The 288,358-nt window shown below is 40.6% G+C and overlaps 3 protein-coding genes and 1 long non-coding RNA gene across 10 annotated transcripts; 2 read left to right on the plus strand and 2 right to left on the minus strand.

Annotated features, from left to right (window-relative positions):
* The first annotated feature begins 10,242 nt into the window (after nucleotides 1-10,242).
* On the plus strand, nucleotides 10,243-29,998 carry MYEF2 (myelin expression factor 2). 2 transcript variants are annotated; one of them, XM_035553896.2, is made up of 17 exons: nucleotides 10,243-10,552; nucleotides 14,898-15,127; nucleotides 16,350-16,402; nucleotides 17,669-17,676; nucleotides 17,785-17,878; nucleotides 18,732-18,923; nucleotides 19,569-19,722; nucleotides 20,142-20,191; nucleotides 20,278-20,341; nucleotides 20,489-20,590; nucleotides 20,779-20,829; nucleotides 20,909-20,977; nucleotides 21,248-21,346; nucleotides 25,568-25,639; nucleotides 26,841-27,049; nucleotides 27,161-27,212; nucleotides 29,465-29,998. In XM_035553896.2, exons 1-17 carry the CDS (start codon nucleotides 10,332-10,334, stop codon nucleotides 29,626-29,628), a joined length of 1,884 nt encoding a protein of 627 aa, XP_035409789.1. In that variant the 5' UTR covers nucleotides 10,243-10,331; the 3' UTR covers nucleotides 29,629-29,998. The 2 variants fall into 2 exon arrangements, with proteins under 2 accessions (XP_035409789.1, XP_035409791.1); XM_035553898.2 differs by lacking the exon at nucleotides 25,568-25,639.
* A 153-nt stretch (nucleotides 29,999-30,151) lies between these two features.
* SLC24A5 (solute carrier family 24 member 5) lies at nucleotides 30,152-38,862 on the minus strand. Its single transcript, XM_035553899.2, has 9 exons — nucleotides 38,666-38,862; nucleotides 38,226-38,405; nucleotides 36,771-36,854; nucleotides 36,578-36,681; nucleotides 36,152-36,252; nucleotides 35,076-35,359; nucleotides 34,146-34,352; nucleotides 31,203-31,304; nucleotides 30,152-30,661 (listed from the first exon to the last, which is right to left on the minus strand). The coding sequence occupies exons 1-9, from the start codon at nucleotides 38,799-38,801 to the stop codon at nucleotides 30,339-30,341; spliced, it is 1,521 nt and encodes a 506-aa protein (XP_035409792.1). The 5' UTR covers nucleotides 38,802-38,862; the 3' UTR covers nucleotides 30,152-30,338.
* A 1,768-nt stretch (nucleotides 38,863-40,630) lies between these two features.
* Nucleotides 40,631-166,730, plus strand: LOC118251663 (uncharacterized). The gene is made up of 5 exons (XR_004779897.2): nucleotides 40,631-40,786; nucleotides 41,728-41,807; nucleotides 79,142-79,279; nucleotides 126,996-127,113; nucleotides 166,563-166,730. It is a non-coding gene; the product is annotated as an uncharacterized LOC118251663 (long non-coding RNA).
* Nucleotides 166,731-169,224: 2,494 nt separating this feature from the next.
* On the minus strand, nucleotides 169,225-181,786 carry SEMA6D (semaphorin 6D). Of its 6 annotated transcripts, XM_035554026.1 has the most exons (19): nucleotides 181,666-181,786; nucleotides 181,190-181,301; nucleotides 180,528-180,588; nucleotides 180,340-180,402; nucleotides 180,153-180,254; nucleotides 179,842-179,932; nucleotides 179,445-179,564; nucleotides 178,902-178,990; nucleotides 177,922-178,139; nucleotides 177,682-177,813; nucleotides 177,327-177,482; nucleotides 177,066-177,239; nucleotides 176,171-176,311; nucleotides 175,987-176,064; nucleotides 175,825-175,833; nucleotides 175,073-175,164; nucleotides 174,667-174,723; nucleotides 172,655-172,822; nucleotides 169,225-170,528 (listed from the first exon to the last, which is right to left on the minus strand). In XM_035554026.1, exons 1-19 carry the CDS (start codon nucleotides 181,772-181,774, stop codon nucleotides 169,225-169,227), a joined length of 3,276 nt encoding a protein of 1,091 aa, XP_035409919.1. In that variant the 5' UTR covers nucleotides 181,775-181,786. The 6 variants fall into 6 exon arrangements, with proteins under 6 accessions (XP_035409919.1, XP_035409920.1, XP_035409921.1 ...); XM_035554027.1 differs by lacking the exon at nucleotides 175,825-175,833 and having other exon boundaries at nucleotides 175,073-175,134; XM_035554028.1 differs by lacking the exons at nucleotides 174,667-174,723; nucleotides 175,825-175,833 and having other exon boundaries at nucleotides 175,073-175,134.
* Nucleotides 181,787-288,358: the final 106,572 nt, after the last annotated feature.

Raw genomic sequence — 288,358 nt, forward strand, 5'->3', positions numbered from 1 at the left:
TTGAAGGTCACTTTAGAGCTACTGGTAGAATTTGTTCTGTAGGAAATAATTTTAAAACCTCACGTGCTTCTTGGTATGTGCAATAACATCACGATAGGTTAATGCACTTTCTTCCTAATGCAAGCTGGGAAAAGAGTTTTTCTTTACCAGCCTTTTTAACGCCTGTTTCTTCTGCTGTGTCTGCAGTGGGCTTCTAAGTACTGGGTAATCTCAAAACACGCTCCCTCCTGCTGGTAGAACTAATGGTTAAACTAAAGGTTAAAGAGATGCTCGCTAATGGTTATTTGTTTGATCATCTAATGGTGCAGTGTCAGTCATGTGGTAAACAATGTCTGTTGCTGAAATTACAAGCCAAGCTAATTTTTGAAGTGCCTCTCATATTTAAAGACCCATGAAGGCTTTATAAATAGATTGTTAGAAATAGTATGACTATGCTTTCAGAATATGTATATAAAGAGCCTCTTCTGTTCCTAAGGAGCTCTAGATTTTTTTTATTATTATTATTTTTTTAGCCTTGTCCCTGATTTACTTGGAGCCCAATCAAGATCTCTTGCTAAAGAGGAACAGCTATGGTTTGGGATTTTGGGATTAGCAAAGACACAAGGACTCAGAGTTTCATGGTGTCACCCTCCCACGTTGCAGAATTGTTTTTGGAGAGTGGCATACATTCAGGCTTTTCTGATAATCATTGGGCATTGCTATACTTGGAGGACCTTCCTGTAATATTTACAGGATATTTATTTTAGTTGTGGTGTCTTCCTGCCCATAGATAAATTCTTTTTTCCTCTCATTATTCTTGCAGAAGTGAATGTTAAGAGATATTTATTTTTTTTTTAATCGTAAAGTAATTGTTCCTTTTGTACTATTGCATGGCAGAGGTTGCTGAAATCATGTGAGTATTTCTAGGAACCTGATACTCACTGTTCAGTTTTAAAGAGTTTACAGATGTTTCTGTGATGGAGATCCAGTTTTCATGGACATCAAACTGAAGCAGAAACCGGCAGCCCTCAATAAAGAATCAGTCTCCTTCAGCCACCTGTTGTCAGCAGACAACACTTTGTTGTTGTTGTTGTTCTTATGTTTTTCTGTTCAAGTTGTTATATTTTCAAATGGTAAAGTGAGGAATAACTAAATCTATTTCCTGTATTTCATTGCTTTTTCACTTAAGAGTCACTAGTTTTGTTTAGTTAGGTGCAGGATTTTTTTGTAAGGCAGATGGGATAGCAGTGTATGTATGGCCATTCTGGATACAGAGACAAATGGAGCATTCACTGCTTTTCACTTTCCATTTCTTTATCAGGCCTATCTTCTTTGTGTTCAACATAATAAGAGCTGTCATCAGTTACTTAAATCATATTTGCCATTGATCCTTATTTTAGGGAGTGTTAAGCGTGTCTTCAGTGGAGAGCCCTTGAACAGAAATAGAAATATTTCATAATCATGTGGTAATTTGGTACATTGACCTTGCAAAGTGAGCTGGCCTAACTTCAGGTTGGGCAAGAGACTTAAAGCCAAGTGGGTGCAAATGAGTGAAAGGCAATAGGGAACTCTTAGAGCTATTACCTGGTTAAGACTTCCTAATGTTTAAGGATCATTTGAGTGGTGTGTCAAGAAAATGTAACTACTTTGAAGGATAACTAGCTCCATTGTAACATGCTTTTCTGTTTAGCTTAGAGAGCTTATCGAGTGTTCCTATGCAGACAAACAAACCCTACTGTCAGCTGCTGGAAATTTAAAATTGGCTTATGAAGGTAAAGTCAGCGAAGAATATTGTGCACAAAAGTATCTTTAGAAACAGATCAACTCAAAAGTTACCTCCTAAGCAACTTTAGAGAAGTGAAAACAAATTTATGAGAACATGCGTTAGCAGAAGGAAATAATATATGCAGGATATCAAAGCAGTAATAGAGTTGGGGGGGCACATTACAAAGGAAGGATTATATAGAAATTTGTGTATTGATCACAATGGCCGAACTGAAGTGCATCTACACTAATGCACGCAGCATGGATAACAAACAAGAGGAGCTAGAAGCCATTGTGCAGCAGGCAGGCTATGACTTGGTTGCCATCACGGAAACGTGGTTGGACCACTCTCATGACTGGAGTGTTGCAATATAGGCTCTAGGCTCTTCAGAAGGGACAGGCAGCACAGAAGGGGTGGTGGTGTGGCTCTCTATATTAGAGAGTGTTTTGATGTTGTGGAACTTGAGGCTGGGAATGATAAGGTTGAGTCCTTATGGGTTAGGATCAGTGGGAAGGCCAACAAGGCAAGCATCCTGGTGGGGGTCTGTTATAGACCGCCAAACCAGGATGAGGAGATGGAATGAGGAGTTCTACAGGCAGCTGGCAGAAGTTGCGAAATCGTCAGCGCTTGTTCTTGTGGGGGACTTCAACTTCCCAGACATATCCCGGAAGCACAACACAGCCCAGAGAAAGCAGTCTAGGAGGTTTCTGGAGAGCGTGGGAGATAGTTTCCTGACGCAGCTGGTTAGTGAGCCTACCAGGGGAGGTGCCCCGCTAGACCTTCTGTTCACAAACAGAGAAGGACTGGTGGGAGATGTGGTGGTCGGGAGCTGTCTTGGGCAGAGTGACCACTAAATGGTAGAGTTCTCTATTCTTGGCGAAGTCAGGAAGGGGACCGGTAAAACCGCTGTTTTGGACCTCCGGAGGGCTGACTTTGAGCTGTTCAGGACACTGGTTGGCAGAGTCCCTTGGGAGGTGGTTCTGAAGGGTAGAGGAGTCCAGGAAAGCTGGGCACTCTTCAAGAAGGAAATCTTAATGGCTCAGGAGCGGTCTGTCCCCACATGACCAAAGACAAGCCGGCGTGGAAGAAGACCGGCCTGGCTGACCAGAGAGTTGTGGCTTGACCTTAAGAGAAAAAAGAGGGTTTATAATCTTTGGAAAAGAGGGCGGGCCACTCAGGAGGACTATAAGGATGTTGCGAGGCTGTGCAGGGACAACATTAGAAAGGCCAAAGCTCATCTGGAGCTCAGTCTGGCTACTGCCGTTAAAGGTAACAAAAAATGTTTTTATAAATACATCAACACAAAAAGGAGGACTAAGGAGAATCTCCATCCTTTACTGGATGCGGGGGGAAACTTAGTTACAAGAGATGAGGAAAAGGCTGAGGTGCTTAATGCCTTCTTTCCCTCAGTCTTTAGCGGCAAAACCAGTTGTTCCCTGGATACCCAGTACCCTGAGCTGGTGGAAGGGGATGGGGAGCAGAATGTGGCCCTCATAATCCACGAGGAAATGGTTGGCGACCTGCTACAGCACTTAGATGTACGCAAGTCGATGGGGCCAGATGGGATCTACCCAAGGGTACTGAGAGAACTGGCGGAGGAGCTGGCCAAGCCACTTTCCATCATTTATCAGCAGTCCTGGGTATCAGGGGAGGTCCCAGTCGACTGGCGGCTAGCAAATGTGACGCCCATCTACAAGAAGGGCCAGGGGGTAGACCCGGGGAACTATAGGCCTGTAAGTTTGACCTCAGTGCCAGGGAAGCTCATGGAGCAGATTATCTTGAGTGTCATCATGTGGCACTTACAGGGCAACCAGGCGATCAGGCCCAGTCAGCATGGGTTTATGAAAGGCAGGTCCTGCTCGACAAACCTGATCTCCTTCTATGACAAAGTGACACGCTTAGTGGATGAGGGAAAGGCTGTGGATGTGGTCTACCTTGATTTCAGTAAGGCCTTTGACACTGTTTCCCACAACATTCTCTTCAAGAAACTGGCTGCCCATGGCTTGGACTGGCGTACGCTTTGTTGGGTTAAAAACTGGCTGGGTAGCTGGGCCCAAAGAGTTGTGGTGAATGGAGTGAAATCCAGTTGGAGGCCAGTCACTAGTGGCGTCCCCCAGGGCTCAGTACTGGGGCCAGTCCTCTTTAATATCTTTATCAATGATCTGGATGAGGGGATTGAGTGCACCCTCAGTAGGTTTGCAGATGACACCAAGTTAGGTGCGTGTGTCGCTCTGCTCGAGGGTAGGAAGGCTCTGCAGGAGGATCTGGATAGGCTGGACCGATGGGCTGAGGCCAACTGTATGAAGTTCAACAAGGCCAAGTGCCAGGTCCTGCACCTGGGGCACAACCCCAAGCAGCGCTACAGGCTGGGAGATGAGTGGTTGGAAAGCTGCCTGGCAGAGAAGGACCTGGGAGTATTGGTTGATAGTCGGCTGAATATGAGCCAGCAGTGTGCTCAGGTGGCCAAGAAGGCCAACAGCATCCTGGCTTGTATAAGAAGCAGTGTGGCCAGCAGGTCCAGGGAAGTGATTGTCCCCCTGTACTCGGCTCTGGTGAGGCCGCACCTCCAGTACTGTGTTCAGTTTTGGGCCCCTCACTACAAGAAGGACATGGAGGTGCTTGAGCACGTCCAGAGAAGGGCAATGAAGCCGGTGAGGGGTCTGGAGAACAAGTCTTACGAGGAGCGGCTGAGGGAGCTGGGATTGTTCAGCCTGGAGAAGAGGAGGCTCAGGGGCGACCTTATCGCACTCTACAGGTACCTTAAAGGAGGCTGTAGCGAGGTGGGGGTTGGTCTATTCTCCCACGTGCCTGGTGATAGGACGAGGGGGAATGGGCTAAAGTTGCGCCAGGGGAGGTTTAGGTTGGATATTAGGAAGAACTTCTTTACCGAAAGGGTTGTTAGGCATTGGAATGGGCTGCCCAGGGAAGTGGTTGAGTCATCATCCCTGGAGGTCTTTAAAATACGTTTAGATGTTGAGCTTAGTGATATGGTTTAGTGGAGGACTTGTTAGTGTTAGGTCAGAGGTTGGACTCGGTGATCTCGGAGGTCTCTTCCAACCTGGATGATTCTGTGATTCTGTGATCAGAGTTGCAAGTGGAAATTATTTTATATAATTTATTCCAGGGTACTTAATGTTTTAAAATGGATAAACACCTCTGTTCTGTAGTCTTTAAATATCCAGATCTCTCTTTGTGCTTATCATGCCATGCTTTTACCAGGTACTGACTTCATCAGCTGCTTAAATATGTAGTCTACAATCCTGGGGATCCATAGGGTACTCTGGTGACTGCCAAGAACGAGGCAGAGGAGTGGCTTCTACACAGCAATCTCCCTAAGTTAAATATCTGAATAGGCCCACACCTCCCTAAAAGTTTAGGGATTCAGAAGCTGAAGCAAGTTGAAAATCATGGCTTTTTAGTCCAGCACAAGTCAGTGTTGGTGTTGGGGAAGGTGGAAAATTGCACGGATCCAGTAAAAAATGAACAGTGCCACCTGGTGTAAGTGGGCCAGGAGGAGGGCAGCTGTCCCCAGGTGTGTCCCCAGCTCCTCCACCTCAGCTCAGGGAAAGCCCCTGGCCAACAGGGAGAGGAAAAAGGTCTTCTAAGGCCTTAGGTGGGATGGGTTCCCTTTAGACACACAGAAGGTAGGTATTCTCTGCTTCACCGTGGAAAAGGGAGGCAGTGGATGTGTTAGGGGCTCTCAGTCTGTCCTTAGAGGCCACATGTGTTGTGGAAGGAAGGACCAAAATGCAGGTTGCTCAAGTTTTCTTCCTTTGTAACTTCAGCAGCTAAAGTAATGACTTGGAGGGAGAAAGGGTGACGTGAATTGTTTCAATATAGAACCAGTAACAGTGCTGTCAAGAGTCTAGTGTTGTTACACACAGCCTTCTGGGGTAAAAAATAAGTGATTAAGTTTTAGGCACTTAAGTTGTAGTTAAGGGTTGCATAGCACTGAAAAAAAATGATGATGTTTAAGAGAGATTTAACCCTTCACTGGGGGGAAAAGAGGTTAGATCCCTGCAGATCAAGTAGAGCAGGTCTCCTCTGTGACTGATCCCACGTTCTGGGCATAGGATGCTGCACAGTTTTTCTGGTTATAAATATACAGCACACTGAACTGAAGTCTCAACACACAGTTTAATTCCTGTGGCAGGCATCTGTGCAGTCTTTTATCTGGGGGGTCTGAGGTAGTAAAGTGCTGTTGAAGGCTTATTTGGGGGAGGGGACAGGAGGAAGAAAGTCAGAGAAGGCAAACTAGAAAAAAAGTTAAAAGGCCATGGGAGCGAGAGGAAGGAGCAATCAGCACCACAGCTGCAGGTGGGAAGGTCTGTGCAGTAGGTGGGCTCTAGCTGTGAAATGGCTGTGCTCTGCTGCAGTCTGGAAGGTGCCTGCCGTGAGACAGGCTGTTGCATTTGACAGTTTGCCCTTTTGAAGCATAAAATGTTTTGTTTTCCAGAGTTAAAAAACAACTTGCTCTACTTCAGGTCCATTACAGCTATGCAAAAGAGGGTTTCATTTGCAGAGCAGAGTTAATTTTTATTTTATTTTATTTTATTTTATTTTTAGCACAAAGTAAAGCAGTGTAGCTTGGGTGCAGCCTTAGGCAAGGCAGACTGGTTTGGAAATATTTGTGCCTGTGCAGAAAGGAATCTTTAAATGAGTTGCAGAAGTCAAGTGGTTTACAAAGCAAATCTGTTGTTAGAGCATGCCTTCTCCAGTTGCACTCAGGGCTTTCTAGAAAAGGGACAATGTTTAGAAAATGCTAAGCCCATTTAGGTGCCTTAGCAAGCAAACCAAGGAAAAATATGTGCAACACATTCACCATGCGGGCATTAAACAGGTGGGGACAATGTCTGTCTGAAAATGATTATCCATGGAAGACAGTCAATGGATTTAAATATGTGAAGCTCAGAAGTCCAGTTCTCTCACATTACATACAAAACTGACTTTGAGGAAGTTAGAACTTTTTCCACGTGTGCCAAACACATATGAAAGCGTTGCTGGACTGCTTTTGATCATGACTTAAGTGGAAACAAAAATAAAAACAACACTAAGATAAACTGAAGTTTATCTTCGGTTTAAAATGATCAGTTTATCTTCGGTTTAAAATGATCTGTTTATCTTCAGTTTAAAATGATTCAGTTTAAAATTATCTTCAGTTTAAAAAGATCCTTTCTAAAATGATGCTGAATATATATTTGGTCATTGGCAAGTTCAGAGCAATGACTTGTCAGCTAGGACTTGAGACTTGAATTTACTGGAAATTCACTGTATTAAAAACAGTGCTTATACTTAGAATGCACAGTTTAATTATTTTAACTCCACAACTACTACTTCTGCAGGAGACTTCTATGAGTAGTTTCTTTATAGTAGTTTATATTTACATATTATATGTAAGAACACTAATAATATTCCATTATCCCTGACTCCCTGTGTAAATTAGTGCTGTCAGCTCTCTGCTTGCCAAGAATATATAACCATAAGGCCATACACCCTAACTGAGAAATACTATTTACACTAGGGGACTGAAAAGAATTTGCTAGGACAGCATGGGGGAGAACATGTTGAGCAGTTTATTACCAGATGTGGGATCCCCTTGTAACAGGAACATTCCTCAGAGACCATGTCTGTCTCCTGTAGGGATGGGAACAGAGGTGGTAGAGATGTTGGAAGCCTGTTTATCAAAAGATAGTTTTAAAATATTCTCAGGAGGGACTGGTAGTTTGTAGCAGTAGAGATTTCTTAGCACAAATACAAGCATTGAAAGATACTGTTTTGTTTGTTTGTTTGTTTTCACTTACTGTGACAAGTAGATTTTATTATTTTTATTTAAATCATTTTATACATTGAAATCTTCCTAGGGAAAGACTTAGACTTTTTCAACACAGTTTTGTAGGCCAATGAAATGCCACTTTGTAATCCCAGTTCACTCAGTCAGCTCCCAAACAGGTCCTAGTGGCATTGTTCTCTCATTTTTATTATTGTTCTTTGAAGACAGAAATACTGAGTGATTATGTGTGAGACTTCTACAAAAGGATGCAAAAGGCCTATAAAAATCTTGAAAGAGGCAACTGAGATAAACTGAATGCTGTAAATAGGAATTGTGGTATAAGGCAGACAGGACAAAGCTAGTAGCACTCTTCAGGCCTTAAGGTAAGCTATGCCTCTATGCAACGCTAGAGGCGTCTATACAGAATGCTTCTACATTTATAGATGTATATCTGTACATAAAAAATACATCAAGTGACAACTAGTTTTACTGGCACTAAACCAGGTGTATTCTGGGCCAAATAGGCATACAAATTTGAGAAGGTAGCAGTTGAAATGCATAGTAGATTATTCAGTGCAAGTAGGCAAAAGTGTACAAGGAAAATCAATGGTTCTTCCTGTTACCAGCATCCATGGACATAGGAATTCAGTTTCAGCTATATGGTGCCATAATGCCGGGTTAGTGGGTATAGGATCTCAACAATTAAGATGCTCTGTGCAAAGCACAATTGAACAGAGGTCTTGGTAACAGGGCATAGTAACCTGGACATGTGAATTACTTCCTTTCAGCCTGGAGAAGTGAGAGCTGTAAAATGTAATGACAGCAATTTAAAGTAAACATTAACTATTTCAGTGATGATAATTATTGCAAATAACCAAGTTATTTATCTAATTAAGGTTAATGTGTGAACAGAAATCATCACACCTCTCATCTGACCTCTAGACATGCTTTTTAACCTTCATCTGGGATGTAGGCTATTAGGTTACTAGGGGTGGTCAGAGTATCTTAGACCTTTCTACAAAATCTCAGGTGTTAACACCACCTGGTGTGACAGTCATAAGGACAGAGAGACAAAAGAGAGTCCTGGAAGCTAAGAAAATTTATTTCCAAAACCCATGTTTGTCCAGATCAGTGATTCTTAACCATCTCTTGCCAGAAACACATTCCTCCAATAGAGATGTGGAACCTCCACTGGTTGGCTTTTCTTAGCTTTCATTTATGGGCATTCTTGAAAGAAGTGCATGGATTTCTGTGGGTCAAAAACCAGAAGTCACTGATCTAAATTGGCTGTAGTGGACAGAAAGGTTTTCCTTGTATAATAGATGTTGATATACCATCCATTTGGTTACTCACTTAGAAATACTTTGGTACTTATAGCTAGCGGAATTAAACTGAAAAGCTCTTCCCCCCCCACACTACCAAATATTAGAGCAAAATTGGGACTGAAGAAGCCAAGGCAAAGTGAGAGGAAAATGTTACAGATTCTACATGGTAAATAAATGAACAGCTTCAAGGATGAGTGATAGAGAAGCTGGCATGTTTAGCTATATGTGTGCGGCATGGACCTATATAATTTTGTATTTTTATAGACGAATTACAATTATTCATATTTAATTCTTATCTATATTTAAGAATAAAATAAATGCCCATCTAGAAGCTTCCATTGCCCTGACTATAATTGAGCTTGCACCTTAATCTACTCAGTATCTTCATCTGTTTATAAACAATCAGGCAATCAGATACCTATGGTTGGAGGAGATTTTAGGTACAAGGTGATAGCTTTTCTACCAATACTGAAAAGGTGCCACAGCACCCCTGAGCAGATGAGTGCAAGGGTTTGGTCTGTGAGTTTTCTCACCAAGGTTAAGGGGTCCATGGAATTCAGGAACCTTCGTTTTGCCATAGATGTGGAGGTACTGAAATGTTTGAAAAAAACAAAACAAACAAACAAAAAAACTAACATACAATATCTTAAAGGAGAAGGAGTACTTTATTTTTGACTGCACTGATATATGAAGGAAGAAGAAAACTATAAACAGGAAAAATTCAAGGCACATTTTAAGAGATCATCACCTCAATTCATTGAGTATTCCTAGTATAAAATTTGAATAATAAGTTACAGTCTATTTTCTGAAGTAGAGGGAAAGCTGTGACCGCGGTGACTGGCTTTGGAAACGCGGATGGTTCCTGAACAACAGGAGTGATGCACTTCAGTTATATTAAGGGTCAAACAGCCATTTGTTGGGGTGGACTGCATTATTAGAAATGTAAAGGTGAAGAACTGGAACTGTGCAACAGCATATTTATTGTTAGCGCCGTATGGCTTTGCAGATACCCGTAAGCTTACAGAAACGGTGTTGTGCTTCCCGTGCAGGGCTGGTGGGCCCACGGGAGGTTCCTGTGGGAGCGACAGGGCGCACTCCAAGCACCTGTCTTTGGGGTCAGAGAGCGTGAAATGTGGGGGTCAGCGGTGCAAGTGGCCACGAATTAGGAGGATTTGCACATGGTGGGGAATTACGTCTCCCATAGGGGTGAGAACACTCAGGACAAGGACGGGGTGCAGGAAGGAACTGGGACAGCAGACCGTGAGGGAAACCGTCCTGAGGCTGTGGGGGACGACGACCAGCCGGCCCGGCGGGCCGGGGCGGGCCCGGCAGCCCCCGCTGTCGCCATGGCAACCCGCAAGCCTCCCGGCGCGTCCCCTCCTCCCGCCGCCAGCCCCGTTCTCGCGAGACTCGGCCGGGCCGGCGCGGCGAGGCCGAGGCGCTCCGGGCCCTGCTCGAAGGAGCCGCAGCGGGGCCGCGGCCCGGCCGCGAAATGGCGGAGAGCGACAGGGCGGAGGGCGCGGCTGCCGCGCCGCTGCGGGGGGCCGAGGAGGCCGCTGCCGCCAGCCAGCCGCCGCTTCAGCAGCAGCAACAACAGCAGCAGCCGCTACCACCACCACCACCACCACAACAGCCGCAGCAGCCGCCGCGGGCTGAGGAGGCGGCGGCGACAGCAACCGAGAGCGGCGGGGGCAGCGCAAATGGCGTCAAAATGTGTGTGGCGGGGGGCGGCGGGCCCGCCCGGGCCGCGGCGGGAGGGACGCGGGGAGGCAGGGAGGGATGGAGGCAGGCGGCCGGCCCTCTCCTCCCCACGCCCTGGCCCGGCTCCTCCCCCGCCGCGGGCCCGCGCCGCTCCGGTGCCCCGTTACCTGAGGGGGGCCGGAGGGGGTCGGGGGAAGGCGCAAGGCTCGCGGCGGGCTCGCAATGCCGGGGGGCCGGGCGGCTGCGCCCCTGTGAGAGGCCGCCGAACAGCGTTGCCGTTGGGTGAGGGGCAGGAGGCTGCGCTCGGCTCGGGTGGTTTGAGCCGCCGGGTTGCTGTAACGGGCTCTGGTTTGGCGGGGGTCGGGGGATCCGCGTCTGCAAGAGTTGTGGGTCGGTTCTGGTCTTGTTCACGTTTCCATGTCCTACCGTAGTATGTTTTGTTAGCCTTTGAGCTGGTCTTTGTGTATGTGAGAATGGTAAGAGAGCCCTACAGTGGTTTACTTCACAAAACAAGCAAACAAACCCACAAACTTTTCCAGTAAAATTATCGTATATGCAATATGTAAGCTATGCCTTAAATAGTAGGTCTAAAAGGAGCGTAGTGTAAGGCAGCCAGAGGCGGTAGGTCTCCAGAAAAATAAACCAAACGGCCTGTTATGGGTTCTCTTCTTCTTGATGTTAGGCTTCAAGGTTCATACCTCTTTAGATGAGCTACATTTTAGCCTGGTATCATTGAAATTTCAGCACTTCTTAATGTCATTCACATCTTAGAGGGAGAGTACATTTTTTAGAAGGCTTTCTACCGGAATACATCAAGGCTGTTGAGAGGTCTGTGAACTTCTAATGTGTTGTATGCAGCCCAGGTTTGATACTGTTGTGCTTAAAAATAGATGTGGGATCAGGCATAATATCAAAATGGAGAATAAAGGAGTAACTTCATGCCTTTATTTGACTCCCAGGGAAATTCATATAGTTTACAAGTTATAAGCTTCACATTGCTGTAACAGAGTATTTTGTATCTGTTTTCTTTTCTTTCCTCTGAACCTGGCCCTCAGCATCCAAACTACACAAATTATTGAATATTGGCTGAAAGACTGTGACCTTTTTGCATCTTTTGAGGCATATAGTAATTTATTGTCTTTTGGAGTTGCTACTCATAAAATAACAAAGTAGTTTTTCCTGTATTACTCCTGTCAGCAATTTTTCTTCTTTTCCCTCCAAAAGTAATTGCCAGCAAATGAAAAATCCTGTTATTCTGCAAGATAGAAGTTGTTAGCTTCAAGTTTGAAAATAAGGCAGAGTTCTTGGTAACAGAGTTTCAAATCTTACTCTGCATACAGTTTCTGGTCTTTTCTGAAAGAAACGTAAAAAGGAATAATCTATCATTGTGGAGGTGCTACTTAAAAGAGTATTTCAGTAACCAGCTTTGCTTAGCACTCAAATTAAATTTGAAAGGAATCCTGGTTTCAGCTTGTATACCTCCCTAAATTTATTGTATTGATCAGAGGAGCTGATGAGTGCGACAAACCTGAACTGATATATGTGCTTTAGAATCTCACGTTCAATTGTGGACTCTGCATTTCAGTCTCTACTGAGCTTGTTATCCATATGGATGTACAGATGCACATGAGCAGAGGAATAAAAGTTGTCTTTTCTTTCCAAAAGTTTTTGGAATTTTGAAGCTGTGATTTTTCAAAAGGTACTTCATCTTTTTATTCAGTGGAGGAATACTTTATTCTGAGAAACTAATGTAGACATCTCTTTTCAACCCTAGAAATCTGCTAGTGATTTCACAGGCAAATATTAATTAAAGGTATAAAGTGATTAATTCGTACAAAAGGCGAGTAGAAACTACTGTTGTTTTTCCCTTGAGAAAATGAGAATTTATAGTTTCTGAGGCTGTCTTTTCTGTGTTCTGTGCATGACTAAAGTCACATTTCTTTGAATGTATTTTTTGATTGAAGGTACTTTTCCTGAGAGGGCTATGTCTGCAAAAGAATCTTTGCCTCCAGATTGTTCACTGGCCCATTGATTTTGGCAGATGAGTTTTGTGAGAAGGATCAATTTTTATTTTTTTAACTAATTCTCTGTTTTCAGGAGGCTGGCTTTTGTTCCCAGATTAAGTGAAGTGTCTTCTTGTTTCTCGGATTTAAGAGTTTATGCAAGACTTGTGACCTCTCTGCTCTCTACTGGTTTGTACAGCCAGGTGTTGTAGAACCTGTGGGTTCTGTGTTTGGAGGCCTGGCTCTTCCTGTGCGCTACACTGAGCATGTAGGGGCTGTTTCATAATCCTTTAAGCAGGAAAGAGCTTAAAAGGCTAAAGAGAATCCGTTGGTCTAATCCTAAAACCTAAAGAAGAACTCAGATTTTGATAAGAGTATCACTGGGAGAAGTTTTGTGTTTGCAAATGGAACTGGATTGGAAAAAAACAGATCTGACTGGAAAACTGAAACATTACTCTTGCCCTCCTAACGGTCCCTCCCCCTGGCTTCTGCCAGTTCCCTGCCTTGTTCCACCCATTTCACATCATTACACAGCCACACAAGAATTATATTGCCACAGCAGACAGGACGGTATGGGGGAGTAATGATACAGAGGAAACTGGAGAATGCTTGATCTAGATAACGTGTTGTTGACTGAATGTTTTAAATTGTAGGAATATTTAACCTGAGTAATGTCCATGCATTTCTCAGTTGCTAATTCTCTTTTAATCCACTTGTAAACACAAGGACTGTGAAATTCATATCATATGAGTACTTCAAAATTTGGGAAAAAGTCATGGGAGAAAAATGTTTGTGTTTGAAGCTATTCCTCCCTGAAAAGTGCCCAAGCTTGAGTAGATAATACGTTTAACTTCCTGAAAGGCTATTTGCACATGCTCTGAGTGCAAGGCTGTCACTTACTGGTTTGTTAAAAACTATGCAAAGAGAGCTGAAAATAATAATTTCAATAAATCGAAATTTTCAATCTTGCCATATTACTATGGTAAAACTGAAGTGCTTGTTTTGGCAAATTTTACACCAGAAACCACCTGCACTGTCAAAATTAGATTAAAAACTAAACCTTCTGGAAAGTGGGACAAATTGAAAGGACAGTGATGTTACTTAGAGGGGATACACAGTCAATCTCTTTGACAGTCTTCTGTGAGACGCTTCCATATCGTTGTTCTAACTTGAGTGACCAGTGTTGGCTCTTTAATACAAAAAGTACTTTTATGCATGCTTTTAAGGTTCTTGTTAACTGCAGTGAGATTTGAACTAGGTGTTGCTCTGTATCTATATAGCAGCTGTTTAGTGGTTCATATTTGTGTGGCTTTGTTACTGGAGTCTTTCAGTTCAGTGGTTCTACTTTTTAAGTAACAATTCAGGCACTTTGATCCTCTATTGGCATTCTAAGTCTCCTTGTAATATTAACGCTTTGAAGAGTGCTGTAGAGGTTTGGCTTTTGGTTTGGATTTTTTTTTTCTAATTCTGTTCAAAGTGTATAGTTTTTACCAAAGCTGAGAAATGTGCTGCATTAAAGGAGAGGAAGTGAGTTGTGCTGCATTCTTCATCTAAAAATATTTTTAAAAGGAAAGCAGCTGTTGTTGCTAGATTTTTGAAAGACTAAGGACCAGAAGTCTTTATTGTTGTTTTTAATGGATAATTCCTGGTGAATTAATTGGTCTTAGATGCAGAGCATGTCGTAATAGACCTATTTCTTATGCATTTATCATGTTTCAAAGTATACTGGTGTTGAGCAGTGAAAATGAAAAGAGCGTTTGTTCTAAATTTAATTTTAATTTCTGTCTAAAAGCAGTCTGGCACAATTTGTGAATAAAAATGATTTGTACTGAATAAAAGGTCATTTGCCTATTAAGAGTTGATTTTATATATTTATTAATACATTGAATGAAGTATACCAAGCTGTTCCAAAAATTAGACCATTTCGACTCTGACTTCTGTGGTGAATAGCGTGCAACTTTGCCAAGTTTGATTTGAAAATTATTGAAGTACTAAAGTACAGATGCTGTAGGTTATTTTTCAGCTGAGTCGTGTCCTGAGAGTAGTAGTAGTTTCATAGCACCATGTTCCTGAATCTTGACAGACATAATGGAAATGGAATATACCTGAAGTAGCAAGATGTGTTGTCTGTACTTATAATAGTGAATAAATCTCTTGTAATGTTGATTTTTGTTCTAGGTAAAGCAATGTATTTTGAAATTAAACCGGTAAAATTAATTTATTTTTCCTAATTTGAAAAGTGGGATTTGACATCTTCGGAGGTCTGTTAGTGTAGGAGCTATAGACCTACATATGTAGCTGATATAGTAGTCTTATAATCCAAAGTAAGACCCATTTATTTATTTGGAATGTAGGGAGAATGATGAGACAGCAAAAGAAGAGAAAGCACCAGTGAAAGAGAAGTTTGCTGCAAAACCAAAGGCAATCCCTTCTCTTGGAAACAAGAATAGATTCCACCCCTATGCAAAGGAGAAGAATGCGGGCAGTGGAGAGAAGAAGGCTGTTAATCGTAATCGAGTTTTCATTAGCAACATCCCATATGACATGAAATGGCAGGCTATTAAAGATCTTATGAGAGAGAAAGGTAATTTATTCCTTATAATGCACTTCCTATAAAAAGGGGTAAAATATAATGTATATGTCCTTTGAGCCACACAGATTTGATTTGACTTTCTTTATTAATTTTTTTTATTTTTTGGCCTTTACTTGGTACATCTATCTTCCTTCCCCCTCTTTCATCTGAGACAATTGCATTGCAGAGTAGGATTGGTAAACGAAGTGTTCATTATCTTCTGCCATTGTAGTGTGACAGCAGAGAGTATATGCATGACCTCATGACTTCTTCAAGAGATTGTGTTTTCGTCTAGTTGTAGTCTTTGTAGATTTTTTTTAAAGGGCTATTGTATTTAAGCAACACATTTAGTGTGTTAACATACGAATATGAAAGGACGTCTTTCAAAAGTTGTTTTGTATTTCTTTGGTGGAATCTGGCTGTGGAATTAACTTTGTCTGCATTGTCATTACTGCCATGATTGCTTGTCTGGAGACTTATATTAAAAGCTTGTTACTATTGTTGCGGTTCTGATAGAGAAATGTTAATACCCCAAACTTCTTATTTTAAGTTTTGGGGAAAAGAACGCTAATGTATGACTTCTGTAAAAAGCTAGTTCTGTGTTTTTTTTCTTGAAAAAATAGATTCTTCAAAAGTAATGCAAAGCACACTTGGCTTTTAGGCTGTGAAAAATGCCAGTCCCCCAGTTCTGTAACTGCTGGTGTATCTGTTGTAAGGTGACATGATTATTTGATTGGTTTATTTACTGAAACTTCCAACTTTAGAAAGTGAGTGGCTTGCTGTGAAATATTTGATGTGTAAATTTGGTTATTATTGAAGGCAAACTTATGATTGAAGACATTCAGGTAGAAAGTCACCTTAAAACAGGTGTTGTGAGTAGGATGATAAATGTAACACTTTTCAGTGAATGTTGACGTTTCATTTGTTAGGTTAAGGGACTGTGTATATCTGAATTTGTTCACCAACTATATCATACTGGCCAAAATATGATCTGTAGTATGAATTAGGTTAAATATAGTTGTTTGTTTTTAGATTTTGAGAATGTGGCTGTTGCATATTTCTGAAAATTAGCTAAATTATATAGCCATTGACAGGAGGTATGTTGGTCTGGTTTTGATTGTTGGTGAATAATAGGTGCTTCTCTGTAGAGTTGTGCACAGGGGCACAGAAAAGAAAGATACTGGTGTTTAAATGCATTGTCTCTTGGTATTTTCCCTTTGTATGTCTTATGTAGTTGGTGAGGTTACATACGTGGAGCTGTTTAAGGATGCTGAAGGAAAATCAAGGGTAAGTGCCGTGGGCAACAATCTGCTAGAGGTTTAAAAGTTCCTCAGCAGTTTTATTTTTGTATAATACCTGTACCAGTTATTGGAAAGTAAGTTTCATTTCCACACTGATTTTCATTAAGATAGCTTTGAGGTTTCTGTATTAGAAATAGTCTGACACTTTCATGCAGCTCAAGCTAGCTGGCTGTAAAGGACAAAATACTTCGTAAATTTCAACCAGTGGCATTCACTTAATTCTTCTTTTAGCCAACATCTTTGTTTTGGTACGAATCTGTTTTATATAAAGGACGTTCAATAAATCATTGATTTTATTTAAATTTTGTTAGTGTAGTATTCTCTTCTTGGGGACATGAAGTATAAAATGTTAGCTAAGAATATACTGTTTGAAGTGCCTGATTTGACAGCTTTACATGGTTGGTACTCTAAACACTGGATTAATGTATTTGCTTTTTTTAAAACTAAATGGATGGAGATGGTTGGTAGCCAAAACAGTGTCAGCAGTGAGGCATTAAGAGTGAAGATTGTTAAAGCTCCTTTGTCTTCTTAAAAATAGTCAAAAGTTTGGCCAATAGTAGCTCCGAACCTGCAGTGAGAACTTGAGAAATGCAGGTTTGAGTCTTAACTGAAGTTGTAACAGTAGTTGTAAATGATTTTCTTCAGCGCTTGCTAAAACTAAAACATGCTTTCAGCTTTCATTCACTTAGATCAATCCTAAACTCTTTGTTTTATTAGAAGGATTCTGGTGCAGTCAAAAAGGTTATTTTCTTACACAGTAATCTCTCAAATATGCTAGTAATACTGAAGAAGTATGCAGACTCCTTGTTCATTGCACTGGTATATTTGATGTATGTGGATTTGAATTCTCTAGTTGGCAGGCAGCTTTTAATGACATGATGAGTGTCTTGATTGGTTTTTGGTTATGTTTTTGTTTTTTTTTTCCTTCTGCCCCTTCCCTTCCTTCCCCCCAGCTTTCCTTACATGGATCTGTGTGGCATTTTTCTGTAGTCCAATTCTGGTTTGGCTCAAAGAGAACAAAATATAATATAATGCATTTTGAATGGTATGTATGTTAAGAAAGTAGGAGAAATTCAGCTTGGCTACTAGTAAAAAGCATGTATTATGAATTTTGAAGCTGAAAATAACTTGATGAATAGTTATTTAACAGTGAGCTTGGATCTTTAACTGGACTCTTAAATACTCTAGCATATGTGTTGACTGACTTTTTTTTCCTCTCTTTACATATGATTACAAATCATCGTGGATGTAGGGTTGTGGGTAAGTTTCTTTTTCTGTGTGTAGAAACACACTACTATCCAAACGTTCTGTTAAGTTTAATGTTTTAAACTTTATTTTAACACTCCAAATGTTTTTGTTCCCTCTAAGTGTGGTTGAATTCAAAGATGAAGAATTTGTTAAGAAAGCATTAGAAACTATGAACAAGTACGATCTTAATGGAAGACCCCTGAATATTAAAGAGGTATGATTATTGCTGTTTTTAAAATAAATTGTGAAGATAATGTAACTACTGAAATGACGGGTACCATGTTTTAAGTGTCTAGCTGTGTAATTTTTATTTTTTTTAACATTTTCTTAACGGGCTAAAGTGCCTGCTGGCTTCCAGAAGGTCTTGATACTACGCCAAGTGAACTGACGAAAATATGTCCTAAAGCCAAAATAACCTAATACTATTTTTCTTTTACACAACCTTTTAACTTCTTTAACTTCGTATTCTTACCTGTGTCATCTGCTGCTGTTGAAATTCATGTTCCTTACCTGCCTCAAAATATGAGTTTGAGCAGAACAAGCTGAGTATCAGACTACTACATATGTGCAAGGATGGGGTTGGAAGCAGAGAACTTGTACTGATTTGGAAAGTGAAATTAATGTCAATGTTTCTATTGTAGTGTTGTAGCATATAATAGTGTCTGATACAGTTCTTTATGTCCTGTTATAGCTTTAATAATGGTTATTAACATATCAAAAAAAACTATTTAAATTAAATCAGTTCTTGGAAGAAGGTACTAGACTGACAGTCCTTTAGATTGAAATCTTTTCTACTTGTCCATAGGCTAGGTACAGCATGTGAAGTGGCAGTGCACGCTTCTTCAACAAGTGCTTTGCCAATATGCCTCAACCCTCATCTGAAAGGACCCACCTCTAGAGGTGAGGGAATTAGGTCTCCATGCTAATTCGGTTCTTGATCCCTCTGACATGGACAAGGATATTAGTTGATAATTTTGACGGGTTTATGTAGAATTTCAAACAGTACTTATTTATTACCAGTCCTGATATTGATGATTAAGTTGGCTTTATTTTTGCACGTGTTGCAGGATCCTGAAGGTGAACATGCCCGCAGGGCATTGCAGCGTGTAGGAGGACAGTTTCCAGGAGGACAAGGACCTGATATGGCACCTGGATTAATGAATTTACCACCTTCTATTGTCAACAATCCAAACATTCCTCCTGAGGTTATCAGTAACTTGCAGGCAGGCAGGCTTGGGTCCACTATTTTTGTTGCTAATGTAAGTTTTAAAATGTATTTTAAAGCTATAATACTTGATCTTTGTAAAATACCTGCATAATCCAGTTTTAATATTAAGAGGAAATGTGAAATGTTAATTCACAATTAGGATATTCAACTAAAAATGCAAGACATGTATCCAGATTTTGGACGTGAAAAATGTATTGCACTCTTAAAGCTCTCTTGCAGTTTTAATTATTGTACAATCAAATTTGAAAAAGAAGTCTTTTCCATTTTTCACTATATTTACAACTGCATTTCTTCTATTTTTAATTCAATATACTTTTTTCTTGCTAGTTACTTTATACTAACTTAAACTCTTATGTTTGGTTGTACTTCATCAGTTCTTTATTTGCACGAATTTAAGAAACAGGCATGGGAGTACAGCTGGTTTACAAGAACCCATCCATTTCTCAGCATTAGTATGTTAATTAGAAAATTACAATAGATATAAGTGCTATAACTTGTTGCTTTTAGTAACATTTATGTTAGATTTGGTTGCAGCCTGTATATGTTACAAAATTCTGTCTGTTTACATGTATAAAGCATTTTGTGAATTAAAGTTTTACTGCAGTGTAGACAATCTTTGAAAATTAATGGCAGAACAGAAATGTGCAGTGAAATCACTTATATTTATCTGTGCAAGCTTGACTTTAAAGTTGGCTGGAAGAAACTAAAGGAAGTATTCAGCATTGCTGGAACTGTAAAGCGTGCAGACATCAAAGAAGATAAAGATGGCAAGAGTCGAGGAATGGGAACAGTTACTTTTGAACAAGCAATTGAAGCTGTTCAAGCAATATGTATCCTTGGCTTTGGAAAAAAGGAAAAAATGGTCAAATATGGCTTAGTCATTTTTAATGGCTCTTTACAGTATAGTTTTGCAAATGGTGCTTGTTTGCTTTGTAGCTAGATAAGGGACTAGATTGTTTTATTTTTTTTAATAGTGACTGAATTTACTGCTAGGGTGTAAAAAGCTGTTCTTGATGAGGTTGAACAGACTTAAAATACACAGGGAAAGTGACACCCGTGAAGACAACTTTTATATTCCTAACAATTTATATAGTCTCTTTCTGACCTTTGAAACAGCATTCTAAATGTTAATTAAGGAAAGTTAAGACTCCTAAAAGTGGTACAAACATTAGGTAAGTTTTTACAGTGATTCTTTTGAAATAGTTAAATTGTCTTCTGTAGTTAGAGTCCTTGAATCGCATTTCTTCAGCTATGTTCAATGGACAATTCCTGTTCGACAGACCCATGCATGTAAAAATGGTAAGTTGCTTATATTTCTTTCTACCTTATGTATCTCTGCCAAAACATTGAAGGGATCATAGCATAGCATCCTTGTTTTTTATCAGGATGACAAATCAGTCCCTCATGAAGATTTCCGTGTTGCAGACAGCAAAGGTCCACAATTACCTCGTGAGTACACGCACTTCATTTTTAACTCTTTGCACTTAATAAATGTTGATAGTGTCTTGGAACAGTTTTGTAGTACTTTTGCTTACTATGGTCTCTTTATGATGCAGAGAGTCTTATGATAATAGTTATTTTTTCTTTTTTTCCAAGGTGGCCTTGGTGGCATTGGTATGGGACTTGGACCAGGCGGACAGCCCATCAGTGCAACACAGTTGAACATGGGTGGTGGAATGGGGAACATGGGTCCAGGAGGTAAAGTCATATTCTTAATTTTTAACTTACAGAGCTTAAGTTTATAATTTTCATTTCTGTGTTTGGAAGAATGCTCTTGTCAAAGTAAGCCTTGCATTGTGTGTTTTTGAGACACTGTCTTTGCATTTTTGAAATATATTAGGATCTTACCTGTCTTCTAAATGGTGTTTGGTCTTTTTGGTTTAAAGGTATGGGAATAGATGGTCCTGGTTTTGGCGGAATGAATAGAATGGGAGGCGGTACGTGCAGTCAAATTCTTTGTCTTATGTGTTTTTTTAATATTGGATAGGAAAAAAAACATTCTTCTTTATTTTACAGGGCTTCCTGGATTTCGTGGAATGGAAGGAATGGCTAATATGGGGGGATTTGGAGTCAACCGAATGGGAGGTAGGTGAATACTTACTAGTTTGCTAGTACTAGTTTGCTAGTCTGTGAGCCTTATTAAAAGTCCTCTTTACATAAGGGTGGGTAATGTAAATGTGTTCAGAAGAAATATGTGACGTGCATGGAAGCATAGGAGCTGGAAGGAGAGGTGCCTCTGACTTGTGGATTAAACTTACTTCTGTTTAAACAAGCAGCTGTGAAACAAATATTGTATGAACATCAACTTAGTCGAATATGACAGAATATTTCTGTTTTGTGCATTATTCTCTACAGAAATGTTCCGTGGTGGAATGGGAGGAAACATGGATAGAGATTTTGGTCGTAGTGAGATGCAGTTGAACCGTGGTTTTGGAGATTCTTTTGGAAGAATGGGTATGGTAACTGTTAAATTTCCTGGGGCAAAGTGCAACATAGTATTGGAAGAGTTTTACTAGGAGAAAAACCAAGAAGAGGTGTGGTTTCATTTGGCCATCTTCCTCTGTCCCTTCTCCACCAGCTGTTATTGTAAAGATGTTTGTTTATTTAAGGGTGTTCATATGTGTTTGTTATGGCTGTCTCTGAAGATGGAGGTTAAGATGTTTTTTTTTCATCTGTAGAATACAAGCAAAATACAAGTACAGTGGTTTTGAGGAAAGTATTTTCCTTCATACTGTTAACTTATCCAAAGGACGTAATACCTGGCAATTAAAACATATGGTTTTGGCAATCCTGAACAAGATGTCTATGTACTGCCTTTGTAACTTCCTGGAGTCTGCTTTTGCAAAGACATGCTGGAAAGTTGTTCTTACTGCAAATCAGACGGCATTGGATAGGAATGATGAATTTTGGTTCCCTCAGTTTTCTTCCTGCCTTTTCTCATGCTGCTTAGAATAGGATTTACTGTCCTCTTCTGAAATTGAGCAAGGTTTGTTTTGTTTATAAATGGTGTTGTCTTGACTGAGTTCATTTTTGCTAATTTTGCCCTCCCTCAAATGAGATACTCTTCTGTCTGGATAGAAGTTGAGAGCCTGGAAGTGCTTAACAACAGAGCTTTCTGTGGCTTTGTTACTATATTCTTACCTGGATGAATACACTATGGAAGACAGGCTTTCTGCTTTTTTCCTGTTCCCCCCACCCCCACGAATCCCCTACTGTGAAAGCGAAAGGGTGTTAAGAGCATAAGGCTCATTTAGTCTAGGAAAAAATTAATTTTCCCTCTTTGGAAGAAAAAATTCTCCCTCTTTGGTGGGTGTTTAATTTGGGCAAGTCACAACAAAGGGTAACTGTTACGTGCTGCTCTTCAAGCACTGATAATTGTGTAGCAGTAGTAGATATTTAGTAAGGATGCCAGTTAAGTTTGTCATAAGGTCTTGTAATTTGTCTTAAAAATCAGGTGTTACGCTTTCAGTATGTGTACTTCAGCATAGGATAAATGTCTGTTTCTTGAGTGAAAATCCAGAGGTGCTTCAGTTATAAATGTTCATACAAGCAACAGACTTCTGAGTCTTCTGGTAACATGTGCTGGTCTTGAAATAAGTGAGTATAGCCACTGTGAGAAACTGCTGCGGGTATTGGTCATTGAGTAGATCTCAGCAAGCTTCAACTTGCAACCTGTTAGCAATCTTACTGTTAAAATGCTGTTCTGGTTTGAGATAATACTCTCCTGGAGCCATGCACCTTTAAAATTTGGGAACTGCAGAAAACCAAGATGAGTTTTAAGTAGCAGAAGCAAATAGTATTGTTTTATTATAGTTAAATACCATGTTTAGTCAGGGAATTCACTAGTGTACTCTTATTACAATATTTAGGTTAATAATATATTAAAAGGAAATGCTGTGAGTGCATTTGGCTTCCATACCACACCAGTTTCAATGAGGGCAACATAAGACAGTCTTTGATTGGACTATGGCATCAATTAGTGAAAATGAGGATGTTTGATTTGCAGTGATTTAAATAGCTAAAATTTTAAAGTATCCAAAAAATCAAAGGTTGCGTCACAGTCTATCTCCAAACTTACCATTTTTCATTGATGCAAATCCAGTAGGGAAAAATGTACAGGGAGAGGGTGTTTTGAAGGTCAGAAACAGCTGAATACATGCTTACTATGATTATTTCAGTTTTGGTTTTGTTTGTTTTAAAGTGCTTCTTAGGCTGCTAGGGAGACTTTTCCTTTTAAAAGAGAGGGAGTATAACTGGGATACATTCATAATCTCTTAAAGGTTTCTAGTTTGGAGAAAGTAGGATTTTTTTTCCTCACAATTCTTTTTAAGGTTTTGGCTTTTCATCTTTGGCCTAATGAATAAGTATTAAGAGCTTCATCACATGCGATCTATTGGCTGAAGTACTGTGAGTAATCCTGCTGGTGTTGAACAACCATAGGCTCTTGAATGGGCCAGTCCATGTTTTTTGAGGTCTTGGTATGGCTCTGACCGCATGTTGTCTGAGAGGAGAGAAATATTTCTCTCAAGAGACTGGCAGGGAACAACTATTGCTGTTTGTAATGGTACGGAGAAAATAAAGTTGATGGAAGACTGCTTGTCTGGAAAGTATCATCAGTGACCCTTTTTAGATACTGAAACAATAGTGTCTAGCCAAAATGAGCCAGTTGTGTCTAGCCAAAATGAGCCAGTTGTGTCTAGCCAAAATGAGCCAGTTGTGTCTAGCCAAAATGAGCCAGTTGTGTCTAGCCAAAATGAGCCAGTTGTGTCTAGCCAAAATGAGCCAGTTGTGTCTAGCCAAAATGAGCCAGTTGTGTCTAGCCAAAATGAGCCAGTTGTGTCTAGCCAAAATGAGCCAGTTGTGTCTAGCCAAAATGAGCCAGTTGTGTCTAGCCAAAATGAGCCAGTTGTGTCTAGCCAAAATGAGCCAGTTGTGTCTAGCCAAAATGAGCCAGTTGTGTCTAGCCAAAATGAGCCAGTTGTGTCTAGCCAAAATGAGCCAGTTGTGTCTAGCCAAAATGAGCCAGTTGTGTCTAGCCAAAATGAGCCAGTTGTGTCTAGCCAAAATGAGCCAGTTGTGTCTAGCCAAAATGAGCCAGTTGTGTCTAGCCAAAATGAGCCAGTTGTGTCTAGCCAAAATGAGCCAGTTGTGTCTAGCCAAAATGAGCCAGTTGTGTCTAGCCAAAATGAGCCAGTTGTGTCTAGCCAAAATGAGCCAGTTGTGTCTAGCCAAAATGAGCCAGTTGTGTCTAGCCAAAATGAGCCAGTTGTGTCTAGCCAAAATGAGCCAGTTGTGTCTAGCCAAAATGAGCCAGTTGTGTCTAGCCAAAATGAGCCAGTTGTGTCCAGCCAAAATGAGCCAGTTGTGTCCAGCCAAAATGAGCCAGTTGTGTCCAGCCAAAATGAGCCAGTTGTGTCCAGCCAAAATGAGCCAGTTGTGTCCAGCCAAAATGAGCCAGTTGTGTCCAGCCAAAATGAGCCAGTTGTGTCCAGCCAAAATGAGCCAGTTGTGTCCAGCCAAAATGAGCCAGTTGTGTCCAGCCAAAATGAGCCAGTTGTGTCCAGCCAAAATGAGCCAGTTGTGTCCAGCCAAAATGAGCCAGTTGTGTCCAGCCAAAATGAGCCAGTTGTGTCCAGCCAAAATGAGCCAGTTGTGTCCAGCCAAAATGAGCCAGTTGTGTCCAGCCAAAATGAGCCAGTTGTGTCCAGCCAAAATGAGCCAGTTGTGTCCAGCCAAAATGAGCCAGTTGTGTCCAGCCAAAATGAGCCAGTTGTAAGTAAACTTAATAAGTGTTAAACTTTAAATTAAACTTAATAAGCATAAGTAAAAACTGAGATGTTTCTTTTAGGTATGAATATCAAGCAAGAGAAATGTAGTAACTGACATCTCCAGAATTACCTGCAAAATCCTGCTTCCTTGTATACAGGTTAACAACTGAGATATTATGCTGCCTATATCCTGAAATATTGCCCAGTATTGTAGGAAGCTGTCTTTTGTCAGTCCATTGCTTTTATTTTACCTTTTCTGTCTTCAGAGTGCTCTTTTTGTAGATAGTAGGTTTATTGGAATGGATTTGAGCTGGTTCTCTGGAACAATTGGAAGTGCTTGTTACGGAATCCGCAGAGCCCCTTGCTCTGGTCAGCATTGACAAGAATGCAGTTCTTGAGTTCCTGCAATTCTGGAAGCTCCCTTGGGATTACTTTCCTGAAATGTATTGCTTCAGGGAAAACTCTGGTTTTATTTATTTGTTCTATTAAACCCTACTCTCTAGAATCAGTTTCTGACACTATTCTGGAGCTTTCATGGTTCTGTCAGGTACCCTTTAGTATTGCTTCCCTTTCTCTCTCCCCTTTTTTCTGCCAAATTCTATCAGTTCTCTGATATGAGATATGGCTCCTTCAGTTTCAGATGTTTGTGCTGCTGACAGGTTGTCAGGGGAAAACTGTAGCTAGAAATCAGAGTAGCTTATATCTTGTAACAGAGGAGGAGGAGCTAAAGTTACTTGCAGGGTATTTCCTACCTAGTTTGCATAATAAAGGCACGGGTTGAAGTGTTCTGTAGCAAAAGAATTGCCAGGTAACACTGAGATCAGTGCACTTTAACATTGTGTGCTTTGCTGTTGTCACTAACCAGCAGTTTCGGTGTATGTCACTATATTATTTTTTTTCTGTTTAGGTGGTGCAATGATTGGTGTTTTTGCAGGAGGAATGGGAGCGCCTAGAATGGGCCCAGTAGGATCTGGAATGAGTAGGTTAACTTGTTTCAATAGAATGTAAATGTGTAGGCAATGTAATGAAGTGGTGTCCGTACAATTGTTTCAGAGGATTTGCTGTGCAGCGTTTTGTCAGCGTAGGAAGAAGTAGAATTCCGTTGCATGGGACTCCCAGTCTAATAGTTTTTAAGGTTGTTTTGTTGAGCTAAAAATTCAGAGGAAAACTTGCTAATGCAGTCTTCCCTTTGATCATATCGTTTTGAAATGGTTTGAACTTTTGGTTTGGAGGGAGAAGTGATTCAAGTAAACTTGCGTTCCAGAAAAAAGATAAATAGGCAGAGATAGTTACTTATGTGAACTTGAAGCTGAACTTAGATATTTCAGTAATCTCTCTTAATTGAAATAAAAAAATCAGTCTTGAATTTCAGATTATCACTCAGTTGAATTTTGTGCAAAGCTCAAACACTGAATTTGTATTATGGAAAATGTCTCAGTTCCTTAAGCTAGAGCAGATGAGAAAGTAAAATCTTGCTAGGGACAATCTTGCGAGGCATAAGGCTTAGAGGAAGTCTGTCATGGATGATCTTGATAGTCTTGTCTTACATTGTTAATTATGAATCCAGAAAAATTATAATAGAGTATAGGATATCTGAATGCCATTGATCTTGGTTCATTATGTAATGTACGTTAATATATTCCATTGCATGTATTGGGGAAGGTCCATGCTCTGCACAGAACTTGCAGGAACGGATGTTCTTTCCAAAATAGGCTTTCTCTGTAAGACTGTCATTAAATTTGGTATGGCTGCATTTAGTAAAGCCAAATGGTTTTGCTTCCTGCATTCGTGGTTGTGTATATGGTCCAATTACCTGTATCTTAATATTTCCACAGTCATTTATTTAATCTCTTTTTGGTGCAGGGTATCATATTCTTATTAATTAAACTAGATGGTCTTTAAATCTTAACTCTTTTACTTGTGGTGCTGAACATTTTATGTTAGGTGATGTGAATAACAGCTTCATGCAATTTGCTTTTTACTTCTATACAATAACTGATACTTTGTTTCTTCTAATGCTCTGACTTTAAATGTTAGCCATGTTACTAGATGAATCACTGTGCATGTATGAATTATTTTTCCTGACACAAAAGAATTTAGACTTTTTTACAAGATACTTATTCATTTATTAATAAAAACAAACCAACAAACTTGTTATTCTCCTTTTTCTTTCTCTGTAGGTGGTGGAATGGGTGGTATGAACAATATGGCTGGAGGAATGGGAATGGGCATGGATCGGATGAGTTCTGGTTTTGATCGAATGGGACCAGCTATGGGTGGAGGCCCGGACAGGAACATGGATATAGATCGAGGATTTGTGCCCGGCCCAATGGGAAGTGGAATGAGAGAGAGACTAGGCTCTAAAGGCAATCAGATATTTGTGAGAAATGTAAGCATTTGAAACGCAGAAAAGACAAGCCTATTTTGTGTGCATATTTCACTACATGCTCTTTCTTTTTGTAATATTTTGCTATTAATAATTTTTTTTTTTTAATCGTAGCTCCCTTTTGATTTGACCTGGCAGAAACTGAAGGAGAAATTCAGTCAGTGTGGTATGTATGTGAATCTTACCTCTGCTTAGCTCCATTGAGTTTGCATTCTGTGTCTTGTTCTTTAGATAAGGGCAGTTTTATAAATAATTTTAGGTGTGACATAACACATGAGACTACGGTACAGTATGGACTGTGTTGGTTGAGAGTGCTCATCTCCTATAAACTTTAACCCATCTCATTAAAATTACCCTTTGAACTTTTTCTTTTTTGAGGTAGGTATTAGTTATCCTCTGGGATATAATGTAGCATTTATTTTGAGATAAATGCGTGCAGGGGTGTGGGCCTGTCCAGGTTTATACATTATTTCCAGTAATGGTGCCATATCAAATCAGAGTTAATAATTTGCCAATCCTGTACTGATTCACCTTTTGTCAAGAAATAAAGTCCCCCCCATTTTTTTAATGTAAGATACAGGATTTCTGTGAATATCCAGTAAGTACAAATCTCTAATTAAGAAAAGTTTTCTTTTTACAGAAGTGAATGAAAACTGATTCTTGTATGTAGAAACGTGATTTTTTTTAAACTCACAGAATGGAATAGGTGAATATAACAATGTAATATTTCAGAATGAAATAAAAGAATTATGGATGACTTCACTTACTTTGCAGAGACAGGAAGGAGAAATAACTTAAAACATCCTACTTTTATGTAAGACAGTCTTCATACAGCTATTTGCAGAGTGGATATAAATTAGAAGTTGCAGTTCAACTATGAAAATATTTCAGGTGTTCAAATGCATTTAGTGGTTACAGGAACTTAAGGTGTGCTTACATTCCAGGACTCAAAGCTTTTGTTGCTGAATTATAGACAGATCTAGCATACCATGTTTTCAGAGTGAAGTTCTCCCTTCTAGCATTTTCACGGCAATGTTGCTGCTGTTATAATTCTGGGAGCTGCTGGTGAATATCCTAGTTTTATGCTGGGATGCCATGCAGTTAAAGGACTGCATAAACCCTCTCTGCTTTTAAATACAAAACAAAACACCAAAACAAAGCCCTTCCCCATAATTCACATTCAGTATTAAACTTTAATCAAGTTTCCATAACTGCATAACAAGTTAGTCTGTAAAATCACCACCACCTTTGATCTTGCTTCAGATTTTTTTTTAGGGGTTATCCTATGTTTTTTTCCTTGCCGTCCACCTTTTCCCTTAATATGGACAGGTGTGAAATAAAGATTCTTGTGCAAATTCATTAAACACTTTTGTACTAAAATCTTTTAAAGTATTTAAGAGAAGTTTTTGAAGAAGTAAAACATCTTGTGCAGATACAATTGTAGTATCAAGTGATGTATGTTGGGAACATCCGTGCTTTTGTGAAGATATTGATATCCTGTTATCATCAACTTCTTAGTAATATACTTGCACTTACACTTGGGGATTGCATTGTTTTCTACAAACATATAGATAAACAGGATCTCTGTTTTTTAATTCTTAACTGCCTAGGCAACTTTCAGGGAGTTCAGATTTTTTTATACTCTCCAGCGACTATCAGATGTAGGGATTATGTCAAATTGTTTTTAAGAATGATAAGCACAAATATAAATGACAGGTTGAACCTGTGGAGACATGGTCTTTATATTTCCTTATGATACTGACATGAAAACAATTTATTTCAGTGAAAGGCCAGTCTTCTATTACATGCTACTTAACAATAAAAAGCCCTGTGTTTTAGGGGAGAATTTCTTGTTTCTGCTGGCACTTAAAGGCTTGCTACTCTGTGGCATCTACATAGAAATGTTCCCTCATGAGTTGAGTTTCCAACGAATTGGGTATTTGCTATTTGTTTTTTGCTCTGCAACTTTTTTTTTCAAAATTATATGATTGTTGTGATTAGTTGATAATGTGATTATTGTACTGCAGTGAACATGGTGGACTGGATTGAACTATCTTTCAGTTGGAGGATGACAATTAATCATACTTTTGGCAGTGTGGCTCCACCAGTGAAACACAAAACTTTTCTGTAGGCTTATAGGGCACTTTGTTTCAAATTTGATGTCCAGTTCAGGCATGCTTCATCTTATGGTAGTCTGAAGGATCGATTTGCAACAGTGGGACTTAGTGTGGATTCTTTGCTGCTGTTTTGACCTATCACCTTCCCTGAATAAGTGAATATACTATAAGTCTGATAGTTCTAATATTATATGTCCCCCTAGATTATATTTAGAACTGTTTTTTATCACTTCTGATTAGTTCTTTAAGTTTTTAGTGCACTGAAGGTGTAAAATAACTGCTGTTTAACTTGTTTATTCAGGTCATGTAATGTTTGCAGAAATAAAAATGGAGAATGGAAAATCAAAGGGCTGTGGAACAGTCAGATTTGACTCGCCAGAATCTGCTGAAAAGGCCTGTAGGATAATGAACGGCATAAAAATCAGTGGCAGAGAAATTGATGTACGCTTGGATCGCAATGCATAATTTAAAACTGTGTGTTCAGGAACATTCCTATGTCTGTTTAGCTTCTCTATCCTAGTAAGTCATTTTTAGTAACATTGTATGCTTACAAAAGCTGTAAAAAGGAACTTTTAAATCCCACCAGCCTTTAACAGTATAGTGTTTAATATACTGTGATACTTGTTAACTGAATCTTACGATGTTTGGTTTTTAAAGACAATTTGCCTGATTTTTGTTGTTTTTTTTGGAGGCACTGAGCACCTGCAGGTCCCGTTAAACTATGGGAACTTTGGATGCTCAGCGCCTTTGGAAAATTAGGCCAAGTGTCTCTAGTCATTCAGTTTAAATGAATGGTTATACTGTTTTTAATAAAATAAGCCATTTTCTCTGTTAAGATTGCATAGTGGGATTTGTTTAGTGTTTTCTGATTTTTATTTTTCCCCCCAGCGTGTATCAACATTGTAATGTAAAAACTAGGTGTCTTTTTTCCAGAGATTTGATTTTATATGCTTGTTGTTGTCATACTGTAATTCTTGACTCTAAAGGAAAGGGCTCCAATTAGGCTGTGATGTTTCTGTTCTACTTAATATTACTTTAATGCCATGACTTAGTTCTGTAAATAAGATTTAGAGCCCAATGGGAGTTTTGGATTTTTTTTTTTAATTTGACTAAATGAAGAAACTGATCTTTCTCTTCTGCTTTTATTTTTTCATCAGTATAATCACTGATTAAAACTAGTTACCACAGACCCTTGTAGGATTGTTCCCTATGATGCCAAGTTCATATAAAATTGATAATACGGTAAATACTAAGTACAGTACAAGACAAATTGCTCCCAATTTTTTATCTATTTTCCAGCCATTCAGGTGAATTGCCAGAAAAATAAAAACAACTGAACAGATGAGAGAAATGGCTGTGTATGTCAAACCACTGCTGTTCACTTCTATGGGTCCTGATGTATTTATGAAGGCAGTTTTTATAAACCAGGGTATTCCCAAACAGAGCATATCAAATACGTTGGATCCTACAATGTTAGACATAGCCATATCTCCATTTCCTGTAAAACAAGAAATACAAATAAGCCCACATAGTTGTGCAGTATGAAATTGCCAAACTGTTTTGGAGGAACAGAGTATCGGTCCTCAACCTCAAAGGGTAAAACACCCTTTTCAGCCTTTTTGTTCTAAGAACTATAGATATGATTCCACAGACCATAGTTTTGGGTACCGCAAACATAAAAATGTCTCCCTATATCACCAGCATCTGCAAAGTTGCACTTAATATAAGCTAGACAGGTTATTCTAATATCCACAGTTATGTTTAAAATACCAAGACCTATGGTTGTGTTTTGCAGTAAAAATGTTAACGTGCTTAACAGCAAATCAAACCAATCTAGAATACTTCTCAGAGAGGTTTTTAAATGTCTGAACCACAGCTTCTTTGGGTAAGCTATCTTATTTATTAGCAGCAAACTAAAATCTAGAATCTGGAGCAAAAATTTTAAAGTCACTCCTTGAATTTCCAAAAACGTTAATTTTTTTTCCATAGTAGCTTTTAAACATATCTATTGAAATGAGCCTGAATACCAAAAGCTTTACCTTTTCGAGCCACCAGCACACTTGCAACTGTATCTGGTAAGCTTGTTCCTGCTGCAAGTAATGTGAGACCCATTACTGACTCTGGAATTCCCAGTGTTTCACCTGTAGTTGGTAAATAATGGTAGAAAACAGAAGTATAGTTTTAGCTTGTTTCATCCAAAAAATTTCTTTGGACTTTTCTTGCTGGAGAAAAGATTAGTAATCATACAATAATTCCAAGAGGAATCTGCTCACTAGCTTAATGTGACTAAATATAAAGTGACTGAACCATGAAGTATTTAAAAACAAGAACAAAGGAATGTCATCCTGTTCTTGTTCTTCAGTCAAATAAAAAGGAACTGTGATATAGTAACCATCTTATTTTACAACTTTCTCAGAGAATTGAGAGGAGGGTCTCCACTGTTCAAAATGGTATGAATTATGAATTGCTCTTTCAGACACAGCAGAAGTTTGAATACCTAACATTTTTGGTTTTGAGCATCTCATCATTAGCGCTTGAACATGTTTTGGAGCAATAACTCTTACAATAACACATTCACTCTTTAAAGGGGGAGAAAAAAGCACGTGCGTTTCATAGGGAGGAGGGTCATTAAGATCGTTACTGCAATACTGTCTCAACTACATGACTTACACACTTCGTTCCAATTAGAAAGCTCAAGTTTTTTAGTTCTTTTGCTGAATTTGGAAGAAGCATAATGAAGAATTGTTAAATGATTTAAGTATGAGTAATTCTTTAGAAGAACGATTTTTTTTAGGTAAACACTTTAAGAACAGTTTTAAATGGTTATTAGAACAGCAGCCTACCCCTCACCCCTGTTTTTAGTACCGTATGTGCTGAAAGAGTATTAGTTTCTAACTTAAAATACAGTGATTCAGGTCTTCAAAACTGTTTTAGCTGCCTTTAGTTCTACATACCATTCACAACCATCTACATGCTGAAGTTCTTGATACTTCTTTTCAAACCGTTACATAATCACAGTTTTTCTTAAACTTTTGTTCACTAAACACTTAATTTTTTTGTTGAAATCTGAATTCTTGCTTACAATGTTTTGGCACCAATAAGCACAGTTTTCTTAAAATAAGAGGCGGTATGCTGTAAGCTAGGTCAGCAATGATTGCCTAGTACATACCAGCTTAGTTTAGATCAGCCCAGTAAATTTATGTTTGAAACTCCCTTTCTGTTCAAAGGGACTAATGTGATCCTGTTGTAAACTTTGTACTGGTATTTCTTTTTTCATCACTCCTAATGTAAGAGATTTGTAGGATGGAGGGACCAACACGATCAGCTTTTGTAAACTAATCTAAGCAAATGAAGGTGAAATATGAATGAAGCAGCTTTACGCACCAACAGTAGTTTCTAGCCCTCTGAAGGTTATGATAGAATCTAAACTCAGGTGAATCTATTTTTTTTAAGATAGATTAATCTTCTAGTTAAAATGTAGGGTTGTTTTTTTTTTTCTTTTTCTGGCAATTGACCATAAAGAGAGAATGGCCTTATTTTTCTAGCCTTTGTTTCATTTTGTGTATCAGTAGCAATATCTTGCTATAGTAATGAAAATTTCTTTGCTAGTAACAAAAAGGTGTACTAAATTAGGTTTGTTCTTGACCATCAAAATGTAGTCCCCTGCTATGAAACACATTCTCATAGGCCATTTATGCAATGATAGAATATTTTTGAGTCACCTTTCATGAAAGAACCTAGACTTGAATATATATATATATACATGTGTAATTTTTAGAGTTTTAATGTGTAAATAGAACATATTTGACCTAGAAGTAGTGGGACAAAGACCCCAAAGCTGCTTGTGATGACTCCTCAACGTGGACTAACGCTATTTGAAACTCCAGTGTACCTGCTTTCATATGAATTAGTGTTTTGTCTAGAAGAATGGCAATAACTTTCATTTGGATCCTGTTTCAAAGGCTTCTAGCATTCAGACAGTAAACCCTTGCTTTTTAGATACAAGTGGAAAAAATTTTGACAAAGGAGTGAACCTGCTGGGTGTTATATCCAGAAATCTATTAGTAATTTCTCACAGGTCTACCTTTGTGTAGGTCTGTGTCTGCAGTCAACATTTATTGAATTTAATTTGAAGACAATTTAGGATGCTGAACTAGCAGAATACTGAGGTAGGATTGGTGAGCTATAATGTGGAAATGGCAAGCTTTGTGCAATTTCTTTCCTGTTTAGTGGTTTCTTTTCTGCTTGTTCTTAAAATTAAAGACTTTTTTTCTTAAGCTGACTGGAGAAACAGTGAAATGAGGAAACTTTTAATACTTTAAGATATTTTTTAAAAAGTTGTTTTTACACTCTTTCACACCCTTTCCCTCACTTAAAAGCAGTGCTTTTACTGTTTGACTTTATGATGCGGATTTTTAAGAGATACACACATACCTGCACACCCAAGAATATTTAATGAATATACAACACTATATTTAAAATAATACAAAAACGTGGGCATCTTTTTTGGCAGTTCATTTAATGCCAAGTCTCTTATTATAGTGTTCAAGAAAACTATAGGTATAGAAATAATGGATATTTTTACAAACACCTGAACCTTTAATTCCAGTCTTAGTGGCTTCCATGTGTGTCAGACTTTAGCTTGATGAATGTATTGCTGTGTACCTAATTGTTTCACTTCATGAAGCAGTTTAATGAAACTGTCCTGTTAAATATAGGCTGTTTTTTGTAGCTTTGTAAACAAATTCTCTTTCATGTGATAAGCAGTCTGAAGCAGCTAAATTCTAAAGTAGTTTTCATTAGATGGAAGGAGGCAAATGAAGCAGTCAAACAAGGGTTTTTTGTTTGTTTGTTCTAAGCAAAATATGTGTTGCTAAACTGTTAATTGTAAAAAAGAAAACTTCACAGAGAAAAAAGTGGTTTTTTTTTCAGTGGTTCTTCATTGGCTGCTTCTGTAAAGCAGCAGTAGTTAAGGTACCTACCTGCTATCGTTATCATCCATACAAGAACGTAAGTTATTGCAGAAATCCATGCTGCTGACATTAAAAATGTCACCATGAACCAGTTCCTCCAAAACCGTTTTCTGCAATCTGGTGTAGTCAAATAGAGTAGTGTAATAATAGGAAGAGATAACACCCACAAAATTCTCTTCATATCTGCTTCAGGCATGGTGAAGACACTTGGATGATCTGTTGAGGAAGTAACTATTTTAAACTGTAGCATTATGTTTGAATCCTTAGTATACAGTCATACTATTTGCTTCTACTTTTGAGAATACTGGAAAAAGGTTAAAAAAAATAATTCTTTGTGACGTTGTAACTGTTGTCTTATTAGTACCTATAACACACTTGACTAAACTCTGAAATCAAATGTTCTTTATTACCATGTCACCAGGAGAGAACCAAGGTGGATGAAAAAATTATTTTTCCTATAAGGTTTATGTAAAATGTTTGCCAAGATTTAGTACCAGCTGCTGATTTGCTGAAGTGAAGAGGAAAAGTGATCTGTGGCCCCATCAGAGCTATCGCTTTACTTCTGCTATAATGCATATTTTGGATAACAAACTGGCCATTTGTCGTAAGAATACAATATAAGTACAGAAGCAGCATGCGTTTCAGCTGATACTGCGTTTTACAGGCTGAGTTGCTGGGAAGTTTCAAATGTGCACAGCAACAACTGATGTTCTATTACTGACACAAATAAGCGACTCCCCTAGCATTCCTCTAGTAACTACTATAAATATCACAACAATAATTTTACTTAATGTTATATTCCAGGGAAGAATAATGATTTACTTAAGTACTACGCTAGAGTTCTTTTGTGAACAAAATCTGAATAATATCTCAAACCATACTCTTTATTAGAACTGATGCAAACAGGCATGTAGTGTTTAAATTTAATAATACTTCTACCTTCAGAGATTTCATCAAGCCCATGCAAGCTTGTTGAAAGTTGAGAATAGTCCATCTCATCTTGAAAAATACCACTATCTGTTCTTGACTGCTGACGAATTAGAGGTCCACTCTCTTCCCTCCATCCAGCCAATGGCTGCTGCTCAGCATTCTCTTCCATAGCTTTTGTAAAACACGAACAGCAGGGACTGAACCTTTTCATGAGGCATTGGTTGATTTTAATGTCAAAACACAGTACCAGAATATAACACCCATATATTAATAATAAGGAAGCACTTTCATACCTAGAATGAAAAAAAAAAAAAAAAGAAAAAAAAAGATTTTACGTAACTTGTAATATATATATTAATATATAAAAATAAACTCATTAAAATGGCTGGCGTAAGAAGAGAAAAAACTTGCATGAATTGTGAAAGGCAAAAACAAAAGCATCTATTTGCACTTGTATGGGCAGTGTCATGGAAGTTAGTAAGTGTCTCCATGTCTTTCAGTAGTTTGATTCATTCCACTCCCCTGCACAATCTTGTCTGTGCATTGTATAGCTGCATGTTTTCCAGGGGAACTTACTGAACAACTGATATTTGCAAAATTGAGTCTTCATATGATGGTTATGGAGAGGTATAGAACGTGCTATTCTGAGTGAGAAACTTCAGGAATATAGTACTGGACCTGACTGTACTGAGACAACAGGAGTTTCAGTGTTGACTGAAGAGTGTTAGTATCAGAAGCTCGTGATCCGCTTCTGAGACATGTTTTCTTAGTGGTAATGCTATTAAAGGAAAGCTTCTAAAAGAAGCAAGCTCTGAAGACTAATTGCTATGGCAAAACAGGTATGATAGAAATCCTGAAGTCTGTACAGAGAAACCTATGCAGATCACACTTTATAAATATGCAGGGTTGGAATGTTTAGGTAATAATCTTTACAAGCATTGTGACTTTCTACATTTTTAAAGCCAACAGGATGTTTGTTTCTGTTAGTGAATGGCAGTTCAGGCTACTTGAAGTTTTTTGTTTTGTTTTAACACTGTTTCACTAGTCTCCAGTCAACATGAACTCAACACTACTCATGCTCTTACCAGTAAATTCTGCTGTCAGATATCATCGCAAGGACCGCCGCTACACTAATTGTATATGCCAGGCAGTCTCTAAACAGCGGCCAACAGGATAGCCTCGAAACCTGCAGATCACAGATTCATTCACATTTTTTTTTAAAATTTGTCTGTAATACCTTCCCTAAGTGCTGTAAATGCTGCATCAATATGTTGTTTCTATATTATGTACAAATTTAAGATTCTTAGGAATGACTTAAGTATGATATTTAACAAGTTAGTGTTTTTAAAAACTTTCATAGCAACTTATCTTAAAACAGATTACATGCTGGTTTTGCTACTAAATAATAAACTTGACAGTTGTCATAGTAAGTCTCTCTTGACTTTTGTTGGCAAAACAGAAAGGATAACCATTTGGTGCTTAGGTATGGAACTATCAAAGTTGATACATACCACGCTAGAAAGCAGCCCACAAGCTGCACAAATCCCAAGAAGATTATAGATTGCTGATCCGAGGATGGTGCTAATGCCAATATCTCCCTTTGTCACGAAGACTCCTGCAAGCAAAATGACTCGGGTATGTTCCAGTTCGGCAGGCAAGGTAAAGAATTCTGGATTCTGAGGAGTCAAAGCATGTGTCTCTTACCTAGAAAAGCAGTGACAAGCTCTGGAGCTGAGCTTCCAGCAGCCATAAAAGTTGCTCCAGCAACATCCTGAGAGAGGCCAAGGCCTGAGGATAGAGTAAAAGTATTGCTTTAAACATAAAATTAAAAAACTTCAGTAGTCTGTACCTATTACATGCATTAGTATATGATGTTAAAAGCTACTGCAGTTCAATGGAATGAACTTTGCTTGCTTTCATACAGCTAATGCATTAATTTGAAATGACCAAAATGTATTGAAAGGGTAGCCTCATTTATTGGGCTAACTTATTCCCAGCTTTATTACAGAAAATAGTTTAAATACTAGAAGAGGAGCACTGATAGTACAAGACATTTTGGCATGATCTTAAAATGTAAACTAGGCATACTTATGTAGGATCTGAGTGTATCATAAGGATAACAATTGCAGGGAGATTCCTTGGACTACAGTGTGATAAGGCTACATGATTCAAGTCAAGTCTATTTCAAGGGAAATCTGTGCTCCTGTGTCTTAACATACCAGAAATATTAGGTAAATTCAAACCAATGCTTGGATGAGCCTGTCTTGCTTGAATGCAGTAAGATTTTTGTTCTGGTAAGTTGTCTGTTTCAGAAATTTAACTCGCGTTTTTGATCAAGGTGTGCGCGCTAAGAATAGGCAAGTGTGGCTAACTATGGAATGACAATCTAACATTTATTGTCAGTAAACAAACAAACAAACAAACAAACTAGCTCTGTAGCAGTGCTTAAGCTTACATTTCCTGTAAGTGGTCCGATCTGGAGAATGCTTTCCAGTTCAGGGATGAGTTTCCCTAGCTTTTTTGTTTGTTTGTTTTTTAATTCTTTGCAATGAAAAGCTGAACTCTCAGCCAAGACCATCTTTTTAATTCTGTGGTCTGCTGAACCCAGGGAAATTACCACAGGTTAATGAGATTTCACAGAACTGCTGTAATTATATTCCTTTCCTTTTTGTGTCATCCCTTTTATATGTAAGCAGTTGCTCATACTGGTACTTGTTCAGTACTTTGAAAAAAATACCAAAACTTCAGCAAGGACATCAATTCCCATGATTTAATATAGGAGAGGTTTGGGATTTTTTCCTTCCCAACACCCCACCCCCCCCTTTTCCCCCTCTTGCCTTTACTGGTAACATGGATTTACAGCTACTCACCTAAAGTTGTATTATATTGTCAGTTTCCTGAGGAAATTTTAAGATTTTCTTCCAGGTATAAGGAAAGCACATTTTAAATAAATGCTTAAGAGGAGTGTAATCAGAGTTTATTTTTCAGTACAGCGTTGATATATTGCATCGAATTAAATGTGTTATTGATAAAGTCTAACTGTGCAAGGAGACTCAGAACTTTAGTCTGGTCTCCAGAGCACTCCAACTTTGGCACTTTTCAAAGAGAATGATCTACATGAACTTAATTTTAGAGGAGAAAGGAAGGATGTTCACTTACATTCACTAATGATCTCTAGGGAAGGCAGGAAGTAATCATCGCACACAATGGACACGGCCAAAAACATGTAAAGTATAATTATGAAATAGATAACGATTCCTCCATCCTTTCTCTCCTGTGGTGTAAAAAACCCCTCAGGAAACTCCGATGAAGAGGAGAGGACACAGTTCGTCCTGTTTTCTGAAAAGTGAGTACAAGGGTGTTACGCATCCCCACGCCGCGTAGTTCTCAGGCAGCAGAGCGGCGTGTGCTCCACACGCGGGCTTGCCTTCGGTGGGGCTCTTTCTCTCAAAAGGGGTTTATCTGCCTCGTAGGCTCCAGGGCAGCCTCAGGAGAACCGCTGGAGTCGCCGCGGTGCGAGCGGGCTCACACCGGCGGCAACGACCGCGGGCAGAGCCCCTGAGGGGGCACCCCCCAAGGGCTCAGCTCCCGGCTCCTACCTGCGTCCGCGGCCGGGCGCTGGGCCCGCGCTCCCCGCGGCGGCGGCTGCCAGGCCGCCAGCAGCAGCAGCAGCGGCAGCAGCAGCAGTGTCCGCGCCACCCGCCGCCTCCATCGCCCCTCGGCGCCCGCTCGCATTTCGGCGGTGCTGGAGCGGCTCTGAGCGCCGGGAGGAGGGAGGCGGCCGGGGTTGGGGCCCCGGACGGTCATGTGAGGGCCGGGGCCGGTCCTCCCCCCGCGCCTCGTGGGGTCCCGGCCCCGGGCTCCCTCAGGGTGCTGCCGCCCCGCCCGAGCCGCGTCCGGCTCCTCAGGGCAGCCGCGAACCGGTCACCGGCCCCCCCACTCCGAGTGCCTCGCCTGGGGGCTTCACCTTAGGAGCCGATGGGTACCACTGTCAGGCTGTCACCGCCTCTCTCTCCACATCCTCCTCTCCATTTGAGGAGATGGAAGGTTAATTCAGCCTGTTCTGACAGAAGCTGTATTTTTTTTGTGCCAATTTCTCTTTGTTCCCACCGATTCCACCAAAATTCCTGTCAGGCTGTGCGAGTACCGGCCTTGTCCCCCCTTGGGCGGAAGAGATGTTCGTGCTATTTAGGTAAACTATTCAGCAAGGCCGAGACCGACCACACAATCCTTCCCTTCAGAGCTGGTTAACTAAAATTCTTTGTCTGGTGACCTTTTCACAATGAAGTCATGTGTATAATTGAGGATTAAATGGTAAAATACAGTCTTTTAGCAACATGGCTTTGTAGAACTGTTCCCCCCGCTCCCCCTAGCCACTGGTTACTCAGAAAGGAAAAGAGTTAGTTTTCCACTAAATCTCTTACAGACGTGTCTCCACAAACGTTTTCAATCCCATTATGCAAAATGACATTTTGAGGTGCCCGTGTTGCTATTAATCATTTATTAGGTGCAGGGCTAATGCTTACAGTTGTGAAAAACAAGGGCAAACTTGAAAACGGTGTTTTGCTTCATTGCATCTAATCCTTCCAAAATCTTGTTCCCTACATCCCTGTTGCTCGGCTAACACATGATCAGCCTCTCTCTAGTATACAGAAGATGAGATAAGGTGATAAAATGGTTATTTTTCTTCTGCAGTAAAATGGAACGAGTAAACAATCCTGAAGCCACCATTAGAACATGAACACTCGCAATTGCTGTTGCCCGTTTCAGAACCTTCTGTGGCCTAAATTTTATTTATTTATTTTGCTTACCACAGTAAGAATGATTTTAACGGTCAACATTTTTAGAGGTGACAAGTACCTTTCAGAGAATGAGTTATCCATGCTTTCTGAAACATATACCAAAGTAGAGTTATGGCAGCTGCTGCTCCTGCTTTACAGGAGGAAATAAATCGTTTTGGTTTTGAAAGATTTAAGGATAGGATTTTCTTCCAAATCTCACTTTCCACCGTAATAAAACAGTACAAATTTTCTTGTCTAAATTACCAGTGTCCATTTCCCTAGATAGGTCAACAGAAAGGGTTTCGTTATCAAGGTAAGCAGCTTCCTTGGCATTACCTGGCTCCTTCCCTTCGAGCTTATCACTTACTTACTCTTAGAACCTCAGCAAAGTTTTCTAATATCTGCTGTTTCACTTCAATTTAGATAATTTTTCGATGATGCACTCTTTTTTTTACTGCTTTAAATTGCTCATGGACCTGCCATTCTGATTGGAGTGACTTCTCTGGTACAGCATAGTGCTTGCTGTGTAATTAGGAAAGCTTAGTCATGTGATTGCAGGATTTGGAGGTTTTACTATGGTCTGGTTTTGCTATGCATTCAAGCTCTAATTCCTTTCTGCAGGCACCCCCTCTCCTTGCATAGCTGAAGCAAACAAGAGCTTTGATTTTGAAGACTGAAGCCTACTTATTTTGCCAAGAAGTTGTGAGCGAGGTTGCTGTGCTCACACCCTCCTTGCAAAGCACACCCCTGGAGAAAGCAACAAATAGAGGGAAAAAAAAAAAAAAACAACAAAGTCTTTCAGCATGACGAACCATGTGCTACATATCTGCGTGCTTAACCCAGTGCAAAAATACGCACAGCCAGACTGTGTTTTGGCCTCAGCATGGCTGGCTGCCTGGTCTGGGCTATTTCAGTCTGAGAGCCTTCTGCAAAGCTGAGGTGAGTCAACTAACAGTTCAGATTTATGTGTGCTGCTGCATTTTTGGCTGCTGTTAAGATAAAGCCCAAGCCCTTAGTAGTAAAAAATAATATGTAAATAAATTTTTCAGAGCTTCTGAAGGAGAGAGAAGGGCAGAGGTTTGCTATTCAGGTTTCTAACACTAACGACCTGCCACTTAATGGGCTATGCCAGAGTCTCCCATGGCTGCCCAAGCACAAAGCTCTTAGAGGGTGAGGTAGCCCTAAACTACAGCAGCCATAGTTCCTTTCCTGTTGTCCATATTCTGATGTAAACTAACTGTTATAAATCTGAATGCCCCCCGTTCAAAGGAGGACTGTTTTATTTTGCTACGACTTAAAGCAAAAGGAGGTTGGGCTGTCTAGAGATCTGACTCCATCTGTGAGCTATTTAGAGTCTGATGGACAGGCTGATGGGCCAGATGGGAGAAAATGTACATTGGGATCAGCTGGTCTGTCTCTGCAGGTGCTCAGCAGGTGCTCTTCTTCCACAGGTGAGGTAGAACTTTAGCATTTCTGTATACCTGTACAGCAAATTTTGAATTTCTCTGGCTTCCTTTATTATATGTGCACTTGCATTTTTTTTTCTTCTAACTAAAGCTGTGAGCTACTATTTCAGTCCTACGTTGATATCTGTATAAAATTAGCCCGATCTGGGGTTGAATGAGTGCACTCGGGCAGCCCTAGAGCTCATAGGAGTGCAGCTTGCTGGTAGCTGTACCCTAGTGGTATAGTTTCTGTGCCAGTATGTGATCCTTGATAGAGCTGCGTGTTTTTCATGGGATGCTCTGTGTAAGTATACACCAGTAATGCTCCTGATGGTAAGGCCTAATGTGCTGGGGAGCAAATTAAGTGAAGATGTTTTCATCCTCAAGAAAATCCGCAACATTTTTTGGTAAACCGGTATTATCTTTATTTGGCAGAACAGAAGTGGAGGATGAAGAGGTAACTGACTGCCTGGACAACTACTGCGACTGGAGGCTGTGCTAGAGCTGTTCAGAAGGTTGGTTTCCACAGTCCTGTTCTTTTGATCGTGCTGCTCGTATGGCTCTTTGGAAGCTAGAGTAGCTATCTGTGTAAAATGGTGGTCTCTAAAAGAGCTGGTAAAATAAACTCCCCTAACCTGGGATGTTCAGATATCACCCTAAGGTGATGAGATAGATATGTTACTGTTGCAGAGTTAAAATAAGTTTCTTCAGTATAACTCCATTATTTTTCATTTAAAAGATAAATACACTGTCATTGTCAGACCAGATATTCCCCTTTGTCAGCATTTCATGGCTCACTTCCTAGATCTAGATAGATTGATGATAGCCATTTAATATTCTTTTCTCCACAAGCAGTGATTTGAGAGTTGCCAACTCTCATGATGGCTGCTGTTTTTCTTAAAGCATCAGCTTCCTGATGTATGTTAGCTGCACCAGAATCCTATCTTGTTTTCCTTTTCTCTCAAATACATATTTGCAGAGAAAGCTTGAAAACGTGAATCTCAACTTCCAATGCTATAAGACAAATAAACACATGGCAAAGTATTATTTTCAAGCTAATCTCATGACTTGAGGAAGGGTTGGTGGGTTAATTCATGGTTTTAGGCCAGCGAAAAGGGGAAGGATTTTGATTTCTGGCCCTCAGCTCCCTGAAGTACATGAAGAGTGAAATGTTCTGCTGTGAATACTTCTGAAAATCCCTGGAAGATACAACTCAGTTGCAGCCTTTTGTGACAAACAGGAAAAGTGATTGAGCTTTGAAGGAATAGTGTGTGTTAGCCAACACAAGCTGGTGTGAGTCAAATTTCTTCTAGAGCCCTTGGCCTTCGTGTTCTGGCCTTGCGCATGTGGTGAATATTTCTTTATTCACTCTAAGCTGCGAAGTTGTGAACAGTGTATGCTTTTTGGTGGTTCGTAGTTAGACTTCAGTGTTGATATGTTTGTGAGCTGAATGTGGGAAGCTTCCAGCTTTTCTGTTGTGCTGTTTGGCTGCTTCCAGCTATATTGCGGTCTCTGAGTGAGTGACGAGGTTATTTTAGACAGACCGTGAAAAGCATTTGGGCTACAGAGTCAAGGGGAGGTAGGTGTGGGTGGGGAGTCATCTGAAGCTGCTGTCTTCTGTGGGGGTTACAGCTGCGGAATATTTTTTGTGTTAGCTGTGAAATAAAGTCATTCCTGGTGGTCGTGTGGGTCTCATTTGCTTTGGAGCTTTGCTTGTATTCCTAGCCTGGCAAAGGCATAGCTTGACTTAGGCTACCCACAATGTCAAAAAAGATGGAAATTCCTTGGTGATAATTTTGCTTCCTTGTCCTCAGATGAATACCTGATGAAAGGAGAGTGTAATATTGTCAGCTGAAGAAGATTGAATCTGTTCATTTTGGTGCCTGGGGGTTTCTCTTTTCCCATTGGCTCAACCATATAAAATTGTGCCTCCCATCTTTGGGCCCAAAGACTTACTTGTCTCACTTAATCTGCTGTCTCTTTGGCTACAGTGAAATTATAGTCCACTTCTCACGGTCTTAGCTTGCTCACTGGATGATTTGATCATCTGTTCAGGACATCAAAGGAATCTGTCAAACTGAAAATGAAACTTTCCAGATTATTATTATTATTATTAAGATTTAAGTCAGAAAGGTCTTCTCCAGTAGTATTTGAACTCTCCTCTATGCGTTAACTGTTTTCTTTTGGTTAAAAGTTCTCATTAAGACAATTGGAATGTATCATAAATGCCAGTGCTTTTGGTATCACAGAAACGGACGTCTCATGCTGGTTGGCTACCTAGACTGATCACTTCAGCAACCCTTATCTCAAAGGCTAGGATAAGTCTATTTGTACTGCAGTCCACTTTTAGAAGCAAAACAGCTACCAGAGCAGGGCTGTTACTAGCCAGTAATTAGTCTTATCAAATGCTGTAGAGAAGCTTCTTTGTATAAATTCTTGTTTGATATTGATATACCCAGTCTTTAGAACATCTTAAGGCTGTGCAACTCAGAAGGCTGCATATAGCCTAAAAAGGATGGAGAATCGGGGGTGCTCTGCAAATACATCAGGCATGCTGGCGGCATGTGAACAAAGAGCTTGCCTGCAGGGTGGCCAAAAAAAAAAAAAAGAGCAAAATGTTGAGATTTATGAGGGGAGACATATGGATAACTGTAACTTCGCACCATGACCACTTGAGGCTGCTCTGTTCCATCCCTACCATTCCATCAGTTTGTGAATAGACCAAAGATGTGCCCTCCTTTTCTATTCTAGTGCAGGGTTGTATCAGTGGGGCACGTAAATTCATCACAAAACATCTGTGAGAGTTAAATACTGTATTCAAGTATTTCTTTGACACAAGCTTTTTTTTTTTTTTGTCTTTTTTTTTTTTTTCTTCCCTGAAATATAGGGAAGGCAAGGTCTTTTTTCTCTGGACAAAGGAGAACTAAAAACATAAAATGGTTCCTTGCTTGCAATTTCTAAACTCTTCTTCTCCCGCCAGTTTTATACACCATGGAGTTCTGGTCCCTCTCAGGTTGACTTTTGCTTCCCCTTTTGTGTTGTTGTTGCTGCCCTTTCTGCTGACACAGGCACTTTAAAGAAAACCTTGTGCTAGTACTTACTCTGGAGTATATGCTTCCCCTCTCATTTAAGACTGGTTTCTATGGCTTTTTTACTTTGGCTCTACACTCTGGCTGTCTTGAGGCTTGGCTTCATCCACTGCCTGCCATCATTTTGGTGTACTTCTCTTGTACTGTTTTGGAGATTGAGCTGTGTGATGAAGCCTTTGTGTCGCAGCCTCTCCGGTTTTAGTGAGTCTCCTGGGTTTATTCAAGTTTTGTTGTTATTTTTTTCATTGCATTGCTAATGAAACTGTTGCTTCTCTGGCAACTTTCAGCTGACCTTGAGTTAGTAAGCACTTAGGAATTTACGTTCTACATAAATAAAAATGGAAATTATTATTCTTATGATTATAATATTATTCTTATGGTTATTGCCTGCAAGTTCTGTAACCTCAGTGATATCTCAGGAGATGAAACATACTCTCAGTACATAAACATTTGTATACAAACAACATCAAATCATGTTTTCTCTAATGTGATTGCTTCTTTTCATGTATTCCTATAACTAAACAAGCATTAGAAAAATAATTATTATTGACATACCAGAGAAGCGACACATTTAATTCTGTCTTACAGGCTACCAAGTTGTTTCACCAGATAACATCAGCAAGTACTAGCATTATTTACAATGTAATAGGTGTTGATTTGAGGATGTTTTTGTGTTTCAGAAATTGATGTGTAAAAGAGTGTGTTGTAAAAAAAATTAAAAAAACCCTGCTTGTTTATTTTGGGTTATGTTGCTGTGCATCAGTCTAGAGGAGAGTCCTTTGTGTTTTAAAGTACCTTTGGTTTTTGGTGCAATATCTGTGATGCTAACCTTTTGTTACTTTAACTGTGTGTGTTGTGATATGCTCCTTGAAATTCACTTTTCCTCCCATCACCCCTGTGCAGCCTCAGGGGTGAAGCTAGGGGGATGGGGGGAAGCAGTTTGCTTGCTTGCTCCATGGGTGTGCTTTTACCTCAAGTGAAAAAGGGGGGAGCAGAGAACACCCCCCAGGGAGCTGGAGGAGGGGCCTCTGTGGCAGCCTGGCTAGACAGTGAAGCATAAGACTGTTGCCTCTTCTGCAATGAAGAGGGAGGGCAACAAATTGAAGAGCAGATAATTCTGGTAAAATATATCTAAGTGGCAGTATGCCAAAAAGATGATCTGGATAGGTAGCTCTGTGAACCTGGAATTTACAAAAACTGGCTGAAATTCAGCTGGAACTCCTTGACAAATTGGTTCTCCTAGTTTACACTTTGGGTAGAGCTCATGTAAATTATATCCAGACTAATACACAAGTTATGTGTGCAGACGCCTGTCTTTCCTCTGGAAACACTGTAAGCTCTACATGAGATGAAGGAACAAAATCAATTCTGTGCTTCTGTCAAGGAGATGACAGAACTATTACTGTTCAAACTGAGCAGCGCAGACAACTGAAGCATAAAATTCTTGCAAACTCTGAGAATGTCTCTTTAGAGAGCTTTGGTGCAGTCCCCCCACTGCTTTCTCGTGAGAGATCTCATCAACATAAATGCAGTTTTGTATTTTTGTATGAGGACTTAGTTCCTTCCAAGCTCACATAAACTGATGGTGAGTCACTACTGATTATCCCTTCACAATGCTAACTTTAAAAAGCTCCACTGTGAAATGAAGGCTGTTTAAAACTTTACATATTTTCTGGGAATTCTGTCATTGCTATACATGCAGACACACAGCATTTTTAATTTTCTTAGACAAATTATGAGTTTTTATTATACCTTAAATAATAAGTATATTGATAGCTTAATTTCTAACATAAAATATATAGATATACTGTATCTTTCACAAGAAGCATATCGTAGCTAGAGGGACAGATGTGATAGGGCTGAAACTTTTTCCCTCAGCATAGAACAATTGTTATATCTTCATGGTGCTACATCCTGTTCCTTATATTCTCAGATATTCTGAATTCCGTATGATTTAAGAGTTTTCTCATCCGTTTTAAATGCTGCTAGCTTATGTGTTTGTCTCCCCACCACTGGAAGCATCATTTCTTTGTGGTCAGTCATCACTGATAAACATAATCAGCAATCACAAAGACGATGTACATAGTATGTGCAAGTTTACATGACTTCTTCCATGCTCTGCTCTCTTTGTAAGTAGAGGACTGAAATGGCAGTCAGGTCTCCAGCTGCTGTCCCGCTCCTGCTTTACAAGAAGGCTCTTTCAGTGCTGACTGGTTTGCTGATATATATTTTTATGAACAATTTTCAGTTTACCTTTTTTCTGAATCAGTTTTAAAGGTTCTGTCAATTGCAAAAGGTTTCTCAGCTAGAGCAAGTCTTCTGTTTCTCGGTGCTAGCAGAGACAAAGCCTTCTGGTGGGGGAAGAAAAAATGACAAATTCTTCCTCCTGTCCCTTCTCTTCCACTGCTGCTTCTGGTTCTGCTTACCACGACAAGCCAAGAAAGGTGATTTGGAGCAAGCACTGAGCTTGCTTTCTTCCGTGGTCCAAGCGCTTGGTAGAGTCAAAGAGCTGGAGAGCAGTTGGTCTTGTGTAGCAGCTGGTGTTGTTTGGTGAGTCTGTATGCAACAGCCTTGTCTCAGAATCCCACATCCCATTAGATATTTCTGCAGACATATTGTTAACATAAGAACAGACTTAGTGGATCATGTCACTGCTCAGTTTAGTCCGGTCCTGTTTCTGGCAATGGTAGTAGTGCTGTTCTAACAGTGTAAGGGGAGGGCAGGCATGTTTGGATACGTTACCAGTCTGCCCTCTTCATCTTCAGCTGCAGCCCAGAATTCGTGTATTCGTGTTTGGCAGGCTTTCTTGGTAGGCTTTTTTCCTTGTGTCAACTTGTGTATTCACTTTTGAACATGTGAAGCAGTTATTGTCTGTAGCACCCTGAGGCAGTGAGTTCCACAGGCTGACTACAAGCAGCATGAAGCAACACCTTTCCTTGTTAGTTTTCAACCTGCTCTCTCATCATCCAAGCAGTTGTCTTCTCTCTCCTTGCATTAGAGTAGACACTGAACAGTTTTTCCTTGCTATCCTTCTCCACAACATGCAGCTTCTGTTTTATTTCCCCCCTCAGCCATCTGTTTTCCAGAGTGTGTGTAACTGTGCTGTGTGCAGAAGTAATTTTGTTCCTTTAGTTATCCTTATTGGCCTTTGTACCTTTTCTATTGCTCCCTTTGTGAAAGGGAGCTTAGAATTGAACATGATATTCAAGATGTAGGTATTCTGTTGAATTACAGAATAGTATAAAGATATCTTCTGTTCTTTTTCTTATAATTCCTAATATTTGTTTGCTTTTTTTCCCTTCCAATGCTACTGGGCATTCAGTTGATGCTTTCACTGAATTACCTTTGTATCTTCAGTATCTCTTCCTTGAGTGAGAATAGGTGGTTCGGAGTATTTTATATTGTAAATATAAAGCTTCGATTTTCCTTTCTTTAGTGTTTTGTTGCTGAATTTCATCTGCCACACTGAGAAATGTGTAGTTAAATGGATGGATTGTTTTCAACATCATTTCCTGCTGAGGAGGAAGCAGCTGTGAACAGCTTCAGCTTTGTGATCTACCTCCACACTTTCCCCAATTATATCACTTCCATTAGCTGGAAATGCGTTTTTATTTGGTAGTGTTTAAGAGCTTGGGCTGCTGGGCTAGGACAGCATATAGCCTCTCATCATGCTTCTCGGGAGTTTATGCCCACTGAAGCCAATACAAAATCTCTGAGAATCGAGGAGAGTATCTTATGTTTTCCTATGGAAAACTGAGACACCAAATGCAGTCCTCTGTTCAGCCTGAGGGAGGAAACAGTGCCTTCTAGAGAAGAGTTGAATGTGTGCATCTGTGCTCCCTTGGATCTTGCCTGACCCTACTTTTGTTGATGAATCAAACGTAGAAGAATTTTTGGTGATATTCATCTGTCCAAGAACTTGTTTTTCAGGCAGTGGAAAATGCTACCTCTTTCTTCTTTACCTTCTATGCCTGTTCTGATTCTGGGGCATGTGGTGCTCACAAACCAAGTGTTTGGTCTGTTTGTTCATTTCCCTTTTTCTCTTGAATTGACCTTTGAGTGTGCCAACTTTGATTCTTCTCAATTTAACAGTTCCTAGTTTTGAAAACCCTTCTAATTCAAGGCGAGGGAGACTTTTCACAGCATGCACTGCACATTCTTCAGTTCCTTCCTGGGGTCTGTATAAAACTGCCTCCTCCTAAACCACTTCTTTGAACTTTTGTTCTGTTTGTATCTCCTGCCTGTCCAGTGAGTTAATGTTCCTGGTAAGAGAGCTTGCACAAATTTCCAACCTTCAAGACAGGACAAATGATTGGAAATATTTTAAAACAGGGCTTTAAAAGCCCTGCTTGGAAATGCTTTGTTTTGGTCTGTTTTCTGATTTGAATATTTCTTTCAATTTTACAGAAACAATAAAGAAAATTGTGCAGATTTAAACAGACTTTTAAAATGCTCAGTTTGGTTGCCCTTGAGTTATTGAATACTGGATCTGCTTAATGGGATATCCTCTGTGCAAGAGTTTGAATATGTTAGGCTCCAATTCTGTTCTATAACTGTAGGCGTTTGACCTTTGGGTATTTGAGGCTATCCTACTTGCTTTCCATCTGCTGCTCTGGAATGGGTCCTGCTATGTCTGCTAGCCTCATGTGAATGTCCTGGGTACTCTGCGGGCCCAGTACCTATCAAGCTAAGTAATGTTTAGATATCTGAGTTGAGCACTTAACCCCTTGTCAGTATTTATATTTATCTTTTAAAAAATAAAGCAATCTACTTCTACTCATCTTCCTTTTCTGAAGAGCCAAACAGCATTACGCATAGGACTTTATTTGCAGCAAAAAACTGTCCCTGTGAACTGCTATCATCTGTTGGAGCCGTGTGCAAATCAGCTTATTGCTGTGAAGTTGTGCCAGCTCTGACCAAACCGCAAAAGAGTTATTAAATATTAGAAAAAGTTTCAGTGAATTCCTGCATCCCTCTTTACCATGCTCCCAGCATCCCCAGTTCTAAATGTTAAGAGGCAGTCACAGGTCAGATCCAGTAGCTCTAAACTTCTTTGTTAGTTCTTTTGTAAAAGATGTGGAGCAGTGAAACTTAAGGAAGAGAAAGGACTGTTGCAAACTTGCACAAACAAATGTTTTGGGTTTGACTTCCAGCATGACTTGGAACATATTTATTTAGTTTTCCTTCCCCTACCATTGTTAAAGAACTGTATTTGGGAATGTTACAACTTTTTCCTGACTTAAATAGAAAATTGCAGTACACCTGTGCCTGTGCTGGAATCTGGGGCCAAGAAGTCTGTGACTCTTGGCTGATTGAAATATAAATTCTGGTGTCTGGAAAATCAAGATCTAAATACAGCCCTAAAGACCTATCAGTGCAGGACTTGTAGTGCTGGAGTGCTGTGGGGGAGGGAGGAAAATATCATTGTTGCTTGAGAGTGATAAAAATGAATGGAAAAAAAATCAAACTGCTTTTATTAAGGTATTTGCTGAAGCTACAGTGAAACAAGAAAGCTTTGTCTGTCAGCCTTCTTGTGCTGGCAGGACAGTAAAGACAGCAAAGTAAATCCATATGCCAGATATTTGGAATGAGCAAGCAGGGGCAAATTAGATGTGGTGGCCACTCACAAACTTGCTATCCTGTGTGTTTTGATTTTTAATAAGATCATGGTTGCCTCTTAATGCCTTTGTTACATATTGAGAGGATACTTCAGTGTGTTTCTATTTGTATAACCTATTGTTGCAAGACCCCACCCTCTATTCATGTACTTAACTCTCGCTAGTGCTAGTACTATGTACTATAAATGTATCCCATGCATTTCAGTTATATGGTTATGTAGTGCTTTGCTTGGACAGTATATTTAGCAAATTGTGTAGTCAAATGATTATGTTAGAATGAATGGTTGATGTCTAGTACACAAATAATTATGACACCAAACTTACTATGTATGAGCTGGAGCCATAGCTGATTTCAGTGACAGATGGAAAACTCCACTGAACCTTTTATTGGCCATATGCCATTTCTGACTGTTGGCCAACAACAAGATTTGTTGCTAATATATAATGATTTAAACAGTAAAAAGAGCAGCTGCACTTTGATTTTTCAGTGCCTTTAGTACAGGTTTTCCTGGAGCTTTTGAATCTGTACTGCTGCTTTCTAATGCAAAGCCGTCACTTCTAGTCTGTGAGAAGAGACTCTATCTTCGCAGCACTATCTGGGTAGAATTTTATATTTTGATACTTATAACTAAAGCTCTCCTCTGCCTTTTATTGCATTATTAAGTTGACAGCATAAAAATCTCTCTGCAACACGGGGATAGGAATGGTTTGTAAGATGGCTCTGTTGTATAGTACCACAACAGAGTTTTGTGTTTTTTTTTTTCCTTGTGTTTTTGGCTGTCAGTAAGTCTTTTATTTTATGGCCTGCCTGAGGACTGGGAACCAGCATTACTCCATCTGTTCAGAGAAGACAACTTTCAAAACATAGTTCATTGAGAGGATCTGCATGTGTTGTTCATCATATTACCAGGACGGTATTTGGAAATGTGAGTATGTGAATATAAACTGCAATCATTACCTATGCAGAACATGTCACTGTTTCTGTTGCTGCTGGCAGAGCAGAAAACTTGCTGCCACATAATGCTTTGACCTTCGTTCCTACTAAAGAGGGTTCCGCTGCTGTCCTTTGTTGATCTGCTCATTCCAATATCAGTCCACAGAAAAACAAGATTGGCATCTGGAGAGCGGAACTGCTCTGGCCTTGGGCCCAGAAGCAGAGAGCATGGTAAGGGAGGTACCTAAGGAAGCATATTCCAATAGAATTTCATATATATTTTGGGAGGAAAAAGAACACTTCATTTTATAAAAATGAGTATTATGCAAGCTTGCATACTAATAAAACTGGCCAAACCCTTGACTGTCCTGGGCAGCGTCAGTCTTTGCTGCATTAAGAAGCACTCTAAAGATCTCTAGGACATGTTTGACTGATACTGTTGGTCCAATAACAGTCATCATGTTGCTTCTGTGCCAGAGGAGGCATGAAGTGGTCCTTGCATAAAGTGTTTTTCCCTGTAGAAGGCAGGCAGGTAGGGAAGAGGATCTGTATGCTTCTTATATCTCCTTGGAAATGGGTAAGAAATCGTACAAATGTTGCTCTCCCCTTTCCGTGCCAGCTGGTATGGAGAGAGATGCAAGGATTCAGGTTGGTGCCTGGAACCATGGTTCGGTTCCTGACCAGTTTGTGGGACGTTCTGTGGGTTGGCCTAGCTTGTGCAGTCTAGCCTTAGTGCAGACAATGGCAGTATTTCTAAGCCATGTTATCTGGCTCTGGCTGACTCTGCTCTGCTCGATTGGGTTGCCTCTGGGTCTCGCACGTGCCTGCTAATGCACAATTATGATGCTGTCTGTACTGCTAATATGCTCTTGCATTGTATCAAAGACCACTTTTACCATCTGCCTAGGTACGTTGCTGACTGTTGCTAGAGCACTTCTTCCCAGTTGGGTAAGCCAAGTGATTCATCCGTGGAAAACTGAAAACATTCATTTATTTCTTCACCCAAAAGTAAATAGCACACAAACTAACCAAAGGAAGGGTCTCTGTGGGTTTTCTGCATCTTTCACCTTTTGTTGTGGTGCCAGATGACTCTAGATCTTGCAGGTTGGATTGGCCGCTGTCTGTGTGCTCTGAAAGTGTGTGCTAGTTGGCCCAGCTCATTCCTTCCTTTAACAGACCAATGTTTTGGTATGATTGTTTGTTTGTCTCACATCTTTTTTTTTTTCTTTTTTTTTTTAACTTTGGAAGAGGAGCAATGTCACATTTCTGGCTGAAGACAGGTTGCTTCTTCATAGCTAATAGCCTGTTTATTTTAGTTAGAATTTGCTGGGATGCTCCTTATCTAGGTCATAGTTTTTCTTTCCTGTCAGATTCCTCCTACACCACTCTTTGATCTTACCTACAGCAAGCTATCCATCTCAAACAATCGAATGGAACTATGCAAAGTATTCGTAAAGTGATACAACTATTTCCCACTTTGTTCCATCTTGGAGAGCACTAGACCTGTGTGAAATCCACATCAGTCACAGTGATAGCAAACATAGTAACTTGTTATTTGTACTGGAGTTGAGAAATGAAAGATAGATATAATTGAGAGGTTTATGGCTGGCTGTGTCAATCTGAAATGGTACCTGCTAGTACCCAGTGATGATTTTCCCAGCGATGTGGGTGCCCATAAAGTATCATCAGTGAGCTGCATGCACTTTCAAAATGTCCTGTACTTTTTTTTTTTTAATCTTTCATAGCTGGTGTGTGCCATCTTGTGCATGTGTGCAACACAGGCCAAGCACCTTGTTCTGTTTCTGGCTGTTTTTATGCATTCTTGATGCTACCTTTGCCTGGTGTCTTGTGATAAGTCAAGCTGAGTCTAATGCATATGTAGAACAGCTGCTCTGTTCTTTGTTTTATTTTTCCCCTCTCCCAGGATTGAGAGACTCTCATCCAGGTGTTTGTGGTTAGGTGCAAACTGTTGACTGTAGAGCACTTGTGCTTTCCTTATGTCATACAATTCCCTAAAGTCCATTAATGTGGCTGACTGCATCATCTGCCCTCTTTGTAATGTTTGCTGGCATTAATGTATGTTGGTCTGAAAACTAGTTAAACGAGGTAGTATCCCTTTCTAGAAGGAAATACACGCCAGCTTAAATTTTGATTGTTTAAAGGCCACAGCTATTTTCAGATGATTTATGTCCACACAGATTATGCAAAACTAAGGAAAAAGGGGTATTTTAAAAGCTTTTGGTGGCAGTGAAGGTGGTTCCTGACCACCTGGTCATTGTCAGGTGCTCGTCGTTAATGTTTATAGACAGTTGTGTGTGCAGTCATATAGGAAAGAATGAGATAACTGCAAATGATGGAAGTGAAGTTCTACAGCTTCCTTTTATTCCCCTCAATAAATTTGTTCTTGCTTCTTTAAAAAAAATTAAAATGATCTTTGTCTGACAGGTGTACTGTGGATAATGCTTAGCTGTGGTTTGCAATGTTCAATACCAGTGATTTACAAGTTCAAGGTACGAGTCCAATGAGCATCGGCATTGCAGTGTATGATGCAATTAAAAATGTGACAATAGGGACAGAGTGATGACTCCTGAGATGACACGTACAGAAATCAAAGCACTTTGTTAGAAAGCAGGACTTGCTGGTGTCAACTGGTGGTTAGTATTTACTTTCTTAAAGGCCTAAGGTTACACCAATCTTATCTTTTTAAACTCAGCAAGCTCTCATTGTGATGGGCATGACTCATGTCTGGCTGAATGCTGTAGCTGCAATTTCTGTTCAGCTGGTGTTCAGGCAAAACGTGTGTTCAGATCTTCAGGCAGGTCTTTGCAGAGTGGTTTTGCCACACATGTCTTTAAAATCTCTTCTCCCAGCACTGGGTTAAGACAGGTAAAGCAACAGTGGATGGTTAATATTTCGGTAACTAATGCACTTTTCCCTTTCATAAATAGGGAGGAGTTTTTTCATTGAAGATTTGTGATGACTTGGAGGAGGACACAAAAGTCATACTGTTCTTGACTCTTCTACTTCCATTGTGATTTCTAGGGTTTGTACCATCAGCAGCTGCCACTTGTTAGGTTTGCTCCAAACACATGTATTACCTTATTTGTTCTTGAGCAGATCTGCTTTTTCCTTGCCCTATGACAGCTCACCCACTAGTTTTTTGTCTGTTTTGTTATACAACTGTGACACAGATATGTGTTGTGTGAGCCTGCATGCGCACAGGTGGATACTTCACGGCTGTCTGGAGACAGGGACTGTGCAAAGCCTGGAGAGCAGCATGACCAACAAACACACAATAGCTGGATGGGACCTAGGAGCACAATTAGTTGGCTCTGCTAATGCCATGCTGGGAGAATTTAGCTATTCCTTCCCATGTCTGTGGCCTTTAAATGGGGATGCTGTTGGTGTTCTGCGAAGAGGTAAAAAATAAAAAAATAAATTGTAAGGTCCAAAGATAGATGTTTCTCGGGAAGTGATGATCTTGATTATGTTGTACATGGCAGCCAAAACAGGAACAAATGATCGAGTGTTTTCTAATGGCTTTGACAGGAGATGGCATCTGTTGAGGTCCAGGTGGATTTATTAGTAGATTAAGCCTGTCTCCCTAGAGCTTGCAGCTATCACATGCTGCCTCATTCTGTGTTCCCTACTTGAATATATAAAAGTACTGTGTGCAACTGGTATTTAATAATTGTTAACAGTTTTAAGGAAAAAAAATTAGTTCTTACTTCCATGTTGATGATAGATACACTTGTATACATACACTTATACATGTATATTTTTATGTAGATAGAATGCATATAGTGAATAAAAAAAAGATGATCGAGGATTGGATTCAGGTATTTTAAATACCTTACTTTAGTTTACTTCTCCTACAATGAGTTTGATACACTATATAATTAAACTATTTCATGAGAGAAAATTTTAACTACCAAATCCTGGCAATGTTTAGTTCCTAATCTCAAAGCTGCCACTACAGATCCAGATGCTTGGGAGCCGTATCCAGCTACAAATATCAGGTGCAAGCAGAGTGGTTATTAATTAGCAGCTGTGCTTATGAACATTTGTAGATATTCAAATTTTTTTCCATAGTACAGCAACTAGACTGTTTAACTACATAGGATTAATGCAGACAGCAAAGCTCTCTTGGGGGTTGGCATGGTGTGTGTGTAGCTATGTTTAGACAATAATATGACCTACAAGCTGACCAGTGTGGAAATAACGCTATCATCTGTGACATGGAATCTTATACCACTTATGTACGTCAGACGTAAAGGGAGCATCTACCTTTAACCAAAGTGATATCTCCTGTGCGTTTGCAGCAGAAAGAACCATGCTCTTGTCAAGTTCTGGAGGGATGTAATCTACTCTTAATAAAACGCTTCAGTTTCTAGGTTGTTGTGGGTCTAGCAATCTTTATGTGGGTAAATAATGCTTACTGCCATAATACTTGTATGATTTGACAGTAAAATTGTGCATGTAGAACAGCTGATGTTCATCTGAGGTTTCTGTTTGCTTGAGGTAGATCTCTACTACTGGACACCCAAATATGTAGTGAGGACATTTGGAGAAATTAAGAGTTTCCAGAAAGCAGTGTTTCATCACAACTAATGTTCATCTCCTGCTGACAATACTTTAGGATATCAAAATGAATGACAGAAATGAAAGCAAAACAGCTGTTGTTTGACCGATAGTGTTGAGCATAAATGTGAAATAAGTTAGAACTGGTATCTGTGTAAGACTTTATATATGTATTTTTGATTTGCACAGTTTTTTAATCCCTTTCCTCTGTTGACCTTGAAAGCACTGGTTGGTTGTTAGTAAAATATACACTTCTTTTCAGGGTTTAAGATGGAAACGGAAATCTTGCAATAATTTGGCTAAAAACTACTAGAGCATTCAAGCAGCTGTCAAAATTTTAGGAGAAACCATATTAAGCAAAACCAAGCTGTAGCTGTTTAAATGATAGCTATGCTGACTGTATTTAGATACCTGGGTAGGTGGCACTTTGGCTGGCTTAATTCAATGACTACAGATATGAATTATTAACAAAATACAATTTGGTGACAGCTTACACACTGTGGGCCAGAGACTCTTCTCAGTCCACATGTGCAGCTTGTATTATAGCCAAATTAGATCCATTTATAATCCATTCTCTCCCTCTCCCCTTTCTCTCTCTCTCTCACACACACACACACACTCTCACTTGCTATTCTCTATAATCTGTATTTGTGTCTTAGATGGACTAATACCAGGGCTTTATTAATTACATGCTTGGGAGAGCGGTGCCCAATATCACCTTATAGACTCCTTATGAATATAAGTGGCTGATTGAATACTCACGGCAGAAATAGCAGCAGCAGTACTGTTACCTAAAACATAACTGTAGTTTGTTTAAATGGTGGGTTTTACCTTTGGAAGAAACATTCATCTTTTGATCTGGATGGCTAAGTGTTGTGAATTTCCAGTTGGTCAGGGCAATGGATATGTGCCAGAATGTGCCCCATACCCTTCCTGGGTCCTAAAGGTCGTTCATTTTTAAGGCAGAAGCAATCTGTAGTATTGGTAAGTGATTTTTTTTTCATTTATTTTCCCTTGTAAGTTGTAATAGTTGAGTGGCTGTTGCTGTCTTTAAATCTGTCAAAAACTCTGTATGCTCTGAATTTTGCTTTGAAAATGCATGCAGCCTCAGTAAGTTGCATATTACAGAATTGTCTTTCTTGGTTTCTGTTGGCTGCAGAATATGCATCTTATCTAAATATTTACAGCAAGTTCTTTTTGTGAAGTTGAACAGAAGGGTGAAGTGGCACTAGTGCACTTAAATATTAGTTGTGTATATCTGAGGAAACAGTCTCACTCTGTTACTGGCTATTACCCGAGTTTTAAAAACCTTCAACTGCTCTGTGTCAGGCAGAGTACCCAAGCAGAGGGAAGCAACTCTAAAGCTTTTGTGCTGTTTTCCCTCCTTTCCCTCCTTTCCCTCCTTTCCCTCCTTTCCCTCCTTTCCCTCCTTTCCCTCCTTTCCCTCCTTTCCCTCCTTTCCCTCCTTTCCCTCCTTTCCCTCCTTTCCCTCCTTTCCCTCCTTTCCCTCCTTTCCCTCCTTTCCCTCCTTTCCCTCCTTTCCCTCCTTTCCCTTCTTCTTTCATTAATTTTATTTAACTTTTCAACCCATACATGCTTGGTATTAAGCTTAGTAACTAGCAATATAAATGCTGGTTCATTTTCTCTTGCATGTTTGAAATTGTCCCTCTGAAATGCTACATACTGAGTGCTATAAACACATGGTAACTTATCTAGAAATGCATACAGTATTCGGTTGTTTGGAAACACCATCTGGATCTGCAGTGTTTCATAAACATCATCTTTTTTTTTTTTTTCTTTCCAGATAATCTATAATGTTCTGTTAGTAAAATACTTTGTGGTGGAAAGTAATTCTGAATGGGATGGAAAGACTAGATTACCTGACAGGTATTTTTCTATCTAGTGTTTCTTGTAGCAATAAAGCATAAACATCCTTTTTCAGTTGTGCAACAATACTTTTTGATGCTACTGTTGTAATGCCTCTCTTTGAAATCTGGATGGGCTTCAGAGGGCACAAATGAACTGAGAAAATGAAGGTAGGGAAAAAGGAAAAGAAATGGAGATTAGCTATCAGTAGCTAAGCAGTCTAGGGAACTTTTTTTTCTCACTGCTGGTGTCTGTGAAACCAGCTAAGATGGCTTTAACCCCTACAAGCAGTGCAATTGGAGGTGGTTTCAAACTGAATGTGGATTCAGATGTTAACAGTGAAATTACAATCCTAGAACTCGAGGTGATACCTACCATGCTTTCACTTCATTCCGTCATTAATGATACTCATGTCTGAATGAGTAACTGAGCCTTGTCTTTTTTTTTCTTTTTTTTTTCTTTTTTTTTTTTTTATCTTGCTTATAAAAGTACTTGGAATATTCAGACCTAAACTTGGTTTCAGCTTAGTCCTGATTGAATTATGCTCCAGGCTGTTTTGTTTAGAGTCTTTAAAATAGGCCTTAATCCCACAATGTGATGCGGAGAAGTTGGTGGCTCTGCTCATGCAGAGCTCTCCAAGGAACTATGGAGTTGTATGTTGCACAGCCAGGTCCATATTTTTTGTATTTCTTAACCACTCTATGATCCATTTTTCTGATAGAATTTCTTGCATACTTCTGCTTCTGACCTCAGTATTTCAAATTATCCTGCATCCAATAGAGATTTGCCTATATAAGCATATATATATTGTGTGTATACATTTAAAACAAATGGCATTTACTTCATGGTGAATTCTGAATATCAGGATTTACTACATCCTTAAAAGGATATTTAACAACAACAAATCATGTAATCCCATCCCTTTAGCTTAATTTAGAACTGTTTTACTCATTTGTGCTTTTACTGACTTTTTTCATATTGTCTGTGGCTGGAAGTAAAAGAATCCTATGTTTTCATTGCTTCCGGATCTTCCACTGAAGATCAGTGAAAGTGGAATCCATGAGTGATGGGTTGATGTCAAATGTTTCAATTATTGTTCAAGGTGTATAGTATTATTAGTGATTGTGTCTGGCTGTTGTTGGGGTTGAAGTTGAGCCATTTTGCTTAGCTTGGCCTCTGTTGTAATCTTGGCTTGGTGATTTTTAGCTTCATTTATTTCATTTTCTTGTTTTTCCTCCTCTTACTCCAGAGAGGGTCTGAATTTATTGAGCTTTTTGCTCAGCATTTGACAACCTTGACTCAAGTTTTGAGATTGAAGGTCACAGTTTTTACTCAAGTCCTGACACTTGAGAGTCACCGTGGTCAGTTTTCTGGTGATTCTCCTGGATGACACAGGAGTTTTATTGCCCTGTCAGGAAGTCAGCAGGGGCTTCACTGCGCTTTCAGTTTTATTATGGAAGTCTTTCTTGGAGGATGTTTCTGGCATGAGATTTTTATTTTTATTTTTTTAAGAAGACTAAACTTACTTTCTTAGGAAGGTGGTATTTGTGCCACTGAACCGCCTGCTGCCCCCTCAGAGAAGGCAGACAGAAGACCAGTACTGCCTTTCTCATCTGCCACGTTCCTTCTTCCACCCACCTTTGAGTCTTCTTCCTGGCAGAGGATTTTGCTTGGTTTGTAACAAGCTAGTCCTAACAAAGATGTTGCCTGCAATTTTACCAGCAGTAACAGAAGTGTTATAAGTGCTGACTTTAGTTTTACTAATTGTTTTGCTCTAAACAGTTGCTTACTGAGATAACGTCTTGCTGGGTTTGACTGGTGTACTATCAGTTGCTGAGGTGTTATGTAATTAGCAATAACTAAGCTAAGTATATCAGGCTTATGCCAGGCTGGCAACTACTCTGTGAAATGAATTAAAATAAGCAGGGGAAAAGCACTCCAGAAAGGTGTAGAAAATCAAGACAGGAAGTGGTCCAAATGTCCCCCACAGTAAAGGTCTTGCATGTCTAAGAAGGCGACTTTGGAAGATACTTAGCCCTTTTAACAGCAGACTTGCTTAATTCTTCTCTTTCTCAGAGTTGCTGGATTTAGTCTCCTTTCTGCGGGCTGAGGTGCCCACAACCGAGTCAGCAGTCCCACTGCTGTTCACTCTCCCAAGGCTAAGTGCTCTGGCTTTTGCTGCTGAGGTGGTTTGCCACTGCCCTTCTGAAAGAGGTTGCCTTTCTACAGCAGAGCTGGTGTAAGAGAACACAACCTCTCTGCTTCACAGTCCAGCACCTTAGAGGATATCCTCTTTTAGATCAAGCTAATTCATGTCAGAGTGTTTCAGGCAGGGATGTATGTGTTGGTCTGTGGTCTATGCTGTCAGGACAGAGGGTTGGAACAGTCAGATCCACCTTAGAGCACCCACAGCACATCAGATGGTGCCTGGAGGCTGTATGGTTGTAAAGAAACAGGACCACTGCTACAGAAAGGCATCTGGGAGGCACTGGTAGTATGCTGTGCTGCTTCTGGTACTTGCAAGGTCATCTAGTTTTTTGAGTACCCAAAGAAAATGTGACTTTGCATTGCAGTCCAGTTCTAGTCCTTTCTGCAAGTTATTCAAAGGATGCTTCCAGAAACGAGCACTGAAATGTGTGACTGACAAAATCCAGGCTCTATGGCAGCCTGTTGAGTTAGCAGTAATCTCAGTCCCCATCTAGTGTGCACTGTGTGGTCCCTTGGCTTCTCTTACCCAGCAGGATTTGAGATTCATGAGAATCTTGCATTTCTGGACCTTATGAAAGCAGGATTCCTGCTGGTTTCAATACCTTGCTCATTCATAAGAAGTGGATCTGTCAGGGAGATTCGAAAGATGGTGGGAAATGTGTACATGTGTCTGTGATTAAAACAGACTCCGTGTTCTGGAATTCATCCAGCCAGCAGGCTAGGATCTGGTTAGTTTTGTAATTCTCCTCCTACAGCCCTGCCCTCCCCTTCCAACAGCAATCTGCTAACATGGTGCAATAGACTGAATCCTAAACTAGTACAACTCTAAACACAGCAGCTGAACGAAGGTAGGGTTGTGCAGCTTTGTTTCTCCAAGGCTGGCACCTTTGACAATGCTTTCAAGGGAGAGTTTCACAAAGCAAGTTGGTTCTTCAAGGCAAAGGCTGCTTACCCATGGGCTGTGTGTGGTCTACCAGTGTAATTAATCTGGCCAGCTTCCCAGGATAACTTGGAATAGATCTGTAGGCAAAAGGGGTTCTTTAGCTGGGATAGCTTGCTCCTTGCTATTTCCTTTCTGCTGTCCCTCCCCCTTATGATGTTAGCGTATGTGAACTGTATATTTGTGAGTGGGGTGGGAAGGTCAAAGCATGTGGCCCTGCATTTAATTAGTGGTCTGTGATGGCTGGGCAAAACTGGACTGAGTTAGTCAGGAGATTTCTGTTTTTCTTGTGACTGCTTGTGAGCAATGTGTTTTAAACAGGATGTGAATGAAATCTTTACTGCTCTTCCAAAATCACTGGAATAAAATGTAAATGTAACTGGGGTAAAAGCATTTTGTCTGCTGATGAGGAAGTTTATTGGGATGAGTGCTATTTATTGCATAGCTTGTGTTTTTTCTAACAGCTGCACAAATCTGCTCCTTAGATGTGTGCAAACACCTTCCAGGTGTGGGCAGAATCCAAGCCTGACCCAGCAGTGTCTTCCCACGGTATCTCTGTGGCTGCTTGTAGATTCCCTTAGGTGTGGCAGTTCTCAAACCAAAGAAGAGTTTTACTTTATTCCCTTATTTTTTTCTTAGACTCTAGGCAACAAATACCATTACCTTTCTGCCTGGGAAAGGTGCTCGGCGCTCAGGAGCCAGAAAGGTGAGCTGGGACAGCAGCAGTATGGACGAAGCATTCCTGGTACAGTAGTAGGAGTCCTTGGAAATTCTCTTTTCTAGCTAGTTCTTGATATCCTTAAATATTCAGAGCAGTTTCTTCCAGTGTGCAGGTGACAGCACAGGCTATTTCCTTTGATACTGCTGAGACTTCACACTTCCTCACGTATGTGCATGCTGTTTCTGCAAGTTCTGGAAAATAAAGACCTTGAGTGTGACAGAACAAACTCCACCAAAGGAATTGCACCTACTGTATCAATAGAGAGAAAATTGTCCAGCTAAGGAACAGGTCATGCTTAATCAGAGATCTGGGCTTAAATTATTAATTCCTAACTGCTACGAAGTTCTGCAAACTCCCTCTCTCTTTCTAAAATGCCCAAAGCAGAGGGTGCAGCCAATTTGTGTGCCCTGAAGACTGGGTCACAAATCTGTAATTCTGTCTTAATCCACTGGCTTTTTGTTGTTGTATTTTTCTCTTTTGTTATCCCCACACCTGGATGAAATGGTGCCTACTCTCACTTTCAGCCTGTGTCACCAGCTACCGGAGTGTTAGGGGACAGTTAGCAGTCAGCATCCACTCTGTTCTCTCTAGATGCTTACGGCTGTGATCCTAGAGCTCTCAAGCTCCTCTGTCAGGTTCTCCATAGTATAGACACCTTGCATGTGGATCCATACCGTGTCCTAAGAAAGCTGCCTTCCCTGTGTGCAGACAAGCTTCCCTCACTTCCTCTGGATGTCTTTTCACCAGGTTGCCTGTTGCTAGTTGTGAGCTGTTCAGCTCATGCAAATCTAGTTAATCACTTACTCAGAATTAAAGTGACTGTAATGTGAACGAGTTCCCTTCACAAATAAATTAATACCTTACTTTTGAGAGTGTTTGCAGGGAATCTGTTTAATGATTCTATTTCAAAAGCTAATTCAGGTTAATATTCTTTAGCATATGTCATGCCTCCCTTCCTGTCCTGTGTACTTGCTCGGTATTTTAATTCTTGCAGTAGGGGAAAAGCCTGAAATGATGAACCTTAGCCTGGGATAGCAAAAGGAAAAAAGGCTTAAGAGACTACTGAGAAAATGGTTTTGCTAACCCCATATTCACCTCCTGATATTGGATAAATTGCATGTCTCTGGACCCATCTGGCACTGCAGGGGAATAATATCCTTTATGACAAAGACATTTTACTTAAGGTTTTATTCCAGTTTGATCCAGAAGGGGGAAATTGATTTAGCCTATGATGTTAGAAAGCAAAATCAAGGACTGCTGAGACAGAGGGCAAGCTGCACTGTGACACCTTCTGTGCATTCAAGCTAGAAACAGGATCCTTCCCCTATTGCAGTGATCTGCCCTTCACATCTGTTGCTCTCTTCTTACTCAGACACATGCGAAGTCACATGTGCTGTACTGACAGCAATGTAACTGTTCTCCTGTAATCAAAGAACTCCTCATATGAGCTCCTCTGATCCTGCTGTAAATGCCAGCTTACAGGGGACAAAGCACTGGACTTGTTTCATCCCAAGAAGAAGCCTTTAGAAGAAAAAGGTTTTTGGTGGGAGCATTTGGGAGCAGTGTCCTAAGGGGAAGTGTGTTTTCTTCTGTTGATGCCAGTCTGACTTGCTTTTGTAGTTGCCAGGAGCTTATAGAAAGCCAGTATTTCTGACCCAAAAGACAGGGACCTTTGAGAAGGCCAAGTCTGATGGACTCTATGCCTCACATGGTGAAGTGGGAAACAGTACCTAGATTGTGCATGGTCTATGTCTGAAGCATGAAACAGTAATGGCTTCTTCCTAAAGCATCAGAGTCTGTAGTCAATCCCTAAGTAGAAGGTCACAAATTAAAGCCACTAAGTTTGGGGATTGCAATCAGTGGTTATTCCTCTGAGAAGCAACCTAGCACATTAGGCTGTTGATGAGTACAGCATAGCTCCTTGGCCAGCATGCTCTCTATTCCTCTGATCCAGTGGCTGGAAGCTCCCTGCAGGGCAATGTCGTGACTGCACCGAACTTCTGGACAAGGGGTCTTGTTTTATTTTCTATTTGCTTCTTTGGGTTTATGTGGCTCATGTGGCTTCTTCTGTCTAGGAACTAACAGCCATGCTTTTTGTGATAGCAGTGTGTTTCAGCCCTATATTCTGAATAATAGGCCTGACAGAGCTAGTTCAAACCTTTGACAGAAACGTGTTTTCCTGGAGTAAGTTCTCCATGTGAACCTAGATGTCTTGTCAAATTAGGTTGATTAGGGACTTTTTCTTCTTTTTTTTTTGGAAGAAAACTAGAAAGAAGTCTGGTGAAATCTCATTTTACCTTTTGGAGATTATAAATTCTTTTCTTTGTGGTGTGTGTTTTTTTTTAAATTTTTTTCTTAAGCAGCTTTTCATTTAAACTTTTATTTTTGTGTATGTTTCTCCCACAGCATATAATTGAACTGAAAAAAATATGTTTTAGATAATTTTATGGGAAACAGTTTTATAAATATCCATCCAGATTTGGCAGAAAGCTGAAGGTTTCAAAGCTCAGAACTTTTCATGAAAACTAAACCTCTGTTCTTTACACAGCTTTCATGCTCGTCCCCGCAGTGACTTCCACCTAGAACCTAGATCATTGCAGTATATTGCAGCGAGGAATAAATGGGAAGATCAGCAAAGGGCTTCAGCCTAGTGTGAAGTGTTGTCTTCTCCCTGTGACCACCTGTGTTTTCACTTGTGTGATGCTAAAGTTTGGCAGTGCTGATTAGCTGACAACATTGTTGCTTGCTGATGACACTGCCAAAACTATTGACTGTCATGCCTGGGGTGTAACTGGAGTATTTAGTGATTATTTTTGAGGAATTGTATGAAATGAACTTTGAGAAATCCCTGCAATGCAGACTCATTCAAATCATCATCTGTCAGTGCAGTGCTATAAGTGAACCAAAGGAGAACTCATCTAACAGAAGAGAGGAAATTAACTTTCTGTACTACTCAGGTCTGTGAAATTTCATCTCTTAAACTTAGGTTTAGCTTGCAGAAGTTTTATTCACACGGTATACAGGCAGAACCTCTTCCATTACCACTATGGGAGCTGCACTGATGGATAACTGTTAAAACAATACTGGGATTTCCTTTTTGTTATATGAAGAAGAAACCACTTTTTTTTCTTTTTTTTCTTTTTTTTTTTCCCCTCCAAATGTTGTAGCTTCTCTCAGAAATTTGGGAGAGCAAAATGCATGCAAAATCAGATGGGATTCTTTATGCCTGCTGTCACAAATACTCCCATGAAAAATCAGAATGGGAAGGATGAAGATTGGTGCATTCATCATGAGAAGAAGCTCGCTAGCAGCAAAATATAATGTGGAATCTTCTTTCTGAGGATGATAGTTCACATACAATTGCAAATATATGCTCTCTGAGGGATTAAAAAAAGACTCTTGAAAGGCCAAGATACCCGTTATGAAGCTATCAGGCTGTAAAGCTGCCATTGACTAGATTAATATGAGCCTGGTCAATTTTTCAAAACATACATTATAAAAAGAACAATGCTTAGTGCTTTGTTTTCAAGGTGCTTTCAGTCATTCATGAAATCATCCTCATAGATACAAAAGATGTGCTTATGCAGAATTTGGAAAGCATTTAATTCAGGATTTATTTAGTCCTTATAGAAACCAGTAAGACTCTGGGTCTCAAACATTTTTAACCTTCTTCCTTCCTCCTTGCCCCCACTGTCATTGCTAGTTGAGACTTGTAAATGCAGTGGAGGTGCTCAGCTGATCCACTGTTGCAGAGCTGCTGGGAGAACGTGGTAATGCAGTGGGTTCTGGGGTTGATGGGACAGGAGAGAGGGTGCTGGCAGAAGAGGGGTGGTACACATTTGTCCCAAGTGTTGCTTCTCATCCATCTTGGTCTGATCTCCCTGTCTCTGTGTGGCAGTGTCTGGAGTCACCTCCCAGGCTTGTGTGATCCAGAAGTACTCTGCTCTCACTCTTGCTTTAGACTTACCCACTCTTTTCATTTCCAGTTTTATTTTCACCTAGGACTAAGGAGCTGGGAGAGGTGGTGGAGCAGGCAGCCACTCAGTGCATGGAGTGGAAAAAGCTGTAGAGGGGCTTGAGGTGGTGCCTTCCCCTCTAGATCTGCGCTGCACTTTCTGCTGCCCTTTGCCTTCTCAGCTACTTCATCTCCTGACTTGGCTCCGCTGCCTCCTTCCAGATACAGCCTAGCTCTCTGCTTGTCTTTTTTTTTTTTTTTTTTTTCCAGCATAAAGATATTTGTGAGCACTGTTCTGTCCATAGCTGTGCGAGTGTAGGAGGGTCCAGCAGGGAGCAGAGCTGTAGAAAGGGGCTGCCCAAGCAGCATTTTCCAGCAGCCCAGAGGGGAACGAAAAAAACTGAACTATGTCAGATGACATCTGGAACAAAGTACACTTCGCTTTAACAATTGTCCCTATTATAGCATTATCGAGTTATGAGAAAAATAGCCAGGGTATTGGAATAAGGAGTTAAAAACCTAATACTTGGGAAATGATGCTTTAGGTGACACTGAGTAAGGGCATTCAGAGCCTTAGCACAACTTGTAGACTGGCTGGTGAATTGCTTCATTCATTATATTTTTTTAAGTTTATAAAATGGTACGGGGATTACAGATTATCACAATCCTTTCTTGCAGTTTTAGCTGTTTATATTAAACACTGTACAGATGAATCAGGAGTGTTGCTTTGCCTAAGAAAGTTGGCAACATAAGAAGTTTTCATGAAATTTTCCTTACATGTTTAGAACAGCAATAAGCATGCAGTATTTCATCCTGTTTTAATGGCCTGGATGTGGCTGCCTGGAAATAAAACCCCCTGGGAAAATCCCACACTGCTAAATGTGTTTTCTTTCTATATCAGACCCTTCCTCTCTCCAGCCCTCTTCCACCCCAATTCTAAGATTTTTCTTTCATTGAACGGAAAGTAATTTTTGAGACATTCAGTATTGTCATTTTACTAATGTAAAATTGTGAATATAATCTTACGGTCTTGCTACAACTGAGAATCAAATCACTGGAACAAAATAGCATAAACATTTCTTGCTTCAATACTTGTCAAGGGAGTTTAGTCATTAAATATTTTGCAGGAATAATTCAGTCTTTTGATAAAACAGCATTTCCCACAGAGAATGTGGTTCTGGCTCATTTTGGCTTTCCAAGATGAGTGCTAGCCAGCAGCAATTCTGTTGACTTTTCCTAAGATCTGGGACAGAGTTTACAGCAAAAACTTCAGTGTGTTTGCATGTTTGTGTATTTCTAAGAATGATGGTTTATATAACTTCAGGGACCTTATCAGCAAAAAGGAACAGGGAACTGAAACAAATTTGTGCTGCTGAGTGGAGTGATATATAGAACGATGACAACAACAAAATTACACATTGGTAGCATTGACAAGTATGCTTTTTAAAATTGTAGTAGTACTCAAAATTCGTGTTTTTATGCATCATGGTGGTTGAAACCAGTTATTAATTTGGCACTCTGAGTGATAAGAAGAAAGAAAGTTGATCTGTAATAGCAAAAATGAGTGGTCTTGGATCTTAGCTGGTGGTAGTAGTTTTATCCCTGGTGTAGGTTACAGATTCCGGTCCATTGATTCTGTACGCTTATTTTTATTGCTAGCATAACTTTATGCCTTCTTTTTATTTTAATTTAAAGACTTAGAGCGATATTTTTACTATCTATAAATGAGTGTTTCTTTCAAATGTGCCCTGATGTAAAATGCTGAGAGGGTTAGCTTTGGCTTTTTTCTTTACCTACTGTATACTTTTTCTGACATGTTAGATTAACTTTCAGCCTCAGGCCAATCTGTCAGAGAAACAGGGAATGTCTCCTGCTATGACAGATTTGCCAGAGGCTGAGGTTTGAAACAAGCTGGGTATTGCTTCTTACACAAAAGTAATTTCTCCCTGCTGAAGAGAGCTATCACTGAATCAGCTGAACAGAAGCCACTGACTTGCATTACTAGGTTCTGATCAGAAAATCTGCAACAGGCATTTTTTTAATAAACTTATATGCCACAAAGGAGCTTTGGCAGTATTACTCGGGGAGAACTTTCAGCAATATAAGGTCAAAATAATTTCCTCAAGGATATCAGGAATCCAATATATATTTAAAAAACTTTCCCTGGTTGACTTCAGTATTGTTATCATGTTGGATGAATATACTGCTACAAAGATATACCCATAGGTCAGACTTTAACATACAGGCAGGACCTACGCTATCATCCTGGAATCTGTTCCAAAAATAGCCACCCCTGCTCCCAAAACCTGACTCAATTTACGGTATGAGCTGAACGAAATTGTGCCCTCTGCACCCCAATTTTTCTGCCTTCGCTGTAGTGCTGAGCACTGAGATCCTGTGTATCCTGAACTTTCCTTTGCAGTGTGGCTTCTTCCAATGGGATATCAACAGCCGGCTCTCAAAGCAAATCCAGCTGTGTAGCAAAGCCTGGGATTTTTGCACAAATGGCTAAACAAGAAAATCCATCACAGGCATACCCTAAGACACATTCTAGACAATTGCACAATAGTTACAGTGCTGCTGGGCACCTCGTGGGGTGAAATGAAGTCGCGGTTCGTTCAGTCAGGGCTCCTTCTGTGGAGGGCATTTTCCCTCTTCAGGACTGGCTGGCAGAACGTGTGCAATATTACAGGAAATCTTCTGAGAGAAATGAGAGGATTACACTGGGAGCCTTGCTCCCTCTTTTGCCTTCCGTGATACGAGTGTTTAACTCTGTAGCAGTGCTTCATGCAAACTGGGAAAGTACATCAACAGTTTGTTCTACCAGATTTTTGTACCCCATACATGTGAGCCAGACTCTAGGATATTTTAAGAAGTACATTTTATTGGCCTTGATGGATGAATTAATAGGTATCCTCCTCAGGCGTGTGACATAAAAAAGAACTTAGACACACATAATGGGCTCCTTCTGGCATTGGAATAGCTAAAGCTATGCCCATTTCAACAGGCTAATTTGAGTCGATGCAGTTGTATTAGTTTATGCCAACCGAGGATCTAGCCCAATTAAACTGGAATGATACACCATGCTAATTTTAACTCTTTCTCCAGAAATGCATCTTTGCTGTTTTACCTGCTGATCACAAAGTTCATAAGCTTCTGCTTGTAACTGAGCTTCCACTTTGTGAAGCGTAATCCCTATTTGTATTTTCTTAAAAAAAAAAAAAAAAGAAAAGAAAAAACACTTTGTAAATGTTGTGAAGAGTAAATAGATTGTAAGTATTAATTTATATTTTCAGAGTTCCCAGCTGTTCCATTTCCCTTACAGCTGCACAAAATCACAACAGTGGTTCGGAGGGCTGTAGTAAGGTAGGAAGCGTATCTCGATGCTGTTTCTTTACAGCTGTCCTTGTTACCAGGTAGTGTCTCTGCATGTATTTTCAGAAGAAAGCACTGTCCATCTGTTGGACACGTGGTGGGTTTCTGAGGAACAAGAAAGTATGAAAGTATGCGTGTTTAAAAGTTCAAGGAACACCAATAACAAGTCCCAGGTCTACCTGAAACTGAAGAAAATGGAAGTGTCGTGTGGTCTAGGGATGTTTGGCTCCCTGTTTGGGCCCTGGTAGTGTGCCTTAGTGTCATAGAAGAGGTACAGGAAAAGAAGGTCTCTTGGCTTTTCTTTTCGAGAAGACCAAATATAACCAAAGGAAATATGCAAAATATAACCAAATAGCAAAATAATAGAAATAGAAATAAGAGAAATAAGCAAAAATATGACCAAAGGAAATAAGCAAGAATATGTATTCACTCTGAAAGCTGGGTTTTGCTTTGTGGTAGTGCTAGTGATCTAAAAATACAGTGAGTTGCAGGGGGGAAAAAACAACAGCAACAAAACCAAAAACAACAACAACAACAACAAACTAAAACCCAAAAAACAGAAAAGGAGAGATGTTTTCAACCTACAGGAAACAACTGCTGGAAGATCATAGCAAGAGACTTTTCTTTGACAGAATCCTGTAGGGCTGCTTTGTTTTGGAAGTGTGCAGGGTGGTGATGGTGACAACTGTATTGGAAAATGTTTGCAAAAACAGATAGAAAATGTGTGGCAGCTTGTTTTAAGTGTATGTCAACAGACTGGGGGGAGGGACTTCACACTGGAATGGTTTTGAAGGCAGGTGACTTTGAGCACAGAAGGCCCCCCAAAAAGCATAAAGTTAGGGAATTTGTCCTCTGCATTTTTCAACTATTTTACAATTTCTGAGAAAAAAAGATTGAATTTTAAAGCATAATCAGGACTACTTTATTTTAGTCTCAAACAAGAAGAAAAATCTATAGGCACATAAACCATGGGGATCTGCTCCAGAGTCTCTCAGGAAGGATTCTGGGTTTGACAGAACTAGATTTTTCTCCGAAGTATCACTAATATTTTACACTTGGCATTTGTCCAATTCTGTTTTGGTATAAGTTATTTAAGAGCAGGCAAAAAGTGATCAATCTTCACGGATAATGAGGTTATTATTGCTAATGAGAAAAGCTTTTCAAGCTATAAATGGTGAACTCTGATCCAGCAAAAAGTTTCTTTAGGGTAGGACCCAAAGGAGAAAATAAATCCTTTCTGGGTTGCCATTTTACTTTGGAGTTCTGGTGCCTTATCAGTCAGTTGCACCCTAGCCATACGATCTGTTTGGAAAAGAGGGAGTTTTAGGCTTAGTTCATTGATTGGATTGATGGAGGGATAAACAAACCTCCCTCCCCCCCACATTTCATTCTTGAGGCAACGCCTAATGCTGTTTTGTGGACCTCAGTCTAGGTCCTACAAGTTCTGGATTTATTTGCTTTGCGGACATAGGGGGGCTAGCTACAGATGCTGTTTTTTTTTTGTTGGAGGTCACGTAAATCAGTGTTAAAATGAATCTTAATCCTATGTGCTCCAGATGCAGTGGAGTATCTATGGAGGAGGAAAAGAGAGATGTAAAGGAAACACATATCATTTGAATTTGTTTTCTAAAAATAGGTTGTAAATCATATTTAACATCTCATGCAGTAGACTAGTAGAGGATTGCAGCATGATTCAAGTAGGATCAGGAGATCTGAGGCTCACAAGTTTTTCTGGCAGCTCCCTTGAGCTTAAAAAGTTAAGCCAAACAGGCAGAAGTTGACTGAGAAAAAGGAGAGAGTTGGCTGTTCTAATAGGGACTGCAAAGAGCAGGCAAGGCTGTGAGTTGCATGGGTGCTGCAAAGACTCTTAAGATGGGAGAAATCTTTTTTTACAGACTGAACATCAAAGGAGGGGACTATATTGGGGAAAAATGCATTTTGAAAATAAAGTAAGGCAAAAAAAACAACAACAAAACTTTTCCCTCTCTTTCAAAAAATAAAAAAAAAAAAAGGAAGAGAAAAAAATATGAACATAGAAGAATGGAGAAAAATTTAGCTTTGGTTATTTTTGCTCCCTTTCCATCAACTGGAATGCAGAAGAGAGAGCTCCTTGCCTGCCTAGGAGGGACTCAGAAAGTACAAACCAGCCAGAGTCATGGTCTGGACCCCTGAACAGAGAAGTACAAAGGAAAGGTGTGCACTGTGCAATTCTTCAAGCTTCATGTTGAAAGTGGAGAAAAGCGGAAACGTTTGTGTGGCCCTTTCACAAAGATGCATGCAGAATAGTAATTTGCTGTGGAACAAATTGGCTGAAAATGGCAGGGCAGGGGGAAGGCTGAGCCCTGGCTGCTAACGCGGAAGCGGAGGGAAGTGCATCTGCAGAGCCAGGTCTCAACTTGAAGTTCACAGGTCCTCAACACAAAGCAGATCTTGCTGCCTGCTGGGCTGTCTGCACCAGCCTGGTCTCCAGGGCCCAGGTGTGTAGAACAGATAACTAAAAGGGCTGTTGTAGCTTTTAGGTTTACCAAAAGAGAGGAAAACCCATTTCTGTCTATATATGAGAGCTGGTGAAAGACTTCCTGTTTGTATATGCTGGTATGCTGGTGCCTTAATGCAGCTAAAATTTGAGTCTGCTGCCCATCTGTATGTGCCTGCGGTTGGAGCTGAGCAGCACAAGCTACTTTACTAAAAACCAGGAAACTGCACCATATGTCATAGGCTCTTACTATTAAAAAAATCCAGCAGAGAGCTGGGAGGAGTAATAAGAACAAAGCTACCTGAATTAAACGTACAGATTAAATATTTCATGCAAAATGTGTACTGCGAAAATGCCTCCAGCCTTGCAAACTTGAGAGCTCTCATAACTACCTCCTTGTTTGTATTGCCCCAGTTCTGTACTGTTTTAACTACCGCATGCAGTAGATCTTTGGTAGTTACTTTTATGGTTATACCACAGTCGGAACAGGAGACAGCTAGCTATTGATGCTGTGAACACACCCTGTTCATCGTGTTGCAGATAATTTGCAAAATGGCCTCAATCTTTTTGTAGGTTCGGTCGTGACAAGAATTAATCAACAAGTAGGTTTTGCTGACATGCTTTATACCAAATTCTTTGTGTTGACTTCTGCATTACAAATAACAAACTGCTGGTGGCAGATACTGACCTGTTTGTTGAATGGGGCACCTGACATCTGCTTGTGAATTGGAAGGCTCCTTATACATTCACGGACATTCGGTATGGCTGCACCACCTATGTGCAGATTCCAGCACACAGCAGCAGTGCCATCATGATTTTCTTCTGAATCTCCTTGGAACTGCAGCCCTGGTTCTTCAGACTAAGTGGGAATGGATGTGAAAGCCAATAAATAGATGTTGATGGTAGGGGCTTTTGCACTTGTTCTGCCCACCTCTACCACTCCATAGTTACCAACAATAGAAGACTTAAATTACTTTTGAAAAACAAATGAACAGAGTAAATGATATGCTGTCATATCCTTGACTGGGCTTTTTAATAGTGTTTGTTTGCTTATCTTGCTGATTTGCAAGGTCTGGTAATTTGCGATTGGCCTCCCAGTCATTAGTGTGGATTGGCATGGCTGTATTCTATCAGAGGGACAAGCTAGTCAGTGAGAAAAAGAGAAGCATCCCATGTTAGGGAAGCTATAGGAAAATGGCTTGAATGTTGTTTGGTTTTTTTTTGCACTGCTTAGTGTTGTAATTATCTCGAAACTTTATTTCATATTGGTTTAGTTCTTAGTTAATTTCCTTGCATGTAGATAACTGTCCAAAAAAGAAGAGCCTCTCCTAGTCTTCAGTGAAGGTGATCTCTTGTTACTTTTTGTTTGAATACCCCCACTGTGGGCCTTTTATCACTTTTATGATAGGTGACATATTTCTTATATAATGTAGCATCTGCACAGTGTTTGCTGAAAATTAAGCTGGTTTAGAGCACTATATTTCAAACCTGTCATAGCAGTTTCAGTGGCCATGTTCTTCCATTTTAACCAAATTATTAAGATTTATTTATTTTGAGAAAGGACATGCTATTTCATGCCAAAGTCCTTAAAACGTCCCGATTAAACTCAGTAATTTTATTCTCTTACCAAACTTGTCTGGGTTTTTAAAATAAGAATGGGTATCACTTCCTGTGGCCCATCATCAAGCCGTTCCTACCTGACACTTGGCATGAAAGGATGATCTTTTGGTCACAGCATAGTGCTGCAAGCTCTCAGGGAAACTTGTTTTCCAGCCCTTCCTCATTTTCCTTGGAGATCTTAGAAAGGTCATTTATCTTACCTTACCCTGTTGTCAGAACCTTAAAAGGAAAGTGTTAATGATTGCTTAATGTCTTGCTTTTTCTCTGTGAAAATTAAATTGTTTATTTTAGAAAGATCTGTAGAACTTCAATCCATGAAGGCACACTGAATTAGCTGTTTTCTTACATGCTTAGTATGTCCAGTCCTCTGCTGCTAGGAGTCAAGAGAATACTTGTTCTTTTTTTTCTCTTTTAAGAACAAGAGTTATTTATTGGGTAAAATTGGATGGATTCTCTTTATTTTGTGAGAAAAGGGAAAGAAATGGAATAATGCATCCAAGGAACAGAATCAATAAAACTAGGTGTAGTCCTTGTTTTGAAGGTATTGATGCCAATAAGACTATATTTGTTAGTGCATTTTTTTTGCTATTCAGAACCCTCTAATTTTTCTCCCTCTGTGAATGAGGTGGGTAGTTTCACTGCTGCCATATGTGTTAGCCTCTTCTTTTCTTAGCTTTATTATAAAGCTTGCAGTATTGCAGAGTCTAAATGATGCATGCTTACTAATGGACTGTTTTTACCATCATGAAGACAGAAAACAGGACCACTTGACTGGTTAAAGGCCTTATTTATTTAGTTCACTTACTATCTGTGTGTAGTTTAGGTATGCCAATTAATGCTGACTTGAAATTCAGAAAAGCAGGTTGTGATTGAAACAGCCAGCCCTGGACTGTCTGTGGGTACAAACTAGGGAGCCAAGGACTGGAGGTTCTAGGTGGAAGGTTGCTTTAACAGCTCAAAAGAACCCCTTTCTCTGGAGACACTTGAGTGAGAGGCCTCCAGTGCATGGTCTGAGCTGTTCCTTGACCTTGGCCACATGATCTGTTGGTTGAGCAGAGGCTTAAACCTGAGAACGTGGTTGTTCTGATGTTCACAGACATCTCGTCTGGTAAGAACCCTTCATCTCTACCTTCATGTTGTAATATTGGATGGGAGAGTGGAGTGGCCTGGTTATGTTGTCCTAGCAAGGTGCAGGGTGTTTCCTACTGTAGTAACATGCATGTATCATGTTTTGGTTTTGTGCATCATTATGGAAACTTTGTTCTGAGGTCTTTCTCTGGGTGTCCCTGTGACTGCAGATTGATCTATTAGGGTGGCGAAGAATAATCAGTTTTATTATGAAAAATTTCCGTGTGGCCCATGCTAGTCAGAGGAGACTTTTCACAGGAGCCTGACAGAAAAGACCAGCCTTTCCCTACGATTAAGGGGAAATTGGAGTGGATTACAGTGGATGTTAGAGAGTTTTTGATTCCTCACTGCAAAAGGCAATCAAGGCAGCCCAGGGCTCTGGGGAGCGGACATAGTCAGTCAGTACAGGTTTCTGAATTCAACCGTTTTATATGTGCCTTCAGGAAGAGGATGGGTGAAAATTCACCTTCCAAATGGTAGTTTGATGTGTAGAATGAGACATGCTGAATTGCTAGACTGCTCGTTATTTTTGCAGCCTGTCTTTGGGGAATCATATATTTTTTTTCTGCCCTTTTTGGGGGGGTGAAGGTGGGGAAGGGGAAGGGAACCATTGTCAGATTCAATCAGCCCTTAATGGAACTGAACTAGGCAAGTAAGTGGGTGAGCACATGTGTGTGTATATAGGGGTGTGTGTGCATATGTATAAAATTATTATTCTACTCTTGTTTGTAAGCATTATACTGATTCCTGCTGTGCCACTTCAATTACCATGGTGTTTACCCGAGCACGTTTTCTCTTTTATTCTTCTTGTGCGACTTCTATAAACGTTTCTAGTCTGCATGTCTGTTTTTCTGTTGTCCAACTTGGCAATTTTTTGCTCTTTAAAAAAAAAAAAAAAAAAAAGGAAACCATTTTGCTAAAATGTGATCTTCTCCAGTCTGTAAATGTCCTGTCTGTTCTTCTACCACCCTGGTATCTTTCAAGTCAGAGACCTGCCTGATGTGCTTTGTAAGCAGCCTGTTTATAAAGTGCTGCTGTTCAGTGGGCTCTGAGCATAGCGCTGCTTCGACAGAACCACAGCTGGGCTTGGAGTCATTTTCTCTATTCAGACCAAAAATACTAACATCTGAAATGCTATTGTTCTGTATGACTGACATAAAAAGATCAGAGGAAAAATCATTATTGGTGGAACTGTGAAACTCCTGCTTGACGTATATGCTAACTTTTGGTTTCTTCTTAGTTTAATTCTGCTTTGCCAACAGTTGCAGGTATGTTGTTTGGCTAAAGCCTGAGTTTGGTGGTGTGGAGTGAGTAAGGAAATATATGCTTCTTTGTTCTGCGTCTTGAGAAGAAATCTTCAATTCTGCAGAGTTCTTCAGGGAACATCTGTGCAAGTACAGCTACTTTTTATTTATATATTTGTAACGACTTAATTTAATTTGAAAGTGAACTGCAGTAGTGGCCTTGGTAGGGAAATAGTCTCTCATTTTTCAAATACATGCATATATATATATATTTTAAACTGTACACTCTATGTCACCTGTAGTCACTGAATATAGTGTGCTTCTCAAATCTGTCTGATAGTGGTCTCACTCCCAAAGGTGTTGCAAGTCCTAGTTAACATTTGCAGAGTAATTCCAGGTTCTGAATTCTGAGGTGGAAATGTAAATGCCTCCTGTCCAGGATATCTGGGATCCCTAAACCACTGGACTGTACTAGAAAGATGTGAGAAGACTTTGTTCAGAGCTTGTAAATCCAAGTAGGTACTAAACTCTGAAGGCTGAGGAAGCTGCTATGAAAGAACCAAGCTAAAACTTTGTTTCCCTTCCAAGGACAGTTTAACAGTGATGTTAGCATGTTTTAGACAATGGATAGCTTGATGTCTGAGGTCATAAATTTTTTAAAGTAGCCATAGTGTGCTGCATTTTTTTCTTGATCTGCACTTAAATTTTCATTTACTTTTATATGTTGCTGGCTGAGGGCTGCTAGTTTTCTATCATGAGATATGGCTGCTGAAATAGATTTTTTTTTTTTTTTTTTCCCAGCTCTGAATAAATGTGCATTTTCAAAGCAGGTGTTTGGCTCAGAGTAAGAGAGGAGATGGTTCTGTAGGGAATACTCTTAGCAAAGCAATGTCGTAAATAGGTCTTGTGTCAGTGTTTGGTGTAATGTCTTGATATGTGTCATCATGAATTATATATTATTTCGGATTTATCACTTCTTCCACTGATAAGGGACATTGCTTTTTTGAGTGAGTTTTCTTCTTGGCTTGAAAGATTTACTGATACATTGAAATTCCCTGTATTGGAGATTCAGATGAACTTTGGAAACTTGAGATAAGAACTATAAATCTGTTATAAACTAGGAAGCCATTTCTCAAAGTGTGTATTTATTGACAGAGTTTGTACTAGCTTATTCTTCTGCTTCTCATTTGTGTGCATCAGAAGAGCTTCTCTTTTCAACAGCATGAACAAACATTGAAAAACTTAATGTGGGATATACAATATATAGGTAATTTATCCTCATTAAAGCATCGCCAGGTATTGCCTCAGAGGGTTGAGTGGGGAATGGGTATCTTCCTGTAAATGTCTCAAGTACTGCTCTCAGGTTTTGTTATTTTAAAATACTTTACATTTGGTGGTGTTTTTAAAAAACACCTCTAGACTTAAATCCTTATTTTGGAGCTCTAAAGTAGTGTTATTAACAATTGAAGTTATTTATGCAAAGTTGGCTTCAGTTAGGTGTCTTGAAAATAAGATCGCTTAGTGGATGGTATAAGAGGGAGGCAGGGAAGCCACTGTTGAAGCTTCATCAAGAAAAAACCCCACAACTCTGCCTCTTCAATGAAGGGAGACATAGCATATCATTGATCTAACCTGCCAAGACAATGGCATGAGAGAATAGCTGGCACAGTTAGGCCGTGCAACTTGCCACTGCAACCCCAATGGGAAAATTGTGCCTGAGCAGATACACATATAAACAAGATTCTGAACGACAGACCTTAGGCAGACATGTGCAAAGGCTGTTACATAAGTTATGTACAATGGTTTTTCTTTCCTAACATTAGTAGATTTATTTTAATCAATGTAAATCTACAGGTAATAAAATATTTGAATTTGATTTTTGAAATCTTAAACTTTTCAAAAATCTTTAATGAAGATCAGGGAATAGAAATTAATGAGTGAAGGAGATCACATTTCTATCATTTGTTTTTCTCTGTTGAACCCAATTAAGATGCATTTTTCCCCTCTGTTTTTCAACTCCATGTATTTTGTAAAATATTGACACAAATTCAGGTTGAAATTGTGTAACAGTTTCAGAGCAAGCAGCTTAGATACAGAATTCATTTTCTGTTCAGGTCTGCTTTCATCCCATTTTATGGTTCAACTGAGTTAAAGATAAGGCTCAGATGACTTCCCCTGGGGATCTATTAGATCCAGCCGGAGACTTCGCAGAATCACTCTCCTGCCTTTTACCCAAAGGCAGATTAGTAGCTGGTTTACCCCCTTTTTGCTGATATAACCATGAAGTGAATAATACAGTTTCACTTCTAGCACTGCAGAAATGCTTTGTATTGTGGTGGCTTCATCTGTGGTGCTAGTTCTGGCTACTGAAATATGTGGCAGTGGTAGCATTTTAACTTTGTTCATGTTGCCACAGTGAAAGATCTTTTAGATGACATAAGCCTCAAGACACAATCCCAATATTAAAGCAGTAAGTCTCCCTCTTCGTGCCACTTCCTCTACTCCAAACACTCAATTATTTATCAGCTGGCATGGGCATTATGGACAAATCTATTGGAACTTAAAGTCACATTGTAAAATGCACATGGAGATTCCCCCATTGCAACTGTGAGATGATTCAGAAAAATCATCTTTGATCAAATTGTGCAGTGGAGAGGGATGAGTAGAAACATGTTTGTCTGGCAAGGACCACTCAAATTTAATGGCTGCTAATATGAAGAAAGAGAAATTAGGAATACTTCTTATTTTATTATTTTTTAACCTACTCTGGGCCACATCCAGAGATTTAACTCCAGAGCTTGCTTCAGTTTCTGGATATTTATCTATGACACTTTTAAGGACAATCATTAACTGACTAAATATTGAAACGGTCTAAGTAAAGATAGCACCGCTTCCTGTGCTTTCTATTTACTAAAGACCTGGCTCTTCAGCAGCTGCAGATTTCTTGGCATCTGTGCAGACTGTGCAAGGAAAGCACCCAGTAGCTAAGCTGCTGCTGTTTTGGTTGGGTCTGCTTGAATCATAATAATTTTCAGAGCACATCTAATTCCCGCCTAGCCAAATCAGCATGAAGGCAGGGGAGCTTGGTTGAACTTTATTTGGGGGAGGCTTTGTTTTAAGCATGTTTTAATCCCTTGCACTTCAGAAGATGCCAAACTGTAAAGGGGAAACAGAATCTTTGCCAGTCATGATCAAGCATCCAGCTTGCTACTCAGCTGGATATGAATATTGAGCTTGTAGTGATGGGACATCACTGCATGGAAAAATGCCAAAGCCATTTTTCAGTATAAGAATAATACTTAGATGGTCCCATAGTATTAAATGGTACTAAATGATAGATAGAATAAAGAAGTCTTGATATTTTAGTGTCTCTTACTCAACTTACGAGGGAAGAATAGTTAAGTACTTCGGAGCTTTATATCACATGCTGACTGGCTGCTGGGATCAAGAGGAATTGATTTTTGGCTACAGTAGGTGTCATAAGAAGCAAACAAGCATGCTTTCTTTCTGCAATTGGATATAAATGATGAAAGCACCCAGTGGTGTACAGCAATGAATCAGGTCAGCGATGAATTCTTATGTCTGTCAGAACATTTGGTGTGTGGAGAAATGGAAGCAAGACGAAACCTCTTTCTCTGGGGAAGTGGGGAGGAGCTGTTTTGTTGTTGTTGTTGATTTGTTGTTTGTTTTTTTTCCTTTTGCGAGGGGGTGTTGGGGGCGGTGGGGTATTGTTTTGCTGCAGATCTAAACCTAGGTGAATTTACAGGGATGTCTTTGGAGATGGTCTTCTTTCAGGAATCCCAACTCAGACTGAGAACAAATTGAAGCAGTTTTTATTCTTTTTTCTTAGATTTTTGTCCATGATTCTGCCAGGATACTCATGCAGACACAGTGGTCAGTCTGCATAAAGCTGCTTGCAATATGGGGAACTGTATGTTTTCATTTTGTCTTCCATAATTGGAAATAAATCCTCTAGATTGAAAATAGAATGTATTGCTTGTTGCATTTGGGGGGAAAATGTGACCAATGTAATAGTGTTGTATTTTTACATTGTCTGAGATGAATTGATTCTCTTTCTTGCATTTCATTTGCAGAACTGCTTTCCAGCTCTGCTCAGCTAGACAAGATGAGGAGAATGGGAACAAAGTAGGAATTTTCTCACCCAGATCTGTAAGCTGTTTTCAGCATTGCTGATATGCAAGCTGCTCTAGTTTTGTTCCAACACAGTACAGGTGAGTTTAAATTAAGAAACTTATAATTGAATTTTTAAAGGTAGAATTTAATATGATGAAGTTTAGTATAACAATTTCTATTCATAAAGCCTGATTCTTCTTTGACTTTGTGCCAGCATAACTGACAGGCTCACTCAACCTAGGGTTCATCCTTCAGTAATAAGTGTGAAGAAAACCAACAAAGCCTCTGATTTTCTCCTACTACAAGGCATATATTCAGTTTGCTATTGTATTGATAGTACTGATGAATTTGTCTGGATCTTGATTAATGCAGTGAGATACAGAATATGTATAAGTACTTAAAACAACAACAAAAACACAAGCAAAAAAGAAGACCCAAAACTGCTATACATCTCATGCCTTTGCCCAGCAAGGCGTAATTTGCACGAGTAGCCCCCGGCCTGAGTGAATCTTAGGTAGTCTTCTGTGTCTGATACAGATGGTGTGAATTGCTACAGCCGCTAGAAACAAGTCTTAGTGCTTTATTCAAGCTGATGCATGACATGATTTTAGTGATGTCATCCCTAGTGTGTTGCGTGTGGGTGGCAGTTTTCTCTTGGTGTCAGATATTTTTTACAAGCTTTGAAAAGGCTGACGTGTAAACTTAACAGAGGAGTAGATGTGAGGAACACAGATGTGAGAACAGAGAAGTGTGGGACAAGAAATGTATTTTATTCAATGTTACTTCAACTTTCGCAGTACTGAACTGAAACAGGGTGAGTATATTGAAAACTGTTGCCCAACTAGCATTTGTGTAAGCTGTCCCAGGAATGCACTCATGGGGAGCATCTACAGGATGCTCTAAGCATTTGCAGGATTCAGAATACAGCTGGCTGCTGCTTGCCCTGCTCAGCATGCAGGCAGACAAGCTGTTCCACATGTCCATCTACCTGCAGGAGTGCTGTTAATGCTGTTGGTCTCTGGAGTGCTGGTGAATTTCAGGTAGATATCATTCTAGATTAGTAGCCTCTTTGCCCCCATAAAAATTAGGGTTAGGGCTGTGTTTGTTTACTTAGAAGGGGATCTTGGAACATTAGTTGTGGATGTTGTAGCAGACCAAGATCCAGTGGCTGTTCTAGCTCAATCACAATTTACACAGATGGAGTAATTAGGCTGCATTAGTTTGAAACGGGTAATGTGGGAAGGAGGTGCCCTCTGCATTTGTAGATTTCTTGTTTTATTTTCTTCCACTGTGATGGTGGTCACTAGAGCTATGTAAAATACCAATTAACCAAAAGGGAACCCACAGGAGTCAGGGAAGTTCAAAGCACAGCTACTTTCAAGAGACCTCCCAATGCCTTAAGGGAGTAAAGTTTGGCAGTCATTCAGACAGTGTAGGTGTGCTACTAGTGTCCCCAGTCAAAAGTTGTGCTGGTTGGCATGCTGATGGAAATATTGAAAAAACGTAATGCGGTATTTGCACTCTGATTTTTATTATTATTATTATTTTTTTCCTTAAGCAATCAAACAGTGCTCAGGAGAAAAGCTTCTAATAATGAGCTGTTTTTTCCCCTAAAACTTTCTTTAAAAAATATTCTTATTTTTATTTTCTGCTGGTATTGCTGGCCATAGGAATATAAATTTATGAACTATCTGGATGCAGGAGGTGAGACCTTCCCTCTTTCACTGATAGCTCTGTAAAACAGAGTCCTTCCAAATGTGTTCCCTGAGTACTGCGTGCCAAATCCCTGATGTCATGTGAACAATAATGGACTACTTTTCTCTTCTGCTGTGTCCAGCTTTTTTGTACCATTTCAAGCCTCTTCTAAAAACTTCTCTCAGCTTAGCCTTTCTTGAGCTCTTGTTGCAAAAAATATATTTATAAACCTGCCATGGAACTATGAATAAGCATTGTAAAGCTAAAAATTCAGACTTCCACAAATTGCAAGCCAAATTTTTTTGAGTTCTCTGGATGTTGACCTGATGGTCTTGGATTGGGCTCATTGATTTATTTGCAAGGATAACTTCTGCTCCCATAATACAAAGATTAAATGTCATGTTGTGAGGAGTGAAAGAGGTCTTGTATTTCTTGGAGTGGATCCTTGGACCAAAATCTAAAAAAGTAAACTTTTTTTTTTTTTAACCTGTTCAGAAGGTGCTGGTTTTTGTGTGTGTATTACTCTCTGAAAAACAGGAATAATGAAAGAGCGTTAATAAATAGGATGAAATTTCGCTGTCAGGAATGCCATGTAACTGGGTTTCTGGCTTCTCTTACTGTGTTATTTTTCACATCCAGTGGGGACCGGCAGCTGTGATTTAGTGCCTTCCTGGCATTTACACCTGTAGGTGGCAGCAGCTTCCTGTTCTATGGGCAGTGGGGGCTGGTTTCCAGTGTGATTAGGAAACTGAACATTAGAAACAAGACCTTCCCACCCCTTTTCTAAGGTTAACATTCTCCTTTGCTACTGTGTAAATAGGCGGCAGTGCTTGTTCGACACATCTGTCGAGCTAGCTTGCTCCTCCTCCACTCGCTTTAAACATGGCTTCTCCCTTTGGTTCTGGGTCTGTTTTTCTCCTATTTTAATTAGTTCCATTCTGTTTTCGGACTTCCAAGGTCTAAGATCTGCTTGAAGGTAGAATCAAAGACTTGGAGAAGGGCTCTGCAATGCTGTACCGGAAATGTTGTAAAAAAGAGCAGTCAATGGGAACTGGGAAACTATTAATCTTTTCTACTTCTGTTGAAATACGTGTATCGTTGTTGAACCCTGAAAAGGTCCAAAGTAGCTGTAAACAAATCAAGTAATGTTTTGACTTAATGTTGTTTTGATTTCTTTGGGTTCTTCATTCTCTGAATTAAGGCTGTCAGAAAAAGAGACATTGTTATCAGCTTGAAATATAAATTTGTGTTGCAGTAACATATGAATATTAATAAGTAAGAGAAATTAAATAAAGTCTTAAATTTATTCTAGCAAGATAAGCCAACAGAGCAATAGCGAAACAGTGGGAGAAGTCAGAATAATATGAGGAATGATTCTAGAAAATACTGAGAGAAGGGTACTTTTTAAAAACTATATTAGCTGCTATTAAACTTTTTTTTTTATTATTATAATATTGAATTGGATCTCTAGTTTGTGTTGAGAGAGTCCATAGAACTTGTACCATCTGAATATTCTCTTATAAGGATTCTCTTCCGACAGAGACACAGGGTAACAGCTGCTGTGCCTCATTGCTGGGTGTTCAAACCGGAGTCTGCAAGAGGACCAAGTGTAGGCAGTGGCCAGAGGCAGAGGGGGTGGAGGGAAACTCACATGACCGCTCACAATAAGCCCAATCAGCCGAGAAAGAGATGGAAGCAGGTGCCCAATGTGTCTCGTATTGGTTTTCTCTACCTAGGGATTCCCTTTTCATGGAGGATTCACAGCTACACAATTAGAGCAGCTTTCCAGTGCATGAAGCAGCTAGAGAGGTATTCAATCCACTGTTTCTCTCTACTGGTGGTATTAAAGTCAGTGTTCCAGAAGGACACTACCAATATTGCTTTGGATAATACTGTAGCTTTATCTGCCTGGCTTCTGTCCAGTAACCGCTGCTTATCTCAGCAATGATACCAGGCTGCGTCTTTAGAAATGAGGCCCGTGTGTGTTTTCTATACCTGTATCAGGGATTGTATCATACATACTAAATCTTCTCTCAAAAGGAATATGAACAGTACCTTTTTCTTGTGCAAAGCACCCGTAATGCTACTCTATAGTTTATAATCTGTTAGATGAAACTGAGAAATGCCTCAGTTTTGGATGTCTAACTCATCTTCCTTCATAATGTTGTAGAAGATCAAAATTCAAAATACATTGTTGATGCTATCAGAAAAAGGCACTATGTTTATGACAGTGAAATAGGTTCAGCCTGAAAAATTCAAATACTATACTTTCCTAAGGTAGAAGTATTCCAAACGCAGGCTTCTTAGTGCTATTTTAGAATTACATTTGCTTTATGAAGCTCATAGTCATTTTCTGTCTCCAAGGAGCAGAAACTGGATGTGGTGAAGGCACAGACAATTACTGTTGGTCACCAGTCATCACTTTCTAACTGCTGGCTGGCTAGTCAAATATAAATTTAGGACATATCTATTACTTTCCTCTGGGTGTAGGGTTTTAGGAATCTTAAATATTTTACAGCAACTTTGCTTCACTTCAACACTGTGGACAGCCATTACAGTGGTGCTTAAGAATCAGCTCTTGGGATGCGTTGTTTTGCTGCTATGGTATGAGCATTTGGGAATTTTCAGTGTTGTGTGTTCTGGAAGTCCTTTTGTATTTCGGTGGGATTTGGGGGTTAGGGCCCTCTGGAACCTAACTTCAGGGTTTTAGCTGCCAGTCTTCTCTTTATCTGAACACCAGAATATTTCCCATAGAGCCATCAGGATACATGATAGAAAAATTTGTATGGTGGATTTTACACTGTATAAGTTGTCTGCGGGTATAATGCTTAAAAAATCTGTATTAGCTCTGGGATCAGGGAAATGAGGAAGGTGCTGAGGCGGTATGTGCTTTTATACACGTGCATGCATGCACATTCTCTATACCTGATTCATTTGATGGATACTGCTTCTAGGTTGCTTGATAGTAATGACAGGATCATGCTTGAGAACTGGTGTGGCCAGAATTGGCTGTAGAATTTCAGGATACCTAAGGCTGTTTACAGTTCTGTGCAGACCTTCATAAAGTGCTGAGCTGCTTCCTTACAAAAGAAGCCTTGGCCGTTACTGTTTGGAAGAATTTGCTCTCGTCAGTTACTAACAAGTCTGGTGATAGATTGCCTGCTGAGGTGTTTGTAGAAAGTGGTGATACTCCACATCTGCATAGTAACTGATGGCTTTTCATGATTGTTTTCTTTTTTTTTTCAAAATTGTTTTTCATTGCCACTTCAATGGCAATGCGTGTTTTTTTTTGTTTTGTTTTTTGTAACAGCTCTAGAATTTCGTCAGCCAAAGGTAATGTATAAAGTCTAGGATGTTAAGGTACTTACAGAATTTTGAATGCTTTTCTGAAACAAATCGTGACTCTAGACCCAACCGAAGACACTTTTTCTTTCTTTTCAGAGATCACATAGAAAGATGAAGTTAACCACATACTTTGTCTTCCTTTTTCATGTATTTGGTGTATAGTTTGTAGTGCAGTTGTTTTCATACATCACTGAAACTGATTATGCTATTGTGCTTGTACAGTGATGCAGTCCTGATGTTTTTCAAAGAAATTATTTCTCTTGTGAATTCAAAGAAGTGCCTTGTCTAGGTACCTGGCCATCAGGGTGGCATGCAGCAGCAAGGTGGCTTGGCTGAAGAATGGGAGTGCATCTACTTGTATTAGAGTGGGTAGAACCATCTGATATCTCATTGGACTAACTTCTAAAGTGGACCAAGTAAATACTGCTAGGAACCTTACTGGTACACAAAAAAATACTGATTTTGGACAGAAGGTGTTTTTGTCCAATGCAACTCAATTTGTCCAATGCATCTCAATCTGGTTTGTAACCGATTTGAAATTTGGCTTCAGGCATGGACTGTAGAATTCCTGGGAGTGTGGTGGAGGTAGGAGCTCCCTCACTATCCATGTAGTTAAAGCCTCTTATTCTAATGTCTTCAAACAATGCCCATTCCTGTACCTCTCGTACATGTAACTTTGATCAGAATTACCAGAATTATCCTGCATGTGTAGATATCCTTGTTAAAAACAAGTGGGTCACTGCTGCTGTCTCCTCTGCTAATGGCACTGACTCTCATCTATATCAACTACCCTCTGTAGAAATTGAAATAATACCCCTGGCCAGTTTTAGTGTTGTGCCTACAAAGTAGGCTACATGCAGGGATGTGTTCTGCCACAAATAATTGACATCAAAGTTAACACAATACCATATGCAGTTTTTGAGGGCTTTGCTCTGTTTGCAGGTCTCTCTACCCCCCCACCCCCACCCCCACTTTTTTTTTTTTTGTTCTTTCTGGTACATAGATTGATTGTTGGTATCCTTTCCGGAAGAGGAAAGAAACTGAGAGGCACTCATTTTCCTGTTTGGTGGTGAGGAGAGTGTAAAGGTGCCTGTCGGGATGAGACTTGGTCATGTTAGTACAGTTGTCAAAAGCTAACCTCTTTAGGCACCTTAATGACTCCCTAACAAAAATGGAGCTGGAGAGCCTTTTCTCCACCTTAGTCTTACAGTAATATTGCAATGATGCATCCGTTCATTGTGTACGTAAATGATGGCCTGATTCATGCAGGATCAAACAAAGCTATGGATTAATTCTTAGTTTATCTTCAACAGAGAAAATCCTTTGTTATTTTTCTGCTAGAACTGAAGAATCTGCAAGGCTTATCTTTACCGTCACTATCTTGATTATTCAGAGTTCCCAGCACCCTCCTGGAACAGCAGTCTGTGTGCATGCGGATGATAAGTCTTGAAGAATGAATATAGTTATTAGCTGTGGTTATTTGAACATCACAGTTCATGTCTAGTTCCTTTGTGTCATGCATGCTGAGTACAGAGCAGAAGATGCAACTGTTTGTTTCATCAGAACATCAGAACTGTTTCTGTTCTGATGAAAAGAATAAAGGTTTGGGGACAAGAATACTGAAAAGTTTCATGTACTCCTCCCCTTCCTGCCCTTTTCAGTCCCCTTCTGTAGCTTGTTCTAGCACCAGTACTATCAGCATCAGTGCTTTGTTGCAGGGATGTGAAGTAGGAATGACTAGACCAGGCTACTTGATGGAATCAGTCCTTTGCTGCTCTAAGGCATTGTATTGTGGAATTCTGTCAGTGAAGTCACCAAGTGACCCATCTTCTCACCTTTGACTTTTCTGCTTCTCGTTTGACACCTAGAATTCACCTAGGCTTCCTTTGATAATTAGGTGTAGCAAAATTTGCGTGCACACAAACAGAAGACACAGTTGTGTTTTCCACAGGTTTTGTGTGGGAATGTCTAATTTGGTAAGGCCTGTCATCCACAAATTCAAGTTAAAGGGGAAAAAAGTGGCTCTTGCTGTGATTACAGAGATGTGAGGGTGTACCAGGCCCTCTGATGAATCTGAGGCTACCCTTTTTTTGCTGTGCTTTGGTCTTGAAGTTCATACTACAAAAGTGGTGAAAATATTTGGAATAGAGGCATCTCGTGGAAAATCTCATATTACTTGCTTCCTTCCTAATTATGCTTAATTTCTTTGAACATGGTGTGATGCAATACTTTATTCAGTAATTTATTTATTGATCAACTGTCATGAGAATTAATTCTGGATTATGATTTCTTGTTAAAATCCACATGAACATGCAGTTCCTTTTGACTTACATACAGCACATGACACTATTTTCTCTGTCCAGCTACAGAACAAGTGAAAGTCCCTTTTGGTGCCTCTCTGCTTTGCTGCAGAGGACAGAATTGTGATGTCAAGGCCCGTTTCTTGTAAGCTGCTTTCTTCCAGAAGATAAAATCTCAAAATGGTCTTGACTGAAGAGTTTTCCACCAGAAAATCCCAAATCCTCAATGAAAATCATGGAATCATGATGGTTCCATCAGTATTTGACAGGAAATCATGCTTTTTCAATAGGGAGATGTTTGGAATCTTTCACAATGTAGAGTGTAATTAACATAAAACCAACGTTAACTTATTTTGGGATAATTCCCAGGTCGTGACTCTTAGGCACTGGAAGTAGAATTGTGGCTTGATCTTCTTAGATGACTGCTGAATGTGAAGTAGGGCCAAGCATGCCCTTAATTAGTTCTGCAGAGCCTGTTTTACTTTAGAAATGATTTTTTGGGTTGTATACAGTTAGGTTTAAACGACTCCATGTTCACTTGGAAGTGAGGTCAAGATTGTATTGAACACTTGTTGTTTTATTTTCTGGCTTCTAAAGTTAATGAAGTTACTACAGCATCTCTTGGATTTAGGTCTTTAAGATTTCTGATAGAGATACACAAATATTTTTCATACAGTGTTTTCTCCAGGGTTCTTTGGCACCTATGGCGTTAGTCATGAAGGCTGGGATTTTTTCAGTGAACTCAAAAAGCTACAAAATAATCCACCAAAATGGTGTGTGTGTGTGAGAGAGAGAAATCACAAAAACAAATGACACCAAAAAAAAAACCATGCAACAAAAACAAACCAAACAACCAAGCCCCCCAATTTTTCCAACACCACTGAGCTTTCACAGAGACCAGAAACTAGGAAGTGTTTCCATAGCTTAAATAATGGATTATATTACAGCCTGTGATACAGACACAATGAACACTGTTATTTTTCTTTAGGAAATTGTTTTGATTTCAAGGAGTTGATGCCCTATCTAAATGATAGGATCGCACATTCAAAGCCGCATGAGAAAATAGTGAACAATGATGTGCGTCTTTGTTTTTGCATTCAGCTGACTTTTCTCTTGTGATTGAAATTTCAATAAAGTGAAATATTGTTGCTAAATTGCAGCTCAAAACAGTGTGTCACTTTGATTATTCAGTGGCCTGCTTTTTTAACAATGTGCTATGATGATAAAAGAATTTGTGGGATGTAAATATTTAAACAGCATTTAGCCAAACAAAAGCTGGGAAAGTTACAGTAATAGTTTCCACATCTTTCATTGCTATTCTTTCTGCATTGAAGGAACAGGTCACTTAATGGTATAACACAGTATCAGACACCCTCTTTCCTCAGTAATAAAATGGGGATAATACTGTAAAGGACTGTGTTGTGGTGATTCATCTTTATAAAGTTCTACAGAAATGGTAGGTGTTATTAGCATCCCATGTGATTACAGTGACAGGATGATATGGTTGTTTGTCTGAATTGGTATTTATTAGTATTGAAAGTCTCTCAAAAAAAACCTGTTCCTTCTGGATTTCCAGACACCAGAGATTTAGAACAGCTTGGATAAACATCTGGACTGAACTGAATTCTATTGCTTTTAAAGGTTACCTTAAAAGACAGACGAAGGAATCCTGTATTGTGATAACCTTCTATCTGAAGGATCTCAAAGTACTACAGGAATCAATATGCAAACTATATATAGATTACAGCAGCTCTGTTAAGTTACAGTACTGTTGGGCAGAATGCAGTGAAACAAAACAACGTGATAGAAATGAAAATGGAAAAACACAATGCTAAAATACTGGGAGAATGTAGTGAGAAAAGATGTGATCCTTGGGAGCTGGCAGGGAAATGGGAGGTGTAGCTTCTTTTCCCACACAATGTACCATGCGAATTGGGGTCTGGACTTAAAGGTTCAGAAATGTTTTTATGGCGTATGTGAAAAATTGCAACTCCTGGGACAAGCAATTTGCTGGGATGCAGGTTAAATAATGTTTTCTATAGAAGTTTCACAACTGCCTGCTTGTCAGCGTAACATCACAAAACCTATGCATTTTAAACTGTTACATCATTGTAAGAGAGGTGCTGCTTACCATACTGTGCAGAGCACTTGCAGCAGCAGCAACTTTGAAAGGTGCTCCCTTTTCTAGCCCTGCTCAGCTTGACTGAGTTGAGATTGCAATATAAAGCTGATATTGCTTGCATTTAAAATGTAAAAATAGATGCGTATATGTTTTACAACTATATTTCATCTTAAGAAAAAATAAAATCAAGCATGGAGAAATGTTGACAAGTTCTTCAGAAGTTGCCTCTTTACTTTTGATCTTGTACAACTGCCTGGTTTTGAATCTTTCTGCTCTCTGTAACAGGGAATTGATGCAGCTGATTTGAACCAGCAAAAGCTGCTTCTCATCCTGCATTGTTGCTTTGATAAAGACACTGGTAAGAGCAATCTTAACCAGGCTACTGCTTTTAGTTTTCTCATCTTCCAGAAAAACAATGAATCTTGATAAATTATGCTTTCAGCTCTTCAACTACAGAAACCTATTAATGCTCAACAATATGTCAGAGGATTTGCTGTGAATCTAAACTATCCAAAATAAATGTCCAGGGTTTAGCATTTTAGAAACAGTAAAACTGCTCATAGAGATGGAAATGATAGTTCTGTGTTCGTCTGCATGACTTTTCTCTAATTATCATAGCCAGGCTGTCACCAGGCTGTTTGTATCTTAACCCTCTATCTGGTACACTAGGCACATGACTGGCTAGTGATTTACACTGTGCCATGCTAAAATTCCTGCAAGTGACAATTTAGAAATTGCAATTTAGAAGCTGATCAGTGAAAGCTGGTTGTGCTGAATCGATCAAAATATTACACTGGTTCCCATTAATGGATCTGCTGAAATTAATTATTTAAATATCCAATGATTCTCTTTCTGTCTTCGGAATGATCTGTTTTCAAGTGGTCCTAAATGAACATAAACGTGTTTTGCTCCCTCCCGCTTTTAAATATTTCAACAAGTTTTCCTGTCACTATGATAATAAAAGAAATTGATAATATATCTTTAGAGGAAGGGCATGGGCCCTTTGGGGCAGTATCTGTTCCTTTCAATCACTTCTAAATATTTGCCAATAAATAAAGAAATGCTTTTTGAAGTCAGGAAGAGGATTAATCTACAACTACTCATCATTGTGGGAATGCCTATCATCTGGCATAGGATCTTGGCCCTTCTTAAGGCCATGGCCTGCTTTCTAAAATTTGAAGTCCTGTGGATTTATCTGGAACTTGGTTCCTAAATGACTACATGGATTCAAGGTTTTGTTAGTGTGCTAGAAAGGTGTCATCAGAGAAATGATTAATGAATTTATGATTAAAGAATGCTCAGTAGTCCAAGTATGTAAATGACAAGTGAATGCAAATGCAGAAAAGCCCACAGAATTCTAAAGACAGCTCTTAAGTCCTGTAGTGCACAAGGAGGTAAACATGAGATGATATTCCTATAGCTAATAACCCAAATTTGCATTTCTGACCCTCATTTTTATCTATGCCTCCTCCAGAGCAGAGGTAAGTGATGCTTTCTGATAGCATTCAACTCTGGTGAGACTGTGTGGGACTTGTCTGATGGCTTGAGAAAAAACTTCAGGTGTGAACTGAAGGGTTTCTTACTTCATCGGTGTCTGGGTCAAGCATGAGCCTCAAAGGAGGCCGACTACTTTGCTTTCTCAGGCAATAACAAGTAAAAATAGATTGATTTCATAAGACTTAATAAGAGAACTTTAAGCCTGCCAATGATATGGCTGCTTCTCTGAAAGTTTGAAGACCACTGGGAACCTTTGATATGAGAACCATAATTGGTTATGAATCATTTCACACTAGATAAACAAAAACAATTTGCAGACTCGCAAGTCAGTGTGTCCTGTTGTTGCAACATAAACTTAAAACTCTGTTCTGTATGCCAATTTTTTTTTCTAGGGGTGCTATAAAAACAGCAAAGTTCAGAGAACAGTGGCTGAAGGGTACATCACTGAACTAAAGTATTTGTATTCAACCAATACAAAAAGGAGATGAGCATGGCCTCATAATCCTGTCTTCATAGTAGTAAAGCAGTAAATGCACTCTTAAAAATATCCAACAGTATGGAACATGTTTTGTAAAAACAAACAAAAATACCCACTTATATTAATACAGGCTGTTGTGATTGTATTTTTTTTTACCCCATATACTGCTTGAACTGAACATGTGTAATATTCATTTTTTTTCCAAAAAATCAGTGCTGTGAGGTGTTTTTTTCCATTCCTTACTTGCAGAAAATAAATCCTTTAAGATGTAGAGACTATCTGACAAATTTGTTGCACTTCTTTGAAAAACATCAGTGGAGTTTTGAAATTTTGACTTTAAAAAATATGCTCAGTGTGTTTACTAGCTGGGACATGCTACAGACTAGACCTGCTCTGATCAGTTTTTGCATGAGTTACAGTATTAATGGGTGTGCTGCTTTTTTTTTTTCATGCCCAGATAAAAGTTTGCTGCCCTGCTGTGTCCCTTCCTTGTTTGTTGTGTTTGGGTCTTCCCCATGTGCCCTGTCTAACTTCATTTAAATGTTCACAGGCCTCCTTCCAGATTCTGTTTGGATCAGGGTCCTATGGTGTATCATATAATTTGACCAAATGAAACCAGGACTCCTTAAAATCAGATGAGGGGAAGTGAATTTATTTCTAAGCCTATTCATACGAAAAATCCCAGTTGTTGGCCCATAGAAGTTTTAATTAATTAAATCAATTGAAACTGTCAGTATGTTTAGTTGATCTTTAGAATTTACATACCAAAGAGATTTTGAAGGAATACAGGCAATAAAATATATATATTTTTTGTGAATGCAAATATCTCTTTCAAGCAACCATGAATACCTCTCGCTATGACCATCTTTATCTGTAGATTTTCTTAAGAAGTAGAGGACCATTACTGAGCTGGAATGTGCCGGCCCATCACTTCAGTGTTTAGTTTGCAAGGTCCAGATGGTGGCAAGTTGCAAATGGATATTTCTACAGCTGAAATATCTGTCCCCTTGGCAGACTCGAGAGACACTGGTTCTGGCAGATTTAGAGTTGTTTCTGGCTATTTAGCACAGTTGTACAGCTAATGGGCTGTTGGACAGTTTTGTCAAACTTGCTATTTTCTGGTAACTCATTTATAATTCTGTGAAAGGAGCACACGGTTAGCCATTTGTGAATAATTGGAAATCCTCTTGAGATCTCAAGAAAAACACTTTTATTGTTAAATAGGGTTGATTTGCCTGTTTGTTTAGATATCCCAGATAAAATCTCAATACTGACCTTTGAATGCTCCATATATTTCTCCAAACTGGATTTTGTGTGTGTGTGTGTCTGATGTGTTCTAAGAGGCCAAGGTCTTAATTACTGTTATTATGCCTAGTTTACTATACGATTATAGTTGATGTTAATTAAAATGGGGACTTTGCAAATGCAAAAGGCAGAGCTGGAGATTTCATGTGCTGGCATGTACGATTTCACATGCATTCACAGGTATACAAACACGAAACCTTTGTCACAAGCTGCATTTTTGTCCTACTTTTCGTCAGTTCACTGATAATCTGCTCACTGATCTCCTGGACACCAGAATTCTTGACCAACCTCAAACCAAAGTAAAACTTAAATTATCTTCCAATTAGAAGTATATAAATCCTATGTGAGAAATGTTTTCCTGGTATCTATCAGGCTTGTAGATGAGAGCTATGTGCCATTGAAAAGAAGCATTATCTAGCTAACCAGCAGGGCAGTCCTAACTTTGTTTTGCACTGCAATACCCTGGTACAATCACGGCCATTCTGTATTGACTTTTTGACGTTATTTTTGGACAGTTCTGCCATGAACTAGAAAGTTAAAACCTTCATCTTCCTCTAAGACTTGCATTATGATTGCCTAGCTTTACAAATAGAAATGCATACAAATAGAACTGAAAAGTTTTAAGATACGTGACCAATGCTGAATGCAAAATGATATAGTGTTAAAGATATTTATTATCTCTGGATGAGAATGGTATAAATGACTTGCTTGTGTCTTCCTAAGTCTGTATAAATGGGTTCTGACATACAGATAACATCGTATAATGAGATAGAAGTGATACATACCTATGCAGAAGAATATGTGCTTGAGACAGATTTTCCCATTGGTTGGGAAAACACAATTTATATTTTCAAACTGAATTGTTTTACAATTCTAGATGATCCTGGGATTGGTATTCTGTGTAGCAAAATGCCAGTGTGTTGTATTTTCCTCTCTCAATATCACTTAATCTGTATTAAAGCTCTGTGCTGTCACAACTTTCATAAATTATTACACAGACAGCCAATAGAAATTACATAAATACTGCAAATATAATCGTCTGTTCTTAGCAGAAACTCTTAAAGGACTTTTAAACTAGTTACAACAGAAAGTGGTAATCCTTCCATTAAAACTTTCTTACCATGTTATAAGTTTGCCGTTATGCAACATTTTTCACTTTGTCAGCTGAAAACTGTTTTTCTAAAAGTAATCTAGAGCTTGCTTTGCTGAGATGGAAATAAAGGGAAGTTTGTCTTGACTAAGTGCTCTGTTTTCCTGTGACTCTGAGCAAGTAGTAGTTAGAATGAAACATTGGAAACAACAGTAATTTACTAATCAGGAGAAAAATGGTTGTTACTGAAACATACCCCATGTTTACTGCAAAATTTATTTAAAGCACATTTTAAAATAACAGCTCAAGAAAAATAGGCTCACAGTGAGCTCCAAATTCTAAATAAAACATTTGCATATATATGATTAAGTGCCACCGAATGGACTTTGCTCATTGAGGTCTCTTAATGGTAGCGAAGAGAGCAAGCAATGTGTTGCCGAATTAAGCTGCTGGGGGAAGTCTGAGGAGCACTGAGCTCCTGATCAGGCTTTTCATGGTGCTTGTGGAAGACACTGAAAATAAACCTAGATTCTATGATACCTTCACTGAAGCCCTAGACCATCTTTTTACTGGATTTTTAATGACCACAGTACTAAAAAGTAATTAGCTTAAATTACCATTTGCATCCTCACAAAATAAAGACAAGAAGGAAAGAATTATCCCAGTGTTCGTGCTTTTCTTGGAACAAAGAGGATTAAAGACAGCCTTTAATCTAGAGGTACGCTGACATACATGGTCTGCTATCCAGGAGCAAGCATCGCTGAAGAAATAAGATCAAGCAAAAGGAAGTAGTTTAGTATGCATTTCCTCTGCAGAGTTTGTGAAGAAGGGAGTAGAGGCAGCTTGGAACAGCAGTGGGCAGAGCGGAGCCAGGCAAGGTGCCCTGCTGTGCATGCAGCTGTGCTGCAGCAGGGGCTTTGTGGGGGAGACAAGGACAGAGCTTGATTAATCCATGAAGTGAATTATCCACCCCTAGGTCAACAACAGTTGACAAAACTTGAGCACAAGAGTAACGGAAAGGGGAGATATCTTTAGTTTATATTGTCACATCTGAAATAAGTTATATACACCCCTGTACATGGGAGTGAATTTCTCTCTGACAGAGCTGGTGTTGGAGAAAAAAGAAATGAAAGTTGTTGCCAGGAGCGTTTCCAAAGAAAATGAATTTCAAAAGCTTGTGGAGCAAACAGCAGAAGTTATCTTCAGTGGTCTTCTCCCATTTTGCGTTTGTGTACTTCCTGCTTTTATACTTGTATGCACTTCATGTGGCAATAAATAGACTGCAGCCAAGTTGATGCTAGTTATTGCAGATGGAAAGATCATTGCCTCTCAAGGTACTGTAACAAAAAACTTGGCAGTTCATAAGTAGTGTTCCTGCTGGGAGCAGGTGTCTTCAGTTTGACAAGATTGCACTTTATCCATGGGTGCTTGAAATGCACCATGGCTGGTAGCAGGTCAAACAGGTCTGAATTTTTAAAGAGAATGTTGTAAGACTTCAGTAATGAGCTTGAGGTGGTGTACAATGACATGCAAAACTAATTACCTGTTTACTAACGTCACAATAATTCAGCCGTTTGTCTTGACTGGAGCCATGCTGAGCCTCGGCTCCTTCTGCCAAGCCTAGTTTCCAGCCATCAAGTGATTGTATGTGAACTGTTTTGCTAGAAAGTGCCAAAAAAGAAAGGAGAGAAAAAAGAGTGAAAAAGGAATTCATTTAACTGCTATAACCTAGATTTTAATTTAGTGACCACATAAGAGGTTTAGGAATTAGACGTGCTTCTATACGAGGCACGTCTCTGTGGGTGCAGTGTGTTTTCACTGAACAGCATAACCTGGACACCCAGCAGAAGAGTTAATTATCTGAGCGCTAATGTTCTCAGACAAATACGTAATGCATCATAAGTATTAGCAATGAAGTGCTGGCTGGCACTGTAAAATCTAATTATCTCTAGAAGTTTTATTGTTGAAATGTGATTACTACACTTTGCAAAGATCCAGGTTACAGACAGACACCCAAAAGGAGGGGGCCTGGGGTGCTGTGATGAATTTCTTGCCGGGAATCACACACAAACTGCTTTCAGTTGCTGAAACAATGTATTTGTGACTGTGGGCTATAGCAGTTAGGGTTAGATCAGCAACTTCATGTGGTTCTCTGACCTGGTGAACTCAGTAGTTATCCCAGTATAAAACAACAAAAAGTCATTTTAAAAAGTCAAAAGAACATAAAAGGCTGGCATTTTTGTCTTTTCTCAGAAAAGTCTTTGGCCACACTAGCTTGTATTTCACAAATCAGAACTTCTGTGTGATTTGCTTGATCTGGATATGCTGCCTTTCTTTGATTGTGTGAAGAGTATAATCTTCTATAATTCGGTGTAAAATTAACCCCCAAAGTAAACTTCATGTATTTTAAATTGCTAGGATTTAGTCAGCAAATGGCTGCACAACTCTTTTCTATCTCCTTAGTTCCCTACTCTGCTGAAATTGGCTTCTGGCCAATTCTGGCCCTGTCTTCTGGCTTCAGTGGACAACAGATCAGTCCTTAATTTGACTATGACTGGGAATGCAGTGTTATGAGCACAAGAAGTAAAATGACGGTTTGCAGTTAGGGCTAGCAATTGTACAAAAATTGGCAATTACAGGCAAGGAAAACGTTTCGTAAATAGAAGAAAAAAAAAAGGAGTTTGTATGCTTAATGGTATACTGAGGTATATGTGTCCTGTGTGTCCAAGAGGTGCATTCTAGAAATCCCTTTCTTACTTACCAAAAAAAAAAAAAAAGGTACTTGAGGCTCAACAATGGAAGAATTAGGGGACTCTGGAGTGTTTTCCATGAATTCTGTTTTTAGTCTTTCTTATTTGTAAAGACTTTGCCTTTTACCAGTCAGTCTCCTGAATTATTTAGCATGTATTTTATGCAAACAGCCTAAGAATATTGAATAAGGAAGCATTCCCCTCACCTTACCCAAACAAAAAAGATAATGTGTGTGACTTGGAAATAGATTTTATAAAAGGTGTGGGTGCCTAAAGTTGGTTTTAAGTTAAAAATGAAATAAAACTAAAAGCAAAAAACCACCCTTCTGATCCAGCTTGGTTGTGACCTGGCTCTAGAGCTGCCTCAATTCTGTTGATATTATGTTTTTAGTACTGACATTTCTGGTCTGCTTGAAATTCACTGTAAACATCTAGAAAACCCAAAATCAGAGCAATCCACTATCCAGGATTTATCTGAACGTGATCAGGAGCAGATGGTGGAATTCCTCCATCTGTCTCCCCAAGCAGCCTACTTTGGCTGATGTTTGTAGCACGTGCAGTGCGCGGTGAGAGCGCTGGGCTCTCTGCTGAGCAGAGGGTCCGTGCACTAAGGAAGTCAGTAAAGTCTTCAATCAGGTTGAGAGAGATTTTTGTAGGTATCATCCGCAACATTAGCTGAACCAAGATGGTGATGTCAGTGAGGTCAGTTTTGGCAGCTGTGAGCAGTAACCTCAACCCTGACCTGACTGGATCCAGAAAAGGATGCCTATCTGTATGGTCTAATTTGTTAGGCAAAGTAACAGAGCATAATGGGGTGGATACTATCTTGGTATCAGGATTAGGGAAACTTGAGTTGCGATTCCTACCTGGGGATTTTACGTAATGAGCGTTTGAATGTTCATGTTGGTTTTGTTTGTTTGTTTTAGGTGTGTCATGTTGAGATGCAATATCACCTGCTGCTATTGCCAGAGCATTCTGGACTGTGGATCATGAGCAGACAGAGCTATTTAAATTCAGTTTCACTCCTGCTTTCCTGGATTTCAGGTGCCCTCCTGTCCTCTCCATTTCCTTTTGGTTAGTATACAGAAGTGCTCTCTGTATACTGTGGTGGTCCTTCTGAGGTCCTTGTTTCCCCTCATACAAAGTCTCAGGAGACGTGCCTTCTGCCGAGTGCAGGAGCTAATTAGGTTAATGGTGTTGTCTAAAGGAACCACAGACTTGGATCAAAGCAAAATAATGAGTTTCTGCTAGACCCACAAACACTTGGGTCTGATGTCCAAAGAAAGTTGGAAAAGAAGAACAGTAAAGGCTTTTCTTCCTCTAATTTTTAAAATTTTCATGTAAAGTCTCTGCAGCCCTTTGCAGAATTCAAAACGAATTTATTGTTTTAGATTAAGTTTTCATTATTTCTATGCTGCTTAGACTGGCAATGACATTTTCACATCAAACTAGAGTCTGAAAAGTGAGACTATTAAGAACAACTTTCAGGAAGTGATCACTGTTGCTATTGGAGGTATCACAGGTATTGTCTCCCAACTTTGGAGAAATGTGCTTATGTGTCTTGAGTCTGCAGAATTTTCCTGGAAATGAACCAACAACAGAATTTCTCATGAGATTTCTCTTATATCCTGGCAAGCTTCTTTCCTGGAGTGTGTTTGCAGGCCCCACAGGAAGAAGCCGATGAGAACAGTAACAAAATCTCAGGAAAAATAGACATGTAAACTCTGAGATTAATTCTGCGGGAAGACGTGGGTTGAGTTTAGTTTATTAACCCAATTCAGTCATTCATACACTTACAATTCTATCTAGAAAAGGGCCAAGCATGAGTCAGTTACCTGAAACTGCAGAGGGTAGTCTGTCTCTGTTCAATGGATTTCAGTTTTGTTTCAGTCTACAGAATTGCTGCTTAGTTGATAAGATTTTTTGCAAAATCTAAATGGTTTTCCTGCACCAGCTGTACTCCTCATCTTGGGATTTGCAAAAATATTTGAAATTTTCTGTGCTGCAAATCTGGTCAAAAATAGTTACTGATGTTTCTGACTTGAGTGGGAGACAGGAACTGAATGGTACACTAAAACACGGTACGTAATTTTCATCAATGAAAAGTAGAACTGTAAGCAGTAAGTCCTTCAGTTCTAGTGGATAGTTAATAAGAGGCCTGAGGAAGTAAGATGTATGGATTGCTAGAATAAATGACTAAATAAATATTCATGGCAGTCTAATGTGAAACACATGCATTCTTATTTATTCTGTGCTTACAGACATGCAAAGCACAAATTTCCTTCTATTCTGAACGAAAATATTTCAAAGTAAACAAAACAGTATAGGAAGTGGAGTGTAACATTTAGGAAAGACAAAACAGACAGGGAAATGAGATGGATAAAGGTGCTCTTAAGGAAGTTTAGTAGCCATTTTGAAAAAAATAGAATTGAGGAGACAGAAATAAAACACCAGTGATGACATTTGTGCTGTTGTGCCCGTGGTAGATACCCCAAGCACAACAATACAGAGTTGAGATTCAGATGAGCCAAAAGGTAAATAGCTTTCAGCCCATTGGTAAGGAGGCGAGCACTGACTATGGGATCAGCCCAGTGGAGGCAATGGTATACTGGTGACTTGGCAGAGAGAAAGAACCAGGGTTGAAACCACCGGCAGCTCACATAGAAGAGAATGGCGTAAATCAGTGCCTGCCACGTGGGATAGTGGAGCGGTCACAGTAACAGTGCTCCATCCTGTTAATTGGAATTTATGGGGTGCTCAGCCACATGAGGAAAACACTGATAGACTTCAGAGTGAATGCAAGGGTACTGGGAATCCTGTGACCATGTACAGGGCAGGAGCAAAGGAAAGCTGGCATGGAGACCAAATGATGGATGTGGGTTAGGAGCTTTTGGGTGCTGCAGAATGTCATGCTGAGAGGCAGCGATGTGACAGTAATCTTACCTGTGAAACCGACTACTGCAGAGCCACCAGCAAAGAAATAAGGGCTTACCTGAAATGATTGAATATTGGTAGGTGGATTCTTATAAGCAGAATGTAGAGTTAGGAGGGTGAAATACTCATAAAGGGGACCATATGGAGTGTGTTGTCATGAATCAGAAAAATTTGCAGTGCTTCTGCAACACAGTTCAGAGGTGAGATGTGTAGTGGATTGTACCGCAGGCATGGCTGTTCTAACAGTGAAACAAAAAACCTACCTAAAAAAATGTTCCACTCTAAGGTATGCGCTGCAGTTAAGATCCATGTTTTCTCAGTGGTATGACAGGCAGTAATACTGTGTCTACTTCACAGTTGATGAATTCCAGGCTCACAGTTTGTGTGGAGAATTATCTCCTGAAACTTTCTCTTAGGTCATCTGCACCAAGGCTCAGGTATGACACAGAAGAAAAATACTAGTTCTTGACGCTGATCTGGAGCCAGTTCAAGTCACAATTGCATGTCTTTCCATTGCTATACCTCTGGGTTTGGATCAGACCCAATCATAGGAAAGTTGAGGGCATGAAACAAAACCAGCATGGTGGTATGGATCCCGTTTTGCAGATAACTACAAGCTAAAGAAAGTTCAGTTCAAGAATAGATCTAGCGTGTGTACAAACAAGTCTGAATTCCTACTCAAGAGAATTACTTTGGCAAATGTGTTTTGTTTGAGAGGAAAAGGCACTGGTTTAGCTGCATTTTAAGTGGGTCCAGATGAACCAATACTCAAGGCGTCTTTGATAGCTGAAGATGTTTGTAACTTGACCCTCAGTGATAATTATGAAAATTGTACTCATTTTTGTTCCAGTGCTTGAAGACTAAAACCAACCCCTTAACTTTTGGATGTTCAAAACGTAAAATAGGCTCAAATTAAGTGTAGCTTCATCAACATTTTGGGACTGGAATGAAGAGTTTCTGACTGATTTGCATAGTCCAGTGTTAAATAATGCATTAATATGCCTAATGTTTACAGGGTGGCTGCTTGCTGGGCTACAGTCACAAGGTTGATCTAGATTTTGTGGGAGCTTGACCACTATCTCCCTTGTGTATTGAAGGAAGTGCTTTAAGGCAATAGACAAATCACTTTTAGCTGCTCCAGTTTCTTTTTTCTGGACTTTATTCCTAATGTATATTAAAATTATATCAGATCTGAGAAATGGAAACAGTAGTGAGAGCACAATTTGAATGTTAATAGGATTTTAGTTTTCTCTGCACTTTTCTTGTGCAAGTGTTCTTTGCAAGGATTGCGAATGAGGGAAGTACAACCACGCCATTTGTTGTGAGTGTATCTAACGTAACAAAACAAAAGAAGGTAGTGTTACTTTAGGTGTGAACATGAATTATATTTACTAAATATTCTGAAGAGACAAGTTCAAACAGGAGGAAAAGGCGTAAGGACACCAGAGATATTCTGATCAAGAAGATAGGCTTAAGCAGAGATCTCTCCTTGTACTCAGAGAACAGTGAGAAAGCAGTCTTGATTTTTCTTACCATCACAATGTGTCAAGGGCAGTGAGCACACTTTGTCTCTTGATTTTTACAGGCAGCGCTGACATGAGCAGAATATTATTAGGGAGGACTGGAATACTATTAGCATATATATATATATATATATTTTTTTTTTTCCCCTCCAAATCTTGTGTGTGATTTCTGTTTGGGAATCCAGTGCAGAACACTACATGTTTATTAGTGCATCAGCTTATTGTGAGCCACAAGGTAACGGACAGATCCTGCTTCTCAGAGGCTTTGTCCACTAGAGGCATAGACAATCCTTCACGAAAGAGGAAAGATGATGCAAAGCTGTCAGCTGTACATAAAAATTACCCCCAAATTGCAGAGAGCAGATGGCTGTTAATGGCAAGTGTTTTTAACATAGCTTTATTGTCCCATATTGGGACATTAACTTGTCTCTTTGGTTTTTTAAAAAAGTTGCTTTGTAAAAATGACACCTTGGCATGACTTGTATTTTTCCTGTTTGGTTTCCATGCCATGTTTTGCTCAGATATGCTTGCCCAATTTTCTACAGTTGATGTGCTCAGCAAGCCATTAGTGCATATTCTTTCAGTTTCATACATTCTCAGTGATTAGTAACAAAAAACCAACAGTTTTGAAGGACTGCAACGAGTAATTGCTGTGCTTTGTTGGACTGATTCTGACTGCAAAGTAAGAGTACATGCTGCATGTTTCCACGTGCTGAGCTGATATTTACAGGACTAAATACACAGCACCAAACTCGCTCAGACAAGCAAATGTGATAACAGAAGAAATGGAGAGAAAAATGCATATGGAACACCCTTAGCTTTTCTGTTTTGTTAACTGCAGGTTGAAAGCTAGCTTTTGGGTGATTAAACTTTTCATTTGGTTATTAAGTGATAGACATCTTGCTGAACTCAAGCATGCTGCTACAAGCACAGGAAGAGTGCTTATTTAAAGCAGACACAAAGGATTGCACAAAGAGACCCTTAAACAAAGCACAAGTGTCAGCAAAACTAAACAAAGTAATCACACAGAATTTAAGACAGATAGAGGCAGGCAGTAAATTGATGACAGATCCTGAATAATCCTTTAGAAAAGTCACCCTGGTGAGTTGGGAAATCTGTTTATTTGTTACAGTTTCTTATCTTTTCTCGACAGGGAATCTAGGAAACCTCCATATTGCAGCCACTGTGTTTGCTAGGATGGACTTGAAAGTTGTTAGATGAAGTATGGGCAGCAGTGTCCTTGCAGCAGTTGTAGTGCTTTAGGTGTGTGCTCCCTGGAGATTTCAGACGAAAGAGATACAGCCCAGCAGAGGTGCTGGATTCAGTGCAGTGTTGGGTTTGGCTAGTTCAGTCTGCTTTGCTGTTTGATCTGTGCTGTCTGAACTACCTCATGCATTCCAGTGCTGTGTTACATGCTGCCCATTAGGAAGTGTTGCCAGGCCCACCACAAAGTGGGGTGATGGCTGAGACAGCACATGTTGGAGCTTTGTGCTACCATGCTTATGCTACAGAGGGTTTGCTCTGAGCTGTCATGAGCAGAAGAGCCTTGCAGGCACCTTGTGGGGTCACTGTGACACTGGGAGCCAGAGGATCTTAGCCAGGGCTCTGCCCTTCCCTTACTGTGTAAGAAAATCATCGAACTTTTCTGTGACTCAATTTTCCTCCTAAGTGAAGGGGTGATGGTATTTGCTATGAGGCCTGTGGATAAGAAACACTATACAAATATCCAGTTCTATTTCTTTTGTTTGGGATTTTGGACCTGGGAAAAGTCACATAGCTGGTGATTACTTTGTAACCAGTTCTTCCCTGTGATGAATAAAATAGTAGTCAGCTTCTTGAAAATCATCCAGCTTCCCTCTTCCTGCCAGTCTCAGCTTCTATTCTTCTCTCCAGAGCTCTTGGCTCAGCCCTTAACCACGCCAGGGTTTCGCCAGTTGCAACATGCAGCTCTTCTTGTGTTGGAATGGGAGGAAGGCTCCAAGAAGGTGGCAGGGAGGGAGGGAGAGAGTAATCACTGCAGAGGACAGAGAACTAATAACAAATACCGTCCCACAATCTGAGTCTTTCTCCCTCCCCCTGACAAATTAAGAAAATGAAGAAAATGGAGGAGAATGGTTGGAGGCAGTAGGTGAAGGAGTGTGGGACTGAGAGATGGTTTGGCAGTTGCTCCAGGAATTGGTGTGGAGTAGGAAAGAGGCATTTCTTTGTCAACAGTCTCTGAGGTACATTACCAGTAAAAGCTGGAAAACAGTAAATTGATTGGAACTGTAAGACCACTGAGAAATTTACTGAACTGACGTCACAGTAGCCTCCTTTCCAGGAAAGCAGCTCATCTTGAGCTCATTCTGCCTGGATGGAAAAAACAAGTCTTTGAGATAATTAACAAGTTTCTACTTTTTTTTTTTTTTTGGTCTTAACTTAAGGCCCATCTACTTTTGTGTTTCCATTGCCAAATTTCAGTTCCAGCGAGTAGCTGACATGGTAGGATAGCGTCTATGTTGTATCATATTGAGACTGAATAAAGCAAGATGAAGGCAATAATCAGTGCATTTCCTTGTTCTGCACTAGAAATAATTGTACAGCTGTCAAATTCTCACTCAGGAAAACAGATTCAGGACACTGCAGCAGTGAATATGTATTTGCCAGAGTAACAGCTGTCAAATTCTCAGAAAACAAACCCATACAGTGCAGGAATAGATCTCCGTTGCCTAGGATAACTCAATTTGTATGTGCACCTTTGTATTTTCTTCTACTTTGAAAACATCTGCTCCTATTTCATTGATCAGTAGAAGTTGAATTTTTTTTTTTTTTTTTTGGCGTATGGGCATGAAGTTGCTTTATGCAGCCTGTATAACAACAGGAGAGAATCTATAGTGGCACCAATGACCCAAATAACATAACTTTAATGGAGTGTTCCTGGACTATTTTAATATTGGCATTTTTAATTAAATGTCTCCTTTTTTTACAAGTCAGTGACTGAATTGCAATAGTGAAGTAGTTACTGTTGAAACAAGTGCTGAAAACTGATCAAAATAAAAGGTTGGAAACAGTTGCACATACAAATGCTTTGGTTCCAGAGCTTTAAATCAAATCAAATGGGGAATCAAATTTTCCAGTCACTAAATTCAGTGGAAAGATCTGTGTGACCTATGCTGCTATATAGATTTTAGAATCATTAGGAAACCTAATTCTTCTAACAAAGTATAATCTTTTCCTTTCATTATGCTGTACCGTAGCTAGCAGGGTTTTTTACTGGCTCTACCTAAAATGATTAGTTTTATTTATTTATTTATTTTCCAGTAGCATTATAGCTGCATGTTTTGTTTTAGTCTTTGGAATACTTGGTCAGTTTAAAAATTTGAAAAGTATGCTTTTGAATCAGTGGGCTGTTTATTTATACTATGACTCCAATCCTTATGTACTTTATAAATACTGTTTCAATACAGCCCAGGATATGGCTTTTTTTTTTCTTTTTCCTTTTTTTTTCCTATAGTTAAAGATTTGAAGGATCCCCCTATTTGTATCCATAGAAGTATTCTTTTCACACCAAATTGGATTCTGTAGTTTTTAATGAGTAATCAACTTGGCATTTCATTGAGCTGTTGCTTCCTAAGAAGATTTTGCAGTTTACAAAAATTTTACAAATTTTACCAGTATAAAATTAAAATAGCAGTAAACCGTAATCCCTTTCTGTGAAAGGATTTCTATAAAGAAGCTTGTGCATCCATCTTTTATTATGCATTTAATTTTTCTGTAGTCTAGCAGAAACAAAGAGTTCTTGGCCATAATCCCCAGAGCCAGGTGGTGTACAAGTTCAGATGGGGATGCGACGAGAGGCAGCCATGAGGTACAGATGAGGGGTGGAGCGGGTGGAAGGACTCAAGAAAATTTTGTCAGGCTGTAAAATATGCAATTATGGTAGCTCATCTGTGGTTAAAATCATGAATCTTTCAATTTTATGGCAATAAGAACAGGAGGTAGTTGGTGCTTAAAAATATACATAATGCAACATCATTCTGCATAATGTATGTATACCGCTTACCTTTTAAATATATTTAAATTGGGGTTTGAAAAATAAAGTAGAGACAAATTCATTGCCACGTCAGAAAAGAAAAAAAAAACGTAAAGATGGTACCATTCTGCAGATGCTGATTGCCAATCATATGATGAAATCTGAAACAGTTTTTGCTGCCTGTGGTAAAGCATGCTGTGCGTGCAGTTTAAAGGTTCTGGTTAGTATGGTGTCAGTTCTTTACAGGAACTAATATAGAGCTGATTCCAAACTGTAAAACAAGGAACAGCGCTGGTAGGTGTATGCCAATCTAGAAGTTTCTGTCAGATGGCAGCAAGAATGTGGCTGTTCAGGTCCTGCTGGAGACTTCAGCTGGTCAGCCACAGAGTATCCGAAACTGTTGGGATCCCGTTCTGCCAGAGCCTATCAGGTACCTTAAAGGAGGCTGTAGCGAGGTGGGGGTTGGTCTATTCTCCCACGTGCCTGGTGACAGGACGAGGGGGAATGGGCTAAAGTTGCGCCAGGGGAGGTTTAGGTTGGATATTAGGAAGAACTTCTTTACTGAAAAGGTTGTTGGGCATTGGAATGGGCTGCCCAGGGAAGTGGTTGAGTCACCATCCCTGGAGGTCTTTAAAAGACATTTAGATGTTGAGCTTAGTGATATGGTTTAGTGAAGGTTTAGTGTTAGTGTTAGGTCAGAGGTTGGACTAGATGATCTTTGAGGTCTCTTCCAACCTAGATGATTCTGTGAAAAAGATTTCATTAAGGTAACCATCAGGCAACTGTATCCAACTGCTAACGTGTAATTTAAAAAGAATAGGAAGTTATGATTATGCATTAATATCTTCATTAGGTCATTTACTGAGCCCAGACCTGAAACCATGGCTGTCAAAGGAATTCTTTCTTCATCTGGTTTCAGTGGATTTTAGCTCAGACTCTGCGGTATGTTTCAAGCCCTCTGCTTTTATTACGTCAGTCTGCCTGCCTACGAAGTAGCTGTCTGAAGGAGGTGTCTGAGGCTGTAAAATACTAATTTCATTTTTTTTTGAGTTATGAAGATATTAGCATAAAAATGATGCAATTTTAGTTTAATTCAGAAGGAAGGTGAAAACAGAAATCAAATTTCAGGTAACGTGTGTGGGTAGGTTGCATTCCAAAAAAAAAAAATTAAAAAAAATCAGTAATTATGTACGTGGATTTGAGTTCATGGCAAACATTTGTTGTGTGAAATAGGGAAAGTAATATGGTTCTAAAAGTGGGACAAGTTATTCTAAAATTCTAAAAGTTGAATAATCATAAAATTGCAAAGCCATTGTTCTTCTATAACCTAAAAATTCTAAAAATACGGGCCAAATTAATTATTGCTGCAGTAGGTATTGCATGTTGGATCACCTGAGACAAAAGTGATACTAGTTAGTGCAATTCCCCTTCTCTCAAAGGAATAATTGCCAAACTCCTTTGTTGAGTTGTAACACCTGAGTATGCTTGATCCAGCTTAAGCATCTCCTTAGACAAATTAAAAGCTTTGCAGCTAGTTTGTATAGCTTGGACTTGCTAGGGATGCTTTGCAATAATACTCTGTGATGTTACAAAAAGAATTAGATGTTTTTTGTCTGGAAAAATCAGGGCTTAGACAATATTACTTAGACCTTTTATGAGGTTTTCATTGGAACAAAAGGATAATGTCCTATCCCTCTCCTACTTAAACATTTTAGGGGGATGTTTTTCTACCTGCTGTTGTTTGAACACCTGGGCTGTTTACAGAAGCAAAGCAAAATATAGCCAATGACGGTGCAGTGGTGATGGCAGGGAGGGCATCCATCTAGTGTTTAAAAAGCAATGCCTTTAAAAAGCCACGTAAAACACTTTTAAATATATAGGCAGTGTTATTTTCTTGCAACTACTTGTTACTTAAGGACAAAGTCAGTGTGGAAATACATTGCTGAGGTCACTGCTCTGAACCAGAAAATGCCAGAGTTGCTACTGGTAGGAACTTGTTGCTTACATGGCTGCACAAGCTGCTTGTCAGGAGCAAAGCAGGAAAGGGCCTCTGCGTCAAAGAACTTGTAGTCAGGACAGACAAGAAAAACGTTGGACCACTGCAGTGCTGCATACAGCATGCAAATGTGATCATGGAGAATTAAATGCAGCACCAGCCCAGCACCTCATTTACTGGGCAGTTGTGTCTGCAGAAGTGGAGAACAGAAGTCTGATTTTATTTTTATTTTTTTGGCGTAACATTTGAAATTCTCGTTAAATATTTTTAATAAGAATTTTGGCAGAAGTGTAGAAGCTCTGCTGGTGATTAACCTGCCTGGGGGAGCTACAGACTGGAGCTAGCTGGGAGCTTTCTGACAAAATATTTTTCCATCAGAAAAGGCAGATTCATTGATACTAAATTATTTTGCAAAAACGTCAGTTTTAGTGACTTTCATGCGATGCGTTCTGACAGGCTTCATGACTGATTTCATGGCTCCCGGTGAGCTGTGAGGTCTGTGGCTCTAGGATAGCCTTGACATGCTGGATGCCTCCAGAGATCCCTGAAAACCTGGCATATGCCATGGGTGCTTTGAGGGCTTCTGGGCAGTGTGCCACGCAAGTGGAAGTACAGGATCTGAGATTCCCAAGTTCTGTGGATTCTTGCTGTCTTATGGCTCCCAGGCCTTCAGGCTCCTTGTCGGTTCACTGGGGCTGACGTGGCGGGGGATGCCCAGCAGCACTTGCAGCCAGTGCTGAGCAAGGAGTCTTGGAGCCACAGAGATGGTGCTTTCAGGCTCAACTGTGTTCTGAAATTACGTAAATGAAGCACTGATTATTTAGAAGAGATCGCTTAAAAAGATCCCTTCTGCGGGGAATGTCGCTAGCTGTATTGCACAGGGGAGCACACTGCCTGTCCCCTGCTTGGGGAATTGCCTGAAGACAGGGAGGCAACTGCACTGTGGCTGCCAGACCTGGGGCTGCATCAGGGCTGTGCTGCAGGTGCCTGGGGCTGTGCCCACTGCTCATGGCACAGGCATGGGCACAGGTGATGCCTCAGACTAGATTCAATATGTTTGATATTGTAGCGAAGCAACTGGCTCTGCTGACATTGAAACAGTAGTTTTATTCATAACGTTTTGGTTCCAAAGGGAAGTCTTTATGTGGGAGTACTGTGCATAAATTACCTGTGTGTGTACAAACAAGTAAAACTTAAAGACATACATTTATCTACCTAAATGTCACTGTCAGTGCGATACAGGATCCACAGATCCTTCAGGCAGATGTCAGCATCAGCAGAGTTGTGGTGGTTTCTTTCTTATGTATTGCACTCACATTGTCAGGAGGACCGGCTATGATGTGGATTCTGAAGTGGTCTTTTTAAAACCTCAGTATTGCATTCTAAGTCGTTTCTATTTTGAGAAACATAGATAGTGGTGTTGTCTTAGATGCTGTGGAGCCCTGTAATACTGGAGCACACTGAAGGCTGAGGGTTAATTTCAGCAGTTGAAAGCCCTCAGGACTCTTGGAGGACAAAAATAGTCATTTGATAGATGTTGTGAGTCCGTGTGACCTGTGCAAGTGTTTATATGGCCGTATGCTTTAGAATGGCACTTGGTTTTACAATGCAAAAGTTCAGACACATGTAACTGGCCACAGGGAGAGATTTTTAAAGATAAAAATACCAGTGAAGTTATCCTGTGCTTGCTGACTTCTAGATGAAGTATCATCAGTGAAAGTTAAATTCCTGGCTGCAATTTGGTGCCTTTGGCAGTCTCCCTATAGACTTTTAGCAGTTCACATTTTGATGTTTGCTGAGAGTGCTCAAGGGTTTGCCTGTTTCTCCTGATGTGAAATCGCTGCAGTCAGAGATGCAGAGGTAAAATAGGAAAAGAGTCAAACGAATGTTGATTGCTTCTGTGAAATAATTCCACACTGACTTGCTGAAGGTTCAGTGCATATTAGCTGCAGTGCAGTGGCATGACGGACTGGTAAATATCACTTACTGAGCCCATCATTCATTGTGGAAGAGGACCTGGACCATGCAAATTGGATGATGCTGTGTTTGAAAACTAGGCAGCCCATAATTTTAATCTGTTAAAAAGGGATTACAAATGACATCAATGAAATACAGTGTCAATTCTTTGCAAGATGTCTTTTCTCTACAACAGAAGCTGGAAGCACAGCCCACCAGCAGGCACTGAACGCCTACGTTGAGGCTCTCACAAACTTTGATCTCTTTTCAGAACTGAGCCTAAGACAATGTCCCACTGGAAACCAAAGAGGCAGAACTACTTTGCCAGGCAGAGACTTAAACCTTCCCACACGTGTTTATTAATGTGAACAGGCTAATACAGCTGTATTAACATCATAATGTTCAGGAGCCAACAAACTTGTTTGAAGACGGTCCAGGGCTTGCTGGACACACTTGACTCACTGTTTCTTTCTGTAGCAAAGTCACTATTATGACATTAGAACAAGATATTCAGTATTTTCTACTTCAATTGATAGATATTTTTAAATAATTAAAATATGTTTTCTTAGAAACCAATAGGGAGAAAATCCAGTCCAAAGCCACCACTTTTTCCTTACCAAATTCCACTGTGCATTGTCCACTGCTCAGGACTATGAAAAGGATCACTCACTTTTCCTAATAATCAGGCTTGATAAGATGCATTGAAGACTGCCTGCAAGCTGTGTAGTGTTAAATTTACTTCGTTTTGGAAAGAGCTGAATCTAAGCTGTGTGTGTGTGACTGGATTAATCAAAATCTGTTTTGTAGAATTGAAGGAAGCACCTGCAGTGTAAGTTTTAAGTGCATCTAGCAGTAAAGCCTCTTTCCCAGTTTCTTCTTAAAAATATCATATACTTGTGTTTGAAGTCAGACCTTTAAAAAAACAAAGCAACAACAACAAAAAAAACAAAAACAACAACAACAACAACAAAAAAACAACAGAAAGTGCCTGAATAAGAAGCAAAGAGTCCCAGTTCCCTAGATTTCCCTTAATTAATCTTATATTCCCTAAACTGTATTCTGGGCTTGTAGGCAGACCATCTGAAAGTGGAGCATTTCTAATGCCAGCAGTACCCAAGTCAGTGTCACAGAAATTGATGTGAGCTCTATCACTGTGATACTCTCCTGTCCCTTGCAGGGATTTGGGGATAGACAGTTATTAAGTGTGACTGGGAAATGAAATTTAAGGAGCGATCAGTTCAATGGCTACTTTTTGCTAGAGGCATGGTATGTAGTTGGTTGACCTAGGCAAAGGAAAAGTGAAAATCACCCTGACAGCATGCAATATATCAAAGTACAGAATTTCTACTGTGACTAAATCCTATCCAAAAGCTCCTTGATAATTAAAAGGATATGCTTCCATTGCCAGTCTGCTCTATTAATAATAGTCTAATCCTATTCATAAATTTACCTTTCCAAATTAATTTAATTAGGTATGAAAATACTGACTGCTCCATCACCACATTTAAGATCCTTTCTTGCGAACCTTAACTCATATAAATGTCAATCAAATCCATGTGAGTACTGAGCATGAGTAAGCCTTATCTGCATGAGAAAAAAAATTCTGGGTAAGACCTGTAACTGTTTTGACTGGGAGGTATTGCCAAGATTTCTAAGCATGGAGTAGTAGTAGGACACCAAATACGTACAGATAAATTGTTCCCCAAAATAGCTGTTGTGGGTGTTTTATTTGAAGTGGGAACACAAGTAAATATGACCTGGGGGAACTTGTATCTATTTTTATGTGGGCTACTCTAGCAGAAATCAAGTGCTTGTTATATAGCACATAGACACCTACTCAGCTATCAGCTTCTCTGGTGCATAATTGTCCATTCATGTGCAGATCTGAAGGTTTTTACACTTTTTACAATTGCATCATTCTCAACCTTTTAGTAACTTTGGGGTTATGTAACTTTAACTGTACTCAGGCTGAGAAACCTTCATTCAGCCTCTTCTGCTCCTAGTGCTGTTGGAGTCCTGACTGCCTGTTACAGTTTGGCTTGTCCAGCTGGCAGTGGACCTGAGTCTGGGACCTGGCGTGCCTGAACAGTCCAGTGGTCCCTGTCTGAAGGTACTTCAGACTTAAACCAGCAAGGCAGAATAAGGGGACAAGAAGATATATCTGTATGACTGGTTCTTGTGGAACAGTGAACAGCTATGTTGCAAAATACTCAGGAAGACTGATTAGCCATGCGCAGACAGGACATGCTAACATGACTCTGTTGCTTTTAGGATCTGAACTAGCTGTGAAGGAGGTGGGCAGAGATTGAGTCATGTTTCTCTGCTTGGATCCACCCTGTACGGTGAGACACACCTGGTATTGCAGGGAAGAGCTGCCTACCCCACGTCACGCAGCGCAGCTCTGTCTGCAAGAGCACCTGACTCTCCTGTTCTGTTGGGTGCCGTACCTGCTCGACCTCTTGTCTCCATCAGTGACTCACATTGCACTTTATCATCAGCTTGGCTTGTGGCGAGCACTCCACTGAACTTCTTGCCTTCTCTCAGAGCCCCAAATGGTTTAAATGTTGTGCTAATATTCTTTGTGGTGGAGACAAGTTCTTAAAATAGCTTGAGATTATCCAGTTTGGGTCTCTGTTCTTCTAGTTCACCTTACCGTGCTGTTTGGGGTGGCTCAGTTTGTAATATTATTGCATAACTTCCAAGATTAATGAAAAAAACCACCAACAACGATAATATATCTTCAAACACAAGTTACATTATTCCTGTATTTGGCAAATCCCCTCTGTCCACACAGGATTCCCACGGTCAGTGATAAGACTAACTGAACCTACAGATTTTAAGAGCAGAGAACAAAATAGGCATTGTGGTAAATATCTCAGTGAGAGACATAAAAGTTCAAGTATTATCAGCATAGGCTTATCTGCAGTACACCATGTAAGCACCCAATTGCTAGGTTATTTCTGACTGTGTCACGTATTGCATCATTTTAATTGCTAACACTTCGGCATTTTCATTTGCTTTCCAAGAGGAAAGCAGCAGAGCCAGCTCTGGGCTTGGGAAGAACAAGCTACTGCCTACTTCATCAGCCTGCAGCTGCCTGCTGGGTCTGCCTGGGGCTGAGGAGATGGAGATCGGCTTTTTTGGCTTGTGCAGCACTTCTCCATCCTGACTGCACAGGGAAGGGATGGAAGGAGTGGCAAGGTGGGGAGCAGTTTTACTGCACCAAGAGCAGCGCCTCTCTGAAGCAGTTGCTATCACCTTCCCCATCAGCATACTGGCCAGGGAGAGAAAACCCTTCCCTTTACAGCTGTTCTGCTGCCCTTCCTTTCCTCTTCTGTCCTGTACAAGCAGGACATTGCCTCATTGCCTCCTCTCATGCCCATTGACCCAAGAAGGTGGCAGGAGAGAGGGGACTCACAGGTGGATTGCAGGAGGGAAAAGGCTTTGGAAGGTGACGGGAGATAGACCCTCCTTCCCATAACCATACTCCTGCCTGCAGGACTTGGAGGCCTCTCGCAGCTTCCCTCACACCTTATTGCATCCTGGTGGTCTCTCTCCCTCTCTTTCAGGGCTTTTCCAAAGTATTCTTCCTGTACATATCCTCTTGGTTGGCCTAACAAATCACTGCCCCTTTCATGTTCACTGGGGCCATCCCCCATAACCTGCAATGCTCAGCCACAGCTTTCCCAGAGCCCTGCTGGCTGTCCCAGCATCCCATACCTTCCAGGCTGGCCAGAAACTGGTCAGCCTCTCTCTGCCTCTTGAGGACCCACCCTGCTGTGGCTAGCCCAAAGTTAGGGAAGTCCTTCATCTGAGAACTCTTATCCAGACAGCCTGTTTTCTGAATAAAGATATGTTTTTCACAATTGTGTTAATCCTTTTGAAGGTGTTTTCTACCTCACAGTTAAATTTGACTTGTAATTGTAAAGTGAATGAGCTTTGTCCAGGTGGTGGATGTTCAGAGAATAAAATTGCTTGCTGGGGCAGTCTTCCTTCATAAAACCAGGGGTTTTAAAACCTGGGATTATATCTGAAACAACTAGAGATACTGGTGAAAAAATACAGTATTAGCAATCGGAAATGCTCTTATTCACGACTGTGATAAGTGTTTAGGAAAACAGAGATCTTAAGGGAAGAAAGTAAGATGGAAAAGCTTGTGGGCCAAGATAAAGGCAGGGACATCACTTACCAACAACCATCATTGCCAGAACAGCCTCAGTTTGTAAAAATAAAAATTGTCAATTAAGGTAGAGTTGGATGGCGAGAAACAAAGACTAAAACATCTCCCCACACCCTTTTTCCCAGGTTCAACTTCGTTCCTTCATCCTGCCCCACCTCTAAGTGGTTCAGGGGTGGGCAGTGAGGGTTTGCAATCAGTCTATAGCAGTTCTCTCCTCTGCTCTGTCCTCTTCACACTTCACTCCTGCTCCAGCGTGGGTGCTCTCCATGGGCTGCAGTCCCTCAGGATAAACTTGCTCCAGTGTGAGCTCTGCAGAGGAACCTCTGGTCCAGCCCTTGGAGCACCTCCTCCTGCCTGAGTGGGCTGCTGCCCACACTTTCTCCTCGCCCCTCATGGCTGTGCTGCCTTTCCTCAGGCAGGTTTCCACAGAGGCCCCTGGTGGGCCCAGCTGTGCCCTGTTGGGCCGCTATGGAGCCTGCCCAAACCGGCCAGAAGCGGCTGTGCCCAGCATGGGGCAGCCCTGGCCTCTTCTCAAGGAGGCCACCCCCCTGCTGCCAAAACCTGGGCAAGGACACCCAATGCACTTGGATGCTGGAGAAACATGTCTACAATTGCTGAATGTGCAGATTGGCAAACTCAAGAGGTATTTGGCTGCTAGCAGTTTGGTTTGGGAACTGCCTGCTTGCTTCTGAGAAAAGCTGGACTTGATAACTATTGCCAAGAATACCTACTTGTAACCAGCTAAATACTGCCCTGGGGAGCTGTGGGAAAGAAACACTGACCGAAGGGTGCCAGGTCACCTCCAGGGACACCCAGTCCCGGAGGGAAGGTCCTTTGTGCAGAGAGGCCTTCACCACACAGGCTTTTTGTGCCTCTTCCTCGTCACCAGTCAGGAGCTGAGCGGGTGGGAGTGAGCAGCAGGCGGTGCATGTCCGCTGTGTGTGGTTAGTCCCACAATTAGATGTCACTGCTGAAGCGGGTGAAACAGGCAGCAAGTCCAGCTTGACTTTGTTGAATTGGTGAGGGCTCTAACTGCTGGCAAGGTCAGCAGTGAATGTGTCACCAGGCATAGAGCTTGTTCTGGGTGGATCGACGGTCACTCCCTCACCGATGAGCCATGGTGACCTGTGCCTGTTGCCCAGCATTGCTGGGAGAAGATGGCTACAAAACAGCATATTTGTGGAGATAGTGTTGCTGCAAGGTGGTTATCAACATCCTGAATGTGATGACAGCAAAAAAGCCGCTATATTGCTTTCTGTTCTGGTTACGTTTCTGAAACATGGGTGGAGCAGCAAGAGGGGTACTGGCTGTGTAATGCCACTGCTTTTCCTCCAGTTGTTGTGCCCAATTCTTTAATTTTTGCCGCATCAGATTTACCAAAAGCCATTTTTCATTAAGTGCAGCAAAGAAGTGCAGTCCTTCATGTACACAGCAGATTTCAGTAGGAAAGCGCGTGTACCATAGATCAGGGAGCACGCTTTATAGCACCAGAACATACCAAACGCAACTGGAGCATATAGGGAGTATTTGAACACTGAGGTAGCCAGGGGAAGATTGCTTACTCAAATGGATATTGACTATTTCTCTTGCCTCCCTATCTTACCAGAACTATGTTTTACTTGCTCAGTCTTACTTTTATTGTGTCGTTTTCTCACCACCTCCTACCTCTCTCTTTCCCACCTCTGAATATATCGCATATTTTGTTTTCTATAAACTACAACATTGCTCTTTCCTGAATTTGCATGCCCTCACTTGATATTTTTGGACCTGGATGGTAAAAACTATGTTCTGTAGCTTTACGTATATCCTGCAGAGAAAATATGCTGGGCTGTTACAACCTGTTATTGCTGCTCCCTAGCTTGTATGAGCGGTGAGATGAGTTTAAAGGTGGTCCTTTCACTATTGTGGATGCATGGTCTGTTCTCAGTTCTGGCACAGACATCGATGGGAATAAGTCATTCACGGTCACGCTCTTAAAAGAGCTCTCTGCTTTTCTTTAGCCACTTAAATGTGGTAGCTGGCTGTATCCAGCAACCACAATAGGAGCTTTGAATCCTTTTGAAAATTTTCATTTTAGTACTTCCCCTTTTTTAAGGAGGCATTCTGAGGCATTTGGAAGTGGCAGCTACAATAATGGTGAACTAATAAAAATGGTGGCATCTTCAAAGTCCTGAAATGAATTTAGAGAGTTCAGCAAGGTTCCCTCTCATAGCCGTTTGTTGTGAGAGGATTAAAACTTAAATGACTTAAGAGGCTGTTAGGAAGGCAGAGCAAAATGCAGCATTTTTCAAAACAGGAAGTAGAGCAGAACAATTACTGTTTAATGATACTGGAATTGGAAAATGTATGATGAAGCAGGAGTGTCAAGTTTACTGTGCAGATTGCTACTAGGGCAGGATGCTTTTTGACAGAGTTTACCCAATTTCTGTTTTTCTGCTTATACATCTATCCTGGCGATACAAAAAGATTCCAGTAAAAGCTAATCCAATTCTTGGAATCCCCCATTTCTCCCTCCCTTTGCCAATCTAAGGCTTGTTCACAGCGTTGCTTCAGTTTTTCCGCTTCAAGGCTGGCAAGATGGTGCTCTTGACATAACAGAATGCTGCAACCCCTTACAGGCTAGTTGCTGCCATGGGATAGTCCTCATTAGGTGAAATAACCCAGAGGTTGTCACTGCATTGCAGCTTATCCTTTGACAATGCTGCCTTTACTTAAGCAGCATTGGTTAAGACAGATTTTTTCTTGCTTTGAAGATCATTATATCAAATATCAGTCAAACTAATATCAAAATTTCTTAGCACAATTAGTGGCTGAAAAGACAGCACAGGACCCCAACTTCCACAAGATTAAAATATCATTATTTGTTTTCCAATAACCTCATCCAAATTGACATCAAGATTAGCTTCATCTGAACCACACATAATCTCCTGTTCTACTTTTTATTTTCTCTTGTATTTTCTTTCCATGTAACCTAAAAACCTGATTTTAAATTTTGCCCTCAGTAAGGTATGTTTTCCAGGCATTTTATTTAAAAAATTGATCATTTTCCATGGTAGTTTTGAAAAACAAGTCTATTTTGAAATTCTTCTATGTGTACTAGCTTAAATGATCTGCATCTGTCTGTGTTTACTGTTCATTCACTTGGTGTATTTATGTGGAAGGAAATTTTCTATCCTTAAAAACATATCTATGCCATCTTCAAGTCTTCTACATAAAGTTATAATCCTTTGCATGTGACATTGCAGTTTGGTGCGCAGATGATGATGACATCTTCAGCAGAAGCCTGGCTTCAACTGGGGAATCAATGCCTTGAGCAGACGAGGTCTCAGAAGACAGGTGTTCAGCTTGAGTGGGAATTTTTGTAATAAAGATTGACAGATGAGAAAATACAGAGATTTAGGGTATGTGGTGTGTGAGCCAAAAAATCGTATGTGCAGGCAAAGTGTGCCATGATTATTCATCCCTTCTTGAAACCTTCTGTAGGTTAAAAAATGCTCTTAATTCAAAGTGAAATGGATTTTGAATATTTGAAGTATGCTAAATTGTTCAGGCAGGCACTTAACAGTGATGTTCCTATTCACTTCTGCACTGACACTGCCCTACCCAATTAACAATGCAGGCAGGATGACCACAGGGTTTTTTTTCCCTCTAGGATGGCTGGTGCTTTTGGCCATTTTTGCCTTTTGTTGCAGCTTTTCTATACTGTGTCTTTTTCCATTTTCATCTGACTTCTTGTTGTAGCTCTGTGGTTTTCCTGAACAGTATTTTGTAGTCCCGATTTTTACAAAGTGATTCTAGAGGTTCATTGTGCTCTTTCAAAATCATAGCCAGCTTAGATCTGGCGGAAGCCTTGAAAAAAAAAGAAAAAAAAAAGTGGTGTCTTTTTGTCAGGTTTATTTTCAAGAGAGCAAAGACTTGCAGTGAATATTATTGTGGAATTGAAATGTAAATGTCCGTTTCCTTTCTATAATCCCTTGGAAGAAATTGAACTGTACTTTACGTTAGCTTTTGCACAGGCATATCGTGCTTGGGAATTTACCAGCTCTCTGGAGAGAATTGCCTTTAGTTTAAATCAGAACACCACACTGTTACTGTGTCTCCCATAATTCTGACAGTGAAATACACCCACGTCCGCAAAGAAGCAGATTTTTCTTCATTGTCACCAAGCTCGGTTAGTGTCTCTTGTTTACTGAAGAGAGAAGCCAGACTTGCTAAAAAAGTTGTGATGTTTAGCAGCATTAGTTATAGTCACTACATCACCCTGTTGCCTTGCTTTCTGCCTTTGCTCGCTGACAAATGACAGAGTCGTACAAGCAATGTGTAATTTTGCTCTGTTTTGATAAGGGCAGGATCTAAGTGAAAAAACATTTTTCAAGTCAATGCAAGCAAGTCATTGACTAAGAAAAGGAGTCAGTGCATTCAGGTAACACAATACAAGCTCACCCTCTTATTTCTAAACTAAGGTTTAAACATACTTGAACGGTTTCATATTTTGAACTAGGTGATGCAGCTTTGATTTAAAGATAAAGAGATGGGGAACTGCCACTTCTGCAGTGACACCTGCTATCCTGTGTGTCTTTTCTGTGTGTTGTGCACAAAGATAGCTTTGGTCTAGCAGCCATTTCACAGAACCCAGTGTAGTGCTGGATCCTGCAAACACACAAAGTTGAAAGAGATCTGATGCTGATACAAGGCAATGCCCTCTTCTTTTTTACTTTACAGGCTGATCCCCAAGGTATTCCTTATACACCGATAACTTTTTGTTTCTCTGCATGTGTTTGCTACAGCAAAGGTTGGGTTTAAGATGGGACTCAGGGTGAGAGAGTAAAAAGGTTTAAAGAGTACTTCTGAATTGAAACTTTGGGGATTTTTTTAGGGACTAGTTATTGAAGGGGTCAGGAATCCAGCTTATTACTTACAGAGTTAGAAGAGGCTGCTGTGAACCGAAGTCTATACCTATGTTCTGTTTTCTCTAGTGGTAGGTTGTCTTAGGGCTATTGTAGGGTTAGATTTAGGATTAAAGTTTGGGACTGTGGTGCTGAAAGTGTCTTAGGAAAATGAAGCCCCTTATGTTTTACTCCAAGGATTGATTTTTCTGGCCTAAATTAATGTTTGCTTTGGTTTTGGATTTTGGAAAATTGACACAGTTTTAGAAAATCAGGGTTTAAGATTCCAGTTTATTGTTGGGTTCTGGAGAGTACACAAAGGTAGGAGGTGGCTGGTGCAGTAAGTGCTAATGTCAGCATTTCCTGAGTTTGGGGAACAGTTCTGTGGGTATATCTGAGGATATAGCTAAGTGCTAGGAGATGACTTGGATTTATTTATTTATTTATTTATTTTTTAAAGCCATGCTAGCTGACTAGGTAAAAATATTGGCTTCTCTGCATCCAGTCTAAGGATTGTACCATGCTTATTCCTATCTCATCGGATGATCTTTAGCCCGAGGAAAAACGAGGAACCAAATGACAGCTGTGGCTTTTCAAAGCCATAAAAGAGGAAAATATGTGTGCGTGTACTTATTTATTTATTTCTCTCTCCCTGTTCTGTATTTTATGCTGAGGCTATGAAGCTTATTGAACTTTTTTTTGAGCCCTTAAGGTATATCCAATGTCACTCAGACATCAAAGCTCCAGAGCTAAAATGGAAAGAGAACAACCAAATTGCATTTAAAGGTTAATAAAATAATGCTTGTGTTTTCTGTTGTCACAGAATACTAAAAAGCAAAACATTACCTTCATGTTTACAAAGGCAAACAGAAAATAGAGAAATGTGAAGTCAGATGTGATTAGCTTAGCCTTTGTTCTAAAAATGATACATCCTTATGTTATATCAGGGACAGGATGGGTTCTTGAAGCTGTACATTTTTGTTTTGCCAGATATTAAATGATCTCAGTGGCCACTGATAACTCTATTGTAATTTATGAGAGTTTATTACTTCTAATTTAAAACTAAATGTTTAATGCAAGAATTTCCTATCTTTTTTTTCTTTGGGAATCTGGCTGGCTTTTGTGTGAGTAAAGCTGCTTGAGTATCATCCTTATACTTCACATGTGGGCTATGCTTATAGTAGGCTCAAAGAGTAAATTAAGGTTATAGCCACACAACAGAATTGCATGAGTACAATCAGCCACCTTGACTCGTATGGCTGAGTTTAACTTTGGTCTTGCTCTGTCCTCAAAGCACAGATGCAGTTCTGCGGGAGTAGCTGAGGAGCGAACAGAGCTTGCAACTTGGAAGCTATACAGTGTGTGAAAACAAGTTAAACCCCTTGAAGACTTACTGGTCCTTTTAAAGTTTTATACTCCTCTGATACATTTTGAGTCTGGTACAGCAGCTAAACGTTTCTTTCCCATGGCTTGTTACTGTGCAGGCCAAAAACCCCACATCACTCAGTGTGATCAGGCTCCTCTGGGACTTTCAGTAGTGTCACTCACATTATTCATGAAACAGGGGTCACTGAAGTCTAGGAGAGCAGAAAGTATTAGTAGAGTGATCACAGCTTGGGAAGTCTGCTGAATTAGTTGAAATTCCTCCTGTGGTGAGGTCCTAGTACCAGTCTGGCTGACTCAGTAGCCCTTGAGTCTTGCTTAAAGAAAAGAAAGAAGAAAACACATCATGGTAGCTTGGAGGCCCAGCTGAGTCCAGTAAGGAGAATACTGGCAAAATATGCAATGCATTTAATACTGATTCTTTTTTCCCAGGAGTATTTTAAAGTGATCTGTTATGTGCATCTGCTTGTTCTATTTCTGTTTCTTAGCCTGAGATTCCTCACACAGGAGGCAATAACCCTGCATCATGTTAGATCATATCATGTCACATTGAATGTTGGCCTTGGCTGACATAATGTTACATGCTACAGTTGAAGTAATGTAATGCGAGCCAATGTATCATGTGTTTAATGTTAATCTGAAGTTATTATCTGTGAACATAGCAAAAGGTTTGGATAGCATGTTGTATGGATCTGCACCCTTTTCCTCAGGCAGTCTGAACTGCATTTGTTTGAGCTAACAACCAAAAACAACAGAGAGGAAGAAGCAGGGCAAATGCTAGACAAGCGTTTCCATGACAGTTAGTAATAAAGATAGTAATGAGTTTAGTATGGGTCTGCTGCTAATCTTCTAAAAGAGACTCTATCCCCCTTGACACCTCCATAACCAGGATAGAAGTGTGAGCACTCAGTGGGAGCACCGGACATCAATTCATTGCATTCTTTGGAGTTTTTGATAGAGAAAGCTGTCTGAGTAGATTTTTTGCTGTAGGAATTGCTGAATATATTTATTGGTGTTACTCTAGGTAAAAGTTAATATAAATGCTGGGCCCTATGAAATTAATCATTTTTATAAGATTTCGTATGTTCATGTTCCTGCTTGATCTCTTAACCTAATGCCAAATTGTGCCCAATGCTATGTAGGTGGATCTGTTTTTTTTTTTTTTTTTTTCCTAGAGAGATTTAGAGAAAATACTATGTATTGCCTTGGAAGGTATTTTGTAAATTATATGTCAGATTAAAGCATGCCTGTAAAGTAATTGTTTGACTTTAAATCTTTTAAAAATAATGTTCAGTGCTAGAATTGTCTATTGTTGTTTCTTCAATGGGTTAGCAGTGCTCAGAGCCTGTTTCTGTTTCTCCCATCATGTGTCCCTGTAACAGGATGATGTTCTTTAATGCGATCATTGGCTGGCTGACTTCTTTTTGCTGCCTTCATTCTTACTCAACTAGTTCTGACTGACAGGGAATATTGTTCTTGACTTGTTGTTAGGCCAATATTTTCAGTCCTTTGTGCTTATAAATTAGCCTTCTAAAGATGTAATTGTGCATCTGCTTTGGTGAAAGTACTAAGCAACCCAAGCCGGAAACATTTTGGAAATGAGCTGAGTTTATCTAGTGGCCTAATTTGATGAATGTTGGCATACTAATGTGCTACAGATGATAATCAAACATTGGTTTTTTATCAAATAGGGGAAAAAGGGACTCAAAAAAGGCACCTGAGCACACAGGATTTTTGAGTGCCGTAAATCTTGAATTCCATAAATCAGACTTTGGAGTACTTTAGTGCTCCTAATAAGAAAAATGGATGGAAGCTTTATCTTCTTCCTTTGGAGGAAATGACTTTCCTTACTCTGAACTGCCCTTTGATCACAAGTCAGTGCTGCATTCTTGGCTATACTGAGCCCCATCGTGCTCACACTGAAAATAACTAAAACTTCCCATTACCTCTAGGAGCACAGGTCTAGGCCATAGCTAATAGAGTAGCAGTGTTAGTGGGTGAAACTTTCTCCTATATAATCTGAAAATCCTCAAGACTTTCCTAATTAAAATTATTTAATGAAAACTACTCTATGTCTTATGTCCTCTTAGTTTTCTCTATTTCAGTTAATCTTTAAAACCGCAGGCTGGTGATAGAAATATTTGCAAAAGTTCATAGTAGAAAGAGCAGCACAGTCATTGCCTAATAAGATGAAGTAAAGGATGATAATTTGTCATCGTCACTGCCAATGTCCTAAACAAGTAATTAAAAAGAAATAAAATTATATGTTTTCTCTCAGTCTAACTAGACTCAGATATGTTGCAGACTTCCCCCAGCCAGGTTTAACTAGCAAGCAGCCGGAAGAAGGTAACGGTGCGGTCTGAGCGCAGTGCTGTAAGGTATTGTGGGGCCTCGATCAAAACACAAGAGGTGAAGCAGCGTAGCAACAAATTTGCAAAGAAAGTAAAGGCTTTTTTAGTCACATAGATTTCCTGCCTTCTATTTAAAACAACATCAGGAGATGGACAAATTCATTTATTTTGGCAGAATTAAGGAGACTTTGAGATTGTCAGTTGCCAGGCTCAAGTGGGTCATCAAAGCACTGAACTCAAAATCCTAATGAAAAAGCTTTGAGGCATTTAATCTAACATGAAATTGGGAAACAATGGAGAAAGCAGGTAATTTTTGAACACTAATTTCCAGACAGGAGCATCATCCCAGATGTGAATGCAGCCAGAAATAGAGACATTTCCTTCAAATGTCAAGCTGAGGCATACGCTGACAGTATTGCAAGGGCAGAACTATTGTGGATGAATCTTCAGCTCTTTAGTACATAAATCAGCAGTTACACTAATTAAATATATAGTGAGAAGAGGGCTCTAGCCTTTTCTAGGCAGCATTTCTCAGCAAAAGGGATATCAGTTGAATAAAATACTGGAGGAAAGGCCATAAAATGGCACGCGGCAGATTGTTGATGACACCTGGAGTTGCCAAAGAAGGATAGAGCGGGTGCGAGGAAGAAATTGCATTTCTATGTACAGTAACCTCTGACCAGCCAGATAAATCATGGCTAGTCAGAAGTTATTCTGGGGCTGCAAACTCCAGGGCAGTGTGTGAGGCAGAGCCACTGGAGCTGTTGTGATATGTTTTCTACTTGGTGAAACTGTACAAAAAGATGAAAAGAAGCTTCCTGAGAGAAATAGGATACTGGAATTAAGGGAGCTTAAATAAAAATTCAAGGGGGTCGGGGAAATGAAATTTGTGCCTTTTCTCTCACTAGTTTATTCTCTCTGTGAAATTAGTAATACCATGAACAGACTGCAAGAGCAGCAGTAGCAAGTATTGAGAAAGTTCAAGAGCAGTCCCTTTACAAGGGGAGTGCTAAAGGTCTGAGGAAATTAATATCTCTACAGTTGCAAATCCTTTGTGGAACAGAATACCTTGCATGACTGGTTTAGAAAATATTATATATAGTGACAGGAGAGCAAGTAATTCACTAGAGCCTCCATCCCAGAGCAAAGTCTAATATCACAAGTCTCCCCACCCTTGCTATGTCTCAGTGAAGTCAGCATGACTTTTTTGCAGACGTCCGTCATGGGAGTGGGTCTAGAACAGGAATAAAACCAAATGTCTCCGGAAGAATGTTCCAGAAATAACGGGACTGCATTTGGAAGAGCCCATGATGAGTTTCACTGCACATCTCTAGTCTATTGCATGTGTCCTCGGCCCTCCCCAAACAACAAAAATACCAAAAGACCCAGAAAAATCCTTCTCCCCAAATACTTTACTGATGCTATTCTCTTACTCCCCTTCCTTTGTTTGCCATTTTAATTTTTCATACTTGTAGGTGGTAATTCAACTGCCCATGGGTATGTGCTACTGCAGCCTGCAGATTGCTGAGGCACGTTGTACGCAAGGGTCTGGGCTTGGTCCTGCCAGGGCATTGCTGCGGTGCTTCCCCAGCCTGCAAAGGTATTGAGCGATGCCTGTTTCTTTCTTTCAGTCACTAACATTAAAAAAGTACTTTCTAGCAGAGAGACGCTGAAAACGAACCTCTTCCCCCTGCCTTGACTTAGCTTTGTGCTCTGGTAGGAGGCAGTAGGGTGTAGCGAGGACCACCTGCAAGAAGCTGCGCCTCAGAAGTGGACAGTGCCCTGTCCTGCAGGTAACAGACCTGTCCTATCAGTTTCGTGTTCGTGTGTGCATTTTGGCAGTGATAAATATTGCCCATTTGCAGAGCATCTTCTGTCCTGAAGGATCCTGAAGTCTTCATAGCACAGTTCATGTGTAGGACTGCAAAAATTCAGTTAAGCTCTCCTTAAGATGGTCTGAAGTTGCTCACCTAAAGCCCTCATAAAAACACGTTCTCAGTTTTTCAAGTCTGACTTGAACGTGAAGGTGGAATTAAAAATATACAGGCACTGCATTGCATTGCAAAGATAGGAAAAAGCAGATGGATTTGCTTTTTGTGTGTGCTCAGAAACAATGAAAACTTGTCGATATTTTTCATTTGAATTTTCATGAAGAGCTAAGAAACTCTGCTGATGCTGGAGGGGGCAGGAAAATGCTGTGTCTTTACTGGCAGAGAAATATTTGAATGGTTATTGACAAAGAGCACAGTGCATGGAATGTGCTTGGGCTAAGCAGAGTGAAGATGTTTGACGTATTGGCAATACAGCACAGGGTCAGGGGCTGACAGATTAATGTTGTGTTTCACAGTCCAAGCGAATACTCATTGCATGCCTTCGTATGCTCTTTGTTATTGCACACATTTGGAAGGACAAACTGGCTCTGGGTTGGTTAAACCTGTGCACCGATTTTAGCATGAAAATGGCTTATTTTGGTTTAATCAATTAGGCACAAGTATAAAGTAAATCTAAATAAGCTATTCTTAGACTGAATTGAGAGCGTCATGCAGGAGTTTGCACTATTTTAATTAAAATCAATTAAATTTCTTAACCGAATTCAGGGCAATGGTGAGTGCAGGAAGGAGGGAGTCATTCCCAGTGCAGGGATTTGCAGCAGCCTTCGAGCATGACCACTGCAGCTTAACCAGGAGCACATGTCACGGCCAGGCCCAGTGGCTCTGGGTATGCTTGGAAAATCTTAAGGCAGGAGGGAAAGACTATAAGGAGGAAAAAAAAAAAAGAACAACACCAACTCACAGACCCCTTAAAACCCCACCTCTTGGCTTGATGCTCACCCTGGCTGCCTGCTCCCTGGAACAAGTAAGAGAAAAACTCTGCTTCCAGCAGCAGAGACCAAGAAGCCAGTGGATACTTTTCAACCCTACACATACTGTTAAAGAATGGGAGGTAAAGGAATGAAATGGAAAACAGATGATAGGCAGAGGCTGGCGAGAACAGAAGGAATGCAGAGCAGGCAGCCTGTTTGTCTCAGAGTAGCCGACACACATGCTCATGGAAGTAGCCAAGCCTGTCGGCAGCAGTGTCTTAAAATAATGGAATAGTAAAATGGAATAGTGATGCCTCTCTTCTGGAAAGTGCTGAGCGCTTTGGCTTTGTTGTATTGCTGCAGTGTCGGACTGAGCCCCTGGTAATACGCATTTCACATAGCTGTGCAGCCAAGGACAAGTGCGGTCCAGGGCAGAAGTTTGCATGGGAGGAACCTGCAGAATGCAGTTGCACACCAGTGCCTGCAGTGCTTGGACAGGCACATGTTTGAAACAGCCCTGGGGGTTCACAGAAGCAGAACACAATCAGAAAGCTCCAGCTGCTGAACTCGGATTTCCAAACCCCTCTAATACCTGGTCTAAGGGTAGTTCTATGGATTTTTTCTGTGTTGAACCGCGTGCAGAGACTTGCACATGTTTGTAAGTTTTGTAACCAGAGCTGTTGTTTTCAAGGCAAAGAGCTCTTCCCTGTGTTGTACATCCTTCATAGATGAGGAGCAGACAGTAGCAGATTTATGATGAGAAATTTTCTTTTGCTGGTCCCAGATCATATTCCTTAACAAGCACTCACAAATACCCAATCTAAAGCTAGCAAAGCGAGAGCCCACAGTGGGAATGGCCATGGGATTCAGGTGCCAGCACACTCACTGGCAAGTTGGAACTGATGTGATGCCTTTTACAAAAATAACGTCGGTGGGTACAGACCCCCCTCTTTGAGGTCCAGGCAAGTACAGATGCGAGGAAAACACAGGGAGGAGTTAATCCATGCTCCCTTCAAAACACAAAGCAAAATGAGCAGTGTTTGATTACAACCATCTGACTGCGAGACATGGCTGGCTGGCTGAGCTAGGAAGGCTTTGCTTGGAAAAGACACCACCTGGCTCTTGAGTGAAAATAGCTGGAGCATGCTGCAGTAGCTATGTAGCTGTAAGTGCCCTAAGGGGCTTGTACTACCTTAATACCACTGTGTGTCTTCCTGGTGATCCCACTGTTAAACAGCTCAGGTGAACAGAATGAGCTGCGATGGCATTTAAGGCCATTTTTATATCAACATAGCACTGTTTCTCTTGGGAAACATCCTTGTGTTGCTGCTCCAGACAGCCTACCTAACCCAAATAGCTATGTTGGTAGAGGAGCTGTCTGCAGACCTGGCAAACACCCAACCTGAGCAGTGGGGCTGCACTGCAGCAGTGCTGAGCACCACCTGCCGCGGCAGGTACTGTTCCAGGGGCTTCAGCCCTTTGCACTCAGACCTTGTGACTGCAGCCTGGCTGCCACTGAAGTCACAGAGTGTTTGCCATAAACATCAGTAAAGGTCACCCCTAAATCATTTAGATGGCCTCACCTGCTCGTTTCTATCCATCCCCATTCCCTAAAGCCCTTCAGAGAAGGCTGAATAGTGGTTCACAGTTGCCATCCCTTCCTGTGCTTGCTCTTCTCCATGGTGTCTGAGCAAGTCACCGGTCCATTCTCACATATAAGTATTTTGAATAGAAACTATTCAAAAATTGTTAAAAAACATATTTTTTATTCAAAGAAAAGCAACTGATTTAGGCAAGAAAATTTTCAGTTTACTCTCAAGCCTTTGAGAACTTATTGACAGAATACGCAATTAAAAAAAAAAAAAAGAAAAAAAGAAAGAAAATGAGTTTCTTCCCAGGATCTTTCATAAAGAGGCCTTGTCCAGATCAGAATTTAGGAAATGCAGCCTATTTTCTGAATCTTGCAGTTGAGGTCAGCCTGTCTGTGATTGCGAGTATCACTAGACTTTGGCACCGTGCTGCTTTAAGCCCTAGGGCATGCGTTTAAACTGTCACATACAGTGTGTCTCGTCCTGACATCTTCTGTAGAAGTGAAGGATAATACGGCACTTGTGCTGCAGAATAAGACAGTTCTCTCTCCTCAAGCATGAAAATTGTCTGCAAATTTCAGACTTGTTTTCCTTGATTGTGGCTGCTAATCAAGGCAAAAAAACAAAGTTCATTTTACCAGGAGAAGAACAATGCTTGGCAGTGTAGTGAATGTTAATGCAGTTAATTATTCCTAATGCTGTGCCTGTCGTCTGAAGAGTTCAATATCTCTAGACAAGGCTTTAATGATCCTGAGCCACCCTATGATTTCATGCAGGGAATATTGTCTCTTTGGGCCAGTTTGTAAAAAAAACTGTCCCTCTGCTCGCTCTCTACCCCTGCTTTGTGGCATGTTACATCTGGCGTGGTAAGGTGGGGTGGGGGTTCTTAAATGCCCTTCATTTTGTTTCAGAACTGATGGTTCTATTGTGCTTTCTGTTGTCCTTGGTTTCTTCACAATCTCTCTCAATAATAAAGCTTTTGACTGTGTTGAGTGGGGAACGTAAAAATAGACAAAATCCCCAAACATTTACCTACATGGGGAAATTGATAATAGTGTTCCAGGTCCTCATGGTGCTTAGTATCGGTGAGATACTATGAGATAGCAAAGCAAGCCTTGGCTAACTCATATACTGAGAGGAATGAATTATCTTTGATATCACCTCTTTGCTGATACACTTCCATTGTAACTTAGTGGTATCTTTCTCCATGTTATGTGTTTTACTACATCAGCTTAGTCTGGAACTTCATGCTGTTGGTTAAGGTGTTTGGAAATCTTCATTAAAATTGTATCTCTTCATATAAGCAACTTCTCTTATACCTAGAGCAAAACATTGAATGAAAATGTTATTTTTCAAAAGTTGTCACAGATATTAGCTACAGAACTATTTTTCATAATTGAAAACAGTGATTTTGTTGTTGTTGTTGAAGTTTTTCTGTTTTGGGACAGGTCTTGTAAATTGGTAAGACTTATGTATTTTACCCTGAATACACTCTCTTTGGCAAAAGATTATTGACAGAACATACTTCTTTTGCTGAGGCTTTACAGGAGCCTGTACTCATCCTTTGTGTCACTGTTCTACAGCTGTGATTTGTTGTTGTTGTTTTTGTCTTGAAACAGACAGTGATTTGGGTTGCCTTAACTTTGAAAGCTGCCTCTGTGGTGAATGTGTGGTCTGGTGACAGCTGAGTGCAGTGCTACGGTGACCAGGAGCTCTGAGCGAGGCACCACAGGGCAGGTAAGCAGAGCCACAGCACTGAGAATAAGCTGCTCTGCAGCACAACAGACATGTGGAGCTTGGGTGACTGGTTCTACATCTGCAAAATCAGCTGTTCAGTTTTCCATTCAACTCCCTCAATACCAATCGCAAACCGGTGTCATTGTTCGACTGTCCTGAACTTAACCAGATGCTTGTTCCTAAGCTCCTGCTGATGTAACTGGGAATCCTGGTGTAGTGATGACATGAGAAGTGAACCCCCTGGGGTCAGCTCTTCCATTGGAACACTCTGACATTGTATTTTAAAGAATTTTTGGAAATACTCTTTTAAAAACTATGCATATTTTAAAGAAAAATACCTAAAAGGATCTTATGCATTCTAAAGGAGATGTTATTAAAAGTTCCCATGCAAAACTTTAAAGTAAAAAATGTGTTTTCTTCAGCAAGAAACCATAGTTAAAACTTAGCTTCAAGGAATAGAGAATGATTAATAAAGCACCTCTTATTTAGTGCACTAAGCCTTCTTGAGATTTAAATGTCTGCTATGGAAAATGTCCACAATTTGGCGTGAATTATTTATGAAAGAAATTAAGCAACATACATCGCTTGTGGTTTCTGTTCAGAGCAGAAGATAAAAAGCTTCTAGATTTTAAAATTATTATTATTTTATTTCTATTTTTCTTACTGGATTCTTGACATATGTACTGTTAATTAGGCAGTAATGATTTCCTTTCATTTGCACTGCAAATTACACCAATAATTATGCTTTTATTCACAGAATACATTTTGTTAACTGACCTTGGATTTAGTGTGGAATACAAAATGAGAAAGAATTGTTCCAGAAGAAAGAAAAGTTCCAGCTCATGCTTTGAAATTCCTAGGGAAATCTATTTTTGTTAAGTTTTGAATTTTAATTTTACACACACCAACAAAGATATACAACAGAAAGGTTTTAAGTAAGAATATTACTTTGACAGAAGTCACTGGGTTCTACAATTAATTCTCACCAGTAGATCAATGCATTTCATAAGCTGCAAGTCATTCTGACAAGATGAAACAAATATAATCGTTAGTGAAATCCTCAAAATTCAGAACAACAGGCTGTAAAACTAGGTCAGTTTACATCTTCTTTGAAATAGTTTTCTCTCCATAGTATTTCATACTTGACTAATCTTGATAATGCACTTGACATCTTTGGTGACTGATCATATGCTAATTTAAACCCACATTGTATGCGTAAATTCAGAACAACCTGGGGAAATGTTTCAGTATGATGGTGAAAAATAATTAACAGTTGAATTCAAGACCATAAAGTATTTCTGATAAAATACAATTATTTTTTTCAAGCCCAAAGAATGTAAAGGAAATATGATTGTTATTTAGAAGTAGGTACTTTAATGACTTAGAGCTTTTTTCCTGTCCCAGTGAAACACTATATTTGATTTTTCAGGGCTGGTTGCTTGGAAGAGTAAGGTCTTATTTTTTTAGAGCTTCTTATCCCATCCACTATGGGCAATTGCTGGGAATGTTTCTCTCAGGAGTGTCAATAGTAATTTATTGGCCCCAGTCCTACTCCTACTGATATCAGTGGTAAAATTGTTGTTGACTTCAGGAAGCAAATCACAAGTCTGATTATCTTCATATGTTACTATTTAGATTTTACAGAATTTCTTGGAGTGTATATGCAACTTCAGTTATATTTTACTCAGTTTTGTAAAACCCTTGTATAAGGAGAGCTTATAACACTGCCATGCCCTTCTTCATATACTGCTTATCTTCTTCTATCCTTATCGTTTCTTCACTGTAGATGGCTCACAGATTTTCAGAGGTGAAGAAAGTGTTTATAAAAGCTTATTGTGGAGGAAGGTTGCTGACAATTGCTAGCATGCTGTGAACAGTTTTGGAAACTAAGGGCTCCTTTCCCCCCCCGGTGAAAGAATTGATTCAAGATCAGATAGCTGTTTTTGTAATTCACTGATATGTTCTGTCTGCCTCTCTCCTCTCTTTTTATTTTTTTTTTTATTTTAAGGTGTGAATTTGGTGACCATTTGTTATTCTGGCTGCTTGTGAATAATAATAATGAGAGAAAATGGCTGGGATGTATTGCATATTTAATAAGAGACAAATAATATATAAATATAATATTTGGGGGGTTTTGTACTTCAGTTCCTCTTATATGTTTACCTCTGTTTTGCATTAATGATGAAAGTACTCTTAATTGCTTTGATGGATAGAAAAAAGTTTATGTTTAAGATCAGTACTGCCTTTTGAAGAAGAGCTTTATTCACACTTTTTAATTTTTGTAATAAAAAATTAAACCTGTAGGACTTGAACTAGATACTTAAGTTAGCCTTTAAGAGATGCTGAGCACTAACATCTCTCTTTGCCCCACATCTGAATCTGCAGAACACCTGGCTGCTTATTTAAAACAAACAAAAAAGGAAAACCAAAACCCAAGAGACCTGCATAGGGAGTAAAGTCAAACTAAGAACCATGGCTAGGTATTGGACTCTTGTCTTCATTCTGCATCCTTTTTCTTGATGAGTGTTTTTCCATGTGGCATAAAAAGGCACCTAAGAGACATAACGAGGATACATCTAGTGCAATATAACAATATTTATTGTCCTTTGTAACACAACAGAAGGGGTTGGCGGTTGCTCAGAGACAGGTTTCCAGGTCACACTATTTCTGGTAGGCTTACAGTCCAGAGAGACCAGAAGCAATCCAGCTCAGTAGGTTATCGCCTTTCCAGAATAATTTCCCTATAAAGAGATTGAATGGTGCAGTATTAGCAGTCACGAATACCCTTGACAGTACTTTATTAGTGTCAGGGTACTGTTAATGTATAATCGGAATTGGAAATAGTAAATAACATACTAACTAGTAATTTTCTAGTGGTATGACAATATAGTTGCACCCTGTTCATGTTATTTTTTTTTGTAGATTTGCCACTTTCACAATTCTTTTGACTTTTCTGGGGCTTTGGATAGGTAGGAACCCTCTCACTTGTCGTTTGGATGGAAATCTGATTCTCTAACCAATTACAAGTTCAAAATAGCAACCATCTCTGACTGAGTGTCTGCTTGGGATACTGGCATGCAAATAACAGTGGATTATAACTGAACTTCCAAGAAATCAAGAGAAAATAACTTGCTTCCATTGCTGGAGTCTGTTTTGTGTGTGTGTGTTTTGTTTTGTTAAGAAAAAAAAAATTCTAAACAGGTATTTTAGAGCTTACAAATTCTATGGAAATGTTAATACCTCTGCTCACTACTCCAAAGCACTTCAACATTTTCCACTGTAGCATGTTGTCCCACATAGTCAATGAACATTTTAATTTCAGCCAAAGATGTGTGTGCACTGAGTGGCATGCAGGCATGTTGTGTGCTATTGTTTTGTGTAAAGAGAAAGGCCCAGGTGCTGTACTGTATTTGCAGATAGAGGCCGAGCAACACAAGCTAAGGAGAAAATGGAAATCTTTGAAATGTGAGTGGGTTTCTTTGGGTATCATTGTCCTTTCTGCAACTAAACTTCAGTGAGGCACAGATGTGTGGGGCGGGGGGCTGCACTGTGATGACTTCTCATGAGGGTTTCTTTTGGCAGGCTTGGAAAAATTACAATGTGAATAAAGGGAACTTGTTTAGTTCAGATGAAGAGTCCATTAATGAGCCCCATTATTCCTATTTTTGGAGAGTGTTAGATTTTTTTTTTTTAAATATATACAATGGTGTATTATTTTTGATTACAGCAGCATTCATTGGTCACTTTTGTCTTTGTGTGTGTGAATTTCTAATTATACATGTTAGATGGGTGATCTTTACTGTAAATAGTAACATGATTTTCTTTCACTTGATCTGTCTGTACTGGATTCTGTTTCATTGTTCACTTTCTTCATCACAGTATCTTGCTTATTTTATCTTTCAACAGATATTTCTTCAAATCCTCTCGCCTGCTCCTCCCCTCCCCTTTGTAACTTTTTGAAAATGGCTTTATCTGAGCAGGCAGTTTCATTTGTCATTTGATCTATTTTTTGATGTATATGCATTCGCTTTTGGTAGTAAGCCTGGTACTGAAATCCTTATTCAAGGCCAAAGTATGGGGGCTTGACTGTGACTTCTGGGTGAGGCTCCTACCTAAGATTTCCTAGAGATACTGGGGAACTTGGGGGACCAGAAGGGTTGGTTACCTACTTGTGAGGCTTTCAAAAGTTTTGCAGAAAGGATATTGACAGTTTCCAAGCTTTCAGGTAATTTATGTTGAGAGCTGAGCAATGGAAGCATTGGTAACTGCCAGCTGCTTCTGAAAACCCGGAATTTTTGACCTTTTTCAGAGCACTGGAATGAGGAAGAGCTTGTCTTGCTATGGCACACACCTTGTGGCACCAGCTCGCTCTCTGCCCTTGCAGCAGCATGGTTAGTCTGCACATGAGAGCCAATGGCACTTGATATCTTCTGATAGTGCTGCTGGACCTCTTTCTTCAATGTCCTTATTGAGGTCTTCTTACAGAGCAGAGAACATGAACAGAGAAAGCATAGGCTGGCCCAGAAACATGAATTGAAAGTTATACTGACACCATCTTTGGGAAGAGGGAAAGAAACTCTGAAAGCAAAAAGAATAAACACTTACCTACCTGGAGAAGATAAATAGGGGAAAACAACAGCCCCTCCCTGCATCTCTAAACTAAAATAAAAACAATTTTTAGAGATGACCACAGTGAATGGAAATTCACGTCTTTGTTTTGCTCAGACTATTTTTCTGTAGGTCTTCAGATGCAAAATCAAAGTCGCATCCAGTTCTCCTGTACAAATATGAGTGACTTAAGCCCAGCATCTGTACGTTAAACAACTAGTTTAATATAATATTAGCATTTGGATAGTCACAATGAGGCTTTGAGGTTAACATCCCATTAAGATGAATGGGAGATGTTCATACCTCAGGCTGTAGATTCAGCAAGACAGCAGAGCATTGATCTACATAGCGAAGGCTATATCTTGGCAAACCAGAAGGGTTGCAGACATCATTTTTCTAAAGGGAAGCTTCAATTCCAGTGAACACATTACAGTCTGCAAAAGGCCCCAGATCAGCAGAGCCGCTGGAGCTGGATAGCTGCTGGCTGTAACTTTGAACTGAAAGACATCAAATGGGCTTTTTGCTATAAAAGTTGAGATCCCAGACAGGTGCTGATGTGCTCCCCACTCCTGTCTCAAAACTCTTTTTGCTTCCCCTAACCCACTTTCTTCCCAAACTGATTTTCTGGTAGGAAATATAGGCCAAGGGCTTGGTGACCTTTACTGACCTTAATGTTATGCACATTTTTGTTGCCTTTTTTAACCACTATGTCTCTCTATTTGAGCTTAATCTTCAGATTCCCTGTCTTCCATCTGTTTTTTATGCCCTCTTCTGTTGATGTATTATTACATGAATTCCCTTCCTTCCTTAGCTTCACATTTTTCCCCACAGGACCTCTTCCACTTGTCTGTTTTCTTGCTTGCTGTCCCTGCTGTCTGGCATGCTATTATTTCTTTTTTCTTACTCACTGTCCTCGTAAGGAGTTGTCTTTGGACAGACATAGGTATGGAAATGGATTTTCTTTAGATCTCTCCCACAAAAGCTGCCCCAAGCAGAACAGGGTCCTCCTGAAAATCCCAAGACGCTTCTGCCTTGGGCACACAGGGGGACAGACAGCCTGGATTTTGCAGTAAGGTCAAATTGTAGGCGTTGTGCCGGTATGTTTTGCAGCTGTAATCCCTGGTATTCTTTCTAGCACACGCTGGCTTGATTTGGGCACCAGTCTGCAGTGTAAATGATTGTGGCTGCATTTTAGTTCCAGTTGGTTACATTGAAAAACCAATGCATTACTGTTTGGCCTGGCTGGGAATTCAACAGACTGGGAGTGGAATAGCAGGGGCATTAATGCTGAGGTGTATTTGTCAGGGATGAGACTTCCCCAGTAGCAACTGCTTGTACTACGCTGCAGATATTACTTATGTCTTTTGTTATGGAAGTCACTCAACTCTTCTGAGTAATTAGAATTATCACCTTGTAGCAAGAGAGCCTAAATTGAGGTTTCTTTTTCTTTTTCTTTTTCTTTTTTTTTTTTTTTTTTTTTTTCCGAAGGACTTATAACTGCTTATGAAATTGGCTTTGCAGTAATGTGTTCATTTTTTACTAGCCCATCTTGTGTGATTAATTAATCAGTCGTGGATGAGACACAGAACTTGAAGCTTTTTTTTTTTTTTTTTTTTTTACAAATATTGCTGCATACCTTGATTTCTTAATTTTTTGTTTCTTTGTACTACCTCAGTAGAGCTGGTCTGAGGGTCACTCACTTTATTAATGACTCCCTGTTGCATTACTTTCAACAGCTCAACCATCACTGTCCGTCACAGAGCCATGCATTTGAAACTCGACATAGTTACTGTCTAATAAGCTTCATTTTCTGTACCACTAGCTTGTGCTCTATAGTGTTAGTTTCCCAAACATGATACTAAGCAATTTTGGGAAATGCTGATACAACTGTAGCAATTTTCCTCAATTTGTTCCTGACAAAGAACTCGCTTCAAAATTGAGTTGGCTTCCTTTTTGTTCGAAACACTGGTAAACACAATTAGCCTCATTAACCCTGGTTTCTGTTTCATAACAGAAAATTAGCCTGCAATCACTGGTTTGCTGGAAAGCACTGTTGTAATTAGTCTTCAACAGTCTGATATGAAAATCCATCACAGTTTTAATTTCTCTGACGTGTCAGTGTGTACAGAAAACGTCTGATTTCTCACTTATCTTGGAGATTGAGATAAAGTCGAGGATCAAGAACCCTGGCTGGCTTAGAGCACTGTTGAACAGATTGGACAAACATCTGTCAAGAATGTCATAGATGCATTGGTCCTGCAAGGGAGGGCAGTAGGTAATTTCTGGAGGTCCTCTCTGCCTCTGCAATTCTATGGGGTCTTGACCCTTCAAAAAGCATAAGACCCAAGCAAGGACCATTGAAATTCTGGCCCCGCTGAATGAGTACGTTTCCTTACCACTCCTTCCAAAATGCTGAGTTTTTCCAACCTTGTTTCAGAGAAGATCTCTGCCTTGCTCCAGCTCTAAGCTGCTGGTGGCACTGAAGCCAGAACCTTTTTACCAGCATAGAAACAGACTGACTCAAAGGTGAGTCAGGCTAGTAATTCTTAAACCTCTGTAGATAATAAGAAATTAGTTGGTCAGGATAGATTTATCATCACCTTCAGGACCTGCATCACTCCAGAGAATACGTCAAGGACTGTGATTGTGTTCTCCTGAAACAGCCGGGTTTTCTTCTAGACCGTTATTTCAGTCAGAGGGGAAGGCTGTAGTTCACGTGGGTTGCTGAGCCGTTAGCTAGCACACAGTACATCACGCTCTCACAGGTTCACAGAATGAGTGCTGCTCCAGGGCACCATGTACTAAATCAAACTACTGTGGACTGGTTTCCAAACTGTACCTGGCTGTCGCCCAGCCACCGCAGAGCAGAAATAGAGGAGCGTGTACTGTGCGTACCTGTGTGTGTGTGGAAGTGTACCCAAGAACTCCTCTGGGAACTTGGGTGCATCATTACTCCAAATTACATTCCCCTGTGAAATCACTGAGATTTAAACAAATGCAGTCCTCTTTGTCTGTGTTAGGAAAGAGAAGACCTTAATTATTTTGAATTCAGCATAACAATACCAGGGCTAACTTCTAATTTAACTCTGTCCCTTCCGTACCTCTTGTCATCTGTGAAAGAGAGATGACGATTGTCTACCTCTGGAAGTGTTATGAGCGTCTTCGGTGCAGCATGTTGTATAAATGCACACTAGTATTTTAGTGAAGGACAAGAGGAATTATAAGTATCATTGCAACACCTTGGTTCTTGCATGTGGGACAGAGGGCAAGTTTAGAAATGCTTCTAGTCCTGCTTTCACAATAGGGAGCAGAAGACTGAACAGTGCCATTTGTGCGGCCTGTCTGCGCAGGAAAGGGACTATGCCACAGGTCTCTCTAGTGCCTAGCAAAATCTATGCCTAAGGGACATTTTCCTCCTGTATTAAATGTTCCCCTTATTTCTCAATTGTTCTCTTTAAATGCATATAGCACCCTGGGGGTATCTCCATTTGAATGATCTCAATTGCCTCAGTGTCCATTTGGGCACCAGGTTTAGGGGGCTGTGAAGTGAAGCTGAGCTATTCTATTTTGATATCTAAACTGCAAATGAGGAACTCTGTAATTCAAAGGGAAAGTTGTTCAGGTCACTATATATGTTTGTTCTTAACCTTTTAAATGATAAACAGTAACTAAATAAATAATAATTTAATTTATTAGGTGCCCAGAGCATTTATAGTCGAAATATGAGTGAAATTAATATTAACTTCCTTATTCCAGAAAGAAACATAAAAGCACTGACAAAAAGCAAAGCCTTCAAACATCATCTCCATTCATGCATGAGGCACCCTGTGTTCAAAATGATAGTGTTAGGGATGTCAGCCAATCAAGCAGTCTAATTGGCTGAACTACTTAGGTGCCTCGTCATGTAGAAGCAGGTTTTAACTTTTTCTTTGCCACAGTTTAGCTCATCCAAAGTGTGCCTGAGGCTCACTGTACTTCCAGCCTGTTGATGAGTTTTCTTAGGCCTCTGCTTGAAGATCTGCATGACGTGTTGGGATGTGACCTAACTTCATCCAGCTGAGAGCCCTGGAAGTAGTTCGTAGATGGCGTGTGGTAACGACTCTAATAGTTTCTCCTTTTCCAGCATGAAGGCAGGTTGGATCCAGCTGGGTTTCAGGGTACCTCCAATCTGTTTTCTTCCTGGAAGAATGGAATTAGATCCTCATTTGCCCTGACACCAGCACAGCTGAGTTGCCAGTTGTGTGAAATACCCCCATCCCAGGTGCAATGCTCAGACGCTCAGGTTGGCTCCATGTGCCACGAGTGACTGGCAGCAGGGTGAACAGGCATTGCTTTAGTCCCTGCTCGCAAAGGTGCATCAGTGAACATGTGCTCTGAGCTGGGCTCAGGCAGAGCTCCGTTCCCAACCTGCTCCTGCTGGAGGGACTGCATCCTCCCCACACCACATGGTCTGCGGGGGAATTCCCAGCGCACAGCATTAGCAGTCTGCAGGGGTGAAAACCGCAGAGTGAAGATGATAATTAGAGCCTGATGAGTAGGGATTTGTTGTACTCCTGGCTTTTTCACTGATTTTCTGTGATGAACAGAGATTAATCATCCAGGCCACATGAACCAATTTACTCTTCTGTAAAATGATTATACTGGTAGTTTCTGATTGCCACACTGCTGTGTGTGACTCTGTGAGGAACGCCTTGAGATTCTTGCATGAACATGACTATGTAACGGAAAAGCACTATCATTAACCAGCTGTTTCTGAAGAGTCAAACTCTGTTGGGGAACAGTTTCCTATAGATGCATACACAGAAACACTGACTCCATCTCTTAGACTGTATTTGTCAACATGTGGTTGTCCTTCCTCCTCTCCCTTGTTGTTTTTATTTGGTTATTTCACACCACATTCACCTTAACCTGAAAAGGAAGAGATTAGGTTAGATTATTTCAAACATCTGCAAATGCAGCAGAATGCACAAGGGGCATTTTTGGCATTAATGTTCTGTGTATTTTGTTCCGGTAATTAAGCATGGAAAGGTCACCTTGTGTTCTAATAGCAAGCACGGAGAGATGGCAGAGAGAAAAACTAAGCTGAGCAAAAACAATTTAAGGAGAAAGCATCACCATTTGACAATATTTATTATTTCTTCTGTGTTTCCCTAGCCGATACACTACTTTAATTCCAACCTGATACCCATACATTTTGTTTTCAAAAGCTAAATAAAGTATTAGACTGAACACAAGGTGAGGGCTAGGCAACTCAAAGAGTGCACACTGTGGCTCACTGAGTGCCAGCCATTTGGCAATGATTGTCCTTTGGGACAAGCATCCAGATGTGGTTTATTCAAATGTAGTTTATTCAAATGTGGTTTATTCAAACCACATCAGCCATACCATTTCATAACTCCCCCACTGAGAGGATACATGAGGAGGTCCTTTTCTGGTCATGTGCTTATGTGCCTTGTGAAAGTCCTGTCCTTCAATTAAAAATAAATAATGTTTTTTCCTTTCCCATCTCAGTGAGGTTACTCCCTTTCTTACTTTGCTCCTCATAGTTTTGCATTTGTAGCTTTACTCTGCTTATTATTTCTCTGGTGAAGCTTCCAGTGCAAGTCGCTGACTGCTCATAGTGAGCTTGGTCCATCTTGTAACAACCAGAAATCCCTTCCTGAATTATGAACGCAAGAAGAGATCCTGCTGTTGGTTGTTATTCCCATAGCAGCCCCAAGGTATGAAGCAGTGCCAGTGCCCAGTGCTGGGAGCTGTAGTGTGTGCACACACAATCTGGCTTTCCCTTTAAGACCCTTGCAGCATCAGACAGATTAAAATAGTGAAAGGATGATTTCTTGAGGATGATCCCTGCTCTCACAGCACTTAAGGTTGGGAGGTTATATAGGTTTCTGCCTCATGTAGAACAAATGAGTGCAATGGATAAATGTAGTAGAAACCAATTTTTCTTCTGCTCCTGGTTCTCACAGAGTAAGTTTAAAATTCGCTCTTAGGAGACCTCCACACCTCATCTATGACTCTGTGTGGGGGACTGGCTGTACTATGCAGAGCTGTAATTTATTTATTCTTTCTACTTGTGACCTGGAGTTCTTTGAGTATTTTTCTCCTCTTGTGGAAAAAGTAATTCTCTCTCCTACCTCAATCCTACATCCATTCTTATGAGCACTTGGTAAAGATTTCATTTCAGTTTTCTGCAGTCTTTTTCTTCTGTTTTGAAATAACCCTGGCACTCTCTTAGATGCCCTGCTGACATTTTGCTTCTCATACGCTAAAAAAATTATTTGTTTTTATTCCTTAAAAATCTTTTCCCACTCTTCCTTTCAGCCTTTCCTAGCCAAGTTTTATTCTTTTAGCTTTATTCCTGTACTTCCTTATCCAGCTCTTGTCTCAAATACTTTTTTCGTATCTTTGGGTTATGTAGTCACTCATTTCTCTTTTTGTGTTCTTTCTCCCAGTGATTTACCTCACTGGGATGCCTTTATTCTTCTAAATCTGCTGAATCACACAACGCTGTATTTCATTTGGGGCTTTTTCAAGGCCAAGTAACAAATGTAGCAGAAAGGAAATAGTGAAGGTTTGTTGTATGTCTGAAGGGAGCACCTACAGAAGGACGGGCAGCATTTCAGCAAGCAGTAGACCCTCGGTGGTGCTTGTCCTCACTGAAGCTGCTCTCATGTTTAAAGCTTGGTAAGACAAAGCTCCCATTTGGAATCATTTCTCCAGTCCGTTTCAGTATAAGCCTTATCTCTGTGATTTCTAGGTCAGCTTCTGCTTGGTGTGCAGTGTCTTGCCTGAAGTGCTGAGCACCCCATTCCTGTGCTGGTGGGTACTTAGCTTCTGCCTGGATCAGATACATCTACACTCTATCTGGATGTATATGTGCTTGCAGAGGCATCATTTTCCTGCGCCACCTTGCCCAACAGAAAAGCTCAAAATTCCTGTGTTAAAACGCCCCTAAGGCTTCTGTTTGTGATTTTATTGTTTTGACAGTTGTCGCACTGGGCCACAAACACACTTGCCAGCCATGCAGCTAATTAAGGATGTTTTGAGAACTTCAAAAGTGTTCCTGCTTATCAAGTAAGACTAAAAGAGGCTGATAGGTCTTCCACAAGCCTTATGAAAGCCATTACCAAGAGATTGCCACCTCTCCTGGTTTTCAGTTTAACTTTTGGTGGCCGTGACAATACTCCTGGAAAAGGACAAGTGCCATAAAGGTTGAAACAATGGCCTGAGGTTACAGGGAAGCAGAAGAAGCCTCCAGTAAGACACACGACTGACTGAAAAATCATTTACATCTAAGTCTTTCACACGGCAGGTTCAGAGTGTGAGAGGAGAGAGAAGACAGGAAGCCATTGGTACAGGCTGTCAGAATTTACTTTTACAGGAAGGGAAAAATCCCATTGTCTGCAACTGCATAATCTTCTTGCACGGTGTGTAATGTTTATAAGGAACAGGGGTCACATATGGCTGGCTGTCAGCAAGAAACAGCAAGCTTGAATTAGCATTAAAAAAGCTGAGTACTTAAAAAATAATATAACTACATGTAACAAAAGTAAATGTTTCAGCTGTGATAAGAGAACAGGCTTTCCTTCCTTCAGACTTGGCCTTATATCTCCTTCCTTAATTTCTTCTGTCTTGTTAAATTATTTATAAAACACATCCTGGTATTGAAAGAGCAGGACCTAAGGCAGCCAGCTTCTTTACTAGCATTGTGCTCAATGTTTAACAAATTAACTTAGATCTGCAAATGAAAAAATTATACAGCTCTTTTTAAGTATCACCACATCTGAGGAGGTGTTCAGGTGAGGAGCACAGAGAGCTGTTTTTGCAAACAATTCATTTTGGAACAACTTTAGAGGCCCTGTTAGTCTCTTACTAGCCTACGCAGCCCCCATACTGCGGGTGTGTGCTATTAGGAACGGGAACAAGAGCTGGCTATAGATAACTAGGGCTGGCTTTAACTGTGTGGGATACTTGTATGTAGGAAAGAAAGAGTTAGTTCTCAAGGAAAGAAAATGAGGCCAGTAAGAACTGCAGGCTTCCCTCTTCATCTTCTGCTGCTTCCTGGGGGTTAAGGGTGTCAATGTACAATGCAGTATTTTAACACTGACTGCTGATTATTCAAGTGACTATCAAAAAAATTACACTACTGCAAAGAATATACTGAAGATATAGTGCCCAGAAAATGCCATGCACTTCAATGGGGAGCCTTTGCCAGAGAACAAAAGGCCTGGGGCTGCAAGAAAAGACAGAAGGAAGTGTGGAGTCTCTGCTTCCCTGGGGAAAAAAAAATCCATTAATTTATATTGATTATATCCCTAAAGTGTTTTAAAAGATTTTTTTTTCCCTCTTGTTCAAATCTTGCTGCTTCTGAGTCATAAAGAAAAGCGGGGAAGGCGACAAAGAGCAAGGCGATGGTAGCTTTACAAGGAACAGAAAAGAGAAAATACAGCTTGCCACCCCTTCTGTTCTCTATCCTGCCTCACACTTATCTTGTCGCTACTCATGGCAGTCCGATACCAGAGGCTTGTGTGAGCTGAGGATGACAAAGGGAGCTGGAGAGTGGAGGACAGAACATGTGGGACAGCTGGGAGGTTGCTTTCTCATGGCTGGGCTCATGAGCAGTCTGCCAATGACGACCCAAATTCCCTCTTGCCTCCTGAGTCCTCTGTGTGCCTCAGGCACCACCAAAGGGCAATTACAGTGCCCGTGTGGGCTAACGAAGTCTTCCCCTTCTCCATGGTCTGGATAGGGATGGCAAGAGCAGTGCAACGTGGGGTTCCATCGCCCAAATTCCTACACTTCCTGCATGCAGGCCACAGCCTCAGGGTGTGCATGGGTCTGCTTGCTTTGTGGCAACCCCCTCACCAAGGTTTACCTTGTGCCCTCCAGAAAGGAGAACACCTTGCCTTTTCTGAGTTGTCTCTCTGCCCCTTGTTTGCTGTATCAGCTGGGATATGCTGGAACTGGACAGCCATGAAGAAGAGAGTTATCGGCTCTGTCCCAGCAGTGTTTTCCTCTCAGGAAATGTTATCCCAGTGGAAGATGGGCTTGGCTTCCTGGGGCTAGGGCCTAGTTGCAGGGACTGAATAAAGAGGACTGACAACCTGTTTGCTAGTCTCACAGCTCCTCTTCCAAACCTTATTTCACCAAAGTCTATGGAAGAGTAGAAAAGGGCTTTCTCTTCTCTTCTCCGCTGTATTTTCGTGATCATTCATTTTTAGGTTTATTGGCTAGAATAAACAGCCATTATAGTGAAAGTCATGAAAATAATGTTCTGTTGAGACGGCAGCTAGAGAAATAAATGTGAAAAAAAAAGGAGCTTGCAAGAGCCCCTAGAGCTAGAAAGTCAGTCTGTCAACTGGAGTGAGGAGGTAGTTCCCACAGTTATGTGAGCCAGTAAAAAAAGCTGTTCCACACTACTCCCACCTTTTTCATGGTTACTCATCCCCCCACCCTGTGTCTGTGCCCTTCTCCCTGCTGCTCTTTCCCAGAGTCTCTGAGGCTGGAACAGGAGGCCAGCTTGGATTTTTGTTGGATCAGGGTGAACTACGGGAGTCCTGAGAGAGAGGCCTCTGGCAGCTTGCACTCTTTCTGCTGATTTACCTCATGGCCTTTTCTTCCTAACAGGGCAGAAAGGTGAAGAACAGGGACAGAGAAAGGGAGGCTCCTGCAGACTGCCTGGGGCGGTGAGATTGCAGCTGTCCCTTGCTGTATCAGAATGGGCAAGTAGGTGATAGGCCTGATAGTGCTGCTTGGCAGAGGGGAATTATGTTATCTTGAACCAGGAAATAACCCTTTGTTTAATTTTAACATTTCAAAAGTGGACTTTATCTATGTTACACATTTGCAGGGAGCTAGTGTCTGCTCATGCAGAGCTCTGCCTGCTCCAAATGGGATGATTGGGACACATTTTTTGAGTGCAGTATGATGGTAGATGTAGCAGTAGCTATATATTTTCTGATAGAAAATAAGGAATTATTTTTTTTTGGGGGGGGGGAAAGGTCATTTGAAACAGAATTCATTGCAATGTGAAATAGGCAACAGTTTAGTCCCCTTTCGTGTTAACTCTGTGGCAACTTTAGATACATGCTTCATTGGAGAAGTAAAAGTTTTCCATCTAGTCTGTGTACTGACTAACCAATTTGCCTGGTCCTGGCTCTTCCCCACAGACACAATCTGTAACGGTTCTGTTATGTGTCTCATCCGCCCTCCTCCTCCCCACTTATGTCTCTGGTTTCCGGCAGAGCTGTGGAAGTGCCTGCCAAGCCAGCAGTTAGCCTGCCCCGCAGCTCCCCAGCTGCTCTGCCCTGCCACCTCCTCGCTGGGATCACCCTGTTGAGACTGGGGCCTTGGCATGTGCTTTGCCGTGGGGTGTGTATTTTTCTCCCCAGCACTATTTATTGCATATTCTTTCTTTTCTAGTTCATTATTTATTCAAGCATTCGGTTCACGTCCTCCCACAGTGAGGATTAGCAAAGGGTCCAGCTTGGTAAAGGGGGGGACTTTTTTACACATTTACTTTTTAGCTGCGGTGGTTCTTTCATTGGTGAAGTCACTATTTCTGGCACTGCTGTGACTTCCATGCTGTGGTCTCATTCAAACAAGCTCCTTGACATTCTTGTGCCTCTTCTCGAAATGGTAGGCATTGTCTGTAGTTTGATGTCTATAGTTCTTCAGTCAACTCCAGCTAGGAATTTCTTGCACCTTTCTGCTTCCAGTCTCTTTTTTTCATGTTTGTTTATACTCTCTCTCCTGCCTGCAACAGAAGATGATTGTCCTTTCCCCATCAGTTCTAGCCTGGACTGACTGACTTCCTCTGCTTGGCAGGTTCAAATGGCTTTCTCAGAAGCCTCTCTCGCAACTGAGACTGGTGCCTTGCTATGAGATGGTCCCAAATCTCTGTTTCCAGAAGCCTCTTTCACAGACTCTGCTTCAAAAACTGTCTCTAAGATGTTTTAATCTTTTGTGTTTGTGCTCCTGTCTCTGTATTACTTCTCTCCACTCAGCCTTCTTTGTCCAGATTAACTGAGAACTGTGAAAAATGTCAACTTCTTCAGGACTGGCCCTGGCCTGCAAAGAGTTCCCTGCTCTGACAGTTGCTCTCCTTTTGGCAGTCATGTTACTGTCTGCAGTACTCTTAAACCTTCTTCAGTTATGTCACACATTCCCAGAGAAATTCCAGCTCTGGTGGCACTTCTAATTGCTTTGCTTTTCCACTTTATGTCTTATCTGGTTTTATTCCCAGTACTTTGTGTTGTCCTGAAATCACCCTGAGCCAAAGAGGGCAGCAGGGATTTGCCTCATTCAGTGTCAAAGCTCCAGCAGCCTGGCATGGTGTAACATGAGAACTGGCACAAATGGAAAATCAGTTTCAAATGGCTCATGCCAGTGCACATAGGAATGTGCTGACTGCGGGCAGTGTGTTGTGTGGATTGCACAGATAAGCATATTCTTTGCTGTACCATCATTCAGTGCATAACCTGCCCTTAATGTGTGTATCTGCTCCTTTACAGATGGACTGGTTCTTAATGCAGATCTGTTTCCTGTAATGATCTATAATGTGTTCACTGTCTTTTGATGTCTTTTCCTAGCTAAATCTGTCTCAAATATGCCATGCACCACAGGTATATATGTAAGTCAGGTGGCCCTGTAAGGGCTCCTCACCAATTAAAAAATATCCCCTGTGAATGAATACAGTCAAGAGCCGTAGTGTGACCTACCAATAGATTCTTTTCCTACAGCACACGCACTTATTAAAGCTGCTAATGTTAAGAGAGGAATGCCTTTCTGTTGAAATTAAAGTACTGTTGAAGAGTCCTTTCACAGGGGACATTCACCACTCACCACAAACAGGTGATTGGGGAGGGCTGGAATTCACGTGTAGAAATGAAGAGCAGCTTCTCTAGAGGTATTGTTTCAGTTTACAGACTAAAATAGTGGCCTCTGTCCCCTGCCCTACATGGAAGGATAATGTGGGATTTGCATAAATGTGGAGCCAGCGTGGACCTGTTTACCACCACACTTAGTGTTTTCTCACTCGGTTATGTCTGCAAGGCATAATGCCGGACTACTTTAGGAATCCCCAGGCTGGCTCTGAGAAGGCTTGTTGCTAAATCGCGTGCAGATCTGGAGACAGTTCAGTGTTCACTGAACTTGGAGTCTCTGCAGCACTTGCAGGGGAGATGCAAGCCTGCTATGTCCATGCACACTATGCATCCCCTGGCTGCTCTTAAGATGTAAGCAAATGTCATTGCATAGCAGCAAGACAGTAGACATGGGTGAACAACTTAAATTTCATGTAACCATCAACAATTTGCATTATCTTCCACCTGGCCCAGAGTGATTCACAATTGCAGCTACTCTCCATTGACAGCCCTGAAAAGAGGACTAACTCCTACTTGCTGATTGCCAGTGTTTTCTGACAGCGAAGTGAATCACTTTGTAAAGACAATGACTTGTTTGCTTTTCCTTGAAACTCGAATTGAAGATATTTCATAATAGAATTTGAACAAATTTACCAGATGTTTCATCCCACTGTGCTTTTCTGGCAGGTCTACAAGACAGAATGCTGACTAAGACTAATAAATCAAACTGTGTATGAAAGGTTTGGGGAAGGAATACAATATATATGCCTGAAACTGTAGGAATATCTTACCCCATCGATCCTTGGGAATTCCTGATGTTTCCTGTGCTTTTCTTAGAGACTGATCTCAAATACAGGAAGGGAAGGGGATCTTGTTCTCTTCTTGTAGCCTATGGTGAGACATAGCTTTGTCTGAAAGCACTCCTTGTGCTGGCATTGGAGATCATAGGCATGAAAGCGATGAATATAATTCTATAGTCAGGCAATTATCCATCCAGCTGGGAGAAAATGAGAAATAAGGGTTTAAGGTGCATTCAGAGGCTGTCTGTGACCCAAAAAAGTACTGTGCTGCTCTACAATAATATTCCCTTTCTCATCCATCTCCTTCTCTTCCACTCCCCCTCCCTGCCCCACTTTGCTTTGCTCAGTCTTTCCTAATCTCTTTGCTTCCATGCTGCCCTGTCCAGCAGACCTCTGCCAGTTCCTTAGGAATCAGGAAATAATGCCACCTATAGAAGACACTTTTTCTTTAGGACCTTGTATTGCACATTTTAACCACACAAAACTGTTTGAAAACACATTTCCACTTCCCTTTCAGTGATTCTCACAGTAACTGATTAAGTTTGCTGACCAATGTTTTTGCCAGGTTGTGCCATTTTGTCTTCTGTTGGCTGGACAACTGCTTTTTTTCCTTTATTCTTGCTTATCAGCTCTTTCCTTGTCCCTCTCCTCCCCACACATCAGGATAGGGCATCTGAAGTTTCCACACCATCTTCCAAGCACAGGAAGTGATATAGGAAATACTATTCCAGTTTGTCTGACTGCAGCAGGAAAACATGTATTAAACTCTTCACTGAAGCCAACATGGGATCAGCAGTGCTTGTGCTAACAATACTCCATCCACTAGAGCACAAGAGGCTTTGAGTGACAGCACAGCACCATGTCTCCCTCCTCTTGCTTGGAGAGACTTTATCAACATGTGTCCCTGAAATCTCTCTGCTGCTAAAGCTTGTGCCTGGCACAGGGCTTGTGGTGCAGGGCTCCTTCCTGTGTCTGTGGCACAGGGCTCCTTCTGCAGGGCCATTTTTGAGGATTCTTGCTCACACCAGGGCAACCGTGGTAACAGCAGCCCCTCTTTCAGTCCAGGAGCTCTGAAATCAGGACACTCAACCTTGGGAAGGTATTTTTTAAATAAAAACACAGACAGACACGGACACACACAGACACACAAAGACCAGGTTGCCTTTGAATACAGTTTGTGCATCTGAATAGCAGTGTCAGGTGAAAAGAAGGTACATTTTTAATCACAATCATATTATTTAAGCAAGTTGTATTATTTTGTGTGTTGCCTTTATCTGAAGATTGCAGGCATTTGTGATTATCTGTCATTTTACCTTTATACAGCTGTTTTCATCCTGATAGGTCACAGAAATTTGCCACTTGGCAGTAACAGCAACTGTCTCATCCAGCACATTACAAAGGAACAGAGAGAAGGGGTGTTTCTAGCCCAGGATGGCTATAGTAAATTGCTACACTTAGAAAAATGCTGCAAAGCCATTCCACTCCATTTTTAATGCTCTGTCTGAACAGTGTATGCTCAACGAATTGCATGGTGTTCAAGTTATCTGTCTGTACAATATGAAGAGCTGAGCTGGCTGTGCGAGGATTAAACCTGTGAGTCTTGTGGCAGTAAGTGTTCCCTGGCCCACACTTGGGACCATGAAACAATCCCTAAACCAGCACTCTGAAAATGAAACAGAGTCTTGAGAGTTAAAGAGCTGGAAAAGGAAACGTTGACTACCCTCCAACTCCTCAGGTCTTAAAACCATCAATACTCAAAGCTATTGTGATGTTCAGCCTGTGTCTGCTGAGTGAGTTTGAACAGTTGGCACCACTCCAGCAGCAGCTGCTCTATAAAGTTGAAAAAAAGTACTTAGAAAGTATTATTATCATTAGTAGTAGTAGTAGTATTTTCTCAGCTTTGAGAATAGTTACTTCCCATTCTCTCTCCCTCCCCCCCCCCCCCCCCCCCCCGCCTTTTAATAGCGGTTTTAGTTTAGCTTGTGTCCCACCACTCATACTCTTGCTGCAACCTTAAAGGAGCACAAACCAAACCTCAGCAATTTTCAGCAAGGCCACAGCATGGCTGGAAAGGTTCCCACTGCCTTCTTCAGTAAGCACTAAAAGGGAGGCTCCAGCACTTCCAGTGCTGCTGTAAATAATGTCTGGAAGGGGACGGATAAAGAATAGGGGGTATACACGGCTTTGCTTCTAGCTTGTTTTTCATTTCCTTTGTCTCTTTCAAGAGAAACAAGGGGCCTAATTTCATATAACTTGGCACATTGATTGCTGGGCCCTTAAAGGATCTGTTTGGTGCTGCCTCTCCCACCAACGGGACTTCAGGCTCCAGGTCCTCCTACTTGGAGGAGCCAGAGAGGCCTCTCGGGTGCCTGGAGGGGAGCGCTCAAAGTGTTAAATGCAGGAAGAGCATTAGAAACAAGGGCAATTTTCTGGCTTTGATCTTTCACTTGGCTGATTCCTGGAGAGAGGCTTGTCTGGGGCTATCACTGTAGAAGAGTTTGGAAGCAGCTGAGCAAGGCACTGCTCAGCCTGGGGGATCAAAGTGCACCGTGAGCAAAGCAGCACGATGTGCTCTGTTTGAAGCAGGAGCTGCAAAATACAATACAGTGCTGCTCTCAGCTGGGAAGCCAACAGTGAGGATGTTTCCCTTCTTTCTGTCTTTCTGTGGATTTTTCAACAGGATTTGGTTGTTAAGGATTGTAAGTACTGATAGACACAAATGCAGCATCTGCAGATAGAAGAAAGGTGCTATTAGTAGGGTGGGGTTAGTAGCCTGGTAAAGTGACAAATACTAAGTTATGGAAACCTTACTGTATCATTACCTTAATTCAACAGGAGGTGCCAAGGAGGAGAATTAAATATAGAAGCAAGACAGGACAGAACTCAAAGAATGTCTGTGCTCTTGTTCAACACGGTGGTACTGAATGCACAATTTCATGCAAATCAGACTTCATTTATTTTCTGGTTTGCTTCTTCAGTTAAATATGAGACGAATGAGAACAAGAGCTTTTTCCAGCATCCCATACCTAGTAAATTCATTCTGGGAATGGGAGAAGTAAAGTGAATATGATTCTGGACGATGACATCACCAGCGATCCAAAAATATTTGCACTGGGTGACCTGAATAGTCTCTTGAATATAAATGATCCACAGGGGAAATTTTCTAATAAGAGCAAATGCAATAGCTAAAAGGGTGATACTGCTGAATTGGAAATATGCACAAGGATTAAATCTTCCTGAACTGTACACAGGATTAAGTGAATTGACACATGTGGAGAAAATCACTTCAATAATAATGTTTTTTATCTTTTATTTTTGGGGAGTCTTTTTTGGAAATATAGTCATTATTTGCAGAAGGTTATGACTGAGTTGTCATACTATACATAATAAGGTACCACTGTAATCTAGAATGATGGAATGAATTCATGTGTCAAGATGGTGATCCATAATATTAGTGTTGTGGTAGACAGCAAAAAAACATTTGAAACAAAATTAAACTTTGTATGTTAAAGTGGGTATGTTACTGTATGCTTCCATCTGTGGGACACCTGAAAAATGACTGCTTTCTTACTGGGTTATCCCACAGAGCTTCCTCCTTCTTGCTGGTCCTTGTTTGCTAATGGAGAACAAAAAACACACAAGAGCAGAGGACTTTGCTAAGGCTATGCAGAAGGGACCTCAATTTCTTGTTCACCTTTTCTTTACTACCCCTCTGTGCTGTTCTTCTGTGTGGTGACCCTGTTGAAATAGAACCAAGCAAAAGTTTTAGTTGATGATCCTGTTGGGAAATGGGTTTGGGGGATATTACTGCACTGCTTGTTAAAGTCTGTCTTGAGCACTCTTCTTAAAGTCAGCCAGCCTGCGCCTTCCGAAGGCTTACAAGTGCAGGTGTTAAAAGCTAGTAAGCTGGACCAGGTGGACCAGCAAGGGCTCATCTGTCCGCTCACAAAGTTTAAGGCTTGTTTTGTCAGTGCTTTATATTTCTCACCAGGTTAAGAGTATCTGGCTATGATTGCTGTGTATTGAAGGTTTCGGCAGATATATCATTGCTACATCTGGTTTTCAACTTTCCAAGGCACGCTTTGCTACTGGATTTTTCCATGCATGGTCTCCACCAAATGCCAGTCACTTTTTCAGCAGTCCCTTCAAGTTCTCCAGTGAAGCCAGAAGATCAAATGTTTACTCTGTAACTCACTGGGGAAAGGAGTACATCTTCCTATCTCCCTTTGTGTTGTATCACAGTGTTTGCTTTCAGTAAATAATAACAGTAACAACTTGTTCATTAATGGACTGTTAATTGTGTCTTTTAAGATATAGGTTGTCTTACTGCTATTTAGCACATATGCTTAATATCCATCTTTTCATGTGGCACTTGAAATTTGGCAACCAGCCTGCGTTCTCAGGTTTTGCAGCACCTGTGAGTGTGATAGTTCCTAGCTGAACATTTTGAACAAGAAGAGTCCTGGTATCAGCTAATTCAGGTAAAGCATTACTTCCCGCTAGCATTAAAGTACAAAAGGTTCCCCTGCAACATGTGACCTGCCTGTTTTCCATGGCTTTGGGGATTAACAAGGTCTTTATTTAAACTGACAGATTTAACAATGTTTCTTGACAATACAACTGTTATTCACATGATTAGCAAAACCACTAATTGGGGAGCGGTGAACAGCAGCCAAACAAAAACTCTTTGAATCCAGTTAGTGCCAAAATATTGACAGACAATCTATAACTTTTTTCATTTCGTACTCGACTGTAGTTCAATGATGAAAGGCCCTGAGCAGCATTGCCCAATATCTTCTGTGAGGCCTTTGCAGTGGTGCAAAATAGCGAGAGCAAAGCTGACTCTGGCTCGCTGGTTGGGCTGCCTGGCAGCTGGGGCTGCCCCTTGGGGCTCTCCTTTTGGTGTCCTTGGTTGTAAAGAGCTTCTTCCTCTTGTTGGAAGAAAGTGTGTGTACCTGGAAATGTTCCTGATGGTGAGTGAGGACTTGATTTTGGCTTGATTTCATGGCCAGTTTGCTTTAGTAAGACCTGAGGAATTGATCCTAAAAAACGCTAAAGGACAGAGGTAGAGCATCATGCTAGTAATGTTGCAGGATATGGCAGCATTGCCCTGCTCTATCGCTTTCTCATCCATACTCCGTTTACCTCCAAGTAGTGCCTGAAAGTGTTACTTGTCACCAACAGCTAATGAATTGTATATTACCTCCCCACACAGTGGTCACTTGAGCTAAGGAGGATTGTGTAGGGTTTTCACAGTGGGGAATTGTTTTGTTGTTGTTGCTGTTGTCATCTCTGCTGGGATTTGTTTTCAATGTTGGAAATATGTGTGGAAGGGATGGTAGGGACTGGTTCTGGGGAGGTCTTTGCAGTCTTGGCCTGTATATTATCCCCCAAACATGAGTTTTAGCATTGTAGCAGAAGGAAAGTATGACTCTGCTGAAGGTCTCAAAAAAAGTATGACCCTGATTGCAGGTCTCAAATTGCAAAGAAGATGTTCTTGAGCAATTCTGTTGCTATGTTGAACAGCATCAGGACTGGTCAACAAACGGCCTTGATGTATACATCCAATACCTGCTGTATGTCAGCCTTGAATAATGGTAACTGAAAATCAAATTACTTGAATTTGAGTTATAAATGACCATAGTCCTGAGACCAGAGTAAGGACAACTCATCTTTACCTGAAAGGTGAGTCAAATGCTGGTTGGTTGCACAGCTAGAGCAGATGGGTGCTTAGAAGTTCTAGTATAAAAATATTAGAAGTTCAACTATATGATGATGGCTGTGCCATTTGGGGTGCTGAAGCCCTGCTGGAGATGCCTGCAGCCTTTGCTCTGGATTTATGTTCCAACAGGGGATGAAGTCTCAAACGGGCTTCTTTGCTGATGTTCACTATGGTAGTTGGTGTGGGGCTTTGGATCTCCTTCTGATATTCTCATTTCTTTTACAAATTTTAAACACTGTGGCTAGACGAGCTTCATGGGATGACACAGATGTAATTTATGAATTATTTATGACATTTCAAAAATTCTGATTTTGCTGTCTGGGGAGCTGGGCTAACTACAGATTGTTCCATTTAAAAGCAGAAAGTTGTTTTTATTGTAAAACCCCAAACTGCATTTGAATACTCCTGTGCTCTGCTACCTCCTGTCTCTTTCTCCCCATCAGTAAGCAAGATCATTCAGTGGTTTGCTCACTAAGAAAGTGATTCTACATTATTTCCTGCAGAGGTTTCTGTTGAAGTGGGCTGGCTGTAAAGAAGCAGCTACTCCTTTCCATTCTGTAACCATACCATTTTCTCTATCAGCATGGAGCATTTGACTCATGTGCCCTAGAAAATAACTCCTCACTCCCACTATGTGCTCATATATTGAGCTGAGATCTAAACCTGACCTGCACTTCTGGGATGCAAACTCATGATCAAAATCACTGGATGCAGGAGGTCAGTGTTTCAGTGTCCTAAGTCTCTGGGGTGAGAGTCCACTATTTAAGGAGTAGTGTTGTGAATTCAAAACAGGTTAATGCTTTCTAAGGTCTAGTGAAGTTACAAAAATACAGTATAAAAGAGTAGATCTGCCTTAAATAAAAGCTGATTACAGAGCTCAGTCCTGTTTCTATTAAAGTCAATAAGGGCATTGTGCTTCTAAATTTCACCCAGTCTGTTATAGGGTCTTTTATAAGGGGTAAAAATTTTCTGTATGAAAAATTGAGATGCTTTGTTTCTAGTGCAAGCACAGACTGTTGCAGTAATGCAATGCAGGTATGCTCTTCAGAGCACTTATTTCACAAATAATACAAACCCAGTGTTTCTGTCTAGAGTCTTTTCTTTCACATAGCACCTTGAACTTTGAGTAACATTGAGTACTGGGCCTTATGAAACAGAAGGCTAAGCCTGAACTGGATTTCACACTTCCTGTAGTCCAGGGGATGACTTTTCATTATGGCTAATAGGAGACAAGATAGCTAATATCTTAAGCCAGTTCTGGTGAATGTTTAGCAGAGTATTGAGTGATTTTATTTTTTTAATTTGATGTGCACAATCCAGAGATGCTTGATGTTAAAGCTTGGAAATAGTCTCACCTCCTGCTGTAGTTATCAGAAAGACTTCTGATCTGTCTGCATGCATGAACTGGATATTTGTACTGTACACATGCATCCACCAAGCACAAGCCTCTTGAGAATTTTGGCTCTCCTTATTACTAACTTTGTGTTTCATGATCCTTGTTCTGAGTTTATTTGTTATTCCCTATTACCCATACTGGTAGCAGTGTTGCAGAACTGGCCTAATGAACAAGACGAGTCCGCTAATAGTTGCTCTTTGGTGGAAGATTGCCATGAGCAGGCTGGGATTTCAGAGAATGCTGCAGAAACCTGCTTCTGCAACTCATTTCTGACAGTGCCACGCTCTCATGTAGCAGCACCCTTGGCTGCGGTGAACTCCCCTCATCCAGACTGCCCTGGTTTGTGAATAGCTGTCTCATTCTCCTGTAATGAGTCTGCCCACGGATTTGCTAAGTGCTGAGAAGCATATATTGAAAGTACTCTAGAGAGTTGTTAGCCATGTGGCTGCACCATTAATTTTCATGGTGGCCCTGGGTTAGACCTCTGTATGGTGATGTGGAAAAAAAAGTGCCCTCTGAGTTTTAATTCAGGGATCATAAAGACCTAAAGTCACTTTTCCATAAAGAAGAGAGGGACAAATGATTCCTTTGTTTATTTTGCCTTTGTTTTGCAGTGTGCAAAGGCTAGGAAGTTTATGAGTTTATTTGTTATGTAAAGCCACTTGCTTATTTCTGCAAAACATTGCTTATAGATATTCCACAACCTCTCTGGGCATTCTCAGAAACAGAAATGAATCTGATGATGTGACCAAATAAAGGAAGTGCTCATTCTGAAGTTCCTTGCCATAGGAATTAAAGAAGTATTTTTAGGACTTAATTCTGAAGGTGCTAATTTACTGATCATTGTTACTATTACTAGAGATTGACTGAGAGATGTCAAGTAGAGTAACCCTGAGTCAATGAGGAGAGCTAGAAATCAGCTGAAGATAAACTGGTCCGTCAGCACCATTTTTTTTCTGCTCTGTTCCCCTTGCTTGTGGAAGGGCTCTCCTCAGGCATCAACATATTGCTTGTCTGGTTAGTAGTGCTAATAAATCCAGAGGAACTGTGTACCCATGGCTCAAGGTCCCGCTGTGCACACATGCACAGTAATAGTTCTGCCCTAGGTGATGATTAAAATATCAAGTGTTACCTTCAGAAGATTGTTTCCCTCCCACATAGAGTCCCAGCTTTACCAAGGTTGGATCTCCTTCAAAGAGAGCAGCCTTCATATTCCTAACAGACTTTCATCCATATGGTTTCTCTTCCCCCCTCTCCTGCTTTAGCATTCTCTTGTTCTCCTGTCTGCTCTGCAGCTTGCTTGGCTGCATTGGTGACTTGGGAGCTCAAGACCAAAGATGCTTTTAAGCCTTCTGTCCTAGCATGTAGCTGAATATGTTCAAAGAATCCTAAATGTGACACTCTGGCTAAGAATGTGTCACATGGGATGGGCTGAGGGCTGTACCTAAGCCACTTTCAACTCTTTCAGTGCTTCCCATCCCCACCAGCCAAGGAAGCCATACATCCTTTTCCTGGTAGGTAATGGAAGAGTTCAGAGCCTCGCCTTTGTGGTTTCCTTCCTACCATTAAACAGATCCGTCTCTATAGATCAAATACAATTTTCTTCTGCAGCTAGTCAACTCTCTCGATTTGCTCTTTGCTGATCTGGTGGTTATTTTCATTGCTTCAGCGGAGGTCTGCTCTCAGTACACCCTGAGCCAATGCTCCTGACAGGCAGCACAATCCTGGAGTGCCTTGGCAGGCTGCCTGAGTCTGTCCTGCGGGCCCCGGGGGGACTTTCACACGTTCTGCCGCTTACTTTACTCTTTCCTAGAGATCTAACGCAATTTTGCAAGTAGTCACTTGGAGCCATGTTTCCCTTTGCCCTGGAATATTTTTAAATTTATTTTTAGTAAACGTTTGTCAGTGTTTCTTACATTGCGCCTCCAGCTACGTGGCCTGGACTCAAGCCATGCAGCAGTCTGACAACCTGTTAGGCGAGTCTCCTATCAATTAGGCTGCAGCTGTCATTGGATCTATTCTCAGCCTCCTTGGTACGTGTTTGCAAATAACAGGGGCTGCTGTTTTGCAGCTCACGATTTTTTTCTCCATAGCCAGTCAAGAACATTTTGTCTGTAGAATTTCTCCTGTCTCCTTTGTTTTTGCTTTCTAATCATCTCCATTATATTCGCCTAAGCATATATGCTTATCGAGGATATTCTTTTGCTTTTCTCATAAGTGTTTGCCCTCTCTCTCTCTTATTTATTTATTTATTTATTTATGTGTTTTTAATACACAAACCCAGGAAAACCGCTCCCCAAGGAAACAAAAAAAAAGGGAAACTCTCACTTAAGTCTATGCTTTGGTCCTTTAAATGTTTTCAGGCTTTCTCCAAAGCATCCAGACTGCTTCTTATCTGTAGGGATCTACCATTTTTAAAGCCCGTCATGCATGGAAGCTCTCCATGGGGACTGCCTTGTTTCTGCTGGTGTTTGAGCTCTGAGGTGATGGTGTGTTTTATTATCAGGTTTGCTACAGCTGGAAAGAGAGTCCCTGACAATGTACAATCTGTTAGAATTCCCTCTTCTACCTTCTACCATTTGCAGTTTTCTCTTCTCCTATAAAAATCATGAAAATTGCTCTATGACTTTTTCCCAGATGTTACATGCTGCATGGTGGTACTTGATGCTAATATTTCATTCCTTAATCTATAGAGCACAGCCTAGCTTGTATTAGCCAGACTCAGCAACCACTCTTAAGTATATCATTTCCTTGTTCTGCATCTATAAAAAATGAGAAATCAGAGTTGGGAAGTTCAAGTAAAACAGAAGCACACAGGGCATTTCTTCCTTGGGCTGATTGAAAGATACGTTTTGATACTGTGCTGTCGTTTCTTTCACAGGCTGGGCTCAGCCTTTGCACAAAACCAGTGGAAACTATTCCAGTTTCCTCTCAATCTGTAGGTCCTAACAGTGGGTCTCCAGCCAGTTTGCAGCTTCAGAGGCAGAACCAGCCCAGCCCAGCCCAGATTGAAACAGTTAACTTTAGATCAGCTCGTGTTGAATTGGCAGAAGTCCCTACATTTGCCTGGTGGGAGAGTAAGGACAGGGCTTTTTCTATCCTCACTAAATAGCACACAATACTGCAAGGCACTTCCCCTGCAACACTACTTAATATTTGCTCTGCAACAATAGCCGTAAGGAGCACACCTAACACCATAGCTATGCTGGCATACGGAGACAACCTGAAGTTTTGCATACAAAATTTCCCCAGACTTAGCTGTACGGCCCCATGGAGCAAATAGGCATTCTTATTTTTTATACAGCACTGTCTGTCTATGCTGTACTTTCTGGAGTACAACAAACCCATGCCAGGAAGGTGCCACCAGGACCCCAGCACTGGGAAGTTTGGTGTTGCAACACCAGAGTATGGGGCACCATATCACTGAAGGCAGAAGTCTGCAGGATTGTGAGCACTCGCTCAGCATGTGAGTGGCAGGTGCTTCTGTGGACAAAATTAGGGAAGCTGGAACAACTGGAAGTCCTAAGCAGGACATTACTGGATTGCCTAGTAGTGCATTAGCACCTCAGGAAGAGCTGGGTGCTTTTCTGATCTTCTTACTAGATGCGTCTCACCATCCAAGGAAAAGGTGGCTCTAAATCCCATAGGAAGTTGCTATTTCAAATAGCATGTTGGTTCCCATGATGTTTCAGGTGTTTTGGAAGTACATCTTGTTGACCTGTGCTGCAAATCCTTGGGCAATGTAAGGCTGAGACATTTAAGATTTTCTCAAGTACTTACTTAATGAAAAACATTTCACATGTATATAGCATTCCAAACTGTTCCTGCTCAACCACTGAGCTTTCAAGTCTTCAAAAGTATAAACATAGTTAGAACAAACTGCCATCCTGTAGACAAAGCTTAGCTGGCAGGAAGATGTACTTCATGCAGTATTTATGTTCTCCCAGTAAACAAAGACAAGTAAAATGCTTTACTTGTTAACATCAATTCAAAGGAAAAGCGAATGATAGCATTTTCTGTAATCATGTTCAATGTTCTGAAGGTGTCTGCATGTTTCACCTTTGTTCTAAGCTCTTGCTTATCATTTGCTTCTTATATTTAATAGTGTATGACTGTTTCTGTGAACGTGGGATATGACTTTGTTTCAAGACTGTATTTAGACGGAAAATTTCTCTCTGGATTTTATAGTGATAACATGAAGTGCAGCAGGAGGACTGGTTAAATAGGCAGGAGGGCCGTGAGCTGGCTGGTTTGGTGTTCATTTCTTTGTCAGCTGCCTTGGAATAGCGTTCAGATTAATGTGATTACTCTTTGCGATGGCTGCAAGTTCATAGACCAACTGTGCACTTGTATCAAAGCTATCAGAAAGATTTTAGTCCAGGGTTCCTACAAGAATTATTTATATAAAATGCATTTGAAATTCTATATTGGTCATTTACACATGAGGATTTCTATTTCAGGAAGCTTTAGAAACAGCCAGGATCTTCAACTGCACCCTCTCCAAAAGATACAAGATCCTTTTAACATTTAATGATGACTGTGAAGGTGCTTAAAAATAACTTAGAAGCACAAATCACATTAGTGTGTTCCCTACTAGTAAAAGGACTGGACTAACAGTTAAATTTTGGATTCTATTTGCATTTTTGGTCCTTTCTTGATTCATGACCTGAGATAAATTGCCTAGTTCCCCCTGACAAATGAGCTTAATACTTATCTATTGTCCATATTTACATTATTACATTTAGGAGGTGATAGAATCTGAGTTCATCTCTGAGGAAAAACTGCAAAACTCCATGGTGGTCAGGTAGTATAAAATATATTCTTCTACATCATTGCACATAGTATTATCCACTGTATAATCTCCTGGGTATCAAGTCCATTTCACATGCAAAGGGTCCCTAGTTAATGATGGTACAAGTTCTTTCGGAAGGGATTATGCTTACATATATATTTGTACAATATTCAACATAATAGCAACAAGCTAATCTTGATTGTATCATTTGTGCTTTGCTGCAATTTATACAATATAGGTAATCAATTAGTCTGATTCTTCTGCACACTGCTAAATGGAACATGGACAGCTCCTAATGGGCAGCGTAAATAGAGATTTGTATGTACACAGGTACACTGCACAGTGAAAGAAGCATGCAGGAGGCAAGGCACTGAACAGAACAGCCCTGCATAAAACCTGGCATTCATTTAAAGGAAGAAAAATGTCACTGAAAGCTGCACGATTATTAGCATTGCTATGCATGAGGAGTAGTCAAGGAAGATGATACAAGAGGAAGAGAGACATTATTCAAGTGTCTAAGAAGACAGACCATCATCAGCAGTGGAGAGAGAAAAGGCTTCCGAAGGAATAGCATAGCATTTCAAACATTAAATTATAAGGGCACTGAAGCTTTACAATGTATGTTGGAGTTTCTGCATTATTTATTATTTGAGATTGCCTTTCCCCCAAATACTTAAGTTTTGTTCCATTCATACAGAACAGAAAAGTCCTTCCCACACTTCTCAACTTCCCAAGGCTTTCTGGGACACTGAGCCACCTCTAAGTTTTGAGATATGATTTACTTTAAGCAGACATTGATTACCTGCAATGCTGCAGTGGGTTGGAGCAGCTTGTTAGAAAGGTTGGGGAAGTGAGAAGAATTTGTCTGTCATTCCTCTGGGGCTTGGAAAAGTTGGGCTCAGAATTCATTATTATTTTGTATTTGTATTGCATCTATACCTACGAACTCCAGACACTAACAGGATTTCACAGTGCTAGGTGCTGTCCTTTCTCCAACACAATTTAAGGCCTTGTGGACACTTTTTTTCCAACCTAGTTATTCAGGCATAGCTGCACTGACAGTGCAGTCACTCTGCAGAAGCTTATACTAGGAAAAAGGCTGCAAAAATATAACTTGTATCAGTTGCCTCAGCAAAAGAAGCTGTATTGGCAAAAAGAAACTTTTGTTTTTCCCTTTTGCTCATATTACAGCTGTGTCTACATTAGAGCTTTTGCTGGCATAGCTGAAAAAATATCACACTCCTAGCTGACAGGGATATGCCGTCAATTTTTTTAAATAGATGAGTCTGAAGTATTTCCACATGATGGATCAGTGTGTGTTTGTTTGTGTGGGAAGGGGGGAGGAGAGAATCTGTTTTAAAATAGAAGTTTCTAAAATTGGTTTGCACAGATACTCTTAAAATGGCAATACTGCCCTTGCCAACAGGTTCCTCTTTCCTGGCTCTCCTGCCCTTCTCTTCCAGGCTCCCAGAGCGCAGCTCTGTATGCCTCTTGCCTCCCTCCTTGTCTGCCCCACACCCTGGCATGCCCAGTAGGGGATTCTCACTGCTGTCCTCCCTTCTCCTGCCTGGTTTCTGCCTGGCAGCATCCCCCCTCCATGCGTGCCTCTGCCTCCTCTCCAAACACCTTCGCTGTAGCTCCAGACCATTCCCTCTGCCACCAAGGGCTGGGTCCACTTCCTGAAGTGGCTGTTTCTTACCTTCCCCTTCTACCGCTGCTCCCAAGACAGCTCCTTGCTGGGAGTGAGGACTCGAGGTCTGCATACAAACAGAATTCCTCCATAATCTCTGTGCTACAGCAAATTATTTTATTTCCTGCAACCAAACTGCATGTCAAATAGAGGGATTTCCGTTTCAAACAGGGAGGCAGAGCCTTTCCAGAACATCTGGAAAATATTTGGAGGAAGAGACAGAGCCATGATAGGATAAAAGACCAGACATGACGGGTCAGTTCTGCTGCTTCTCGTTCCCACCAGACAATTACTGACGTTTACCTTGTTTCATCAGCTCAGGTTGGTTACAGAGTCCAAACAGCATAGAAAGGTATCTCATATGTACTAGCTTCCGGGGAAGGCATCGATCCCAGAGCTACTGTGAACTTTCTGAGTCACCTTTGGGCAAGTCAAGTTACTGTTTTGGTGCCTCAGATGCTTGATCTATAAAATGAAACTTCCCCGTTATGAGGCATGATCTTAAATTTGATCAAACTGGAAAGGGGGTGAGGTCCTGTGGTGGCTGAGTCTACTTAAGTGCAAGGAGTAGGGATTAGCTGGACTTGCACTCCTCTAGAAGCACAGTTCACAGAAAGGAGTTGCTAAATAACCGTCATACAGTGAGGGACTGAGGTATCAGAGGTAAAGAGGCTCCTGAGCAGACAGGCAAATATCTCCTTGAATCACCCACAGGTCTCTGTGTATAGCCAGCACCCCAGAGTCCTTACTGACAGTTATTGCAAGTAATCCATAGGTTATACAACTGGTAATGAGGCATATGTAGTAATTTTAGAAAAGAACAGAGGACTTTATTTTTTTTCGAATACGACAGGTTAAGCATTTAAATAGCATTTAACCAAGTAACCCACAACACATTGGTATCAATTATTTGTTCAGAGTTTAAACTGCCATTTAGTAAATACGTTAATTGATACTGCACTAACTTACTATAGGTATCTTCCTAAGTGCCAATTATCTGCCTCAACATTCCCCACAATTTAAGTTTGTTAGTAAGAAGCTAATTACACTAGTTTATTGCTGATGGAATTACATGAAGAGTAGATTTCGCTCTTACATACTTATTAGACCTCAATAAGTGATCCTTAGCAGTCTGTTGCTATTCAATTAACAAGTAATAACTTCCTTAATGAATGTAATTGAAATGCTTATTTCAGTCAGGCACCTAATATAAAGCGCTTTACTTTGAGCACTTTTCTGAGTGCTAGTCTTGTTTGCTTAACAAGAACAAAATGGGGCCACTGAGGAAAGCTCTGGGACTGCGATGAGAACCCAACCACTGTTGGCAATCGCCACCTAACATGACCAGATGTAATTTACCAGGTGATTTCTGTTCTACAGAAATATCATGAGAATAAACCAAGAGTTTTCTCTCTGAGGATTTAAATCCATGGAGGGAATTCTGCAGCATGAAATTCTTCTTGCACATTAACTCTGCCTCTTGTGATGGATGGGGAAACGCTTGCTCTGCTGGGAGCTACGCAGCTAAGCTCCAGTGCACTGCTGTGGGTGCTCTGTCATTAAGTTCTTGTTTGCAGGTTTGATTTAAGAGATTGATGGAAATATGATGATGGCTATCTGTAATGATCTCAAGCTATCAGTATAATTACAGAAAAAAAAAAAAAGAAAAAAGGATGCAACTGGAGGGTTTTATACTGTTCCATGTAATTCTGTGAGACTAAGTCACCTTGAATTTAGTGTTTGCTCACAAGCACGACCCACACTGAACTGTCCTGAGTGACCACTCCTCGAGCTAGCAAGTGCCCATTGCTCTGTGGAGACATCTTCCTAATAAAAGTGGCCAAGAGGTGTGGGCTGTGTGTCTGGGGCTGTGCACGCTGTAGCTGATGAGCTGATAGACTGGAAGTCTCCTTAATGAGGAAGGAACATATTCTTAACTGGGATTTTATAGCCTAGGAAATGATAACCTGCTTTGCCCATTTATGGGATGGGAAGACCCAGCAATGTTTGGTTTCTGAAACTATTTTTGGCCTCGGGATTAAAACTCTGGTTTCTTCTGTAAGGAGGATTTAACAGACAAGACTTGTGTTTATGGATAAATGCCAGGAAATCTTCTCAAGTAATGCTAACAAATTATTCCATTTGGCAACATTACTGTATGGGCAGTAACCTTTTCTAAAGAATTTTTAGCAGATAGATTTAGCGTCAAAAAACCCATAATAGGATGTAATATCTTCTCCAGTCTATCTTGTTTGTTACCAACTTTTTAATGTATGCCTTCTACTCACTGAATTGAAAGACCTTATTGATCTCTTTGCAGCTGAACTGATTATTGGGCTAAGATAGAGACTTCCTGAAAGAAGCCAAGAGAAATTATTCATTTAACATATTCTGATTTTAGTAAACTTCCATTTAACCTCCAGGGTTAATTAAAAAAATATATATTGCTGGTTGACTTGCATAAATTTATTAAATCAGACAGAAACTGAGTTCGGGCTTGTGCAGTTAATGTCAACTTGTGTAATATTCTTGGGGAAAAAAATCCACATAGATTTATTAACATTCCAGAATTGCTTTATTTTAAAACAACAGCCAGAACAGCAAAGCAATCCAAGTAGGAAAATAACTCCCCAAATGAAAACACATTCTGCAAATTTGGATAGTTCAGAAATACTTAAATGAGTTACCATGGACTTCATAGGTCTGTGGTTATTGGTTGAAACCCTGTCTTCATCATGAGGTTTAGCTAGTCGGTGTCTGTAGCTTCTTCAGGTTGGAATTATGGGATATGGTATGCTTTCCAGAGGTGCCATGGTTCTTCCCTGTGCCTGCACATCATAGCTGGCGTCTTTGTTAACAGAGAGCGAGGATTAAATGCGCCTAACAGCTGAAGGGATTTTCAAAGGCACGAGTGGTATTCAGACACATAGCTCATCCTGGTTTCTACCGGTTTTCCAGAGTTGCTTTTATATTCCTGGTTCAGTGTGAGTCTCTCTCCCCACTGCTCTGCCTGATGCTATTATACATGAGCTACTTATGGGTGTTTGACGGGTATCTGGGGAAAATTTTCAGAGTTACAAATGTGAACACCCAAGTTACATAGATGAGATGGAGGAGCCCATGCTAGATAGGAAAGAGCTAATAGACTTCTCTGGAGATGGCTCCATCTTGTTATTCATGCTGTGGTGAGCCTGGAGGCTCACAGCAAACGGGAGAGCAAAGGTGCAGTCTGGCTTCTGGAGCTGGGTTCCCCTGCCACAGCTTGACCTCGGGTCTGAAACAGAGAGGAGTGGGGCTAAAACATGCTACTAGGCAGCAGCCAGGGAGATGAGAAGGCTTCATTGGCATTTTATGAAAAAACAAATAAGGAGTAAAATACCAAAATGTGGTCTCAAGACATGTTAGTTATGATCCCAGATGGGACAAGTGAAACTATATTTTAGAGAACACAAGAATTATAAAGAATGCAGAACTGGGTTTACATAGAAACTGCTGACACTGTTAATACTGTGTCGCATTTGTGCAAGATTTTGTTAGGAGCCAACATCATAAAGCTGTCCATTCTGTCAACTAGTTTCAGGGCAGATATTTTCTTCCCCCTACCAAACTGAGATGACAGGTTTTTAAGTGGTTTTTTTAGTCTGGAATGTGACAAAAAGTCTATTTTTGCCTCCTGATCTTGCTTTGTGTCCTATGTGATATTTTGTCCATCCTGGTCTGGAATATCTTATGCAGTCAGAGCCTTTCATGGCACATCCCCTGCCTTAGAGTACGGGGAGAAATTCTAGCTGGAGTGCTGTTCCTGTGGAGGCCAGCCTTTTACCAAGTACTGCAGTTGAACTGAAGCAGCAGGACCTAGCAAGGAATGCTTATAATATGGAACATTTAACGTATAGTAAAATGTCATTTTCAAGTGCTTTCTGAACTACCCATCCCAGTAATGAAGCAGCTCTGAAATACCATGTGTCTTTCTCACAGTGTGTTGCACTCCGTATAACCTTGCCTTTGATCATGATGTCACTTCAGATGAAAGACTCACATGTAGAGTGGTACGTTGTGCATTAGGATCAGCTGATATCCTCCAGGATCTGAACAGTGAAGGACTATTTGAGATGTGCACTCTATGTATGTCAAAGAGAAATACATGCTGCAATAAAAATAGTAGTTGGCTAAGCAAACGCACCTTAGTCTGGGGAGAAGGAAGACTTTACCTTTATGTAAGACGACCTGCTTGATCTGAAGGCTCTCCTAGAAGGGATTTTAAGGATGAGTAATCATTTTTACTGTTTCAGTTCAGGTTCTCAATTCAGTTCAGTGATTTCCTGAATACCTGAGTAGATTTTTGATATTTTGATCGTCTGTACCTGGGATGTTACCAGTGGAAGTGAAATGCCCTCAGAACAGCCTCTTTGGCTTCCATTATCATGAGCAACTCCACACAGACGAACCTCAGTGTGCTTGGGGCACCTTTATACAGTTGCCTGCTGTGCCTGGGAGCTTGGTGCCTGGAGCCAAATGTCACAGTTCAGTCCGTCACATGACGGACTTCCCCAGAAAACTTCAAGCCAGGCAAACTTACAACCATACACTGTGGTCTGAGGATGGTGAGAGGATTCTGCATACAAAAATTCAGCTGGCCTAAGCAGGCCTGTTCAGCTCCCATTAGAGCACTTGCTGGAAACCCCTCCAAAAGCAGGAAAAGCAGACTGTTCCCACACAGGCATTTTTCTTACTCTGAAGCCCTGATCTCCTTATCGAACATACATGGCCAGAGATGATGTCGGGGCTGTGTCCTGTTACAGAAAATGCCTTCCTGCAGACGTGCATCCCATTTTGCTATGGCCTTGCTCACACCTTCTTAGTATTTACTTCCTGGGAATGTCTAAGTGATGGAGGGTGAAGGCCTGGCCCCATGCAGCTCTGCCATCACATTTGATGGAATCAGTATTTCACCCGTGCTACCAGTGACAGAGACTGAATGTCAGAGCTGCATGCACCAGCTTTCACAGAAATCAATTCTCACATAGAGCATTAATATTGGAAGTGCTTCTCGCTCACCTAATCATTGGCCAGGCACAATAACCTGTGACTAATAGTCATTCATGGTTATACAGCACGGCCTGATTATCAAAATTTGCCACTAGTCCGTAACAAAAAAAAATCTCAAGCTGTTAATTGACCAATACGTATTCCTGAGGAAATCAGAGTAATCACATGGATATTCATGGCACAGAAAGGGAAGGTACAGCTAGCATTGCATTGCTTCTGTGAGTCATCTGCTCTGGTCTACTTTTGATTATTTTTTTTCCTCATGTGGGACCAGTAGTGTAAATCAAAGATTTGAGAAGTAAGGCTATGCTTAAAGTGTCCCAAATTAAAATCCAGTTGCCACCTTTCTTCTCTTAGGCAGCCATCCAGTTTTGTGCAGGAATAGACATGCTAATGGCTGTGATACAGCTACAGAAGCGAACCAGTTAGCTCATGGTCTGCCTTTGCCAATGGCAAGGTCAGCTACTGGAAAAAGTTACAAAACAGCTTTAACAGCTAGGTATGATCCCACAGAAGAGCCTTGACTGAGAACTGTTAGTCTTTGCTAATTTTCATTCAAGTCAGTCTCAAAACAAGGACAACAGCATGTGTGCGGGTTGGGTTGTTGTTGGATGGGCCTATTCATGACAATGGTCAGGATAGCTTGTCCATGTGGTAGATTTTTTACTCTACTTTCACTTCCCTGAAGCACTAGAGCAGCTCAGGTCACACAAGAGATATAACTGTCTGGCTGGCATGAAGGAGTCACCTGTCTGGCAGAGAGGTCTCAGCATCTCTCAGAGCCCAAGGAATTCTCAAACAGTACCTAAAACTATGGGCACCCTCTGGCATCTTTGCTCTGGTCACCAGCCTTCACTGTAAGACACACACTTGGATTTATTTATGATTTAGCAATGATACGAGCAGAGCTCGGAAAAGTTGTTGGTGACTGTAGGAAAAAAAAACAGAAAGCAGACCATAAATCAGGTCATCAGATGAATTCAGAATGCACTAACAAAACCAGAGCTTCCAATAAATTTCATTTCAAGCAGAATAGAAATGTTTTCTTGGTTGAGAGTTCAGGATAGATGATACTTTCAGATGTGTGTCAAGCCAATGCGACGTCTACAAAAATGTTTGCAGGCAAACAGCAATGGCTGATCCAGAGACAGGCTCTCACACCAGCTGCACATTTTAGTATGACTGAATACAAATATGAGACTCTCTAGTTCCCTGAGCAAAGCTGAATCTAATTAAATATTTAATAGCTTTTTTTTTTTTCCCCCCTACAAATCCTTTGGTTTCTTGCTCTTTCATACTGTGCTATGATGACATTTGAACAACAAATGCAGTCTTGGTAGGTGGGTCTCCTGGTACTACTTTTTATATGAAAAGCTTGCACTTCCCTGCTGAAGTCCAGATGCTGCCTTTATGAGGATTTTTGTCCTGATCAATTTTTAAAAAAACATTTTTCCATCCCATGGCATTAATAGCTACCTGGGGAAATACCAGCTCCTCCCCACTCCTGCAAATACTAACCATTCCCAGACGGGAAGGGATTTCTCCTTCCTTTTATTTACCTGCAAGATGTCTTTGCTAGTGCTCAGAATTACAAAGGGAGCAGGCAAAATAAGAGGAAAACCTTTTTAAGTAGAAAGTGTTACAAACAGAGCAACTGTGCACACTCTGACTGAGCACACTGCCTTCGGAGGCTGCATTATACTGACTAAACCCTGCATAATCTTCCCAGGGTCACACAGTGAGTCATTAGCGAGACGGCACTAAGACAGAGGCATCCTGATTTTTGTAATCACTCTGATTACTTTAAGACCCCCAATTTAAAAGGCTATAGGTTTGTGCTGGCAGCACAGTCACACAGCCAGCTACTTACAGCTTTACAAATTTGTTGTCTTGCAATCATTTTGCTCCTATGTGCCTGTAGTGCTATTTGTTTTGTTTTGTCTTTTTTGCACTTGTTTGTGTGCTGTTCAAAATTATTCATGTTTTGGCTACAAAAAGCAAAGGAAGGCAGAGACGGGCAGCAGCCTCACCACTGCCTTCATGCGCCCACCCCAGGGCTGCTCCTGGCCTGCTGGCCCCGGGTGGCCTCCGCACGCTTGGCAGCGCTGTAGCCAGGGTCTGGTCCTCAGCAGAGACTTTAGGCTGCTTAAAGCCAAGCAGTCATCCAGGAGATGAAATGGCTTTCATTTCTGTTCTTGCCAAGCCATTCCTGGTTGTTGCAGTGCCCTTTCATACAGGCAGTCTGCTGATGGCTGCTCTGGCATTATCATTAACAACAAAGAAGCACTGCAAAAGTGCTGGCGTGGCTGGTCAGCCTTTGGCTCCACGTTCCCTCTCTCTCTCAGTGGTGAGTTTCTTGTGCTTTTCCAGTACTGGTGAGTATTGTTTTTGGTCTGTGTTGGTGGTGTTTGCACCCACCATGTAGCCCAGAAGTGTGTTGGGCTGGCTAGGCCCATCCAGCCACCACATCAGGGGGTTACGTGAAGGCTGGTTCAAGCTATACCAAAAGAAATGACTGGGGGAAATGCTCACTTGACACTCTATAGATAAATACAAATATTTTCTGGAAAAAAATAACTATATCCATAGTCTGTGTCCTAGAAGGACTCTTTATGTGTCACTAAAATAGCTATTTGTAATCTGTTATACCCTCCCCTCCCCTTTGAGGCCTAACTGACAGTTATTCAAGTAGGTGTGCTTCAGAAGGCCATGACCCTCCACAGAGAGAACAGGGTTTGCCATCCTGTCTGATCCTTTCATGACAAAGGCATACTTTAAGTGGAAAAGCAGCACAGGCGTGCAGCAAATGACAGCTATATGCATTCGACTTTGCATTGTATATATGAAGGCATTTGACGAAAACCACATCAATAAAAAGAAATTACATTTGCTTCTGCACTCGAAAAATACACATTGAAGCATTATATGTTTGGGATTTTTAGCAGTGTTTAGCAGTGTTATACTGTGCAAAGTAATTTCAAATGATTAATACCTTGACACTAATCTTGTAACAAATCATTTTTATCATCTAAAAATCAGCTTTTAATTAAAAGAATACTTCATATTTATTTTGTGATACTAAACTACCCTGATTATTTTAAAATTACGTGTGATGTTGGCACATACTAAATATACAGCATATATATTTCTGTTGCGCTTTATTGTCTGTCTGAAAAGTGAATTTCAATTATTAAGCATTATTAAGTGTTTAGGAATGTCCTGCTATGTGTAGGTCTGAAATTAATTTTGCCAGGAATGATCTCTATCTTTTTGAAACCTACATTTTAGAAGGAAAATACTATCTTCTTTCAAAACTACTGCGTTTGCCCAAAGTTAGTGTTCTCCTAACCCTAACAAGAGGTTGATAGGTAACAAAGCTCAACTGTACCCTGTATCAAGCTCCAGTAAGACCTCCATATTATGTATTTTCAAACTGAAAGCATCTGGTTGGTGTGTCATGTGGGCTCTGACTCTACTCACTCCCTAATACATACTGGTTACTTTGATGATTTGTATTTAACTCAGGAGGCTGACAGTCACCTACAGACACGCTCCCTCAAGAACATGCATGTCAACATGCAGCTGCAATCGAAATGGAAGTACACCTGTGCGCGTCACCACTGGCTGCTGCAAGCTGTTTGAGCCCCTGTAACGCTGATGAGGGGATGTCTCTGTGCCTTCATCACCGAGCTATTAAAGGCAAGCATTTTTTTTTTCTATTGTAATCCCAACAAAACACCTAAAGGTAGCCTCAATAACAATGAAGTTAGACATTCAGTACGTTGGAATATTTTATTTTCACTTTACATGCGGTGTTAAAAACCCAAAGAACGTATTATTTACACATCCACAATACAAGTTTACAAGATATCTATACATGTTAAAGTACTCTATAGTATAGAGCAGCTTCATTTAAGGGTTACTTTTTTATGCCGTACCATTAAAAAAGATACAATCTGCGTTTACCTTTGCACAAATGGATAAAGCATCTTTTATTATTAAATTAACAGAATAAAGACTAGGTTGAATGTTAGAAATTTCAACATAAATACTGAGAGAACTCACATTACCATCTACAAGGCAGCACAATGTTACAGGAGGTTATCAGGGTTCACATACATTTATCTTTCGATTTCACACAAGTCTGTATTAATTAATATTTGTAAAGTGAATTCAGATCAGTTTTTGTCTTTTGACAACCAAGTACTTTTTATGCTATTAATCTGTAGTGTTTTAGTTGCAAGACAGAAGTGTTTAGGAAGAGAGATCATTGATTTTTGGATCCAGAGGTCTCAGGAAATAAATGCCCCTTACAGCCTTACAAGAAAAAATGACTACTTCTGTCCTTTATTCTTTGTTCTGTAACAGAGATCCAATTTTCAGTGACTAACCTTTTCTCCCCTTCAAACACATAACATAAATCTCCACCGTCTCTGAAACCCATTGCAGTTATTTGTCCCGCTAATTCATGAATATTCCTCTGCCATGGTTATTTCTATAGTTATGTTCAATAAACAATGCGGTAGTGTGTAGTTTGCAAGCTAAAATAGCCATCTGTGTTGAACATCAGCTGCAAGTGGATACTGTAAAACCTACTAAATAGCTTACACAACTTTAGCAGGTGTTCCATTACCCTAGAAACCTCATTTGATTTCACATTATAACTGTTTGATCCTTCGGAGAGCTGGAGTGGAATGTTTATCATGGCAAGGTGATTTAATGCTGCTGTCTTCTTGGATTGTAGGCTGCCTTTAGTTACTATTAATTATCCTTGCTTTTTATTTTTTTTGGGGGGGGGGCGGGGGGGTTGCTATTGAGAGGTTTTACAACTGGCACTCAGGAGATATGTGCTATAGTGAGAACACCTGACAGGTTTGTTGTTGTTGTTTTTTTTTTTTTTTTAGTACTTTTATCATTTGCATGAATAAGGCACAAAATGCACAGATTCAGGTAAACTCACACATAATATTTACAGAATATTGTCATTACCTGCATGACTTTGGAAAAAAAAACCCTTACATTACACAACAAAAACAAATTGATTGCACTACTGTTGATTTTTCACAGACTGCTTTTGCCAGGCCAATTAATGTTTCTTCTTTTCTACAGACAATAGTCTATCAGACTGTAGGGCATTATTAAATGCAACAAAAATGTAACCTTCTCTAGTTACACAGGTCTTTGCCAAATGAATTGTTGATTATTAGCTGCCCTCAATGAGATGTACGGGGCTCAAGTTCACAGTGGCCAGGTATTGGATGGAGGCACCGTGGAAACACAGTAAAACTCCCCCATTCCAGCCCAAAAGACTAGATTTGAAATGTACAGCTCTGAATCAATAGCAGCATAACAGAGTTATGAAGAATTAAAGGTATCTGCTCTCTTTCACTGGGCGACTAGTTCATCAAGGCGTGTTATCCAGAAGGCTGGCAGCAATGCGCAGTACTTCCTTAGCTGTCGCCAAAATGAACCTAGCTGTCGGCTGCAGAAGGCAGAGTCATGTTTGTTCAGTCATGCTCAATGTAAACAATTCCATAGCATAAAAGATGCAATGGGAACCTAAGTACATCCTAGTGTGTACAGTACACACACACACACATCCACGCACACGCACAGCTTTATCTGTGGCATGAACAAAATGCCACGCACAAGGAGAAAAAAAAAATAATGCTACAGTTGGGCCAGAGACTGAATTCCAGCAAATTGATTATTAACCCAGATATTCATTGAGACATTACCATTTTCTGACATTTGTGCAAGAGGCAAGGTGAATGCATACATATTAAAATGTTCACATTTAATGGGAAGGACCACGCTTAATGGCAGTCTAAAATGGAACCCATTTTTCAAGTATTTGCTTACAGATTTCTTTTCCCAAGAACATTTTTAGCTATTTAGAACAGTAAAGTAGCCCCCACCCCATTGTGCTACATGTCTCCTTAGCTCCAAACAAAAGAAATGTAATGACCAGCACTTTCCTTTGTTTTTGTTTGTTTGCGCTTAGCAAGTACACAAAGTCTTGCTATAGCTACATGTGGCAAGACACAGATGTTGCTGAAATAAAGACAGTTTCTTTGGCCACTTTGTTCTCTGTAATTACAAGCAAGTCTCTGTCTTATGTGTCTACCACAAAATCATCTCACAACCTGTACAGGTCAATGCCACACTCATTTTTAGGACAGATGTCCTAGTAACTGTATTTGTTCAGTGGTCTGACTGACGTTGTCTGAGGAACGAATGAGGGTTTTGGTGGCACGTCAGGTTTTAAGGAGGGTGTCCTCTTTATGCCTGTACGAGGAAGGGTGCCGTTGCTCGTGTAACTGCTTTGCCGGGACAAGGAAGGCTGGAGGTGAACGCTGACAGGCGTCCCTTGAATGTAGTCCATCTTTGAGCCTGCTGTGGGAGTCACATACCCCCCCCGATTAATACTGGGCTGTCTGGATAACAAAACACCATTTGGTGAGTTTAAGTTTTTAGGAAGGGCAGATATTGAATGCCTTTGTGAAGAATTTTTGTGATAACCTCTCTGCCTTTCCAAAGAGGTCATTGGTACTGCAGGCGTGGTGGGAACATCCACCCGTTTTGTGGGGCTGTTTCTTGGAAGAGTCGATGGAGGAGAGTACAAAGATGCCTCCCGGTTGGGAACTTTAGGTGGTATCTCAGACATATTTCCCATTGGATCCAGCATTAAAGTCTGGTGGGCCACTTGGATATCTCCCATAATTGCTTTGGGATTACTAGTAGTTTCATTTAAGTGTTTCAGGAAATCATTCAGGGTGTTCCTGGAATCAACAGATCTCCTGTGGTCTCTTTTGCTGGATGGTTTTGTGAGTGGATGATCAATATGTTGCATCTTTTTGTCTGCCTTGTGCGCGTTAGAATTTGAGAAAGATGTATTGTAATCATGAGTAGCGTTGGGAAGAACGATAGCACTAGGGATATGTCCATGACTTAGAGGAGAGTGGGGTGGAGGACTGGAAGGAAAAAACTGAGGGCTTTTTAGTGGGGTTTCCTTTCGTGAAGCATTGAGATTACTATGTGCTTTCTCCGACTGACTTTTCATGGCCTGCAGAGTCTTTTGTTGAAGAACTGGTGTAGATTCAGGAGTTGGAAGTGCAGCTAATTCTGGAGGCTGGCCCCTGTGGTCCATCATCATGGACTTCGTATCACCATTTGGTGGCAATTCCTTTCTGCTAGTCAACAGGTTTGTGTAGAGTTTGGGTGAATCAATGTTTTGTTGATATTCCTTGACGGGACTATCGAACAGCCCATTCAGTTTAGCAAAGCTCCCACTGGAGTCAGTACAGGACTGCGCAGATTCTGCATCTTTGTGTATTTTTCTGGATTTCCGTACAAACACATCCCGATAACAGTAAACGGCCACTCCCGCAATAAAGGCTCCCAGGACAAAAGCAGCAAAGACACAAGTGATTAGGACATTCATGTGTACCATTTGGTTGGACTCTCCTGATTGCACTTCCCACCTTACACCTGCAAAAGACATGCAGCAGTATCATAAATTTACATGTACTTCATACTGATCTGTTTCAGAAGATGTTAGCCTGCCTCAGGGAAGGACAGCAGTGTCTATTAAGTGTTTTCAAGTGCTCTGTACCTACTGTTAGTGTAAATCTGCAATCCACAGCACTGGTGAATGCAAATAATTTTATAAATAAAACGGACGGAGTTAGCATTGATCAGCCTAAACAAAGACTGTCCATTTTCTTTGATAATGAGGAATACTTGTCAGAGCTTCACTCCTCATATTACATTTGGGTGTACACTGTATGCTATCGGTTTAGCGTGCCCCCAGATTTCCTTTAAGGCTCACAAATAGGGGCCTGTATGTTATTAACATTAACGATTTCTGCTGGAAAATTGAGGTTAGAAGGTGCTACTGGGCCAGACAGCAATTAATAACTCAAGGATGAATTTCTCTCTCAATTTTCTGCCCAACTCATAAGTCAGTATCAAAAGAGAGACACAATTATGCAAATGTTATGTAGAACTGTATAATGTACATACTGCATTGTTTAAACCACGTCATTATAATCTGATGCAAAACTTGTAAACTAATATATCTACAGCTTGCTAGCCTTGGAATGGCATACTTTGCATTATGTAAGCATACAATTTTCAAAGTTCAAGATTATGGCATTGTATTAAAGCACTAATTTTTCTTTTCTGCTTGTAGTCAATAATGAACTTACATAATACTTGCATAACGTAAAAAAACACTCCTTGCAAGGTTAAGTTATTACACAATGTTAAAATTTAGAAAACTTTTTGTTTAGACAAAGTTGAATACTGGATTAGTTTGTGATTCGTATATTAACCATCTCCCTTTGTTTCTTGAGACCTTTAAAGCAACCACAGACATCTTGCAGCTAAGACAATGTTAGTTTTTAATGAAAGTAATTCTGTTAACTATCCCAAGGGATGTTAAAATGAAAGAGCAAGAGTGAAGGAACAGATTCATTTTTGTTAGAGGCAAGGCCTTTGAACATTGTTAATGTTCAGGGTTATAGGTTTTAATGGCACTGTGCAGAAGAAGAAAGAACATGAATAAAGTTCACTAATAGCTATGACACAAAATATGATTCAGAACCAAGAGCAAATGATAACAAAAAACTTAAAGCAAAATGGAAAATAACTGCAACAAATTAAAATGACAAATGCACTGCCATAATGGCTGATAGGAAACCTGATATATTTTGGTGAATGGTAATAAAATAGAAATGTTTTTTTGACTGGTGAGATTTTTCAGTAAATACAGAATTGTGCAAACATGTCTGTCAGCCAGCTATTCTGTGTACTGATGAAGACTTAAGTTTTGTTTATGGGGCTGGAAGCTTCTTGAGCCTTTGGTTGACTGCAATAGTCCTGCTGAATTGAAATCTTTGTTGCTGTAAGAGCCTAATCAAAGGTTCACTTAGCTGAAAGAATGGCTACAGAAAAGATGAATTACATGCAGTACATGTTTCTTTCTGTGTTCAGATTAAAATCTATGTCTGTGTCTCCATGTACTGAGACCTTTTTTAAACTGATCCTCATATCCAGAAAATAAAAATTCAGCACATCCTTACTCAGATCTGACCACATTCTTCACAAACGTGCCGCAGGCAGCAGTTTGGGATATGCCCCACTTAAAGCTCCGTGTCATGGAGCTGTGTTTCGCTTTGTTCCTGCCCCTGCCCGCTGCAAAACCAAAATAACAAAAAAAAAACACCATTAAGCTCTTGTAAACAACCATTCATGAGGACTAATAGTCTTATCCAAACTCGACTCGTTTGAAAACAACCACCAGAGGTGCAGATAAGTCCTGAATTTAATTTTTTTAATGCATCCAGAACTCCCACTGATTTTAATGGGAGCTTTGGAGCACCCCAGGAATAAAAGGCTGAGCTTATTATCTGTGTTTCCCATTATAAGCTCTAAGCAGCACTTTGAACGCTGGTTAAATAGGTACGAGAATCATGATTGCACTGTCTGCATATTCACAGGAAATGGGTGTAAAATATAGCCCAACAATCACGGCTGTTACATTTAAACCTTAGAAAATGCTGAGACTATCAGGTTTCCATTCAGCTGCAATGTATTCCCTGGTAAGGCCTTACCCTTTGGGACACCTGATAATGGATCAGAATAATCAGAAGTGTTTGGGTCATCTTGAACTACAAATTTCCGAGAGCCAGTCACTTTAGGTTTCCAGGAACCAATCACTTTAGGTGATATAACTGGGATACTTGCCATTGTGGTAATGGAAGCTGAGGAGAACTCCATGTCTGTGGTGGCAAACAGATTTTTATTAATGTGTATTACAGTCGTCAGGTTTTCCTCGCTGTTTCATGGCATATCTAAGCTACTGCTGGAGACAGTATTTAATGGGAGTTACTGGACAGCAAAATGTGACCCACTACACTTTGTAGAACTACAGAGGACTGATTGAAATCAATTGGTTCAAAACTTTTAAGTATGACAAAAAAAAACAACACATTAAAGCATCAACAGCTGCTAGCCAAAAAGCCAGAGAAGTCAAACATGAAAGCAGTGCAAAAGTTGACATAAGCAACTGGTGGAGATGAAAAGCACAACTTGCGCTACTTAATTGCCATATTGTTCACTGAAGACAACACATTCCATTACCTTCTAAACATCTTCCAAAAAATATAATTTTACTTAGAAAGATACATGCTTACTATAGGTTACTCCTGAGAAACCAGATCAGCTCCATTAGTGCTATTACGGGATACCAGGAACTGTTGAATGAGCCATTTCTTGAGGGGACGATGAAAGGAATGTTCTTAACCTCTATTTTGTAATGGTTCCTAAGGAACAATATCATATAGATTCTGGCTCCTCTGTCATACATTTACTGAACAGAATCACTAAAGCCAATGTGGAAATGCATGAGTAGGAAACATATCAAATTGAGTTTACAATCCAAAATCTACTTTGCACACTCAAGTATTTTGTGTTCACTGTCCCATTAGGTTTAGGAGTGAATGTCTGTGACGTGAGATTTGACTGAGAAATGTACTCCAAAAGCATGCTCATTCAGGACTTGAAAATCAGGTTCAATTGTATCTGTTCTAAAATATCACTTTGAAAATTCAATTGATAACCACTAAATGAGGCAAGGTAGCATTTCCATATAACACAGTTTTGCTTTGCTTTCCTAAGCAAGTATCTAACTTACATTATGGTTAATATATCTGGAAAATATTTGTCTCAGACATTACTTCTTGTCAAGTTACAGAAGTATAAATATAATCAGAAACCAAAACAAAAAATAAAATGTTGTTGCACTTTTACAAATTAAACATGTAAAGATTCTTCTCAAGATTTGTCGGTCAAACATGCCCTCAGTTTGAAACCAGAGATCAAGTTCCAGGAGGAACACTGGAAAATATGGCTCAGTCTTGCTCCTGTTGAAGTCAACACAGGTTCTCCTTTTGAGTTCAACAGAGGAGCATTGCGTCCTGCCTCCTGGAACACCAAGGGCTGACAATGAAAACATCGTTAGAAAAAAATCACTGAAGGTGAAAAGGATGCAAAAGTCTCTCTGACAGCAATACATAAAGCTTCCTAAGCTACCTTTGTCTGCACAAGTCCTCATTCGGCTACACAGTTTGTGATGTTAAATTTTTTCCATTAGCACAAACGACTTATAACATTTTAAAAATACAGAAATACACATTTTCTGAAACGTGTATTTGTACAAAAAGCTTGCTGGGAAAGAAGGAAAGACGAAGGGAAAGGTAAGGAGGAAGATGATGAAATTCTGCCATTCATCTACTAGAGATGACCAATAGGGGCATTCACAAATGCATGGCTGGGGATACAGAGTAAAGCTTAGTGGACTTTCGTGCAAGTGAAGATGTCATCTACGTTAATCAGGCTCTTTAATAAAAGATGTCTCAATAAATAATGAGCTGTTAACATGCGACTACACAGGGTGAAGTGCTGAGTGAGAAGAGTCTGACTATCTTTACCATCAGTGGGAACATGAGTAAAAGCACAAAAATGAAGGACTGCCAATTGTGCAAAAGGAAGGAAAAAAGGGCTGAAAATGCTGAACTGAAGGAAAGTAAAGGTCATTAATTCAAAAAAATTAAAAAAAACTAACCAGATGTTGGGTCGCCAAATATTTTGTAATCTGGTGTAGCTGTAGTAGGCAAAATTTCTAAAAGAATTAAAGGAACAAGTAATCAGTAAAAAGTAACAAAAAGAAAGCAAAAGATCTCAAACCTGAGTGACGGAAAATAAAAACTAAAATATTACTGGTTATAAAAAATAAATTCTTCAATACTTTGCTGTAGACCCCAAGTAGTTGCAAACCGGTGAAGGAGAAGAAAGACAAAACTCTGCCACCCACGACCAGAAAGTTCAGCTTTGTGAACATTCACAGTAACAGCAGGTGATGTGTTCATCTTGTTACTGAAAAGCTCATGATAAATTTAACATCTATAGTGAAGCGTGGCCACAGACTACTGCTGAGATATTATAAATGAAAAGCAATGACTATGCCTTACCATGGCAGTCCCCAAGCTGCGCTGTGTTGCCATATTCTACATCTTGTACATATCCTCCAGTGCTGTGGTTGTATGAAACAAATAAAGAGAACCTGCAATTAACAGTATTAATAGGGGAAAAAATGGTGATTTTTTTTTTCCTGAAAGCAATAAATGGAAACATTCAGTCACCATAGAGAGGCAAAATCTAGTGTATGGCCAAAAAAAATTGTTTTATAAAACACACAATTTGTTTATATCCAGGCTTTAACATTGTATATACAATGCCAGGCAGTAGAAAAGATCATGTTCTTCATAGTGACCCTGTCACATCTTCTACACCAGGTGTGCTCTTGGCTTTGGATAGATAATTGTGCAATTATACTAAGCTGAAGTTTGAGCTAGCCTGCTACAAAGGCCTCTTTTTAAGATACAGCTGCTAATGCACTATATATTACAGACTAGGTCTGCGCAAAAAGCCTTTGATATGTATATATATCACCCTAGTTTCAGTGTAGAGGCAAAATCTTTCTTTTTTCCCCACTCTGAAACCTGTGCTTTTGTATTTGCAATTGACTGTGCCCTGGCTGTGAGCAGGCCTGGGAGGGGACAGCGTGTACTGTCCTGTCTGAGCTGCTCAGGTTTACAGGCAGCAATTTGTTGCTTTCCTGCTTCCAACAGCTCGTCCTGCAGCTCTGTTTGTCCTCACACACACATGTAAAACTCCCACTGAAAGGAAGTCTTCACTTAGAGTTTGCAGAATTAGTTCAGACTTCAGCATTCTGTTCTCTCATATATATAGTACATTGAAAAAACAGTTCTAAAAAATGGACATTTATTAATTGAGTGCAAGGGAACAGGCACAGGATACAAGCTTGTATAGTCTACAAAATACATGGTAGAGATGCTGGGCTAATTTGAGAAGGAGTACTTACAGCATGCCCGGTGTCACTCTTCCACATGCCTCATGGTCTAACCAGCCACAGTATGGGTCCCGTGAAGCAATACATGCCCTTGCAAGAGAAAAACCCCAAAAAATCATGCATTTTTTTTTTTATTTCCTTCCCCAGAGATGTTGGCACCCTTCCTTTAAGGGAGAGCTCAGGAACGGGGCCGTACTTTTTACATGACCCGTGACGCTCACACCGACTCAGAGGAATTCTAATGACGCAGCTGGAGAATGCCACAAACAAAGCATGGTGGTCTCTATCTAGCTGAAGGGAGATGACTCTTCTGTCTTCCTCACTCTCAGCATTACACCTGTTAAGAAAAATAATGGGAAGCCATTATTTTACAACTGTAGTACTTTGGGCAGAGCTTACGCTGAAAACATTTTATTTATTTATTGTTTGTATAGATACTGAAAAAATAATTCCTTATATAACGTACTAGTCTTTTCTGAGTGGTTTGTAAACAAACATGATTTGATAAGCTGGGTTATCAATACTGACTTCTGACTCTTATTTACAGCTAGGTGACTATTTTGCTGAATTATGCAGGAGAAAAATACAAATTCATTTTCTTTGTTCTCCCAGTTGACATAAATATCTCAACAGAGCAGAACAGGAGTCCTGTACTGGGCACCTGTAGAGTCTAATTGGACGGCTTCCATTTCCAAATTCTTTTTTCCAGAATAAACAAATTTAAAATGATTAGATGTAGTTTATTTATTATTGGTCACTGTTGAGAAACCCTCAAGATAAGCTCTCAGCGTTGCTTTTTAACAGCAGATTGTTCTGATGTTTGATATTCAGTAAGAAGTGTATCTATTTGTGGAAGAATTAGACTGTATCACTGATGTCACTAGAGTGGAATTAGGTTGTTCACTCAACCCAAGCAAAATGGCAAGTAACCAAATATTTTCAGGTTATGAGAAACATGAGAAACACCGTGAAATGACAAATGATGATGTTGGTAACAATGAATTAGTTTTGGTTCACCATCATTTTTATTTAGCTAGGTACCAAGGACTAGATGAAAAGCTACGTATTTTAGGTGTTCTGGTAATACTTACTTTGCATGATTATATGCTTCAATCTCTTCCAGTAATACACTGTCATTCAAAGAGAAAGGCCTGGTCTTTGCCAAGATTTTAAGTACTACTCCTGCTTCAGAGCCAACGAATATGACTGTGTAGTTGTGGTATGGTCCAGCAGCGTGGTCTACAGCAATTGATGTCAATCTGTATCTATCAAGACCAAAAGGCATGTCATTAACTAACAGTGTGTTTTCTTGTTTTCCTTCTCACATGCTTTAACTCTGAATTATGTCATACCTGACACGTGTTTTGGTAAACCAAGGCTCCTCAACAATTGAAGGAACAGCTGAATCCATCAAAGGATGAGATTTAATGAAGGACAACGTTTCGTCTGGGAAATCAATGGAGGTTTTGTAAGCTTCTGCTAGGCCATGTTTTGCACAGCAGCCAGGTCTGAAAGGAAAACAACATTGTTTTTTCCCTCTTGGTATTTTAGTTAATGAGAGAAGGCAGCCTGCTAATGAGCATCCTTATGGTTAAAGTGTAAAGCTCTGCTTTGATTTTTACAGAACAAGTCACTCAAGAGTGCAGCTGATTTAACATAGGTCTTTACAAGGACAGTATTACGGTATCATAAGTAAAAACTTTTTACCTTGGCTTTGGTACTTTGTCTTCAGGTACAGCTGTCCAAACAGAGTCAGGAGTCTTTTGTTCTTTAAATCTCCCTTTGAAGACCTTCTCAATGTCATCCATACTGAAAGCACAGACTGCTGAACCAGGGATGCTGTAAAATAAGAAAAATAGTTGCAAGAACTCAGACTACAATGGCACCAATCTCAGTGTAAGAGAGAAGCAGAGAACTACCTTTGATGGAAGGTTGCTCGGTTCTCACCTGTTAAGCTGTGTAGTGAATACACCAACAACCGTGGGGACTCCATTGATTTCTATTATGTCTGTGATAGATTGTAGAACATCAAAGTAGAAGAATGAATCTCCAGGAACTGAGCAGTTGAGCCGAGCTTTCAGAAAGGATGTCCAATGTTTTTCCAGGACTCTCTGAGAACCGCCCATGTCATTTTTGCATATGCGTGCCACACGGGAATACACAGCCTGTGAAGGACAAAAAAAAAAAAGGAAAAAGGAGGAAGGCTTGAGAGATGCAAGGGCGAGAGTTCTCATTTCTGAGATAATAATAAAAAACACTGAAGATCAGGAAGGCAGGTGTCATTCATCCATGCAGAAAGGAAGAAAGCAAACAATGTTTAGCTGCTAGTGCACAGGCATTTTAATGTATCACCAAGCAAATGCAACTCTGCCAGCTTGTCCCTACCCTTCTTGCCTTCAAAATCATATTGTTAGTGAGATTTAAAGACTTTAATTAACCATGTGTAAAGGAGTTAATAATTTATTATAGAATATCCTTCCATGGTGAAGCATGAGTATTATACTCTGTACTGGTATGACTAAATTATTCAATATCCAGGGACATTAGAGAAACTTCTTTGAAACTCTTCTTTTGTGTTGTTTTCTTTTGTTCCTTTAATAAGCATGAAAAAAAAACAAAACAAAAACACTCAGATTTTCCATTACTTGCCACAACAGTTAAGGCAACAGTGACACAGAAAGATACCTGTAGAGAGCTCTCCTAATTGCAAGCCATAAGGAATACAAACAACTTTTTGGTTGAAGAATGCCCTGTTCTATTTTTCCTTTTTTTTCCTCCCTGTAAATTATAAAGTTGGGACAACTACATAAACTTTGTACTAGTCCCTTCTTCTTACAGTAAACTGTGCTTGTTAGTGTTGCTGTTTTAGGATGATCTAACTCTGAGAAGACTTGTAGCTAGCGATAGCTTGCTGTAAGGATACCCACCTTGCCTAAATTATTGTGCTCTACAGCAATTTCTCGAAAGAAGAAATAAACGTAGTTCCCATATTCTATGGCATGGAGGAAGTGTGGCTCTGTAATAAAGAGCAAGGAGAAAGTTACTTCAAAAAATTGTTCAATTGGCATACAACACTGACTACACTGTGTGATTTGGCAGCTTTTCTCCCACAGGAGAAGCCTCTCCATACCAGCTAACAAGAAGTCCAGTCTTCCAGACACTTGAGGATGTCTAAATATGGGTGCACTGGAGCTTAAATGGACTTTAAGGCTTTAATGTTGGCTAATGGACTATAAAAAAAGCCTCAAAGGAACTGCATTTCAGCATAGTTATTTTGTGACTGCAGATTCATTCACTGATATATCTAACAAAAAATTTGCTTTATTGATACTGCTTTCTTATTGTGATCATACTACGTTGAAAGCCGCATGTATGGTGACAGTAAAACATGCTGGCTGTGAATTACCTGACTCTCTGTGCCACTGAAATTACATTCACCGTGTATATGGGAAAACACTCCCCCAAATTACCTTTTATCCATTTGGAATCATACTTTATTGTTCTTAAGGCAGATCCATCCCCCATGCTGCGATAAATAACAGCATCACTTGCCAGGAAATCTGCTACGGTTGCTGAGTACAATTTTCCATCTAAAACGGAAGTTGAAAATGTGGTATTAAGAGGCCTTTAATAATCTACAGAATTCTGACTAGCCTGTATTTGTCCCCATTTTTTTACTGCCATTCTTCCCCAAATTGCTGTAACCTATTTATTAACAGGTCAGCTTCTAATCCTTTGGAGGCCCTTTAAAAAATTTAAGAGTAGAGGCACCTTGACACCTTTAGTTTTCCTGTGCTTGCTTTAAAAGCTCTCTGGCTCCTCTGGTGTCATTAATCATTTAGACTCATTACAAGCAAAAGTTCTTACCAGCAAAGAGGGCGACATTGGTTTGTCTGGCATCAAATGGGCATCTTGCCAAACCACTAATTTCCTCCCCATCATACTCTAACGTATTCAGCTAGAGAAGAAAAATAAATGGGTGGTAGTGTCATTTCTATTTTGTATACTGGCACAAAAGCATAACATTGTCTTTCCACAAAACTTAATTTAGCAAACTGGCTTATGTCTGGTTTTATTTCACCTTGAAACACTCTCCAGTCACACTGGCTGTATATGCTACAGCATAATTAGTGCAAGCAAAACCAGTTACAGATTAATGACATATTCAATATCCTTACCCGATAGTATCTGCACATAGGATTAAATGCATTTGTTCCACAGACAAATACCATCTCATCGTTTCTTGGAACAAAGACTTTAATGAAGTTATGGCATTCATCCTGAAAAGAGAGTTAAGATGTATCAATCACATATTTCACGTATACAATTCACATTAGTAGGTGACAGTGCATGTGATAAACTTACTTTATGCTTGCCTTTCATTGCACAGTTCTCTCTGTCCTGCTGCCTTGACCTCCATGTTAATTTCTATTCAAATCAAACCAGAAAAAAGTTCATTTTCTTTCCACAAAAAAAAAAAAAAAAAAACAACCAACCAACCAAACAAACAAAATACCTCCAAGCCTCCCTTGCCAATTCCTCTATCTACTCACCCTGCTTGGAGTAACTTCCGATTTTGGAACTTCATTCAAGTTTACAGTGTAAACTTGATCCCTGTTTGCAAAGAGTAAAAAGACACAAGTCACTTCATTAATTAACTGGACTTAGTTTTGTTGAGCTAAATCTATTTTTAGAGTGTTTTGTTAGACAAAAAGTTTGTATGAAATGCTTATGAATTTTCTGCATTCAATACAAATGGGAGAAGTTTGCGCATGGGCAAATAGGGTAATGTTGACTTTATTGGTGTGGACCTTAAATTGCACTTATAGTATCCAGTTATTCATTGCCCTGTCTTTCCATTATGTTGAAGACTAATCCAGACTGTAAATATTCAAGTGTTTCACACTCACTTCCTATGTCCCTGATGTGTCAGTCCAAGTTTAAAATAATCAGGAGAGGATTTTATCAGAGCAGTAATATAAAGGAGGGAAAAGAGTATTTGATCATTGGTTTTAGCATAACTACAGTAACTGCAGCCTTCAAATCCAATTTTCATGCACTGGCCATAGATATGGTATGTTTCTCTGGGAAGTCCTCCCCCAGTTTTAATTTTTATCATATTCTGCAGATTTTTTTTTAAATGAATTTTACACATCAATGCAAAACCAGAAGAGAAAAGAATTTTAAACTAATAAACTGACTGAAGGAAAATTACCTGCCAGCGATATAAAGTGTGTCTCGAATTTTCAACATCAGTTGGAAGTCCAGTCTGTGCTGAGATTCATTGCCTGAAGGGCGTCCTCTAAATACTGGGTATTGCCTTGAATCTGCAAGTAAAAATGGGCTACACCATCACTCAGGATTATAGAGCTAAAGAATCAATATATGGCATTGATTAGCTGTATATACTAGGTGTAGAAGGGTTTAAACTAAATTCCTTGAGTAATGTCTTGAATATAAATGAGAAAAAGATGGCTAATGTCAGCAAATGTTCTTTTTCCTGAAGTTATTGCTGTATTTCTGATTGCTTTTTTAAGAAAATGATTAAGTGTTCCATTAAAGATACAAAGCCAGTAAACAGATTTCAATTTGAAAGGAAACAGATTATTTTTTTTTGTAACTTCCCAAGGAAAAAAAAAAAAGCATTACAACTTTTTCCCTAGTGGCTAGCACCATTTGTGGATTACTTACAGTGGTAGTCAACAATGTTAATAGGGTCCTCATCTTCAGGGAAGCTGACAGCTCGGCACTGGGACAGACTTATTAGCATCACAGAGGCACAAAGCAGAGGAAGCCTCATGGCTGGTGAAAGCTGAGCGCTACCTTTGTGGCAACACTGTTTAACTACCTGGAAAACAGGAACATACCAGTGAGATTTCAGCAGCACAGGGCAATAATGTAACTTCCGACTGCAGAAGGTGCGTTTCCTTTGTGTTTCAGCACTGGCACCAGTGGACTAAATTGGTGCTTCTGAAAGGCTCCTAAACGTAGAGTGATGGAAAACTGCTGCGTGACATATCCCTGCTCAAAGCTGCTCTGAAACATATGGATGTTTGCTAATTTTTAGCTGGATTTACCGGCATTTCTGAAAAAGCTGATGATTGTCAGCCCATTTAATTCATGGGAATAACAAACAGAACATGCAGGCTGCTGACCTGGCAAGAAAAATTGTCAAACTTCGGATTAGAATTTTAATTAAACTGCAATCTCTTTCCATCCCCTCTATCACCGAATGTCATCCAATAAAACCCTTTCCCCATAAAATACTTAAATCTTATCCACAAAAAGTCATGACACACGCAATCTGTCTGAACATCCATTCCATGTTTTAGAATTATTGCTTGTTTCTAGGCTGTGCCATCATACCACTAAGCCTAACAGGCTCATTGCCAAAGATATTATGTCTAGGACCAGGCACTTGATGCTCTGCCTTGAGCGCTGGCTTACACACATGCGGAGTGAATGTAAAAATGCTGCCTCTGTGGTGCACAAGGGTTTGTTGCATGGTTTGCAAGTGTGGCAAAGTAATACAGATCATGGTGCTGAATTGGGCTCTTAAGAACCAGCTTTCCCCCTAATTCTATTTGTTGTGACAGAAAGCCAGCAACTTAGCAGCAGCTTTCATGGGGTTTTTGGTTGTTTTTTATTTTGTTGTGTGCTCTATAGATTATATAGCGCATATTATGATAGCAACACAGCCTTATACAATGAAGCTCTTTAGAGGGGAAAGGAAACATCATGTCTCCAATTAAACTGCAGGGATATTTTAGCAAGCAGAATTCAACTACTCAAGTTGCAATTTGGGTAGGATGCAAGAAAACATCTCAAAGTGAAATGCGATCTTTAATGACCACAAGTGGTCTGAGCAGGGGTTAGATTTCTCATTACAAACTTGGCACATGTAGTACTATTCCCTCCTCCAACCTTTTGGAGACATTCATTCAGCCCTGATTCACAGGTCAGAGCTTTGAGTCACCCGTCCAATGCTTTGCAGTTGCTGAAATCGGTTATTAAACCTTTGTCTAAACAGAATAAAATAAGCCTTCAAATTTTAATGTTTCAAGAATTGCTGTGAGATGTACATGTTGCCAGCACAAAGTGCCAGGCCCGATCCAGCAAAGCACATTAGTATTAATCATTTAATAATTTGAAAAGCAATTAAAAAAAACCACTTCATAACAACACTTAACCTTTTAGTAATGTTTACTTGGGTTGAGAAAACCGTATTTGTTAATTGATACTACAGCTGGCTAGGGGCAGGGCTTCTTCCATCCACAAAGCTGCTGAGCTCTGTGAGTTCAGATTGTGAGGAGACCAACTGAAATGCAGATAATATTTGGTGATGGGAGTGGAGCTGTGGGTGTTGTCTGAATGCCTGTCCATTATGGACTGACCTGAAAAGAAGCATTTTCCACCATTAATGATATTTCTGTATCTCCGTCCACCCGTCCAGAATGGATGGGCTGTGCTTTTAGTCAAGATTGATGAGTGCAGTGGTTAATAAACACTAATGATTCCTGGCACTTTCCTTCTGCTCTTCCTTGTCCTGACATGGCCTCTTCAGCTGAAGCATCTTGCATTAAATTACTAATGAGCAAACTTAAAACAAACTGGAATTAATAAAGTTAGTCAAATTAGTTCTCTCTTGTGAAAGCACTATTAGAGCAAAGTCCTGCAGCACAGTAGCTCCTAGGCACAATAACAAATCATTAATGGTTACACAGTCCTTTTTAAAATTATTATTGATAATATATATATATATATTTTTTTTTTTTAAGAAAATCAGTCTCCAAATATCCAATCCACTGCTGTCCCAGTGAAGGAAGAGAAAGGGAAGGCATATAAACAGTACGTTGCGTTAGTGGACAGTAACATCTACAAGGTGCTTAGTAAAAGCCCTCCCTGAAACCTCATTTTCTTAGAGAATGAATGAATGCAAACTGCAAAGGAGCAAGATGTCCTCCCAGCCATGTAGGCTTTAGTTAGCGTAGAAGATGAGGCCATGCATGGCCCACACATCATGACACAAAAAGACCCTATCCTGGCTGCAAAATGCACACAGCCTGAAGTTGTAAAAGTTCTGCCAGTATGGGCATATCTTAGGAAGAGTTTCTTTTTTCTCTTTCCTCCCGGTATCTCATCTAGGAAGAATTCAGTGGGGCAATGAATTTGAAACTTAAATGTAACTTCCCTTACAAAAGCAAATACTGTCTTCTGGACTCAGAAGGCTGCAGAGAACAAAAGGGCAATTTGTCTGTGTATGGGCCACAACAACAGTGACCTAAAAAAACAACTTGTCACAAAACCAAAAGGGAAACTACCAAAATGCCAGGTAAAGGAAGAGGGTATCAATTCTCTCAAATTCAACTTTCCTTATGATATACATCCAAACTCTACTCCCTAGAAAACAAGGCAAAGTTCTGTAAACATAAAGCCACAGGAGGTGTCTTCCTAGAGACTGCATCCAGAGCAGGAACACACATTTATGTCTTCCTCAAGAACCCCCCAAACTCTGAATATATGCCAGAGAACATATGCTCTGAATATATGCTCTGAGAACACAGAAGAGGTGGGAATACTTATGTTCAGCAATTTCTGTTAGCTAAACCTTTCACAAGTCTTTCAAAAACAAAACACCTACATCTGCATGAAGCACAGATGTTTGTCATGACAAGAGAGTGAGAAATGCACAGGGACATGGACTGCAACAGGAAACCATACCCAGCCAGGTAAAAAGTACAGCTTTCCTTATTATTTTGCTTGTAAAAATATTACAAGCAAATGAACAGTAGCCCTGATTTCTAACTACATACAAAAAAGAAAAGGCACCTGCTTTAAGAGGGCATTCAAATGCAGTTTTTAGCTGTGGGGCACAAACTTGAGATCAGAACCACTGAAAAGAGAATAAACCTAGGCACAAACTTGAGATCAGAACCACTGAAAAGAGAATAAACCTAAAGAACAGCAAGTTGTTCTTCAAGAATGATAAACCTGTTCCCTGGATAATCAGAAAAATGGGCTCCATCTAGCCCTTGGAAAAAGGGGTTTATGATAGCCAGGTGTATGCTTCTGGTACACGCAGATATGCTGGTGTGAAAGACAATTTTTGCTTCATTCAAGCCTATTATAGAAGCCACTACTGTGGACTACAAATAACAATGCTGAAGTATCTGTTTGGACCAGAATAGCTGATTATGAAATGTTGGCAATGTCTACCCTCAAGAAAAATGTAGAAAACAATCATACTCTGGGTCTGATAATTTTTCCCCAGCCAGGACTCAGACCAGTCTTTAATTAATTTCTCCTATAAATTGCATTCCTAGCATTTCTGTTAGGAATCAATTCATGGCAAGTGCAATCTTTTGGAAATTACCATATCGCTATCCCTGTTTTGCAGCTGGGTAATAGAGGCACAGACCAAGGCTGAATTTGTGACCAAGGCCAACAACCAAGGAAACCTTTAAAGCACCTGAGCTGCTCTGGGTTGTGTTACTCTCCTGGCAGCACAGGCAAGCTGGCCAGTGCCACCGAGGCAGAAAAGCAAGGAACAGATCAGCGGTGTGGGCGTTTGCTCCACACCATAACTAGCTGTGTCTGCAAATACAGAGAAATAGAGGTATAAATGTTAGCTGTTGGCACAAATCCACACCGGTAAAGTGGCACTCTGAGTGAAACAGGCCTCAGGGTGAGCACAGCTGGTCAGGAGGAAGGCAGGCAGTTGTCGCAGATATAAACGGGCTCTTGGTGGCTGGCACCTTTCAATCGAAAGATACGAAAAATCAAAAAGATACGAAGCCCATCCTTCAACTCCTGATTGGGGGAATCCAGAGGAGGATATCATTTCTGCTAAAATATGAGCCCTCCTTCAAACAATCACACATGAAGGGGAATAGGCCACTGTTTCTTGCCCATTAATCTACTCCAGCCTTTGACAACGCACTGGTGACGCTCCATCAATCATCTTTGCGTGCGCTGCCACGGAAAAGAAGAGGGGGAAGGAAAAGGGCATTCAGCCAGCTGGAGAGAAGCAACACGTAAAATAGCTTCAACCCAGACTGATGCAATATCTTCTGTTAGCTCAAAAGAAATTATAAGTCTCCTTAACACAATAAATGTTTCTCAAAACGCTAAACACAGACGGGAGTGTGGAGTGGCAAATCCAGGCAGAAGTGTGAGATAGGTCAGAATGAAAAATACATCCCAAAAGTTAGTTCACTTTTGGAGAATTTGTTGAGGCAAAGGAGAGTAGGTTGCAATAAAAAAGCTGAAAACCAGGTACTTAACTCAAAAAGGCTTAACTGACTGCACCATCTTCCTTTCGCAGCAGACCCAGGCCTAAACCAGGCTCTGAGGTGAGATCGGGCATCTCCTGGGTATGTAGAACTATGTTCTAACCATGGTGAGGGACAAGCAGAACTGATTGGTAATATGCTGAGTTTAGTCAATTTACATGATGTGGTTTCCCACAATCCCAAGTGGCTTTGACTAAGCAGGAAATCCCCCTCGCCCTGTGGTCCCTACCATGTGCAAATGGCTCCCTCAGGGCACTGATTAGTGCAGATGCCCTAACTACTGCATTTGAGATGGCACCTTCTGAAATTTTGAGCACGAAACCCTTCTAACAATAAGCCAGAGAGAAATGAAAGAAAAGTCCTTAGTGCTGCTTTTTCACAGATGCTCGGAAAGTTTCTCATTGCAGTGCTGTAAAGCTTTTTAACCAGAAGACTGCTCAAACAACAAAGGTCTGTTGGGGACTGGCTAGAGCAAGTCACAGACAACCTCACTTGCAACCAAACAACCAAATAAAGTTATGTTGGTCTCAGAATGGGAACTTACTTGTGCTTATCACCTCCCTCCCAACTTCTTTTTTTTTTTTTTTTTATGTAAAGGACTAGTTAGGTTAAAAAAGGTTAAAACATTATTTAGCCTCAGTGATTATCTTTTCAAGCAGAGATCACTTTTGGTCCACTAACTGCAGGCTGAAAAACACTAGCTGAGAAGGGTGAGCTTCAAATTCTGGGCCTCATGAAGTTCACAGGAGCACTGGCACGGCCTCAGCCCTGGGGGACTCAGGCTTTGTGCATGTGTTCACTTGCTGATGGCAACTGCTACGAGGTGGGAGAAGTTCAACTCCAGCTGCAGAGAGGAGAGCTTACTAGTAAGGTGCTGGTGCAGAAGCTGCCCTTCACCAGTGGGTAGCAAAGAAAGGCAGGTTGCTGCTGCATTTGACTAGCAAGTCAATCTTTTCAGAAGCTGAAATATTTAGTACAAAATACATGAATGTGGTATAGGCCTTCTCTGGTGCCCTAGACCCCTTGTAGAAATGTGTGCATTGGCAACCTTGGATGCACCATGGTATTCAGTTAGAACAGCACCTCCACCCCTGCATGGACTAAAATAATTACAGCAGTGCCACTCAAGGGTAAACCCAACACCAAAGCGTGCGTCAGTAATCCAGACCTGAAAATGCAGCATTTTTGTATGATCCAAGCCAAAATACATGACCAACATTGCCCAGGGTCTGGTGGTCTGAACTGAACAGGGAGCAAACAATTCTTTGTCCTACCTCTATTTTTGGTCTGTGTCTCACTGTGTGAAGTGGGTACGAGGAATTATTTGCTTACATGCGAAACAGTGTTCTGCATAAAATGCAACATTCGACTAAAAAGCTGTATCAGTATCAACTACATGAGAAGCAGGGGGATCAGATTCCTATATTGGATCATACCTATGCATAGGTTTTCTAATGATGCAATTGTGACTTATTTTGTTTTTCAGATGTATTCTCTTGTAAATGTGTTCCTTTTAATGAACAATGACTTCAGTAAAGGTCCTGAAGGCAGTGCTTGGCACAGAGATTTAATGTACATTTAAATCACAGATTGTCTATGATGTGGTAAATCCATGTTGTGGAGTTTGGTGACAGACTGCTTCAGCTAATTATCAAATAACACAAGAAAATATTTGTGGTTATAATAGAAGAAGCATACTTAATGTATTACTGTGGTCCCTTTAAAAACTTGTGGCATTGTTATCTATAAATAAATATATAAGAAAAAATGTTTCTGTCCTATAAAAGTACACTCAACTTTTAACTTGCAGTATGTAGCCATCCATATTTTTATAACAACAATTTTAAAATCTACAGCTCTGAAGAAAAAATTTAGGATGTTGGGAGCTATGATATTAATTCAACGCAAAAGTGCAAATAAGTGTTATTTTAAGATAATACTTGACTTTTTTTTAAGGATTCTGCATTAACACCTCTTGATCTATGTCTAAGTGGAAAAAAAAGATGGTTTAGTATTAAGTGATGAAACCCTACCACTGAGTATCACAGCTTTCATCTTAATTGGCTTATGGTATTGCTAGTTACACTTCAGTTGTTTGCAGGCTTTTAATGTTACAGGAAGCGCACCCCTCTTCTCTGGAACAAGCTGATAGAACACTTGCAAAATGGATAGGGTGACTTTTAATGATGCAAATGCTTAGTGGTTGATTAGATGCACTTTGAGGGCTAAATTCTCTTGTGATCAAAAATTTACTTGAACACGAGGTAGTTTCAGCAGGAAAGGAAATAAAACGCTGAGCAAACCGTAAGTGATTGCTTCAATTATGTTTATTTTAAGTTAATTTTTGAGAGTGAACGTTAACTACCTTCCTTTACCAGGGCAATATAAAAGCCCTCCAGCCAAAAACAACTGAGTTCAGCTCACATCTATGAAAAAATCTGCTCTCTGTTGTACAAAACTCCTGAAATATACGCTCCCCTTGAAAGTCTGCCAGGGTTAAGCTGTAGGTGATAAAGTGCAAGGTACTTCAACTTATGCAGTGCTCTGGATTCACCATTTTAGCAGGTCTGTGTTTCATTAATTCAAATTGCTTGCACCCAAGTGAGACTGCCCTAGCAAATGCTAAATTTATTCACAGAAGTGTCCAAGGACTGGTGCAGAGGAAGTCTGTACAGGGATGTTTGGAGCTTGTGCTGTTCTCTCAGCACTGATCCTCCCTCTGTTAATTCCTGGCCGCGGGTGGCACTGGTAGCATGCGCCCCTGTCCCTGCCCCAATCCCCAGGCAGCTCGAGCAATGCCACCCTGCTGGAGCAGGCGGCTGCAGCTCATCGGGGTGAGCTGCTGGGTGTCTCCAGCTCACAGCTGTGTCAGAGGTGTCTGGCAATTTTCAGTAGTATTTAGTCTGAAATCTTTTTATCCTGAAAACTAGAGAGAAGTCTTAAACTGGGGTGGCAAAGATCTAATTACTCACAGTAGTACATACAGTCTTGGACGTAGGTTTAGAAACAACCCAGCTGCCCCCCCCTCAGCCCCAGGCAAAACCCTGAAGCTAGACCACAGTATTACCTATTCCTCCCTATAAGAGCTGGCTACAAATGTGGGTGAGAGCCCTGAATGAAGTAAGAACTTTGTCTACCTGCAAGCCTACAGTACACGATTTACATAGCAAGACTGTCACTCATTTCAGCATGATTAGGCATCATCTGATAAGGAGCTCTAGGACAGGTATGAACCAGTATTTGCAGGTGAGGGCCTAACAAAGGTCTTGGGCACAACTTGGACAAGTCCAGCTGATGCCAGAAACACTGTGAACGGCTGGTGGCACCGCAGGTCTCCATGTTGTGAGCCCTGCGGTCCTGCAGAAGTGCACAAAGCAGCCTTCACCTCGAGCAGCGCTCCAGCCCTGGTCCCCAAAACACGCATTGCCAATTTAGGCCTGGTTGGAGACCAGGAGGTCAGGATAATGGGGATGAGATGTTCTGAAATGGGACATTTTGGGGAAAGAATATGCTGCAACAAGCAGTATAGCTGAAGAAGAAAGGGTTTTGCACTGTGGAAACGTCACATCTGCAGTCCAACAGGCCGTGCCCCAGACAACGTTGCCATCAACCTCACTCCAGAAAGCATCTCCTCTTCCCCATGCAGAACATCCCTGCAGCAGGGCTGTGCCTTGCTGGGCCACGGGGGTCGCTGGCTTGAGCTGCGGCTGGGCAAAAGGGCTGCTGAGTGGCACTGCTCTCACTTCAAAGAGAAAGTAAATGGCTGCCGGAAAATGTGAGGGGAGAGGGAGGCTATCAGCTGGCAAGAAACACATCAGAGCATCTTAAGCACTGCGCTGGTATTATCAGCATGCCATTCTCAGAACTGGAACAGTCAGCCAGCCTCACCCACAGGAATACTGCCTCTAGAGACTGGTGAACAACGTGTTTTTAACTGACCTTGTTTTTTCTGCATGGACAAATCTGGTAGCTGGCCACCCAGTTACCTATTTGTATATGCAAAGCATGTGCTTTGCCACTTTCCTGGCCACAATCAATTACATGTACAAATGCAGGCATGAAAAACTGGAGGAAGCCCGAGCTCAAAGTTAACGATTACTATTATCTTGTTAAGCATTAAAGATTAACTACAACAGTCAAAGGATGTGTTATGAAATGTCTTTCCCAAGATAGAAAGTAAATAATGGGAGAACTTCTTTTTTCCCCTTTCAAAGACTACTCGGAATTTAGAATAATTGCTTAAACTGTTGCTTTTATTTACCATAATATCAAAATGTAGTCCCTTGCCACGTGACTGTTCATATTTTCATTTGAGATGTCATGCAGAAACACATGGAAATCTGGTGAAGGCAAACCAATTTTAGAACATGTTCCGAGCAATTGTTTTGCAGCACTGCCCTACAGTATGAAGTCTCTTACATTTCTTAAATTGCCTAATCAAATGCAGACTCTGTTCCAGTCACGCTAAATTTTCACATAATGGCAGAAAAACACTTCTTTCTAGCCTAGCACTGAACAGTTGGATCACATTATTATATTTACTGCTTTTGTAGCCTGTGAGTATTTGTAAGTGTATGTATGGATATATTCACAGTCATGGGGGAGAGGGGCAACAGTGGTGCTGCTGCTGTGAGCCCCTGGGGGACAGCTGGGGCAGCAGAGGTGGCTCTTCAAGAGAGGTGCCCGTGCTGAGGGTCTCCTGAGAGCATCTGGGTTATCGCAACAGGGGTTGCGGTGAGATTTTTTTTTTTTTTTTTTTTATGTTTTAAAATCAGATGCATTAGTGCAGGGTTTGAGCCAGCTTGACTCCTTGCCTTACATTCAGCAGAAGTTATTAAACAGATATAAAAGCAGCTAGGTAAATTATCCTGCTGCTGCTGCTCCCTGGCACTTCACGAGCCAGCTGGGGGTTGGAGGCAGGACTGGTGCAACATGCAGCCATGGCTATCCTGCTTTGGGTCCCAAGCTGGGATACATCCCTGTGCTGCATCACACCACTTCAGGGAATTCCCAAAGAACCACCTGCTTCCCATGGGCCAAATGCAACCTGTGGAGCCCACGCTCGGCAGTCGCGGAGACAGCAGTCACTTGGAACAGGACACAGCCGTGCTGGGCACCAGCCCTCCTGTCCCTCTGCCTTTTACTTGCCTGTATCACCTCATGGTCACATGCACCCCCCTATGGCAGGGAAGCACTTACGTAACACTACCACCAATGTTTTGGCTTGCAAGCCACAGAGAAGCCACGGATCAGAGCTTTAGAAGTTAAATTAAATCAGTAACATATGGTCCACAGTGCCTGAATGAAGGTCATAAGGAAATCTGTGGCAGAACAGGGAATGAGACTTGGGATTTCAGAGCTCTGCAGTGCAACCTGCCCCCTTCTCCCTTCCACATTGCCCCCCGGACACCCAATACAACTGCAATGTTTCCCTAAATCCTTGTGTTATCACTAGTAATACAGGACCAGTGTAAGAATGACTAAGTTTACTTGAACCACACACAATACAGTCAGCAGGTCTATTTTTCTCTACAGCTGCACCAAATACATTTAGGTTTGCGCTGGCATAGTTTGCCATGTAAGACCACTGTTCAATCACGAGCAGTGCTTGTTATGCCTTTGGCAAGGATGAAAATCTGATGCTTTAGGGGGAGGAAAAGCCATAATCCACTCTCACAGTAAAACCTGCATAGTAGTACAAAGGACAGAAAAAAAATTCTATACATACCCTTGCAGGGAGTCAGATTAATCCCCAAAACATGGGATTTGATTATCTTTGTTTGAGGTTATCATTAAGAAAAAGAACCTATACATTGCTAAAAATATCCACATAGCATTTACTTTATGAAGAAAGTATGATTTATTGAGCAAAAACAAATTACTGGCTTCTCAGTGTTAATCTTTGATAAACATGTGCTGGGTTTAAGAAACTGTCAAGGAGAGCAGAACTTTGCAAATTGAAAGAAACCATTCAACTCCGCAAGATGATTTTTTTCCCCTTATTACTCCTTTCATGAGACACCTGGGGACATTGTTCGCACACTGTTGACAGCTTTCACACCACTGCTTTTCCTCTGTTATCCTTAGCCCTCTCTTCACCACTTGTCTCCAGGTGGCAATACACAAAATAGTTGTATTTGCAGGGGGTGTCAGTGCTGGATCCTAGCCAACTGTTTGAAAGCAAAAGGGCCCTCTCCTGCCTTACTGCTTGGTTGCTTCGAGTTGCTGCTGCAGAACCCAGCCTCCTTGACCCACCAGGTACTAAGTACTCTGATACTTAACACCTGGGTGCTTCTTGGCTCAGGGCACTCACAGAGCATTTATGGCTGTTTGTTGTAAAACCACCATCCCACTAATAGGCAGAGCTACAGCCTTCTCACTAACGCTGGACAACATTCAAACACCATCTAAAATTTTAATACTGCAACCATAAGTATACACTCAGGCTTCTGTAAGTTAAATATGCATATGATTTTTCTCTGTAACCTCCCAAAACAGGGAGGTTACGCAGCCTGATAGGACACTTAAGTGTTCACACACCACAGGGCAGGAGTGCCTGAGCAGAGGGATACGTAAACAGGGTCTTGAAATACCAGCATGAGAATTTTCTTTTGACCGCAAAGCACATCTGCCACGACAGATGTACACAGAAATAGCTGCAACACTTTCTGCCGGACCTGTGAGTAGCTGCTGCAGTCCCTGTCCACCACCAATGCCTGTAAACATGCCCGGGAAGCGCAGCAGTGGCAGTTACGGGAAGTACCTTTGGTTTCATGCCACAGTAAAACTGGGAGGAAGGTCCTACCTAAGGGAGGCGTGAGCTGGTTCCTCACTGCTGCTCAGGAAAGCAGAGGCCCAGCTGTTGTGACCATTTGGCATAAGAGAGATGAACTATGTGGCTCATGTTAAGAAAAGCCTATTATTCCAGTAATAGCTGAGCACAGTGACCAGCTGATCACCTCTCATCTCCTCGGAGGTTTTGTTCCCACCACCGATGGCAGCCGGCCTGTGATGCTGGTCCCTGCTGCTCGTTACCTTTCCAGACCAGCACCTCTGCTTGCTTCCCCCTGACACTTGAAGAGGTCCCCAGCACGCGCATGCCAATTAACTCCTCATTTGCAGCCCAAACCCTCTTCAAAGCTCCCTTTGCCTCTAATGCCTACAAGCATGTCTGCCCCTCTCCCCAACACACGCGGCTCGGCTAAGTTTAGGAGGCTTGTGCGTGAACACGGCTGCTGATTATGCAGGCCAACAGGGCTCTCCTGCTTCTCACGGCCCCTGCCTGTCTGTACCCATCTGCCGTCTCATCTCTTAAACCATCCATTGTGGGGAACAGGATCCATCCTGTAAATAAAAATTCTGTGTGTGCCGTGTTCCAGTGCCTATCAAATTAGAAACACAGGCTGCAATTTGGCTCTTGGATGCAACTGTTAACAAAAATAACAGCAACAACAAACCCTTCTGCAAGAAGAGTATCTGTGTGCAAATACGACCTCTGTAATGTTACCAAGGTCAGGCAGACCAAGGCCAATCTGCTGTGTGAGAATATAAATCAAAGCTGTCCAGGGACTGATTTCATTTACAAGGTTTGTAACCATTCTGGACAGAACAAATGTCACTTGCTTGCTTGAGCTCTTTGCTTCTCCTCCTCCTCCACCACCACGTCTTTGCTCCTCCACTTCCACCCCAGCCTCTCCCTGCCTGGCAACACCTCCTGACCTCCTTTGCTCTTGAAGCAAGGCTCCTCTTCTAGCAAGAAGGCTGTGGCTCATACACAACAGCCAGTCATGCCAGGCCAGTTTACTTAAATTATGCAAAAATTTCCACAGGTGCAATTAGCACATAGCCACAAGGACACTCACCTGCAGGTTACATGCCATTCAGAACACAGGTCACAATTAAAACAAATTGCACACCAACTTCTTTACTATTGCATTCACAGATCTGCAAAACAAACCGAGGAATGCATCTGTACTGAGTATTAGAGTCTGGGCACAGACCCTGTGAAATCACATGGTTTCCGTTGTGGAACTAAAAAGGCTTCTCCAAGAATGTGTGAAACAGCCCAAATTCTCCATTTCTTTCTGTGCTCTCTGGCTGTTTGCGTGGCTCAGTTAAGGCAGCAAGTTCTGTTTCTTTAGCTGGCAGCTTTCAAAGCACACCCCGATCTGCAAACCGAAGGAGCAAGCGCAGGATTCAGCGGGCAAGCTCCCTCTCAAGCAAGCACTGAGTTAACGTAATCCCACTCCACACAACAGGTTGCTGCCTCCAAACTGGAGCCCTGCAAGGAAAGAGTCCAGCGGTTGCCTCGCTCCCAGCAGCCATCTTGCAGCCTGTCCGCAGGTGTGCCTGCTGAGCTGCAGAGGGGCCTGGGCGCCGGTACGGCACAAACTTCACATTCTGGATGTTAACTTTAGTTACCATAGCCAGACAATGCTGCCAGTGGTGTGGAAGAAAAAATTGCTGCAGCCAGCTGTGCTGTTCACAGTCGGATGGTTTCTGTGTAGCTCCAAATGGTTATGGCTGTTGTGGCCAAGGACAGGATGATGGATGGCCTACACACACTGTCCAAGCACGGAGAATGGCAGAAGTTCACTTTGGGGTTGTTAAAATGCTAATCTGGGTTAGTTAACAAAAGCCGAATGGAATAGAAAAGTTAGGGAAATAAACACAACTCATATGTTATATATGTGCACTACAGATTTGATCTCTGTGGTTACACAAACATTTGACTTTGGAAGTGGGACAATTCAACAGCCATCCTGTTTGAATAAACTGAATCAACTTCTGATATTAGCTGTACTGTAATTACTGTCAAACCACGACAAGGGAAAGTGGGCTATGGCAGACAACACACAGAGCTGCAAACAGCATCAGAAGAGCAATAATATGATTTTTCACTGCACACCTCTTCCATGTGACATGGGAACAAATCAGAACCTACTTTCTTTTGAACTCGAGGCTGGCAGCTATTCACAGAACAAGTAACAACTTAATAAAATGGCTTAGGTGGATTTTAACGGTAACTGCAGTAGCTTATCTGATGCATAAGAAGAGATCATCTGTTCTAACAGCAGTTTTGACGAAAGCAACATTTGAACTGTTTTAATTACACACAGAGCTGCTAAGACTGAAAATAACTTATACTACCCAATGCAAATAATATGCCTTCCCTCTTTTCTTAATTACTCATGGAGCAAATTATTACCTTACCCAATGGAAAGACATCTGATTTTTCTTAACTGGAATTATAGGTATGCTTAACACACAAATACGTAATCAACCACCATATCCTTTATTCAGTAAGCACTGCAAACACAAAGTGCATTCTCTGAAAAATACCAGAGACTGCCACACAAGTAAGCTCAACATAAGCTTATATGAGCACAGAAGCTGTTCCTGTAACTGGTTGCTTTGTCTTGCAAAGAAAGATCATAACTGAAATGGTCTCTGTCGTATCGCTCATTTGACACTTGATGAAAACTGGCCATATTCTCCAAGGATTTCCACTTGACTTCAGATTTCAAATTTCTCTTTTTCAGAAGGAAGTATAACCTAAGCATTTCAATATTTTGTACAGGTTCTGTCAAGTTAACTGGGCTTCACGACTTCAAGGGATATTGAATGCTGTGTTAAGTGCAATAGCATTTTAAAAAAGAATAACAGAAACAAACAGACATAATAATCAAGAGCTGCAGCCTGTGTGTGACTGACTGTAGTAAGACCAGAAGATGTTAGTACAAATGCTTAATATACGCTTTGAAGCGAGCCTCTATGGTGTACTTTCTTTACCTTCACATATCTCATGACAGGACAGATCAGATCGAAGACTGATTTAGTCAGAATTAATTGCATATGTTATTAAGCACTCTATCTAAACGTGTGCACTTCATAAGTCTACATCAAAGTTACCGCGGCTCCAAGGGCCGAAGTATCTGCTCTAACAGTCAGCTCAGCTCTGCCACACAAAAGAGATAGGAACATTCAGATGGTCCAGCTAACAGGGCCCAGGAGACTTGGGGAGGGGTGGGGGGAAATGCAGCCATACAGCTTGTTTGTAGAGCTTTGACAGGGCCATCACTGTATTCCCGGCACACACTCCTGCATCACACAAAGCATGGTTAGAAGATGATGTTATCTTTGTTGCATCTTGACCATAAATGAGAACAGGTAGCAACAGACTGTAGGATAGGAGGGAGGACAGTAGCTGTTTACTGTAACTAAAGATGCAGATGAAAGAGAGAAGCCGGTTAAATAAACCAATTTAGAGCCTTTGGGTTATACCGTTTTGACTATTCTTTTGAAAACTGAGCTACATAATTCAGATCAGTAATAAATTTTGACTACAAACTTTCTCTTCCTGTTTTCAAAACAACTGAGCTTTATATTGGTTAATATAAAAACTGTTAAAGTTCATGGTTATATAGAAAAAGAAATCAGAGCACTCAACTGGCAATTTGTATTTATCTAAGCCAGAGTAAATGTTTATACAATATCTGCCAAAATAACAGAATATGCCTGCCACTTACTACATTAAACATGATTACGTACAGCTTAATCTACTGAATAGTAACTTAAGTAGACTTTAGAGGTACATAGAATTTTATACTGTGAATAAAGCAGAAAAAAAGTCTATTCTCTTTTCCAACAAAAGTGATTGCAAGGATTTACAATGAGCTTCCTGTTAGACTTGGAAAAAGGAAAAGAACCTCAGAAAATTCTCTGTGAAAGTATTTGTATGTGAGAGCAACACAGCAGCAGTAAAAGCCTTTAGCACAGTGGGAAGCTGTTCCCTCAAATAATATTTAAGTGAATACATAAACATTAGTAGAGAAAGACTAACAACTTAGAACACAAAGGTATACCCATAAAGATGCATGTTTTCCCCAAAGGAAATAACCAGGGAAAGAATGCCACCCATTTACAGAGCCCTGAATAGTATTTTATAGGAAGTTTGCTGTAATTCCAGCACGTTGTGTGTGAAATGTGCGTGTGTATACATGGATAAGCTACAATACCATCTGTACAGCAAGTACCACATATGTGAGCATTATGAACCATCAGGGCTGCTGCTATGCTCAACAGTAAATGTATTCTAAGCCACACACACATATAAATACAAATGACTTTACACGCTGAAGGCCAAATTTCGCTCAAATAACTCACAGGCTAATGCCTGTAACACAGACATAATCTTGACCAGAAGTGAGGAACAACTCCAAGATTAGAGGAAACCCACCAATTTAAGACTAACACAGAGCTATATATCCATGCTAACAACTGGGATACCCGCCGGAACTGCAAGATCTTCAACATATCAACCTAAAGCATACTTAATCACATTTTCCAGCTTACAATTCAGAACACAATGAAAACCATCCAAAACCAAAAGACAAAAATAAAAACCCTTTAAAATACGGGCACATCATCCACCTGGAAACATCCGCGTGACCTTTAATCGCCACCCAGCGCTTACAACTAGCCCAGGAGACTCCGAGCCCCTTCTATCCGCAGCCTGATCGCTGCCCTCTCGCTTTCTGCAGCTCCCCCCGCTCCAAAAGTTTCGACGCTCCGCACCTGAACGCGGCGGGCGGCAGAAGGCGAGCAGCACCCTGCGCAGGGACGCTCCCGACCCGGCTCCCGGTGAGTTTCCATCCAGACCTGCCAGGAGCAGCCGCGCAGCTCCCTCTGCCTTCCAGCGCCCGCCCGCCGCCTCCGAGCCCCCATACCACGCTCGCCGTCCCCTCCTGCGCCCCACCGCCCCGGGGCGCTTTCGCCGGGGACCAACCCGGCGGCTCGGCTCCGCTCCGGCTTCCCCGCTCCCCCAGGGCTCCGGCTCGGCTCGGCAGCGCCGCCGCGTACCTGTCGCTGCCCGCGGCCGCCGCCCGCCGGCGGGGCTGCCTGCTGCGGGGCTGCTCCTCCGCCTGCTGCCCCCGCCGGGCGCCCCCATCCCGGCGCTCCGCTCGCTGCCGAACCAACGCGGGGGAGGCGCGCCCCGCAGAGCCCACCCCTTCCCGCCCAGCCCGCCGCCGCCGCCTTTCTTTTTTTTAATTTTTCCTTTTTTTTTTTTTTCCCCTTCCCTCCCCTTCCCTGTGTTTATTTTCATCCGCCCCTCGCCGCGCCCAGCCTCGCTCCGCCTCCTGCCCCCACCAACTTTCCGCTGCCTCCCGTCCCACCTCCGCCCTCACCGCCCTGCTGGAGCTCCGCGTACGGCCGTGATGTGGTGGGCAGGGGGCAGCTCTGCCCCGGCCCCCGGCCCCCGGCCCCTGGCCCAGTTCCGGCCCCGGCCCCGGCCCCGCCCTGGGCAGCACCGGGCGCGGCCCCGCTCCCGGCCGCCGCCTCCGCGCCGAGTCCCGGCCCCTTAACGCCCCGCCGCCGCTTCGCGAGGGAGCAGCGGGTGCGAGCTGGGCGGGGGTGCGGGCTGCCGGGGCTCGGGGTGCGGAGGAGAACTTGGCGGGTGGTGGGGAGCAGCCAAGGGGGAAGCGTCCTTGAAATGACACCTTCAAGTGCCTGCCCCGAATCCCCGGAGAGGTTCCAGAAACAAAGGGTTTCATTCCAGAAATGAAGTCCGGGAAATAGCTGTTGCTCATTCGTTGTTATTATTATTGTTGTTGTTATTATTATTATTATTATTTACATTAAATTATTTAGGGCTTAAAGTGCCACAAAATATTTTGGAAGGAAAAAAAAAAAAGAGGAATACTCACTAAACTCCATCATCTACACTTGTTTGATGGGAAAACAGTGTAAAAGTAATGAGTAAAAGTAATGAGTAAAAGTAATTTGGAGGTTGTCTCCGAGGAAACATCTCAGCCATTCACACGCTGTCCCCAGGTTCCTGCCTCTGCATCCACCTGGGTGCGTCCTGGGGCCCGGCCATCACCTGCGTCCCCTCGCTCCCTGCGTTACTCCTGTCCTGCGAGACAAGGGCCTGATGCTCCCAGGCAGTTCTGGGGCCGATCCTGCCAGATTTTGCACGTACGCCGCTCGCAGTGGGAGCGTTGCCTCTTGAGAACCGATTCATCTAAGCAAGGGCGCCAGGATTTGGCCCATAGTAAATTCTCTTTAGAGATGGTGCCAACAAAATCTCTCAGCCATGGGAATAGGACGTTTTTGGCAACTCAGGCCCTTGGCTGTCTTTCTCTGATGTTTCCTAGTGGTGACAGGCTAAAGGCGAGATCATTATGGGCTTCCTCGCAGCAAACACAGCGCAGCTATGTTGCGCCCCAGGAGCTGCTGCCCGGTTAGAGGTGTAAGGATGGTATTTTCTCCTTCTCAGGAGCAGCCCTAATCTGAAGAGCATCACAATTTGCGCAGCACATGGAAATGCTGTGATAGAGACCGTTCTATTGGTCAGGAATCAAATTGCAACCTGAGGACGCAAAAAGCTTAGAGCACAAATGTGCCTACCCCAACAAGGCTCCAGGTCGGAGCGCAGCTCTGGGGCCTCCCCATCCGCAGCCGAGCTCTCGGAGCAGACTTTCTGCTGCGTGCATTTATCAGAGGTGTGTATGCCAAGGTGCGAGCTGCCCGCACCAGGGCATTACAAATTTGGTATGTGCTTCTCTGATTTTTAAATCCCCGATGGTGGTGCCAGCCAGAAAAACTGCACTCCTAGAGAGCCACCTGTATTTTCACTCAATCTAAACTGTGAGTGGCACGTAGCTGCTCAGCTGCCCCTGTCGTGGGGCATGGGAAGTGGCACAGCCTGGGGCACCTGCTTGGGCTGTGGCTGCACGCTCCCTGCCGCTCTTTCGGCTTGCGCGAAGGGGCCTTTCCTCCCCGCTGCACATCCCAGCTATAGGCTGACTGAAGGCTTCCTTGTACCGGGGTGAGAGCTTAACGTGGTTTAAATCTCTTTCTGCTGCAATTAGGCAGATGACATAATGTTGAGCATCGGATTGCCTTGCTGTGCAGCAAAGGGTTTCAGTTTGAAGTAGAGCATTTTGGAGGATTTTGGGGTAGTCAAGTGCAGATCTATCTACATTGAAGTATTAAATATGGTATTTTATTATAGTTTCAAAATTTGCTGCATGGCTAGAAACCACTTTATGTAAGGATTTAAAGTACGTGCATTTACAATATGTGTGCAGTCAGGGAATTATACAGCCACAGGTTTTTAAACACCAATATATGCAGGCTCCTATTGATATGATAAACCATCAGTTACATGTGCTGCAAAGCTTCTTAAATCCTCATTGACACAATAGACCACTATTGTGTCAATAGTGTGCAGATTAATGGGGTATTGTCAGGCTATTTTAGGCCTTAACTTTCATTTGTGCTAAAACTTGTTCTTCATTGTAACTCTTAACCTTTGGATTCTGCCAACACATTTCTTGTCACAAATATATTAATGGAATTAAAAGAAACCTGGCTTTTAAATGTTAATTACCCTTACAATGATTGATTTGTAAAAGAAACACATCAGCAGAATCTAAAAGTACAGAGGCACAATCAAATGGACTGAGTGTCAGACCAAGAGCCAGGAATGCCCGAGGAGCAGCTCCGGCTCCGATGAGGCTGTCCCTGTGTACGAAATGGTAATGAGAGCACTTACTCACCCTATCTCATAGGTATATCTTATGGATTATTCCTATTGTCTAAAAGATTTTTCACCCTCTAAGTGTTTTACAGACTTAAGCAACACTCATGCTCACGAATTTGAAAATGTAAGCAGAATATTCAAAATTTACATACAGATAAAAGAACAACCATCTGTTAGAAGAACAAATTGAGATTTTGCTTCATTAAAATATGGATAATATGAAACTAATGTGTGTTTAAACCAGACATTTCAGTCCACCTGAATTTCTCCATTAGGTTTATAACCAAGGCTGAATTGGGTTTAGGAAGCACAACCGTTCACTAAAATCACTACTTCGGCCACATGATGATTTGGTAAGAAAATGCAAGCCCACATAGTGCGGGGCAGCTTGCACGTTTGGGAAACCACCTTTGGCGCACTGCTGCCTGGGAAAGTTTTGCTGGAATGGCGAATCCCCCAAGTGCTGAGGAAAATGGCATTGATGGTTTCCCTCTGCCTGAGCCAGAGCTGAATCAGTGACTCAGCACGCTAGCGCACGAACGCAATGACTTCTGAATGAAATCTGAAACTTATATTTTGAGGACATGTTCATTTAAACTATGTCATTTCCAATAAAAACAGCAAATGTCAGTTACAGAAGAATGGTCAAATCACAGCAGTGCCAGGATGTGATGATGTTATATCATGACTCATTATACTTTAGCTAAATATTTTCCTCCTTCCTCCTGTTTCTTTCCTCCAAAAGGCACCACATTTCAACAGTGTGTACAGACATCTGCCTACTGCATGACAGTGTACAGAGTAATTGATAGGTAATTTACTATGGATTAGGTATTTAATTTCTGGTGAAGCAGAAATGTGCAGTTTTTATATTCACTGTCCTTAAATCGAAGTTGCAAAGTGCGGATGTTACAACTTAACCTTGACTGTAATTAATTTTGATAATAAAAGAGAATAGAATTTATTTCTTATGAGTGCATAAAGTTAGCTGGACAATTTAAGGCTCTGTTCAATGAGTAATGTTCTCATAGCAGGGGTAAATATTGGTCTACCTGATAATATTAGTTTCTATTAACAAGCTAGAAATGTTATTTTCATACAGCTCTGGTTTTATGTGCCTTAGTGCCTTCTCAATGTCTGGGGAGCCATTGCACAGGGCAGGACAAACAGGTATAGTATGTGAATAAATGTAGAAAAAATTCCAAAAAAGTAGGCTTTTCATCTCTACAGATTGGTGGAGAATCCTTTTGATTTTTTAAGAACATAAATATAGAAAATAAGAAGCTCAAGCTATAATATTTCACAGCTTATCACCAGAACAAGGTTAAACCACGCCAGCTGAAGCTGATAGCTTGTTAAGGTATTCCACTATTAACTTGCTGAATGTGTAATTACATGAGAACAACGCTCACCTGTTAGATGGCTACACACTGTTTCTGGCTTTAGCCTTTGGTCTCCATGAACCCTTACTGTAGGTATTGTCCTGTTTGTGGCCACTTACTCACCCCCATCCCCTACAAGAAGACGGGTCTTTAATCTGCCTGGAGACCATTTAGATCCTACTCCCACTCAGTCACCCTACACCTTGTTGCCTCGGGAAATATAGGTGGAAATCCCACTGTTTGGCTGGCAAAGCAGTAAAATGGAGCCAGCCATTTTCCTTCTCCGAGTCCTGAGCTTGCAGCAGTATCAACGCAAGTCAGAAGTGAGACATTTCAGAACATTGTTGCTCATGATTTACACCAGTTGTTTAAAAATAGCAAATTGCTAATATAACAAGCCTGTGCGGTGTTGATACAGGTAAATAATTGGTTATAAGTCAAGTACTGTATAAAGAGTGGTAAGTGTAAGAAAAGACATTGTACTTTTATCTCTGTAAATAGTATCCAATTCAGGTTGCACATTAGTAGAATTCTTTGTAATGTTTAAAGGAAAGAAAATAATTTTCTCCTGTTTTCCAAATGATGTGAAACCCCCTTTTTCACCCTTGTCAGCTCTCAGAAAATTTTAGGAGGTGCTTTTAAGTGATTAGCATTTTGTAAAATATAGGTAGACAGAAAAATTTTAACACTTTCTTTTAGTATCTTTTTGAGTACTGTGTTGAGAGTTATTTTTAAAGTATTTCTGACTGTCAAAACCTCAATTTTAATATCATTGTTCTCTCTGTTTTATATCTTTCTAGCCTGCCTCCTCATTTAGAGAGATGTGTAGAAACCTCAGGTTGTACGCCTGTCATCTTGAAGGCGTAGCGATGATTTTCTGCTAACGCTGATGGGCTGTGCACCCTCAACTTGGCAACTTTATCCCAGTTCTGCATTGTGTCAACATCTGTATATGCTTCCACGCCTGTCATTTATCTTTCTGGCTGGTGTAAGAAATGGGTGCACACTGCTATTCCATGCCCACCCATGATCATCAGACATCAGTTTGCCTTGAGAAGCACAGCAAACACCATCTCTGTCTTGAATATTTAAGTGATAAATCTAATAGCTGCTCTCGGTTCTTACTTAGGCCAAAGTCTGACTGAAATTCAATCTGCTGGCTCTCCAATTCCACCATCTCCTCTAGAGAAGCAGAGGAGAAGTGCCAGTAATTAATAAAATAATTGGAAAACATATTTTTTTTTATGCTTTGGCAGCACTGCATGGGTCACCCAGCAGGGCTCGCGTGGGATCCTGCACAGATGAAGCCGAGGCAGTAAAGGCCAGAAATTCCTCCCTGCTGAGGCCGTGGGGCTGGCAGCGAGAATCCCGCCTCAGCAAAGAAAAGACATAGCCGCAATGTTTGTAATGTCTTGTCCTGTGTATTTTACTACTTGAAATGTGCTTATAGTGAAATCTGGATGACTGTATGTCAAAGCTAATAAAAGGGATTCAAGCAGTGAGCATAACTGGGCACAGTCTTGCTGTAAAACTGGTCTTTCCTGCCTGCAAGCTCTCTATCCGCCTTAACTTTGAAAAGCAAGCTCTTTCAAGCCAACAATTCTGGCCATGGCACTTTCCTGCAATCGTAAAATGTGATTAATTCCTGGCCCTTGCAAAAGAATAACTTTTAGGAAAAAATAAAAATCCCTGACAGGGTGGGGCATTACAAGGCAGAGGGCTGGGAGTGGAAAAGCCCAGGTGGGGGCATTGCCACGGTGCCGTTTGGGGCCAGGTGCAGAGTGGTGGGTGCTGCAAACATCCCCAAATGTCTACAGCAACCACTGAAAGCAAGAAAACTCCTTTTTCTGTACAGTGATTAGCTTTTCAGTTAGGTATATTACATCACCTATCATTTGATGGGGAATTTATTTCAAACATCTAAGGTAACATCAACAAAATACTGTAATTAGATTTAATGGCATGCTTCCAAGATTAATAGGTGATCTTCCTCACAGCCTACAATTTTAATTTCCAAAATTTCATTTGTCATACAGCTACTCAGTCAGTATAGATTCACCTTCTGCAGTGTTTACCTACGCTTTTCCTCACTAGTAGTAAAATGTACTGCCTTTTTCAGGCATAGATGAAAAGACATATTAGTAACAAATCTATGCTCACAGTATATAATCACAAGATGACAAGACGCTTCATGTTATCTATTTAATTATATATAGCAATGTCTGTTACACAAAATCACTTTTCAATCCCATTTTAGGGGATTACCTAATCCTGTAATTGATTCTGTGTGATGAATCCCCCTTGTCCTACGGAGCCCCAGTGACCTTCAGAACAGAAACAGGCCTGAAAACCTGCTATTATTTCACTGTTATTTATGTGTAAATTACCAGATAATGTAGGATGAGAACAGATTATAATTTTATCTTTTTATTTACCTCACAGGGCTCAGACTTGAAGTGTTTTATGTCCTGGCTCAGAAGATACATTACTCCCTATCAGTAAGAATGACCAGAGGCAAGACTGATGTTTTCTTTAAGGTAAATCAAATATTCCCCTAGAAATTTAGCCAAACATACAGGTTCCCAAACAGCTCAGAGCTACAGTAAAACTACTATCTACTGTAACTGTCATATCCCCAAACTTGCAGTTAGTGGGTGAGGCAATTGCTTATTGGTTATAAATACCAGCAGATTAGTTTATCTATCTATAGATTAGTATCACATTACTCATGCCAGAGTCCATAAAATCCAACATGAATCAGCTTGACTCCGTATACCAACAATCACATCCTACACAAAGGTGAGTTCACAGGTATCAGCTGATGACAGATGTGAAAGTTTTAATGTTACAGAAAACAAGCAATTAGCCATGTGTACATGTACAAACTCACAGACACATCCACAGATGCACGTAAACCTTGCTCCTTCACTGTCCCGCCAAATATAACTCCATGGATTAAGGCCTTAAATATGACCCTAAGAATGTAATTTAGTACAGTCTGAACCCCCCTTGCGCAAGCCTGAGGTAGCTGCTTGGGCTGTCACAGCTAAGCAGCTGTCCAGCCTAACACTGACTCAGGAGCCAAAAACCTGCTTCATTTAGGTGACAGTAAAACAGTTGTAAAGGATCAGACAGACATTTTTCATGTTTGATGTAGGGAGGGTGCTTAGAAAATAGCTAATGCCAGTAATCACTAAAGATAGAAAGGTAAACAAATGGCTTGTAAATTTATATCTGCTTGAACTCTGAAATAAAACCTTGCCATATTTCTCTGATGCATTCCTATCCAGAAAGAGCACAGACTCTCATCCTAGGTTTGAAGAAAGATGATCAAACTATTTACTTTTACTTCTGCCACACATACAGAAAGTCCATAGCTCACACACAACCAGTAATGACAGAAGTGGTTGCCTTTGGCATGCTAACCTGAGTTTCTGTTTAGTGTATGCCCCTTGACATCTCAGTAGCTGACTTTATCCTAGAATATTTTGTTCTTGGACACAGGTGAATATTGTTAATTATTTTTTTCAACACCTATGGCCTTATCTAATATTACGGTTTGTTTAAAAATTGACTTCTAGCTCTATTGAACCATGGTGTTCCCTCCTGTGTGCTAGCTGTGGGCTGCAAACTCCTTTCTGCTGAGTAGCCGTAAAAGAGCCATCCACGAAAGGTTTGCTCTGGTCTATTCTGTGCCTTACAGGTTAGTGCAGAAGAAAAATTTCCACAGACAGTGAGTGAGTACAAACAAGATAAAGCACTTGTTATTCTCCATATATGAAAGCTAAGAGGCAAAAGTGAGTGGAAGTGGCTTTGATCCTTTGGAGCTACTGCTACTCCTTCTCTCCCATTGACATCTAAAATGGTGCACCATGTCCTAGAGCCGCTCATATTACTGATCCTCAGACACATCTTGCTACTTTTCTTTGGTAGCTGCAAGATGACGGACTTTTCACCTTTGAGGCGACAGTAGGTGACAAGGAGATAGATGGCCCATTTCATCTCCACATCGTTTCAGTGATCACAGTTTGCCAGCTGCTTGTATGACTGTGCATGTCGGCCCACTAATCTTGAGTGATGCAAAGCTCCGTGGAGTCTGGGGAAATACCATTGTCTGTGACAAGTCATGCAGCAAACAGGCATGCAAAGGAGCTGTCAGGCAGGAGGCCTGTGTTTGCAGGGGGTCAAAAGTGTAGAAAGCACTTTAGATCCAAGGCAGGGTAATATAGCAATGGCACCTATCCTATCCTAAAAAATCTTATTTGCAGCACATATTTGAAGAATTAACATAGCAAAACTATATAACAAAGAAGCAACCAGTAACCATCAAGTTATTACTAAATCCTCCGGACAGTCCTTGACTTGAAAAAGCAGGCACAGGTAGGAATGCCAACACTATTATCTAATGTGGATCAAAAAAAAAAAAAAAAAAAAAAAGTAAGCCATGGCATCTCCATTCTTGGCAAAGCACAGAGACTGCTCTGTTACCTCTGCTGCTTGGAGTGAGGCAGTTGTAGATGCTGCGGCTGTTAGCTACAGACCTCCTCTCTTCTGTGTCTTTGTGGATAAGAGGAAGGCATGAAAAGTGATTCTCCATCTGGGAAGCAATGCAAGAAATAGTATTTGTGGCTCTAGCCAGAGTTTTCCAGCTCCTTTTATAGCTTTGACTCTTCTTAATTAGTTGCATAATGAGGTGCCAGGATTTTAGCAGCCATGTTATAGAAAATAAATCATTTTGTAATAAAGTCTCTACTGTCCAGTAGCCAAAGATAACTACACGTTACTCTCAGCTTTCCTATCAAAAGCTGATTTAGAGATGGATATTTTATCTGAGTACTTCAGATGCTGCCTCAATAGTTTCCTGTGTCCAGAAGAATCTCAATGACTCATTGTTTATTTTGCTCGTGCGTACTTTGTATGCTGGTGGAGAATACCTAGTTGGTCCTTTCCCTGTCATCATTAGTCACATACATCCATCAGGCCAAGAGCTCAACACTAAACCAGAGAAGGAGAGAAGGATGGAAAGGTCTTCACCTCCTCCTGTAGCCAGACCATCACAAACCACTCTCCATAAGTTGTATGGGGGACCCAGCTGCAAGGAGCGCGACCTTAAGTGGCATCCTGCCACCTGGCATGTCCCCCTGCATGTCCTGGGGACCGAGCACACTGCCAGGTAGGATGGCACTTTGTCCTGGCACAGCGATGAAGAAGGGAGTGGAGTTGTGGGAAGACAGTAGAGGCGCTGGGGAGAGGAGGCAGACTGCCCAGTGCTCAGCCAGGTGACAGGGATGGGTATTTGTAAGTGGCCTGGTCAGTAGTGTCCCTTGAGTGTGGGTCAGATCCATAGTCAAGCTCAGACTCCCATCACATCACACTGCCGGGACTTGAGCTCAGATGATCTTTGGACTTGTTGAAATAGGCATGTTAAGCCATATTAGTCCTTACTACGGACCCAAGCAAGTAGCTATCTGCAAGGTGGATTGTATATCACTTCTGCCCATCAGTAATGTCATGGGGGTGATGTCAGGCTGGCAATTTAGATTGAAAATCCTTCCTAGAAGGATCAGGGTATCATGTGTGCATGTGTTCCTGGGTTTGCTGGCCATCTGGGCTGCTCTTAAAGCCATGTGGTTTTACACCCTGCCCACGTTTCAGGCATTCTGTATCCATAAAGCCACAAGGGAGAAGTGCTTGCGTTACCTTGCTCTCTGATCTACACCCCTTCAGGGAGTTTTGACAGCCAAAGTCTGTGTTTTCCCTAGGATCTTCAAAACCCTTTCAAAAAGACCTGATGATGAAGAGTCTGCTGATTTTTGTTGGGACTGCCTGAAGATCCCTCTTTTCTCTCAGTTGCCAAAGGAAAAAAATGTGAACTATATTCTTCAAATGTCACCCCAGGGAGCCAACACTCAAACTCTTCCTCACATATAAAACGTCCTGGCAGGATTACCATATAATATCAATTGCAGCAGTGGAAAATATCAAAGGATCATGGTTTAAAATTAAACAAAAAAGCACCCTTTCTTGTCTCAAAAGCAGTATACCATTCCTCTTCTTCCTTTTCCTTTCCCACCTTCAAACTACCATGCACTTTGGTATTGTAGGATTAAGTAGCCACAATAAACATGCCTGTGTGAGGCCAGCAAGTCCAAATGGAAGCAATCACTTTACTTTTTAGCCCAAACCTTCTGTTACTGTAGCAAATGAGATTTTTTTTTTTTTTTTTAGCTGACTAATGGAAACTGATTTAGGCCCTTTGCACTTGCTGCCAGCAAGTGTTCCCACTCCAAAAATAGCCTATTGAAGAAAGAAGTGTCAGTTGCTGTCTTCAACAGGCTGCTTTTCTAAACCCATTGTTAGAAGGCACCTACTTCAAATGAAACCTGGCATGTCACCACGTCAGTGGGCAAAGTGCCATTCCAACAGATGGGCAATGGCTAGGCAGTGCCAGTGATTCAGTCTGTATATCAACCTTGAGTAACAAGGTTGTATTCCCATCTGAGAACATCAAAACCTGTAGCTGCACTCTACCATAACCTGTGTCCTCACATGGTTTGCTGTCCAGCCACGCTTACAGAGTATTTTAGACATTTCTATTTGTTTTTGAGACCATACTGCTCTGCTTGACTGGGCACTGGCTTTACATTTGGATGGGTGAGCCTGGCCTACCATGCTCTGCAGTGAAGGTGTGGGCAGGCCTGTTTGGGTCGTGCTCGCCTTTCAGTGCTTTTCTCCTCCTTGTGGCATCCTGGCAAATATGTGGCAAAGCACTTCAGCATGTAATCCTGGCAAAAACTTCAGAAAAACCTCAACAGCTGTGGGTGCAGTGAGAAAACACAATGAGGTTATCTCTAGCTTGGGCTGTAGGAGTACAGCGCAGAGTTAATCCTAGTGCTCAGGTTGAGCTATGTTTAGTGCAAGCATATGCCCAAGTATCAGGTGGTGAGAGCAGCCATGCTCTCATTTCCTACAATTCTCACAAACCCCGACACGTGCAGGTGTATCACAAGAGCACCAGGCCTTGATGAACTGGGATTCATATGCCATAGCCTCCTGAGACTAACCTGACAATGAAATCTCCACCTTCCAGTGTGTCTGATACCTCATCTTTTCAGGGAAATGCCAGCTTGTGGGTAGACTGTCCAGGTTCTTTTGTAGTACCTATTTGTATTACATGTGTTACAAAGAGTTTCAAATTAATGCATGTAAACTATATCTGCATCTTTTCAAAATCCCCTCTTATATGTCCCATGAAGCTATTAGTTCAGCCATCACTAGGTATTAAAATTTAAAAGGGTCACTAAATGCATACTGCTAGAAGGAAACAACATTAGTTACACATTACCAGAACAAAACTAAATTAAGAAACAGCTCATTTCCTCTGTACCATCAATATTTTACTCAGCCATAGCCTGGATGCTTGTACTCACAAAGAGGAATTAATCATTCATGTGCTAATGTACATCCATTATTTTTAAATCATCACTTAAGTAATCATTTCTGTGTGTGCTCAGATGTGTGATGTCTGCTTATGAAAGTGCAGGAAAAATCAATACAAATTAAATAAAATTTAAAAGGTGGATGTCCGTGAAACAGATGCAAAAGAATCTTCAATGCAGTAAAATTATAATCAAATTTCTGTAAAACTCTTAGTGAGTTAGAATTTGAAAAAAATACTGGTCTAGTGCTAAACATATTTATATGCCATGCTTCCCTCTTTATTTTGGTGCAAGCATGCACAATGCAGTTCATCACAGATTCTGCCTTAAAACCTGCATTAAATTGAAACAACAAAAGCTTTATTGCCATTTAATTTGGTACTGCCATTTTCCAACAGTTTATTTACTGAGAAGTATGGCGCTCATGTCATAACATCGTTTGTGTCTGCATATCTGTGAGGTTCCCAAAGCCTTCACGCAGCGAGGTGCAGAACACCTCGTGGAAATGCTCCTGCCTGCAGCATGCGCAGGGCTCCCTGCTCGTGCTGCGTGGGGCACACCCAAGTGGGAACCGAGGCACCGTGGCTCAGCAAAACGAAATCTTTCCTCTCCTGCAAAATGTCACACTGCCTTCAGCATCCACCCCGTACAGTTCACAATAATCTCATTTCCCCTCCTCCCTCAGATGGGCTAACTGGATCTCCTGGGCTGGATTTGCTGTTGGCTTGCACTTGTCATTTACACCTGTGGAAAGCGCTTCCAAACCAAGAGCCCTGTTTTACATAGATATAAATTACAGCTAGTTTAGTCAGACATAAATGTCTATCTAAGGTGCAAAGTAGTGAAAAACAGCACTTAGTGCTGGCTGCATATAGGAAGAGTTAAGATGGTCCTACTAGATTGGAGCCCACAGTCCCATGGAAATTAAATAATCTTTTACTGAAAGTGTGATTGCTTCTTTTGGACTACACATATCAATGAAAGAATATGGCAATGCTACTAGAACCCTGCAAGTACAGTGAATTTCACAGAAGAGCAGCATAATACTTGAAGCAAAATTTGGTGCAGCAGTGCTCTAGGTTTTTTCTTTTATTGGTTCAGTAATTTTATGGTCATGTATTTTGATGACAATTTAAAGGACCTCTGCGTTTATGAGGCAATAACAAAATCTGCAAAATAAATTCCAAGGCCAACTTGTCTATTAATATATGGTATAGCTTCTTGTGAATTAAGAGATGAGCCGGAACAATGCTCAGGAGAAAGCAAGAAAGAGTATGTACCTTGATTCAAGATCGGAAGCCTTAGGTTCCTTTTTCAGCTGAGACCCAACACTCTCGGCCTGTGAAATGGAGAAAACGATCCAGCAAGCAGTACCTCTGTTTTGCAGCAACTTCTGAGGCTTAGTATCTGGTTCCCACTCAACTCTGCACCAAAATCAATGCTTTTGGATATTTCACTTAAATGTTTTTCCCCCTTCAACCCATTTGTCCTAGAGCCAAATCTTTAACAGTGCATCTCTGTGAACTGTTTCTGCCTCACCAACACAACACGTTTCCAGGCAGCTCACCTGCAAACATCACTGAGTACATGGCAGAAAAGCACAAAAGGATAACCAGGTTTCTGATAATGGATAACGGGAACACCATCAGCAGACTGGATTCAGAGGTGTATCATGACTGAATTTATTCTAGACAGCATGGAACGGAGAACTTAACTTCTCTCTTGGAGAAGCACATGGTGAAACTAGCCTTGGCCACAGCTTAGGGACTCCTGGAGTAGCGTGCGGTTCAGGGTTGTATATGCTGTGTAGGTACCAAACCAAGCACACAGTTTACATCCTCTGGCAATGCAAAGTGACCAGTTAGTACAGTCCAGCACACAGATATGAGTCTATAACCTTGGAGAATTGGATTGGATCTGTTTAATTTCAGCCTAATTAAATGATAATGCACAGTCATGAGCAGTATGTGAGGGAAAAAACAGTTGCCAGATGAGACTACCGTATACAAACGCCACTGTGAATTAACTATGCAGGACAAACACTCTTTTGTTAACAAAGCAGTTAAGTAAATATGAATTTTAAAGTTCTTCCCACTTTTAACAAATTCAACAGTTGTCAGGGCCTACAGCAAGAGCGAGGGAGGTGACTGAGGGGGCATTGAATTTCTCCACCTCAGCCAGTGCCACCTGGGGGGTGGAGGAAGGGGGCTCCCTTCAGAGCATGGCACACTCGGGTTGCTGGATGCTGACACAGGGTCTTCGCATGAGCTGTCTGTGTGAGCTACCTGACTACTTAAGTCTAAAGCAGGTGTAAGAGTGTGAAGTACGACCTATGATAATTCCTTTTTCTGGGTGTCTAAAGAACTAAGCAGGTCTTTTCCCAGTTGGATGGCTGGGGTTTACTGAGAGGAGATTCAGCCTTCTCTGTGCCCATGGGCCCCCACAGCTCCCCACGTGCAAGAGAATCCTTGCAGAGAAACCAGCGGGAGCTCACACAGATGTAGAGAATATACAACTGCTCTCTACATACAACTGTAATTCATACAACTAATTCATACACACATACAACTATGTGTGCAGCCACTGTCTCAAAACACACGCATGCCTTTTTTGCCTTTGCTCAAGTTCAGCATAGTCTAAGTGTCCCACATCACTCCTGAAACGCACTTACTATGATGCAGAGGATAAAAATGTCTGTCTTGCTTGTGCTAGTTCAGTGCTGATGGGCAGAGGTGACTCATCAATGGACGAAATGGGATTTTCAAGTTCTTTTAAAATGATGAGGTACTTTTCAGAGCTCACCGAGTTTGTAATTAGATACAAGATTTATGAATGTATTTGTCAAATAATGCAGTTGGCAAGTTTTAAAAACATTTCTGGCTAATTGTTCTTTTTACTCATCAGTCTTGAAAGGGAAATAGCAAGGTGAGATTGTATTTTACATTTTTTTTTCCTAGTCTCTCTCTTGTCATAGCTCAGTGAAAGGAATGGCAATGTAAATACTGGATCCATGTCTTCCCATGACTTGTCCTTGGTTTCCTGTTGATTTTCTAGCTAGTTCAAGCTAGACTCAACCTTGCAAGTGAAACTAGACATGGGATTGGCCAATTTCAAGCTTCAATTTAGATTCATGATTGACTGGTGCAATTATGTTTGGTTTCAGTACTATGTGACTTTTTTTTTTTTTTTTACAGCACTCTGATTTCTTGTTTTGATTTCACTCTAAACCATGCCTGTGTTTCCATCTATTTCTTACTGGGTCCTATTCAGAAATATCATTTTCAGGATTACATTTTCCTATTAAAGGCTTGATTGAAAGATGGATTCAGGGCTCAGACACATGCTCATTTAGCAAAGCAGATGCGGCAGTTTCCTCAAGCTGTTTTTTACCACCTGCTTGTCAGACACTGCGTCCCACCACGGAGTGGATGGAGCAGATCATGTGAGCGTTTGGTAGCTGCTTCTGTGCAAAGTCCTGCGGCTTAGCTAAATTCCCTGGACACGTTCCCTTCCATTTGCACATCACTAAGCCTCAAACACATTTAAGGCCCACTGATGTAGACTGGAGGTATTACTGGTCGGAGCAGTTTTCCTGATTGAGACCAGAGCTTCCAGTCCTGTGATGAGGTATGCCACAGGACTTCCAAACCTGTCCCAGGCAGCCACTGAGGTTCTGCTTGGGCAGAGCCTGCCAGCACCAGTGCTAGTGCAGGACCAGGTGCTCACCCTGAGCATACGCATCCCCTCCTGTGTGCTCTTGCTCATTACCAGGCCCAGCTGCTTTTTACTGCCCCTCTGCCAACCGTTCCTGCCCTGTAACTCTACCGGCAGAATGGATCATGTCTCTTCCCTGTGCCCTGCAGGCAAAATCAGGCAGCCACCTGCTTAAACTATTTAAACCTACTGTTGGATCCATGAGAGCCTAGAGGAAAATCGGGGTGGAGACTTGGAGACCACTCTGCTGAGGAAATGTGGGGAAATTTCTGACACTGGACTGGTAACTGGGGAAGTAGAGCAGATACATCTTAAACCACAGAACAATATTGTGGGTTCACAGCCACTTCTCTAGGGCTACTAGCAGAGGAAGAGATGGAGAGAGGGAGAGGTTATGCTTAGATGCAAATCTCTGCAAGATCAGCATGTACACACCCTTCACAAACCTGGTCATGCAGCCTTCATACAAGCCTACAAAGAGCTGTTCATTCAGTTTTTTCTTAATAACACAGATGTATTTTTTGGACCTTAAGCTTTGGAACTTAATGCAGTCTGCTCAACTATCCTTCATTAAAAATAAAGCAGATCAACACAGAAAGCATAGCACCAGCCAGTGCTGTAAAGGCAGACCATTATATTGAGAGCACGAGCCTGTGCATGTACATTGAATAAACTTAGTTTCTGAAAATGTGCCTTATTCAGACCCAACCCTGCAAACATGCTCTGCCAGGCTTATTGGCATGGGACAAACTTACTGCCTGATCCAGTGCTTACAAATAAGAGCAGCCCATCTTTAAGAGGTGTCTTAGTGCTCTTTCTTAGCATCAAAAATCCATTGCTAAGACACAAAATTCAACAGTCAGCTTTATTTGCTTTGTGGCATGGGGTGTTCTTTTCCTTTTGTATACATTTTAAAGTTATCTTGGTCTTCAGCAGAGGGTGATAAGCTGTGGTATTGTTACCCAAACAGCTCAGAAATGTCAGCAACAGAAAGCAGGGTGAGCAGAGGCCCTTCAGAAACTAATGAGAATGGAGAGATCTGCATATTCATAGCAGGAGGGAGACAGAGCAGCATATGCAAACTGAACAATTGCCACCAATGGGTGAGCTGATTACTGTTTATTTGGAGGTGGAGAGAAATGAATTCTAACTGGCTAAGACATTTTTCTTATCGTGAAATACATATTTGGCTAGAGCAAATGGCTCCAAATCAGAAAAGTGACATTTTTGTGCTGGCTGTTTATAAACAGGATGTAGTTAGCGTAAGGCACCCACAGCTGTAGTAGCTGCAGATTTCCAAGGCCAGACTCTAATGCATCATACTTTATCATTAGTTTTCATGTTTGCTCTCCCCAAGGCCATGCAGCATTTTGCAGGGAACCCAAAAAAACAACTTGGCTGACTGGCTGGCACTCAATATTGTATGATAGTTCATTGTTTCAAGAGACTCTGTGTCTTCACCTGAAACTTTAATCATAGTATCACAGGCCCAGTCCTGCTTTTGATTAAGTCAATGTTATCAGCTTTAGTAAGTGCACAACTGGATCTGAAGTCAACAAAACTGAAAACAGGGAAACCTCTTCAATGTTAAGAGTGTAGCTGAGACGGGTGTCAGAAATTCAGGGCCTGTTGTTGACTGCCTCACCCCAATGGGATGGCAGGTGCAGGTGGGTAGTGAGAGGGGTAACGGTGAGATGATGGAGCTGCCTCAGAAATACAGCTTTCTAGAAAGACAGATAGAGCTTTAATCCACAGCTCACCCATCATTTGTGGTAAATTTGGTGGAAGTTGTATGAAGAAATCACAGGAAAAAGCTGACCTCTTGGGTAACTGTGCTACACTAAGTCTTGTTTCTTACAAGAAAAACACTCTGGAGATAAGAGCAGCTTACTCAGAAAAAAAAAAAAAAAGAAAAAAAAAAGAAAAAAAAGAAAAAAAAAGGTAAGATCTAAGATCTGTGGGCCTATATGTGAGGCCTATACCTATTTACAGAGGTATTTTACTGCTGAGACCACATCAGAAGTGCTGTGTCCAGTGACGGGCTCCCCAGTATAAGGAAGACATAGGCATACTAGATGGAGTCCATTGAAGGGGTGTATAAATTACCTGATGGGTGTAAGTAATAACTAATAACTACTAACAGTACTAACTAACGCAACTTGTCTCCTTCTCCTGTCAGCCAACCACATTCCTTTGATGGCAACAGAATATTGCACTGAACTGGCCATCATCTTCACCATTCTTCAGATTCCCCTCTACAGGCAATATTGGAAAGGCCATCTTTCCTTGTTTCACTTATTTATTTTTTTACCCTCCCATCTGGCGATAGTACAACTAAATTGTGAAATAAAAGAACAATTTGTTACTTCAGAATTAGCACCATGACTGGTCTTCATATGGAAATAAGGTTATTCTGCTCTAATGAAATTGCTGAGCTGAATGCACAGTTTGAAGTTCATGACCCATTGAAATGATGACTTACGGACCTTTTCTTGCATATTACTCGTGTTAATATGATACATAATATATTTCCATCACTAGACCTTTGAAAGTTTTCTTTTGCAAGATTCTTCTCCTGTCCGTTGTGAATATTTCTGTTCCCTCAATACTGTCCCAAAGGAGACTTTAAATTTTACAGCGCACCAGAAACCTCTTAACTTTCTGGTTTCAGATAAATGCTTCTCAGTGTCTAGGCTCAGTCCACTTGGGTGGACATTGCAGTAGAAAGCCGTTCTTTAAACTATCTTCAGTTTACAGGTTGTCAAGATCTGCAGCCTGATGTGACAGAGAAAGAGGTACAGGGAAAAACTGCAAGGCTTATCAATACAGCCAAGGAAGCTGCAATGTGATGATCATCTGCTCCCAACATCTCCCCTTGTCTTCTTGTCTGTCCTCAATGTTAAACTTACTATATGAGAGGACAACAAAAACATGGGATCAAAGAATTAGGGAGCGATCATGATGGAGCAAGAAGCATTTTGCTTATGTAGGGTTATAACACGAAAGGCAAAAATAAAGGTGCAGAACAAAAAGTGCTGAGGAATAGGAACAGTGTGATGCGGATTTCCCTCTGCTGCATTTCCACTGTATTCCATTCAGTGAAAATGCTCAATATATGGCAAATATTTGGGAAAACAGTGCCAAAGCAGTATTTTGTATATTCTGTGGATGGAAGTGTATTGGGAATCTGGTCAGCAGTGTAATTGTTTATATTCATTATAAACAATCTGTGTTATTTGGCAAAAAAACCCCTGCCTTTCTGAGTTGACTCTTGTAGCTGCTGCTGAGATCGTTCTATCAGCTGGTTGTAATTTTACTTTGGGGGCATACAAAAGTACACTGTATTTCTTCCAAATTATCTGTGGGGGAAATCTGAAGAATACACTAAAGGTTCCTTGCTCTTATGGGACTTCTTTTGGCCCTCTTTCAATAGTCTCTAAGGGCCATAAGAGGATGCAGACTAAGTTTAGATTGTGTAAGCCCTGCAGCACTGCTATATACCTCTGCATCTTCTTTCCATGTTTTAATCTCCAACTACTTTCTGCTTAAACAGTGATAGCAGATAAAATAATGAAAATAATTGCTACAGGAGGTAAAATGAGGCAGGGAATGGGGGGGAAAGATCTTGCAGTGAAAGGATTAAACCCCTTTTTGGCTTTAAATATGAAACAAATAGTATGAAAGCCATTTTCTGAGCCTTCCGCACAGGGCTGAGTGTATCCCAGATGTAGGAGTATGGCTTTTGCAAGACGGGACCTCACACTTGACCTAACCAACCTGCACATGAAGCACTTGTGCTTAGCATAAATATGTATTTGTGCTCCTGTCTAGAACAAGCGGAGGGTAAAAGATTTTCTATCTATTGGATGCTTGGGAGCTTCCAAATGTTCCTCTACTGAACTACATCTATTTTTTTTTCCTATAAAAGGGGAGAAAAGGACTGTCAGTGCATTAGCTAATAAGCTCCGTGGTTAGGATCTTTTGCCTTGTGACTACCCAAGTCTGTCCAGAATAGGTTAAAGCAAGGATTCAAAACCTGAACTTTCACATTCCACCTGTGTGTTGTGACTGCTATGAAATGGTCAGTCAAAAGGAGGATTTCTCTTGTCATTCTTGAGCTGTTCCAATTTGTAGGAATAACTAAATATTCACTAAACTTAATGAGAGATGGGTTCTACAGTCCAGCAGTTTGAACATTCACCTCTGGTGTCATGCTGCAGGTTTGAGTCTCTGCTCCAATGACTCCTCAGAGGAAGCGGGCATGGCTGAGTTGCTGGATTGGGATTGCTTTTGCTTGACTGATATTTTCAAGAAAATAAGAAACCCCAAGACAACTGTTTGTTGAAAGAGCAGCTCTGCATGAGCCCTACCACATCCCTGCTACTTCTCTGACCACAGACCTGATCATATTCAAGCAAAAATACTCTAAGAACAGGTCCCAGCCAGCAGCATTTTAGAAGAGCATTTCATCAGCATGGGCAGTTCTACTTCCTCTCCCATGCTGACAGCCTCCACTGCGGGGGAATGTGTTTGCACTCACACCTGTGCCTAGAGATCACAATCGCACAAGAACATGAAAGATCTTTTTCACACATGTTAAGGACTTCTAAAAATTTCCAATAGGTTTCTGTTTTGTTGGCTTTCTCCCCTTGTCTGTTTTTGCCAAGCCTAGGCTTCAAAGCGAGAAAGACTCTTATTCTGAAGGCAGCTGTTTCTGGGACGGGAAAAGTGCATTCGACTTGGCTCTGATCTTCCTCCGGGAAGGTGAGGCTCTGCTCTCGGCTCCCCCCAGGCTGTCCCAGCCCCACCAGGTCTGACCCAGGGGCAGAATTTAGCTCCGTGTAATCTCCGTTGCTAGAGGCTGAGCCTGCTTTGCTTTAGCAAGTTTGGCTCTTTCCCCATCCCTCCTGCTCTTGGGAAGTGCACCGTGAGCAGGATCTTGTCGAAATTTTGATCAGGTCATTTTCATTTGTTCAGTACTTGAAAAGCAGGAGTTATTTACTGAGGATTGAAATTTCTCTAAAGTAAAGAGAAACCAAATAGCACTGCTCTTTAAGCATGCCTCCACATTTAGAAAGCATTGGGTTACACTTTCCATTTGAAGCTTTTCTTCTTAAAAAATAATTCAGATGTCCCTCCTGAGAATTTCCTGGCACTCCGCCTTCCTTGTAACCCAATCCACCTCTGTCTAAGAGCACAGCTTGCTGCTTGCCAGGTGTGCAGGCATGTTTGTCACATAAAAGAGGTAAGGCATAACCTTTGGCAACACAAGAACTCTGCTCTGACGAGGCATTCAAAAAGAGCTTTATATATTTTTACATATAAGGTGCGTGCTGTTTTACTAATGTCAGGTCAGCTGTGAATGAGAAATTAATTGTACTGACTTCTTGGATGGCTTTTGATTAGAGATGGATCTCTTTCCACAGGCATCCTCAGACATCCTTCCTCTACCTGAGTGCTATCAGAACTAGTAGGAGGCAACCACCCTTTCTATTTGAATGAACCCTCTTGTTATTATAGTGTCAGGCACTCAGCACTGTCTGACCCTGCAATCTAGAGGCCCAGAATTTCTGCTCTCCTGGGAAATACTTCTGAAAAATAGTGATAACTAAGATAATAATAATTCTAAGCACGCCTGTAAAGCTTTTAATCCACTGATCTCAAACCAGATACTGGCACTTAGTACTTGAAGAAAGTTAAATATGTGGCATGAGGGATCCTATCATTTGAAGGAGGAAGCCTGCAGAACTCTGTGTGCTGGGCCATTCCAGAGGACAATGGTCAATTGTATTGGGTAAAATACCGATCTCACTGCTGTTAATGGCAAAATTACTTCAGTGGAGCCATAAACACACAAAACATTTTGTGAAAAATACCATCATGGTGCCTGTATTCAAACTATGCCTTTTGTAGCAAAGCACTGCAAACTGTAATGCAGATGTTTGCTATCTGTTGCGTCAGAATTATTGCCAATGGCTATTTGGTTTCTTTGTCTACCTAATTTCTTTTTAATCTGAATATTCATCAATACAACCTGGCAAAGAAACTGGAATACTGCAAAAATATTCTTCAAATGTTGTCAGCATTCCAAATGGATTTACTTGTATATCAGATTTTTTGTTTGCATTTCATAGAAATTCAAGTAACCTAATTTTCGTGGCACCAGCATTCCTGGTCAATGTCCTTCAAAGTGTCATTGGAGAGATTTTGGAGAAGAACAAATTTACATTTGCATGTTTATATGCTGATGTTTGCCCTGGAAAAGCAGGCAAACACATCCAACTAGGACGGAGAAAGATAATCATGTACCTATATGACAAACTATAGCTAATCAACGCTACACGACTAACAAGTATTTGATAGCCTCAAAGACAAATTACAATCAATCCAAACTGCTAAAAATTGAAAAAAAATGCTATTTATAAAGTAGGTTTGAATAGCAAACACTTCTGAGGCAGCCATAATAATATGGATTTTCTACAAGCAGAGGAAAAAATAAAATTTCCCTGATAAATGACTTACTGTTAATTATTTACTGAGTCCCATTCTCCACCTACTTTAATGAACTCTAACATAGTGAATCTTAATACCCAATATAACGAGAGTAAATTTTCACCCTCCGTGCAGTGTGAATGGCACCTTAGCTTTATTCTTTTATTCACAAAGTGTCAGTCATTCATTCAACTCTGGATCATTCAGTAGAACTAAGATGTGCAGTGAATGTGATTCCAGTCATGTCATCCTGTTAGTGCAAAGTGATTCTCAACAGCACTTGACAGTGCACTGCTGGATTGGCTCAGTGCATTAAAACAAACCAAATTATTCTGTTTTTATGTACATATTGGTACTTGTTGACACACTAGTAAATTGTTTTAATAGCCTGTACTTATGAAGGTGTATATCTTTGTAGTTAAATTCCAATACATTGTAAAGTACACTTTACATAGAAAATATTACTCTCTCAGGAAAACTGTAATCACAAAGTTTAGACTCAAAAATACAGTAATGCTAACTACTTTATCTGATCTTTGAATAGCCATCATAAGCTAGATGCTGGTGGCTGAATCAGAAGTGAGTAGCCCAAGACACAGATTTGGAGCTAGGGTAATATAATGTGCTGTCAGTTACAAACCAATTAAACGGTATTCTACTTAGCTGTTTGTGGCCATAACTGCAGCCTTCACAAAAACAAAACCAACATGTTGTTTTACTTAATCCTCAAAAATAGTTTCCTTTAAGCAGAGTTTAGACCAGATTCATATCTTATGTCAAACAAAGGAGATGATGAATGCTTCCTCCAGTTAATACCACTTTCATGCGAAGGGTGCACGTTGGCCTAGCAAAGCAGTAAATAAATCCACAAAGATGAATATTGGCACTTTCTGCTCCTTACTCCTCTGCTTTCAGCTCCATGCTGCCATGCCAACTCAGTTATGTAGAAAATATTTTTAGTTTATGAAGGTTGACCAATTTCCTCCAACTTGTGGTGGTCCTTAAAGCCCAGGAGGAAATTATACACCTCACTAACCTTTAAGCACTTTAGTGCCCAGATGACTTGCTGATGTTTTTAATTGGTTCGGCTGTGTAAGTTTGATGTGGGTTGCTACACTTGCTGCTTTTGTTATGAAACATCAAAACACCCAGGAAATCTTATTTTAATGCACCTCCAACCTCTCATCTACCCACACAGCTATTACCAAACTGTGGTTTTCAAAACCTGATCAGAGGGGGGTCTTCCAATTACCAGATGAATCAAGATTCATTCCTTGAGTCCAGATGCTGAGGGGGACAACACACAGATTGTTGATGCCAGACAGAAACTTTGCTCAGCACTAGCGTATCTCACTGACATACCTATTCTTTGTCTGATTGCATTCACATCCATCTCTCTGTAGGACTTGGTGCCATCTCTGAAAATAGCTGAACTTTTGCCGCTTAAACATGTGATCTGCCTCCTTTCAGAACAGAGATAATGCCTAAGAGCCCTGGAAAATTGGTGTCTTCAATTTGAATACATTCAGCATGAGAAATATATGAGCTACATCTGCTCAGGGAGGGAGAGAAGGGGACAGGGTGATGGGGCATTCCAAGAGTGGGAGTGGGTCACTTAGGGATCCCTTTATTTTAATAATGCATAGTTTCTAGAAGGAGAACCACAGTGATGCTGCAAACCTGCCTCCAGGGGAGCTAGATTTGAAAATGTACATGAAAGATATAGGGGGTGAAGAAATTCTCAAAATTACTCATTTTAGCCAGCAGTCCATTGGTATGTTTTGTTTTACAGGACTGGTCTGGAACCTCTGTATGTGAGTGAAGAGCTATAGAGTTCCAAATGGTTTGTATTTTACAAGCACTGATCAAACATGATATTAAATAGGCCGTGCAGATTTCTTAATGGCATGGCTCTCCACTTTGCCTTAGTCACTTGAATAACAGTCTCATTAGCAAAAATCTAGACAAGAGAGAATTCTTAGTAAATGCATGCTTTTGGTTGACTCCATCTGAACACTGATCTTTTTTGCTACAGGAGATGATATACTGAGAATAACAAATCTTAGAACAGTATGAGGAGATAGAGTGCTCTGGGACTGCGAGGACACTGGAATATGGAGATTTGAGGTAGTTTTCAAAACACTCACAAATTAAGCCTGGAATATTGGTTATAGTCCCTCATGTGACAGGGTTTCTCCTCCAGACCTCACAGACACTTTATGACATACACTCAAACTGCTAATGACACATCCCCAAAGTGCAATGGTTCACTTTCTGTACAGAGTCTGCTCATAGGCTTCTAAGGGGCTAAAACTCTGCAAAGACACACTATAACCATCAACAGCACAAGGGGAAAAGGTGATCAATCACTGATTAAACAACAGTATGTACTACAACAATCTTGACTGGACTGGTAGAGGATGCAGAGTTCTATAAAATGAAATGTAGAAATAGAAAGCCCTTTTGCTTGTATCTTTCATGATGGAAACATGATATACAAGTAATTATGCTAGTGGCACCAGTACAGTGGATAGACTCTCTTCTGCAATAATGAAGCCAAACCATACATGGTTTCTGTTGTACTAGGAAAGGACAGGTTATCAGACAGATGCAGTTCTTACGCGTCTGAGATAAAGCAGATATGTGAGACAATGGAAATATTGTATTTGCATTGGTCTGTTCCACTTGTTATAGAATATAAGACAGATTATTATTACTGTTATTCACAGTAAGTGTTATGTTTCACAATACTCATTCTTTGAAGAATACCTTAAAGTTTTGTGTTTGTCCATATTTTTCTTTCTCAAAGGTCAGAATTTGTTCCCATTAAAGTAAGTACATCTTGGTTTTGACTTGCGTGGGATCAGGGTGTGGACACAGCACAGCCTACCTGCAGCATTCTGTATTTATCCAGTTTGGGCAATCCCATACATACTAATGATCTCTTCAGCATAAAGACTGTAGCCAGCAAAGGGTGCTCATCTCCATTAGAGCTGAGCATGTTTTACTAGCTATACTATTTAAAGCTGTAGTATATAAACTGTGCCAAAAGGATATCTAGCAATACCAGAGATTTTAAACATTTGTCTGAGTTCCTCCATTTCACTAAAAGCACACAGGTACTGGAGAGTAGCAATCCCAACTTCAACTGCTGCATATCAAGCAGCTGCCACTCAAATAAAGTGATGGCAGGGAGGAGACCAAGAAAAACAGGACTACCTGTGCCTGGCAGAGGGAGCATCACATATCCCCTCAGCCTGTCTCTGGTTTGTTCACTTAGACATGGACACGCTCCCACTTCCGGTGCAAGAGGTAACAACTTACTCTGATCAGCCGGATGAGCTTCTTCAGTGCTTACCTTCCACCACTAGCCCTTCAAGTCTGCACATTTTGCAGAGCGAGGATTTGCTTTGGCTGAAATGAAGGAAGGAGGCAGTGCCAGTGCAGTTCAACTGGCAGCCTGGAGGGAATGGTAACTTCTTGCAGCCAGGCTGTAACAGACCACTGGAGGCAGCAAAAAATGCGTGCCCAGAATTAAGATTTTTTTAAGGTCAGGATTACAAAAAAACCAAACTGAATGAAAAAGAAAATTCCTTCTTCATATTTTTTGTACAAAAAACCTACTCCAAGGTTCATTAAAGTCAATAGTTTCATAATCATCCAATCAGCCAGTCTTTATATCTAGGACTAAATTACAATCCAGTATTAAAAATTTCTGGAGTGGAACCAACTCCAAACCTCTGGCCTGCTGCTAATAACACAGCATCAGCTTGCCTGAAAATATTATTCCATCCTACTGCCATGTACAAATCGTAAAACAAAGAAGCTGTTCTTGTGAAAATAAAGCCTAGGAGCAACCTGCTTGTTGCACCCATTTCTTTTGTTTCTTTTTAGTGTTGGCTTCTTTGTTTTAATGTTCACAAAAGCTGTTGCAAATTATTTGGGTCTTAAACTTCACTTGGCTGCGTACAAGCAACTCCCAGCGATGTTAGCAGAAATTAGTCACTCTTCACATGAATGATGAAGACAAATGGTGTGATTCATCTCACCTCACTTCAGCCGTAGGCATTTGGCCAGATACGTTCAACTGAAGGAATGATACAGACATTATAGGCGGTCCCAGTCCTTCTGGCTGATGAGAGGAGTACCCTCAGCCCATACCACTGGTCCTTGCTTTCCTGCTCCTGGTGGCTGCTGCTCCCTCAGGGCAGCCAGCCCAGCTACACGTGGGAGCACCCCCAAACTGATACCAATCAAAATAAACTAGATTAGCTTGAAAAGTTGCATATTAGAAGGTATCAATTTCCTTCTGCTGCAGATAGAAGGCTACAGAAAAGAATAAACTATAGGAAACCTATTATAAATCATATTCACATACAGCATTGCTCTTGTTAAATCACATACAAAACCTCACTGATGATTTTAATTTCCTTCACATCACTGTGAAAGCTGTCTTATCTCTGTGGTCAGAAAAAACACTGGTTTTCTTTTTTTTTTTCTTCTCATTTTTATAATTACTGTATTTTTACAATCCACTAATTCTAACTTGTGAATGGCATACTGCAACTCCACAAAAACAGCTTTAGTTGCTTTCTATTACATTCACTGAAGCAGAGCTGTTTAGAATAGTAGATGAAGAATTTAATGAAGAGAAAAAGGATGTGAAAAAAATGTGGGTTCTCAGTTCAGCTCAAGCCCTTCCCAGGCAGAAAATGGAGAACTGGGCACTTTCTGTGGATGGCTTTACTTGCATGACAAGATGACTGTAATCAATCACCACTAAATGCATTGTTCATAAGAAAATTTGCAACAACCATTTATTGATTACAGCTAAAATGCAGGGATTACTTAAAAAATAATTATCATTTATCATGAATTTTTAGATACTGGCTTCATAAAGCAAAATGAAGTGCATTTCTGTACAGAGCTGTTGGTTCTGCTGTTTTTAATAGACAATAACTTTACAGGGAAACACTGCATAGGGACACACACAACCGACAGACTCCAAGCACACAAATGACAGAGTGCCTCCCAATTCAGCTGCAATGCCTCCCAGTTCAGCTGCGGCCGGAAGAATGGAATGTTTCTCAGAGATCTCCATCCATGGCCAGATGTTTTCACACCCATTATTGTGAAGCTAGCAGCTTTCAGATGGCCTCTGCAAATCCCAAGAGTGTTTTTAGACTACTGGAGGATGACTTTAATTTGCATGTTAAAAGAGAGGCAGACTTGCTTTATGGGCTGCTTTTCTGCAGTCCCTCACAGTTTGCCTGGTAGGTAAGATCTTCCCTGCAGATGGCAGATAGAAGGAATGGGAATTTCTTCTCTGCAACAGCCTCTGTTTGCTCACCATACAAATTTTCCAAGTGTCCAATACTTCTCTTGGCAATTGTTAATATACTTAATAAGCACACATACATACATAGACATGTATACCTGCATACATTTACAGGGATTTTTTTTTCTTTCATGGAAGACATCTGTTACTGATCAGGCCTCCATGGGAGCCTGACCTCAGAACCTTTTCTTCTCAACCTGCAGGAGTGTCTCAGGGTGATACACAGGCAGGCTATGACTGTATAAAATCAGCTCAAGGGCCTGCACATTGCAGCCACGAACAGCACAAGCACCTGAATGTATTTTCTGTTGGCAGCAAGAAAGCACAAAGAACAACTGAAGAGGCAGGTGGGCAAGAGAGTAGGCAAACCAACATCTAAGCTAAACTAGCTCCGGCAGTGGCTGAGTCAATCACAGTTGAACCCAACATATTCATCTAACTGGATTCACCTATCAGTAGGACATGTACACTAATTTAACAATTTTAGAGGTGTTTTTTAAAATATGGTTAATAAAAAAGGGCAAAAATAGAACCTCCTTTGTATGCCTTGTACCTATCTAAATCAGCAACTAATGAAAACAGATTGTATTTAAGGGATTTTAATATGAATTAAGTTAATGATGACATATTCCAAATAGTACTCTTAGAATCAGTCTGTAATAACAAGCTAACAGATGTTGGCATTTTTATTATTAATTATACATTTCATTATCATATGATTATTGTCAAACATCATTTGACAGCAAAAAATGTATAAACGATTCACACGTTTTATATTGTAAAGATGATACTGTGTTTGATTTTTAATAAGCTGACTTTAATATGCTAAATACAAAATACTCTTTGTTTTAGCAGCCTGAAATAGAGAAAGCTTCTGGATAACACGAAAGACTGACTAATCTAATATGGGTTGAAGCTCTTAAAATGAAATAAAATGGAACAGCTGTCACATTTGAAGGTGAGGCATATATTTTAAGATTACCTCAAGTAGCTACAGAAGGTAAAAAATATCAATGTATATATCTAACAAGCATCATTTGCTTCTGCCATTCATATGGTTATGAAACAAATGTGCTAGGGAATATTGACGCTAACAAGTTGCCATCCAATTAAGATAAAATTGGGGAACAATTTATGCAATATTTGCAGCATGAGTGCATTTTACTTAGAGTTTGTTTAAAATTCATAAAGTTTCATCTTTAGAATGAAACACTGGAGTTATCTTATTGATTTAAAATCATATTACATGTATCCTTGGGATTGCAGTTTCAGCAAAGCCTGCTGTAGGTACAGTAAGTATCTCTAAAATAACATTTAGGCAGAAAGTGTAAATCTCTCTAATGCATATCAGAGCAGACAAGTCAGAGCTCTCCAAATCAAATACTGGTACACTTATCTTTATAATCACCCAGGATTTTATTTTTTTTCTTTGCTTACTGTTTGTTAGATCAGTGTAATCTTTGTTCACTGAATAAATGTTAAGTACTACAAATGACAATTCTCTGTGGGCTATGCTAGTCTCAAGACATCATTTAAGCTAATACAATCAAACAGCAGTCATGTCTGAGAGAAAGGTGAGTCCATTTCAGAGTCAGCTTGATATTTTTTTTAATGGAAAGTCTCATTTAGTAATTGTTAAACAAGTCATAAACATCCTTGCCAAACTCCATCACTTCAAAAGGCATGATTGGTAAATGAAAATGGATCCAAATTACCCTCTTTGCTTCTGCAGGGCATGAAGTGCTTGGACATAGTAATAATTCTGTCTTCCTGTGTCCCTCACGCACACTTACCATTTCAGAATTAAGTCTTTCCAATTATCTCTTTCTCCCCTTTGTTCAAGTTTCAGTTAGACCATCCTCCCCATTCTGTATTAGCACAGTTCACAAGAAAGCTATTTCAACTTAGTTTTCTAACACTTATCTGCTTAAAGTGCACATAATGTATGTCTGAAATACAGCCATTATCCAGAGCTCTGGTTGTAGCAGATTGCTCTTAGCTGACTCACGGAAAATTGTTTAACCCTAAAAAACTGGGTTTTAGACACAGAAGTGTTTTTGAAACTTGAATGTATCTTATTGTTAGAATAAACTTAATTTCTTTTAATTAACCAAGGGGCACTGTCTCACTAAAACTAATGTTTTTTTAAGGACATGGCAACAACACCAGGGTAGGTCTTCACAGGTGGCCACTGAAAAAAATAGAGCTACAGAGGTTGCATCAGTTGGTCATCTGTGTCAACATCCTCTGCAATTATTACTGTGCAAGGAGGTTTAATATCAAGTTTCTGTTTCTCCTTGCTATGAGTATGCTCTCTTCATTTCTCTTGTTTAGACAATGTCAAATGAACAGTCTTTTCCACATGGTATTTCTCATGCAATAGCATGATACCAAACCGCCAGGCTTCCAAGTGCCCTAGAAGCGATTTGATTTGTGGCACCCCTTTTCCTGACAGCTGTAGTAAAAAAAAAAATCACTCTGTAGCAGGAGATTTGCTTAGGGCTGAGAATAAGGAGAAAAGGATGATATTTACGCTGACATTTTCCAAGTTATGCCACTGCCTGAATGTTCTGCTTTTGTAGGATTACTCCTAGAGGATCTATTTAGGGTTGGTTCTGGTCTGGTCTTTTTATGTTTTATTTACCCTGTACATGTTTATTGTTTGCAAAATACACCCAGTGTGGAATCTCCAAGGGTCATTTTCCATTGCTGCCCCCTGCTGTATTATCAGCAATCTGTTCTCCTGTATTTGCAGAAACTGGGCCTGATTCAAGGACATAAAGAGAAGTTTCTCAACAGTTTGCATGCACATTTTTCTTGAGTCATGTGGACCTATAATAGTATTCTAGGGAACTGTTGTTCAGACATCCCAGTCCATTTCTCATTATTAGGCTCTTGCTTATGTGGCTTCTGTGTGGGTAACACTGTTCTTTCCTGGACATCAGTGTTTGACATATGATACCACCACTTCAGTCTGGCTTACAGGCAGTATTGGTGGCACAAGTCCAGTGACTTGATGTTTTGACCCAATTGCCCACAAGTAGTATTGAAATTCAGTGCTGAGTATATCGAGATCTACTTTCATTTCATTTGACTTTCTATCATGAGAAGTACTGAGAACCTCTTATCATAAGCGGTAACAAGGTTTCTTCTTGAATTACAGAGCCTCAGCCCCACCAAGACCTGGCAGATTTCCAGTGCAACCTATAAACTGGCTGGAGCTGAGTAAACAAATTATAGTGAATTTATAGTGCACAAATTTAGCCTCTCATTCTGTTTGTGATCTGTCAGTGAACAGTTTACAACTTATTTTGCTTCATTCATAATTCAAAATCTTTTGGCAAAGCTTTTCAGCAAATAATCCTGTTTGTATGTGGTGAGTTTTTAGCAGATCACAGAATCATAGTATCATAGAAGGGCTTGGGTTGGAAGGGGCCTTAAAAATCATCTAGTTCCACACCCCCTGCCATGGGCAGGGATGCCACCACCAGACCAGGTTGTCCAGGGCCTCGTCCAACCTCGTCTAGAACACCTCCAGGGATAGGGCATGCACAACTTCTCCGGGCTATCTTTGGGATATTCAAGTCTTGTGATGTTAACAAATGTTGATGGAGGCACAGGCTTCCATCCCTTTCTGTTGACTAGTGACAATTGCTATTAGCATTAAACTTGTTCATATTCAGCATTCCACAGAAGTTTCTGCCTGCCTTTTTGCAGAGTAATGAGAAATTTTCCTTAAGACATTATGAATGCACAAGCATATATTACAAAAGCAGCCACCAAAGGAAAATATGCCCAACAAAGAGAATGACCATTGCGCAAAGACGTAACTGCAAAATTGTGTGACAATCAAGAAGACAGACTTTTAGCCTAAAGGTTGTTCCTAGAGCCAGCTTTCAGCCTTTTGTGAATCCTATTGGACTAAATCTTAGGAAAAAAAGAGCTTGGCTGTTCAGTTTAATACTTGGTATAGTAGAAAATAACATTTTCCCTCCCCAGTCTAAAATCACATTCCTTACTACATAAACCTAAATCCTACTGACAAAAAAACAGGACTGAAAATCCTACTGAAAAAAGGTAGGACTGGCTAGGCAAGCATATCTCAGTGCAAATATTGTGTTTTCTAATGACAAATGTGGCTACCCTGGAAAAGTCAGGGTGATGCCAGACACCAATCCCCAGCAAGCTTGGCAAATCCAGGACCAGGCTCCATCACCTCTCCTTTTCACTGCAGCTGTTGGATGAGCAGCTCTAAAGCAAGGACAAGTTCAGCTCTTGCCAGGCTGCTGCCTCACCTTCTCACTTCTTTTACACAAGCTACAAAAGCAGCCATAGTAGGGTACCAACTAAAAACACACAACTTGCTGTCTGATCTTAGCTGTACAACGCAGTAATTGTCTTCTCACTAGACATATTTTATTGCAGGAATAATATTGATACCCAAAACGCACCCTTCCCAAATAGGTACAGGCCCCTTAAATACTCCTGTTTTGCTACTGTATCCTTTATGTAAAGAGACTGTCATTGGTCGAAACGATTACCTCAAGTTTCTCAAATTTACCCACTGAATCAGGGAATAATCTACTCTTTGCTCTTCCCTACCTGAATTTCATTTAGACTATAAACTGGATGAAGTACAGCTGGGAGTAGAAGGCCATCTCAAAGCCTCTACACCTCTTAAAAGCTGCATTTAGATGTTATTTCAGCTTTGTTTCAAAGATAAACATGGTAAATGTTGTACAGACTTTGTGAGCCATCTATACAAGAGAAAAGCCTCTATACAAGACAAATTCTACCTATCTTGAGCAAGCTAATTTATGTAGATATTTGTGGAAGGAAATAAAACACTTGAACATTGTCGAAGCAAAATCCTTTTTTAAAAAAAAGCTGATGGAAGCTAATGCAATTATTAAAAATGATTCACCAAATGTTTCAATATTTGCTCAGCTGTAAAGTTAGCAGAAAGATTGGTATAAACCTCAAGAAAAGCTTTAGAAATGTTTTAATGACATATAAACCAAGAAATTTTCAAATGATCACAATCCAGATGGTGCAATATGCTTTGGAACATGGTGGTAGTAGTTCATCACAAGACACTACCATCCATCCCGGCTCTGCACCATCTGCATTCATGAAACCCAACCAGACCTCTTATCCTGACTCACTAACCTGCTGCCAGGCATCCATGCTGACTGCAAATCATATAAAAACATCAAATCCATTTACAAAGCCTTTTCTGCTTCCTCAAAAAATTCTGTGAATATCATAATGTCTACAACGAATTAACAGCAAAAGTCACACTGTACTTGTATAAGACGGTTTGGAGTTCTAGTTTACTGGTAAGCCTGATTAAACCTTGCATTAAGTCCGTAGCAACCCCAGGTCCAGTTCTTGCTCCAGATACATTTATTAAACAGTTTCATACATTTCCCTCTCTCTCACACATACACATGCAACTGGAAGCATCAGTTGATTGCTCTTTAGAGATCTGGGGACTGTACATTTGCCCGTGCTGATATACATTTGAGAGCTGGAGGACAGAGACTATATGAACCGATTAGGTTTTTAGATGTGCCTTGGAAATGGACTCTGACCTGATTTCACTCCTCTCTGCTAGAGATTATTTTACTTACCCTGTTAATCAACCATGAACAACCAGTAAACAACCAGTACGCCTATAACAAAATGCCATTATTCACTCTAGAGGTAGATTTACAGAAAAAAAAATAAATCCAACCACAACACAGTTTCAAAGAGAAAAGGAATGCTTCACCAATGATGACAAAAATACTATTTAAATGAGAATTGTAAGAAGTTTATATTATCTGCAAGCAAGACTTTCTTAAAATTGGAAACTATTCATGGACTGAGTATTTCTTTAAAATTAATAGAGTTGATTTGCAGTGTTAACATTTTTTCCTTCTGTGCTGTTGCAACCACGCTTCCTCTCCTTTATCTGACTGATATGGTAATAACAGGTCCTAGGGCCATATGTTCAAATACATTAGAATTCATGATGACTTTGTTCTAGTTTCTTAGTTCTTATTAAGGCTGACAATCTTCAGGGAAAATGAGCTTTTCCTAGCACAACTTCCTTAACGTTGTAAAAGATTAACATATACAAATGGGGTGTTTGACTGCACAAGTGTTTGTGTATCGATTGTAGGCCCAATCCTGTCTGCACGTGCTCCTGGGCATATTGAAAACAGGTGCCTAGCCTTCAAAGTGAATCTCCCGGCAATGAAATTTACTGGTATGAGCAAGAATTTCCAGGATAAGGTCCTAGATATGTGTAGATATGAGCGAAAACAAAACTTTGGCTCGAGATAACAGGTTTAGAGTCACAGAGCAAGCTGGCACATGCATTATGAAAGCACGAGCTCCTAACCTGGGCCTGACCCTGCACGGCTGCAGACAAACAAGCGTGCTGGTTGCCCTCAGCAGCGGGCAGCCTGGGCGAGCCCGTCCCATGCTTCACTTTAGGGCATGCTGCTGAAGCACGACTTAAAGGAGTGCCTTTGTGGAGTGAGGGTGAAGTTATTGCAAATCTTAGCCGTACCTGCATGATGACTGGAGGAGTTTGAAAATGTTTTCAGGGTACATAAAATGTGCAGACATGCAGTTTCAGGGGGAATTAAACTATTCAGAAAGTCAGATCGTGTTAGAAAATAGTTTGGCCAAAAAAAGTAAAACCAGAGAAGTATAAATGTTATTCATTGACATCTTCTAGGTGAAATATTTTGACTTTTTGTTCCAAAATATTTTTGACTTTTTGTTCCAGTTGCATTTTGGAACTGACAGATCTATTTGGGGAGCATGGGGGTGTTAAAAAGCAGGTAAATAGCCCTCTTATAAAATAGATTTCTTTGTCTCAGGTCAAAAATGTTTTGTGTTAGCTGAGACTGGCATTTAAATATATTTTTTCCAAGCTAGAAACAGGCAGAAAATTCCAGCTCTAGTCTTGACACATCCTGGTAGGAGTATAAAACCAAACAATTGTTTCCAAATATGAACACTATTGGGAAAAGCAGCATTGTTGCTTCAGCTTTCAAGCAAGGATTTAGTTTTTGAATTGGGTTATTTGAAAAGCACCCACCATTCAGTTTTATTAAAAGGTCTTTCCAATTAACAAAACAACTGTGTTTAGGATTACAAAAAACAACCAGTCTTCCTCAGAGCTTGTGTCTAGCCATAAATCTACCATTAGACATGCAAAGATTTTCACTTCTCCTTACATAAGACGTTCCTGGCCAGCCTTCAGGACACAGGGTCCCATTTTATGAAGTTCAACTACTTTAGTCTGTGACCTTTAAGATTAACTGTTTGGGGATTTTCTTCTCACACATTTTTTATCCTTTATCCTACTCGTGGAATTGTTTTAGAGCAACTAGGCTTGTGAAATGCGCTTTGTAGAGCTTGAAAAAAGATGTAAGTGCTAAGGAAGGCTTCTTATTTATACAGCGAGGCTGTGTATTACATTTGCATAATATGATATCAGAAGAAATAAATGGCACCAGAAATAAGTGTACGGAGGGAAGTGCTAATGAGCTGTGCAGAACAGGGAAAGAGAGTATTTTTTCACAGAGGCTATGGATTTACAATTTGAGAGAAAGGAAAGTCAAGAATTTTTCTTTAATGAAAACCTGAACAAAGGAATATTGGAACAGGATTTTTTTCCCAAATTTATTAAGATGTTTACAGATCTAATTCTGAATATTAAGAAAACATGCATACTAAGTTGCACAGCCAGAAAATGTGTCATTCAGATGCACAGTGGAGCATGGTATTGCAGAGGCAGTTTAATGTGCTAGCTAGCTGTGCTCCACTCCTATTACGTAAAACGGTGAATGTACCCAAAAAAGTGTAAGATGCAGGTACATATGTAAATGATCAATCATGAGAAAAAGATATCACTGAGCAGGATTAGACCATGTAAAACAAAGGGAACCTAAAACAGATGAAAAAAAAGGCAGCTTGAGAGGACCTGCTCTGGCAATCTCTAGGAGACAGTGGTTAAAGTACAACATTAGCTCAGGTTCAGCTCCTTCATATGTGGTTTTTAGACCCAGTCTATCACTGTGCTGTGTACAGACATTTGAGAAAATGACCAAGTTTATGTATCTGTTTTTTCTGTTTGGAAAAGGATTTTCCACAGTGCCAAACATGCCTCAATTTCTGCTCCCACTAAACTCATTGGGAGTTTTTTCATGGACTTTCATGGGAGAAGAACTAGCTCCTGTGCATTAGCAGCTGCCATCCTTCTCCTCCAGAAAGAATAATCAGTGTTCCCTAAAGACTTGAAGACCCACTGACTGATGCTGCGGCAATACAGCAAAGGGTTGAGCAGGGAAAGAAAAGACTACACGGTTTATAGTTGACAGTAAACACACCTCTAAGGTGTCCTTTGTATTAGAAGTGTTCTATATGCAAATGTAGAAGACCAAAAAAACTTGAGTGGATGTTAAAACACAAACTCATTAAGTCTGGCTGCTAGTTTTGCTGCTCAGAAAAAAGCTAGAAAACATTTCTTAAAAAACAACTACAGCCAGAACACTGATTCACTGCATGTTTTTTCTTGGACAAACACATTCACTGAAGAAACAAAACAAAACCAAGCCAAAGCCCAAACCAACAAGCTGTCCTCCCAGTTTATGGCCCTTTTACAATACCTTGTATTATTGATGGGACATGGCTTCGCAATTCTTTTTTTCTATATTTTACTCTTTTTAACGTTACACAGAGAGGAATGCGTATAGTGCACAGGCAGTCACTGCACCTAGTGGATAATTTTATATCCCTCTCACATGCTTGAGTATATATGGTCCCACAGTGAGTACATCCAATAGACTTTTTTTCTTCAATGGGGCTATAAATACAACTAAAAGCAAAGTACTGCACATAAGGACCTATCTATTGCTTTACTGAGGAATGAAAGATGCCATGGATTTTGGGTGTGTGGATTCATTCTCTCTTACAGCATACTGAATAAATTGATATCTTTGTCTGTTCTTGGAGAGGGGAATTTCTCCATGGCCAGTGTGCTGCAAAAAGAAATCCTCAAAGGCATCAATTAGAACTGCCTACCTATACTACATTTTGCCCTGCTATGGCTATGGTCTGGGATGCTATTAAGATGAATTTTAGTAAAATTTGGTTTCTTCTGGTGACATTTTAGAAAGAAGTTTTCTAATATGTGTTAAGCCTGATGGTGAACTCTTTTGGAACTTTCCAGCTTCATGCTTACAGTTGTCACTGTCATTGCTAACACAGGCATAACGGCCATTTCATGTATTTTGGAGTGTTGCTAAGGTCAAGAAAGATCTAGACAAAACTCTGAGAAAGGCAATAAATTACTGTTTTGTTCAAAACAGTCTGTCAAATTATACTCTTAGAATTGAAGAAAAATTCTGAAAATAGACCCCTCCCCCCCCCCCCCGCTTGAAACTGGTATTTTTTTCCTAAAAAGCCCTGAAGGTTGGCCAACACTGAAGCCTTTAGCCTACTATAGCAATACTGTGGAGTCTTCTGAAAGAAGCAAGGAACAAATGCTCTGGCCCACTTACATCTCCATGACTTGTTTTTACAAAAAGTCAGGCAGCCTAGTTACATCATATTTTAGCAGTTTAGCTTGGGTTTGGAAAAGTGCCTGACATATAAAGAATCTGGAAGTCTTCTTTTATCTAAAAACTAGTCTGTGAACACTTCACACCCACAGGAGAGTACTTTATATATCAAGTGGTCCCAGTGAACTCACCAGGGAGAGCTGTGAAGAAGTGCTACCTAGTTGCATGAAATTTCACTATCTTGTCCTAAACTGGGAGTGCCCACAACCATGGAGGAAAATTGTACATCTATGCTGGCACAGCACTGCAGTGGAACCATAGAAGACCTTTACTGTAAATGACACCTGTGTGCCAACCCAGTGCTACAGGTCTGGCAGGCCTGGGGCTCCCTGTGCCACCCTCGCTGGACACTGCAGACATGGCCTTAGGCAGACACTGACTGCCTCTTGCTCTGTACCACTTCACCCATGGGAGAACCAAGCGTATCCCTGATCCATACATCAAGAAGCAGGCCTGCCCCTTTCTACGTCCTTTTCATTTATGTCAGGGTTGTTTTGCATTTTTGCTGTTTGCTGTGTAAGTCGCAGTTACAAGTTTCAGTCCTGAGCAAGAAGGGAAAGCAGGTTTTGCTTTTGGTTTCTTAAGCCATAATTCACAATATTTGTTATCTATTTTTTCAAGCACTGGTGTTTTGGCAATTGAAAAGTCTCAAAAACCCAACAAAACTCTTACAGCAATCTGGGTTTAGCCAGAAAGCTTTGTCAACTCTGGCTCAGCAGAGTTAGTTATCCTGGTTAATTGGATCGATGGCGACAACTGTAATTACTAGAGATGAGATTGCCTGTACTGTAATTACATTTCAATCTTCAATGTGAGCTGGACTGTAGAATACATACTGCAGATTCTCCCAATTACAAACAGGTTACGGAGAGCATAGTACTTCTGTGCTAATCATGTTCGTTATTATATAGAATAAAAAAACATGCCACCAGCTAAAAGAATTGTTAATCCAAAGCAGTTTTGCTGATTCAAAGGAATTAATCCACAAAGCTTTACCACTACATGGTTTTTCAAGATAACCACACTATAAAAACACTAAGGTTTTTTTTAACCTAAATAGTTACTATATATTCAGCACATTACAACTGTCAGCTCTTGCTCTGATATTCATTTGCAGAATGTTAATAAAATACCAACATTTATAAGAAAAAACTATCCTTTCAAAACCATAGGAATAACTATTTTTATTTTTTTTTAAGTCCAATGTAAAATGGATGCATACACTATGCCTGTAAGAGCTTGTTCAAAGAATAAGGACAAAGAATGAGGAAACTACATGGATTTGTCCTTTAATTTAAGCTTACAACACATCAACGATGAATACAACTTAAAGGAAAAGGAGTGTGTTTCAAGGCAAAAGGATGCTGAAACCTTTTAAAAACTACCAAAACTAGTAAAGACAGTATTTTTTTCTGCTTCACTGAATACTCAGCCTTCTGTGGTCATGGACACTTGTGCTGGCTTTTCCTGACGTCTCCAAAGAGGAAGGTTATGTATTTCTCTAATTAGGTTTAAAAATGTTGTTCCTGATTTGAATGCACACCAATATAAATACATTAATTTCTTCTGTTTCCCAGTAAGGTCACTACCTTGGTTTTATGCTGCTCTTACTCTAATTTTGATTATTTTCCAGTGTTTATTTATAAATATCAATGATTCATATTTGCGGAAGAGGGGAAAGAACCAATATATCTTTTTCTCTTCTTTTCTTTCTTCTTCTTTTTTCTTTTTTTTTAAATTCCGAGGCTCAACTATGTCAGATATATTAGAGACCACATAGGTTTAATGAAATCCATTTATGATTTTATGAGTAAAATCTGTCCCTGAGCACCACTTAAGCTCACATATGCCATCACAACAGAACTGAAGTGGTATGTTAGCGGGGAAGAGGTCTTGCTCCTGCTCTTTTCAGAGGGGTGAATTTGAGTTTCTAGTGTTTAAATCCACAGTTTTGCATTCAAGCAGCCATCACATTCTCCTCTGCAAGTGCCAAGTGATGGCACCGCAGAGAAAGCAAGCACCATCTGTCTCCGCTGCATGTGCTATCCATGCCGTGCTTTGCAGTGGGAAGAAAGACGGGCCCTACAGGAGGCTGCTGCTCTTGCCACTGCCTCTGCAACTCCTCTCTGAGCCCACATGGTAAGGAGCAGCGGCTGGGGCAGAGCAGGCGAGGCGTTGACTCAGCAAGCTGCAGTGCGGAGGCAGACCCGTACCAACAGAAGGGCAGGCACATGCTAACTTCCCATTACAGCAACTGAGCATCGTGAACTGATTTCCTGCACCACCGTGTATCCTCAGGATCAGTGTACTGCCTCCTGGGGCTAGTGGCAAACCTACAAACTGTTCCCAAACCTGGGGGAAGTAATATATTTTTTTGTTTCACAAGTAAGAATTTTCCCAGAAACTGCATTCCAAAGAGTGTAGCAAATGGGAAAGGGAGAAACAAGAGAAAGGTTTTCTCATTCAGTTCAAACCTAGTCTGAACCTCCTTGAAACATCACTCAAACATTCGTATAGTACCAATCCTAAACACAGCTTCACTTTTTCAAATAGATATTAAAAGTAAATGTTTGATTATCAAATTCTGGATAAAAATGTTTTCTAATTATAACCATTTTCTTTCACTCTTTTTTTTCTGTGTATATCTTGCAATTACTTTTATTTAACAGTTTGAATCTAAATATAAAACACTGTGGAAGATTCTTGAATTAAAATGGCATTATCTTATCAGGCAGTATTACTGAGCTTTGTATAATACACGCTATTGGGAATATACAATTTATTTCAGCTACTGTTTAAGCTATGATTTCCCCAATGTTACAAATAAGTTAGCTCCTTATTGTCTATTTTGAAAAGTTCAGTTTTGTATTTCAAAATGAGTCTATGAAATTCTGATTAAAAGAAAATGCTTAAGCATACATTCAACCTTAAGCATGTGATTACCTTGAAATAAATGGCTCCACTTACATACTCAAAGGTAAGCTTGTGCTTAGTGCGCTGTTGAGTTGGGGCCTCAGACACTTCCAGAGATTTTAATATCACATTTGCAAACCAGATGGTACTGCCTTAGTTTAGTAACAATGGAGCAAAGTGTCCTTCCTTTATACTTTAATCTTAGAAAACGAGATCAAGACATTTTCAGCAACTAGTTGCTTGATACTATGTGAAAGCTGAACAACCTTGTTAATTAGGCAGTCCTGCTGGAGTGTCTGAAGTGCACTGCAACCTATAATTAAAATATAACATTACAGTGATCTGCAGAGGCAACCTGTTCTATCCCCCCTCCAGCAGCTGCCATGTGATACAGCTACAGAGGTTAGCAGCTTTCAGTTTCATAAAAGGATTAATCAGACTGGAAAACCAAAGACAAAAACTGGCCTTCTCCAGCTAAAGATCTGAGTATTCAGCAACTACGTTCTGTTTTATTTGTTTGGATTCCCAGCTCCCAAACACGAACGACAAAGGCAACTTGTGGACCCCAGAAGGCTCACTCCCGAAGAAGAGCCTTTCTGGCACAGCAAGGCAGGGACCGCCGAGGAAAGTTTCCCGGCTACACTGGCTCAAGGCAATGAATATTCAAGAGTGCTTACCTTAACGAGGGGACAAAATCAGCGGGGAAATTGAATGCCTGGCAGCAGAGGGAAGAGGGTCAAGTTCAAGTAATGACACACGGTAGAGGTTGGTTTTGTTGAGACTGTCCTGGAATTGCTTCGTTAGGGCTGCAGTGAGAACCGCAAGGGGAAATTTAGCACACAACTTCTTTAGATAAGTTTTCCTCAGCTACTTAGTAACTTGCTTGGTTTGCAGATCACATTCCATATTTTCAACTCACTCAGCAAGCTTAGAACAAAGCTCACAGATGGATGTGCTATTTTGATGCAATTAACTGTATATTTAGATATATTCTTATTACACTTTTTGACTCTGTATAGAAATGTTTAGTTTAAAATAACACTGAGACAATTGATGTTTCTGTAGTTTTAATTACTCTCAAAATTCGTACCCACTTTCTGAGCTCTGGAGGCTGGGTATTTGGCTTGGATATTTGTTTTGTCTTTATTTAAAGACACTGTGCAATTGAAAATATCCTTTCTGGAGATGGCAAAATGTGATGCAAAAAACAACAACAACAAAAACATTTAAAGTCAAAACTCTGAATACTAGGTAAACTGGAATGTGTTAAGATAGCTGAGACTTCATATAATAAAAAATGGGTTGATAAATCTAGTCCAGAGTATCTTTCTCAATAAACAATACCAGCATCCCTGTAGGTAATATTGTTTCTAATTCATTGCATATCAACGTTCACAACACAGTTTATTTCAAAAACTGAAAAAGAAAAACAATACAAGCCTGTTAAAACCTTATTATTTATTTAAAAACAGTAAGGGATGTGTCTTAAGTTATAAGAAATTACCTTATTTTTATTGGTTCTGAGCTCTGGGAGGAAATGTGTATGCAATTATAGTATGTCTTCTGCATCCGTCTGCTGAGTTTATAGTAAGAATAAATCGTGGTTAATCATGTACAGTCTTGTATTTGCTCATAACCACAACAGTGATGTGTGTATGCACGGAGCATCCTGCTGTTTGTTATTGGATTTTTCCTAATTCATATAGTATTTCATGTTTTGCTACTGAAGACATAAAGCTCTCAGTCTTGTGTGTTAAATACAATCACATCATTAAAGTGACCAAAGTTCCCAAACCTTGCTGATTATCATAATGTACATATGGATCAATGTATTTATTTGCACATTTTTTTTTTTTTTTAGGGGTGGGATGGGTTTACATAAACGGTAATGAACGTTAGCTGTGTCTCCTGATAGAATAGCAGTGTGTGCCTGAAATAGAAGAGAATATTCTTATTTACAGCTTGACTTTTGTGATATTTCCTCTGAATTTTCAGTTGTAGATTTTAGAGTAACCTTATGTTCAATGAGGAAAATTCTCTTAGGCACTGTCTGTTTTAAGGCTGACTCACCTTTGTGGTTAATTTTTTTATCCCCATGTCCTTGCTTTTCCAATATCTTTGAGAGTTTTAGTCTGAATGGTTGAAAAGTCTCTCATTTTAAAAATCAAAACTAAAATGCAGAATTAAAATTCTCTGCTCATAATATTATTAGATTAAACTTTGCCTTTGCAGTTCTAAAACAAAGCAGATGTGGTATTCTTTGAATCCAGACCACACAAAAGCCAGGCCATCCACCAGGTAAGAACTCCTCTTGCTCTTGGGTAAGCAGTGGGAAGGACATGCCAACCTTTCTGTGGTCTGTAAGATGATGAGTCCTAGTTTTAATTATTCATTACTTGGATATGTCCTGGGAGATTAGTACTCACAACTATAACTTGTCACAAAGCTGTCTAGATAAAATGTATCGCTACCCCAATGCTGTTTTACTAAATCAAAAAAGACTTGTGCTATGCCATATGATTATGGTCAATAATAATGGAATCTAAGATGTGACATGATGCACATTTTGATTTTCTTGCTTGGAGCGCACATACAGAATAACACTATTTGGGGCTCTGGGCCTAAACCCATGGGAGCAGGGGGAGGCATCACATCTCATGTTCCCTTTCAGAGGTGCTTTCCTTTGCCTATACAAACCACTTCACAGCACGGAAATACCAGATGCAGAAAAAAGGCAGAAAATACTGACTTTGCACTTGTACAATTTTTTAGGATATATTTAGATTAAGAATTAATATTCCAATTGGTTGATTTGCAGGGAGTTCTGCATGGTATTTAGATGCTAATTACTACACAATTAGAGGGCTAAGGTCAGACAGATCTTCCAGTAATGGAGCACAGAAATATACAGTGTTAAAATATCAAAATTATCCACAAATACAGATCTGAGAAGGTTTTTAAAAAGTCTACCACACATGGGTCTCTGCAGTTCAGAGGCCAAACTTTGCTCTTGTTAATTGTACTTAAGTCAAAGGGAACAAGATGTGATGGTTCCGACTGCAGAGCGGGGCAGTGCAGGTTCCCGGCCTCCTCATGCTGCCAGCCAGCATGCACACGTTTGGGTTTTTGGCACTTACACTCTTTCACTCACTCTTCTCTGGCCAAACACCACACGTGCCCATTCAACATTTTTTCTCTAACTGCCACACAATGGATCTGCATGTTTCTTACTCAAACATCCAAGGAGAGATTACTGTGCAAAACAGAGTTAATACTGTATCTACCATTTCTTACATCTTCCCCCGTAATCTGCGTGGAGCAGAAAGATTTCGAGGTTAAAGAATGCTGACATCAGAAGGCAGAACAATCATAGAGCATTTGAGAGCTGGGTGCACGGAGAGGGCACAATCTGTTTTATTACCACCATATCTTATTATCAGAACCTTTCCAAATGCCGACTATTGCAAATGCACAGATTTCTATTTTTCACCATAAGCTGCAAAGAGGTAACTTGAGTTCTTTTCTGGTTGAAACATCTAAAATCTGTCCTTCGTTAGGAACAGGTTTTGTTTCCTTCCCAGGAACAGGCTACCCCAAAGATGCTACTCTTGCATTTGAAGCTACTGAAACTATATCTAAATGGGAATACAGATGAAATGATATAGAAAGAAATAGCTGCTGCTGTCATTATCCAGGGAAACTGTGCCTGTGTGGAAAATACCTGCTGAGGCCTGAAGGAGGGAAGAGAGTCCCATGCCCAGCACTGAGGGTGTGAGCAGCAGCCCCTGACAGGGGTCCCATGCTGCTGCTGCCCCTGCTTTGTGGGCACCTCTGGGATAGGAATCAAGGTCTGGGAAATCTTCCTTGAGCCTGAGTGATGAAGGGTCCGTGTCCTAAATAACAGGATTGGCTTCACTTCTCAAATGAATAGTGTCCTACTCTATTCAGCTGTGACCAGAGCAACTGCAGAACACCTTCTTTGTCCTTCTAAGGAAGGAAACAATCAGGCTAAATGGAACTTTTCCCTAGTAACTAAGGCCACATACAACTTGGGAAACTGAGGGAAAGTTACACCAAGCTTTGTTTCCCAATATTCCGCTCTGCAGGGCTGGGACTGGCTGTGCTCAGGCCAGCTCTGGTCTGGAGGCTTCATACCACTGCTAGCGCAATGTTGAGGCACTGTTGCCAGCCGGAGAATAAAGCTCATTTCTCTGGGCTCAGGCTCTGCTTAGACCTTTCAGAATGGAGCTGTGGTGCAACTGGCCAGCGTGGGGGTGTCCACGGCACGTCCCCAGCCTCACAGTTTCTTGTGGAGGAGCCCAAGGAGTTTCATGCAATAGCCCAGAACTGCCTGGTCTTGTCCCACCAGTTGTGCCTGTTTCTGCTTCCCCAGAACCCACTGATGTCTAACTTCTGGGGAGAGGCAGAACTGAAAATCCACCTAAGTTTCAATGCTTGCCAAGAACAAATGTTTTGCTAAAATCATAGAAATCGTAGAATGGTTTGGGTTGGAAGGGGCCTTTAAAGATCATCTAAGTCCAACGCCTCTGCCATGGGCAGAGACATCTGTCACTAGATCAGGTTGCCCAAGGCCCCATCCAACGTGACCTTTAACACTTCAAAGGATGAGGCATCCTCAACTTCTCTGCAGTGCTTACACTAGCTACACTTTGTATTTCTAACTGAAATATTTTTCCCCCTTAATCTTCCATAGCATGGCTGCTCTGTGGCAGTCAGGAGTATGATGAGCTCAGGGCATAAGAGTCCCTTTAAAATCGACACTTATCCACCGAAACTGGGGCTGCTAGGATTTATATTGGGCACAGGAGCCATTTTAATGGATAGCCCTTGACAAATCTGATTTACAGATTAAAATAACAACGTTATGGCATTTATAGAATGTATAAATTTAAAGCTGAACTGCAATAGCCATAAAATCTCGGGTGCTTTTGTTACAGCTGTGACTAGCAGCAAAACAATATAGCAGCTAAGCATTGCAATTAATAATCTCCAACTCTAACACATTCAAAAAATCAGGGTCCCTTTCAGAGTGCATTACCAGGTGTCATGTCACATCAGGCTTTCTTCAGGCAATAGCTCAGACCCGACATAAACAGATGCAAAAGACAAAGCTCAGAACACTTAGTAATACGGATTCAAAGAGACACCATGTGGTCTTATTATTCAGGTTTAACTATTGTTCTGTACTGTTTGTTTATCACAGGGCTTTCACTTTCCTTTAGTCACATCTACAGAAAACATGGTCACTAAGCAATCTAGTCCGTAAGTGTGGGTATACTACATATGTCTATTCTATTTTAAATCAGGACTCACGCTGTGCTCATATACTTTGGTAGTTAGCCATCAAGAAGCCAGCTGCAAGTCCTTAACTTCTAGGACAAGCTGCTCAGCCCTCAGCCTGCAAGCAGATGCACCAGGCAGCTGCCGGGGCTGGTGCAGCTCGGTACCAAGGGGCCCTGCACCAGGAGGGCTGCTGGGGAGCGCTTCTCCATGCCTCCCTGTGCAAAGGCAGTCTCTGTAGCTCCTGATGGAGGAAACGTGGGTGCCACAGTGCTATAAGAAATGTGACAGTCAACACTACAAATATGTAGTTCATGAGATAGATTTTTAAACATCTTCCTTTTTTTGTGAAAGGCTTTCTCCAGGCAGGCAAACCAGAACATTTTGCAGTACCAGTTCTCTCTGTAGTGCATCCAAAGCTTCTCAATTCATTACCAATACAGGGTATTGCTGGGTCAGTAATTCCCATTCTGGTTTGAACCAATTCACACTGGAAAACCCAACACTTGAAAAATGCAAGGGGTCAGCTGAGGGACCAGACCTGCAATGTGGGATCCCAGCCAGGGAGAGGCTTTAGTTCCCATTGCCTGCTCTGCTATTAGAGACCAGCAATCATTTTGCATGCGCTCTGGTCTATGCCAGGTTTCTGGAATTAATGATAAAGTTAGGTGCTGCTGAAAATAAAAATCCCCAGAAGAAATTCTCAGAAAAGCATGCAAATTGAATGCAGTTAATTGTGGCTGTTACAATGATTGTATTTAATTTGCAGCATCTTTTGATTGTACACGGCAAGAGATAGCATTGGCACCACACTAATAGGAAATAGCTAGTCAGAGAATACAACAGCCTGCCATTTCACGTTGCATAATTAAGTATCCTGCTCACCTTGCTCACTCGAGGAGTAACCACCTGCACTTATGCAAAAGTCACCCACCTTTCCTAACCCCTCCTCAGCGGGATGCATAGATCACCATCCCCATTTTGCAATTAAGGAACCTGAAGCCCAGGTTTAAACATTGCTGAAGTAGCAGAGATGACAATAATTACTGTCATGGTCTTACACCATTTCCATCCAAGCCCAAATAGTGAGAGTTCTATAGTGAAGCTTCTGCCCCACAAAAATCAACAGCTAAACTCCCTCCTTACCCCTGTTCTTATTCATTGAACCATAATAATGACAAGGGAGCTATTTGCATGTTTAAAGAAGCAGAACTGAATGCTATAGACTCCTTATAATTAGTTTCACGGCAGCTGACTGTAAAAACACGTAATTTAGGTTCAAATAATATGTACTCTTTAAAACCTCTAAAATACCCTTCCTTCTGTTTTCTCACTCTGAAACCATAAAAACCTAGCACGGTGAAGCTGAAAAGTGTTCAGCGCAGAAAGGTAGAATGCTGGGCTCTGGATGAACATATTGTGAGTCTGAAAGCTGTATAATCAATTAGCATCCTACTGGAAACCTGACAGCCTGTCGTGACCCATTAGGAGGTATTCTGTGCTCTCAATATCTGTGGGTATTGGGGACCATTTACACAGATACCAGGTAAGCTCTTACAAAGCAGAATATGATAAGGTCAGCTCTTTGTTTTATTTCTAAGTGCTTTTCCAAGATGTTTTTCTCTCTGGTGGAATGAACATGGCAGTGCAGCTAAAAATGGCAACACTGTATTTCAGGTAAGTGGGTTGAAAAGTCATTCTCCCTGGGAAATGAACTCATGACCTTTTCAATGAAAGGTAAAGCTCAAACAGTAAAAGTTTGCATCTAAGATGCACTAAATAGATCATTGACTAATAACTCAAGAGGGCAATAACAACAGAGCCTGCCTAACAGCTCATGCTAATGCAAACATAATGTGCCATGTAAAAAGAGATTAATCAAGTTTTCCTACTGGAAAACTGACAGCCTGTCGTGACCCATTAGGAGGTATTCTGTGCTCTCAATATCCATGGCTACAGGGACCATTTATGAGCTGACAAATTTGGGTGACTGGTAATACTACACCAGGACAAAAATAAAGTCTGAGATGGGTGTCAGATTTCTGGTCCTTTCCAGCATTCTGCTTACAGACCTTCCCTTTCATTCATACTCATTAATGTACGTACACCATGGGTACACGCATACATGTACCTTGTGTTAATTGCAACATGGTGCATTTACTGTGCAGTTCAAGTAGAAGCCTTCACTAGTTCCTAGAGCTTTTCCTTTTATGATCAGAGGTTCATAAGCTCAGTTTTCAGCAAAGAATTGCCTTTAAAACTGATAAGTACGTTCAAACCATATCTGATTCCCTTCACAAAAACAGAGAAAACAACCCAGTTCAGATTATAATTTAATGTCAGTGATGAATAAATAAGATTTAATGACAATATCAGCACTCTTTGATGAGGGCAACCTCAAGTCGCTGGCTCATCTCTTCCATAAATTGGAATCCGCTCTGATTAGACTGCATTTGGCATTCTGCTGTGCATTACTCAGTTAATGCAGCGCTTATACTAGCTACCCTTAATGAGGCAGCAGCCGTGCCTTCGTTTTTAAGCAAAAGCTTATCTACGTGTCTCTGGCTGATTTTGTGAGACAGCAGATCCTCAGACCCTGTTTGCTTTCATCTGAATACCTGAAAATACTGTATCCTGCAGAAGTGAAACGTACAACATTGCTTCCTAAAAACCAGACTGCCACATGCAAAGTGCTGTGCGCAAAAAAAAAAAAAAAAAAAAAAAAAAAAAAAAAAGGCTTTCATAGAGTGATACTTTTAGATGTTTCAGCTCTTCTCTGGTGTGATTATGAAAGCAGTGTTTTACCTCCTTCCTGTGCGTATCACATTGTGATTACTTTCTTGGGGAGTTGCTGGATGAAGTAGTTAAGCAAACACTAAAAAAAATAAGCAATAGTTTCACATAGCTATGTTCTAAAGTAAAGTATGTTTCAGTGATTTAGAGGCTTTTGAGCTAACTGATTTAATGGCCTTATATAGCTCCAGTCCATCAAAAAATACTGGGAGACTAATTCATCACCCCCCTGCCCCTGGCTACTACTGCAGCTATTTATCCTAGTGCAATGCCAGCATCAAAGGCTACCAGACCAGAATTAGAGCCTTACACATTTATTTAAGTGAAATTACAAGGTATAGCGTTACAATGAGCTCGGATCTGTAAGCTGATGGAGACTGGACCATCCAGTCTTAATTATAACAACCCTTTTTTATACCAGAGACTCCACAAATCATATATATTTTGATTAAAACCAACATCGCTCACTTGATAAAAAATATTGGTAAAGTAGATGCACTATCATAGTATATTTATCTTTAATTTTCCTGACACAAACTGGTCTTAATGTAACAAACCACGTAAGAAATCACTTAGGGTACAGCCATGTCCAACAGTAGTGTTATGGCAGCTTAGGGCATGTATTCAGCAGTGGAACAGATCCATGCCTGGGTTTAGAGCCCCTTTTGGGTTTACTTTCTATCTGTATAGCTTTATACCAGCTTGGGCAAATGCATCATGCATTATAGGCACACTTTTCACTCCTGCTCAGGAATATTCCATTTTATGAATGACAATTTCAAAATATTTTGAAGTTATACTTCATTTTTGGACATGATGTTTGAAAGCAGATGACATCCTCCACTGTCAGTTAAAACTGATTTCTGGAAAATCCCCCTTTATGACATGCATTCTTCTTTAATTCTCAGTTTCTAGCATGATAGTTGGTATGGTTTATTCTAAGTGATAAGATGTTAAGCTTGCTATGATTATATTATTAACATGGGTATAGCACAAAAATAGTGATGAAAAGTCACTAAATGTTGCTATAAAAAGTTTGATAAGTTGCAGTATTCCAAAGTATTTTTGCCATAAAATATTTTTATAAGCTGAGATTCAAATCTATTAGTTGAGAATTTGTTATCAGCAGCAAGATCTCAGATAAAACCAAATATTTACCTCCCTATATACATAAAAGAAAGCTGCACAAGTACAGTCCGAAGCATGGTACAACTGTAAAGAGTTTCATCTACAGCAGCGCTATCAATAAAGTCAGCCATGTCTGATGGATTTGAAGTACCCTCCCATACCTTCTATATTTACTACACCTAATCATCATTACAACAGAGTGAGTTGTACCAGTGTGCCATAAGCTGTCACCGAGTATCATGTACTTCTAAATTTAAATCTTGGACATGAGACAATAAAGAATTAGAATTCTTAATTCATGAGATTTCTTAACCGTTTCCAGTTACCTAAAACTGTATCACAACAGTCAGACCCCTTGAGTATTGTAGAATAAAGTCTAACATCTCTTTACCAAGCCAAAACTAAGGTCTCAGCTGCAGGTAGTAAACAGGAACTACCTACGCTCAGATGCCAAGCCTGCTCCCTTCACGTCGTCCTGGACACGCAGAAGGTTATCCTCTCATCAGTCTCACCCTGCCTTCCACCTTTGCCTTCACTAAGCCCAAGGGAAACCATTCTCCAACATGCCCTTAGTTGGGTGAAGAAAATCCTGTTCACCTCTACTGACACCATGGACTCAACCCTGCAGCATATTCCTTCAAGGCACGTATACCTCACTCTTCATATTCTGCTCACACAGCTGCCAGCTAGCTGTGCAAAGCCCTGGAGCATGTGCAGATAATGCAGGCATTCAAGACAACGTATGCAGCGGTGGTTGTTCATACCGGTTCCTTCTGTACTTTTTTGACACTTCATTTACTGACCCATTTGTGCGGACTCCTGCTACTTTAGGGAATGTCAGAGGGCATACAGCTGAGGGCAGTCTGTACCCCAGCTGAACTGAATCACAGAAAAATTGGGGCTAGGAAGGACCTCTGCAGATCATCTAGTCCTTGCTTGTTCAAAGCAAGTCTAACTTCAAAGTTGGATCATGTTTCTCCAGGATTTGTCCTGCAATATCGTAAAAACCTCCAAGCATGGAGGTCCTAGGGCCTTCTCTGGGCAGCCTGTTCCCTGCTCTCACGGTGAAAAATTATTTCCTTACCTCCAGCTAATATTTCTCTTACTGCAACTTGTGTTGATAGCTTCTTGTCCTTTCACTGTGAGCTCCTACAAATCTGTCTCCATCTTTTTTGTAACCCCCTTCTTTAGATAGTGAAAGACTGATTATATCTCCCTGAGCCTTCTCTTCTCCAGGTTAAACAAACCTACCTCCCCCATACTACTCCAGCCCAACCACCTCAGCAGCCTTCCACTGGACTCCTGTATTTAGGCATCCCCAAACTAACTGCGATATTCCAGGCAGTCTCAGAAATGCCAAGGAGAAGGGAAAGCTCAGTTCCCTCGCCCTGATGTCCCTCCAGCCAGCTGTCCTGGTCTCAGCAAGGCGAGGGCATCACAGGGCAAACCTAAGCCTGCGTTAACAACATTGTTGGACAGTTGACATTGATAAAGTGCTGTTTATGAGGAAACCAAGATTTTTTTTGTAATCATAATATGTTTCACCCATTATTCTCTTACCTTACCATTTTCCCTGTAAATTCAGATTACTGTGACATCTTGGCAGGCCTGGTTTGTGGGCAGTTCTTTCCCAATCCAGCTAAAGCAATGTGATGAGAAGCAGAAGAGATTGCAATATGCTAACATTTTAAATGTGCTTTTGAAGAGGCCTTTGGGCACAGATGTTCCATAAAACTGTATTTATTATTATAATAATCTGCTGAAGAGTGCAGCTGTTTATTCAGGGGTCTGAATATTGAAGACTCCCTAAATCTAATGATTCCTAGTCTGCCCCACTCACTACTCACTGCAGTTCCAACACTAATAAGAAATACAAGTGAGAAAAATCTGTATATACCAACATACTTCAGAGCACCACGGAATAAATATTGACTTACAGTATAAATGCTGAAAAAAAAAATCTTTCAGAGGGAATCCCTTCAAAATACAAGTGGTATCAAAACAGCTTCTGAGGAAAAGTCTCAAACCCACAACACAGAGGCATTATTTGAGTTTTATGCCCAAACTGTAGAAGTACATTAATAGAAGATGCGTGCAAATACTCTGCCTTGTAACAGCACTGATACACATGTGCAAAAGGCTGGTTTACAGCTTCCCTCAAGATGCTGTGGAGATGCAGTTTTAAGTCCACAGGACTTTTACAATAGTGCCTGTCTGGTAGGTCAGTAGTTTTGGACAACATTACTAGCCATGATTTCTTCATATTAATTCAGGGAGGGGAACAATAATTTGAAAGTCAGAAATGTGCAAAAATCTATGATAAAAATACAAATGGCACATTTTTTTCCCTAGATGATGTGGCAAGTCCTTGCTCAAGCAACTTCAGAACTGGATTACTAATCTCATCTGGCATGCCATGACTGAACGATTTTCTGTCAGTCAATGATGAGATAAGAGATTGCAGAACAGTTAGAAAAAAAAAAGAGTTTAAAGCTGTAAACTATTCTCATCTGTAACCACATCTGTTTTGCCTGACTCTAATTCTCTCTTCTGATTTTGTCCCCTGGAAAGCTGAGTGGGATCCGGAGCCCTCCCGTCTCTGCTACGCAGGTGCTACAGCAAGAGCTTCCTTGGAAAGCTTCTCCTTAGCTTTCTGCTGCCCTTCCCCAGCAAGGAGCTCTGGGAGCCCTCGGAGCACCTGGCTCTTTAGCCAGATGTTTGGCACGTGAGGCCGAGGGTTGCCTGCTGCAGATAAGACTGTGAACAACCCAAATCACAATAATTATTTACCTTTATCAGCCTCGACAGGGTTCAAACCGGCATCTATTTAATATCATATTTACAGCTATTGTCAGGAATGATACCTGAGGTAGTCTCCAGAGGAAACTGTCTGCAGGTCTACAAACCTCCTTCTGAGCCTGTTCTTTTATATTCTTTCATGCTCTCAGCCCTTTCTGAAAGATCCAGATTTTTCATATCCACCCAGTAATGAAAACATGTTATTTTTGGAGATATTAAATTCATATGCTATTGCAATTCCAGAAACATTGTATTCCACTGTGGAAAAGCACTATTTGTTCATCTGTTTGTGAACTCTACAGTCTGTAGGTTCACTGGGGGACTGAAATACTGCTGAAACCCTCTGCCTGTTCCTCCTCATTTCTGCAGAGAAATCTAGCAGAAAACTGTTAATTCCTCATTTCACCATTTTCATAATAAATGATGCAATTTCCTAAACAATACAAAAAGAAACATTCGAATTATTTGTTTGCTGGAGATTGCTACAGAGAAAGCTGATTTGCAAGCAGAAAGGGCTCGTGTTGTCTTGCACTGGGACCCAACAACTCCCACACCTCGCGCTCTCACTGTACTGAATCTACAGCAATAAGATTCTCTGTACGAGTGCCTGTGCTCCTTTCTTCATCTTTGGCCTTTCCAGCCAGGCCCATGTAAGGTTACAGACACAAACCAGCTGGCAGCAGGTTTCACAGAGGCTGTGCTCTCTGCACATCCCCAGAGTCCCCGAGGCCACCGGGCTGAGAGCCTCGTGCTGCCTCTGGAGGCTGGTGCATGTCACAGAGCTGAGGAAACCCTCCCCAGCACCCGTGCGGCTACCAGCCCATGGCTCAGCCGCTACCTGAACCAGCCCGTGTGACTGATGGCCCAGTGCTACTCACACGTACAGCCTTCTTTGCTGCCGTGTGTGCACATTCCCCAGGATATTCATATACTTAAAGGAGGAAGAGGCCAGAAAAATAAATGAAGTTAGTCCAGGCAGAGGTGTTTCTGGCTGCAGTATGTATTTTATGATAATAAAAGATGCAGAAACCAGCAGTCTTCCCAGCAGAGCACCAGCTGGCTCCACATGCTGCAATAATAAGATCTGCTCTAAAAGCCTGGGCCTCAATATCTCATATACCAAGTACAAAAGCACTAACTGGACTACAAAGTGCTTACAACCATATCGGTGGTTCTGAGCTACCTCACAGTTTACCGATGTAGAATGAAAGTCATTGGCATGAAGCTGGTGTCTTTGTTTTGTGCGCACTTTCAAGTTCAGTCTGTTAGGACTGTAGTGGCTTAAATCACAAGAGGCTTTCACGCTACAATATTTTATACCTGTTAACAAGAGCAACATACTAAGCATAGTTACGTAGTGCAAAATCACACAGTGTAAGGTCTGATGCCACAGTAGGCTAAGAGTGGAAGGGAGACCTGAAGTAGCAGTAAAAGTGGGTGCAGTGACACACAACTTGCTTCCTCTGGTACATAACTTTGCTGTACTTTCCCATAGCCATTGACTCGTTGCTCCCTACCTGTGGAGCCCATTTGCTGTTGGAACATCAGCAGAGAAAGATGGCTGCTGCTAAAGGACTACCAAGAGTGAGTGGACAATGGTTTCTAAGTGCTCAGCAAAGCAAAATACATTTTTACCAGAACAGTTAAAGGCACCTCTTTCCCCAAGCACCTGTCTTCCTGCCAAATTTCAGCTTCCTATCCTTACCACTGTGTCTTTTCAATTATTCAATAACAGTCACATGCAATTTTTCTAATGGGAAAAGTGACCTTTTTGCTTCACCTTATTCTCAAAAACAATGAACCATTTTTTGCTCGAGCTTTATTAAAATTAATTTTTAAACACGATAAAGAGTCACCAAGGACAGGAAATTTTTGCTTGAAAAGTGAAAGATTCAAAAGATACAAGCAGCTGTTCAAATAACCCCTGAGTGGAAATGGCTATGGTCTCAGGAGGTTGGTATTTAAGCTGGCATGTGATTTTAAGCACTTGAGCAATCCCTAAGAAACAAAAAATCAAAAATCACACACTGCAAATGACATGTAAGTAATGAAACCTTGATAACCTGGAACCGTAAACATAAGCCCAAACCAAGTAACTTTGATATTAATGCTCAAGTTACACACTCATTCAAGAGCTTAGTGTAGACACAACCTAATGCTGTTTTCAAATTGCTACGATATTTCACACAGTGCTATGGTAATATGTTCTGCTGTATACAGTGTGATGTTAATTTTTATGCTTTACAGTAGAATGTGCATTGATGTTGAATTACGATTGCTGTGGGAATCGTAACACTGGAAAACATGTCTAAATCTAAGCTTTAAGGTCATGCTAGCATATCTTTTACATTTAATTTCCTTTAGGGAAAAAAAGGGGGAGGGGAGGGACAACTGGCCATTATCGACTTTGCCAGGAAAAAGAACTGAGATATCCCAGTATGGGTTATGTGGGGATCTTCATCACACTCCCACTTCCTCTCTTACCAGTTTCTTCTTCGCAAGTACTACTTTTGCAGAGACACCCCAATGAGGGCTGCTCTGTGATACAAGGATGGGAGAAAGCTTTTAATCTTCACATGTAACCTCGAGGATGTTCTGGATTCACAGTCCAGAAAAGAAATGATGTGAGGCAAAGTTATATCAGCTAGTGACTCATGGAAAACTCAAGTCCCCGCTACGGAAGAATCACAGCACAGACGCACTTAAAACAAGGTGAAAAAAAAAAGAATAGAGACAAGCAAAACTGACATTCCCACTGAAAAGAGCCTTTATCACTCCTCGAGTGATACAGGAGAGCAAGGTGCAATAGACTTTTTACAGCCAAAATGCCATTTTGTTGACTAGTGACCTCCTGTCTTCTTTGCACTTTGAAAGTGATTTTAACTGACTTTTGGATGTTCTCTTTTAGTTGCCTTTTTTTTTTTTTTCTTAGAGTTAGCAAATGGCCTTTTTAAACATGCCCTTTTCTTGGATTCCTAGGTATTTTGGAGGAATATTACCAGGATTAGAATCCCTCTGTTTTTTTTTTTTTTTTTTTTTTTTTTACAGATTACATATAGAAATTATAGCTTGCTTCTTTTCCTCATAGGGGATGGAAATCCATACAAACAGCAGAACACTAAGGCCAAGGTGGGAAAATCAGTAGGTTAGAAAAAGGAAGGTAACATTGTGTTCTTTTTAGGTTTAAAAACAGCTTTCCCAATCCATACCGGTGCCGTGAAAGAGAACTGAGAAGAGTCAGAAACAGAGGGAATGAGTGGGACAGCTCTGTATAAATTTCATCACTTTTTCATCATTTGGACTCCATGTCTCTGAACTCTTTAATGATGTTTTATTAGAGCAATACAAGTTGGAAAGAGAGGAGCACGTTCAAATCTGTATGCCTGAAACACCAGGAGGATTATCAGATTCCTGTTTTTTCACCTGATGTCTCCTCCTGGGAACCTGTCCGGTGCAGTCGAGCAGTTTTGTCTGTGTGTACACGGATACATACGCACAGATACCGCATACGTCTGCTTTCCAAAACATATCTGTGAAGATCTTACGGCTTCTAAAAATATATACATGTTTGGAGAGCTACATATTTTTTTATAGTGTTTGCCGTCTCTCAGTTAAAAGTTTCTTCCCCTTCCAAAAACTGTATCTTGTTTTGAGGAAAAGGCACGTGTATCAGGGGTGGTCTGCCTCATAAAGAGCCACAGGGCTCAGTGCCAGCCAGCACTTTTCAATTATCAGGTCCAGGTGGGAAGTGTCAGGTGGTTCCTATAAAGGCTGAGGAACCGCGTGTCTGGTGGGAAGGTTTCTGTGAAGTCTGTTTTGGCTGAGGGAAAAAAGGGCTGAAATTTGATTTTCCTGAATTCAAAAAGCTCCCAACTGTTCAGCCTGGCTCCTGAAGGTGTGGTGCTAGATGTGGTTGGGCTAGGGGCTGGCCTCATACCCTGTGCTGTGCTGACCTAGGTGTACTACGAAGTCCATGAGACTTGTCTGTGTCATTTCAGAGGCCTGGCTGCAGCAAACAAACAAACACCTGTCCCTCTACCCCCCAAAATGAAACAAAACAAATGCACAAAGAAAGCAACCTAATCCCAAAGAATCCACCATGCACACATTAAAAATTCTTGCTAATATACACACAGCAGAAAAAAATAAGTAATAAGCAATCATCTGAAATGACTTCTACATTATAGATTGTTCCCGAATGAGGCCTAATGGTGGAAGCATCATTGCAAACTCTTTTCCATTTGCAGCGTGCATTTATGGTAACTATTCTGCCCAATTTCCTGTACTTTTGCTGGCAGAAAGGGACAGATTCCCTCTCCTTTACTCTACGGCTCCTTCATGCTGCCTGGGCAGTACTGCACTTGTGCTTGGTCCCTTCCTGGGAAGCTGAGGATAGAACTGGAATGATTATTGTTATGCAATAACTATTTCTCCTTTATCTTTTCTGAGAGGGGAAAAATGTACAAAACTACTGGCCACATCCGCAGTGCACCAATTAGAGATAGAGAGGACAGGTATTCAGCCTCCATGGATGGTTCAAGGTTAGAGAAAATCACCCACTTTTAGCAGATAACAGAATCCTAACAATCTGCCTTAAACTGGGATCGACTGTCCACTATCTAAGCTGATAGTAGGTACAATATTTCATCCAAAGACAGGTGTATCTGCCTTCTAGTTTTACCACTATGTAATATTATTTTGCTGACCTTGAGTCACATTGGCAAAGGAATTGATGTAACATGAAAGGATGTGACACAAGGCAATCAACAACATAACATGATATGAAAAGCCTTGAGAAGAACTTATGTCCTCAAGAACAGGACACCTACTACCCAGTCACATATAGAGTTTTGAATTGGGAACAGCTACCGGAAGATACAATATAAATCAATATATGTCCACTTTATTCACAAAATGATGGATAATGTAGCAGGCCAGCTTGATTTACCTTAATTTGCAAATCGATTCACTACACTTTTTTGAAAAAACACTAATCAATTCCAGATCAAAATAGACTGAAGTGCAGCAGGAACTGCTGGCCCCAGCTGGGCAGCAGTGACCCTACAGCTATGCCCCCGGGAAGGCTCATGGGGCCAGGCAGCCAGCAGCACCCAGTGCTGGGCCACATGGGGCTGCACTGCACAGCAAGCCCACCTTTGGGGAGCCCTGGGTGCTCCCTGACACTGGGGTGATATTCCTGTGGAGGAGTTTGGCTGTGCAGAGGAGTTGGAACCGCAACGTGTGAGTTTGTCTCTCTTACTGCTCAAAGACACCACTGCAACACAGGCAGATCCTAACAAAGAGCAACCCGCTGGCTACCCTCACAAACCCATCCCCTCACCTCTGGATTCTTGCAGCACTTTGTTGTGATTTCATGTGGAAAATATCGCACCTGGCCGGTGCCAGGCACTGCACAGGACGGCGGGGCTGTCCGGGCTCTCAGGAAGGGCAGGGACGCAGCGTGCCCGAGGCTCTGCCTGCCCCATGCCCCCAGGGCTCTCTGAAATGGCACAGCCTGAGCTGCTGCCAGCAGCATAGGGGCTGTTGGTGGTACTACAGCCCTGCCTTTATGATGTGACTCAGGGGCAGGGGAGAACATGCCGCCGATAGCCATCTCCCATGTGGTAGAGGCCAGCTGATCTACGTCGAACTTTTTGTCAAAGCTATTCTGAGACACAGAATTACAAGACCTGATACATGGAGCTCTGTGGGATTTTATGCCTGGAAAACAATCTTCAAAATGTCCTCAAATATGAACAGTACTTTCTGTGGAGAATCTGTATGAGAGCTACACATGGTCTCATCTATCACAGTACTGTAGCAACAGAAGTAATTACTGCACAGTCTTTGAACCAACAAATCCCTTATAAAGGGCTTGTGAGTGAGGGTGCAGAAGGAAACAAATTTCAAAGGACATGAAAAGTATTTCCCGTGCAAGGATTTTAAAGGGAAAGCAGCTGTAAGAATGGAGATATTCAGGAAGAAGATCAGTTGTGTTAAAATACTCAGATGCTGTTCTGTGTCTACGCCCAGAGCAGCACTTTACAAAATACTTGCAAACCAAGCTTGAGTTCTTTCGTCTCATTTCACTCTTGGCTGTTCTTTCAGAGGACTGGGAGAATACAGCTGTAGAGTAACAGTTTAAAGACTGAGCTCTTGAAACGTATGAGGAAAATATGTCTCCATTTTAAAAATACAGATGGATTATTTCCACAGATGATTTGCAGATGTAACATTTAGCTATTTAAAGACTAGAGCTCTTTTTTTCTCAACACTTTTGGAAGAGCAGTAGAAAATGGTGTTTGTGGCAGGACTTAAGCTGAAATTGTAGAGCTGTTCCATTAGTACCCATAGCACCCATCACATTTTTGTTCTTTGTTTCAGTTAAGGGTTTCCCTTTTTTGTCTTTGCCTTTTCTCTATCTCACACTTGGCTCTTTTCTGCCCGTGTCCATAGCAGCATCCACTGGTAGATTGCAATGATGCTGAGACGGACTTCTGCCAGGGGAGGAACGGAATTGGCGAGCAACAGGCAATGCAATTCATGGTCATTCTGGGCTTTTTCCCTCCAGCACCATACCTTTGTAAGAGACAGTACCTGACTATTTCAATCCTGATAATCTTGGTAAAGTGGGACTCATTCTGGTTTCAGTTTTAGCTAATGTGTCAGTGGGAGGCCAATAAAAAGCAGCTAAGCAATGAAAGTTTATTGTGACATGTGCTAACAGGTACAACATTTAATGCGGGACATTTGACTGGCCTTCAAATGCTCCTAGGAGCATTTAAAAAAGAATATTATTGCTATATACAGCAAAGAAGGTGCTCTAAAAGTATCTATATTTCTTATTATTTTTGGTATCTAAGGGAAGATACAACGTGCCAGGCAATTGTTACCTATTAAAAGATTTAATCGTGCCTTAAGACTCACATACAAGAGATCTCTGTACAAATACGTAGAGAAAAATATGAAGAAAATATGATGCATTTGTAACTATTTATAGACTTCATACATTTCTACTTGTAAAAATGGTTAAATGTGGTTAAATCAACAGCTTTAAAGCAAATCTGGGATCATTAGAATAAGACTGCCCACGTGGCTGTGTGGAAGAGTTTATATAACCATGCTCTGATCATTTTGTCTAAAAGCACAAGAATATTTGGAAGAGAGGTAGATGGAGTAGATAAGAGGTGGATGGATGTTGAGGTCATTATTGGAAGATGGCAGTCATAGATGAAAGGACACAGAATAAAAGGCAAGAGTAAATTAATACAGAAGGGTTTTGTGGGATGTGCCAGAAGCAGTATGTATATAGAGCTGTATTACTTAGATGTAAGTACTAATGCATTCAGGGGGCAGGGGGGCTGAAAAACATAAGGACTCAAGGGATTGAGTGTCCTGTCACCCTTAGGAGTGGAAGGGAGCCAAAGAAAGAATCATTTGAGGTGAAATAGCAAGCAAAGCTTACTGACTGTGCCATTTATTTGCTTCACATATTTACTTCTAGCTGCAGCCATCTATTCAGTATTGGCATGTGTCCAAAGAAAATTTTGTGAATCTCATAGATTATTAAACCCTTCCTTATCCCTATTACCAATAATATCTCACCAAAACAAAAACAAACAAAAAACCACAGAACCAACACCACCTTCACCTCCTCCTCAAAAAAAAAAAAAAAAGAAAGAAAAAAAAAAGCAAGCCCAGAAAGAGAAATCTTAACTATGACACATTTCATAGGGGTCACATAACTGGAATTCTTTCAGATGACAAAAAATGAATATCCCAAGACAAAAGTAGTTTATCAAAAACACTTCAGACGTGGTTTTTAGTTACCACAAAGTCTTCTCCCTTCAATCATGTTTGACAATGAATCCTGGGTATTAACAATGATCACAGCTGCCATGGTACACGACAGAGAGAAATCATAGATAATTGGATCTTGGATTGAGACATGGAGGACCTAGAGAGGGACCCAGAGAGGAGGTGGATGTGAGGACCACCTGAAGTGGGTGCTGTACCTATATACAGAAGTTTTTTTTTTTTTTCCTGGACTATTTAGTTTAAAAGACAAAACAGCAGGGAGAAAAAAGCAATTATCTATACAAAGTGTTATCCATTTCTTTAAATATTTATATTTAAATTGAAATTGAAATCTACAGACATTAAAGGCTAAACCTGATAATCACCCAGTTCAGAGGCTTTTTCAAGGTTATCAAATAAAGTTAACCACAAGCTAGTTATAAGCCAACGACTCAGCTCATTCCCTGCTCAGTCCCAGTCCATTCTTTTAGCCACCACCTGTGTGATGCCTTAAGAATGGCAGCAAGCTTGCTTTTAACTGCTAGGAACTTTGACACTTCTGCAGAGAGACAGAAATGTGTAGCCCTTTAAAAAAAAAAGAATGGTATGAATAAATTTGCAACTAAGCTATGCCATCACAGAAACCAAACTTTTAAAATGATGTGACCAAAGGCTGCGAATAATGATAGAGAGGAAAATTGTGAAGTTGCTATGGTAACTATTAACAATTCAGACAGTCTGTTGATATGAGATCTTTTTAAATATGTCAAACCAAACATTTTATTTATAATTTAAAACCCTAACATTGACACTTTCCAGTTAACAGAAATTAAAAACAAATTCAAGATGTATCTTAATAAAGACTTGAGAGTTAAAGCTGAGACAACACTTCCATTCTACCTTGTCACTTTGCACATTCTAAAACACCTTTGAAAACCATCTATGCTAAAATTTTTCATGCCTGCCCATAGCCTGGAGAAAGGCATAAGTAAAAACATTCAGCTTCTTTTGAATTATCTTCTTTGGAAGAGGGAGAGATGGGAACATCTTGATTTTTAGCCCCTGACCTAATCACTTTGGTGTTTAAAGATCACACTGTGATTGTGCACTGCACACTGCTGTCCTTACTTGGAATAAGCTATAGTTGCTCCATTGTTCTCGCATCAGTGGATCTAGTTAACTTTACAGATGAAACGGGAAACCATTTCCCAGAGAAACAAATGTTTCAAGGCCCCAGTTTTGCAAAACACTTAAAACATCACTGAGCTTACTTATGTGCTTGAAATTAAGCATGAGATTAATTTATGGTGTGGCCTAATTTATTCTGAGTTGCAATTGCAAGGAGAGCAGCAGCACATTCACGTTGTGTTAAAGAAGCCAAGGTCCTTTCCTTCTTGTGGTCATGTTGGAGTGGGAAGAACTGTAGATCCCTGGCCTCAACAGAGAACCTGCTGAAGGATCACAGATCCCATGCACAGCTCTGCTGACAGATAGCCTCAGATGCTATGGACACCCTATAGACCCTTAGCCACCAGTGTTGCTTCCCTGACCCATCTTTTGGCATCTTTATCAACAGAAAATAACATCTGTACCTTGGCTGTGAGAGTGTACATGGGGCTAAGGGGCTGTGGCTAACCTCATGTACCAGCTGGCATCAGGGTCCCTCTTGTGGCACCTCACCTGCCAGCATGGAGCATGCAGGGTCAATGCTAAGCTGCGCAGTGGTGGATCATTCACCAAGTCCCATCACCCAATACTAACTTTATGGATAATTGATGTTTTAAGATACAAATGTGACAGAAGCAGATTAATAATTTACCAAGATAAAAGTAAAAATATACTTGTTAGGATCTGAAATAGTGAGATATGACCTAACTTTCAAGACCTTATCCTGTTCAGTTTCACAAACTAAGAATCTACAAGCTGGCAGGGCCTGGCTGAAGGAACATTTGCAGATATGTTAGTCACGGTTGCAATTACTTAACATACATTATTAGTTTGCCTCGGTTTTTATGGATCTTCTATAATTGGTGGAGATATGGGATGGAATTCAAGTGTCACTATTTCATGCTAGAAATTGAGGGAACAACGAGATACAAATTTTTAACCCGCATCTGTATTTATCACATCATCTCTGCTAAGCAGAAATTAGGTCTGTTCAGAATCCATGTGGGAGAGACTGAGTGGCAAATGGAAATGAGAGAATATACACCTTCTGCATTACAGTAAAGTGTCACTCTGTCTTGGCACAGCAGTTCTGGGTGCATGCACTACATTCCCTCAACCTGACTATCCCCATGCCCCAGTACTGTAACCCCAGTTACAGCAGAAGCCCACCTCTGACATACCTGGTACAGACCAGCAGAGAGCGAGCTGTCCTTTCAACAACGGCGACAGCCATGGCCTCTGGCCTGGAACTACCTCTGGAAGCCATACGGCTCTTGAGAAAGAAGCCAGCGAATATAAATGGGGCTCACCTGACACAAGGGAACTGAATATTTCAGTTCTTTTCCACAGTAAATGCCCTAACCTCATGTTTGAGCCTACAGGATATGAATGCTTCCCGCTAAGCACTAAGAAGTACTACTGAAGCAAAAGCATTAGAGTCAGCTACTGGCAGAGTGGTACCGTAGCAGTATCACTGCAGCTCTGCAGGAAGAGCCACCAAAGGGTTACAAGAAGTGCCGGCCTGCTCCCATGGAAGTCAGAGCATGAACAAAGACCTTACAGCAGGCTCGGCTGCTGCATGGCTGTACAGCCAGGGGCCTGCTGTCAGGCACATTCCCAGGAAGATGACCATGCCAGCACTGGAGCACTTGCCACTTGTTCCACAAATTTCTACACTTATCAAGCGATAACATTCAAGTGGCACTGATCTGTTTATAAAATTACCTTTTCCTGTAGTGAAATCCTGTAACATGGTTATACTGCATGGACCCACGGCTAACTCGTTGGATGATACATAAATGCCATGAGACATTGGATGTTTTTACCTCACATTCCCAATAAATTATCTGTAATTTTATTGTTTTTATGTCTGCAAATTGCGTTTTTTTTTTTTTGAGCAAGATGTATTAGCACAGTTTGGATTTCTGTTTAGTGAAACATGCATTTTTCAAATGTCAAACTGTACTTTGCTGTAAGCCTTGCAGTGGCCTCACGTGTCAGCGTTTCCATGGACAAGGCGAGCTCCAGAGGCTCCCACCTCCCCTCGCCTGAGCCATGCATTGTGCCCTTGGTGCTGCTGTTTCCAGCCCTTTGGAAATTCTACAGATACATCTGATGTGGTGTCACCCAGAAACTCAAGCTTTAAACAAAATGAGATTTGAACTGGGGGAAACTTTCACGTGGAAGCCTATCCTAACTACCTGGACTTTTCAGCTTTCCTTATGGAACATGGTATGGATAAAATGGGCTCCCAAACCACTTTCCTTGATGACACAGCCATTAAACCCTCATCCAGCTGATATTCAGTGACTGCATATTGACTGCAAAGTTTCTGGATACTGTTTATTGTATGCATATTGCAGGCTAACACGTCTCAATTCATATAAATTATTTGCAGGTGCTGTTAAATCTCTAGTAATCAAATAGCTTACATTTAATATTTCTAATTAGCTTATATAGTAGTCGTGATGGAAACATAGGCATACATTTACTGGTGTCCCCTCAGATATCCTTAAAATTGAGGAATGTCACTGGGGGCTTGTCCTAACGTGGGTGTTTTTTCAGCCCAGTCAGTATGCATATTAATGTGACTGTGATCATAACGCCATTGTGCCTGCCAATCCCAATTAGCAGAATCACCCATCCTAAGGCTGAACTTCCTGCTGCATGTGCAGCTTACTGGGACATGAAGGAGTACTCTTGTAGTCTACAGGCCTCTGAAAAGCAGCCATGCCTCCGGGAACTGCGCTCAACTTTTCTCGGCTGTGAAATCTCTCTGTTGCAAGACATGTTCCTGTCACATATTTTTCCTTACGGCAGGGTGAATATTTCCCTTTTTTGATGACTAAATATCATCAGTGAAACATCAAGATAAACAGAAATATATTCAGGAGATAGCCTTGCTGTTAATCTTAAAGTTACCATTCAGCTTTGAAAACTAGGGCAGGATTGCTTATCACTAAAAACATTTGGTTTACACCTGCACAATGAGTTATTACATCTGAAAATGAAATGGCATCAGGCTTTTTTTTTTTTTCCTAAAATTCAGTGTAGACCATGCTACTTAGTTTAGCACACAGTTAGTGTTGTGTCACCTTAGTGTATCATATACATACAACACAATTCATACGTGAGGCACCTACACGGTGCAGCACCAGCTTTCTTTTGCCAATGTCAAGTGATACTACTTTTGGTGATTAGGGATGTTGTAAGTCACTTGTATCGTACAAGAGCCTTTTGGCAAAAAGGTAGTGCCAAGACTTAAAGCAGCAACAACCCAAAGGCAGTGCATAGTGCAAAGATATGCAGTATCTTTTAATATCTCCAGGGACTTTCCCTAGATTTTGTGGCAGAGAGAGTGCTAAGAGATTGCTCGTAGCTCATTTGCTCCTTTGTCTCTTCTCAACAACTTTCATTTAGAATCAAACACTTTTACTAGAGGCAAAAGGTATCTTTTCTGGCTTCATGGCCCAGAATTTGTGTGAATTGTTCTTGCATATGTCTGCAGCTGACATACAAAATACACAAACTTTTCTCTTGATTTATACTTTATGCTCTACGTAGAGCCAGTATAAATGTAAATAAATAAATAAGTAAAAATAAACATTTTTCTTGAGGTTCAGAAAGTAATATACATGGACTAAAATGACTCCCTAGCATCTTACTGCTGCCTCCAACAGTTCATTTCCAGCGTGTATCTTGAAAAAAAATCACCAAACCCAACCAGCTCTTTTTCAATATTTCTAGTTCGCTAGTTTTAAGTTTTGGAACAAGAGAGGATTTCCTGTTCCCATCACTGCATTTGGTGAATAGAGAAAACTTAGGAAATTTGCTAAAGGCCACTTTTCCAAATGGACTTTCAACCAAACTTTTAACTACAAAACCCTGGGCCAAATTATCAAACAAGCTCACCTCCCATTTGGCAAAAGATTAAGGACAGATTTTTCAAAGCATTTAGCCACTTGAAGTTCTCAGTATGACACCACTGGCCAGATTTCCAAAATTTCCACTCACTCAAGAGCCTAGAAGCAAGCTGAACTCCTTTGAAACCAGTTATTGGTTTTGGACACTTTAAAACTATTTTGTATTGAATGTAGTCCAGACACCACACTACTTTTAGTATTTATAATAATTACTTGATAAAAATACAAATGTTTCCTTCAATTTGTCCATGAATAGTTTTTTCTGCATTCCTCTGAAAACTTCTGAATTTATAAACTGAGTTTCCTTTCTGTACTCTCATTCAAAAGGCTCAGATAAGGCAGCCCTTGCCAGTGTACTGACAACTAGAGTATCTTCCCCCTTTCTCTTCCAGATTCAGAAAGAAAACTAAGATTAGCTCTCTTCATGAACAGTGAGCTCCTTTATTTCCTTATAAAGGCTTTGATACGATGCTTTGGCTAGGAACCACTTCTATCACTAAAATTACACTCATTAGAACTTAAAGATACTGAATGAAATAGAGCAATCTCAGATCAAAGGAGCCTGCTCTTAACTACATGAAAACAAATTCAAGCAACTAATAAGAAACGGGCTAAACACATCAAGGACCTAAATGATTAGCTTACATTTAGCAATTATTTTGACAACGCTAAAGCGAGGCTGCACGTTACTGACCAGTTTTTTCTAAATTAAAACTTATTACATTTATAGAAGAAAGAAATGATGGTTTAGTTATTTAGCAAGATCTTCCTAACCAGTAAAGAAAAGGGAGCATTCTTATCAGAAATAACTTGGCTGCTACAAAACATGACTCTGTAAACTACATCTCTCAAAGCCTTCTGCATATTAGCACAGTGATCCTATTGATTCTATAGTAATAAACTGCAGTAGAAGTAATTACATTTTACTGTGATCGCAAAACCAAATATTTAGGATTTGACTATGTGCAGTATTAATCCATTTATAATTAGCTAGACTACACTATGCTTTCTATTTCTTCATGATTTATCTGTATAATCAGGCAGCATTTTGAAGGTAAGCTTATTATTACTTTTTTATCTGTAGAAGTTTCATTAATTTTTTTTGCCCCTCCTTATAAGGTTTCAGTCATTAAAAAGGCAACATAAGAAGAAAGAGAAGTTTCAAAGTACAGCAATACAAGACCAGAGCGAATTTGAAACAACAAGAAATGAGGACTGAGTCACCTGCAGTAAGAGAGTTATGTTCAATCTTCATCTTTGGCAGCAGAGATTAGGTTTAGCATGTTAATGCTGTGTATAATAAAGTGTTTTAAAGCCTCCAGACAATTCTATATAACCAAAGACTGAGCTGCAAGTCCTTTAACAAAACCAAGCATAACATCTAAACGTTAGTGAGTTCCGCACTAACTACAGTCTGTATTTTTAACAATAGAGTTTGATAGATATGACAGTGCTGGACAAACAATTTATATTTATCACTTGCTGCAGTATGAAGATTATTTGTATTCAGACTTGATTCTGTCTGAGATTTAACACACTCACAGACCAAATAAAGATATCTTGTTTGCTACCTCATAACGTGCAGTAAGAGTGATGGCAGTATGTGTCTGGTGTTGAATGGGTAAGTCCACAGTGAGTCTAGGATGGCTTTGTGTCCTGTGCAGTCTGTATCAATCCATAATACAAATATATGATTGTTAACGACAATGTTCTGTAGGTATCCACAGAAAGGTGCAGAGATGCAGACTGCTGCACCACAGAGCAGCGGCCCCACTCACACTTTTCTTCCTCAACATCCTTCTCAAACCAGCCCCAGTACAATCATGAAAGTGCTCAGTGTCTTCCCACACATTTATACAGGCTTAGTGTTTCAGAGACTTACTTTTCATCTGTAGAATTTAAAGGTTAAGGCTTACAAAAAAACCTTCTAGAATACAGTTACATGGTAAATTGAAAAAAAAAAAGAAAAAAGAAAAAAACAATGCCCTAGCAATTATGTGGCAATTACCAGAGCAAATTATCATAATCATTATAGAAATGGTTGTGAATACATTACTGTTACTTTTCTTCTAGGTGTATAGAATTACTCTATGCCTAATAATTCTATGATACCAATGAGACCTTTCAAAGAGAAACTAGAGCAGTCTCATAAAACACCTGGGGAAAATCGAGACATGTAAAATCAGACAGTGGAGTGCATCCTGAACTTCACAGTGAAGTCCAGCATTGAAAAATCCAAGGATATCTCACAAGGCTGGGAGGTTTGAATGTTCATTTTGGTATACCTCCAGCATGTGGGTATGTCCTAGTAGATACCCATTTTACATATAACTTCCTGCATGAACTGTATTATCTAGGGCAGAAGAAAAGGAAGAAAGTGGTAGCAGAGAAGGCACTTCAAATGCACTCTGGAGGTTAATCCTGCTGATGTTTTGGAAAAATGCAAGCAGGTGTGAATAGATGTGCCAGGCCTGGCCAGGGCTGGGATGGACACCTCTGCAAAGCAGCTGTGAGCTGGCTGCACTGGGGGCCCCACTTGGTGTCAGGACCCTGCTCGAGAGGCTCCTCCCTGCAGGGAGAACCTTGCTCACACTGTCGTATGAATTGCTGTACAGGTGAGGATGTCACTGCAGCGCTGACATGGAGGTCACACACCTCCTGTAGCCAGCATTCGAGGGGATGCCACAACAGCATGTGCTACCTACTTCAAGAGAATGGATTTCTAGATACATCATTTCATATTTCCTCTGGTTTGTGCTGTTTGGCCCCTGGGCCAGAATGTATTTTGAAGAAACCTCAGGCCAAATTCTGTTCTCAGCTACAATGCAGCTGTTCTGAAGGAATTACCCTGGATTAGCAGTGTAGTAACAAATAGTAGAATTTGAATCATTGCATTCTTTCCCTGATACCCAAAGAAAAAGCAGGTTAACAGGTTCGTATCACAGTGGATCAGATGAGGAATTCTGAAGAACCGCAGAAAATGAGTCCTGACAGTTAGAAAAAAACACACCACAAACAAATGACAAAATCCAGGTAGCTCAATTCAAATGCCAAAGTCTCTTTTTGTGTTTGTTTGGTTTCATTTGGCAATACTGTTTAACTATATGTATATTCTTAAACTGTCTAAAAATAACAATTTCGAAGAATCTACAATGTTTTTACACAGTCCAGGGGAACCTTAATCACATTCTACTAAAGTGCTCACTCAATTCTCAGATCTATTTGAACCCTTGTTTTTGTTCTGTAAGATTCATGTGAAAAGCCACCATAGCCTGGGGTTTTGAAGTTGAAAGATCATAATTTGGCCTTCTGGCATGTATCTTTGTCAGTTTTTTAATCTCTATATGAAGCCTTTCAGCTTTAGAGAGAGACCAATTGATGTTCCCTGAAGCATGTATATTCTTTCAAGACTGTAAAAGAAGTCAACCATTGTCATTTCCAATCTAAAAGTTTTACTCTCTTTATTCTCAAATTAATTTGGATTACTATTTCAATTGCCTGTGTCAGGTTCAAAAAACAAGAATTAATGTCATCTGATTTCTATGGCTATCTATAGGCTGTTGGTCATACAGTCTGATACCTGAATTTGATACAAATACTCAGAAGAACCAGACACCTCAAATGGCTTAAGAGATAAAACCCTTTAAATAAGCTTGAGACAGCTCTGAATTTATTTAAATGTCTGATTCTAAATGTACTTATGCCTAGTAGTAATGTTTACCATCTGCCTGATTCTGTCTGATGAGGTAATTGTAAATCTATAAATAGTTTAACATATGCTGCACATATTCTGGCCTTAAATATAACAGCCTTTGTGTAAAACAACTGGAAATAATAAGGAGTGATATTAGTTTGGGCATTATTCAGGGTAAGTTGAGAAAGAAGGATAAAAGCTTTTTCCTTTGTATTATTTGTATCTATTCCTCCAAAAGCCTGGCTGAAACCAAAGCATTGTTTATAGGCTCAATTTTAACAAGTTGTCAGTACTTTCTGTGATTCAGACCTACTGAAATAGGCATTTGAAATGTAGTAAAGCAGTTACAGTCAGAGTAATGTATACTGTAAACCAATATGAGAACTACATTCATTTAAGATGAACAAATAGATTTTACTCTGTGAATGACTAACACCACAGTCCAGTGGATGTTGCCTTTTCTTTTACAAGGTAGTAGACTGTAAAATGAAGTACAGACATAACAATCATGAAAGCTTAACTTGAAAGAATCATTTTAGAGCCAGATTAGAGGATTTTTGCAACTACTGTACCTACAGCCATTGTATGAGCAAAGTGCTGTTTCATAATTACAACTAAGAATGCCATTAATACCAATTACCTGTGGAAAGAACTGTAATTGCTCGTGTACATTCGCCTAGGATAAAACCTTAGGGAAAGGAACAAAGCACTCTAAAACCATGCTGCTTTTGAAGCCACACTTACTGACTCACAGCTTTTTGCCCACATGGTAGGGAGACCCTGAGACATAACCAAAGACTGACCTGTGGCTGGGTAATTGGGTGATTTCTTTTCCGGGTCGTGGTTCTTAGATGGAAAAGTCATTCAGTTAAGAGAAAGACCATATTTTCTCTTACATGATTCATGCTTCGGAACCAAGACTACACAGCAGATTTTATTGCTTAGGTCTGGAAATCTGACACCAGCCCATTCACTCAGGCAAGCATTTCAGCTGCCTGCAATGGCACTCTCATGCAGGTGGGGGAAAACCGATACATTACCGAATTAGAAATAAAACAGTGAGTCACTCTCCAAACCTCTTCCCAGTGCCATGGTCAGTCTCTGTCTTGACTGCAGCATTGATACAAAGCTTAAAAAAGGACCTGAAGATGTGTATAGGTTCAGCTGCACACTCCAAACAAACACATTTTTTAATGTGCCAAAAATAAGAGCAGGGACTATTCTAAAGCTTCTTACTGAACTTCTTACCAGATTCATTGAAGATGATCTTGGCTATGATGCTGTGAGCTGTGGTTGTACTCTGGGTCACATGTGCAAAGAGGCAGTTACTGTGTTTCTTGCACCATTAATTAGTGCCTGATGTTTATGTGGAATTTTAATCCCATCCATCCAAAAACATTGATTCCTTTTATATTTAATTAGTGTTCCTCAAGGGAATCTTTTTCTTAACCTTCCAAGCCCTCACCTAGTCTAGGACTCTTCCCAGGTTATTCACTATCAGCATGAAACTTCTAGAAAGTAGGCTGAGAAAAGACAAACAATTTCCAGCCGTGTGCAACTATGCCCAGCCAGACATCTTCGTACCATATGGTGGCAAGACTTCAATCAGGCTGGACAGAGAAACTGAGCGGAAGAAGGAATTGTCTGAGAAAACTCATCTTTCCTAGAACTATTATTTTGAGAGTGCCTGTGTGTGTGTGATGTAAATCTTTCCTCTACTTTCAAATGCCCTGTGAGGCTGGACACCCAGCTAAACATGGATCACAAGGTGCCCAGTTCTGCCATAAAGTTCATCCTGGCCATCCTGACAAGCTCACTGTAAACAGGCACTGCCAAAATGCAGCAGCTCTGACTACTGGGAGCGAAACACAGGCAGTCTTTGGAAAAGAGCAGTAGCTCTTCACTTCATTATTTGTTGTGGTTATGAGAGAAGGACAAATGTATTAAAGAATAACAAATGCTTGCAAAAGGGTTTCAGAAATACACTGAGGGTATTCCTGACACGTTCTGCATCTCCTCCTTAGGTGGAAGTGTGAGCTAGGCATTGTCTGACTTGAGAAGTAGGTGGAGGGTGGTGAGAGCTAAGATAAAGGAGGCAGGGTCAGACACTCCTTTGACAGTAAATTTCAAAAATAATTTAGTTTACATATTACAGAATTTATGCCATCTGAGCTCACATTCTCACCCTATTTCCACTAAAATGGATTTGATGGGATTTTTTTTTTTACTCCTAAAATAAATATTTTAGATAGCCTAAGTATGTGAATCTCCCTATCATTTCCTTTATTTTCTTTTATTGCTTTATAATAGGGCCAAAGCTACCTTCTTTTATACGAATAGTCATTTCAATTATTTTACCTAACTTGCAATTGTGAATATATCATGGCCTTCATTTCTTTTGTATCTGCTAGTGATGTAGCAATATCTGAAATAAAGACAAAAGGGAGCTCATATCGAAGCAGACTGTGCTTCCTGCCCCTCTAAAGTAATAATGTATGCTAGAAAGAAAGTGATGAGGTCCAAGACAATAAACAGCCAGAACATGTGGAAAGCAAAATGCCAAACTGTCCTATTTCTGTTGTGCATCTTTACTGTCTTCTCTGTGATTTTCCTATATCTTCATGAAAACAAAAAGACTAATTTCTTACATAGCTGGAGTTTAAGGAGATTCCCATTTCTTACTAAGAAGCTTTACAACGACATAATTTAAATCTTTTACGACCTCCACACTATGTTCAGATTTGGCTAGTCCTCTCCTAAGGCACAGTCCCAAGGAAGTCATGTTAAAATGGAAATGGTACCTTTCCTGTCCCACTTACTTTCATACCTTCAGTAAAATCAAAACTTACTGGGTCCCACACAGAGCAACCCAGTGCCAGGAAAAAAAAAAATCATAACTTACTAGTACCATTACTTAAATGCCTACACAGCAAACTTTTCATGTGCCATTAGCTTATTTGTCCCTGAGTATTACTTAAGATGTTACTTAACTGTAACATAGCTGTTAATATGATCGACATAGCTGTTACTGCACTGATCTAAGGTACTGGGCAAACTTTTTGTAACACTTTGAATTGTTTCATTTATGGCAGGGCAGAAGTCAAAATGACTTCTATCTTTGTTCTCCAATATCATTGTAATGATATGTGCTGGAACAGCCGTGGATGGGAATATTAGTTATCCGCCTTTACAGAACAATGACTTAGTGTCAAACCCCCAAAGTGGGGGTTGTTCTGCCTTTCATTTTTTTGTAACGATATAATGAAATGAAAGCTATTTAAAAACATGCACATAAATCATGAAAATATTTGCCACCCTCTTCATATTTCACTTACATTCCTACTGCATATTTCCTTATGCATTGCTCCTTTGATTATGTTTGAAGCCTCCTCTAACACTTCTCTGATACAGAGGAATTTTGCTCCATGTGTAAGGCCAACGTGATCTTGTACACAAGCAACGGGGCTTGTAACACAGAACCAACCCTCTGGGCAATCTCCTGAACTTCCCTATACTAGTAGGGGGTTTCAAGAATACAGGAATCCATCCTTGAGGGAGGCACAAGAAGGAGCAGAAAGTGTTATGTGCAGTGATGCAAGGAAGCAGAAAAGTGTTACGTTTTTGAATCAGTAGCTAAATCACACTGTACCATGGATCTGCTATTGCCAGTCAAAGCACTCCATTTCAGGAACAGAGATAAGGATTTCAAGTAACTATTACCAAAAAGCAGATTTCTCGTAATAACTGGTACACAAAAGATGAAATAAAATCAGGAATTTTGCAACCGAGTTCAGGGCAAATAACATGTGCGCTACCCAATCTCTACAATACTTTGGGTAGAATTTAATAGAAAATTGTAGTTTTCCCTAATGATTTCTCTCTTCTCATTTACCTGAATGTACTCTGAGACTTGCTTAGGATCAAATGAAGCATTTGCCTATAATAAATATTGATTAAGAAGATCATTACATTTAATTAACTTTTTAAGTATTTTAGTCAAGCCTTTGACTGAACAATGGTTTCCTTTTGAAGAAATCCCTCAGGTGTGAAGTTTCATTGTATGACTAACTTAAGGACCCTACAATTCAAACATATTTCACATGAACAACTCCATGCTCCTCTGTTTGTCATGCCACACAGAAATTAGCAAAAGTTCAGGTACATACTGTACACCTGTGGGAACTGGAAATAGCATCTTATGGGTCATGGAGGAACTCAGATGCAAAACACCATGGCAGACACTCTACTTGAGGATGGTAGGAACCTGCATTGCAAATTTCAACAGCTACAAAGGCTATACAATCAAAAATGTCCTTCCTTAGAGCAGCACGTGCACCAGATGTTGGCATGCTTTATAAATACCCAGCCAGAGCAAAAGTTTTTCTGCATGTGGATTGCCATAAGAATGGTACGTGGCATTTGCTAGTTGTATAAACCAATCATTGCTGGAAGAACAGATTCAAGTTATGCCATTTCATGTTTGGTACATTCTTTATAAAGAGCAGGTGTAATCCAAGTTTTAATCCTGCTAGCAGGTGACCTTTTCAAAATTCTGTATTTTTACTGCCTATCAGTTTTGCCTATTACTTTCTTCCAAGCTCCTGAGATTGTAATCAAAGATGAATAGGAATAGCCAAAGAATTACTGAATACTGAAAAAGCCAAAGTGTTAAAGATGACTTTCACCCAATATATGCCCTATTACAGCCCCGATATCTGATTCTTAATAGTTAGGTGCAAATATGCACATTAGCAATCTAAACAATATAGTAATATCCACAGAGAATAGGTTTCATCGATTAAATCATAAATATAGTATCTTATTATGCTTTTGGGGAAACTGAAATATGAAAAGCAATGCATGCATTTTTGAATTATAAGAGGAGAGAATATTGGCAAATCTTTCAACAGCTGTTTATCATGAAAAAGAAGTTACAGTTACCATTCCCCAGCCATGCAGAGGGAAAAAACTCAAAATTGTACATTAATAAATTATAACAATGATGCATGAAGCTAATATAAAACTTTTGAAGGCAGTTTCTTAGTCCAGAGGGAGTTGTCAAATTTGCTATTTGTGACTTTAATGTTACTTGGAATTTCTTCTAGGGCATTTAAAACTCCTTTTGTGACTCTTCATCAGCAGTTTTCCACACAGCAAAGGCCTTGGCAATATACATTTTCACTTTCTGCATGGCTGACAGACCTCGTATGCTATATCCAATTTAAGGGTAGAGCAGTAGATTACATTGCTAGAATATAGAGCCATTGCCATTGAGACTAAATAATGGCTGTTTATAGTAATTCTTACTATTTGGTTTTTGACAGCTATTTGTGACTGGAATAAAAGATGATGCTCAGATTATTGTCAAGCTACTGTAATATCTAGTAGTGCATGAAGTTTGCAGCAGATGGACTTGAACTTACGAGCTCTCAGATTCTCAATAGCCTTTCAAATGAGCAGTGTCCTCCTCAGCCATGTGTAATGAGGCTGGCTTTGACAAACCCATATTCCAGAAGATGAAATATTATTTCAGCCAACGTTCTTTGTTCTATTTGCAATGTTTTATAAGACTTAATTTGAGAGAGAGCTTAGAATTGAGAGAGAACAAACTGATTTGCAGTTGCACGAGGTACACTACATTACAGGTACATCCAAGCTGAACAACAACAAAGCAACTTGACATAGACTGCTTCCAAAATTGCCCCCCAGCCATTTCAGTTACAATATGCAATCGCCATACATCTTTCTTTGGCTAAACTCTTAATTTTCCTCATGAATTCCACTACTTCAAACAGACCTTTAATACGCTAAATGCAAAGCAATACTAAAAATTTGTTTGGCATATGGTACCCCAGAAGGATTCTCTTGTAATACAGACAGCTACTATTGACTCGGATGCTGTTTTAGTTGCTGTCAAGAGCATGGATGGACAGCAACTAGCTTGCACGACTGCGTGACTGTCTTATGCGGCATTTGTCTCACTCAAGACCCCTTACAGAAGCACATTTTCTCTCAGGCCCCCAGTTTACTGATTGCTTAGTGCAGTGCTAACAGACTATTGTTCATGTACAGTCAGCTGCTGATGCCCAAAGTGGATGACAGAAACCTGCCACAGTGAGCTGAGCTCCAGCAGTTCTCTGGACCTGGCCATTGTATACCAACACCCCAGTGCCTCCTGGGCAGGAAAAAAGCCACATTGCAAATGTTCCAAGGGCTGATTTAAGGCTTTGTCAGATTTTTAATTTTTTTTTTGGTGTCTGTATCTAGACTCATTGGTTTAGGATCCATTACTTCTGAAAACCTTTTGTTTTTTTTGCATATAATGTTTCTTTATATTCTATCATTACAGTTTGACCTTTTACTGCAGTGTTGCTGTTCAAGACTCTATAGTTAAAGTTGTGTCAGCACTTTCACTACAAAACCCATTTATGAGGGGTTTATAACAGCTATAAAGATGTACTCCAGAATGAAAGGTGTTGTACAAAGTCTCAGCATAGGGCATTGTCTTTTTTTTTAATATCATTTTTATAAACAAATTAGACTTGCTATTTTAAGCCTTTATGAGTGTAAAACAATTCCAATTTATACGTTACTGCTTACAAAATGCGACAATCAACTGTTATTAAAAAAAAGTAAAACGGATAAACTTATAAATACTATGATTATGGAAGAAATGGAATTTTATGGCAGTAAAGGCAGGCCAAGTACATGTTCCCTTATGTGGGTGAGCTGTGCACTGAGAACAGGGAGAAACATGAGAAGCCCACCTTCCCCAAGTGGATGTGGGAGTCCAGCTTGGGATGCAGAGCAGGAGCCCGGTGAATAAATTCCCCTGGAATCTCTTGTGCGGTTGTTTGTGGTGTTTGTGTTGCAAGGTCACTGGTTCCCCAATGGCAGGAACACAGCATCCTGCATTCTCCTCTGCTCAGAGGCCATTGGAGCTGGCTTCCTGAAAAAAGGTGACCATGAGTGATTTTGAAGGGCAATAGCTCATGCACCTCATGGATGTCGGGTATTTCAATAAAAATATACTGGTGAGGTTCACTGAAAGCTCACAATCCTATTTTGGATTGTGGTTTATCCTCCTTACTAGACCTTCTATCCATAACTTAGCCACGAGTGTATTACCTTTTTTTGCTTCTGCTTAGCCACATACAGTGATGTATTTTTATGCATTCTGTAATACCTTTCCATTGCTCAGAAGATGCTACCTGGTTGAGCAGCTTCACTTGGTAAACTGCTTCAGGACACTTGGCTTTGATGAATAAATTCACAGCTACTCTCCAGTGACTCATCCCTCAAGACAAGGGCCCAGCAGGCTTGATCAGGACCCACAGACCAGCTATAACATGAGAGTGCCATTAGTGACTCCACGGGGACTGCCAGAGAAATGTGACTTGTAGTCCCTGAACTAGCTTGGATTATTTCCATTGAACCCCTGTTGCTTTCTGGAGACATGTCCCTAGATGCACATGGTTCTCAGAGAGCTGTTGGTAGATTAGGAGCACAGGAGCGATTCACTACATTTGTGAGTTCAGCTGCAGCCGTGAATTTGGCTGCGGTGAGATGAGACCAGGAGATCAGTTTTAAAGTATGCCTACCACCAAAGGGTGTTCAGCAGAAAAACCTATAGCAAATAAAAGGAATTCACATTGTGTCTACGCTGGGACCAGAAAACAGGAAACTGCACTTGCAAGCATGCTGGATGAGACTCACATGCTGACTCAGATACCAGGAGAGAAGCTGCATCAGCACAAACTTCAGCCCAGGCTGCTTACGCCTTCCCAAGGCTTTGGGTGCTCCTCAGCTGCAGTATGTGCTGCCACAGCCCTGGCTATTAGCACTGTGTTACAAGTGAGGTAACACATGTGCTACTGCCTGCAGCGCAGAGAGCCCTGAAGTTCAGGTTCCATTGGCTTTTACTGAATCATGGATCAGAAGTCATTTAAAAATGTTAATATCTTGCACTTGCTGAAAATGGGGCTGCCTTGGATTCTGATCATGCAAGCACTACACAGATAACTTTACACAGGGGACTCCAGAGTGCTGCCTAAATTATAGTGTGTTATTACAATCTGCAGTAAAGACTGGCACAGAAATCATGAATTATTTTAAAAACAGGCCACAAATTCCAAAGGAATAACTACAGACAATGAAGAAAAAAATTAAAAATCAAGTTTTAAATGGAGCTAGCCACTTATTAACAAAAGATCTATTGTTGTCTTTCTCATAACTACTGTGCCTTAAAAAAAAAAAATTACTATAAATATGCTTTTGGAGAGATGAGCATAGAATTGTCTGCCACATAAAGTACCTGTGATATATTTAAATAACCTTCTAACAGGCATACTTTTAAAGCTATTTTTTGATATACCTGGGAAGAAATCACTAAATACTATTTTTTCCTAAACATTTAAACCATCAATGCACTGCCTAGGCTAACAATGGGTTTCTGGCGATATAAACAGTTCTGTAATAATTTAAAACAACCCTAAATACGAAACCTAGAACTGCACAATCACCTCCCAGTGACCCCTGTTTTTTCCTCCATTTAGCAAGGAAGGTTGCTGGCAGCAAGGTTGTTACACAAACTGACAAAAGCAAGTGGAGACAGCAAGCCGTGCTTATTTAAGTCTTTATTCTTCCATGCCACTCAGCTTCAATCCTGTGCCTGGCAAAACAACATCAGTATTCTCTGCCTCTTAACTAAGGAAGCAAATCAAGAACCAGACAGGCTAATGGGAACCGAACCTCATTTCTTGGCCTCTGGCACAACCTGCGAAGCCAAACGGAAAGCAGCCCACTTCTCCAGGCCTCGCGCTTCCCTTGCCAGCTGGGAAGCTGAGCACCCCCTCGCTGGCTGGCCCCGTGGCAGGCAGCGCGCAGGCTGCTTTCCCGGCTGCGAGCGCCATGGGCCAGCTGGGAATCCGACTGCTTCTCCAGGCCTCCTGTCCACTTGCCAAGCAGCGTCTGCAGGGCTCCTTTTCCACTCGCCCCAGCCAGCTAGGAGGGATCTGTGGCGCTATTATCGCAGTCAGCTCAACAGCTCAAAAATCTCCATGTGAAAATGAAGTTTCGGTGGAACTCCACAAGGAGGGGGACAACCAAAAGAGGAGTTTAACGAGGAAAGGCACGCCCTACCATCCTCCTCAATTCCCAGTCTGCTGAGTGATGCTCGGGGGCTTTTGCTTCCGCCCCTTCTCACAACTGCCCTTACTCTGAGGCACGTTCAACTCGAAATACCAGAGACACATTAGAGGGAGGAAACTGAAAAAGCAACAGCTACTGACTAGAGCTGGTTGAAAGGTTTTCAACAAAACCTGAAACCGCATGAAACCTACCTCATTTCACATTTCACTGCAATTTGAAACTCAGACCAGATTTGTTGAAAGGTTCCCTGAGGATTGTGGTTCCAGTCCCAACTGGCTTCTCCATTTATAGTACACAACTTTATTAGCCCAACTGCGGGCCAGATATAGCAGGGCCCCATTACACAACTCTGAGCAATAAAGAAGGGCAGCCTGTCCTGCACACTGCCCCGTGTGGCCTTGCTAGACCCTGAACCCAGGAAACTGCCCCCATCTTCCACGCAGACTGACATGCAACATCAAGAGAGGGGATATCCCCTCCTTCCCCTTTCCACAAGGGGTAATTCATCATTACGGGCTCCTTAAGGACCATGAGCCATGGGATGAATGAGTGCAGAGAAAGGAGCATCCTCCTTCCCCTCTATGGGTGACTGGGTTGCTACCCCCACTACGCAGGCCACAGCAGCCCAGCCTTTGGCCCACTGTCTGCCTGCAAATTGTCCAAGACCAGATTACTGTTTTCACCTGAATTGGTTGCCACTTGGAGTGATTTTACGGACACTTTCATTACACAAAGTTCTCCCTCTGATTTGCTTACAGACAGCTCGCTGCGGCCATTCATGCACTGTCTGCACAACTGCTTCAAATAGTCAATGCAAATCAGGCTGCTTCTGGTTGAGGAGTCAGTGGTCATAATCTTGGTTTTATGTTGCCACTGCTCACATGCACGTAGGTGGTAGTGAACAGGTGAAACTTCATATACCATCAAGAACATCCCCAGGCCTGAACTGCCCCATATGGTCACAAATAGGAAGTACACAGCCATGCTGTGTGTACGCAGATCATTTTACCAACTTCATTTAATGTGGATACTTAAGCCTACATTTCCCTTTTCCCTTCTTTCTTCTCTCCCTCTATGCCTTTCCAGCTGTAGTATGAGTTTCAGTTTAAAGCACTGGATTCATTCATACATCAAAGGGAAATCTAAGGCGTCAGAGCCCGCATAGACAGAAAACAAAGGCACTGTTTACAAGGCGGAAACTTGCTGAGAGACAAGCAGCTGAGTTTTGCAAGGCTCACCCACTGACTGCCACCTTGGAGGTACATCAAACATAATTACTTGCTCAATACAGTCAAACATTTCTCTTTCAAAGCCTCCTAACAGAATGTATTTTTTGTATTACTGTAACACTGAAAAGTCCCAGTCCTGACTGGCGCCCTGTGGAAAGTACTTCCCCAATATGCTCTGCAGACCTGAGTTTTGCTGGACCAGAAGTAGTCCAGCTCTATGAGCACAGAGGACCCTGTGGGCTAATACAGGCAAAATTAGGTTGGAAAGAGCTACTCCTTGCCGTGATATCTCAAAACCGGGTGACAGTGTTCAGGATTAACTTTTCCACTCCTTCGGTTTGTTCTAAAGCAGAAAAAAAAAATCTTTCTTGTTCTAAACAGCTCCTGTGACATTTCTGATATACTCAGATTAACACAAAGGGTTTTGACCACACTCTCGGAGTCTGGTCTTCATGTTCTCATTTAAACAAATGCCTTTCTATTGACACTGCTCAAAAAGGGACTCTGGCATGGGAATGCACCAGCAGACTGGCTGCTCCACACAAAGCAATACACTTTCCAGGCCAAGTATGGAATGCCATGGCAGATCCAAAGCCACCTTCTCTCCAACTGGCAGAGCAGTAGCTCAGTGTCCTTTCTATCTTACAGTTTCACCAGTTATGCTTTCTTCCTTTAACTGAGAGTTATTAACTATTGTTAGAACGTCTTTACTTTATTTTTTTTTCACCTCTCAATTTTTTTGCAGTCTACCTATAATGTACCCAGGATTCTGAAAATACAGGTGAGTCTACCAGCATTGCAGTTTCCTTCATTGCATTAAACATGTCCTTTAAGGCTGAGAAGAAAACTAGGGGATGAGTATTAGAGTGACACTCATCTTACAGCCTCCTAACGGCATGAATGATTTTTCTACATTCTGGCTAAATTTTTTGACAATTAAATGCGAACACACAGAAATAAAAACCTTGTTGTACCATGATACTTATCCTTTATCAGTTTCAAAATAGCTGACATTTTAAACTGTTCTATGTATTTCCAAATTTCAACAGTGATTGAAGCAAAGAGAAGGGCATATTTTGGCATGCTCAGCTCCTAACAAAATACATATAATTTAAAACTTCCAGAAGCCTACAGAAATCTAACAAGAAGCTAATTTGCAAAATTAGCAAATTTTGCAAAAATGCAAAATTCAAATTGCATTCTAAATGCAAATTCTAAATGCAAAAATGCAAATTCTAAATGCAAAATTCAACCCATCACTGCTTGCTACAAGGAGTCATTGGCTACAAAGTGCCTTTGACTACAGAAGTACAGCAGCCCTTCAGTCCTCCAGTCCTTCACAAAACTTGGAGGAGCTTCTTGTCAGTCAGAAACTTTGGCAGGGTAGTATCAATACAAACAAAAGGACCAATCTTGATCACAACGAAAAGTAAGCCCACCCACAGAGCCCAAAGGATTTTATTTGTATCATCACTGCCATAACTGAGAATAAAATAAATACTGCAAATTCTGGATAGCCTTTAGAAATTTGTCATTCCCATTTATTACACCAGGTATACAATCACGGGCTTCCTATTGGACTCAGTCTTCTCCACTCTTGCAAACACAGGAGTGAGCATTTAAATTCAAATTATTAGTTTAGTTTTAAATGTGGACATATTCCTTTAGCCTATAGGATAACAGCTTAATCCTAAGAAATGCATGCTAAAGCACAGTCCACAGAATATAATCCCAAAGAAATATGCTGGACTACAGTATGAACCACACCCATGCCCGGCAATCTTTCACACTGAGTAGGGTATTGCTTACCTATGCCTTCTTTGAAGGGACTGACTTATTTGAAGTGGTGTTGCCATTGGCTTCACTGCGTTAGGTCAATGAGCAAGAAGATATGAAGCTTATTCAGAATTTACACTTTCATCTGAAGCAAGATGCAACCAATAGGAAGCAAAAAGAGGGAATGATAAAGAGGAATAAATGTTGTCTGTAAGCTAAGGAAATAGCTATTTCACAGTTAAAAGATTCCAAAATCATCTGAAAGTTTTTAACAAAATACCCACCTTTCATTTTGGCTACCACAGAACCCCTGCTGTCCCTGGATGTAAGTGACTTCTTGAGGAAGCAGATGTTGCTTTGAGGGTTCAGGAGAAGGAGTTCAGAGAAGAGCATTTCGTACGTTCATTAAACTAAGGCATTTTGTACAAAAAGCCATGAAGTGAAAAATGGATGTGCATGTGAGAATGAAGTACTCCAAGGTAGAACCACCGGCATACAGACAAGAGCAAGGGGGCAATGCAGACTCTGAACTAGCTTGCTTTGTGGGTTTACACCTGCAGCTGGAAGGAAGAATCCAGCAGCGCTTGAGCGACTCTCACGAAGGGACTGCCGCTGAATGCAAAGGACAGGAGCAGCCTGCTGGAGCAGTGGCACTCTCTTGGCAGCACCTTGCCAGTTGGACGTGCAGCTCTACTTCAGAGCTACAGATGCTCAGAGGAAGCAAAAAGAGGAAACTGCATTTTCTTTTCATCTAGGCAGAGTGGATATCATGGAATTGTTCAGGGAAATTTGAAAACAAAACAAAACGTTTCTATTTCCAGTTCTGTGGATACCTGAAGAAAAGCTTCCCAGCTTCCTAAAGCTTTGGGCTTATTTCCTTGTATTCAGTGTTACATTCCTAGAAGCCTAGTAAGCCTATGTCTTCATTCCTTAGCAATAAAAGCATTTCTGGCCAGAGCATCATGGGAAGAGGAGGAACAGACATGTGGCTCTATTTAACCTCTGCCTCTCTGTGGCAGAGTACTGGGTATATGCACATAATTCTTCTTCTATCCAAAACGTGCTCAAACACTCAGTTTGAACATCAGTTCACATGCTGATACCTTGTACATCTGACACAGAGATGGTATTCATCAAATTAATTATGAGATTTTTAAAATAACACTTTTCTTTTGTAAGCATCAGTGACAACAGCAGAGATAGTAGACAATAGTAGAGAAATAATATAGATAATAGTAGAGACATTACAATCCAAGATACGTACTTTAATACTAAGGTCTCATTCTTTTAAAATACACACCAAAATTGTCTTGCTCCATATGTGTATATGTACATACGTAACCTCAGGTAGGTATTGTAAGTATTTTTGATTAATCAGAGACATATTCATTCAGGATAGCATTTGAAATTCTATTTGCACCAGGAGTTCTACTTCCTGCAATCATTTAGTACATTTCTTCTGTGATCTTGTAGAAGCTTTTACATGAAACCCCATGCTTGCTGTAATGATTTTTAAATAAACGCTGTGTGAATCTGTTTCTTCTTAAGAATGGACTCTACTGCTTTCTATTCTGTTAAAAAAATAGGAAAAAAAGAAATACCACAGTGTTTGAATCTCTTCAGTGAACACGGCATCCACCAAGTAAATATGATGCTATACGCTGTCCTCCCAAATTCTCTTAATTTCTAAAAAATCCGTGCATAAATATCTCAGTTATCCTTGATATGTATACATCTATATTTAACAAAGTTGCATTTGTAACACTTACAATGGCTAATAAACATTTTAATTATTGATTTCAGCTGAAAAATTCCTGAGGCTGAGCATAAACAAAAGAACTAAGTATCTGCCTCTTGCTTAATGTTTTTATTCAAGTGTAGAGGTGAAGATATAGATTCCAGAAATGGAAAAAGCAATCCACTGCTCTCATTCATATTTAGAACTCTATTAGTGGGTTTGTGGAAAAAAAGTCATATACTTCAAAAAAAGCATGCTATGAATTAATGTTTATAGATTTTATTGCTTTTTCCACCTCTCTCTATTTTTATTCTCTATTCTTTGTAATGGTCTTAAAAAACCTGGAATTATAATTTTCTCCTTACAGACCCTGTCTTTTTCTATTAAGCAAACATTGATCTCTTGGATTTTCCCTCTTTTCCCCCCCTCCACCCCTTTTGTTTTGAACAGAAACAAAATTATCTAGGATATTGGATCACTTTACATGGGCCCAATACAGGGTCCATAATAGAAATGATGGCGCTCTATATCACAAAGGACTTAATTTTTTTCATAGCACAGTACTTTCTTTCCTATCGACTTTGTGATAGACTGGAAATGCAGAGCCTGCCATCCACAATCGGCAGTACGTGCTGGCAGCCCCACCAAGGAGCTGCATCCAGCAGGCTTACCTGGAAGTCCTGGGGAGGAGTAGCAGGGGATCTACCCACCAGGACATCATACTCTAGCCTTTTGCTAACTTTGTGATATGATATCAGGTATTCTTAACTCGGTGAACAGACAGAACACGAGTTGTTAAAGGTCTAGCTAGCCCCAAAAATCCAGGATTAGTTCCTCCAAAAGTTCTCTTCCTCTTTTAATTGTGGTATTCCCACTGGAATAAACCCCTACATAATCAAAATCTTTTGCATGGGAGTGGTATTTGTTCTAGTCAGGACAAATTTCATTCCCTATTGTCCTGGGACACAACTGTAGTGGTTCACAGCTTTACTGGTGTACAACCATATGGGTGTAACAGACCAGAATGACTGGAGAATCAGGTCTCAGACATTCCTGCTACACTTCTTTGGCTGCACAATTAATTTTAAACTTTGTGACGAGACACAAATACAACAATATCTCCTGAATTCACACTGATAGAACTCCACTGACTTCAGCAGAGTTAATCCTCATTTAGCTGCCATGAACTGCCCTGAGGGTGGTACGGTGTCCACACCTAACATTTGAAACACATTCTAAGATCAACAATAGGATTCATGAGATAATTTTCTTCTCTGCTGAAGGTGTTTCTAAACTTTAAATGCTTCACTTCTTTTCATGTTATACACACTAAAAATAACTATTCACTCCCTTTTATAAATTCAAATCCATATATGTCAACTCTGTACCCAGAGACCTATTTACTAGATTATAAAAGGGCAGATATGTATTGCGGCACACCTGCCCTTTTTATCACTCATTCTGAGAGAAAGAAAAACAGCCAGGAACTGGAAGACCCCAATACCTGGGGCATACTGGGAATCAGTAGAAGGAGAAGTAGTCCCTTTACAAGAATTCCTTTCCAACATAATCAAAGTGCAGGAGGCAAGCTGGCAGGGACACCGCTTACGGTGGACGCTTGGGTGGCTAGGGACAGAAGGCCATTCCACTGCCCAGCTAGCAGAAAAAAAACACATCTCGTATTTCATTCTTAGACGTCAGGCCAGCAAACATCAGGATTTTGAAGAACTGCAGAGCTGTTGTGCAATACGGTGCGCACATAGCTACAATATATCCATGAGTTTCTGCCACGGCTATCCTTGGTGTTTTCTGCATGTTTGCTTACACGCGGTGCCCTCAGGGCTGCTCTGCAAACACCGGCATGCTTCAGGGCAGGGGCAGGGGTGGCACCTCCCGACTAAGGATGCTCCGGAGCCCTGCAGGGAGCACCAGTTCCTGCACGCACCCGTGGCTCCCCCGGCATTTGCCTCCAACGAGGAATAAACCACCAGAAGCGCAGCATCTGCATCATAAGCTATCACACAAAGCATGATGTAAAATAAACGTAGTTTGAGGACATACACAACAGGTAAATTTTACCTATTGGTCTTACCTAAAGGAAACACCTTTGCATTCTTTTCTCTAATGAAGTACAGACCATAATTCCGCAATCTCATTTCATACGTGCTCATAATAATTACATCAAGGAATCAGGCAATCTTTTGTTGTTGCCAAAGCAAGCCTCAAACTAATCTTAATTCTGTTGTTCTTAAAGGAAACTTTCTTCTTTAAAATAGTTGAAGACGTTTATTATCAAACTTCCTGCTTTTGACAGAATTTTATTAAAAGAAATTGATTTTACTAGCTGAGACTATTACATTCTGCTGAAGGATAAAACATCATACCTCATTTTCTTTCCTGATTTTTGGTAAGAATGTTTTAAAAAGTTCAATAAGCTGTTGACTGAAACATCCAGTGTTATATGTGTCATTTCTTTAAAAAGCTAAAATTTTTAAATCAGATATCAATGTATTTGAAATACTGTAAAGATATAAACAAAGACTTATTTTTAAAATATACTTTCAGGAAGATTAGGTTTTAACAACCAAACACAACAATATGTTGTATTACATTTTGAGCAGAATGTTTACCTTTCACTGAGTTTCTCTGCCAGCTGTGTCAGCGTTGACTGTAATAGCTTATGTATAAAAAATATTAAAAAGAGCTGTTTATTTTTTTTAATTGCCATGATCATGCCAAAAAATACAATGTGTGGGCTGCAGGCAGAATGCTGGGAGCAATATTATTAGTGTTAAAAGCTGTTGCCTGATTTGCTTTCTTTGAAAATTATGATACTATAAATAGGACCCCAGTGAGATTTGTGAATTGCAAGTTTTGTTTCAAAAGCTGATAGGATGAAACTTTTGAAAGACTTACAAAACATAAAACAATCAGAACTATTGCATTCTGACTTGCCATTTCCCTTTGGCCTAGATTAGACCTTTACTTTAGAAAAAAGTTATAAACTTGATATGGATCTACCTCTTATTTCTATACATATGTCCAAACACAAGGTTTTAAAAACTTCCTGTGAAGATTTATTTGCTTTTTTATATGTCCTGTACTCTTTTATTAAGCCAACCGTCTTAACTTACTGTTTTGCTCTTCAGCATAAAAAACGTTGTATCAAACTCATGACAATTGTATGTTGCTTGCTTTGTGAAAATCCTTCCCCACAAATCACTTTTGAATGAATCCAACATTAAGGTGTGTTAATCTATTACAAAAAGAGAGTGTCAAGCCAGTGTCCCACAAGAATACCACAACTGTCCTTTGTCTTATTTACCAGCACATTAGCATTTTGGTGCCTTTTATTTTTTGCCTTTTTTGTTGTTTTTGTTTTAATAACTGATAGAAGGCTTGCTTCCAAAAAAAAAAAAAAAAAATCAACCAGCCATCCTCCCCCCTGCCCAATAAAATAAATAAATTAAAAAAAACAACCCCAAACCAAACCTATTCATAAGATTTCATCAAGTACTTTTTCTATGATGACGCACATATGGAATTCATAATTAGAAAGCTGGCATTTTGACCTGTACTTGGAATGGGAAGCAACAGAAGCTATTCGGATAAGATTTTTTTTAACAGTAAATGCAGGGAAGGAAATAAAGATATGCTGCTAATTCCACTGTGAGCAAAGGGCCAACAAAGCAATTACACAGCTTCTAAGACCTACCTAAACTCCTAGCTTTGCCCACTTGATTATGTAAATTATAAAGAAGCAGTTTTTTCCAAACACTTCAGTGTTTGACTGCTTTTCTTTATAAGAAACAGTTTTTAAAGATGCACACATGCTGCACTGCTTACAGAAACGGCACATTTTGAAAGTGGCATTGGATTTTGGTCTCCATCCCAAAGCATGAAGCAAAGGGCCTGATGGCCATTTTCCCAAAGGCACAACCTTTCATCAGGAAGTTGGACCCTGTTCAGAGGCATTTCAGCTGAAACATTTGGCATTACTAACAACTTGACAACCCAGTCTTGATGCCCGTCTGCACGTCTTTTTGCAACTCTTCAGTCTGCTGACTCCGTGTGACCTTTGAGTTTACTTAATTCCATGGTCTCAAATTTGGTTCAGCTTGAGATCATGACTTCAGCATTCAAACTCCAGAAGAGAACAGCAGAAAATGGATGAAGAGAATGGGAAACAGACATGGTAAGAGAAAAGAGAAGATAGGAACCTCTCTTCAGCACTGTTCTTGAAAACTTTTAACTAGTGACACATTTTCCTTTTAAAATACCTAATAATGTATATCATACTGCCATCCTTATCTAAAGACATTTGTTGTCCTGATCTGAATGTTTTCTTATTAGAACTATACTTCAGTAAGAAACGAGAGCTCAGTCCCATGTTTTGGGCTAGACAGAGTGAAAAAAATGCATAAAGAGGTGATAATTATTTTCTGTCCACCATAAAAATTCAATCAAAATACGAAAGCCTCGGTTTACCCTACATGAACCATGAAAAAGCAATTAAGAGTGAGACACAAAACCATCATATTTGATCAGGAGAGCTGACCCCATTCCAAGGATAAAATGACAACTTGTGTCCTGAGTCCAGCTCAGTGACCTTTTGGAGCTGGAACTTTCAATTATGCCAAATTAGCTGCATCACATAGGTTGGCTTTGTGAGTCAGGCTGGATCAATGCAGTGCATTTCACTGATGATGACAATGTTTTAATCAATCTCAGTTGCTCAGTGGACAGCAATGAAGTTGTGAAGTAAACACCAAAAACCGAATGATAGCATCTTTCATTGTCAGGGTTACCTAGCTGCTCTCCATTTCTTCTTTTTCTTTAAATGATAATTTCAAACTATGAAAAAATAATGTTAAGTAGCAATTTCCTAGAAGGGGTTTTGTCACATCTATTCAGAGTTATATTCTGTGTGCCAAATTGGAACCTGATGTTCAATAATGCTGTTTTTGACACTTCTGTGTAATAAAAGTGAAGATCCTTCTTTGCTCAAGGATGTCTATGACACTTTTGACACTTCTCTCCCAGAATTGCAGGCAGCCCAGATGTTCTCTGTATTAAGCAGAGCATTGCCACAGCTGCTATTGAACATGGGAAGATATTGGGCTCTAGGCAAAATTAGTAAAGGGCATCTTTCCTCTTTTTAACCGAGGTGTAATTTTTGGAGGATAAAACCTTTTGATGTGCACAAAGTTAAAGCCTCAGAGGGACTTTACTGGCAAGGGACACATTGCAGTTTCTCTCACTCTTCTTTCAAGAGAACTCAGAGCCATTACTGAGCACCTGCTTCCACTTCTGTACAGAAAAAGATTCCTTACCTATCTGTGCCAGGATAATGTAGCTGCATCTGCTGGACATCTAGTTAGGAAAAGAGGCTGAATGGTAGGATACAGGCAAAAATGGAAACACTAGTTGCAGGTCTTGGGGATGGACTCAAGCTATGATTTTTGTGGGCTCAGAAGGCGGCAAGACCCAGACATTCCTGGCTCATTTGGGCTTTTCTAAACTTTGATTCATGGATTTGTTTTCACAAGAACCTCCTTCCACGGCAGCAACAGCTAAAGGAGCCTTGGCCACATGCTATTATCCTGTAACCCAACATTCTCCCCAGTTAAGTTAATGTAAATGTTTGAAGAGCACAAGGTATACCAGGAGGAAAATGTTCCCAGCTAAAAAATAACCAGGTATTTTCTGGATCTTCTTTCTCTTTTCTACCCTTATACTGTACCCAAGACAGATTACTTGTGCGACTGAGTAGTAAACTGCCTTATTTTAAAAAATACATTGGTTCTGCTTTTAACACAGACCACACAAACTGTTGTGTGCACAAAGAAATGTAGGGTGTAGGAGTCCAAGGTAGCTCCCCACAAAAGAAAGGTTCTTTAAACTAAAGCCCCAGGGCTAGCAGAAGCCACAGCTCCTGCAGGTGGGCAGGCAGATGAGTCAGGGTCTTTCCCTTCACCCTGCTGCTCTTCATCTGTATCTCCGGGAACTCCTGACTTGCAGTCAGAAGAACCACCTTCCCACACCACACACTGCCCTCACAACTGAAGCCAAAGTTAAGAGAGCCTAAATATCAAAGCTGCTTCAGGAAAAATGGGTGCTAAAATGTTTTATATTGAAATAAAACTTTTGATTTGGAAGCTTCAGTTCACGGATCTATTTTTAAGCAATTGTGATAGACATGTCTCTGCCGGAAGATTTTTTTTTTTTTTGGACAGAAATTCCTCCTGATTAGTACAACATTTAAAATGTTTAAAACAGCTCAGAAAGCTAATATATTTATACCCTTTTATACACACTCCTAAAGTTTAAGGTAATCACATGACCTTCCTCAAAATAACAAGAAACAGAGCCATGTTTCGAGAGAGTCACTCTTGTGTCTCTGCTGTCATCTAGGGTACCGCACAAGTGGCATAGAGAGTTCTTAACCACCATCTTGTTGGGATCTGACTTTTGCCTGTGGCAGGATGGTGAGCTCACTGGTGCAGGGTCTGGCCGTTTTAGCTGTTGGCTTATACTGGACCAGTAACAGCAGCAGCCAAAAAGGAATAGACAGAAAACTGTTACTTCTGGGTGTTGTTTCCATAAAACTCAGCATCTGGGAAGCATGATTGCTTGTGACGTTTATACTAGGATGTGTGGTGCTGCACTGCCAAGCCATCTCCAGCACATGTCAGCTTTATCAAGGAACCATTACCATACCAAAAGAAAGGCTGTGAGCATCAGAATCCATCATGGTACTGTGCCACCAGCTCCTAAACAATGCCCAGGATTCCACCATGGATTTCAGCCCTCCACAGAAGTAGGCATTGGGAAAAGAATGGGTGCTCCCTACTGCCACATTCAAAACCCAAACTGGGAATGGTCTGCAGCTGACCCTGGTTGACTGCAGGGCCCGAGCACATTGACTTGGCTTGATGTTTTAAGTTTTTGTCGCTGTTTGGGATAGAGTGCTACAAACCTACCAGAAATTATGCTACTTTAGCAGTGGTTGCCATGCTGTCTGCTCCTTTTCTAAACATATTCCTTAGTGTGGGTGTCGCTTTGTGTCCAGTGGCATCTGACTGGGAGAATTATGGCAGTGATTTCTACGGAGAATAAAACACAAGGGCAAATGATTTTAATTGAAGAGTCTGCACTGGAAAACGGCAGTCATCCCTTTATGCTCCCAGTCGGATCTGGGCTCTTTGAAATAGGGAAAGGAGTCCAAAATTGCGTAGACCCCTTATCCTCTACAGTGCAGGCAAACAAGCTCATTAGGAACTACAGCTTCATCATGCAGCAAGAACTGCCCTGTTGTCAGGCTATGATCTATTTCTTATCTTGGATTGTGCCACGTATTCTCTTTCCCACATCCCAATCACTCCACTACTGCACCTCACTGCTTTTGGTAATGGAGGACAAATAGATCCTGCTTTAAGAATTATGAGCTCAAGTTTGAGTAACACCACAGTAATATTTGCTAAACATTACTCAGTATTACCCATGTACAAGTATGCCCTTAGTTCTCTCTGGTGTGGAAAGGGATTGCTTGCTGAATGACTACAATTATTAGCAGCTCCTACTACAGAGCTAATCTATGCTCGGTGATCACATACACCTGAGTACAAAGTAATAACAAAAACACTGAACCCCACCCTCGCAATATATGTTTACCTTTGCATTTATAAAACACTTAAATTTACAATGTAAATCAAATAGTAAAATGAAACCACAAACACCAATTAAAAATTTAATTTTAAAATGTGACTTTTGGACACACTGTAGGATATAGGGAAAAGAGACAGGGCACTACTTTATTCTTTGGGGATTGTCTTTCCCTTTAAATTTTGTTTTTGAAGGAAAAATGGATTAGCATTTAATCTATCATTCTACTGATATAAGTATTTACACAGAATTGAAAGATTCAGAAAACAGTGATATCTTAGAAAGCTCTACGTTATTTCTTAGGCTTCCAAAAGAAGTACTCAGATATAATTGCTTAAAGCAGACTTCAAAAGATTTGATACACAAGCAGCCGCAGCAAATACATGGCTTTCTCTATTTTAATTATCCCTTTCTTCTAATAGGTTCTACAAGTCTTAAACATAAATAGAGATCAGAGGGGGAGCCGGATTTTATGTTTCACCT

Source organism: Cygnus atratus, chromosome 11 (assembly GCF_013377495.2).
Source record: "Cygnus atratus isolate AKBS03 ecotype Queensland, Australia chromosome 11, CAtr_DNAZoo_HiC_assembly, whole genome shotgun sequence".
NCBI lineage: Eukaryota > Metazoa > Chordata > Aves > Anseriformes > Anatidae > Cygnus > Cygnus atratus.

What these genes read in the sequence shown, in the direction of transcription:
- SLC24A5 (XM_035553899.2), bottom strand. Translation starts at nt 38,801, where the DNA reads ATGCGAGCGGGCGCCGAGGGGCGATGGAGGCGGCGGGTGGCGCGGACA. An exon ending in GCTTGTCACTGCTTTTCTAG is followed by an intron (nt 36,682 to 36,770) that starts GTAAGAGACACA and finishes TTTTGCTTGCAG; the next exon opens with GAGTCTTCGTGACAAAGGGA. An exon ending in TCTGACAGCAGAATTTACTG is followed by an intron (nt 35,360 to 36,151) that starts GTAAGAGCATGA and finishes TTTTCATTCTAG; the next exon opens with GTATGAAAGTGCTTCCTTAT.
- SEMA6D (XM_035554026.1), bottom strand. Translation starts at nt 181,774, where the DNA reads ATGAGGCTTCCTCTGCTTTGTGCCTCTGTGATGCTAATAAGTCTGTCC. An exon ending in CAATGAAAGGCAAGCATAAA is followed by an intron (nt 180,255 to 180,339) that starts GTAAGTTTATCA and finishes CTCTCTTTTCAG; the next exon opens with GATGAATGCCATAACTTCAT. An exon ending in AGCACAATAATTTAGGCAAG is followed by an intron (nt 178,140 to 178,901) that starts GTGGGTATCCTT and finishes TGTCCTTCACAG; the next exon opens with GCTGTGTATTCCCGTGTGGC.
- MYEF2 (XM_035553896.2), top strand. Translation starts at nt 10,332, where the DNA reads ATGGCGGAGAGCGACAGGGCGGAGGGCGCGGCTGCCGCGCCGCTGCGG. An exon ending in GACCCATGCATGTAAAAATG is followed by an intron (nt 20,192 to 20,277) that starts GTAAGTTGCTTA and finishes GTTTTTTATCAG; the next exon opens with GATGACAAATCAGTCCCTCA. An exon ending in AGATTCTTTTGGAAGAATGG is followed by an intron (nt 21,347 to 25,567) that starts GTATGGTAACTG and finishes TTTTCTGTTTAG; the next exon opens with GTGGTGCAATGATTGGTGTT.